This window comes from Microcaecilia unicolor, chromosome 13, assembly GCF_901765095.1.
Source record: "Microcaecilia unicolor chromosome 13, aMicUni1.1, whole genome shotgun sequence".
In the NCBI taxonomy this organism is placed as follows: Eukaryota; Metazoa; Chordata; class Amphibia; order Gymnophiona; family Siphonopidae; genus Microcaecilia; species Microcaecilia unicolor.
The window spans coordinates 41,706,086-41,994,443 of NC_044043.1; the positions used below are offsets into that span (position 1 = coordinate 41,706,086).

The 288,358-nt window shown below is 44.2% G+C and overlaps 1 protein-coding gene across 4 annotated transcripts; it reads left to right on the plus strand.

Annotated features, from left to right (window-relative positions):
- The first annotated feature begins 2,770 nt into the window (after positions 1–2,770).
- AKAP1 (A-kinase anchoring protein 1) lies at positions 2,771–166,153 on the plus strand. Of its 4 annotated transcripts, XM_030222234.1 has the most exons (12): positions 2,772–3,288; positions 28,287–29,027; positions 29,094–30,571; positions 66,110–66,243; positions 72,094–72,220; positions 72,357–72,481; positions 102,485–102,662; positions 104,959–105,109; positions 123,869–123,936; positions 149,899–149,972; positions 161,048–161,113; positions 163,877–166,153. In XM_030222234.1, exons 2-12 carry the CDS (start codon positions 28,312–28,314, stop codon positions 163,937–163,939), a joined length of 3,180 nt encoding a protein of 1,059 aa, XP_030078094.1. In that variant the 5' UTR covers positions 2,772–3,288; positions 28,287–28,311; the 3' UTR covers positions 163,940–166,153. The 4 variants fall into 4 exon arrangements, with proteins under 4 accessions (XP_030078092.1, XP_030078094.1, XP_030078091.1 ...); XM_030222232.1 differs by having other exon boundaries at positions 2,771–3,151; positions 28,287–30,571; XM_030222231.1 differs by having other exon boundaries at positions 28,287–30,571.
- Positions 166,154–288,358: the final 122,205 nt, after the last annotated feature.

A 288,358-nucleotide genomic window follows, 5' to 3' on the forward strand; every position in this document is an offset into this window, starting at 1 on the left:
AGTGTACTAGTTAGAGTGGGATATGGGCCTGCATCACCTTCTCTACAATGCACTGCACTGACCACTAGGTTACTCCAGTGGCCTTGCTTGCTGCTCTAATAGGACTGGCTATAACATCTGAGGCTGTCATAGAGGCTGGTATGTACTGTTTCTTTCATATCTTTGGGGGATGGGGGGGGGGGGTCATGCCTTAATTCCTCCAGTGGTTATCTGGTCATTTAGAATTGTTGTGATTTAGTCATGATTGAAACAGGCCTAGACCAACTTTTAGCCTCAGATGTTTTTCCTTTGTTCCATTATGGCAGAAAAACATCCAAGTTTGAGAATGAGGGGTAAAATCATAAACGGGTGGATACAGAGACAGAGAAAAGTGAGAAAAACCCAGTAAAAATAATCTAAGAACATAAATGTTGCCATACTGGGACTGACAGATGTAGAAAAGGAAAGGAAGAAGACAAAAGGAGAGAGAAGTAATGGAAGACCAACCTGGGAAAGAATTGAGAAGACTGACAAAGAGAGTGGAAAAGACTGTAATCAGCCCAATTAGAAAAATAAAATGCCCAGACAACAAAGAGAGAAAAGAAAGAATGTAATTTTATTTAATACTTTGTGCAAGTTGTAAAAAGGATAATTCCACTATTGGGGAATATGGAGTTTGTGATACAGAACTGGAGCTTTATTGAGATTTTCACTAATCCTGTAGAGAACCTAGACTCCACTCCCAGACAGAAGAATTTGTTGAGGGGGCTATCAATTACAACATCGCTTTTACTAGGTGGCTGGAGAGGAAAGGTTTCTTTGTATATATAAGTACATAAGTAATGCCATACTGGGAAAAGACCAAGGGTCCATCGAGCCCAGCATCTTGTCCACGACAGCGGCCAATCCAGGCCAAGGGCACCTGGCAAGCTTCCCAAACATACAAACATTCTATACATGTTATTCCTGGAATTTTGGATTTTTCCAAGTCCATTTAGTAGCGGTTTATGGACTTGTCCTTTAGGAAACCGTCCAACCCCTTTTTAAACTCTGCTAAGCTAACCGCCTTCACCACATTTTCCGGCAATGAATTCCAGAGTTTAATTACACGTTGGGTGAAGAAAAATTTTCTCCAATTTGTTTTAAATTTACTACACTGTAGTTTAATCGCATGCCCCTAGTCCTAGTATTTTTGGAAAGCGTGAACAGACGCTTCACATCCACCTGTTCCACACTCCACTCATTATTTTATATACCTCTATCATGTCTCCCCTCAGCCGTCTCTTCTCCAAGCTGAATAGCCCTAGCCTCCTTAGTCTTTCTTCATAGGGAAGTCGTCCCATCCCCGCTATCATTTTAGTCGCCCTTCGCTGCACCTTTTCCAATTCTACTATATCTTTTTTGAGATGCGGCGACCAGAATTGAACACTACTCAAGGTGCGGTCGCACCATGGAGCGATACAACGGCATTATAACATCCTCACACCTGTTTTCCATACCTTTCCTAATAATACCCAACATTCTATTCGCTTTCCTAGCCGCAGCAGCACACTGAGCAGAAGGTTTCAGTATGTTATCGACGACGACACCCAGATCCCTTTCTTGGTCTGTAACTCCTAACGTGGAACCTTGCATGATGTAGCTATAATTTGGGTTCTTTTTTCCCCACATGCATCACCTTGCACTTGCTCACATTAAACGTCATCTGTCATTTAGCCGCCCAGTCTCCCAGTCTCGTAAGGTCCTCTTGTAATTTTTCACAATCCTGTCGTGATTTAATGACTTTGAATAACTTTGTGTCATCAGCAAATTTAATTACCTCGCTAGTTACTCCCATCTCTAAATCATTTATAAATATATTAAAAAGCAGCGGTCCTAGCACAGACCCCTGAGGAACCCCACTAACTACCCTTCTCCATTGTGAATACTGCCCATTTAACCCCACTCTCTGTTTCCTATCCTTCAACCAGTTTTTAATCCACAATAGGACATTTCCTCCTATCCCATGACCCTCCAATTTCCGCTGTAGCCTTTCATGAGGTACCTTGTCAAACGCCTTTTGAAAATCCAGATACACAATATCAACGGGCTCCCTTTTGTCCACATGTTTGTTTACTCCTTCAAAGAATTGAAGTAAATTGGTCAGGCAAGATTTCCCCACACAAAAGCCGTGCTGACTCGGTCTCAGTAATCCATGGCCTCGGATAGAAGGGTGTGGTGTCCTATATTGCTAATTTTAAAAGTAGGGGGAAGGAGGTGGGGTATAATGTGTGGCCATGTCCCTCCCTTTCCGAATATGTCAGTGTACAGATGCCATAGGTACCTCTGTCGGGATCTATTGTTCTGTTTTGACTGCAACTATCTTTACTGCGCCTAGTCTTGAATAACGGGGTGGACCAGACTGTCAAGCATCTGTAGATCCAAGAGAGGCGTTCAAGAATCGTTTTTTTATAGCAAGCAAGATTCACCGGCTCTGACCGAGGCTTGGACTTGAACATGGTTCCAGTTATCATATCCATCTATCACCTTTACAGTTCCCATTCAAGGCTAATCCGGCGAACAAATCTTTCCTAACTTTATAGAACACGGTCCTGCTAAGAGCAGACGAACAAATCTGAGTATGTCACGTGGAACTGCGAGACACCGTCTCGCGGATGCAAAGCAAGTAGACGAAATGCAGTGCTCCTAAGGCGCGCGCACGTCCTGATCCCGTACAAGGCCCCCCCCTCCCTGTCATATTCCACGAGGAAACAGCAGCGTGGCGCAGGCGCACAGAATTAAAGGAGGAAAAAAAAAAAAGCATCCTCCTTCCTCCAAGAAGCTTCGTAATTCGGCGCCCAGCAGCTGTCAGTCGGAGCCGAGTCTCGCGAGGCCCCGCACGCAGAACGGTTGGAGGAGGTGGCCGCAAAAACATAGACTTTCTTCAGCTGCTTTAATGTAGCGCGTCGGCTACCTAACCCCCTCCCCCCCGTGCGACGCGTGTGTGAGTGTCTGTGCGCGAGCGCACCTTGAAGTAGCAGCGGCAGCCAGCAGCAGTAGCCACCGCCGCACGTGGGCAATAGACTTGGGCTCGAGACGGTCAGCAAGCAATAGAAGCGTGGTGTGTCCTGTATGTATGTGCACGCGCCCCCAGGTGGGGCAGAGAAGAGAGGAAGGTGAAAGGGCGACGCAGGTATCTAACTTTAGACTTAACGGAACCTGACCGGACCCAAAGGCGACAGTCCAGGAGAGCGAAGCTGTTGTACCTGTGGGGAAGGGGTGTTGTTCCTCTGCCCCTTCAGCCGCAGTTACCGTAGCAGGCGGCCCACGGTGAGTGTCTGAGTAGGGCGTGGATAAGGAGAGTTGTCCTGTATCTCTTTCCCCCACTCCGTTCGATCCGTTGCTCCTGGGCCGGCTTGCGGCCTAGCTCAGCTACCTGAGGAACTCGATGGGATTCGAGGAGCGAGGCGCGTAACGGTTTCAGCTCGTGACCTCCAGCAGTGCTTTCCTTCTACGTTCCCAAATCGCCGCTGTCGGGAGGGGGAGGAGGGATTGTCATCCAAATGACTTTCTCTTCCAGTGGGGGCCTCCCCTCCTCCCTCCGGCGTGTTGTACAGCGGTAAGGGGGCCGCTGACATTGTCGCGGAGCTTTTTTCCCCCCGCTGCGGTGGTTTAACTTGTCTGGCAGTCCTGAAATCTTCCTTCTGAGCTCCCAGCGAGAAGGCAGAAGGAAGCCTGCAGTACCTGAGGATGGGAGAAGAGGTCGTGTTAGCAAATGGGGCCGTACAAGGTTAAGAGTGACTTTTAAGTTATTCCACCAAGGTCGCCCAGCCTTATCGTAATTTTCGATTTCGAAGGTCATCTGTAGCCGTTTGTTTTGTGCGCAGGTAAATCTGTTACACACACATTTATGAATTTTCTGTAAGGAGTAGGCGGAAGTGTGCTGGTGAGGACTGTTTATGCTTATTTTAAATAGCTGTAGGTCACAAGTATGAGGCGTGGTGCTGAATGGTAACTTTAGAAATGTCACTTGCCACCATGTGCTGCTTACAAGGGCTGTTCTCACTGGGAGCAGCATTTACTCGCTTCCATGGTTCTTTCGTCCACGATTAGTGATAGTAACGAACTTTTTTTTTGATAGTAACTTTGTCGTGCATATTTGTTCATCGTGCTTTAGAATTATGTTTATAAGCTGTAAACACTACTACTACTACTACTATTTACTCACAGTATATGTTTTTAAACGGCCTGCCTAGCTCCTTTCGTCACAACTCACAACGAAAAATTTCTAGCCTTGCCTTTTTTTTGTTCCTTAAATGGGTTGAGGGACTTTAAAGTGTCATGCAGGCACCATGTGTACAGCACCAGTGTCTTTGTTGTTGAGGAAGTAATGTCCTAGCCAGCTGTAAGGCTGTGTACCTGGCGCTGCAAGTGACAAAAGTATATATTTAAATAAAGCAATTCACATGTGTGTAGTGTATTGATTTATGTTACAACTTACTGTATTTGTGTTCAGAAAGATAAGCTTTTGGTGGTTCTAATCTAGCTAGAAGAGGGTTTGCTTCTAATTCCAAAGCAAAGAGGAGTGTGGTAAAAAAACATATAGTTCTAAAATGTTAACTTATGGACTGTTGAGTGTATTAATAAACTAAAAACACCAGTATACACTTTGTTTTACTACAGCTGTTCTGCATAGAAAACAATGTTGTCTTGCGAATCTCTTGTTCTGTCCAACCTGGTTAAATTTAGTATTAGGTGGTCACTTATTTCTGCCACATACTGGGTGGGGATCATGAGTCTAGTAGCCTACTTGAAATGGTAATTGCCTTGTTTACCTTTACAGTAGTGGAAGTACAGTAGATAGAATGAGATCCCTTTTAAACTATAATTTATTTATTGCATTTGTATCCCACATTTTCCCACCTCTTTGCGGGTTCAAAGTGGCTTACAATGGGGCTTATTTTCAAAGCACTTAGCCTCCCAAAGTTCCATAGAAACGTATGGAACTTTGGGAGGCTAAGTGCTTTGAAAATATGCCTCAATGTATCGTTCTTGGTGGTATTGGATTAGAACATAGTTACTTATTGTTACATGGAGAATTAGAGTAACATAGTAGAAGTTTAAAACAAGCAGGTATAAAATAATTACATATTGTGTTACATAGAGATTTTGAGTAACATAGTAGAAGTTTAGAACAAACAGATATTATAAAAATAGGTCTATGTAAAAGTAGAGGAGACGCACGCATTTATATTTGTTGTCTTTGTGGTATGCCTTGTTAAAAAGATGGGTCTTCAATGATATTCGGAAGTTTGTTAGTTCGTAGATCTTTCTCAGGTTGTGCGGCAGTGCGTTCCATAGCTTGGCACTCAGGTAGGTAAAGTTTGCTGCATGCGTAAATTTGTATTTTAGACCTTTGCAGCTTGGGAGATGGAAGATTAAGGAATGTACGGGCTGATCTTTTGGCATTCCTAGTCAGTAAGTCTATCAGGTCTGACATATAGGCTGGGGCATCTCCATGGATGATTTTATGAACTAGAGTGCAAATAATGGGCTTCCTGAGCCCTAAAATCTAGCTCCATCCCTGGCCGCCTTCAAATCAGGGCTAAAGGCCTACCTGTTTGATGCTGCTTTTGACTCCTAACTTGTCACTTGCTCGTAACTTTTATCTTGTCTTCCTCTCTTCAATAGTCCCTTTCCCTATGTGTCCTTCTGTCTGTCCTACCCTTATCCTTATTGGTCCTGTCTGTCTGTCCTGATTTAGATTGTAAGCTCTTTTGAGCAGGGACTGTCTTTTCTTCATGTTCAATTGTAAAGCGCTGCGTACGACTTGTAGCACTATAGAAATGATTTATAGTAGTAGTAGTAAAGTTGGCAGCACGTGGAACTGTTGAATCTTACAACAGAGTCTTGTACATCTCTAGTTTTATGAGACATGAGGGAAGGCCTTTGTAAAACACTATTTACCCCATTTCATATTCTGATCTTGCTTACATAAACCCAGATTACAATTACAACATCTTATTTTCAAATATGATTTTAACTTTTATAAGAAAATATATGGCAGCTTTTAGCTAAGTCATAGCCATTGTATTTATTTATTGGGACTTATTAACCACCTTTATGAAGAGATTCACCCAAGGCATTGTACAGCAGGTGCAGTCTCTGTCAGGATTTACTTTGCAGTGTTAGAAATTTGATATATATTTTTGTTTTGATTTTTGTTGCTTATTTGTGTGTTGCATTTGATCATATTTCACATCATGAGCACTTTCATGAAAACCCAAGTAAAAGTTTAACTGACCCATTTACTATGCTGCATTAGGTATGAACATGAGCCGAATGCAGCAAAAATGGCCTGACATGCTAAAGTGTTCATGTTAGTTTTGACATCTGCGCTCGCAAAGTATTTTTTACATTTTTTTTTTCAGAGGGGGCATGTCAGGCAGAGAATGGGTATGGATGCGCTAATCAGCAAGCTGACATCAGTGCCATGCTTATTGGTTCCCTCATCCATAAAACAGGAGCCCTTAGTTCTCCTTAAATAAGAGGTGGTAATTGTTTTTCGATGGCCACGTGCCAATGCTAACATTAGTATAAAGCCATAAATGAAATATGGAAAAAAAAGCCCTTTTTGATGGCCTTGCTAGAATTGGGTTATCGTTTGGGAAAGGCCCGCGGAAGAACGTGCTGAGCTAATTTCTTAGCACAGCTTAGTAAAGGGCCACTAAGCAAGTACAGTGAGTTGCCTTAGGTCAACCTCAGTAGCAGGTCAGATGTTTGATTTGAATCTAAAACTCGTGGCATGATGTCTTTACTAAATTTACTGGCTATAAGCTTGTCTAGTTTTATATCTGTCCTACTTGACTATAAAGCTTGTAAGAGATCAAGGAATTTTGCTTGTACAATATATCAAAGCTAATGCTGTTCAACCCTCTCCTGGAGGTGCGCTTAGCTAGTCCAGTTTTCAGGATTATCACAAATATTCATGAAACAAATTTGTATACAGTGGGCTTGCAGTATATGCAGACTTATTTCCATATATATTCTCATTTGTGGTAAACGTGAAAGTCTGAATGGCTAGTATGTCTCCAGGAGATGGGTGAACAGCTAAGCATTACACACAAGCATATTTTACTAATGGTATGTCTGGTTGGAGTGTGTATTTATGTGATTGGAAAGATGGGTTAAGATGCGGGGCTGAATGAATAGTGACTGGGGAAGTTGAGCGAATGGTAGAGCTGAGCGTGTAGGTCAGTAATTCCCAAACGTTATACTATGTTGAAACCCCTAAAATATTTTTTCATATACTCAATGAACATATGTATGTTCATACAAACAGATTCTACAATCTAATTTCTTGAGGAACTCCTGAAGAGAGATCAAGGAACCCTAGGGTTCTGTGGAACCCAATTTGGGAACCACTGGAGTAGGTAATCAGTTACAGGAAGCTGACCAAGTAGATGGAAGTTATTAGTAGCGGGGTGGTGGGGGGCTGAAGTGTGAGTGGATGGGGTGGTTATGACTGGGGCAGAGGAATTGTGTGGATAGTGGGTATATGAGCAGATAACAGGCTGGTGATAATTTGAATGAGCCATTTGCTTCTCTTCCCTTCCTCTGTTCACCCATGTTCATCTCCTTCCTGTCACCTTTTTTTTTCTCACCTTTCCTTGATTCTCTGTTGATGAACATTTACCTCTACGCACGTCCGCTCTCTTTGCACAGGTTCTGCAGCTCTTCACTGGTGGGGGAATGGGAACCTGTGCCAGCATTCATCTCTTCTGCGGGTCCTGCGGCTCTTCACCAGTAGAGGAGTGGGAACCTCCGCTGACTCTTAAGTGTGCCTCATTTATTCTACCTAACTATGCTTCCTTGTCATCTATACCAGGCCAGTCCAGACTAATGGGCTGTGTCCATCTACCAGAGGAAGGAGACATAGAAAATAGTTCCAAGTAAACCGCTTCTTAAGGGTATCGTGCAGCCTGGAATGTTCAGTATTTTCTCTGTCTCCTAGCGGATGGTGGACGGCTCGTGCAGCTGCTCTGGATTGCTGGCTGGTAGCTCTTGTCCCAGATTTCTTCTGGTGACAGTGAAGCCAGGGGTGTGCTGGTAGCCATGTTGGGGCTAGTTTTAGATGATACTCAGTGGTCCTGAGTTTCTCATCTGCCAGCTAAGGTGATATCTAGTGACCCTGTTTCCCTCCCCTACCTCCCCTGGCTGACTTTCTAGCAGGGTGATGGTTGATGCAGAATGGAGTAACTTGTCTCCCCTGTGGGGTGGTTCTCTTCTGTGGTGGTAGGTATATCTGAATTTCTGCCTCTGAGGTAAGCCTTTATTTATTCCTGTCACTAGTGAAGAAGATTGTTTATTAAAAAAAAAAAAAAAAAAGGAAGAAGAAGAAACTTTGTTTTTCCCCTCCTTTTCTGCCTCTGAGGTAAACCTTTATTAATTTCTGTCACTAGTGAAGATTGTTTAAAAAAAGGGGAGGTCACGTTATCACTATGATCGTGAGCAGCATCAGCTGAGGCTAGCTCCTGAGACTTCCCTCTTGATCAGCTAATATGCTGTATACTTGACTGCTAATTCTCCCCCCCCCCCCCCCCCCCAGAAATTGTGGGAAGTGAAGCAGAATGTGTGGACATTAAGAAGGAAGGCTGAGACTATGGCTTCGAAAACACCGCGTAAAGAGCAGGACAAGCAGAAAGGGATAGAAACTAAAGTGGCGGACACACGCTGCCGCGAGTCCTCAGAGATCCGACATGTGGATGGCGGAATTGGTGGTGGAGATAAAAGCGGCAGTTGAGGAGACGCTGGACTCTAGATTGCAGCAGTTATTGGGACAGAACAGAAGAGGCACATGAGCGACTTGATGATGTCTGCTTGGAGCTAGATGCCGGTCTGCATTAGAAACGCAGATGCAGACTATGGCGGAAGAACAGAATTGCCAGAGAAAGCAAGTGCTCAATCTAGAAAGCAAATTAGATTTGGAAAATCGCTCACGGCGCAACAATTTGTGTTTGGTTGGATTACCTGAATCTGCTGGTGGTATGGATTTGGTGAATTTCTTGGAGTCATGATTGCCTGCTGCGCTGCATTTGGAAGACCACATGACTCATTTTCGAATTGAGAGGGCCCCAGGGTGAGAGAGAAGCCCAGAGTGGTGATTTTCAGAATCTTGAATTACTCGCATACATAGCTGATTCTTCGCACGATTCGAGGAGGGACGATGCTTAAGCATCAAAATACTAAGGTACTGTGTTTCCAAGATTATTCCTTGCAAGTGCAGCAGCAAAGGAAGACTTTCGCACCAGTGTACACTTTGCTGATTGAACATCATATGCGCTTTGCATTATTATACCCAGCAAAACTTAGGATCACTCACGAGAGCCAAACACACTTATTTACTAAAGCTGGAGATGCTCTTGCTTTCCTGGAGTCTCTGCCAAAATCGACCTCCTCATCGGAGTCAGTACCCTGAATCGTTAGACTTATGGGGCCAGTCCAGTGATGGTTGCTGGAATTACAATATGTGGACTAGAAAGATGAAGCCTGCTTCTATGGAATGACTGTTTAAATATGTTGCAGCAGATTTGCATTAATGTTGAAGGTCTTACTGACTATTGTTTGCAATACGGGGATGTGGTGTTTTTTTTTTGTTTAAGTCAGAGAACTATATACTTTGGGTAATACAAACCTCTATTTCTTATTAATGACTAGGCATAATGGTCTTATGGGTTATATTGAGATAAAAATGTATTAATATAGAAGTTATGTAATAATGACCATGGTAACCTGATATGAATGTCTTGGTAGGATATATATATATATGTGTTGGCTTTACTAAACTAAGACCTCTGACCTCAAGCTGATAGTGAAAGCATAATGTTTGGGCAGCTAACTTGAGGACAGGAGGAAAAGGGTGCGTGCATTACACAGGAATCTATGGATGAAAGATGACTATGGAGGAAGGATGTCTGGTTAGATGCAATGAGTGACATTAGTAATATATTTTGGTTACATGGTCCTTTTTTTTTTTTTTTTTTCTTATAAGGGGAGATATCATATGATGATGATGTATGGATAAGGGAGATGTATAGTAGGGGGGAATAAATAGCTGGGATGGAGGGGGAGGCGATCCATATGGGACTGCTTCTAGGAAGGGTAGGGCAGGGCCGGCCCTAGGGTTTCTAGCGCCCTCCTGCAGTCTATTACTTGGTGCCCCTACCCATCCAGAGATGGGATCACTATGGCTCCGCCCCCACAATAGTATAGAAGAAAAATAACTTAGCACACAGACCAGGAATTAGGAGAACAGACAGTCTTGCCAACTCTGAAAAACAATGAGTTATCAAAATTTCAGAATCTAACAAACAGATCCCTATTCAGACACTTGGCCTTGCAGTCACACATGTAGAACAGAGAGAGCCCCCTCTTCAAATTCTTCAAAAATTAACCTGAAATCCTAAGAACTTAGACTCTGCATGCAGCACAATAGCCTTCCCATCGAGCACAGCTTAGGATCTAGCTAGGACAGACTTAATCAGCATAAACTAACATATTCTACAGTCTGAGTTGGACAGACTAACAGGAGTTACTGAAGTGGGAATGAGAGATAGGTGATGGTTAGGAATTGAAAGCAGGCATCTAGCCCTCCTGTCCTGTGAGTTGCTGTGGTGGGGGTGGAAAAGGGTGGGTCAGGTGCAGCACTAAACAGCAGTCTCTGACAAAACAAGGGTCCAGGCTCTGCTGTGCTGTCTCTGTCTGAGCCCTCTCTGGGCAGAGGACAGAGGTTAGCTGAGCTCCCACAAGTTATTTCAGAGCCAAATTCAGTTGGAGCAGTGACTTCCTCTGACAAACACAAGGAGGATATTTCTCTGCTTGGGAGGGGACGGGACAGAGAGCTGACAGCTTTGGAGCCAGACTGAGATGAGCAGTAGAGATTAGATACTCAGCAGAGCTTGATTGCTTGCAGAGTGACGCCCTTGAAGGCATGCACCCCTCTGCAGTGCTTACCCTGCTTACCGGGTTTGACCGGCCCTGGGGTAGTGTGGGTAGAAGAGGATTTTGGATGTGGTATGTTCTGGTGGGGTAATGAGGGAAGGGGGGGGCGTGGGTATGTTGAGGGAGGGAAACATAGGGAATCAAGCATAGGAGGGAATGAATGGAATAGGAAACTTCCTTTGTTATGGAGGATAGGTGTAGGCTGGTGGCGTTATAGCAGTGGGGATGGATGTTTGGACAGGGTATGTTGGAGGCTGGGACAACATATCTGGATTGTATGGGGAATTGATCTGCCTTATAGATCCTACATAGGGGCTGTCACATGAGAGATTGGAAAGTGTACTCTTGTAATGTGGGGGGCATATCTCCCATAAAAAGGGAAAAAATTTGCATAGCGTACATCGTAGAGGGGCTGCCATTGCTATGATTCAGGAGACTCAGTTTTCTGCAGTGGAACATCATAAATTACAAACCTGGTGGGTTGGGGACTTTATTGAAGCTCCAGCTAGAGGGAAGAAAGCTGGCATAATATTTCACAAAAGTCTACTTATTGAGAAGGTATCGTTGGAGACAGATCCAGAGGGTTGCTATATTATAGCCCATCTGGTGATTGATGGGTTTTCTTGTGTTTTGTGTAATATTTATGCTCCCAATAACTATGATAAAAAAAGGTTTTTGGAATATTATTCACAAACTCCAAAAAGCTGGCTGGACTGCCGATTATTATGGGAGGAGACTTTAATGTAGACCTCCCTAGGGGGTCTTAGCTATTATGGTACAAAAGGGATTCCACTGTTGTGTGAGACGTTAGAACTCTTGGATGTTTGGAGGGTGTTACACCCGAATGAAAGGGATTACATGCATTTATCACAAGCACATCAAACTCAATCTCATATAGATTATCTTTTGATAAGTGAGAGGCTATTTTCTAGAGTGCTTGGGTACCATTGACCCCACTGCGATATCGGATCATGCCCCAATCTGGGTTGAATTGAGGGGGGAGCACACTGGGATGCCGTTTCAACGCTGGGCCTTTCCTCTGGGCTTGCATCAGGATAGGCAGTTCATGGATTATATTAGGCGTAAGTGGAACGACTTTCGAGAGTTTAATGACCAACATAATGATGACATTGTTTTGTATTGGGAAACAGCTAAGGCAGTCCTAAGAGGAGATATCATTGCTTATAGTGTCTTTAAGAGAAAACGGAGAGATGCGGTTATAATTCAGCTGGAAAAACAAGTGCGTTCTTGTCAGCAATATGGACGAAAAGCATCTGCTGAAACTCGAGATCTTTATTTAGCCGCACAAAGTTCCCTTAATGAGTTGATACACCAAAGAGCCAAAACATCGGCCATGCATTATCAATATCAGATTCATAAGTATGGGAGTAAGACAGGGAAGATGTTGGCATGTCTGGTACGCCATAATCAGGAACCTAGAAAGGAGTTGACCCTTAGGGCTGAGTCTGGAAGGCTGACTCACTCTGATACAGACATAGTTCGGACTTTTAAGACATATCAACAGTTATATATGGTGGACTCCAACCAGGAATTGGACCCTTAAGCGGAAGAATCAATTTATATTGCATGATTATTTTTCCTAGGTGGCTGTATATGCTACGACATCTGCCTCTCTGCCTTCAACAGAAAGATCTTCGGAGGCTTCGATGAATGTTAACCTATTATTGTTGGGGCGGTAAAAAAATCTAATGCCCTTTCAAAAGACTGTTTGCTCACTGGAGGGATGGGGATTAGGATTGCCCAATTTACGAATATTTAACGGCATGTTTGTTGAGACATTTAGCAGATTGGGTGCTAGGTACGGAACATTATACAAATTGGTCACTTGAAAAAGAATTATTTTTACCAGAACACCCGCATTATTTGGTGCAGGTTCCGCAATTGAGATTGTCATCAGGGTTGAAGAAACATGTTCTTTTGTAGCCAATGCGTTATGTTTGGAACTTCTTATTAACAGCATTGCATCAAAATCCTCACTGTATGGATTTCCTTCCACTGGTGGGGAATTCGGATTTTGAACCAGGGCGGGAGAAAGGAATATTTCATAAGTGGGCACTACAAGGAATATTTTATGTAGCAGATGTATTGAAGGAGGATGGCACTTTGCAGGCGTTTGAAATTATAAGGGGGCATTTGCTACCACATCCATTAAATTTATTTCTGTACTCACAGGTGACACACTGTCAACTCTATTCTATCACGTTGCTCCCGAGGGGTTTACAGACTATTAGAGGAATTTTTCGGCCAATGAATCAGGCTGGCATCTCGGTAGCCAATCTTCATAAGGCTTTAATGGAAATTATTCCTCATAAAGACTTTACAGTGTTGACACAGAAGTGGTATTTAGATTCTAAATGTGAATTTCTACACCTCATTCAACAGATCCCGAAGTATGTACATAGTGCTGACTATGGGGAATGTCTATTTAGGATAATTATGAGAGCCTATATATCTCCCAGACAGGCACACTATGCAGGGTGCAGAGATACTAAGGAGTGTACTAAATGTGGGGATCCCGCCGCTACTCTGCCTCGTGCTCTCTGGTTTTGTCCAGCTATTCATAGATTTTGTTCGCAGTTTAATTCAATATTGGGAGCGTTTATTGCACAAACCAATTGTAGCCACACCAAAGACAATTATATTAGGTTGAGTGGGACAAGATGCTACACTCGTACAGAAAGAGCTCTATTTGTTTATAAAGCAGCTGTAGTAGGGAAGAAATGCATCTTGCAGTGTTGGACTCAAGATGCAGCTCCCAGCTTTTGGGCTTGGAAGAATGCATTTCATAACCTATTATGGAAGCAAGAGATGCAGGGCAGACCCCGAAACGAAAAAATTCTCATCCATTTGGGAGCCATATATTATGGCGCTGTCTCCGAGGATACGTAGTCATGTATTATGAAGATAACTATTCTCCTGTGTCAGATTGGAAGGCAGTACTTAGTTGGTGTTAGCCACATTGTATGGTTATACCCTGTTGTTATGGGGGTCGCTAATGTTGGAAGCCTGATTAGAAAATACGTGGGACTTCCTACGTATGAGATGGGCTGCTGTTTTTTGTGTAGTATGGTTGGGTTAAGGAGGAGGGGAGTGAAGGGGGGTGGATGAGGAGTTGGAGGGGTTGAGGGGGGGGGGGGAGGATATCAATTGCACTGGTTATAGTCTTTTGAATGGAACTGAGGGTTTCTTAAACTTTGGACCTGGAGTAGCCAGGCCTATTCTTGTTAAAAATTCTGATATCCTCTTGTTTTCATAAATGTGTTAGCAACGCTATGGGGTTTTCTATGTTCCATGTTCTTGTAACATTTTCTTGTCATCAATAAAAAAATATTTACCATTAAAAAAAAAAAAAAAAAAGAAACTTTGTTTTTCCTTCTTTCTCTTGCCTGTTAACCTGATTTATTTTCTCGCCTTTGGCAATGTATTCTAGGGGGCCACTTGCGAAGTTTCTTTGAATTTCGCTGGCCGGCGTCTGATTCTGATCTTGGCCCCTTCCGAGCTGGTACTACGTTGACTGCTGCTCCATATCAGCAGTCAACGTAGGAGGGCGGTCATTGTGGCTCAGAGACCACTTGGGGGCAGGGAATGTCTCTTGGGGCACGTGGCTTTCTCTTCTTGTAATTTTAGTCCCTGTGGGCCAGGGGAGTGCAGCGCCAGGTCTGCATTTCCACGTGCTCCTTTCCTGTTGGCCTCCTGGCAGCACCTTCTTCTCTGGCTGTTTCCCGGGGCTCCATCTATGCATTTTGCTTGTTGTGCACAGCTCCATCGCCACATGTTGAGCGCAGTTTCACCGTTCCATGTTGGGCAGAGTTCCACGGTTCCAGGTTGGCTTTAGCTCCATCGCTGTATGTTGAGGACAGCTCTATCATGGCATGTTGAGTGTGAAGTTCCTTTGCTGATTATTCTGCAACCTTTCATCTCTGCATGTTGAACGCAGCTCCATTGTCACATGTTGAGTGTAGTTCTTTCTCTGCAGGTGTCAGTGTGTGGCGCAGTCCTGTGTCTGCGTGTAGAACACGGCTCTGTGTCTGCCTGTGGAACGCAGCTCCTTGTCTGTGTATGGCATGCAGCTCTCTCTTTGTGTGTAGAACGCAGCTCCCTGTCTGCTTGCAGAGCGCAGCTCCTCCGCCTGTTGAGTGTAGTTCCATTTCTGTGTATTTAGCACAACTCTTCTCTGCAAATTGGGCGAAGTTCCAGGGTGGTATGTGGAGCACAGCTCTGTGACTTCAGGTGCTTCAGAGCTTCGTGTCTCCGTAGGAAGCATAGCTCCTTGTCGGCGTCTGGAGCGCTGCTCCTTGAGTTTTATACACAGTTCCATCGCTACTGCAGCTTCAGTTCTGCAGGTACCTCTAACATCCATCTCTTTCAGTGGGGCACTCCTCATCCTCTGTTACTTTCAGCTTCTTCTCTGCTTGTTCAGTGCATTTCTATCTTTGCCAGAGGTGTGCAACTCTTTCTCTGCCCGTGGTGCTTGGCTCAGTTTGTGTGCTTTGATTGCAAATCCGTTCTCGTTGAGCACGGATCCTACTCTGTCTGTTTTCTTGCCGTAGCCTCTTGGTGGCTGGCGAGAATCTTCTCCATTGCTAGAGTTTGAATTTGTCTCTGCTCCTTTTGTGGCTACTTGGCACCTTGGGGGTCTTTTCCCCACAGTGTTCTCTTGGCTCTGTTCTTTCATCCCTAAGTCCAGAGCGAGCTGGTTGAGGAGTACTCTCTTTCTACAGTTGTACCCTGGTAAGCTTCTGGCCTTTTCTTCATGGTTTTCCTGGAGAGACTAGTGCTCCATTTAGTTGGTTCTCTCAACTCTGGAATCTCTTCTTGTTCTGTGGAGTTTGATTCTCTCACTAGGCACGGGTCTGGGTGGTTCCTGGGCCTTGCTTCCTTTCTTCTATGAAGTGTGGCGCACTGTTTGGGGTTGCATACTCCTAGTACTTATTAGGGTCGCTTTATCCGACCATCTTGGACTCAAAGCAGACCGACAGGTTTGGAAGTTAGTCTTTGTCCTGCAAGGGTTCGGAGAAGTGGATCCTGGTCTAAGAGAGACAGTTCTTCTCCTTGTTGCTCGGATACGACTGTTGCCTTCTTGCTGCTTATTTTGCTACTCTCGGGACAGGGGTACATAATTTTTCTTTTGCTCAGGACGTTTGTTTTACGTCCTACAGCTTCAGTTCCTTTTCTAGTGTAACTCTGTTCCATTTTGGTAGCCTGGTGATTTAGATATTTGAATCCTTTTCTGCTGAGCAGTTTTTTGCTGTGTTTATAGCTTTGTTGATTTTTCAACCTTCTGCATTCTTCTTTTCTCCCCCCTCCCCCATCTTTGGGAAACTGCTTTGCTACATCCCATTAGTCTGGACTGGTCTGGTATAGATGACAAGGAAAAATTTATGTTCATACCTGATAATTTTCTTTCTTTTAATCATACCAGACTAGTCCAGATGCCCTCCCTGGCTAAAGTCTGTCAGTGTTGTTTCCTTTAGGTATCCCTGGCTGTTCCACGACTCCTCAATACGGTGAGATGTCCTACAGCACTGCCTACTTCATTTTCTCTATTCAGTCTCCTGCCACTTGTTGTGCCAGCTCTGTATGACTCCTGTTACTTGGAATCACGGAGTTCTTTCCACGGATTCAGGGGTAGATCTCTGTCCTTGGGCAAGCTCAGTATGGACCATTCCCTCCCGCTTGCTTTACTGTGAGGGGAGGTTGCAGTTGCCTTTGGCCAAGCCAGAACAGTGAGGTTCTGCATATTGGCTACAAGAGCTTGCCTGTTTGATATTAACAGTGTTTTCTTGTAGACTTCAGAACACCATTGCTTGTCTATTCAAAATACTGAACATTCCAGGCTGCACGATACCCTTAAGGGGTGGTTTACTTGGAACTATTTTCTGTCTCCTTCCGCTGGTAGATGGACACAACCCATTAGTCTGGACTGGTCTGGTTATGATTAAAGGAAAGAAAATTATTAGGTAAGAACATAATTTTTCCATAACTACAGACAGACTGTGGGGCTGATTTTTCACTATCAGCAGTATCCACTCATGGAAAACTTAAATGGATACATTTGTAACACTCATCACACAGTAGCGAGTTTGCCTATGCAGTGTTTCCTTTATTCAGCAACAGTTTTTAGTTCTTCCATTGGAAGGGCTTACTCTGAGTGACATCAATAAGAAGATGTTCAGGTGAAAGCAGACGGCTGTCTTTTGTATAATTGAAGTTGAGAGGAGCATATTGAACCCAGATTCTAGAGCTGCTCTGCTTAAGTATATTATCTGGGACACAGTCTGAAGATGTGAGTCTTTTTAAACCTTGATAGTCATTTATTCTAAAAATGTTTTAATTTTATATTTTCCATTGAGCATCAGTTTCACTTAATTTTAAACAACATGTAGTGATATGAGCTAATAGGTTAATTAACACATGTTTTCAGGTAAATGCCCTGAGAACTAACTTTTGTTTGTTAGAATTTTATTATGAACAAAATCTAATAAAAAAAACACTTAAAGTCTTACAGTAGCCAAATGTATTTTGGCTAGCAAAAAAAACTCATCTGTGCATAGACCCTAATATAAATAAAGCTTGCCAAGAAGATGAGTAGGAAACTGGTCAGTATTAATCTTTTTAAGTAGATGTTCTGCCTGTCTTGCTTGCTTTACAGCTCGTTGGCATATCTCAGATTAGTTGAGCAAAACATAGTGTTATTTTTAAAAAAGGAGGTTTGCTTTCAGTTTGTGAGCTCGGCTTCTGCCTTTTAAAAGTATACATAATTTTATAATATGTCAAATTAACTTAAATTTCCTTTTTTGAAATAATTTAAGCATTCCATGTGGTACCCATATAAAAAGACTGGCCTGTGCGTGAAGGGATTTCGATGTAATCAGTAGTCTTACCATCATGGCTGCTACGATAGGTGCTAATTAAACAAGTTCTGTTGTAAATAAGCTTAAATTATTTTCATTGATATTTTCTGCACTGTAGCATCTAGTAGGGAAAGTGTTCTCACTCAAAAAATGTCTGTCCCCAGTTCTGCATGCCATATATTGCTTGCTTTTATTTTGTTGTGCATTTTTCTTGGAAATTTTAATATACTCATTCCTTGTCATCAAGCAGATGAAGCCATTACATATGGGTTGTGTCCATCAACCAGCAGGGGGAGATAGCACTCAACTTTTCACAGTGCCTCATGGCCAGCCAGCTCCACTGCCTCTTCAATATTCTGTATCTCCCCAAGCAGGGTGGCTGCAGCTTCTTCAAGCTTCATCAGAAATCTGCCTGGGGGTGGCTCCTGGCTTGCCAGTTGTTAGCCGGGGTGTTAGAGGCTATAGCAGCTTCACTTTGAAGGCACATAGGTTAGCCCTTTCCCTGCCTTACCCATGCCTCCATGGATGTGGACATATTAGCTTGCTTTTCCCTGTCCTTTCCCACTCAGTGGATGCAGGCACATTGGTTCGCCTTTCCCTGCCTTTCCCACTCATCTGAGCATCCGGAGTTCTTATTACCTCTGCTTTCCTCACAGCGTTAAAAAAAAAAAAAAAATGGAACAGAGGTTTTCCTTTGATTCTTCTATGGGACCGGAACTGTGATACTCGGTCCAGTGAGGTAAGAGTGTTTTCTAACTCCTCTGGGGTGGGCCCGCGATCGGGGGGGTTTTGGCGAGAAACCGCCATTTTGAATTTTCCCGCCGTTTTCGGCGATGACTGCAGAGAATGTAAAGCGCAAATCAGCAGCGGGGCTCTGTAAATCGTGCTGTACAGGTGTAAGAGCCGGCCCGAGCATGGTGAGCGATGATTCTTCCCGCTCAGAGCTGGCAGCGGACGCCATTTTGAATTCTCCTGTAAGGATTGGCTGTCCGAGTGATGTCGGACAGCAGTGGCCTACATAAATCGACAAGGCGGCACTCAGTGCAGAGCACTGGCCGCGCAAGCCGAACAGATTTGCCACTGGGCTGAGCTGCATGTTCAGTTTCTGTCGGCAGCTCACATTGCAGGTCGGAGCAACGTGCAAGCCGATTATCTAAGCAGGCATCAGATCGATCCAGCAGAATGGGAACTAGCAGACGAAGTATTCCTGCAGATATGTGCCAAATGGGGCAAGCCCGTGATGGATCTTATGGCGACAAGTTCAAATGCCAAAGTCCCGTGCTTCTTCAGCAGACGGAGAGATCCTCGCTCGGCAGGGTTGGATGCCTTGACTCAGCCCTTGCCTCCGGACCTACTATATGTGTTCCCTCCATGGCCCTTGATAGGGCGCGTGCTCCTGCGGATTCGGCTGCACCCAGGAGAAGTGGTCCTCATCGCCCCGGATTGGCCCAGGAGGCCTTGGTATGCGGACCTCCGACAGATGCTAGTGGAGGCTCCCCTTCCTTTACCTCTGGTACCGAACCTGTTGTCACAGGGCCCGGTAGCCATGGAGGACGCCTGCCGCTTTGGTCTTATGGCATGGCGATTGAGAGAGCGCAATTGAGGGACAAAGGCTATTCAAACACAGTCATTTCCACTCTCCTGCAGGCCCGCAAGCATTCCACTTCCGTGGCTTATGCCAGGATTTGGTGCCAGTTTGAGTCTTGGTGTGCTTCTAAAGCGATCACACCCATGCGGGCTCCTGTCTCGCCGATTCTGGATTTTTTGCAGGATGGTGTACAAATAGGCTTGGCCTATAATTTCCTGCGGGTGCAAGTGGCAGCGTTGGCCTCCCTTCGTGGTAAGGTTGAAGGTGTGTCTTTAGCTGCTCCTCCAGATGTGGCACGGTTTCTTAGTGGGGTGCTTCGGCTCCGGCCTTCCGTGCGAGCACCCTGTCCAGCTTGGGACCTGGGGCTAGTTTTGAAGGCCCTGCAGGATTCTCCTTTTGAGCTGCTTCAGCGAGCATCGGAGAAAGATTTGACACTAAAGGCCATTTTTCTTGTGACCATTACTTCGGCGAGACGGGTGTCAGAGCTCCAGGCGCTATCCTGTAGAGACCCATTTCTGCAATTCTCAGAGTCCGGGGTCATGGTTCGGACTGTGCCTTCCTTCATGCCTAAGGTGGTTTCAGTGTTTCACCTAAGCCAGCCTATTTTCTTGCCCTCCTTTGATAAGGAGGAGTTTCCAGAATCTTTTGGGCAGTTGCACCTGTTGGATGTGCGCAGGACTCTGCTGCAGTATCTGCGAGTTACTATCTCTTTCAGGATCTATGATCATCTGTTTGTTTTGCTATCAGGTCCTTGCAGAGGGTCTCCAGCGTCTGAAGCCACTATTGCCCGCTGGCTCAAAGAAACTATCTTTTTAGCTTATCTGCTTGCCAGCCGGTCTCCGCCTGTAGCCTTTAAGGCGCATTCTACCAGAGCGATTTCTTCCTCTTGGGCTGAAACTGGAGCACGCTCTCGTCAAGAGATATGCAGTGCAGCAACATGGGCTTCTAAGCTCTCTTTTGCCCGACATTACAGGCTGGATGTGGCTGCTAGGAGGGATGCGCATTTTGGAGCACAAGTGCTAGCGCGTGGTGTGACCTGTTCCCACCCTATATAGGGATTGCTTTGTTACATCCCATACGTAATGGCTTCATCTGCTTGATGACAAGGAAGGGAAAATTAGGTTCTTACCTTGGTAATTTTCTTTCCTTTAGTCATAGCAGATGAAGCCATGAGCCCTCCCTGTATGATTGTATGCTGTGAATCTGTTTCAGGTTCCTTTCTTGTTTCCTGAAGTTCCTTCCTTGGGAGAAAGTTGGAAAACAGTCTTCAGGATTCATGTTCACTTATAGGAGGATGAGTCCATTCCCTCCAGTTTGTTTTGGAGGATGAGTTTATTCCCTCCAGGAGGTTGCGTGTATCCCCTCCAGTTATACAATAAAGAGGACGAGTTTATTCCCTCCAGGAGGATGTGTACATTCCCTCCTTTTGAGTTCATGCCCTTGTTAAGGGGCCATCGTTCGCTGTGAGGAAAGTTCATGTTATTCCCATTGCGGTTTGCCATACTGCTTTGGAAGCTTCAAATACTGAAGAGGCAGTGGAGCTGGCTGGCCATGAGGCACTGTGAAAAGTTGAGTATCTCCCCCTGCTGGTTGATGGACACAACCCATACATAATGGCTTCATCTGCTTTGACTAAAGGAAAGAAAATTACCAAGGTAAGAACCTAATTTTCCCATATCTATCTATCTATCTATCTATCTATCTATGTATCTATGTATGTATATATATCTATCTATATATATAGATAGATATCTGTATATCTATCAACATATAAAAGGCAAGTGACCGTACTCACTTGCAAATGCGCAGTAGAGACTTCCCTCTCTGTCCCGCCCCCGCGTCAAGACGTGATGACGAGGGGAGGGGGGCGGGACAGAGAGGGAAACTGCGCGGAAGTGGAGGGAGGGAACTGCTGACGTCGCTGCCGCTACCGCCCCCACCCCCCCCCCCCGGAGTCGCCACCACCCCCCCTTCACCCGGCCCGGGCCCTCTCTTCGTTATTCAACTTACAGCAGCGCCGAAAACAGCAGCAAGCAGCTCAGCTTCAGCTCCCGTCGGCCTTCCTTCCCTGCTTGTGCCCCGCCCTCGCCGACGTGACGTCACACGAGGGCGAGGCACAGGCAGTGAAGGAAGGCCAACGGGAGCTGCTGCTTGCTGCTGTAAGTTGAATAACGAAGAGAGGGCCCGGGCCGGGTGAAGGGGGGGGCGGGGGCGACTCCGGGGTGGGGGGGCGGTAGCGGCTACCTTGGGGGGGGGACATGGGAGGTCTCAGAAGGAGGGGGGGCCTTGGAGCTGGGAGGGCTGGACTGAAGGGGGCCTTCCAGCTGGCTGGGAAGAAGGCACGGGGGGGGGGGGGCCTTGGAACTGGGAGGGCGGGTGGGCAGGGGGCCCCTTACAGTTGTGAGGGAGAGCAGGGGGCCTTGGAACTGGGAGGGAGGGAAGGGGGCCTTGGGAGCTGGGGGGGAGGGCCTGGGGCCTTGGAACTGGGAGGGAGGGCGGGCAGGGGGCCTTGCAGCTGGGAAGGGGGGGAGGACTGGAGCCTTGGAGCTGGGATGGAGGGACAGAGGGGTCCTTGGAGCTGGCAGGGAAGGAGGATGGCAGGGGGCCTTGCAGCTGCAACGGGAGGGGGGCCTTGGGAAAAAAACATTCCAATACGCGCCCGTTTTAACGGGCTTAACGGCTAGTATATATATATAAAGTATACATATATGCTTGATATCTATCTATATATATATAAAGTATACGTATATGCTTGATATCTATCTATATATCTATATATCTATATATGTATACTTGACATAGATATATTCTTGAGATTTATACTTGAGATATATATATGACTTATACAGTCTGTGCCAGAGGCGGGGCTGGTGGATGGGGGTGGGGATAGTGCTGGGCATACTTATACGGTCTGTGCCACAGCTGGTGGTGGGAGGTGGGAATAGTGCTGGGCAGACTTATACGGTCTGGGCCCTGAAAAAGACAGGTACAAATCAAGGTAAGGTATACACAAAAAGTAGCACATATATGAGTTTATCTTGTTGGGCAGACTGGATGGACCGTGCAGGTCTTTTTCTGCCATCATCTACTATGTTGTTACCGTATGTTACTCTCCAGCTTATTTCCGAAAGAGAAAGACGCCCATATTTCGACCCAAATCAGGAGATGGGCGTCTTTCTCCCGTGGACGAACAAATCGGTATAATCGAAAGCCGATTTTTGGTCGTCTTCAACTGCACTCCATCGCAGGAACGAACAAAGTTGATGGGGGCGTGTCGGAGGCGGGACTGGTACGTGGTTATCGGCCGAGGAGAGATGGGCGTCTTTAGCTGATAATCGAAACAAGAAGGGCGTTTTTAACGAGAATTTGGTCTGCTTTATTTGGACCCTTTTTTTCAGGTCCAAGTCCCAAAAAAGTGCCCCAACTGACCAGATGACCACCGGAGGGAATCGGGGATCACCTCCCCTGACTCCCCCAATGATCACTAACCCCCCCCCCCAACCAAAAAACCCCACTTTACAAACTTTTTTCCCAGCCTGTATGCCAGCCTCAAATGCCATACCCACCTCCATGACAGCAGAATGTGTTCTATTCTCTGACAGCCTTTCCCTGGTTCTGATGCGGGTCTCGGGTGAGTGTGACACCTTTTCTGTTAAGGGCACTGCAGAGTCACATCAGCAATGCATTGTGGTGGGTGTAGGGTATTGGAATCTGTGATTCCACTAGCTTGTGTTACATGCTCACGATGTTGGTAGTTGGTAGGCTCTACTCCCATGGTGCTTTTCCCTCTGCTTACTGGATCAGAGTGTGCCCTGTTTTGTTTCCGGTAGTCCATGAGGTAGTGGCCGTTTTTGTAAGACACTTTTAGATCCCTTTCATGTGTTAGCCACTTTACAGAACTTAGTTCTTACCTTGTATATTGCTGAAAGAGGGCATTGTACACCATTCTGCCAGCTCTGACCTACTGCTAATCTCAGTACCAGGGAGACTCTTTGCCAGTGGGGCACAGTCTCTGATCTGCAGTTAACTGTGAGTAAACGTGCTTATTCCAATAAAGGACGTTTTCGGAGACATTAGTCTTCAGGTGTCAACTGGTGTGCCAAGATTATACAGCAGCAACCAGTCCTAGAGGCCTGCATGTATGCAGGTCCCTGGAGCACTTTTAGTGGGTACCGCAGTGCACTTCAGGCAGGCGGACCCAGGCCCATCCCCCCCTACCTGTAACATTTGTGCTGGTAAATGGGAGGCCTCCTAAACCCACTGTACCCACATGTAGGTGCCCCCTTCACCCCTATGAACTATGGTAGTGTACATTTGTGGGTAGTGGGTTTTGGTGGAGGGGGGTTGGAGGCTCAGCACCCGTGGTAAGGGACCTATGCATGTGGGAGCGTTGTTTGAAATCCACCGCACTGACCTGTAGGGTGTCCAGTTGGTGTCCTGGCATGTAAGGGGGGCGAGTGTACTACAAATCCTGGCCCCTCCCACAACCAAATGGCTTGGATTGGGACGTTTTTGAGCTGGGCGTTTTTAGTTTCCATTATCGCTAAAAAAAAGAACAAACGCCCAGCTTGGAAACGACTAAATCCATGGCATTTTGGTCCGTACAAACCGTATTTTCGAAGCGGAAGATGGACGCCCATTTTTCCCCAAAATACTGTCTGTCCCACCCCTTCATGTACCCGTTCTATGTTACTTAAGCATAGTATGGACTAAGGCAGAAAGTGTGTTAAGGCAGATGTTTCCCATATAATGAGAATTTGTTTTTTGCTGTCATGTTTCCCAATACTAAGACATATGCTGCTAAATATTTTTGTCATATAGGGGTTCTGTAGGCCAAGGTATTTAATTTAATGGTGGAAGCAGAGGCTATACCACACTTTGAACACAGCATGGGTGGTAGTGCTCCTGAAATCGGGCAAATACCTGGCCCTTCCTAAATCGTATCATCTAATTTCACATCTAAACGTGGAGGTTAAGATGTTGGCCAAGATTTTAGTGAATTGTTTGGCCAGACTATTGCTGGCCAAACAAAAAAACAATCATTCAGACAGTGGAGAAGAGAACCGACTGAAGGTAACAAGATAAAACATAAGGAATGCCAAGCCAAATGCAAAGCAGAGATAAGGAGGGCAAAAAAGGACTTTGAGAAAAAGCGTTAAAAGCGAAAATACATAGTAAAAATTTTTTTAGATACATTAAAAGCAGGAAGCCGGCTAAAGAATCGGTTGGGCCACTGGACGAAAATGGTGTTAAAGGGGCGATCAGAGAAGACCGAGCCGTAGAGGAGAAATTAAATGAATTGTTTGCTTTGGTCTTCACCGATTTGGGAGGGACACCGGTGCCGGAAAGCATATTTGAGGCAGGTGAGTCGGAGAAACTAAACGAATTCTCTGTAAACTTGGAGAATGTAATGGGTCAGTTCTGCAAACTGAAGAGTAGTAAATCAGCAGGACCTGATGGTATTCATCCCAGAATATTAATAGAACTGAAAAATGAACTTGTAGAGCTACTGTTAGTAATATGCAATCTATCCCTAAAATCGAGTGTGGTACCGGAAGACTGGAGGGTAGCCAATGTTACGCTGATTTTTTTAAAAAGGTTCCAGAGGAGATCCGGGAAATTATAGACCGGTGAGTCTGACGTCGGTACCGGGCAAAATGGTAAAGGCTATTATCAAGAATAAAATTACAGAGCACATACAAAAACATGGGCTGATCAGACAGCACGAATTTAGTGAAGGGAAGTCTTGCCTCACCAATCTACTGCATTTTTTTGAGGGGGTGAACAAATATCAGATGGGCAGATAATTTTTTTAAATACTTGGGGTATATCTGGCTATGGATGTATTACTTGAATATCTTCAAACAGCTGGCAGCCACTAAAAGGGTGTTTGGAGGGGTGGAGGGATCTGCCTCTTCTATGTTTTGGAAAATTAGTTCGATAAAAATAGTAATATTACCTTGGTGGCTCTACATTCTCCAAACGATTCTGCTTCATCTATTGAGAAAGACTTGAGAAAAATAAATCAGTAGTTCTCTTGATTTTGCTGGACTGCAAAAAAAAAAAAAAAACTAAACTAAAATTTCATTAGTTAGTTGGGAACTGGAGTTAGGGTGACTTAGGGTTGCCTAATTTGCATCTTTATAATCGGGCCTGTTTATTGTGCCATATTTGGGTTTTCTTAGTATCATTTTACCCCTTAGAAGCTGGAACAAGCTTACTTTGCACCCTATAGTCTGCTTTTACTATTACATCACCCGGGTTCACAGATTCCACAGAAGTTGAAGGAGTCTTCTGTGCCCCATTTCTATTTCCAGGGCACATAAGGCTTTCATGAAATTAGAGACGCCAAAAGATTTCGAAGTAGTTCAGGTACGCTGGGTGAGGGATTTAGAGGTGGACCTTGCTGGCCGGGATATTCTCATCAGTATTAGAGGTATACCCTCGCTTACCACTTGTGATTGGTTGAGGGAGTGTTATTAGAATATTACTTAGCAAATGGCACTCAAACCCAGCTGTTTCGGGCGGGTAGTTTGTTGCCCCTTTGTCCAAAATGCCCTAGGGAATATAACATTTTCTCACATGCGCTGTGGCACTGAGGTTCAGTGGTTTTGATTTCAATTGATTCATTGCTTCACTCACACTCTAGGCTTCATAGGGTAGAACGATTATTGTTTGATAAACCAGGCACCTTTAGAGGTCAGTAGAAGGGCACCATATTTTTACTTGGGAAGATAACGCTAGTAGTGTGAAAATGAGTAATGCAATACTGAATGTCCCAGGAAGCTCCGACTTTCTGGCACTGGAGGAATTTGTTCCATCTTCTGGCACATTGGGAGGCCCAAGATGCGCAGGGGTCCCCTAAGTGGACGAAACAAGTTTCTCCAGATTTGGGAGCCTTATGTGCACACCATGCATCCCTAGGATCACAGTCTTTTGCTAAATACTCTCTGATGGTTGCCTGTCGGCTGGGGTGGGAGGTCATTAGGGGAGGTTATAACAGAGGGGGGTTGGGGGCTGGAGACGGGGAGATGGGAAAGAGGGGGTATATTGTTGCTATTAATACAAATGAGGGTTAGCTTCTTGTATGTTGCTTCAGTTAAGCTTTATTCTTAAAAATGTTTAAACATAAATATTTTTGTTAGGCTTGCCAGTTGAGCAGCTTTTTTTTTTTTTTTTTAATTAATATAGTTTTAATTTTTTTGTTTGTGAATGGATAATTTTATATATATTTCCTTTGCAAGCTGCTTGTACTAAGCTGGGTATACATTTTAAAAATAAGTAATGGGACTGGAGCACACATATACTCAAAAGGGCTCAAAGAGCTCTCCTGGGCAAAATAAAGTGGAGAGCCTGGGTCAGGGCAGTGCCAATGATGTCAGCACTCCTGTCCACAGAGAATCCCATTTATAGATGAGCAGTTTTGCTTTTTGCCTGCAGCTGCATTGATCTTCAGTGGAAGCTAAAAGGAATCGCCACCCTAGTATCAAAGGAGAAACATTAACTATGAAAGCATAGGATTTTCCGGATAAGGCTTCTTTGGGTTAAGTATTCTTGATTTAAATAAATATCTTTTTGTATTGCTGAAGAGAGGGAGAGTAAACAAAACTTAGATGTTTTATTCAAAATAAATGTATAATCCACTAGTTCTACAATCCTCAGCGGAGAACAAAAAAACATACATAATAGTAGCTTAGGGAAGTGACTGTTTTCTTCTCTTCTGCTGCACAGTTAGAGTAGTAAATATGGTGAGCCTCACTGTTTCCTTTGATGGTTTGACAGAAGGTAACCAGATTTGCCATGGACAGTTTGGGACTATGAGGATCACAAATTTTTGTCTGATCTTGTATACATTCTTTGAGTGATTGAACTAGAGGATATGCATATGTGACTGTGTCCTAACTTATAATTAGGCCTCAAGCCAACTTGTTTTGTTTTAGAGAAACAACAAAGAAAAAAGGGGATCAATTATGCCATACAAAAAAATAGTTTATCTAAAAGGAATAATGGTGTATCTTATGTGGAAATACAGGCATCTCAAATTTTTCAAAAATGAGGAAAAGACCTCATAACGATCAGGATCAACAATATTTAGACTCTCGACATACAGCCACTTTTTAATGTGATTGGTTAACAATCAGTGGTCTAGAAAAACCTCCCCAGAAGATCTTTAGTAGATTAAACAATATACAAAACTTTAATTATCCTTAATAATATCTACCAAATGATCAATGTCAAAAAAAGCAAAGCAATAGTCACACTTAATGCAAGTAAAATAATACTTAGCTTCAGGTGCGCAGCAAAGTGATTTGGCAATTTCCTCAGCTGCCTTTTTGTTATACAGTTCCACTGGATTAAAAAATTAACGCAGTCTTGTATACAGGTACTTATTTTGTACCTGAGGCAGTGGAAGGTTAATCAAAATGCAGCCCTGGTTAAATGAGCTCCTAGTAACAAAACAGAAATAAGTTTTTAAAAAAATCACTTTTTTAAAAGACTTGTGCTATCCAGTGTTATATTGGGAAGCAGGCTACTAATACTGCATTTTAATTTTAAAATATTCAAGTTTAAGACTTAGGGTTAAGAAATAAAGCCTAGTTCAAATAAGCATTCAAAGATTTGACAGAAATTGGCCAGTATTGAAGTACTGCTTTATGCTGTGATCATTTTACAGATTTTAGAAACCAAAATTAAAATATTTGATTTATTTCTTTACTACCCAGATTTTGTCTTTCTGGTATGAACATCTGATATTTTCCCCATAAAATACACATAAATGTAGAATAGTGAGAGCTCACTTTTGCGTTTTACTTGCCTCCTTTGCTTATAAGATTGTAAAGCTCAATTTTGTTTTTTCTTTTCAGATCTAATTGCTGAAGAACTTTTACAATGGCTTTCCGGTTCCGTACATTCTTTCCCTACACTTTACCTGGAGTGCTTGCGCTTATTGGTTGGTGGTGGTTCTTTTCTCGTAAAAAACAGCAGATAATCAGTAATGATGGACAAGCACCAGCTAATGTATGCAATCGGCAAATAGAAACAACCAAAACTGAGCCTCTAGCTGCAGAAGATTTAAATTGTATGAAGGTTCAGCCTGTATACAGAGATCAAGAAAAATGCCAGGAGAATGATGATTTGTGCACAAAGTCAACTGTGGAAGTAATACTGCCATCTGAAATCCAGCAACCGTTAAGTTCTTTGGTCACAAACTTTTCTAGCCCAACAGAGAGCATTGAAACCCACATACATGAACCCAATGATAAATATCAAGAAACTGTTCATGAAACCTCTACCACTAGCCAAGAGATTAATTATCCACTAGTAACTAATATTATAAAACTTCATTCTTTCAGTATACCAAAACTTGACTCTCATTCCCAAGAAATCCAAGTGACTGATGTGCTAATCCCAATTATTGAACCTGAAGAAAAATATAATTGCTCTTCTTGTAAGGTGAAGACAAAATGTGAAGAAAAACAGGTTGCAAATAAAGTCTTGGATAATAAAGCCATGACTATCAAATGTACAGAAGAAACGTCTTTGGAATTTGGTCATATGCCTGCTGTGTCCCTTAAGCCAGAGAAAGAAGCTCTTACCCCAATGACATTTCCTTGTGGTCATATGCCTGCTGTGTCCCTTAAGCCAGAGAAAGAAGCTCTTACCCCAATGACATTTCCTTGTGGTCAACTGGTTCGGCCTATTCAGTTCATTGAACTTCCTTCCATGCAGACTGGTACCCATACAACTACTCCTAAGATGGTGGTAGAACAACCTGCTGTAGTAAATGAAATGTTTATGGACAAAAGTTCACAGACTGTAGAGGAAAAGATAATAGGCAGTCCTGAATTCAATGAAGTTGTAGAAAAAGATGTCCAGACAAGTGCTGATGAAACTATGACTCTGCACACTGAATTCTGTAAAAATATCTCTATAGAGAAAGGTACTTTAACAACTTCTGTTGGAGAAAAAACATTTGAACCTCATAAAATCAAGGCAATTGCTTTAATAGAGGAGGGTACACAAGCAGCTACTATGAATAGAACTATTCAGCATAATAAAGAAGTAGCCATAGAAAAAGATGCCCATGTGGCTGCTGTTGAGAAAAAAGCATTCTCTTTCAAAGAGTCAAATGACATTTTAGTTTTGGGAAAAGATGCACAAACATCATCTCTTGAAAAAGAAATAGTTCAATGCAATGAGGCTGAAGAAAGTGAGTCAGCACTAACTGGGAAGCTACTTAATAGTTACATGGAATGTGATGTAAGAGAAAATGATAGTGAGAAAAAGAATTCCCAATCTCAGATCCATCAAGGCAAAGCAAGTGAATATTGTGAGACAATGAGATGTGTGGTAGGTAATTTGGGAAGAGAAAAGAATGAAGATGAGGGTTTGGTAAAAGAGGAAGCTGAAAAAATTGAACAAGTAGCTATAAATATTATATCTAAGGTCATTTTAGCAGCTACTAAGGAAATATTGTCTTGTGCTACTACCGATATATCTGACAATGTCAAAGTCTTGGAACATGAGCGTGATTGCTTATTGGAGCAAGAAAATGGCACTTTATTAGCTAGTCAGAAATTTGTATGGGAACAGAATTTGGTGAAATACAACAGGGAAAGTGAGACAGACATTAAACCAAATATTGTAATAAAACCAACTTTTTCAGAAGAAGAAAGACATGCAGAAGTCAAGGGCTTTGTAAGTTTTTTTAAAAATGTGAACTTGTCAAGCCCAGTTCATAGGGACCCTGCTGAACTTAAACCAAAAAATTTGGTACAGAGTGAACACCATGAAAAAATCCTCAGCTCTGTTCCTTCTCTTGGTGAGTCATTTGAAGAAACAAACATTGTAACAGAGGATTCTGGTTGTAGTGTTTGCACATCTGAAGATGGGATAGGTTCAGAAGACCCTTTACGAAGCACAGGCTTTTCTTGTATTGCTGCCAACCAACACTTTGATTTTTTGAACACATCCAGAATTGGTGATACTTCTATGGACCAGGATACAGTATCAACAGAAGAACCACTTGCACCTGGATCACAAGAAAATAAAAATATATCGTATAGCAATGGAATACAGAAAGAAAGTTCTCCAGACCTGAGAAATGATGGCCACTGGTCAACAGAGACAGAAGCAGATCATTCAGGAGGTATGGAATATATTTGGCACAGCTTCCCTGAAAATTAACTTTTTACCTAAAAAAAAAAAAAAATTCAGACTGTGTGATTCTGCCAATTCTCACTGCATATTGTATTCTCCAAGGGCAAGCAGGTACAAGCCCTTACAGATGTCATCAACAGAGCCCGCACAAGAAAGTTTTTTTTCCAGCTTAGTATGTACTTGAAACTTTTGAGTCACTTCAACTATGTGCACTGCTTTACATTTGCCACTGTCGTACAGAACCACCCCAGTCTTTATCTTTACACAGAGCTGGTGTGATGTCAACAGGAGCTCACCTCAATATGATGCTTGTTTGATCAAAGTTACAGTTGGGTTTTCAGTTATTTTCTAGTTTCCTTTGTGTTTTGCATCACCTGGCATAGGCCTAAGTGAGGACCTCAGGCTCTTGATCCGGGATACTTCTTTGCAAAATAGTTATTTGATTTTGCAGCTGCTATTTTCCAGATAAGATGTCCCAGAAAAAGCTCCTAGCAGCTTTAAGTGCATTCTGTGCAGTAGCACAATATCCATTATGGACAACTGGTGCCTGCAATGCCTGGGGCCTCACAATGATTTCTTGTTGTAAATTATGCCCACAGATGTCCAAGAAAGGTCTTTGTGGTCAAGAAGTGCAGCACAAACACATTTTTGATGCTGAGAAGAAGCATCAGTCTCCATGGGTTACAGGGCTGCATTACATGCTGGGAAAGCATTGGCATCGAGAGTGCACCATTCTTGCTCGATGTCGAGCATTGATAAAAGCCATAGAAACTTGGTTCCCGTCCATGCCCTGCCTGATGAGAGGAAGGATCATAATGCCAAACAGCAAGTGAATGTTGGAGCACATGGACATCACACCATTGGAGCATGGTGTTGAGCCTAGAGGCACCAAGGTTACTTGTGTTCTCAAAGAACCCCCAATGTGAGGACCACACATCTCTTCAGTCCCAAGACTTAGTTCTGATAATCCTCAGGGGACACAGGGAGAACATGGTCACTCCTATTGCCTTCCCTTTGCCTTTGTCAATAGCAACCTTTGAGCATCTAAGGGGATTCAATGAGCAGATGGAACATAGTTTTGCTCAGTACGATACTGTGGCTTCAACAATATTGATGTCAATGCAGATGAACGTCCAGCTGGTCTTCAAGATTCATGTACTACCTGTAGCAGAGGCATCAGCACTGAAACCTGGAAGGATCTCAGGTTTGATTTCTGCCACACAGCTGTGTCTCCAGTGGGTTGAGGAGGAAGCTTCACTGCATCATTGGAGATACTTTATATTTCTATGCCTGTGCCCAAGGCTTGACTTCAGTGTCGGTGGATTGAACAGGCAGAGTCTGACTTCTCCTCTTGGAGTATTTTGATCTTGTGAGGGGAGTGGTTGAAGTCATTCCACTTAGGGAGTGGAAACCTAGGGCAGAAACATTGGGCATCTTCCAATTTCTCAACCCCTACGAAGGATGCTGTGATAGTGCTTATTCACAGAATCCTGAAGGATTTAAAGATGAAAATGTAGGAAACTCTCTCTAATACGTAAGGTTGACCTATTGAGGTGAAAAGGCTCTCGGATTCAAGCAGCAGCTCTTTCACAGTGGTGCTCTAATCTGCTCTCAAAAGGGTTAAAACTTCCAAGACTCGTTCCTTGATGCTCTCATGAGAGAAGCTTGGACATGGGAGTCTTTTGGAAAAAGGTTTTTCAGGATGCTTTGCTCACTTTAATGCATAGGTTTTGGTTCTTAATGTGCATATACTTGAAACACTGGGAGTTTGAAGACACTTTCCCATGGGAAGAAGACCTAACTCCTCCATTCACTAGTGGGGGGAGGGGAGGAAGGAGTGTGGAAAATACATGGCTGGAGTGACCTATGATATTTTCAATATAACAGCGAGAGCTTCTGCTATAGATATTGACACCCTGAGACTCACCTGGATACAGGCTTCAAATCCTCAGGCTTATTGTGTAAGAAAAGCTCACTGACATGCTGTGTCATTTAGAAAGGCTCTTTAGTGCTAATGTGCAGGAAGCTCCTACCCTAATGAGGCAACACAGTAACTCTTAAAAACATTCTTTTTAGGAGATACCAAAAGAGATCCTATTACTCTTGAAGACATAGGTATCCTACTTTCCTCCCACTTTCAATACAGGGCTCTTGCCCTTGACCCAGACAGAAGGGCCAAGAAGACTCAACCATTGCTACAGCCAAAACCAAGATGAGGTTATGACTGCATCCATGAGAGTATAGGTAGCGTCCCAGTATCCATGTCAGACATTCTACTGATAGGAGGGAGGCTATGGCATTTGCCAAACCACTGGCCCCTTCTAATTTCTAATCGGAGGGTTCTGAGGATTGTTGGTCAAGGATAATATCTGTATTGATTCAAAACATCAACAGATTACCTACTAAGAGTATTATGGTCAAACTGTTGGCATCAGGAAATACTTAAAGAAGCTCATTTCTCCTCAGCGCAAATATGGTTGACCCGTTCCACCAGGGTAAGGAAGGAAGGGATTTTACTCAAAGTATTTCCAGCTAATGAATAAAATCATCTAGATCTAAGGGCCCTACCATGATTTTAGTAAGAAAAATATTTTCCCTAGTACTCTAATACTAAGGCTTCCCAAACTGGGTTGTAACCCCCAAATGGGGTTGCAGAAGCTGCATTTGGAGTGGAGTTTGTTTTTTCCCAGCCCACATAGAGCACATCAGCCTATGCCTCCTAATGATCCAGTGCTATAATGAGATCTGCAGGGGATGACATTGGCTGTGATGCTGTAATAGGCCTGGAGAGGTAGCATGGGTGAAAAGATGAGCCTTTGGGAGTTGCCTTTTTTCTGTGGCCATAATAATGGAGTTCTGACCACAGAAAGTACTGCTGATACCCTTTTTCCAAAAGGGAGAATGGTTATGCTTAGGAGACTGAAAGGACACTATGCATCTCGGTTTCATCGTAAGCAAAACACCATTGCTAGTATTGCATACTGCCTTATGGCCTCGCATCAGCATCTTGAGTATTTACAAAATGACTTGAAGTTGTAGCAGCATGCCCTCAAAGATTGGATGAGCACTTGTTTCCCTATTTGGATGATTGGTTGGTAAAGAGCACATCTTGAAGAGGCAGAAAGATTAGTGCACGCAACCATCCAAGTGCTGGATTACTAGGTTTTATTATAAACTACCCCCAGCCGAGCCTGTTGCTCAATTGGAATTTATTGGAGCTCTGCTAGACACAGCTTGAGCAAAAGCTTTTCTGTCACAACAAAGGATCACCAGTCTAGGTATATAATGGTAGAAATCTAAATGTTAGCAGACATCATTATAGAACAGGTTGAGAATGTTGGGTGATATGGCCTCAACAGTATATGTAATGCCTTTGGCATGTCTCAAGACAAGCTCAATGGACCGTACACATGGATGAGAATGTGACTCAAATTATATTTTGAGAGAGACACTCTTGATAGGTATTTTCACCCCCTCCCCTCTTTAGACTTTCATCTGAATCTAGAAGACAGCATCTGAAGCTAGTCTGCCAAGTCCTTGTCCAGGAACAGAACCAAGGAGCCTTCTTGGTTCCTGGATAAGGACTTGGCAGACTAGCTTCAGATGCTGCCTTCTAGATTGGTGGGAGGGTCTTCTATACACACGTTTGCCCAATACCCCTCATAGCGAGATCTCTCCTAAAACTTGGACAGAACAGAGGAACCTTGATTCTCATTACCCTACATGGGCTGAGGCAAGTGTGGCTTCCTTTGGGAAACTCCTATTACTGATCATACAATCTCAAGGGACACTGTTTCACACCAACATTGAGTCAATAGCCCTCATAGCTTGGATGTTGCAAAGGTAATGATAACTTCTTCGAACTTGCCTGAAATTCTGTCAGGTTTTGCAGGCTTCTAGAGGAGATTCCACTGAAAGTCTTGCAGAAGAGCCCTAGACCTCCTTGTCCCTGTTCTACTCAAAAACTACTTTAAATACCTTTTACATTTGTCATGTGTATAAACCAGTTCTTTTGGGTTACACATAGTGCTTATCACCAACATTTAGGAGGATAACCCATCTCTATTTAGTGTTTAGTTGTTCGGTTCATGTGGATCTTGCTTCTGTAGAAGCCCATGGGAGTTCAGCGTATTAACCAGCTGATGAAAGTTCCCTTTAAGCTGCTGGATACATGTGGACTGAAGTGCATGATCTGGAAGGTCTTATTCTTGGCAGCGGTAATTTCAATGTGCAGAGAGAATAAGCTGCCATCTCTAGTAACTGATCCACCTTATATTAAATTCTTTAACTGTGTGATTTGGCGCACACATCCTCTGTTTCTTTTAAAGAGAAATTTCCATGTTAATCACTCTGTTGTCTTGGCAATATTTTTTTTTCTCAGACCTGTTGCCCACAACGATGAAAGTGCACAGCACATATTGATTTGCAAATCCTTTGGTCCTCTATTTGGAGCTACTAAAAGTCTTTAGTAAGTGCACCCAATGCTTTTTCCTTTTGACTCAAATAGGGGTAGGGGCTGCCATCAAAACAGACTAATTGACTAGCAGACTATATTCCCTTTGCTTATGCCCTGGCAGGTTTGACTCCTGAGGTTTGTCATGGCTCATAATGTTAGTGCTATGGCAGTGTCGATAGTCCACTTGAGATAAGCCTTCATGGAGGTAATTTGCACAGCTGTGATATGGCGGTCTGCTCATACATTGAGGCCACTACTGAAAGGAAAAGGATCACCAACATGACAGTCAGTCTTTCAGGATCTCTTTGGAGACTAGAATCTGGCTCCCATCTTCCCAGGCCCATTTTCTTTTTAATATACACAAGACTGGTTGCTACAAAAAAAAAAAAATGTTTGTGCCACCTTGTTAGTTTCCTTTTAATTTTGAAGGCAGCTGCAGCTAGGGAGTCCCATATGTAAGGACTTGTTATCTTGCTTGTCCTTGTAGAAAACCAAATTACTCATCTGTAGCAGATGTTCTCTGTGGACAGCAGGATACAGGCCCTCGCATACATACCCACCAACCCTGGAATTGTATTCTACTGAAGCTGGATAGTAGACTGACATGGTTCTGCACAACAACATTATCAAACATGAAGTGGTGCACATGCATGGTGGAGCAACTTTAAAAGCTTCTAGTACATACTAAGCTGGAGAAGCCTTCCATATGTGGGCTCCATCGATGACATCACCCATGTTGAAAACTTTTGATATTCATGGAGAACACCTGCTACAAGGTAAGTAACTTGGTTTTCTATAAGGACAAGCAGGTTATCTCATCAATTAGGTGCTGTGGAAAGAATGGCATGGCATATAAGCAAAGGAGAATGATTTTAGATGTGAGTAGCAAGACCACAGGAATTCTAGAAGATTAAGTCAGTCAAACCTTTTTATTGCTAAACAAAATGACGAAAGGTATAAATGTATGTATGAAATATTTAGTCACTTTCTCCTTAAATATAATCTATGTTGAACTTCTGTATGCTTGTGGATTTGTTAGGAAATTTAAGCCAAACTTGACTGACTAAAAATTTCTGTGACCTCCTCATCTTTCATATTGTTGTTAATTTAACCAAACTGGCTTAGTTCCTGAAACAGTTACAAGAAGATATCTGAAAGCTACTGGCTGTTCTATGTAGCAGCAAGTTTTCACCTTACCTTGATAGTCTCATTGAAATAGTTGATCTCTAATTAGTAACCATGGCATTTGATATTGTATTTTACTCCTTTACTTTTGTACTCAAAAGAACAAAGCTTTCATGTTAAGTTTCTGCCCTGTAGGGTACAGCACCATATGCTAGCTTGGCAGGTCAGTAACCTGTCCTCCCTTACGACTTTCTTCCTTTTAGGATCTCTTCTGCAATTCCTACCATACTTCTGGTCTGGTGGTTTGAAGCAGGATCTCTTCTGCAATTCCTACCATACTTCTGGTCTGGTGGTTTGAAGCAGGATCTTTGTGTTGTGGGGTTGCATTTTGTTAGTGGTTCCTTTATTGTAGCTGAGACTCGTAGTTATACAATGAGTTGTCTGACAAGAGGACTCTGTATCAAGTATCAATTTTATGTGATACTAGTAAAAAAGGCCTGTTTCTGACACAAATGAAACAGGCGCTAGCAAGGTTTTCCTCGGAGTGTGTATGTTTGAGAGAGAGAAAGAGAGAGAGTGTGTGTGAGAGATGGAGTGTGTGTGTCATAGAATGAGAGAGAGACAGAGACAGCGTGTGTGTCTGTGTGTGTGAGAGACAGGGAGTGTGTCGGAGAGAGTGTATGTGAGAGACAGTGAGTGAGTGTGAGCCCCCACCTCCCTCTCCCCTGCCCCGCCTTCAGCCATCCATGTCCAGCGACCCTCCTCTCCCCCTGCCCCCCCCCCCCAGCGCATCAAACACCCCTCGCCACCCGCAGCTGCCAGTGGTTACGCTGTCTGGCCGCTGCTGCTGCTTCCCCTGTTCAGCAGCAGCGGCCGCTACAAAAAGAAAAGAAGCGATAAATGTTTCTAAACCCAGCCCAAATCATTCGCAAATGCCCGAGTCTTACAATGCAGTCTCTGCAGCCACTCCTCCTCTCGCCTGTCACGTCACTGCGCTCCTCCGGGGTTTTACTCCAGGGGCAGTGACGAGGAGGAGTGGCTGCTGCAGAGAGTGCATTGTAAGACTCGGGCATTTCTGAATGATTTGGGCTGGGTTTAAAAACATTTATCGCTGCTTTTCTTTTTGTAACAGCCGCTGCTGCTCAACGCAGCGGCCGGACAGCGTTACTACTGGCATCTGCGGGTGGCAATGGGGTTTGATGCGCCCGGGGGGGGGGGGATTGGGTGATGCGCCGAGGGGGGGGGGGTTCTGTGGTACCACACTTGTAGTTTTTTGATGCGTCGCTCTCTGCCACTTGCTCCGAAGTGGCAGGGAGCGGCACACTGACAGCTGATTCCCAGGCAGGGGGAGGGGCGTGTTTCCCTACTTTTCCCCCTGCCTGAGATTCAGCTGTTAGTGATGTCATTCTGGCTACGGAGCCTAGCTTAGCAACTCCAGGAACCACGGACACAGGCAGTCCCACATTAGAACACTGGTGGTGAGAATTATTATATAGGATAATGCTAAAACCTACATTACATTATCTTACGTAGCCTGCTAACACCTTAAGTTCTATGTGGGTTCCAATCAGATCAGAGATCAGAACAAACTTCTGGGAAGCAGTAAAGAGAAGAGAATCATATTAGATACATTTTCTAAATGGGTTTTTAAAAGCTTCCTAAATGACAGATAGAACTTTAATAGAAAAAATGATCCTGCAACATCTTTCCATAAACGTATTCCCTGAACTGATAGTAACCTATCAAGAAGACCTAATCTTTCTTTTCCTTGACATTTGGAAATGTAAAAAAATGATCCATAGTATGCTTCTGAGCTCTATTTAGGGGTGCAAAACAAAAGTGAGCAAGCATATAATTAGGGATCTGCCCTTGCAACACTTTAAAGGGAAAACAAGCTAAATGAAAGTCTGGCTGCAATCAGCAGCCAATGAAGTTTAAAGTAAAAAGGAAGCACACTATTAAACTTGGATAAACCAAAAATCAATCTAACAGCTGTATTCTGTACCGTTTACAACTTTCTTAAGAAACCCTTGCAGATCAATCCATAGACTGATTGTGTCCATCTACCAGCAGGTGGAGATAGAGAGCAGTCTTTTGCCTCTCTATACTACTACTTACTACTACTTAACATTTCTAGAGCGCTACTAGGGTTACGCAGCGCTGTACAATTTAACAAAGAGAGACAGTCCCTGCTCAAAGAGCTTACAATCTAATAGACAAGTGAACGGTCGGTCCGATAGGGGCAGTCAAATTGGGGCAGTCTGGATTCACTGAACGGTAAGGGTTAGGTGCCGAATGCAGCATTGAAGAGGTGGGCTTTAAGCAAAGACTTGAAGATGGGCAGGGAGGGGGCTTGGCGTAAGGGTTCAGGAAGGTTGTTCCAAGCATAGGGTGAGGCGAGGCAGAATGAGCGGAGCCTGGAGTTGGCGGTGGTGGAGAAGGGTACTGAGAGGAGGGATTTATCCTGTGAACGGAGGTTACGGGCGGGAACGTAAGGGGAGATGAGGGTAGAGAGGTAGTGAGGGGCAGCAGACTGAGTGCATTTGTAGGTAAGAAGGAGAAGCTTGAATTGAATGCGGTATCTGATCGGAAGCCAGTGAAGTGACCTGAGGAGAGGGGTGATATGAGTATATCGGTTCTGGCGGAATATGAGACGTGCAGCAGAGTTCTGAACAGACTGAAGGGGGGATAGATGGCTAAGTGGGAGGCCGGTGAGGAGTAAGTTGCAGTAGTCCAGGCGAGAGGTAATGAGAGCGTGGACGAGAGTTCGGGTGGTGTGTTCAGAGAGGAAAGGGCGAATTTTGCTGATGTTAAAGAGGAAGAAGCGACAGGTCTTGGCTATCTGCTGGATATGCGCAGAGAAGGAAAGAGAGGAGTCAAAGATGACTCCGAGGTTGCGGGCAGATGAGACGGGGAGGATGAGGGTGTTATCAACTGAGATAGAAAGTGGAGGAAGAGGAGAAGTGGGTTTTGGTGGAAAGACGATAAGCTCGGTCTTGGACATGTTCAGTTTCAGGTGGCGGTTGGACATCCAGGCAGCAATGTCGGATAAGCAGGCCGATACCTTTGCCTGGGTCTCCGCGGTGATGTCTGGTGTGGAGAGATACAGTTGGGTGTCATCAGCATAGAGATGATACTGGAAACCATGAGATGAGATCAGGGAGCCCAGGGAAGAGGTGTAGATTGAGAAGAGAAGGGGTCCAAGGACCGATCCCTGGGGAACACCAACAGATAAGGGGATGGGGGTGGAGGAAGATCCATGAGAGTGAACTTTGAAGGTGCGGTGGGAGAGATAGGAGGAGAACCAGGAGAGGACAGAGCCCTGGAACCCAAATGAGGACAGTGTGGCAAGAAGTAAGTCATGATTGACAGTGTCAAAAGCGGCGGATAGATCCAGGAGGATGAGGATGGAGTAGTGGCCTCTGGATTTGGCAAGGAACAGGTCATTACAGACTTTAGAAAGTGCTGTTTCTGTCGAGTGAAGAGGGCGAAAACCGGATTGAAGCGGATCAAGGATGGCATGAGAGGAGAGAAAATCAAGGCAGCGGCTGTGGACTGCGCGCTCAAGTGTCTTGGAGAGGAAGGGTAGGAGGGAGATGGGGCGGTAGTTGGAGGGACAGGTAGGGTCTAGTGATGGTTTTTTGAGGAGTGGCGTGACTACAGCATGCTTGAAGGTGTCGGGGACAGTTGCAGTGGAGAGAGAGAGGTTGAGGATATGACAGATGGAGGGGGTGATAGTAGGAGAGATGGTGTTAAGTAAGTTGGTGGGGATGGGATCAGAGGAACAAGTGGTGCATTTTGAGGAGGAAAGAAGGCGGGCGGTTTCCTCCTCGGAGATATCAGGAAAGGAGGAGAAGGAGGTCTGGGTTGGTTGGTTGAGGGAGAGGGTTGGAGGGTGAAGAGGAGGAGGTGGCTTGGTAGTGAACTCAAGGTTGATCTTTTGCACCTTGTCGCGGAAGTAGTCAGCCAGTGATTGAGGAGAGAGTGACGGGGGGGTGGGAGCGGAGGGCACTTTGAGGAGGGAGTTAAGGGTGGCGAAGAGACGACGAGGGTTAGAGCTGAGAGAATTAGTCAATTGGGTGTAATAGTCCTGTTTGGCAAGGAATAGTGAGGACTGGAAGGAGGATAGCATGAATTTGTAGTGAAGGAAATCTGAATGGGTGCGAGATTTCCTCCAGAGGCGTTCAGCAGATCGGGCGCAGGAGCGAAGGTAACGGATGCAAGGGGTCAGCCAGGGCTGGGGATTAGTACGCCTTGTGGGACGGGAGGTGGATGGTGCAAGGGTGTCCAGAGCAGAGGAGAGAGTGGCATTGTAAGCGGAGACAGCCTCGTCAACAGACTCGGAGGACATGATGGAGGGGAGGAGATTAGAAATACTAGATGATAAGGTGGGAGGGTCAATAATCTGGAGATTCCTGGAAGTAGTGGTTAATGTTGGGCGGGGCTGAGGGGGAGGGTGAAGAAGTGTGAAGGTGATCAGGTGATGATCAGAGACAGGAAGAGCTGAGGTGTGGAAATTGGAGGGTGAGCCGGAAGAGGAGAGGACGAGGTCAAGGCAATGGCCATCACGGTGAGTAGGGGTGGTGGAACAAAGCTGGAGGTTGAAGGAGGATGTTAGAGTGAGGAACTGAGAAGCGTGAGAGTTGGACAGGTCATCAACGTGTATGTTGAAGTCTCCGAGAATGAGGGATGGAGATGAGGGTTCAAGAAAAACAGAAAGCCAGGCATCGAAGTCGGTGAGGAAGGAAGGGAGGGATTTATCAGGGGGGCGGTAAATGACTGCCACTCTGAGTGGCAACGGGTAGAATAGACGGATGGAGTGGACTTCAAAGGATGAGAAGCAGTGAGACTGTGGTAGGAGGAGGGGTTGGAAGCTACAGGAGGGCGAGAGTAGTAACCCGACGCCTCCTCCACGGCCAACTAGGCGGGGAGTATGGGAGAAGAGATAGCCTCCATGGCATAGAGCCGCAACTGAGGCAGAGTCGTCAGGGGAGAGCCAGGTTTCAGTTAGGGCAAGCAGGTGAAGGGAATGAGAGATGAAGAGATCGTGGGTGAAGGGAAGTTTGTTGCAGACCGAGTGGGCATTCCACAGTGCACATGAGAAGGGGAGGGAAGAGGGGGGGAGGAGGGGAATAGATATGAGATTGGAGACATCCCGGAAACGTTTGCATGGATAGGACGAAGACAGGTGTGGGGGACCTGGATTGGGATTGATGTCTCCTGCGGATAGCAGGAGGAGGAGCAAGAGAGTGCGGAGGAGGGTGGGGGAGGTAGGGCGACGAAGGCGACGAAGACGGGATGCGCTTAGGAGGAATGGGGATGGGTTAATGGCAGGAAGGAAGTGTTGAAGGTTGAGAGCTAGGAAGGAGGAGGGGGACAGGAGAGATGGTGAGGTGGTGAGGGACGGGGGTGAGTAGGGTATTGCAGTAGTGAGCAAGATGGGAGAGGACATGGGTGGGCAGTGAGTTCCAGTGGTAGACAGCGGTAGGGGGAGGGGAAAAAGATTAGGAAGGGACATATGTGGTCATGTGCTACCAGGAAATCCTCAGTATTCTCTCTATCTCAGCAGGTGTGTGGTCACACTCAGCAGCTCTTGCTTGGTCTCCACGGCTATTTACTTAGGCTTTGTTGAGTACCTGGGGTGGAGGATTACGCAGTGCGCCTTCCCCTGGATCCGGCGGTGCGAAGGGCTCTGAGTTGGTGGCTGATGTCAGACAAGCTGTCAGCCGGAATGCCTCTCACGACTCCGGAATGGACTGTCGTCACGACAGACGCCTGCTTGACGGGCTGGGGAGCCCACTGCCTGGGAAGGACAGCGCAGGGGATATGGTCGCCTGCAGAGGCAAGGTGGCCCATCAACCTCTTGGAACTCCGGGCAATTCGGTTGGCGCTGCAGGCGTTCCTTCAGGTACTGGTCCTGAGGCCAGTTCGGATCCTGTCAGACAATTCCACGGCCGTGGCCTATGTCAATCGCCAGGGAGGTACCAGGAGCGCTCCCCTAGCCAGGGAAGCCATGAAGTTATGCCTTTGGGCAGAGGCGAATCTGGAGCAGCTGTCGGTGGCTCACATTGCGGGAGTCCTGAATGTCGAGGTGGACTTTCTCAGTCACCATACCTTGGATCCCGGAGAGTGGCAGCTGACTGCTCGGGCATTCTTGTGGATCGCGAAGCGCTGGGGCATGCCGACCTTGGATCTGAAGGCAACCTCAGCCAATTGTCAAGTGCCGCGGTTCTTCAGCAGAGGCCGGGGCCCTCGATCTCTGGGGGTCGATGCTCTTCTCCAGCAGTGGCCGGTGAAGGATCTTCTCTACGTGTTCCCGCCATGGCCTATGATGGGCAGAATCCTCGGCCGGGTGGCGAGGCATCCAGGTCGGGTGGTCCTGGTGGGTCCAGACTGGCCCAGACGTCCTTGGTATGCGGACCTGATCCGGCTTTCCGTACACAGTCCTTTGCGGCTTCCAGTGGAGCGGGGCCTCTTACATCAGGATCCCGTGGTGATAAGAGGATCCCTCCCCCTTTGGTCTTACGGCCTGGCTCTTGAGCGGACACAGCTGAAGAAGAAGGGTTTCTCAGACAATGTCATCACCACTATGCTGAGAGCACGGAAGCGCTCTATCTCTACTGCTTACGCTAGGGTCTGGTGTACCTTTGAATCGTGGTGTGAGGCCGACTCCCTGTCACCCTTCACGGCTCCAGTTGCTTCGGTGTTGGTGTTCCTGCAAGAGGATCTGGAGAAAGGCCTTTCAATTCGTTCTCTTAAAGTCCAGGTAGCGGCTCTAGCTTGCTTAGGGGTCGCCTGAAGGGTGCTTCACTGGTTTCTCAGCCAGATGTGGTGCGTTTTCTGAAAGGTGTTAATCACCTGCGCCCACCTCTGCACTCGATTGTGCCTACGTGGAATCTCAATCTGGCGCTGGGGGCCTTACAGAAACCGCCCTTTGAGCCCTTATCGCTGCTGTCTCTTAAGGATCTGACGTTGAAAGCGGTGTTTTTGGTGGCCATCGCTTCAGCCAGGAGGGTTTCCGAGCTGCAGGCGCTCTCGTGTAGGGAGCCGTTCCTGTGGTTCACGGAGGCAGGGGTGTCTCTTCGTACGGTGCCTTCCTTCCTGCCCAAGATTGTACAAAACCCCAACCTTGGCTGAATTCTAATATCCGCTACCTACGTTCCTGTACCCGCTCCGCCGAACGCCTCTGGCGGAAATCTCGGGCCCTTGCTGATTTCTTACACTTTAAGTTCGTGCTGACCTCCTTCCAGTCTGCTCTTTCACGTGCCAAACAGGATTATTATATCCAACTGACCAACTCTCTTGGCTCTAATCCTCGACTTCTCTTCACCACATTGAACTCTCTCCTCAAGGTGCCCCCTCCCCCAACTCCCCCTTCATTATCTCCTCAGACCCTTGCTGAATTCTTTCACAACAAGGTTGAAAAGATAAACCTTGCTTTCTCTACCTCACCACCTCTCCCTCCACTAGTCCGTTCCCCTCTCTCTCCTTCCCCTCATTCCCTTTCCTCCTTTCCTGAAGTTACTATTGAGGAAACTACACTTCTCCTTTCTTCCTCAAAATGTACCACCTGTTCCTCTGATCCCATTCCCACCCACCTTCTTAATGCCATCTCTCCTGCTCTTATTCCTTTTATCTGTCACATTCTCAACCTCAATTACTTGAGCGTGCTGTTCACTGCCGCTGCCTTGATTTTCTCTCCTCACATGCTATTCTTGACCCACTACAATCTGGTTTTCGCCCTCTCCACTCAACCGAAACTGCGCTTACTAAAGTCTCCAATGACCTATTACTGGCTAAATCTAGAGGTCAATATTCCATCCTCATTCTTCTTGATCTTTCCGCTGCTTTTGACACTGTCGATCACAGCATACTTCTCGATACCCTGTCCTCACTTGGATTTCAGAGCTCTGTCCTTTCCTGGTTCTCTTCCTACCTCTCCCTCCGCACCTTTAGTGTTCACTCTGGTGGATCCTCTTCTACTTCTATCCCTCTGCCTGTCGGCATACCTCAGGGTTCTGTTCTTGGTCCCCTCCTCTTTTCTATCTACACTTCTTCCCTTGGTTCATTAATCTCATCCCATGGCTTTTCCTACCATCTCTATGCTGATGACTCCCAAATCTACCTTTCTACCCCTGATATCTCACCTTGCATCCAAACCAAAGTTTCAGCGTGCTTGTCTGACATTGCTGTCTGGATGTCTCAACGCCACCTGAAATTAAATATGACCAAAACCGAGCTTCTCATTTTCCCCCCCGTTTTCTATTTCTGTTGATGGCTCTCTCATTCTCCCTGTCTCCCCAGCTCGAAACCTTGGGGTCATCTTTGACTCTTCTCTCTCCTTCTCTGCTCACATCCAGCAGATTGCCAAGACCTGACGTTTCTTTCTTTACAACATCCGTAAAATCCGCCCCTTTCTTTCCGAGCACTCTACCAAAACCCTCATCCACACCCTTGTCACCTCTCGTTTAGACTACTGCAATCTGCTTTTTGCTGGCCTCCCACTTAGTCACCTCTCCCCTCTCCAGTCGGTTCAAAACTCTGCTGCCCGTCTCATCTTCCGCCAGGGTCGCTTTACTCATACTACCCCTCTCCTCAAGACCCTTCACTGGCTCCCTATCCGTTTTCGCATCCTGTTCAAACTTCTTCTACTAACGTATAAATGTACTCACTCTGCTGCTCCCCAGTATCTCTCCACACTCGTCCTTCCCTACACCCCTTCCCGTGCACTCCGCTCCATGGATAAATCCTTCTTATCTGTTCCCTTCTCCACTACTGCCAACTCCAGACTTCGCGCCTTCTGTCTTGCTGCACCCTACGCCTGGAATAAACTTCCTGAGCCCCTACGTCTTGCCCCATCCTTGGCCACCTTTAAATCTAGACTGAAAGCCCACCTCTTTAACATTGCTTTTGACTCGTAACCACTCGCCTCCACCTACCCTCCTCTCTTCCTTCCCGTTCACATTAATTGATTTGATTTGCTTACTTTATTTATTTTTTGTCTATTAGATTGTAAGCTGTTTGAGCAGGGACTGTCTTTCTTCTATGTTTGTGCAGCGCTGCGTATGCCTTGTAGCGCTATAGAAATGCTAAATAGTAGTAGTAGTAATTGTTTCTCGCTTCCATGTGAATCAGCAGCTTTGTCTGCCCTCCTTCCGTCAAGTGCTTGGAGGTGACCAACGATTTCCGGAAGTCGGATCATCTGTTCGTGCTGTTCGCGGGCCCTCATAGGGGTCTCCAGGCATCTAAGCCTACCGTAGCACGTTGGGTCAAGGAAGCGATTACAGCAGCTTATGTGGCCTCAGGGAAGGTGCCACCTATTCAGCCAAAGGCTCATTCTACTAGAACGCAGGCGGCCTCTATGGCAGAGTCCAGATCCATTTCCTTGGAGGAGATTTGTAGATCGGTGACTTGGGCGTCGGCTCATACCTTCTCAAGGCATTACCGCTTGGACGTGGCAGTGCGTGCAGATGCACAGTTTGGGGCATCAGTGTTGCCCTCTGGGATTTCCGTGTTCCGCCCTGTGTCGGTACTGCTTGGGTACATCCCATCAGTCTATGGATTGATCTGCATGATGATATGGAAGGTAAAATTGTTTCATACCTGATAATTTTCTTTCCATTAATCATTGCAGATCAATCCATAGTCCCTCCCAGATATCTGTATTGTTTTTTCTCGTTTTTGTTTATATTTCAGGTTCAAGTTTAGATTCCAGTTCTTGTTCAAGAGGACTTCGTGTGCAAGTTCTTCCAGTTGGATTTCCCTTGAGTTGGGACGACTTTGTGTTACAGTGAGCTGCTGCTGCTTCTTCCCCCCGTTTTGACGGTGGTTGGATTCATCCTTAAATTGTCGGTGCTCTCTCCCGCTTCGGGCGGTAGTAGGGTAGCTTTGTACCCCGCCCACTTTGGCAGTGTTAGGGTAAGCCAGCTCCTCCCGCGGTTGTGGTAGCAGGCTATCCCGGGTCCCCCCCCCCCTGCTTTGGCGGTGGTTGGGTGTCGGAATGTCCCTTGGTGGGTGTAATTCTCTATCTTTGGTGATTCCTGCGGATGGAGCTTTGGTATCGACTATACTGTGGATTTCCTGGTAGCACATGACCACATATAGAGAGGCAAAAGATTGCTCTCTATCTCCACCTGCTGGTAGATGGACACAACCCATCAGTCTATGGATTGATCTGCAATGATAAATGGAAAGAAAATTATCAGGTATGAAACATAATTTTACCTTCGAACAACCCAAGTAAATAAATAGTCAAGAGATAGCAGTAAAGAATGTACCAATCATTCATATTGGCTGAGTTCAAAAAAATTTCCTAATTGTATGAATCTTCATCAGAAAAACACTTTTTAACTACAGAATTTACCTGTGGTTCTAGTGAAATTGAACTGTCAATTTGAACCTCCAAAATCTTAATAATTGAAGAAATCTGGAAATCAACATTATTGATAGTAAGCGACTGAAGAATTTTGTTCTCATCTAGAATGAAAGCATAAAAATTTCATTTCTCTGTAGTTTTTAACTTGTGAAGATGCATCTATCCTTCAGTTCCATTCAGATCTGAACTCTTGCATTGTTTGTCAAAAATGGATTGAAAAGGGATTAATACAGAGATGTCATCTACATAGATGAAATGAAGAAAATCATTTCTATCTAATGATGTACTTAGACCGCAGAAAGACATTAAACAGTATCGGGGACAGTGGAGAACCCTGTGGAACTCCACAAGGGTTACTCCAGCTGAATGATAGGTCCGACTGTAACTTAACTCTATAAGATCTACTACTCAGAAAATCCCTGAACCATTTCAGAACTTTGCCTGTAATTCCCAGCTCCTTCAAATTCTGTAGTAACAAGGCATGATCCACTAAGTCAAAAGCTGATGACTGATCAAATTAAAGGAGTAGAGCACACTTTCCTTCACTCAACAGTGACCTTACATGATCTAACAATGATACTGTTTCCATGCTAAAAACACATGAAACCCTGATTAAGCTATAGGAAGAATATCATACAGATCTAAGTATTGCTTCAGCTATGTTGCAACTAAGCCCTCCATAAGCTTCACAAAAAAGGGGCTAGATGCTAGTAGTCTATAATTAGCAACCACCTGTTTAGATTGCTTTTGATCTTTAGGAATGGGTGTTGTTATGGCTGCCATATTGTTAGGAAAAACTCCTTCAGATAACTGATGCTTGATACATGAGAAAGCATTTAGTCAAAAAACATTGGGGCTGATTCCATAATATAAGAAGTACAAATGTCCTGTATACAAAGAAAAATATTTTTGAAATAACTTAGAAAATCAGATCATGAGATAACGTCAAATTCCTTCCATAATATATCTGCAGAAATCCCCTGCCCTATGATAGTCCTTGAATAATTCTTTGTAAGTATCTATATGAGCAGAAAAGCCAATTCTCAACTTTTGAAACTTCTCCTGAAAATACAAAGCTAACTGATCTACTGCAGGATATTCTTTCTTGTTGGAAATTGTAGAACCTTCAGATCTAAATAATGAATTAAAAATAGAAACAGTTGTTTAGTGTTGCTACAATTTTTTTGAATCAAACCAGAATAATACTGTTTTCTGGCCCAAGTCGTTGCCTGTTTGTAATTATGAATTGCAGCTCTTCAATTCTTTCTAGCTATTACAGATTTATCCTTATTCTATTTATGCGCAAGTCTCCTGCATTCCATTTTAATTTTAATAATTCTGGAGAAAACCATTTATCACACTTCGCTGATATTTAATTTTAGATCGAAAAGGTGCTGTCTTGTTCAGAACCTCTCAACCAACTTTAGGCCACTCATTTTCCATGTCTAGATATTTACCTTCTGGCAATTATGATGATAAAGTGTAATATATGAAAAGGAAAAAATGTATGGCATTTTTTAAAATTTATATATATATTTATTTACCTTTTTGGGGCAGGGGGCCTAGCGGCTGTAGTCTCACTGGCTGTCATTTCCCTAAGGCCCTGGGCGCTTCTGTGCTCAGGGTTGAGGGTCTTCATGGCTCTGGGGCGTTGCGGTTGGATCGGGGCCATTCTGATGCCGTTCAGGTGGTCCAGGGGTTGTCGGGCCCGTTGTGGGCCTCTTCAAGGCCTCATTGTTGGTGGGGGGGGGGGCACAGGAGGACTCTGGAATGGGAGCACTGTCAAAACTCGTCCTGCCGTGAAGGCGCGCTGGACGCAAATGATGGTGGTCCGGCTGGGATCCAGCAGGAAAACGGCCTGCTTATGGCCTAGCCTAGCCTATCTTGGGGGGGGGGGGGGGGGGGGGGGGGGACTGAGCGAGTGCAAAGTTCGCACATGCTCAGTCCATCCCTGGAGCTCCAGTTAGGCCTCGCTGAAGCCTGGGGCTCGATTTTACAGCAGCACAGCCTGAGCTCCAGGGAGTTTTGTGCTTTTTGGGGTTTTTTCCTGTTTTGCACCCGATTTCACCCTGGGACTTTCAGAACCAGAACCAATGGTGGTTGCCAGGTCAGGGGACCTCATAGGTTCAGGTAAAGAGGTCTGTGGATTCAAAATTTTATTTGGTTTTATTTTTAATTGCGATTTTTGGGATTAATATTTATAAAAATTAAGGGGTTAATGAGATTTTTTTTAATGGGCTGTAAATAATCTCCCCCCCCCCCCCCAAAAAAAAAAATGTTAACATTGAAAAAATATTTTAGATGGTAGTTTTTACTGGGGGGGTTTAAAAGGGGTCTCCGCTGGAGTTTAAAAACAAGTCTTTGACAGAACAAGTGTTTAAAGGGTTAATTAAATTTTTGATGAGTGTTTCAATTTATTTTTGGATTTTGAAAGGGGCTTTATTGATGAAAAATGTGGGACATGCACTAAAAATGGTTGTTCAAAAAGTGAAACCACAGTGCTGTGGGCATTGTAATGTCAGATTGGTGAATTTGAAAAAAGTTTGAGATAAGCATTTGTTTTAATATCAAATAGTAGTTTTCTATTTTCTATGGAAAAGTTAGTCAAGATGGAGAATCAGTTGGCTTGGGACAGGATTTTAAACATAGGAAAAAATGTGGGTTCTATTAGGACATTCCTATTGGTTAAGGGATGTCAGGTGTAAACGTTGTCACGGTTGCCTTGGCAACAGCTGGCTTGGTCAGTTGCTGAGTGAGGGCAAAAGCAGCTGAGGAGAGTGAACGTGTCTGAGAGTGTTTGAAGGAAGGAGAGAGAAAAAGGTTACTTTTGAATTATTAAAAAAGGGAAGTTGTAGTTTGGGACAGAGGAATTTGAGACTCTGTGATGGTTGTGAAAAAGTTCTTCAGGATGGAATGAATGTTACTGATGAGGGGTTGAGCCAAATTGTACACTGTGTATTGTAGGTGCGGGGAAGTTGAGATAAAATATTTTTTAAAAATTTTGGGAAGGGAGATTAATTGGTTGAGCAGTGAATGTGTGAGTCTGTATGTGTGGTGAGACTTGCTTTGCCTTTCCATTTGCTCTTTTAGTTTAGGGAGATAAAAATGAAGTGCAGGCCTGGAAGCAAAGCATAGTTTAATTTTATTTTAATTAGTTTGGTCACGGTGTTTGATAACCCCTTAATGCCACATATAAAAACTCTATGACCTGTGATAGGGAGAAAGGGTTTTTTTTTCCCCAAATTGTTTGTTAAAGTGAGGTGTAGGAAGAAGAAGGAAAACATAAAATATCTTGAAGGTTTTTTTTTTCCCTTTGGGCCTCCACGCAAGAAAGAAATCATCAGTTTCCAGAGAAGAGTCAAGCGTCGTCTTAATGAGTACTTTTGTAAAGTAAAGCTGAACATTTAAAAAGAAAAAAAAACTAAATGAGATACTATTTGAAGTTCGTTTTCTTTTAGAAGTTCCTGTAAATCCATGAATAGACACAAAGTATTAAATTCTTGACCAATTTTAGGGAAATGAAAGAAAGACACAAAATTTCAACAGTGTATTGTTAAAAGAGAAACATACTTATTTGACAATTGTTCCTTCTTTAGAAATTTAGAGTTATTCTACTAAGAGAAAAAACAAACAAAACAAAAATAAAGTGTTTGGTCAGAACTCCACTCCTTGAATATGTAAGTTGGTTTAATGCAAAAATGAAAAAAATATATTATTTCAAAGTTATACAGTTAACTACTTATCTAAATTTGAGAACACAAAAACAATTTGTAGACTGTGAAGTTTGGTTCTTCCAGAATTGTGACAAATCCTTAATTTTAGTTTTATTTCTTCTTTTACCCTTTGAGAGTGGGAGACGAGGTTAGTTTATTGTACTTTTCTCCCTGTTCCAGGTGGTGTGACTCTGAATGCTTGATATGACTACTGACAACGGGTGTTTTGGTTCACACACAAAATACTTGATGTTCAGGGCGAGGGGGTTACAAAAGTATCCTGAAAAAAGTTTGGGTTCAATTCTCCCCCTTGTTAAAAGAGAATATGAATATTATTCACTTTTTGAAAGTGATGCCAGTTCAATTTGAAGGACCATCAATAATGGTCAAACCATAAAGACTCTTCCCATTATACTTCAGTCAAACCAATACTTGGTGTCAAGGACCCATTATCACTAAACGTAACCAAATCCAATTGGTGACCTTTATTGTCAATTAGAAGATGACTAGGTGTTAACATAATTTAGAGAAGATAGAAAGAAGCAAAGTTCGTTTCTTCTAGCATTCTGCAAGTCATCCAGATGTACAATATCAAATTATATAAAGACATCAAAGCAGTTGATGCAATAATAGTAAGGGAGGAATACAGACAGCACAAGAGGAGACAGGACAATGTCACAGCAGGGAACCTTGGTTCCAATAATGGCTTAAAGACTGCATCAGCAGTACTACATAAATAGCATAGCCTACTTACCGGGACTAGCACACATGAAAATTGGATACTGTTTGCAATGACAGGCCACTTCCTTTCTAGAGAATTTAAAGTCATGGGGGGGGAGGGGGGACACTAAGGCATAATATGTTTCAAGGCCTTTTAAAACCTCAGGAGGGATGGTTCAGCTCAGATGTCTGAGGGTAGATCATTCCAAAGTGATGGTCCAATTATACTAAGGACAACAAAAAAAAAGGTAGAGAAGATAACAGAAATAGCAGCTCTGGGAGTGTATGTAAGGAGATCCCACACAGGTAAATATCCAGGAAGAAACACCTTTATTGGCAGCAGTATAGACCCGACAACTCTTAAAACTCTTTGAGCTGTGTTCGTCAATATTTATATATGCTATTGTTCCAGGATTATATGCTTGTACCAATATTTAACGTGTGTCAGTGTTTCTACAACCCCTGAGGCAGGCGGGTTTCTCTCGCCGAAACACGACCCCGTTTCGGGTTATACTGGTGCCAATAAAGATGTTTCTTCCTGGGTATTTACCTGTGTGGGATCTCCTTACATATACTCCCAGAGTTGCTACTTCTGTTGTCTTCTCTACTTTTTTTGTTGTCCTTGGATTTTTGTAGAGGTGTTCTCCTGTTGTTCTATGCTCCAGTTATACTAAAACATGTTCTCCTAGTTACATTCAAGCCTATGTGATGAGATGTTGGCACAATCAAAATGTTTTGGGTAGATGAGCGAAGAGACCTGGCTGGAGATTAGGAAAATAAGACATTCAGAGAGAAGAGGGCTGACTGGAGTAGTATATCTAGTGGACAATGACAAGCAGTGTAAAGGAAATTGGTAAGAAGCAGGAAACCAGTGTTCACATGATAAAGGGGGGAGGGGATAACAAAATTTTCTTGCACCATAAAGACACTTCACTACAGTAGTCTGTGGAGAGCACATTGGGGGGAAAAATAATCCAAATCATAGTTACCTGATGTTATGTTCCACTTTAGGAGTTCAAAACACAAAAAAAGGACTTAAGAGACTTCAAAAACTTGAGGAGCCAATACCCAAGGAAAGGATCTAGATATCATTGTGGACAATACACTAAAATCTACTGGTCAGTGTGCAGCGGCAGCCAAAAAAAGCAAACAATGCTAGGAATTATTAGAAAAGGGATCGGAAATAAGATAATACTATAATGTCTCTGTATTGATCCATGGTGCAACCTCACTTTGAGTATTGTGTGCAGTTCTGGGTGCCGTATCTCGAAAAACATATAGCAAAATTTCAAAAAGCTTCAAATGAGGTTGATCTTGAAAAACATATAGCAAATTTTCAAAAAGCTTCAAAGAAGGGTGATCAAAACAATTAAGGAGATGGAACTGCTCTCATTTGAGAAAAGGCTTAAGAGATTGGGGTTCTTTAGCTTGGAAAAAGGACCACTGAAGGGGAGGGGATATGATATCTAAAAAAAAACCTGAGGGTGTAGATCAGGTAAATGTAAATTAAATTTTTTTTTTACAACTATAATGTACAATATGATATGTATAATCAAGAAAAGGAAACAGAGTAAAAACACGCATGAATGAATACACCCAACTACAGGAATCCTAAAGTCCACATTATGGAGAGAACTAAGAGAACAACAAAAGAAGAAAAAACATCCATTGCCTTTTGACCCTATTAACCTTATTACTCCACACTTGGAACAGGAAAAGGGAATTAAGTCTAAGACAAACTTTTCAAAATGCAAAAAATAAAATAATGTATATTGTTTTCCCTGCAGGTAAATAATACACCCTCGGGGAAAACGCAGAAAAAGTCATTCCAATTGCCAGTACCCTGAACTTCAAAGCTAGGAACTGTTTCCTGTGTTCCTGGATAACCCTTGTCACATCAGGAAAAGCTGTATTGGCTGTTCGCAAAAGATTTCTTATACTTTATCAACAATTTTTTGTTTTCCGGTGCAAATATCACTAGCAAAGTTGAACAAGAGAAAATATCTTGACTATCCTCTAGAAAGGCAGTCAGTTCTCTACTTCAGAAGCAGGCCTTATATCTGCCGCCTCTCCAGAAGAAACCGTTCCTGCCTTAGGTAAACACAGTAGTATAATACAATTGAATCTGCTGTTTCTAAGCAGAATTTCAGGTGAAAGCAAGGGTAAAATAGGAAAGTTTAGAAACTTCAAATTATTAATTTGAAAATGATTTTTCAATAATTCTAATTTATGGTGCACTGTTAGGCTATCCTTCACTGCTGAAGTACTAACAGCCTGTAAAGTTTTCACCTGAGCTTGCATCCCATCACAGTATTCGGTTTAGTGACATTTTGCAAATCAGAAAAATTAGAAACCACCACACAGATAAAAGTACATAATTGTGCAGCCTTCCCTTTAAGCAAACTCTCAGTTCTAGAAACCTGTCAAATATCCTGTAACAATATTTTTCTTCCAGGCATTCCTTTTAAAGCCATGATGAAACTGACTAGGTGTATTTAGAGGTTCCACTATCACACTGAGTTGCCATTTGGGAATTTTGCAACTTTTTAGATTTGTCCTGTAACCTGATAGTGTCAGCAATCGGAGCCTCTTATTGGTATCGTTTCCAGTTGATATTTTGTCAAAATCCCAGAAGAAAGAGTAGCTGAAGCCATACCAAACCGAATTCAAGATGGCGGACATTGTGAATGCAGGACTGATGTCGGTGAGTTCCACATAGGTGACAGAGTTCATTGCGGATGTGAAAGATTCTATTGACTTTCTTACCTGGATAAGCACTTGCAAATATCACTGATATATTGGATATTGTAGATGGGTGCCTGGAATCTCTGAAGGGAGAATTTTTGACTCTTATGTCAGCGTGTTTCTGACTTGGAAGACCAAGTACACCAATTAACTACTTAGCATACGGAGCTGCAGGCAAAGCTCCAGAACTTTGAGGAGAAAATTGATGATACTGAAAACAGGCCCTGGCGGGGAAACCTACGGCTGGTGGGCCTGCTGGAATCTATTGTGGAAATGGAACTAAGAGGATTCCTTGAATCATGGCTAGTTACTGTATCTCCCTTCATCTCCAATCTATGGCCAGAATGCTCCGTATTGAGCAGGTCCATCAGTTAGGGCAACACAAAGCTATAGATGGCCGCCCTTGAGTGGCAATTTTTAAGCTTTTAAACTGTGCTTATAAAGCTTAGATTCTCAGAGCTATACGTTTCCGTGGTTCATTTACGAGAATAAATCAGTACTGTGTTTTCAAGATTTCTCATCTTATGTCTCTTTAATGCAGAAAGCTTACGCGCCCATTTGTGCTTATCTATATAAGAAGCATATTCAGTTTGCTTTACTGTATCCTACTCTGTTAAAGATTATATTTTTTTGTAATTCCTGATTTGTGCCCCCGATTTGTATTGGTGTCTTTAGGTTTATTGTCTTCTTTATGTTTGTTGTATCTCGCCTTGAATCTCAAATTGAGGAAGTTGGCGGGTGATAAGCCCTCTATAACATAATTATAACTGTGGGTCCCATCTTGGATTCAGATACAATATATACAAGAACTGCAGTTGTTGCTTCATTATTTTTCTTTGGATAGCTACTGTCACTAGACTATTGGATCTAAAATCACCTGAACTGATTTGGTCCTTCTGACAATTACCCACTTGATATTACCATTTCTTACCGTGTCACGAATCTTCATTAAGCACTATCACAGTTGGATATAAGTTCCGGGACTTGAGTTCAACTCGCACTGCAGCCATTTTAATTTTATTGCCAACTTTTATTTCTATTGAGTGCTTTTATTTGTGAATTCTTGTCTCCCCCCCCCCTTATTATACCTGCTTTGTTGCTCCCCCCCTTTCCCTTTTTGTCCCCTTTTCCACCTTGTTAATTTTAAATTTTTTATTCTCTTTTGTGGCAGCTTGTGCTTATGTGCTAAGGGTTCAGAATTTCTTATCACAACATCTGTACATATTATGGGAGCCCTTTAATATGTCTACTATTCTGTTTCTGACCAGTCCATTTGAAGTTTAAATGGCTTCTTTACTAGTATGCTATTCCTGATGGTGAAGTGCTTATACCTACTACTACTGACAATAATGCTACTCTTCACCTTTTCTGGAATATTACATACCGTGTGAATATGGCACATTCTGAATATTGTGCTGTCTTCTGTTTAACTGGCAGATAGAAAACAGAGTGTAGGGTTAAATGGTAAGTATTCTCAATGGAGAATAGTGGGATTCATTAGATATAAGCGAATAATAATTTCCACGTGATGAAAATGAATGTATATTGAATTGCAATAAAGTCAAACCACTTATAGCGAAGGAAAAAATGGCCTCACAGAGCTCCTGGATTTAATACAATCTACTGGAGCTAAAATGGATCTTACAACATCCTCTGTTCATCATTGGCCTAAAACACCTTTGAATTCCTACTGTAGTTTTAATTGCTGAAGCAGCAGCATGAAACGCTGGCCATCGTCAGCTTGGGCCGAGGAGAAAGAGGAACTTAGCTCTAGCAGCAGAAGCTACAAGTGTCGGTAGCAAGTGCACCTGAAAGATAAGTGGTCTTTCAATTTCAAGAATTTTCTCTACCTATATATAACCACTGTTACTGTAGATAGAGATATAGCATGTAACATTTGAAAATTGTACAGCTATTAGAACTACAGTAGGAATTCAAAGGTTTTTTTAGGCCAATGATGAACACAGGATCTTGTATTGCTGTTCTTAAATGATGAAGGGAATGAGACAACTCCCCTACAAGGAAAAGCTAAAGCGGCTAGGGCTTTTCAGCTTGGAGAAGAAATGGCTGAGAGGAGATATGATGGAGGTCTATAAAATACTAAGTGGAGTGAAACGGGTAGACATGAATTGCTTGTTTTTCTCTTTCCAAAAATACTAGGGGGCACGCAATGACGCTACTACGTAGTAAATTTTAAAACAAACCAGAGAAAATATTTCTTCTCTCAACATGTAATTAAACTCTGGAATTTATTGCCAGAGAATGTGGTAAAAGCAGTTAGGTTAGCAGGATTTTAAAAAGTTTTGGATGATTTCTTAAAAGAAAAGTCCATACGCCATTATTAAAATGGATTTAGGAAAATTCACTTCTTATTTCTAGGATAAGCAGCGCATAAAATTTGGTTTATTTTGGGATCTTGTCAGGTACTTGTGACCTGGATTGGCTACTGTTGGAAACAGGATATTGAGCTTCATGGTCATTTGGTGTGTCCTAGTATGCTTATATTTTTGTTAGTGTTCTTAGAATCCTTAAAAGAAGGAACTTGAGGACAGAGGGAAAACCAGGATCAAGTAGAGACAGAGGACTGAAGTTAAACTGCAGTCACATAGGTTGGAAAATTGTTTTTAAATATTTTAGTAAAGATTTTTTGTGAGCTAGGCTGGATCAAGTCAATAGCTATATTCTGCCCTTCTCCTCCAGCCCTGTAGTCACCAGAATTAATGTTATTTTATTGGAAGGACATGGGAAAGCTGGAGGAGATTGTGCCTGTTTTGATGTCATAGTCTGAAAAATCTTTAAAATTGCTTCTTTTTGGCAGCTATGAAATTCAGAGCCTATGATTGTCTCAAATAAGTAATACAATCTCCCTTTTTTCACAAAAATAGTCATTCCCTTATTAAATCAAATGGGAAACGGTGTTGGACTAAGTGGGCTCATGCTGTGTCATTCCAAAGAAATAGCAGGCCACCGGAGAAAGAGGCTGCTGGAGAAATCGGTGGAGATTGGAAGGGAATAAGGGGCTCGCTGTTCTCTAACTATGTTGCTTGATTTGGTTTGCCTCATCGTTCAACTACTAATCCCTGGCTTTCCATTCTCGCTACTACTAATCATTTCTATAGCACTACTAAGTATATGCAACACTGTACAATTTATATGCTGGTACTTTCTCTGTCCCTAGCGTGCTGATAATCTAAGTATTGTACCTGGGGCAGCAGAGGGTTAAGTGACTTGCTCAAAGTCACAAGGAGCTGCAGTGGGAATCAGACCCAGTTCACCAGGTTCCAAGCCTGCTGCACTAACTATTAAGCTACACTTGCACTTCCAACATAGCTTTGCTACAGGCTAGCTTTTGGGGGTGTGTGGGTATGCAGAGCACCATGAATGAGGGGGTACTGATATAGTGGTGTCACCTCCATATCTTTCCACATCATGTAGGCCAGGAAAAGAGGGGTGGGGGGGGGGATAATGGTGCTGAGATTGGAGCAGAAAGAAGGTGATGTTTGGTAAAAGGAGAGAGTAAGAGGGATGTTTTGCTGGAGTCACCACTAATAAAGGAGAGGGCATTGTGCCAAAGCTGGTACCACCAAATGAAGTGCCAATTTACATTTTTGCAGAAAGCACTAATCGGTGCTAACTCAATTCTGTAAGAAACCACTTACTCTGTAACCGTTAGAGCTTTAGCAGGAGGGCTGGCACATAGTGGGTTAATATGAATGCATGCCTTTGAGTTCACTTATTCCCTGCTCAGCATGTGATCTTTGGGACTTTCAGTTTGAGGGAAGAAAGCAGAACATGCAAATGTGGACCCAGGGGCTGTGGAGCAACTGATTTCCAAGGTTTGTGCATGCAGGTGGTGGAGCAGCTCATAGGGTCTTTCTGGATGGGTAACTGCTATTAGATTTCATTCTGTGAATTCTAGATATGAATGGTATCTGGGCTGTGGGAAGGGGGAGTAGGAATATAATCCTTGCAGGAAGGGTGGGGATGCGATGAATCTGCTTAGGAGGTCTGCGAGATGGGTGAGCCTAGCCTGCAGGGGAAGGGGCAAGGCAGGTTGAGTCAGGAGGAAGTAGAGAACAGATAAGTATAGAATGGGGAAATGGTTAATTAAGCATTCTACCCCAAAACAAAAGTCAAACGGCACTGGGAAAGAAGTGAGGGGAAAACAGAATAAGATGAGGAGGAAGAAGACATTAAGGCTGGGATGAACTGAGAAGGAAGTGGCGATGGCCTGAGAGAAAAAGCATACGATGTGCACAGGTTAGATAGGAAAGAGGGACTATTGAGGACTGGCTGGGAGGAGGAGAATATGCATTGTACCGATAGGCTAGAGGGTGAACTGAAAGACATAGCATGAGCGTGGTATAGATGGGTTTGGGAGTAAGAATGTAAACTGGTGATGGGTTGAGGAGGAAGGGAGACTGGTGGAACTTAGTGATACCCCTACCCACGCCTTCACTGTGTGTGGACCACCTGCTCTTCTCCTTATTTGAAGACAGCCTGACCAGTTGTATTCACAACCCACCATGCTTTAATTTCCTTTATATGGAGTTGGTAATTTGTACCAAGTTGAGCACCCCCAGTCATTTTGAAAAGTTGGCTGCTATGGTTCAGGGAGTTAAGGTGTGATCTTGCCTAAGCTTGCGCAGAGTGTCATAGTGGAGGGGATTATATGTTGGCCTTACTGAGGTCATCAAATTCTAAATATAGGGATATATTTGTTAGAATATTATCCCTGTTTATAATATCTATAATGTTAAAGGAGAAACAATTTTGGTTTAATTTTATAACTTGCCATTAAATAATACAAAGGTGCTCAACGTCTTCAACCTGTTTCAGCCATGAACCGAAGGTAAAGATTTCAATCATCACACTGGTTCAATAACTGTTTAAACAATATTTCTCAGTTCAGTTCAATATTTCTGAATTTACACGTGGCTTAATTTCTGGATCCAGATGCTTGCTATGAATTTCACAAAATCCAGGCTGAATTAAGGATATTTCTCTAATCTCAACATAGCATTTTGTTTCATATTTAGCGTCTTCAAGAGACCAGACAGACTTTTATTCTCATCATCTGTTGTTGAAAAGGAGAGAAACTTAAACAAGTTTAACATTCTGAGCACCTTCACATTATTTAATAGCAAGTTATAAAATTAAACCAAAATGTTTTTCTCCTTTAACATTTTAGGCCTTACTGAGGTGACGTGAAAACTTTTAATGTAGTTTTAGTTGGAGATAAAATTAGAAAGGGTTTTAGAACATTATACAGGATCTGATGTGGTTGAGCTGGTTGTCTTCTACAGTAGAGTTGTGTCAGATCAGCTGTAAGTTGAGACACTGCCTCTTGATGGGGGAGGGGACAGAGAGGGACATGTTGACTGTGACTGAGGCAGAAAGAGGTGGCAATATCCATGGGGTCAGAGGAGCCAGAGATAGACAAGATGGCCAAGTAAATTGGGATAGAGGGAGGGATGGGCTCGTGTGTATGTGTGAAATTGCATTTCTTACTTTCAAAGCTTTTAAAATAGGCTTTCCATATTACCTTGCTGCTCTCACTATTCCCTACACTCCAGTTTGAGTTTTCGTTCTCTGGACTATCAGTGATTACTGTATGGTCCTTCCTGGTCCAAAACAAGCAAGATTGGAAACTGCAAGACAGTCTGCCTTCTATTTTCTGGCTTCGCTCATGTGGAATAATTTGCTTTTGACTCTTCATAATATCCTCTCATTAAAAGAATTTAAATCTGTTTTTAAAAAACGTGACTTTTTGGTCAGGCGTTTGGTACTGACCAGGGAGGTGGGTGAGGGCTTCTCCTTTGGGTAGTGGCTTCCCTTTGGAATGGCTATATGTTTTATTTCTTCTATCTGTGATTTGGATTTTTGGCTTTTTTTTTGGTTACATTTGTACCCCGCGCTTTCCCAGGCTCAATGCGGCAACCAATGGAGAGTTAAGTGACTTGCCCAGAGTCACAAGGAGCTGCCTGTGCCGGGAATTGAACTCAGTTCCCCAGGACCAAAGTCCACCACCCTAACCACTAGGCCACTCCTCCTATTCTCTTGTGAGTATGCTTTGTCCTTTCATAAGATTGTAGTTCTTTTCTATTAAGTTATAATAATTGTACACTGCCTGGTTCTGTATGTCACTTTGGGCAGTATAGAAAGTTCAAATAAACCATAAACAGAAGGACATACTGATTGTAGGTGTATGTGGGGAAGGAGTTGGCAGTGTCATTTGGGAAACAGGTGATGTGAACATGCTGTGTTCATTATGGAGGGACAGAATAAGGGATGGGCTGGCCATATGTGTGGGGGGGGGGGGCAAAGAGACATGTTGGATGAAGGGGTGGGGGGGGGGCAGAGAAAGGTGTCGGTGTACATAGGGAGTGGGACCGGAGGGACAGGCTGGCTGTGTGAATTGGGGATGGACAATAGAGAGGGACGAGCTGGCTATGTGGGGGGGGGGGGGGCGGGGAATGGCGTGAGAAGAGGCAGAGATAGGCTGGTGGTGTTTAATGTGGGACAGAGAGAGGACAAGATGGCTTTGTTGGGGGGACAGACAAATGTTGATTGTAAGTGTGTTTGGGACAGAGGGGTGGCATTGTGTATTTCGGAAACAGGTGTTGGGGGAAGGGTAGCGAGGGACAGTCTGGCTATAAATGTGTGTGAGGGGGTGGAGACAGGGGAACATGTTGCCTGTAGAGGTGGGAGTGTGGGGTGAGGGCAGAAAGTGTGTGGTAGTGTGCATTGAGTGAGAGAGGACAAATAGATGGAGAGGCTGGTCATGTGCATTTGGGGGGGGTTAGAGGGGCTTACTGTGCATGTGTGAGGGGGACAGAAAGGGACATTCTAGCTGTAAGTGTTTGAGTGCACGGGACAGAAATAGTGCATGAGGGGGATGGGTTTGGTGTGTGAATTGGGAGGGGGACAGGCTGGTTGAATGTGTGTGACTAGGGAGCAGAAAGAGGTGGCAATGTACATTGGGCAAGAGAAGGCAGGTAGATGGACAGGCTGACACTTTGCACTGGGGGGATTGGAGAGAGGGATAGGCTGTGTAAAGCGCTGCGTACGTCCAGTAGCGCTATAGAAATAAGTAGTAGTATAGGCTGGACCTGTGCATTGGGGAGACAGAGCAGGATGGTTGGTTTTACTGCTTTATTAAATTCTGCCATTGACACTGTTCTAAATTTTTACTGGCTACGTTTTAGGTTTTTAAATACTGTATATTTAGTTTAAAGTACTTCTTCTGGCACTTCAGTCGTGGATGCAAATATGAGAACTTTGTGAAGTTTGGTTTGCCTCAAGGATCAGGTGAATTTGAATGTGTTCACCAGTGTAAACAAGGTTCCTTGTCACCTAGGGCTGTACTGTCCTGAACAAATGGGTGTTATACCTTCCTACCAGCAGAGGTAGAAAATGCTGATCTTTTTCAGTGAACTCACCCAATATAACATACTGGTGGTGCTCAGTGGAAAACTCCAGCATTTTCTGTCTTTGGTACAGTGCTTCCCAAGTCAGTCTGGAGTACCCCCTTGCCAGTCAGACTTTCAGGATATTCACAATGAATATGCATGAATTTTAATTTGCACACACTGCCTCCATTATATGCCAATCTTTCATGCATATTTATTGTGGATATCTGAAATTCTGACTGGTCTGGAGAGATGCTAAGGAAGGAGAAATAAGATCTTAACTGCTAACTTTCTCTCCTTTAGTTCCTCCAGACCAGTCCAGAAACCATACTGAAAACATTGCTAGAATTCCTTATGGTGAGTTATTTTGAAAATAGATTAGTTCATCCGTTTTATTTTTTGTGTTCCAACAATTTGGCTTTGAGCTTATTATTTATTGTGATTGTGTTTTTTTCCTGGGAGACAAACCCACACATTTGGACTTTTCTTTTAACCTGTTCTCAATCTACAGTAGGACATTCTCTTGTATATAGGACATTGGAACTGTGTTTTAAACCTGTGACTTAATCTGGTGACATTGAATCTGGTGTCTGTTTTCATTAGAATTGTGTGTTGAATCTACACTGCCAGAGAATTAATTCAATCAATTTTGGTTACATAGCATCTGGTGACTCATAGCGCTGGAGGAGGGGCAATTTTGTTTTGAGCTGGGTAGTAGAACCTAAGTGAGCTGGGAGCTGCGCTGGGCATTTTCAGACTTAGTTTGATTGATAACTGAGGTTACCTGTGTCCTAGTCCCACCCACCCCTAGGTAAACTCCCTTTATATAGGGCAATCAAGGGACAAGTATCTTCATTACACTTAATTAGTCCTAATTCTTGTTATTCCCTCTCATAGTTCACCTTTTCACACTTGTGAATCACATCATTATGACCTTCATTCAGTGCAATATATGTTCCGCTTTAATCCTAAGGCAAACTATCTGGAACCTTAGAGCTTGCCCTATCTGTCTCCAAATATATCAGCCTTGAAAGAAGAGATCAACAAACTCAAGAAGGAATTAACTACAATTAAAGAAGCGTCCAGGATTACTCATTTCCCAGCTAATTTACCACCATCACTGCCTCAGAGAATGAAACATCAGAGTAATAGATGGGTCACAGTAGGCTCTGGTAGACTAAGATTTGACACACAGAAACACTCGCCCTTCCATGCTTTGCCCCTGTCAAATTCTTTTGCAGCGTTGCATCATTATGATAGCGAAAAAAGTACTGTGGTAGAACCAGAGGCAATGAAAATAGCACAACCCCAGAAACATCCCCCAACTAATGACAGAATTGTGAAAAGCAGAAAATTATTACTGCTTGGACACTCCATTATCGGAGGCATTAACTTAGGAGCACAGTTCAGGGGTTCCAATGTAGTGAAATGTCTTCCAGGATCTTCAGCTACAAGATGTACAGACCAAATACTGAAAGTGATCCGAGAAGAGAGTGGGGCTTCTAACGCTGATGTTGTAATTCACCTGGGGACAAATAACCTGGCCAACAATAGCAAGTTTACAGCACAGAGAGCGTTCCAGAAGTGTAAATTTTAAGGGGCTTCGATGTTAGCTTCAGAACTTAGTACAAGAACAGTACTGGGCAGACTTTTTTTTTTTTTATAACTTTTGAAAATAATACATTCATATCACTATAAATGCAAGGTTTAAGATTAATTGAACAATATTGTCATTTCAAAGGAAAATTAAATCATATATATAATGACCACCATATTTGGGAAAACAAGATATCAGAAAAATAGAAAGGAAATAAATTCAATCAATCAAGGTGGAGAGCGTTATCCACACACAAGCAGGCATTAACAGTATCTTTTCCTATGTTGTCATTCAGGGTGGAACCTTCCCCTCTTCCTTGGCTTTTATAAATACAGCCATTTTTTGAGGGTCTAAGAAAACATAACTAACATTTTCAAGTGTAACCAAGCATCTGCAGGGATACTTCAGCATATACAATCCGCCTAAGGCAATAATCCTTGGCTTTAAAATAAAAAAGTCACGACGTCTTTTCTGGGTATCCCTGTTGAGGTCTGGATAAATCTGGATTTTATCCCCCATATATTTGGCTTGCATATGCTTAAAATACAAACAAAAAATATTGTTTCTATCTACTTCAAAAGCAAAGGAAACTATAAGAGTCAATCTTTGTGTCACTGTCTCTAAAGAGTTCTCCAAAAAAGCTGATATATTTAAATCAGGTGGGGCTTCTGGTAAAGCAGATTTAACTCCAAAAATATACTGCGCCTTGGCAACCGATGGTAAAGCATCCTTAGGAATATTTAAGACTTCTTCCAAATATCTTTTAAACATGTCAACTGGCGGAATTAACGGTATTTTAGGAAAATTAAGAAGTCTAAGGTTATTCCTTCTTGCTTGGTTGTCAAGGTATTCAACTTTTTTAACCAGTATCTCCTTATCCTTAAGCATTGTAGTTGTTAAATTATGGAGAAGTTTAATTTCACCATTCATTGTCCCAATTTGTTCTTCGTTTTTCTGTGCTTGAGAAGCAGTAAGATTCTGAAACGTTTTTAGGGACTTTATATCCTCTTTTATAACATCAATTACCTGGAGTAGGTTGTTGTTCATGCCCTGAATGGCGTCCCATAGGCTCTCAAGAGTGATCACTGCAGGTTTTACTGGTCCACGAATACCCCCGGAGGCACTTCCCGATTCGCTGGTTTAGAGAAGGTTTACTACCCCTTCTTTCCAGGTAGTAGTCGTAACTGGGGTCGCCATTGTAGAGGGCCCTCCTCTCACAGTCTGTCGGCCTGCCTCTTCGGACGGCTCTACAGGCTGGAATCCCACTGCAAGCAAACTGTTTCCGGGTCGTGGAGGAGCAGAGAGTAATGGCGGGCTTAACGATGCCCCCTCGATACTGCAGTCTGGCGATCCAACGTCAGAGCTGGCCTTCGTGTGTGTCTGCGGCTCAATTCTCTGTACTCCGCAACTCTCAAGTGTCAGCTGCCGGGGAGTAGAGCTTACAGGAGCTGAGGAGGTTAGCAAGGTTAGAAAGGCAAGGACAAATCAAACTCGGTTATACATATAAAGTATCACATACCATGTAAAATGAGTTTATCTTTTTGGGCAGACTGGATGGGACCGTACAGGTCTTTATCTGCCATCATTTACTGTGTTACTATACCATGGCTTTTAAACTTCCTCCAGAGCCTTTTAAGAGGTGCTTTGTCAAATACTTTGTAAAAGTCCAGATACACAACATCAAATGACTCACCTTTGCATGTTTGTTCATGCTAACACAGACACCTGTATACATGCATCTGGTATGATAGCATATATTTGTACCCAGCTTGTTACCATACTGTTTGCTTACTTTTAAACACATGCATTAGGAAACCCTGCACTGAGCTTTAGTGCAGAGCCCTAATGTGTGACTTTCTGCAACAGACCCCAGAAGGGTTCTTATACCACAGGATGGCACATCCATGCATCTTCCTGGGGAGTTGGCTCCTAAGCTCTGTACTAGACTGGGGTAATGCTTAGGATGCTCAGATACCACCTAGAAGAAAGTTGGCCCACGTCTGCACCATCAGATGGTGTTACTTTTGTATGAGGAGAGACTTGCTGAACTAAATATGTATACTCTGGAGGAAAGGAGAAACAGGGGTGATATGATACAGACATTCAAGTATTTGAAAGGTATTAATCCGCAAACGAACCTTTTCCGGAGATGGGAAGGTGGTAGAACTAGAGGACATGAAATGAGATTGAAGGGGGGCAGACTCAAGAAAAATGTCAGGAAGTATTTTTTCACGGAGAGAGTAGTGGATGCTTGGAATGCCCTCCCACGGGAGGTGGTGGAAATGAAAACGGTAACGGAATTCAAACATGCGTGGGATAAGCATAAAGGAATCCTGTGCCGAAGGAATGGATCCTCAGGAGCTTAGTCAAGATCGGGAGGCGGGGCTGGTGGTTGGGAGGCGGGGATAGTGCTGGGCAGACTTATACGGTCTGTGCCAGAGCCGGTGGTGGGCAGCGGGACTGGTGGTTGGGAGGCAGGGATAGTGCTGGACAGACTTGTTCGGTCTGTGCCAGAGCTGGTGGTTGGGAGGCGGGGATAGTGCTGGGCAGACTTATACGGTCTGTGCCCTGAAGAGCACAGGTACAAATCAAAGTAGGGTATACACAAAAAGCAGCAAATATGAGTTATCTTGTTGGGCAGACTGGATGGACTGTGCAGGTCTTTTTCTGCCGTCATCTACTATGTTACTATGCCTTTAGACTTCTATGTACGGGTAAGGAACATTTTTTTTCCACCTTGCAAATGGGAAAATGCCTTACAGAACAGTGTCACCATATTTTGTAACTGACTCTTTGCGAAGTAGTCCACTTTTCTGTGTGTCCTGTATTCATCATCGTGAGCAGAATTGCTACAGTATTTACTTTTTCTGCTAATTTTTACAGTAGGTACTTAAAAAAAAAAAAGGAAAATTATATTAGAACACAGTCACTTATTAAATCTGGTAGTGAGAAATCCAATGTATGGAAGCTTAATATCTTTTAATCTTTAGTGCACCGTTTTGTGGCTTTCACCTTTTAAAGGAAATGATTTAGCATTTTTCAAAGATTTATGTCTGAATTTTTAGTCTCCTTTATATCTTATATCCTTCAGCCTAGATGCCATTCTCAGTGAGACCAGGAATCCTCAGATACAAAGGGCTAGGGATATCTCCTCCAAGACTGTCCTTAATTGATGCTTAGTGGTTGATGGATGCTTCTGTGGTGTCACCTTCCTTTCCTCTCTCCTGAGGATTGTGTTACTTAAGCCTATGCCATCCTTGACAGATAACCTTCAACCTGTCTGCTTCATGTATGACTTAATTGCAATCTAATTATGTGCATAAAATACCCATCTGTGGAGAGAAGGTCCTGAAGTATTTGTTTTTGGTTACTTGAATGTTGTAGGTTCAGATGTAAATAGCATGGATTCCGTGGACAGCGGTTGTGCTCCTGGCAAAACAAAAAATATCCAAAATGACAAACAAGGAACAGAATGCAAAAAATCAGAACTGGTTATCTGGGAGATAGAAGTGCCAAAGGTAAAGTATGTAGTTTTTGTTTATATGAGAGGGACAAGCAGGATACTTTAATACTAACACATGGGTGACATCATCTGATGGAGCCCTACATGGGAACTATTCTCCAGCACTGAGCTACAGTTTTGAGTCAACTCAACTGCACATCTCTTGCCAGCTGCTGTCCTGGACCACGCTAATGTATATTTTCTGTGGAGCTGTTCTGATGTTTTTTGTGTTTTCTTTTTTTTTTTCTTGTTGTCTCCCCAGTATGACTGTTAAAAGTTTGAAGAAAATTCTGTAAGTTTCTTTCACTTTTGTGCAATACTTTGTTGTAGCTTCTCTAGTTAGGTTTGTTTGGTCTTTTTTTTAATTTTATTTTTGGTGTCTACTTTGTGTAGGTTTATTTAAAGCTTGAGGGCCTGTTTAGATTCTCTTTCATCATCAAGGAGTCTGATTTTGCTACAGCTACTTTTATAGCTATGTCCCAGAAGAAAGATCCCAGTGGCTTTGACATGCGTGAGCTACTGCTTGCCCTGGGATTGGTAGCATAGAATGTTGCTACTATTTGGGTTTCTGCCATGTACTTGTGGCCTGGACTGGCTCAGGAATCATCTGTCTCCATGGGTCCTGGAGCTGCCTCAACATTGATCGTGTCTCAGCCATTTAATCACCCTCATCAAACAGTGATAGGGATCATTGTGATAGTCATTACTAATTCCTGTTCAAAGAAGAGGCAGGATTCATCCTCATCTTCATAGATGCCAAGAGATCGCAATACTGGTCATCAAGTGGAGGCTACTACTGCTACTATTTCTACGTTCTATAGTGCTATTAGATGTGGCACTGTACACAAACACTTTAGAACTTATTATCTATCCAAAACAGACAGGACTCATGAAATTAGGGAGTTTCATTTTTTAAAGGATTGATTAAAACAGTTCCCAGGTTTTAAGGGTTTAAGAGTTAAAGCAGCCTCAAAAAGGTAGACTTTTGGCCTGGATTTGAATAAGGCAAGAGATTGGTGTGACATAGTGATTCAGGATGTATATTCTAGGTATACAAAGTAGCATGATGAAAGGAATGGTGTTAGTCATGGAGGAGAAGAGTACAAATAAGAGCGATTTGCTTGAAGAGTAGAATTCCTAGGGAGATAATGTAGAGAGAGAGGACAAGAGAGATACTGAGGAGCTATAGAATGAATACACTTGTAAGTCAGTAAGAGAAGACTGAACTGTGTATTGAAATGTATAGGGAACTAATGAGTGACTTGAAAAAAGGGATTGAGTGTAGCAACACTGTGAAAGGTAAGTCGTACAGCAGAATTTTGAACAGATTGAAAGGGGAAAGATGATTTAGTGAGGAGTAGATTGCAGGAGGTGATGAGACTGCAGATTAGGTTTTTGGTAGTTCAGAAAGGGATGAATTTTGGTGGTGATATAGAGAAAGGAATGACAGGTTTAGCAGTCTTTGAATTTGTGCAGAGAAAGAGAGAGGAATTAAAGATGACTCCCAAGGTTATGAGCTGAGAAGACAAAGGATTACTTCTTATCCACAGACAAAGAGAATGGGGGAAGAGGATAGGTATATTTAAGGGAGAAGATAAGATGCTCAGACTTGGCCGTGTGGGAAATCTGGTCAGCAGTGTCAGACAAGCAGGCTGACTTGGACATGGATTACTGGTGAAATTTCTGGTGTAGAAAGGTAGATCTGGGAGTTATCAGTGCAAAGAGTACGAAAACCATGAGAGGATATCGGTGCCAAGGGAACAAGTATTGAAAGAGAAGAGATGATGACCCAAGGCAGATCCCTAAGTACACTGCCTGATAGTGGGATAGTAGTGGAGAAGGATGCCCCAGAGCCTATGCCAAGAGCATTGAGATGCTGAGGTTACTGATATTCTCCAAGCATTCTCGATGTGAGGAACACACATCCTCCATGGAACCAAGGTCCCACTTCCAATACACCCCAAATAACTGCCTGCTATGATGCTCAACACCTTTGCTGACAGTGGCCTTCGAGGAGCAGCTCAAGAAGATGTCCGAGAAGAGGATGGAGCTCTTCTTTGCTTGATGCAATTTCTGCTTTGACACTGTCTATCTTAAGACCCATGCATTGCCTGCAGGCATACTTTGATACTGAGTCTGTCAGCTGGACCAGAATTGATCTCTAGTTCATTGGGGAAGTGAGCTTCACTGGCACGTTGAGGATCCTCGATGTCTCTATGCTCTTGGCCAAGCCTTGACACTGTGGTCGATAGATTAAGAAGCAAAGGCTCAAACCTCCATTGGAGTATCTTTGAGACCTATTAAGAGTATTCCCAGGAGTCTGAGGAGGATCCAAAGGGTCTCCTCTGAAGAGGGGTCCCCAAGATTTCCTTCAGATTCCTTCCCACTTTGAGAGAGAGAAGTCCCCACCAAAGGAATTTTCATTTATTGAGTTTGTCAGGGATTGGCACCCACAGTCTCACCTGGCTGTGGGCCTCATATCTTAGATTTATTGTGCAGGAAAAGCTTGCTGATGCACTGTGCCATGAGAATTTCTTCAGAGATCAGATACAAAGGGCTACTACTCTTAAGCAGCATAGCAACACCCTTAAGGTCCTCTCCAGGCCCATTTCTGACTAGGCCGCCTCTAGGAGGTATCAGAGTAGTTGGCAGTGAAGGTTCTCCTACTCTAAGATGTAGGTATCCTCTGCCCTCCTCCTCATCTCGTACTAGGCAGGGATCTTGCTGTCATACCTGATAACTAAGGGCTCAAACTCCAGCTCTGCAGCCAAAACCAGGGTTTGGTTTTGACTGCCTCTAAGAGATCATAGGATCAGTTCTTGTATCCGTTCCAGACTTGACCCAGACACACCTCTCTTCCCTCACTATATTTTTGGCTCTCTATGTTGTCTGCTTCTGTGAAGCGGCGCGCACAGCTATAAAAGCCTTGTCTGTCTCAGGTTTTTTTTCTCCTGGTATTTCTACCATCTCGCTTCAGGATGCCGGTTGAGCCTTAATATTGGTGAGTGTTCTCTTGCTTACATGGTGCTTCCGCTCATCTGCACGCTCCACTATCTCCCTGCAACCTCTATTTTCCTATCCCTATGTTCTGGGGAAACTGGTCTTTCTCCCTGGAACATAGGTTACGCTCACTTCTGCTTATCACTCCAACTGCCCACATTCATCGTATACCCTCTTGTGACGTTTGTTGAATTGCAGGTAGTACGTTCTAAATAGTTTCTTATTCGTGATTTATTCAAGGATTATACTTGTTCTCTTATGCCTTGCAGAAACCTGGATCAAAGTAGGAGAAGCATCTCTTTATTCCTTTCTTCCTTCTCACTTCGATTTTCTATCTGCCGCTCCTCCAAACTGGGAGGTGGTCTAGCTATCATTCATACTTTGGATCTGAAAGTTTCCCAAGTCCTTCCCCGTTCTTGTACCCTGAAATTTTGATCGCTATGATTGATACCCCTGAGTCCCTCTATATTCTCCTGTTGTACTGTCCTCCCTCTTTCAGCTGAGAGGTGGGACTCCTGTTTGAAGCTTCTGAGGCATCAGTATGCTATTCTCACCCCCTAGAACTCAGCAATTTCAATGTGCATGTAGATGATCCCGGTAGCAATAGGGCTAGATACCTTCTTGACCTCCTGTCCGGTCTTTCGATGTATCAGTGGGTCACCTTCCCAATCCACAATGCAGGCCACACTTTAGATCTTATCTTTACATCACAGAATTCCACTGCTCATCCCTCTTTCCTTTGCTGTGCCCCTGCTGCCCCTGTTTCCTGGTGTGACCGTTCCCACCTCCTTTTCAAGCTTGTTCAGTTGCCATCTGTTGATTTACCCCCTCCTGTCACAGGTTCGTGGACAAGAGCCCTCCATCAGATTGGCGTCTGTTCTCTTCCCCCCTCTTTGTTCTCCATTCCTTTAGATTTCTTCACTCTATCGTTAAATGACCAGACTGAAACCTGGCACACTATTTTGAACAAGGGCTCAATGCCATCGCCCCTAAAACCTACTGTGCTTCTAAATTTGTCAAGACTAACTTTTGGTAGACTCCCTCTTTGCTTATTAAAGTGCTAGGTTCACTGTGCTGAACGACTTTGGAAGAAATAAAATTCCCCTATCCCTACTAAAGTGCAAATATCTCCACCATACTTATAATACTCAGCTGAAAAAGGAAAAAAAAATACATACTAGTAGGCTTCTAAAATCATCTAACCCTACTAACGAACTTTATTTGCCATCAACACACGTAATCCAAACGCCCCTGGCAAGGTCAGCCAAGCCCCCTCAGCTGAGTCTCTCTTTGTTTTCCTTATTAATAAAATTGATGCATTACTTCACCCTTTGCCTCCAATGGTGCATTTATGACCCCTATCCCCACCCCTATCCGAATGCAGGCAGAGGCTACTTGCTTGAATCACTGCAGCTGTGTTGCTGGTCAGCAAAAGCACTTTCAAGACTTGGGAGGTGCACGGGGAGAGGGAGAGATGCTGGAATGTAGGACCCATGGGGGGGGGGATGGGGGTGGAGAGGCAGCGGGGAGGGGGACTCAAGGAATGCTAAACTCAGGAGGAGGGAGAGATGCTGGATCCATCGTGGAAAGGTGGCACGGGGGGTGGGGAGATGCCGAATCTGTCAGGTGGGGGTGGGAGGGAAGCTGAAATGCTGGATCTGCCCAGGTAGGGGGAGGGAGATAGTAGACTGGATGGAGACAAGATCAGTTTTGGGGGGGGGGGGGGTTGAGAGAGGTGAAGATGCCAGCAGACCCATGAGTAGGGGGCAGAGGAGAGATGCTAGCCACAGGGTGGGTTGTGTGGGAGGAAGGGAAGGGGAGAGGGACAAGGACACAGAAAAGAGATGTTGAGCATGGAGGTAGTATAGGGGCAGGAACATAAAAGGGCAGTACTAGGAAAGGGAGGAATAGGGACATGGGGAAAATGCTGGAAACGGGAGGACAGGGTCTCTGAGAAGGCAAATGCTGAACATTGGAGAAGATAGGGACACAGAGGGCAGATGCTGTGGGGGAGTGAATACGGACAGAGGCATATAAAGAAGATGCTAGAAGGATGGGTAAGAGACACAGAGGGGAGATGGATGGTGGACATGGAGAGAGAAGAAATGTTAATTGAACAGGAGACCCTGCAAAGACAGGAAATGAGAAATGCAGAAAAGAGATAATGGAACAGTTGGTTGTATAAGGATGGGGGAAGGCTACAACATTAAGTATGGCAAGAGACTTGGGGTGAGGCATGGGGGCGGTACATTGGCAGGGCAATGAAGGGTCATTGAAACGGGATAGAAGTTGGGTTTTTCTCTGTTGGCAACCTTTTCTACCCAGCCTTTGTTTCTTTCTGCTTACTTCCTTAAATTTTTACTATCCTGCTTTCCTCAGAAGAAAACTTACTTACCTGGATGAGTTGTTGCTGAGGACTACAAGATATCAAATCCTCACAAACCCTTCTCACCTCCCCAAGGAGTTGTCTACTTAAGCTTGTAATGGACTAGTGTCCCATATGTCAGCAGCAGGTGGGAGATGGCGTACATGCATGGTTGAGCTGACTCAAGCGTTGTAGCTCAGTGCTGGAGAAAAGGTCCTGTGTGAGGATTTGCATTTCTCCCTAAAACATTTATTAATGGCACATCAGTTTGTATAAATGTGAGTACTTAAACAAATAAAGGCATTTCACTTATTTTCAACTCTGACTCATTTGCTCCCATACTAAGCTACTATAAATTTCGTAGGGGTTAACCATAAAAACTTGTGGGCGCCTGAGAAACATGAGTGGGTTTTTCTTTTTATTAGGCAATCATTTTTCTTGCATTTTAATTTTTAAAATGTTTAACCTTCACATTGTCTTCTCTTCACCTTTCTCATGAAGCATTTAGTTGGGCGGTTGATTGGTAAGCAGGGACGATACGTGAGCTTTCTGAAGCAGACATCTGGTGCCAAAATCTATATTTCAACACTACCTTATACACAGGAATTTCAGATCTGCCACATAGAAGGTTTGTAGTAACCATTTGGTTGTCTTATTGTCTCCTGGTTAAGTTCTTTAATTTCTAAAATAAATCAAGTTTATGATGTGTGGTGGTCTCTACACTGTTAAATTATTTTAAGTTCTTTTTTTTTCCATTTCTACAGGTTCTCAGCAGCAGGTTGATAGAGCACTGAATATGATTGGCAAGAAGTTCAAAGAATTAAACCTGACGAATATTTATGCCCCTCCTCCTCCTCTGACACTGCCTTCTCTTCCTATGACATCCTGGGTAAAGACTAATTTTTGTTTTTTAGGTAGTGATTCAGTCCTTTTGCTTTGATGATGATGGGTTGTGTTATGGGGTAATATGGCAGGATGATAAAACATCCCTCCCCTCTCATGTATATGTGTGTGTGTATATATATATAATATAGATATATATAGATTCAAGTGCAGAGTTTCAGCTAGGATTTGTGAAACACCTTTTCTTGACCGACATATACCTATATATACAAATCCTAGCTGAAACCCTGTACTTGAATCTGAATGAAAAAGAGGCTGAGAAACTAATTTGTTGCTGGTTTAGAGATGGGCAGTGGTCAGCCATGCTGAAAGGCTAAGATGAGTCCAAAACCATTTACATTATGATCAAGGTGTACAGTACTTCTCTGTCTCATTTTGGCCAAGGCTCTACAGTTACAATAATACAAAATCATCAGGGCCGGTCTTAGCAAGTGCGGGGCCCTGTGCAGACCAATTTGGTGGGGCCCCATCCTAGCTCCACCCCCCACCCTAGCTCCACCCCATTGAAAAGATTATTCCATTTTTAGAAAATTTTAAGTGTGACTGATGAAGTGACAGGGGAATCCCTAGTAAATTATTTATATTGGGTAACTAGGTTGTTTGTGAGACCACCTGCTGTGTAATAGCCAATTTCTTTGCAACCTTCTATTTGCTCTCTAATGCTCTACCTCTACTAAGTGCTTCAAAAAGTAATTTACAGTAACATATAAAAGCAAACTGTATGCCATCAAACAGAAGACTGGGAAGCATCAAAACACAGATAAAATTGCATATAACCCTTTCTAGACTCCAAGAAATGGAGCACTTGTCACATTAAGCTAAAAAAAAACCATCATGCACAAGCTTTGATCTTCTGTAATAGATTCCTTACAACTGATTAACCTGAAAATTAAAATGGCTTACTTGGAAAAGCACGGCAGCATAGTTCTGTTACAGAAAGGTTAATCGTTTGTTCTACCTGAGTGATGAAGTTGCCGTCACAAGCATAAATCATAAGTTTCTTTATTTTTTTAAGTCGCACTAGCACCAGGCGATGGCTCACCTCCGACCATGCTGCAGCTCCTTTTCCCTTCCCGCTCAATGACTCCCGCCTGCCCTCGCGGAAACAGGAAATACCTCATCAGAAGGAGGCGGGACATTGAGCGGGAAGGCGGAAGGGAAAAGCTGGGGTGAGCCGTCATGCCTGCAACTGTCTGTCGGGGCCGGGACATCGCTGCAACAGTCGTTGTCCTGGGACTGGGAGGCGGGAGCTGACGGCAGGCTCAGCCGGGGAGGGGGGGGGGGCACCGGTGGCGGGAGGCGGGAGCGGAGTGATCATGATAATGCGGTCCGGAGCGAGCGCGGGATCATGTGATGCGGTCCAAGCAAGCAGGGCTCAGAGAGGCAGAGTTGAGGCGCACCGCGCGGGGCCCCCTTAAGCGCGGGGCCCTATGCGGCCGCCTTGGTCCCTCTGCCTAAGACCGGCCCTGAAAATCATTTCCATACCAGATGTACTACAGAGGTAGCCTAGTGGCTCAGTGGCAGTGCTTTGCATTGTTATGCAGAGGGACCTGATTTTGGTTCCTAGTTTTTAGTCTTCCACTTGGTTGCTTGAGTTGGAGAATAGTGTTGATCATTCCTGGATGAGAGGGTTATTTCATGCAGGAATAATGGCTACTGACTAGAGTTTAGGACCCTTGATTGGCAGTTCTGGTTGCTGGATCTTAAAAAAAAAAAACCAATACAGAGGATTAAATAACTTCTGAGCTAAACAGTAAATACTGTATGAGCAAATGCTAAAGAGGTTAAGGCTCTTCCACTTGGAGAACTTAGTTGAGATATATAAAATCATTCATTTATTTGACACTACTAGTAGAAAATCATTGCGACTTAACAGCAAAAAGTACATATAAAATTGAATAATTAAAATAATAAAACCTAATAGCTCCGTATCTTTTAGTATGCTGAAAATTTACATCAATAATTAAACTTAAAACACAACATGAACCATCCTTATAATTCCCCACCTCCAAAAGTTTCAAATTTGTCAATTTTACCTCCTAGGTCAAGCTTTTCTATAGGGTAAGGGGGTGCAGCCACCAGTGCTCTTACTACTCCTAGGGGAATTCTGTGAATCTGCACAATGTAAAATTTGTGCAGAATTTTCCACTTCACAGATTGCAAAGAATTTTTTCATTTCTGGGTGGTCTGCAGTTCAGCACAGGTCAGTTTGTCTTCCCTTGCTGCCTCCCTCTCTCCCTGCTGCAATTGAGGAAGAGGTACTCCACTGCAGATCATGCCACTTTCTCCTCCTGTGCTACTTCAGTCCTTGGCTGTTCCTTTAAGCCACTAGGCTGGTCAAAGACCTCTGTGGCTCAAAGGAACAGTCAGGCCCAGGGTGGCAGAGGAGGAGGAAGCAGCCTGATGTGCAGCTGTGCCATCAAGAATGGACAATAAGAAATATGAATGGGGTAGTCTTACCATGGAAGGTAGCTGGAGAAAGGTGAATGAGGTAGGTGTGTGTGCTTGGGGTCATCTCTGGTTTGGGGGGAGAGGGCTCTGGTAAAAAGTAGATGGTGGTGTGAGTGTCATGGGTTGGCTTGATGCAGCATGTGCCTTGTAGACTGGGGCAGAGAAAAGTAAGGTAGGGTTTTGCCTGGGAGAGGGAGAACAGACCTTGGGAGCAAACAGGAATCTGGCTGGGAGATAGGAAGAGAGCACAGGAAGGACAGCAAGTGTTGAGGGATGGGAGAGTGCTGCTAGAGGATAGAGAACGAACAGAAAGAGGATGGAGGAGGAGAAAAATTGTAGGCATTCACCTTGAAGGAGCAAAGAAAGCTGGGAGGGGAGGGGGGTGCAAACTTACCAGAGGATACAGGCTAAGAGAAAAACTGAGAAGGCAGAACCTGAATGGAACAGGTTGAAGAGGAGAGAGATGGCTAAGTGGGAGACCTGTGAGAAGCAAGTTGCAATAGTCTAAGCGAGAGGTGATAAGAGTGTGGATGAGGGTTCTGGTAGTGTGCTCAGAAAGAAAAGGGCGAATTTTGCTGATATTATAGAGAAAGAAACGACAGGTTTTAGCAGTGTGCTAAATATGTGCAGAGAGGGAGGAGTCGAAAATGACCCCAAGGTTACGAGCTGATGAGTCAGGAAGGATGAGAGTGTTTTCCACAGAAATAGAGAATGTGGCGGAGGAGAGGCTGGTTTAGGGGGAAAGATGATAAGCTCAGTCTTGGTCATGTTTAGTTTCAGATGGCGCTGAGACATCCAGGCAGCAATGTCAATATTCTGGGTGATGGCTTCCAGTTGAAGTTCTCCCCTCCGGAAGCTCCTCTCTTCTTACAGTCTCCTTGTCGGGGGGCCTCTGGCAGCTCAGAGCAGAAGCTCAGTTGAGGTGCTGCTGGCCCTTCGGGCCATTGTTCCCATCCCTCCCGCCGAGCGCAGTCTGGTCGGTTCTTCTCTTATTTTGGGGTTCCCAGGAAGATGGGAGCAGTGCAACCCAATCGTGATCTCTAGGGGTCCACCGGTGTCCGTTTTTGGATGGTGACCCTGAGGTCTGTGCTCCCATCCGTTCAGAGAGAGAGTTGTCTCTGCTCTTGAGACCAGGGAGGAGTAATTCTCCGAGGACAAGCAGGCTGCTTGTTCTCACTGATGGGTTGACGTCCTCGGCAGCCCCCTCCATCGGAAAGTTTACTAGCAAAGGCCTTTGCTAGTCCTCGCGCGCCCATGCGCACCGCGCATGCGCGGCCGTCTTCCCGCCCGAAACCGGCTCGAGCCGGCCAGTCTTCTTTCGTCCGCGCTCGGTACGGTCGTGTTACGCTGTTCGTGCCCCAGAGAGTCGACCTCGCGCGTCCTTTTCGACGTATTTTTTCCTTGTTTTTCTTTAAAAAGTTCGGGAAGCGCTCCGGAAGTGTTCCGGAAGACCCTTTCGGGTTTTCTGCCCTTCCCGTAGTTTTCACAGCTTTTGCCCCGTAAGTTTTCTTTCGTTGTCGGTGTAGGCCTAGTTTGGCCTCGGTCGAGATTTTTCTCCCTTTAAATTTTGGTGCTTCAATTTTCGCCATTTCGGCCTTTGATTTCGCCGGCGTGATTTTTCCGCCCATGACATCGAAGCCTTCCAGCGGCTTCAAGAAGTGCACCCAGTGCGCCCGGGTAATCTCGCTCACTGATAGGCACTCTGCGTGCGTGTCTTCAGTGTCTAGGGGCCCAGCACCGCCCTCAGAACTGCAGTCTGTGTTCCCTGTTACAAAGGCGGACTCAGGTAGCGAGATTAGCCCAGTGGAACGTTTTGTTCTCGGGCTCTTCGTCGACATCGGCACCGGAGGCATCGAGTGCATCGACGTCGTCAGCGTCCGGACCATCTTCCTTGGCTGCCGCTCCATCGACTGCATCGAGGCATCGGACCTCTGCATCGGCGCCGAGGCATCGGGCGACTGCATCGACGTCGGTGGTACCGAGACTTCGTCTGCTGATGTCGTCGGACGGAGGTGCATCGTCAGGAGTGCAGGTGAGGGCTGTCCATTCCCCTGCTGGTGGTGGTGAGCCTTCGGGTGGGTCTCCTCCTACCCTGAGGGCTCCTGCAGTACAGCCCCCCCGGGATCGACCCTCTTCGGTCTCGGCCCCGAGGAAGCGACGGATGGATTCTACGTCCTCCTCGTCGGTGCCGGGGAGCTCCGGTGACATGCTTCGGAAGAAGTCGAAGAAGCATCGACACCGGTCTCCTCCCCGTGTCGGCACCGAGAGCTCTGGGTCGCCGAGGGATTCGGCACCCAGCAGGCATCGGCACCGAGAGGACCGCTCACCCTCTGTTCAGGAGGTGTCGATGCGCTCCACTCTGGACAGCCCGGAACAGCCTCCTCGCCCGGAACAGGTTCTGACGTCGACGCCTGCATCGACCTCTCAGCCTTTTTCTGCAGCCACTCTGAACGAGAGCCTCCGGGCCGTTCTCCCAGAGATTCTGGGAGAGCTGTTGCGCCCTACCCCTCCGGTACCGGCGGTGCTTGCGCCTCCGGTACCGTCGAGCGTGGCGCCGGCTGGTCCATCGCCCAGGTTGAGGTCCCCGACGTCGGTACCGCGTGCGGTGCCGACCGCGGCCACCTCCCAGGAAGGCTCCCCGACTACGTCGGCGGAGGGAGCTTCGCCGATGCGGGCGAGGGAGTCTACCTCTCGACGCCCCCATCGTGGACGTGGCTCCACGGAGTCGAGCCGGGCGAGGTTGCAGACACAGGTCCGTGAACTTGTGTCTGACACCGAGGGTGAGGCCTCGTGGGAGGACGAAGAAGACCCCAGATATTTCTCTGATGAGGAGTCTGAGGGTCTTCCTTCTGATCCCACTCCCTCTCCTGAAAGGCAGCTTTCTCCTCCTGAGAGTCTGTCTTTCGCTTCCTTTGTCCGGGAGATGTCTACGGCCATCCCCTTCCCGGTGGTTGTGGAGGACGAGCCCAGGGCTGAAATGTTTGAGCTCCTGGACTATCCTTCTCCACCTAAGGAAGCGTCCACTGTTCCCTTGCACCATGTCCTGAAAAAGACATTGCTTGCGAACTGGACCAAGCCATTAAGTAATCCCCACATTCCCAAGAAGATCGAGTCCCAGTACCGGATCCATGGGGACCCAGAGCTGATGCGCACTCAGTTGCCTCATGACTCTGGAGTTGTGGATTTGGCCCTAAAGAAGGCTAAGAGTTCTAAGGAGCATGCTTCGGCGCCCCCGGGCAAAGACCCTAGAACCTTAGACTCCTTTGGGAGGAAGGCCTACCATTCTTCTATGCTCGTGGCCAAGATCCAGTCTTACCAGCTCTACACGAGCATACACATGCGGAACAATGTGCGGCAGTTGGCGGGCTTGGTTGATGCTCTTACCCCTGAGCAAGCCAAGCCTTTTCAGGAGGTGGTCAGGCAGCTGAAGGCGTGCAGAAAATTCCTGGCCAGAGGAATTTGACACTTTTGATGTTGCGTCCAGGGCCGCTGCTCAAGGTGTGGTGATGCGCAGGCTCTCATGGCTGCGTGCCGCCGACCTGGAGAATAGGATCCAGCAGCGGATTGCGGACTCGCCTTGCCGTGCGGACAACATTTTTGGAGAAAAAGTCGAGCAGGTGGTAGAGTCTTTCCACCAGCGGGACACCGCATTCGACAAGTTCTCCCGCCGGCAGCCTTCAGCCTCTACCTCTACAGGTAGAAGATTTTTCGGGGGAAGGAAGACTGGTCCCTATGCTTCTGGTAAGCGTAGGTACAATCCTCCTTCTCGACAGCCTGCGGCCCAGGCTAAGCCCCAGCGCGCTCGCTCTCGTCAGCAGCGTGCGCCTCAGCAAGGCCCTGCGGCTCCCCAGCAAAAGCAAGGGGCGAGCTTTTGACTGGCTCCAGCAGAGCATAGCCGACATCCAAGTGTCAGTGCCGGGCGACCTGCCAGTCGGGGGGAGGTTGAAAGCTTTTCACCAAAGGTGGCCTCTCATAACCTCCGATCAGTGGGTTCTGCAAATAGTCCGGCAAGGATACACCCTCAATTTCACCTCAAAACCTCCAAATTGTCCACCGGGAGCTCAGTCTTACAGCTTCCAGCACAAGCAGGTACTTGCAGAGGAACTCTCCGCCCTTCTCAGCGCCAATGCGGTCGAGCCCGTGCCATCCGGGCAGGAAGGGCTGGGATTCTATTCCAGGTACTTCCTTGTGGAAAAGAAGACAGGGGGGATGCGTCCCATCCTAGACCTAAGGGCCCTGAACAAATATCTCGTAAAAGAAAAGTTAAGGATGCTTTCCCTGGGCACCCTCCTCCCCATGATTCAGCAAAACGATTGGCTATGCTCTCTGGACTTGAAGGATGCCTACACTCACATCCCGATACTGCCAGCTCACAGGCAGTATCTGCGATTTCAGCTGGGCACACGTCACTTCCAGTACTGTGTGCTACCCTTTGGGCTCGCCTCTGCGCCCAGGGTGTTCACAAAGTGCTTGGCTGTAGTAGCAGCGGCACTTCGCAGGCTGGGGGTGCACGTGTTCCCATATCTCGACGATTGGCTGGTGAAGAACACATCCGAGGCAGGAGCCCTGCAGTCCATGCAGATGACTATTCGCCTCCTGGAGCTACTGGGGTTTGTGATAAATTATCCAAAGTCCCATCTTCTCCCAGTGCAGAAACTCGAATTCATAGGAGCTCTGCTGGATTCTCGGACGGCTCGCACCTATCTCCCAGAGACGAGAGCCTCCAACTTGTTGTCCCTCGTCTCGCGGGTGCGAGCGTCCCAGCAGATCACGGCTCGGCAGATGTTGAGATTGCTGGGCCACATGGCCTCCACAGTTCATGTGACTCCCATGGCCCGCCTTCACATGAGATCTGCTCAATGGACCCTAGCCTCCCAGTGGTATCAGGCCGCCGGGGGTCTAGAGGACGTGATCCACCTGTCCACGAGTTTTCTCAAATCCCTATATTGGTGGACGATTTGCTCCAATTTGACTCTGGGACGTCCCTTCCAAATTCCTCAGCCACAAAAGGTGCTGACCACGGATGCGTCCCTCCTGGGATGGGGAGCTCATGTCGATGGGCTTCACACCCAAGGAAGCTGGTCCCTCCAGGAACGCGATCTGCAGATCAATCTTCTGGAGTTACGAGCGATCTGGAACGCTCTGAAGGCTTTCAGAGATCGGCTGTCCCACCAAATTATCCAAATTCAGACAGACAACCAGGTTGCCATGTACTATGTCAACAAGCAGGGGGGCACCGGATCTCGCCCCCTGTGTCAGGAAGCCGTCAGCATGTGGCTCTGGGCTCGCCGTCACGGCATGGGACTCCAAGCCACATATCTGGCAGGCGTAAACAACAGTCTGGCCGACAGGTTGAGCAGGATTATGCAACCTCACGAGTGGTCGCTCAATTCCCGTGTGGTACGTCAGATCTTCCAGGTGTGGGGTACCCCCTTGGTAGATCTCTTCGCATCTCGAGTGAACCACAAAGTCCCTCAGTTCTGTTCCAGGCTTCAGGCCCACGGCAGACTGGCATCGGATGCCTTCCTCCTGGACTGGGGGGAGGGTCTGCTGTATGCTTATCCTCCCATCCCTCTGGTGGGGAAGACTTTGTTGAAACTCAAGCAAGACCGAGGCACCATGATTCTGATTGCTCCTTTTTGGCCGCGTCAGATCTGGTTCCCTCTTCTTCTGGAGTTGTCCTCCGAAGAACCGTGGAGATTGGAGTGTTTTCCGACCCTCATCACACAGGACGAAGGGGCACTTCTGCATCCCAGCCTCCAGTCGCTGGCTCTTACGGCCTGGATGTTGAGGGCGTAGACTTTGCCTCTTTGGGTCTGTCAGAGGGTGTCTCCCGCATCTTGCTTGCTTCCAGGAAAGATTCCACTAAGAGGAGTTACTTCTTCCATTGGAGGAGGTTTGCCGTCTGGTGTGACAGCAAGGCCCTAGACCCTCGCTCTTGTCCTACACAGACCCTGCTTGAATACCTTCTGCACTTGTCTGAGTCTGGTCTCAAGACCAACTCTGTAAGGGTTCACCTTAGTGCAATCAGTGCATACCATTACCGTGTGGAAGGTAAGCCGATCTCAGGACAGCCTTTAGTTGTTCGCTTCATGAGAGGTTTGCTTTTGTCAAAGCCCCCTGTCAAGCCTCCTACAGTGTCATGGGATCTCAATGTCGTTCTCACCCAGCTGATGAAACCTCCTTTTGAGCCACTGAATTCCTGCCATCTGAAGTACTTGACCTGGAAGGTCATTTTCTTGGTGGCAGTTACTTCAGCTCGTAGAGTCAGTGAGCTTCAGGCCCTGGTAGCCCAGGCCCCGTACACCAAATTTCATCATAACAGAGTAGTCCTCCGCACTCACCCTAAGTTCCTGCCGAAGGTTGTGTCGGAGTTCCATCTGAACCAGTCAATTGTCTTGCCAACATTTTTTCCCCGTCCTCATTCCTGCCCTGCTGAACGTCAGCTGCACACATTGGCCTGCAAGAGAGCATTGGCCTTCTACCTGGAGCGGACACAGCCCACCAGACAGTCCGCCCAATTGTTTGTTTCTTTTGACCCCGATAGGAGGGGAGTGGCTGTAGGGAAACGCACCATATCCAATTGGCTAGCAGATTGCATTTCCTTCACTTACGCCCAGGCGGGGCTGGCTCTTGAGGGTCATGTCACGGCTCATAATGTTAGAGCCATGGCTGCGTCGGTAGCCCACTTGAAGTCAGCCTCTATTGAAGAAATTTGCAAAGCTGCGACGTGGTCATCTGTCCACACATTCACATCTCATTACTGCCTGCAGCAGGATACCCGACGCGACAGTCGGTTCGGGCAGTCAGTTCTTCAGAACCTGTTTGGGCTTTAGGATCCAACTCCACCCCCCGAGGGCCCTGTTTGTTCTGTTCCAGGCTACACTCTGTTAGTTGGTAAATTTTTTAGGTCAATCTCAGTTATGTCCTCGCCGTTGCGAGGCCCAATTGACCATGGTTGTTGTTTTGAGTGAGCCTGGGGGCTAGGGATACCCCATCAGTGAGAACAAGCAGCCTGCTTGTCCTCGGAGAAAGCGAATGCTACATACCTGTAGAAGGTATTCTCCGAGGACAGCAGGCTGATTGTTCTCACAAACCCGCCCGCCTCCCCTTTGGAGTTGAGTCTTCCCTTGAAGTGTATTGTCTTGCTACATACTGGACTGGCCGGCTCGAGCCGGTTTTGGGCGGGAAGACGGCCGCGCATGCGCGGTGCGCATGGGCGCGCGAGGACTAGCAAAGGCCTTTGCTAGTAAACTTTCCGATGGAGGGGGCTGCCGAGGACGTCAACCCATCAGTGAGAACAATCAGCCTGCTGTCCTCGGAGAATACCTTCTACAGGTATGTAGCATTCGCTTTACCTTCCCCTCTGCGGGCTGCTTCTGCAGTTCTTTTCCAATTCTGGTCCTTATCATTTGGTCTCCTCACGGGTCCGGGGGACCTTTTCCTAGGTCGTGCATGTAGCGGTCTTTCTGCGGGGACGTAGGTTTCTTTTCCTCCTGCGCTTGGACAGCTGGCTAATCAGAACCTCCTCTTCCCAAGCCTGTATAGAGGCTCCTTGTACAATGGTTTGCCTTCTGTTTTGTTTTTATCTTTTCTGGTTTGGATGTTCAGTTTCGGGGGGGGGGGGGGAGGGCTGGCGCCAGCACACCAACTTGGAGCATCTAGGTGTTCTTTTTGATTCCCTGTGAGCTTCAGTGTTTCTCACAGAGGGACGGCGCTTTAACTTAGCGCAGTGGATTCTTCTCTTCTGCTTCGTTCCCAGCTTACAGCCTGGGATTTTTGTGCAGCTCCTTGGTTCTGTGACAGCGGCCCTGGAAGTGGTACCCTACCCTCTGATGCGGCCAATTTATAGGGCCCTGTTCAGCTCCTGGTCTCCGATTACAGAGGGTTACAGCCTCTGGCTTCTTTGCCTCTGGCGGTTGGACAGACCTGAGGTGGTTACGGCTTCACCAGTCGTTGACCCTAAGGAGGCCCTCCCCGCTCCTGCCTTGGGAAGTGGGGTCTACGCTTGCCAGTTTCTTTGGCTGGAGGGCCCTTTGCGGGGGTCCCATGGTACAGCTTGTGGTTTCCAGTAGCGCATTGTTCCTCTATCCTTTGGAGCTGTGAGTGGTGCGCTAAGCTCTAGAGGCTTTTGCCCTGCTGTTGGGAATGCGTTGGTTTGGGCCTTTTCGGACATTGCTATGACACTGGCCTCTTCTAGCTAGGGGGGGACTCCTAGCAGTCTGCTGGCTCCGGAGCCCAGCTGGTTAATGGCCGGGACAGAGAGACACCTGTTGTGCCTTTCGGCTGTTTTGAGGGGTCCCTCATGGGGACCGACCTTAGCAGGCACGCTCGGACTTCCAGCGATTGGGAGCTGTCGATTGAGCCGTTACAGCTGCTGATGTGTCGATGGGGCTTAGTTCTCTTGGCCTATTCCTATATCACGGTTCCTTGGTTCTTCAACCGTCGCAGAGAAGAGGACTCTGGGTCTGGACACCCTGCTGCATTTGTGTCTGAGCGAGGGACTCCTGTAGGACTTCCCCCATGTTGGTCAGGCCGGGAGTGGGGGAGAGTGGCAGACCTTAGGGATACAGTGCTCCTGTTCTCCAGCCTGGACACGGCTCCAGTGCTATGCAGATCTCGTAAAGCTCCTAGTTGGGGAGCTACTGCAATTCCTTCAGGTTCGAGGTTCTTCTGTTAGGGGCTGGTGGTCATGGAGGATTCTTCTCCCTTTGGTCTTACGACCTGGCCCTTGAGAGTGCTCGGCTAAGGAAGAAGGATTATTGGATTCAGTCCTGGCTTTTCTGCTGAAGGCTAGGAAGCGCACTTCTTCCTTGGCGCCTGCCAGTACTTTGCTTCCTCCCTGGGCCATTTCCTGGCATTTTTGCGGGAGGGAGTATCGAGGGCTAGCGCTGGGTTCCTTGTGCGTTCCAGTGGCAGCCCTGGCTTGCTTTCAGGGTCATTGGCAGACCTCTTCTTTAACGGCGCTTCTGGTAGTGATTCATTTTCAGAGAGGTGTGGGTCGGTTACGCTGCCCTTTGCGTGTCTCTTCCGAATGGGATTTTATGCTGGTCCTTCGGGTCCTGCAGCACTCTCCATTTGTGCCCCGTCGCTAGATGTTACCTCTCTCGGTTTTGCAAATATCCCAGGGGGTACAGTCACCACAGATTGAGGGTTCTTCCCTCGCTTTGTGTCTCGGCCCGCTTCCGATATAACAGGGTCGCTCACTCTAGAGCAGTGATGAGCAACCTTTTGAGCTTGGTGTGTCAAAATTCGCCAAAAAACCGAGCATAACTCGGGTGGTGTGTCACTTCGAGAAAAAAAACCATAATTTCGCGATATTTATAGTTTAAATAACAAAAATGTATAATTGTAATATATAACTGTATTTAATAAATCAAAAACTAATTATTTAACTTACCTGCTTAGTGACTTCTTTGTTCATCTGTCAGTTGGTTTCTTTTGTTGGTCTTGATATTATTTAACTTGTGTGGGGTGCCGTGAACTAAGATAAGTGAGGGGGAGGGGGAATTCTTTAACCTGCCTATTAGTGACTTTTTTGTTGCCGAATTTCATTGGCTAAATCTTCAATTGAAGGTTGGTATTTTGTAGACTTCAAGCCCAAGCAAGTGCTACTAACTTCATCTGTCAATCTGTTTCTTTTGTTGGTTTTGATATTATTTAACGCTGAGAATAAGGTTTCACAAAAGTACGTAGAGGGAAAAATTGTGAGTAAAGCCATTGCTATATTTTTCAGGGTGCTAAAAGTGTCTGGTAATCGGTTCCAGGCACACCAATTTTCCTGTTCATAGTGGCACTCCTCTTGATTCTCCAAGCGGCACCTTTCCAGATTCTCAAACTTTGACCTCAAGTCAACAAACACCTGAGCCCAGATGCTGTCTTGAAATTCTACAAGTTGCATCTCCAAATCATCAATTTGCATCCATTGGAAACCATTTAATTCCAAACTACTGTAGACTACTACATCAGGATACTTAATTATTTTCATGGTGTGTTCTAGGCTTCTAAATTGATTAAATCTATCACTGAACTGGTCAAGTAACGAGTCTAAAACATGCTGGTACTTTATATGCAAGGGTTCCATTTCATTTTGTATAGCTGCACTGGCCTTCTCAAAATACTTTGTTACTCGACGAAAATACTTATAAGTTTTAGTTTCTACATCTCGCTTGAAAATTTTAAGTTTACTTTCAAAAGCTTTTATGTATCCAAACATAATGTCAATACTTTTGCCAAAACCTTGTAACTTTAAGTTCAGTTCATTAATATGAACAGAGAGATCTGTAAAAAAACATCAGGGTGTTGACCCCCACTTATCATCATTGAGCTGTGGAAAGTTTCCCAGATCCTTATCCTCAAGAAATACCTTAATTTCTTCAAAACACTCCACAAAGCGCTCTAGAACTTTGCCTCTTGCCTCGGCTCAGCCATCTTACATTATTGTACATCAGCAGTCCACTGTAGGTGGAATCAACCTCCAGTAAAAGTGCAGAAAATTCTCGCTTGTGAAGGGGGCGAGCAGCTATTAAATTAACTATTTTTGTAACAACTGACATTAAGTCATTTAAGTCTGTGAATCCTGCCTTGGCACATAAAGCCTCCTGATGGATAATACAATGAAAAGGCACAATCGGATGTCCAATAGCTTCCATAAACAATTTGACAAATCTGACTTTTTCCCCCACCATGTTTGGTGCCCCATCTGTCGTCACTGACACAACTTTAGAGAGAGCAATGCTTAGGTCATGGAATGTTTGTATAACAACCTTACATATTTCGCTTCCTGATGTACTTGTTGGCACAGATACTAACTTTATCAACTCTTCTCTCATTGTGAGACCATCAGAATATCGACCAATAATGGCCAACTGAGCATGTGATGTGACATCAGTAGTTTCATCAAGAGAGATTGAAAAATATTTACAATTACTTATGTCTCTCTTTAATTGATGTTGTACGTTTGTGTTCAGTCTCATTATTTGGTCTTTTATGATACTTCTACTGAGTGGTAACTCAGATTTTCTCTTAATAATTGCATCTTTATTCTGCATATCGTGAAATAGAACTGGTGCACATCTTAGGAGAGTTTCTTTAATAAATTCTCCCTCACTGAGTGCTTTTCCATGCTGAGCTATGGAGTGAGCAATGCTCAAACTTGCAGTTGTTAAATTTGTAGAACCTTTTACAATTTTAAGGATGGAATTAGATTAGCTCTTATAAAAGTGCAGCTGCCTGGAAATGTATTCCTTCCTTTCATCCTCATTTTTTTTCAAGAGCTGGGAATGATTAGTTTCAAAATGTGTATTTATATTCCACGTTCTGCTTACTACCGTTTCAGTACATAGAACGCAATATGATCTGCCATTTTTTTTCTATAATGCCATACATCTCGGTCCATGTCTCTTGAAAGGGTCGGCTACTGCTACTACCACTTCCTTTACTTAACCTTGGTTTTTTATTTTTTTGGGTTCTTCATCAGGGGGGCAGTGACAGAAGATAGAATTATAGATAGCCTGTTAGCCCTGCAGGCAATTAGGGGTTAACTAGCCTAACTGACCACCTTATGTAAATTAAGATGACTGCTGCTATTTCTAATGGCGGGAAACGGCACCCATAGCACATGCCCTCGCCTCTCCCAGCCTCCCCCTCACCTATCTCGGTAATGATGGTCAATTAGAAATCTACAACACCCCAGAACAGTAGATTGGATGATGGTTGCTGGTAATGGCGATCACAGGGCCCCCAGAGATACGTCCCCCACGGCATTCCACTGCTCTCTGCTCCGCCAGCCGTGCAGGAGCCAGGGCAGAGGGAGCAGAAGTGAGGGAACAAGCGGAGGACTCGGAGGGAGCCAATAGGAGCGCACACGGCACCCCCCCCCCCCAGCAGGTAAACATGCACTGGGGGGGAGGGAGGTCACGCTATACCCGGGTGTCAGCAAGCCTGGGAACGTCACTGCTTCTCTGTATGCAGCCGCGTGTCATCGAAAATGGCTACGCGTGTCAGTGCTGACATGCCTGTCATAGGTTCGCCATCAAGGCTCTAGGGGGTTCCAACTGCCCTCCTAGCTCCCTCTCATCATTTCTTCGAGCTTCACTCGAGCCTGGGCCCAAACCACTTCCTGATGGTGGCCCCGTCGATCCTGAAGAGAGAGAGCTAGTCCTCTGCGGTTGCAGGGGCAGAGCTCTTGCATCGGGGCTCAGCATGATGTAAAACCCAGGAGACGCCGATAGTTCCTCCAGCAAGCCAGCGTTCCCTATGGGACCGCTCCTGATCTCCAATCCCTGTCCCGGAGTCCTCACAAAACGGTCCATCAGGCTGGTAGGTAATGCGGCTGGCAGTGGGGAAGCTCGGGCTGCTGCCCTGCCTCATCTTTTCGGCATTAGGTATAGCAGAAAAGAGGGCTGCAGTGTTCCTAGATGTGTGCGGCCATCTTGGAATCAGCTGTTAGCATTCTAATATAAGAAGGAGTTGAACAAGTTCCTGGAGGAAAAGTCAGTACTGTAAATCATTAAGGTAAATCTGGGGAAAGCACTGCTTATCCCTTAGGGGTAGACAGCATGTAATCTAGTTTTCAGATCCTGCCAGGAACTTGTGACCTGGATTAGCCACTGATGTGAACAGGGTACTTGACTTGTTGAATCTTAAGTCTGAGCAATATGGCAGTTCTTATGACCCTTGGGTGCATGGCCAAGGACTGTAATGACTGGACTAAAGTTAGGGGAGGTAATATAAAATAAGGGGAAAATATCACTAGGTAGTGGTGAATGAAATCATGATACCCAAATCTCTGCCCTGGTTGTAGTTGAGCTGGAATCTTAAAGGTGTAGAAAGAAACTGTCATGAAACAAAGTAACATATTTCAGTTTAACCTTTAAACAAGAAAAAAAAAACCTGTCTCCCATAGCAAAAAAATACAAAGTGGAAGACCAGTATAAACTTCACATTACCAAAGGTATCTTTAAAAAGATGCTTTTCATACTAAAGGGACATTCAGTGCTACTGACAGATTACATATGTTAGACATGTATATTCTCCATGGACAAGCGGGATATGCAGCTACACACATGGGTGATGTCATCCTTGGCCACACACTTTGGATATCTGCTCTCCTAAAGAGCAGGATAGCCTCAGCAGGGCTTTCTAAACCTCCATGGCGGCGGTTGTGCTCATAAATGTGTCCATGTTCAAGTGTGAAGCGCTGCATACGTCCGATAGCGCTATAGAAATGATTAGTAGTAGTAGTAAATGTGCTTCTCTCACTTTATTTGCATTTATACCCCGCTCTTTCCCGCTCGGTAGCAGGCTCAGTGCGGTTTACATAGTATAGAATTATAGTATCACAGAAAAATCACAGCTGTAGCAATAGTAGAGGTATGATGTGGTTGTTAAGCTTAGGCATTTCAGTGCTGTCCTGGTACACTGCAGTCACAAAACCATAGGAAATGGCTACTAAAACTGCCAAAATAAGATCTTCCCCAACAAACTATGAATAGGCGCTTGTGAAATTTGGCAAAAAAAAAAAGGGGGGGGGGGGGGGTTGTACAAGACTTCTTCCTTCCTCCTCAAGGACAGTGTTCAAGTACTAGCAGGAATGAACTCCACTATGGGAAAGACTACAGATCCTCTGGGAACTCAAGCTGTACCATGATTATTGTCCTCCAGCTGCAATTTAAAATTCACCACGGGGTCTCTGTGTGCTGAAAATGACTGTGATAGCCTAAACCTCAGCTTAGTATCTACTCCATCCACTTCCCACAGCCCTTCTGTTAATACAAAAAAATCAGCAGGTCCTAGCTTTTGATAGGGAATTTCATAATTAGAAGTGCAGTATATCAATGGAGCTAAACTTCCATCAGGATGGAACACATATGCAGGGCCGGTCTTACGCAGGGAGGGCAGAGGAGAATCGCTGGACATGAATGGAAGGGCAGGGGAGAGAGGAGAAATCGCTGGACATGAATGGTTAGGGGAGGGCAGAGGAGACTTGTTGGACTTGGAGGAGAGGGTAGGGGAGAGAGGAGAATCACTAGACATGGAGGGGAGGATAGGTACAAAGGAGAATTGCTGGACTGGGGAGGGCAGAGGAGAATCGCTGGACATGGATGGGAGGAGAGGGCAGGGGAGAGAGAAGAGTTGCTGGATATGAATGGATGGAAGAGAGGGCAGGAGAAATGCTGGACATGGATGGAGAAGAGGGAAGACAGGAAGGAGATGCACATGGATGGAGGGGAGAGAGGAGAAATGGCGGACATGGATGGAGTGGAGGGCAGGGAAGAGGAGAAATGTTGGAGGGAAGGAAAGATAGGAGATGCACAAGGATGGAGGGGAAGGGAGAGAGGAGAAATGCTGGGCATGGATGGAGGGGAGGGAAGACAGATGAAGTATAGATGCACATGGATGGAGGGAATGGGGGAGAAATGCAGGACATGAGGGGAGGGAAGACGGAGATGAACATGGATTTAGGGGAGAGAGTTGAAATTTTGGACACGAAGGAGAGGGAAGACCCAGGAAGGAGATGCACATGGATGGAGAGGAGAGAGTTGAAATACTGGGCATGGATGGAGGAGAGGGAAGAGAGGAAGTGAGATGAAAATGGGTGGAGGGGAGAGAGGAGAAATGCTTGACATGGAGGGGGGGGAGAAGACAGAGGAGGAGATGCATATGGATTTAAGGGAGAGGAGAAATTCTGGACACGGATGGAGGGGAGAGAGTTGAAATGCTGGGCATAGATAGAGGGAAGGGAAGAGAGGAAGTGGAGAAACATGGATAGAGGGGAGGAGAGAGAGGATAAATGCTAGACATGGATGGAAGGGGGAGAGGAAAAATGCTGGACATGGATGGAGGAGAGGGAAGAGAGAGGAGGGAGATGCCTTGAAGACAGAGGAGGAAATAGCAATCCTTCCTCCTGCCAGCACTGCATCTAAAATGGTAGTGCCCTACCCAATTCATTGCAGGATGTACTGGGCAGGGCAAGGTGCTGCCGTTTTGGAGATGGTGCTGGAAGGAGGAAGAAGTGCTTTAAAGGTACGGGGGTTAGGGGGATGCTAAACTTGTAGCTCCGTCGGGAGGGGGGGGGTTGTTAGGGGCTTCTATCTGGGGTTGGGGGAGCTGGAGGTGTCCAGGGTGGGATGGTGGGGTTGCAAGCATGCGCATGCATGCTGGACAGGGCTCCCCAATGCTCTGCAAACCTAACACCAGCTTTGAGCTGGTGTAGGGTTTGCAGTGGCAGCAGCGCCCTTCTTTGACATGCTGCCTGCTGAGCATTGGGGAGAAATAGGCAATGCCCTGTTTAGCATGCATTTGCATGCCACTTGCGATCAGAGCTGACAAGCTCGTTTCACACACTCGCCGGCTCTGATCATGGGGCTGGAGCAAACGTGTGCGCTAGGACGGTGCTATTAAACTCTAGTGCCCGCCTTTGCTTCTGATCACCAGGGCATCTGTGAGGCTAGAACAGGGGTGGGCAACCTCGGTCATCAAGGGCCACAACTCAGTCATGTTTCAGAATTTTCCCAATAAGTGTGCATGAGATCCATTTGCATACAATGAAGAGTAGTGCATTCAAACAGATCTCGTTCATATACATTGAGGAAATCCTGAAAATCTGACTGGGTTGCAGCTCTTAAGGACTGAGGTTGCACACTCTAGTCTAAAAGAAGCAGTGTTTCAGGGAAGTGATGTTCTTTTGGCCTTGAAGCAGCTACTGTGCTGATTCTCAAAAGATACAGATTGATGCTAGAACACTTTGCAGGGTGTGTTTCTGGGAAGCATTCCTTTGCTGCATCTTTGGAGAGCAACCCTGGTGGAATAATGAAGAAATTGGTGGCTGAGGCAATCTTTCCTGCAGGGATGCTTCTGAGGCACTGTAATATTTACCTGATGCTAGGGTCCACCTTGGGGGTCAGCACTCAATAAAATATCTAGGTGTCGTCATAGACAAATCTGAAATCTTCTGCCTAGTGTGCGGTGGCTGCCAAAATATCAAACAGGATGCTAGGAATTAGTAGGAAAGGGATGGTAAGACCAAGAATACTATAATGCTTCTATTGCTTCATGGTGCGACCTCAGCTTGAGTATTGGGTTGAGCTCTGGTTGCTGTATCTCAAAAAAGATATAGTGGAATTAGAAAATGTTCAAAGAACAGCAACCAAAATGATAGCCGGGATAGGACTCTGTCATATGAGGAAAGGCTAAAGCGGTTAGGGCTCTTCAGCTTGGAAAAGAGGTGACTGAGGGGAGATATGATTGAGGTCTACAAAATCCTGAGTGGTGTAGAATGCGTAGAAGTGAATCAATTTTTTTTTACTCTTTCAAAAAGTATAAAGACTAGAGGACACTCAATGAAGTTACATGGAAATACTTTTAAAACAAATAAGAGGAAATATTTTTTTTCACTCAACAAATAGTTATGCTAACTGCTGTTACCACATCCTCTAGCAACAAGTTCCAAAGCCTATCTGGGTTTAAAAAAGTTTTGGACAAGATCCTGGAGGAAAAGTTCATAGTCTGCTATTGACAGACATGAGAAGCCACTGCTTGCCCTGGGATTGGAAGTATGGAATGTTGCTACTATTAGGGCTAGATGGTCCATTAGTCTGACCCAGTATAGCTATTCTTATTTTCTCCTATGGGGGTTTCACCCTCAACAGGTCGTCTTCACTTTGACCGTAGAAAGGGGTCCCAGGGTCCAAAGACCACTGAAACTTCTAGAGGCCCACAGTGGAGTCTTGGGAGGGTCATTCCTCAATGAAGCAAATAGGTCTGCTTTCTACATTTCCTGAGTAATCCTGAATTACCCCCATCAGTGGGTTCTTGATGTTGGGAATGATACAAATTGGAGTCTTCCCACCATCTTGCAGAGGCCTTTTTTTTGTTTCCATGCCAGGTTCTAGAAAAAAAGATGGTGGTGTTAACTATATTACAAAGGTTATTGGCTCTTGGGACAGTGACCTGTGTTTCATTACAAGAAAGAGGGGAAGACTGATACTCAGTTTTTGTGATGCCAAAGAAGGTACTTTTCACCCAATTCTGAATTTGGAGGACGTAGACAGATCTCTGTGGATCTATTATTTCAGAATAGACACTTGTTAGTGTGAGAAGAGACATATCAAACTGCAGTTGATCTCAAGGAAGTGTATTTGCATATATTATATGGGAATTATACCAAAAGTATTTGAGGGGGGGGGGTGGTTGTCCTGGATTGGCACTACCAATTTCAAGCTCTTCCTTTCACTCTAAAGCTCTGCAGACATTTTTTTTTGAAATTTGTGATGATAGTGGCAGCATCTATGTACAGGAAGGGTCTCTTGGTTCATCTCTTGAGGATTTGCTGATCATACCAAAGCCAAAACAAGAAATTCACCAAGAGGCATATTTTCAAAGCACTTTGGGAGGCTAAGTTCCATAGGTTTCTATGGAACTTTGGGAGGCTAAGTGCTTTGAAAATGAGCCTCCAAGTGACCACCCAAGTGGTACAGTTTCTGGAGGCACTAGGATGAGTGGTTCACCTTGCCAAAAGCAGGTTGCAACCTACCCGTTCTATAGATCAGTGGTTCCCAAACCCGATCCTGGAGGCACCCCAGCCAGTCAGGTTTTTGGGATATCTGCAATGAATATTCATGAGAGATTTGCATGCAGTAGAAGCAGTGCATGCAGATATTTCTAATAAATATTTATTGTGGATATACCAAAACCTGACTGGCTGGGGTGCCTTCAGGGCCAGGTTTGGGCACTACTGCTATAGAGTATTTAGGGGCTCCATTCATTACTTACCTAGGGAGAGTGTGTTTACCTGAACAGAGAATTTAAAAGTTACAGGTTGTTTGGTTCCTTATGAGGCAGGAAGCACCTTGGACATAGGATTATATGCTACAGCAGGGTTCCATGACTTCGACTGTGGACTTGTTTCCATGAGCTCATATACAGCCTGTGCAGATCTCTCTCTGAGTTGGTAGTCCCCTCAGAATCAGTCTCACAAGCTTGCCTGTACTGGTTGACAGCAGTCAGACTCCATGCAATGGTGGTTAATACCCACAATTTGCCAAGAGGAATGCCTCTAGAATCGCCAAGTTGGGTGGTTATCGCAACTGATGCAATTCCTCTCAGTTGGGAAGCTCATTGTCTGTCTGCAACAGGTTGTTCATGGTCACTGGATAAAGGTTGTGACAACTTGGTGTATTGGAAACGAGCTATCGGGAGAGAGCTGCTTTTCAGCCCTTATTCCAGGGGAAGGTTGTTTGTATATTCTCCAAGGATGCTACAGCCACAGCTGTAGCCTGTCAATAAACAAGGAGGCACAAGAAGTCAGTTTGGCCTCGAAAATGAGCCAAACAGCATCTTCTGGCATTGTCTTCAGCTCACATAGCAGGGACCAAAAATATGCAGGCAGATTTTTTTTTTTTTTTTAATGAGCAGGCACACGTTGGACCCAGGGGATTAGGCATTGACAAACTTACTCTTGCCATGATTGTTCACTGGTGGAGACTCTGGTAGTAGGCTTGATGTCAACCAGTTACAATGCCAGTGTGTGTCAGTTCATCAATCAGAGGAAAGAATCTGGATTGGCAGATTGGCCTCAAGTAGCCTTGCTGTGTGGATTTTTCAACTAAATTTGATACAACCTTTGGGGTTAAATATGGAAATCAAGTGCTGAAAAATAAATGCTGAAAATAAAAAATAAATAGAATGGGATGACATTAGTTTAACCATGAAAACTGTGTTGTGATTTGAAAAGGGATCATGTGATTATAGAAATTAGATAAATAGGAGATGCAGTCAGTGGAAGCTACCGGGTCGAAGGGACAGGTTTGGTTAAATAAAGGTAGGATGTTAGAAAATTTACTCTATAGAGGGATGAGTGTATATATGAGAATTTTATTTTATAGGGGACAGTCCTTGAAACAGCTTGAGGGCAAAACATGAGTCATGTTGGAAGACGTCCCTGACCGACTTGATTTAAAAATTCAGATTAGTACAGTGCACTCCATTTAAGCGCATGCTCTGTTTAACTGCATGCCGTACTTCAGTCCTGTTTTTGGCGCCATCAATTTCTATGGGGGCAAACTTCGGTTTAGCACACCACTGATAAGTGCAATATTTGCTTACATGCATGGTTTAATACTGCTCCTCTGCAGGAAAGACTCAACATAAGCACACGAATGGAATATGGAAGCCGATTGGCGCGTGACAAAGGGGCAGTAAATTTGAAATCCCGTTGGTTTAACTGCCACAGGGCAGAATAAGCGAAAGAATGTTGTTAGATTGTACACTGGATTCGTCGTCGCGCAACTGTAAGACTTTAACACTGGCTGAACGAATAGAAGTTCTTAAAAAATTAGAAAAGTAGTCAAGCATCTATTGCTAAAGAATATGGTGTCCAAACCCAGTCAAATTTCACGTATCTTGAAACAGAAAGATCAGCTTCTGGTAAGACTGGCAAAACAATACAAATCCACATAGGAAATGAAAACGGGCAGGAAAAGCGGAGGATGTAGAAGATGCTCTTCTTTGGTGGGTTTCTCAAGTCAAGAGCAGATAGTTTCCTGTCAGTGGTCCACTGCTTATGGAGAAAGCTAATCAGCTAGCTGAAAGTCTTGGACTACGGAATTCAAAGCCACTGTTGGATGGTTGGAAAGGTGGAAGGAGAGAAACAGCATGGTGAAAAACAAGACGCTTATGACTTTGGTGCTGAAAATTGGGTTGTTTTCAGTTTCTTCCTACCATCTTGAACGAGTATGCACCTCGTGACATTTTCATGCTGACGAAAACTGTCTGTACTGGCGAGCGATTCCTGATGGAACACTTGCATTCAAACAAGCCGAAACTATAGGAAGTAAAATGTCGAAGGACCGATTGACGATCCTCCTTTGCTGCAATATGGATGGGAGTGAGAAGTTGGAACCGCTCTGGAAAGAGCAAACAGCCCCATTGCTTCAAGAATGTTAACTTCCTGTGTCATACGAGGCTAACGCAAATTCATGGATGACTGGGGAAATTTGGAAACAGTGGCTAAAGAAGTTAGACACTAGAATGCGGGCACAAAAGCATCAGATTTTGTTGCTTTGTGATAATTGTACTGCACACAGTGATGATGTCAGGCTGTATAACATCAAGGTGGTCTTCCTGCCACCAAACACTACCTCTCTGATCCAACCTATGGATCAGGGCATAATAGCCAATTTCAAACAACATTATCGAGCTCTTGTGCTACGTCGTCTGATGAGCGTTATGGATGACCAGACTGGCAAGGATAAACGTGCTGTTGAACTGGCTCGTAATCTATCACTGTTGGATTCCCTACATATGCAGAAAGAAGCCTGGAATCATGTTACACAGGCAACCATTGTGAACTGCTATAAGCGGGCAAGCTTTGTTAGGGATGTGGAGAGGGACGAAACAGATGCAGCTGTTGCAAACGTGTCAGGTGAACAGGCTATTGAGATCCCAGGCGGTGTTACTGAAGAGGAGTTTCATCACTACGTAGCTGTTGATTGCGATCTGCAAACAGCTGACGACAGCACTGATGTCGAGATATGTGCCTACATGCAGGCAACCGCTGATGAAACAGATGATGAGATGGGCAGCGAGGCACATGCTGACGAAATTCAACAACCTCCTGTCACTTTTGCAAGAGCGCTGGAGTCTCAACACCGTGTGGGCCTGCCTGGAGGCCACTGGATGTCAGTGCTATGACAGTTTTACCGTCCTGGCAAACGTATATGGAGCTCAGATACAAGAGTGTACAGAGGACTATGACTGATTACTTCAAGTAAGCCTAACGTCAGTTAACGGAGACTGTATAACGTCAGTTAACGGAGACTGTATACTGTACGTATAATAAACAGTACCTGTATATATGTTTTTATCAGATGTCAAGCTTTGTTTCACAACGGTTAAGTGCACGCTCCGGTTAACTGCATGTATTTCTTTGGTCCCATACCTTTGCATTTAAACAGATTGCACTGCATTATATTTATTTATTTGTTACATTTGTATCCCACATTTTCCCACCTATTTGTAGGCTCAATGTGGCTTACATAATACCGGACAGGCGTTAGCAGACTCCAGTGTTAACAAATACAAGGTGATGTGGTGTTAAGATAAAGTTCATGTGGCACAGCCACATTAGGGAATCGAACAGTGGAAGGGTTGTGTTATGTCCTTTACGTACTTTGGTTATGTTATGTTGCCGAGATCAGGTATCAAAAGTTTTGGGACCGATGATGACGGTGTATGAATTATACAGTTTGGGCTATTGAGTGGTACTGCTGAGGTCCTTATAAGTTTAATATATATATATATATATATATTCATTAAGAATTATTGTTCTAGGTGATTGAAAAATCTGGTGGAGTTTTAATTGCACCTGCATCTTTAATTGTGTTGAGAGAGGCAGAAGCACTTGATGTTTAGAATACTAGCATGTAATGCATGTGTAAAGATGAGCACCTAGGTTATAGAATTGCTCTTTATACATTTAGATAAGCGGTTTATTTTAGGCAGCCTGAAATGCATTCCTAAAGTAAACAGCTTGGCTATTTATATAGTGACAGAACATCATTGCTTTGTAACTACTGGCAGTCAGCATTCTATCCCCCTTGTTTACTAAGCAGTGCAGCAATGCCGACACTGCCCATTCAGAGTGAATGGGCTGTATCGGCATTAGCACACAGGCAGCTTAGTAAACAGGGAAGGTATATGTACATTCAGCATGGCGAGCATTTAAAAAAACAAAAATGCTGACTGCTGGGTCTCAATATTGATCTGAATTTGTGTTTGTGCAGAAAACACTTCCTTTCATGGGTTCTCCACTTTTTACTGTAGAACTCCAGAGTCTAGTTGCTTGACTTTGGGAGTTTGCGAAGTAACTCTAAAAATTCTGTTCTAGATTTATTATATGTAGTGGAAATCTGGAGAATTATCCTGTTTGGGGGGAATTGACATTTTACTGTCATTTTAAATGGGTTGGAGAATAACTACATTCAGGTAGAGTGTTTAAATATTAAGAAACCTTTGACTGTTATGTAATATAAAGTGTAAAATTAGGTATGCATTCAAAAATGGATGTCCAAGAATTGATTTTCAGGAGTGAAATGAAGTACCAATGTTAGCTACTTATGGATGATATTCCCATCACCCACATATTGTCTGTGTTCCTTCAAGACCCTGTTGGACCTATCTCCCCAGTTTAACTTAGTGAACTAACTGTACATAAGAATAGCCATCCTGGGTCAAACCAATGGTCCATCTAGCCCAGTATCCTGTTTTCCAAACAGTGGCCAAGCCATGTCACAAGTACCTGGTAGAAACCCAAATCGTGGCAACACTTCATACTACAAATTCCAGTGCAAACAGTTGCTTCCCATGTCTGCTTCAATAGCAGACTATGGACTTTTCCTCCAGGAATTTGTCCAAACCTTTTTTTAAACCCAGATACACAAACTGCTGTTACCACATCCTCCAGCAAAGAGTTCCAGATCTTAACTATTCGTTGAGTGAAAAAAATATTTCCTCCTATTTGTTTTAGAAGTAATTTCCATGTAAATTCCTTGAGTATCCCCTAGTCTTTGTACTTGGAACAAGTAAAAAATCGGTTTACTTGTACTTGTTCTACACCACTCAGGATTTTGTAGATCTCAATCATATCCCCTCATCCGTCTCTTTTCTACGCTAAAGAGCCCTAATCTCTTTAGCCTTTCCTCATACAAGAGAGTTCCATCTCCTTTATCATTTTGGTCACTCTTTCAACCTTTTCTAATTCCGCTATATCTTTTTTGAGATACAGCAACCAGAACTGAACGCAATACTCAAGGTGCAGATGCACCATGGAGCGATACAAAGGCATTATAGTGTCTTCGGTCTTATTCACCATCCCTTTCTAATAATTCCTAGCATCCTATTTGCTTTTTTGGCCGCAGTCGCACACTGAGCAGAAGATTTCAGCGTATTATCTACAATGACACCCAGATCTTTTATTGAGCGCTGACCCTCCCCCCTCCCCCCCCCCCCCCCCCCCCCAGGTGGACTCTAGCATCAGGTAACTATGATTCAGATTATTCTTTCCAATGTGCATCACTTTGCATTTGTCCACATTAAATTTCATCTCCCATTTGGACACCCAGTGTTCCAATTTCCTAAGGTCTTCCTGCAATATTTCACAGTCCACACACATGTTTTAACAACCTTGAATAGTTTTGTATCATCTGCAAATTTGATCACCTCACTCGTCGTCCCGATTTTCATATCATTTATAAATATGTTAAATAGTAGCGGTTCCAGTACAGATCCCTGCGGCCACTTCCACTGTTAACCCTCCTTCATTGAGAGAAATGACCATTTAACCCTACCCTGTTTTCTATCCAATAACCAGTTCCTAATCCACACCAGAACTTTGCCTCCTATCCCATGACTCTCAGGAGTCTCTCATGAGGAACTTTTATCAAAAGCTTCCTGAAAATCTAGATACACTACATCAACCGTCTCACCTTTATCCACATGTTTGTTCACACCTTCAAAGAAATGAAGCAAGTTGATGAGGCAAGACTTCCCTTGGCTAATCCTATGCTGACTTTGTCCCATTAAACCGTGTTGCCTACGTGCTCTGTAAATTTTTTTCTGTGTGATAGTTTCCACTATTTTGCCCGGCACCAACGTCAGGCTTACTGATCTATAGTTTCCCGGATCACCCCTAGAACCCTTTTTAAAAATCAGTGTCACATTGGTCACCTTCCAAGCTTCAGGCACTACGGACGATTTTGATGACAGTTTACATATTACTAACAGCAGATCAGCAATTTCATGCTTCAGTTCTTTGAGTATCCTTGGATGTATGCCATCTGGTCCAGGTGATTTACTACTCTTTAATTTGTCAGTTTGGCTCAGTACATCTTCCAGGTTCACTGAGATTTTTCAGTTCCTCTTCATCATCACCCTTAAAAACCTATTCCGGTACAGGCAGATTTCATACATCATCTTCCCTAAGACAGAAGCAAAGAATTCATTCAGTTTCTCCGCTATGGCCTTGTCCTCCCTGAGCGCCCCTTTTGCTCCTTCTTGATCTAACAGTCCCATGGATTCCCTCGCAGGCTTTTTTTGCTTCTAATGTACCTGAAAAAGTAGTTACTGTGAGCCTCTGCGGCAACTTTCTCTTCATATTCTCTTTATAGCCTTCTTTATTAATGCTTGCATCTGACTTGCCATTTGGGTCCTTTTTCCATTCTTTGGAAGGGGACTATCTTTTGGCTATAATAGCCTCTTTTACTTTACTTTTAACCATGCTGGCTGACATTTTCTCTTCTTTCCAACTTTTGTAAATACATGGAATGCATCTGGACTGGGCTTCCAAGATGGTATTTTTTGAATACGTCCGTGCCTGATTTAGTGTCCTAACCATGCTTCTGATCCTTTTAGTTTCTTTTTAACCATTTTCCTCATTTTATTATAGTTGCTCTTTTGAAATTAAATGCAGCTACAGTAGATTTCTTTGCGAGTTCATCCCAGATACTAGCTCAAACTTGATCATCTTATGATCACTGTTTCCCAGGGGATCCAACACCACCACCTCTCACACTGTGCCCTGCATGCCACAAGGACCAGATCCAAAATGGCTCCCCCTCTTGTCTGTTCCTGGACCAGTTGCTCCAAGAAGCAGTTGTTGTTACATCTAGAAATTTTATCTCCCTGGGACTCATTGTGTAATATTTATCCAGTCAATATTGGGGTAATTGACATCACCCATTATTATAGCGTTGCCCAATTGCCAGTTTTCCTAATCTCTGTAAACACTTCTTCAATCCATCTGTTCGTTCTGTCCCAGCGGATGGTAGTACAGCCATACAAGAATACTCCTTCCCTCCACACATGGAATTTCTATCCATAGTGATTCCACACTGCTATCTGTGTCATGTGAAATATTTATTTTATTTGACTCAATTCCCTTTTTAACATATAGCTCAACCCCCCCCCCCCCCCAATGTGATCCTATCATTGTGATATAATTTGTACCCTGTTAACACAGCGTCCCATTGATTGTCCTCTTTCCACCATGTCTCTGATGCCTATTATATTTACCTCATCATTTAATGCTATATATTCTAACGCTCCCATTTTATTTTTTAGGCTTCTAGCATTTGTATACAGTCATTTCAAATTGTGTATTTCCTTTGATCTACAAGCTGCTTAAAAGTTGAATGGGATAATATTCATCCTTTATCCTGCTCTCTCATTAAGCACACCTGGCTTATTTTCAGTATTGTTAAACCTCTCTACAAGGATTCCCTAATGTCTGTTCAATAGTATCTTTCAAGGGTACTCCACACCAAACCATGCGCTCCTGGGCGACTGTCGCTTCCCCGCCCACCATTCTAGTTTAAAAGCTGCTCTGTCTCCTTTTTAAAAGTTAGCGCCAGCAGCCTGGTTCTATCCCGGTTAAGGTGGAGCCCATATAGAGGCTTCTCATTGCATTGTACAAAAAATGGTTAAAAGTTATGATCAGTCAAAATTTTATTGTGTTTACTGTAATCCAATTTGCAAGAATATCTGATTATACTGATATTACATTCTATTTTTTAATAGTTTTAACAGTTTTTTTTTTTTTAAACTTGTAACTGTATTTTTTGAGGAAGGAAAAGACCTCAGCTTCTCGGCTTGTACTTATTAATACAACAAAAAAAGGCGTGCGAACATCTTCATAGGTCTAAAAAACCCTCGTTGATTTTCTGTAAACCAGTATGATTGCTTTTTCTTTTGTGTGCAATTCAAATCTATATTCTCTAATTAAGGCTTTGGGACTTAAAAGGCACTTATCCTGTTCAAACTACTTCTACTAACCTATAAATGTACTCACTCTGCTGCTCCCCAGTATCTCTCCACACTCCTTCCCTACACCCTTTCCTGTGCACTCCGCTCCATGGATAAATCCTTATCTGTTCCCTTCTCCACTACTGCCAACTCCAGACTTCGCGCCTTCTGTCTCGCTGCACCCTACGCCTAGAATAAACTTCTGAGCCCCTATGTCTTGCCCATCCTTGGCCACCTTTAAATCTAGACTGAAAGCCCACCTCTTTAACATTGCTTTTGACTCGTAACCACTCGCCTCCACCTACCCTCCTCTCCTCCTTCCTGTACACATTAATTGATTTGATTTGCTTACTTTTTTTTTTTGTCTATTAGATTGTAAGCTCTTTGAGCAGGGACTGTCTTCTATGTTTGTGCAGCGCTGCGTACGCCTTGTAGCGCTATAGAAATGCTAAATAGTAGTAGTAGTAGTAGCACTTTCTGATTGAAAATAAATTTTCTTTCTCTGTTTCACAATCTGCTTCTTCGGGAGACAAACAGCATTACTTGCCGAGTGTCCTAAATAAAGAAAGAATGGTAAGCGGAGAGCTCCATGAACTTCAGTTCATTTATTCTTTGATATTTTGTCCTTATATTGATTAATATGCAACACCGCATTTACCTGAAAGTGTCTGCGAATCTAGCCCCTAGATGTCAAATTCTTTTAAGATGGCGACTCCCGATTTTTAAAGGGACGCTGACATTGTTCAGCCAATCGCTGATGATTTAAAACTTTACCTTATTTTAAAGGGTCACGCGACAACAATTGTATCAGTTGAGAGAGAGAACAGAAATGGATTTACAGACTGCAAACCCTGATTCCTAAGGGATTAAATAGCAAAATCAAATGGAAAGCGTTTTTGTAAGATGCTTCATCAGCAAAGTGAGGTGGTAGTATATGAAGAAGACAGCTCCTCTTTCAGCTGATACAGTTGTTGTCACTTGCCCCTTTAAAATAAGGTAAAGTTTTAAACCGTCAGCAATTAGCTGAACAATTTCAGCGTCCCCTTAAAATCAGGAGTCACCATCTTAAAAGAATTTGACATCTGGGGCTAGATTCGCAGACACTTTATCAGGTAAATGCGGTGTTGATTATTAATCAATATAGGGACAAAATATTAAAGAATAAATTAACTAAAGTTCATGTAGCTCTCCACGATTGTACTTACCGTTCTTTTTTTATTTAGGACACTTGGCAAGTAATACTGACGGTTTGTCTCCCGAAGAAGCAGATTGTAAAACGGAGGTGCTCTATTGAGCAAACCAACAGAGAGAGAAATTTTATTTTCAAACAGATAAGTGCCTTTTAAGTCCCAAAGCCTTAATTAGAGAATATAGATTTGAATTGCAAACAAAAGAAAAAGCAATCATATTGAATGGTTTACAAGAAATCAGTGAGGAGGGTTTTTTAGATCTGTGAAGATGTTCGCACGGCTTTTTTTGTTGTTTTAATAAGGATAACATGCTGAGCAGCTGAGGTTTTTTCCTTCCTCAAAAAAATAAGTTACAAATTAAATAAAACTTTTAAAAAATTTTAAAAACTGTTAAAACTATTAAAAAATAGAATGTAATATCAGTGTAATCAGATATTCTTGCAAATTGGATTGGAGTTGGATGTTCTTAATAGCAAGATATCAGCCATAAGAGTTTTCAGTTCTATTTTCTGTAGAAAGAAACTTATTCCATTTTCCTTGTTTTGCAGCTTATGCTTCCAGATGGTATCACAGTAGAGGTTATCGTGGTTAATGTAGTAAATGCAGGACATATGTTTGTACAACAGCATACACATCCTACGTTTCATGCTTTGCGCAGTCTGGACCAACAGATGTATTTGTGTTATTCTCAACCTGGAATTCCAACCTTGCCAACGCCAGTAGAAGGCAAGTACCGTTGCCGCTGTAATGTAGGTTGTGGCCTCTCATTGCATAAGGGTTGGAGGGTATACATAAAAAACATTCTTCATCTAAAAATTCTCTAACACCTAGAAAATAAATAGTACTACGCTGAAGGCTGTGACCAGATTATATATCTTGTACATTGCGCTTCCTCTTTATGCTTCTGGATTCAGTCCAGCAGCAATATGAATCAAATTGAAACCAACTTTTTTGGCTCCAAGCAGCCTCAGCAAGTTAGTGTTCATGCTGGTGAATTGCACTGTAACACATCACTGAATTAACTTTCTAAGTGTTCTCTAGTAAATAAAGAAGCCTGATGTCTCTTCTGTGTGTCTATTAGGCTTAATTTCGAAAGAGAAGGACACCCATCTTCCTACACAAATCGGAAGATGGGCGTCCTTCTCACAGGGTCGTCCAAACCAGTATAATCGAAAGCCGATTTTGGACATCCCCCAACTGCTTTCCATCGCAGGGACGTCCAAAGTTCATGGGTGTATGTTGGAGGTGTAGCGAAGGCGGGACTTGGGCGTGCCTAACACATGGACGTCCTCGACCCATAATGGAAAAAAAAAGTGCGTCCCTGACGAGCACTTGGACGACTTTACCTAGTCCTGTTTTTCTTACGAGCAAGGCACAAAAAGGTGCCCGAACTGACCAGATGACCACCGGAGAGAATCGGGGATGACCTCCCCTTACTCCTCCAGTGGTCACTAACCCCCTCCCAACCTCAAAAAAAAATCTTTAAAAATATTTTGTGGCAGCCTCTATGCCAGCCTCAAAAGTCATACTCTGGTCCATCACAGCAGTATGCAGGTCCCTGGAGCAGTTTTAGTGGGTGCGGTACACTTCAGGCAGGTGGACCCAGGTCCATCCCCCCCCCCCCCCCCCAAACCTGTTACACTTGTAGTGGTAAATGTGAGCCCTCCAAAACCCACCACAAACCCACTGTACCCACATCTAGGTGTCCCCCTTCACCCGTAAGGGCTATGGTAGTGGGTTTTGGGGGGCTCAGCACACAAGGTAAGGGAGCTATGTACCTGGGAGCAATTTCTGAAGTCCACTGCAGTGCCCCCTAGGGTGCCAGGTTGCTGTCCTGACATGTGAGGGGGACCAGTGCACTATGAATGCTGGCTCCTCCCATGACCAAAGGGCTTGCATTTGGTTGTTTCTGAGATGGGCATCTTTAGTTTCCATTATTGCCGAAAATCAGAAACGACCAAGTCTAAGGACGACCTAAATTTCAAGATTTGGGTGTCCCAGATCATATTATCGAAATGAAAGATGGACGTCCATCTTGTTTCGATAATACGGGTTTCCCTGCCCCTCCATCGGGACGTTTTGCGAGGACGTCCTCAATTTTAGAGAAAAATTACATAGAGGGGCATAATCAAAAGGGATTATGCCCCTCTCTGTAATTTTTCTCTAAAATTGGCATAATCTTAGAACTGGATGGACAGCTACAAAGAGATTTCTCTGCAGGCCTATGATTAAATTTCATATCATGGAGTATATTTTTAAGCTACTTTCCCAATAAATAGCTTTTTATTTTGGTGGGGGGGGGGGGGGAGAGTGAAGGGCAAAGTTACATCTATTACTACTGTTCTTCCCATTGGTTTTAATGAAAGAAGAGGATACCCTGTATCTGTGTTTCATAGAAGTTTAGTTCAACATTTTGATATACTGCCTTTCAATAAAAACATGGTAGTTTACTGCTGTGAGCTGAAGTAGTGTTCTTGTAGACAAATTTCAAGAACTCTGTGTACGATTTTCAATTGAGGGAAGGGGGAGTGAATAGGGAAGATATTTCATATTTCTACATTTAACCTTTTCCTTATATATTCTTATCTTCCATTCCTGGTAATAGCTTTTGTGTATGTTATGCAATTTTTCTTATTTTTTTGATGTCTCTTCTGGAAATCACATATTAAAAGATTCAGAACATAATGTTCAAAAACTGCCTTTTAAATCACTTTTATTACTCGTATACACAGCACTGAGCTAGATAAAGCATCCAACTTCTAGAATGCTTACTCCAGAGAATTTGTAAAGAAGACGAAAGAGTCTTGTTTAAAGTTATACTTTGAGTAGCAGTGATGATTTTGTTTGGGTTTCTAGAGTTCACAGTTTTATGTTCATTAGGTTGCACTGCTTATAAGAGCAAATAAGGAAAATGGAAGGGGTGTATTAGAATTAACATCTCTAATTTTGCAATAGTGTGCTAGTGACTGTAATATGTACACTTCTCTCCAATGTTTATTTGTGCATGATTCTGCCTTTGTAGTTGGTGTTATTTGTGCTGCTCCTGGTGTGGATGGTGCTTGGTGGAGGGCTCAGGTTGTTGCCTACCACAAAGATGGCAATGAAGTTGAAATCCGATATGTGGACTATGGTGGATATGAAAGGGTCAAAATAGAAATTCTCAGGCAAATCAGGTTTGTACATTTTTTTTCTCTTTCTATGCGACAAGTGGTGATAAAATGCTGTATGTTGTAATGGAAGCATCAGATATGGGGTCATATTTTTAGCAAGAAACTGTTCACTGGGTAATAGATCCTAAAGGAAGAGGAGATGATTTGAGGGTGGGGATGCAGTCCCGTGGTTCATCTTGAGGGGGGGAGGGCGAGATAAAACTACAGGACTTATTATAGTGACTGATTTTTAGACCAGAATAGATGTGCTTCTGGATGCTGCATGCTCTGCCAGCAGTAATGTGAATGTATGAAAGTCCAGCTGTGGTAGAGGAAGTAAATGTTACCACTTTCTGAAGGGAGGAAGTGACATCATCAGCAAAGATGGTCGCATGAGAGCTGAGCTCCCGCTCCCAAGCAATTAGAATAGAGACCAAACCATTATATTTTTCGCTAAAAGACGACCAACTGGCGTGCACTACTTGCTGAGTAGCTGATGGATACTAACCTTATGAGCCAGCGCCCGCCCGACACAGATCTAACGCGCTTCGCCTTCAAATGGAGAGCAGAAGACCGCGAGAGCAAAATGGTGGAGCCAGGACAAGCATCGATGCACTTGAGAACAGCGGAGGCAGGACCAGCTGATCCCACGCTTACACAACATGGGGCAGCAGAGACATCAGTGGGAATCGCTCCGGAGCTGAAAAGCTGGCTTGAAGAAATCAGCGCGAACTTACAATCTTTAAGATCAGAGGTGGCGAAGCTGGGATCCGACCTGCGAGGCGAGATCCGCGAGCTGGGGGCCCGGCTGGAGGAGATGGAAAATCAGCTGGAGAGCCACAGCGAAGCCTTGGGGTCGGTAGACCTGCAGCTAGTGGAGATACGGGCAGAACAGCTGCAGTGGGACAAAATGAAAGACCTAGAAAATCGAGGCCGCCGGAATAGTCTTAGATTTCGGGGCCTCCCAGAGACCCCCACATATGCGAACTGTGAAGAAGTGATACAAAAAGTAGTGGAGGAGCTGTTGAGTAAAGAGAGTAATCCCATTACAGCAGAAAACGTCTCACTCAAGAGAGCGCACAGTGCGCTGGGATCCACGCGAAACAACGCACCCAAAGATGATATAGCTTGTTTTTCTAGCTATAAGTTGAAGGAGAGAGTACTAAAAGCTTCCCGCCAGGTTCCCTCATTCACATGGGATTACCTACAAGATTGAAGTCTATCAAGATCCGGCAGCGGCAACGCTGAGACGCAGAAATGAACTAAAGCCATTTACTAGAATACTGCAGGAACTGAACATTCAATACAGGTGGAGACACCCATTTGCCCTGGCATTTTATAAGGAGGGCAAGTTGTTTCAAGTGAAATCTGTGGAGGAGGCGCAAGCGGTGTGCCCAGAAGCGGCAATGGACAAAGAACTGGTAGATGCCCTTAGGGCACAACGGAGCACAACGCCGATGGCCCCGCCAAAATGGACAGAGCGAATAAAGGAACCAAACATCTCCAGCACCAAAAATCTACAACACGAGTTCCTTGAGACTCCAGCGAGAACTACCTGATTGGTCAGGCGGGACTATGGGTGACTCAGTGGATAAGCGTATCTGCCAGTTATGAGACTTGTTGAATAGGAATGGTTTGGTTATACTTGTTTTAAGTTTCATATTGGGATAAGTGGTGCATGACTTATCTCTCTCTTTCTCTCAGGAATGGTACCTGGTGGAGAATCATTAGGCATCATTTTGGTGAGAAGATTGGGTGGGTGGGAGGGGGGAAGGGGAGTTGGGGGGGAGAGGGGGAAGTTAAAAGCGATATAGGAGGGAAAAGAACCACGAATAGGGAACTGGAAAGTCTGCTGATGAGTATTGGATCTAGGTTAGGGTATACATGCCAGGATGATTGGTACCAACCTTAATGGGTGATTTAAAGTGGCTGACCCTAAGTGTTAAAGGGCTAAATACCCCTAGAAAAAGGTGCCTAATGTTCCAGCTATCCGGAAAGGAACAATTATCCAATACCAAAAAATATGGGATATATATGATAAATTGCGAAAGATACTCTAATGGTTCACTCTCCTATTGAGGGAATTAAGAAACAGCGAGAAGGGAGGGGAGGGAGAGAAGTATAGTCACTATATTTGTTACTAGAGATAAGATAAATAATGTACAATAAGCATTGACAGCAGTAATGATGTTTTGGTATGAGACTTTATTTGTAAAATTTCAAAATAAACAAATTAAAAAAAAAATGTTACCACTTTCTGAACTGTCTGAGATTGCCTGGCCTAATTTTGTTTTAATGATAAATATGCCCAAGCAAAGAGAGAGGGTTGCAAACTTGAGGATTTTTTCCTTTTTTTTTTTCTCTGAGGACAAGCAGGGTGCAGTATTCTGTGATGGGCAATGTCATCGACAAGTGTCCCGGTGCAGACACTTCCCAGTGTTCTAGTTTCTAGAAGCTTTTGGAAGTGGCCTTCTGTGCATATGTGTCTCTTCCCATCTGTCATCATCATGCGGGACCAGGTCATTCTGTTCTTTTCCATGAAGCAGTAAAGGTGCATCTTTTCTGGTCTTCCCTCAGTTCACAACTGTCAGCAATTCTTGCCTTGCTTATTTCTTTCATTTGTGTATCATGTGGGGCCAGAGCCTTTTATTCCCCTCATATCTTCTTAGTAAGGTTTTTGGCACTTTTTCAAGTTTTCTTCATTTTTCTATGGCTCACCAGGCCTAGAGCTCTCCCGGTTGCAGTTTTTTCATCTTTTTCATGCCATTTGACTTCACCTCAGCTGCTTTTTCAGACATGCCCCTTAAAGCTCTGGGCAACAGGACTATGTCCCTCACTGACATACGTAATTGGTCCTGCAATTCCTGGGACCGGATCATTATCCCTTTCTTTGTAAATTGTGTTCTCTGATGTCAAACAAAGAGATTAGAGGTTGTGAGCAGCAATATGAATCAAATTGAAACCAACTTTTTTGGTTTTTTCAAGCATGAAAAAAATATTTGGTGTAGAAAAGTCTGACCCATTGGTTTCCTTGGCTTCAGGAGCTGCACAGGACACTAGGGACACAATGACATCAAAGAGGTCTCCATCTCCCTTGCATTGGTAGCACTCGTTGGTATTGGGCATCCTCTGATCCCACCTTGAAGACGAGGAGAAATTTGTCTTTGTTTTAATCGATGCCAAGAGACCCCGATGACACATGTTGGGTGGAAGCTAAGAGCAATTGGCACCAGTACCCCTCGAAGCATGGTGTCAAGAGCATTGAGGATTGAAGTTATTGTTACTCTCTCCGCACCCCTAATTTGAGCACACCATCTTTCAAGGAACCAGACTGGGTGCAACAGCCTCCAGGAAGCTGAGACCAGGTGACTGATTCAGCTCTGATGACTCCTTGGGAAGTGACTACATTGGCTGAACTCTAGTCTTTATCAGTGGTAGCCCTCAAGTGGATCCAGTAAAGATGAAAGATGAAATAGGGTGTCTCCTGACCTGGCACAATTCTACCACATCAAGGGTATCAATGACAGCACCTCGAGAGCTCCAGCCTATTCTTCAGGCTCATGCAGTGTTTGTCAGGCAGGCATGGACACTGGTACCCAGAGGAGAATCTGATCTGATGCCAGCCAAGCCATGATGATTTCCAGTGCTTCAGAGGAGGAAGTTTCCTTAGGTCATGGGAGATCTCTGGTTTCTTGACACTTGCTCAAGCGCTCCTGAGTCTGACTTGGACTGCTCCTGGGTATCTAAGGGGGCACCAGAGTTGGTCTTGGAGGAGTCATCCCTTGGTGTTCTATCAGATCCCCCCTCCCACAGAAAAGGAGAAGTCTCCCCCCCCTCCCACAGAAAAGAAGTGTCTCCCCCTGAGGAGCTTTCCTTTTTTTTTTACTTTATTCGGAAGATGGCTAACTCTGTCCCATTTCAGTTAGACTGAGGGTACGTCCAGGGCAGAGTTTTTAGACATTCTCCAGATAGATGCCCCTCCAAAGGAAGCTGTGACAGTGCGCATACACGAGTCTTTAAGAATATTCAGATGACAGCTCGAGGACGTTCAGCGATTCAATGGTTTCATAATAATCCTTCTAAATTGTGGGTACAAATCGAATAAGATCAGGTGGGGCCGGTGCTTCTGAAATATCTGTTATGGCTTTGACATAGATTTTTACAAACAGGTGTTTCTCCTATCATTTTGCATACTTTTCAGGTCTTGGATTCATGAAGTTCAGTAGTGGACTTTCAGTTTTCTCGTTATGCTCCCATGTTCCATAACCCTGAATTCCCACTGGGAATGGTTTCTTGGACCTATAGATTATGGGAGCAACGTGGATTAACCAGATGGGGTCAACTCGATAATGATCATGCCTAGATAGCTTTCCAGACTCTGTCTTGGGATTTTGATTTACCCCAATCCCATCATTATGCTTATGATCAATTTGTTCATCTATTGTCCTCTACACATTTTAAGTCTAGGTTGACAAGGGACTATACCTTTTTGGAGGACACCTGTGAGGATTTTAGATCTACAACATTTTTTATGAGTATGCTGTATGGTTATTTAAGGGATCTTCGGGTTCCTGAAAAGATATAGAGTTCAGTGAGAACATGAACTGGATGTTACATATACACCAGAGGATTGGGATGATATTGAAAAGTCTCTGGCAAAGATAGCTATGGTCTCTAACATTAGTGAGAATAATGTCAAGATTGTTTACCCTTGGTATCTTACCCAGATTGTCTCCATTGGTGGTTCCCTCAGACTTCTGGGTTATGTTGGAGAGGATGTGGAGTTCAGGGCACTTTGGGTCACATTTGGTAGTCCTGCCTGAAAGCAGTTGCTTTTTCAAAATCCATCTGCTTCCAAATTTTGTGGATAACTGGTTTGAGAGTTCCCTGGGACCCTGGGATTTTCTTGTTGAATAGAGCAATCCTGGGATTTCGGAAACATCAGATTTTGTTGGTATGCCACTTGTTACATGTGGCTAAATTCACTCTAACTGCTGCTCGGAAGACACCAGGAGTCCCACCTTTGATTAGGTGGAAAGCTCGACTTTATACTGTGTATAAGTTGGAAAAACTAACTGCTATTAGGTGGAAATCTTTCAGAACTTGGGGAAAGATTTGATCTGTTTGTAATTTGAGGTTTGTGGGTGAGTGAGACCTGGTTTGGCTTTTTATATGTGATACCTTCTTAGAGCCCTGGGGTTTGAGGCTTTTTTCTCTTTTGTGTTTTTTTTTTCCTTTAATTTTGGTTTATGCAAAAATTACACAAATTAGAGGTTTTCTTAGCAGTGAAATTACATTGTGTTTTCATTTAAGCAAATTGTACAGGCTTGTAATTTTCTTTGTCTAGTGTAATAAAGACTTCGTTAAAATAAAAAAAAGAATGTTCAGGTGAAGCCCATTCTACATCTTATCAAAAAGGTCAACTGTCTATGTATAAAGTCCAAAAGGCTCCTGGATTTGAGAAGCTCCAGCTTCCTCACCGTTTCCAAAGTGGTCAGATCTACTCTCAAAAGAGCCAAGAGTTTGTCTTTCGGGAATACATTCTTTCAGAACACAATGCTCACATCCTGCATAGCTTCTTACCAGCTCTTTAATGAGCATGTACTTGTGGAACGTTGTGTGCCTTATAGTGGAGAGACTACCTCCAGACAAAGCAGAGGAACTCAGCTAGTAGCCAAAGAGCAGGAGTGTGGAAAGTACATGGTTCTGGGCAACCTTTGATGCTTTCAAAATGTGGGACATTGTGTGCCTTATAGTGGAGACTTTCCTTTAGGGAAAGTAGAGGAACTCAGCTAGTAGCCAAAGAGCAGGAGTGTGGAAAGTACATGGTTCTGGGCAACCTTTTGATACTTTCAAAATGGCATCCAGGGCCTCTGCTATGTGTATTGGGTTGCAAAGACTTGCCTGTCTGTGTGCCTCAGACCTGGAACCTGCAGTTCAGGAGAAGCTAATGGACGTGCTGTGCTGGGGGAAAATTTCTTTGCTGACAAGGAGAAGGATACAGACTTTATCAAGAAACACTTTGATACCATCAAGTTACTGTCCCAGCCCACTCCTGACTTGGTGGCCTCATGCAGGATATATTCAGACAGAGGGTAACAGAGAACCTGCTACTTGGAAAGGCGTAGGTTTCCTCCACCCTCTAATTCCCCAAAACAATCAGGTATTATTCCCACCAGAGACAGCACCAGCTTTACAATCAAAAGCAGGAATAAACTTTTGACTGGCTACAGGAGAGCATAACTGCAGTCCCAGGAACCGTTCTGAAAGGCCTGTCAGTAGAAGGGAAGCTGAACTTTTACCAAGAAAGATGGCCCTTTATAACCTGTAACCAATCTGAATATGTTACACACTACAATTGGGGAAACCCCTTCAAATTGTCCTCCAAGAACTTCAGAGTTCAGCTCACAACACCAGAAATTACTTCTAAAGGAACTCTTCCTCTTACAGGCCAATGCAGTTGAACTTGTTCCACCTGGAGAAAGGACAGGGATTTTACTTCCAAGTAGTTCCTTTTGACAAAGAAAACGGGGGAATTTTGTCTTATCCTAGACCTAAGGGCCCTGGACAAATATCTGAAAAACCAAAAGTTCAGGATGGTTTCTCTAGGCACCCTTCCATGATTCGGGAACAAGATTGGCTGTGCTTTCTGGATTTAAAGGATGCCTATACCCACATTCACATACATCCCAATCACAGAAAATATTGGAGATTTTGTATAGAGACACACTACTACAAGTACCATGTATTGCCATTTTGCCTTGCGTCATCACCTAAGGTTTTCACAAAGTATCTAGCAGTGGTTGCAGTGTTGCTACACATGTTTGCCTACCTAGAAGAATGGCTGGTCAGGAAAACATCAAAGGAAGAGGCACAGGAATTCATGCACAGAACCATTTGGGTACTGAAGCTACTGGGTCTCATCATAAACAACCCCGTTCCACCTCATCCCATCTCAGCAATTGAAATTCATAGGGGCCCTGCTAGACATGACTCAAGCCAAAGCCTTTCTCCATGATTCACACAGCTGCTCAGCAGATGTTAAGGATGCGAGGCCCATGGCCTCTACAGTTCGTGTCACACCCCTGACATGCCTCAATTTGAGGATAGTTCAATGGACCCTGTCTTCCAAGTGGTGTTGGACCATAGGGAATCTTCAGGATGTCATTACTGTCTTGCTGTCTCTCTGGGACTTTCTTGGTGACTAGCTCATTGACTCTCATTCCAAATACCCAAGTACCACAAGACTTTAAAGATAGATTCACCCACCATAGGGTGGGGAATTCATGTAGCTAGTCTTCACATCCAGTGTTGGTGGTCTGCCTTCACCAAATCAAGCTCTTCGAGTTAAGAGCGATCTGGAACTTTGTAAGGGCTTTCAGAGATTTGCCAGCAAATCAAATTTTCCCTAATTCAGATGGACAACTAAGTGGTGATGTGCTGTGTCAATAAGCAGGGAGGGACAGGCTTGTACCTCGTGTCAGAAAACAGTCGGGATTTGGCTATGGGCTATATCTCATAGAATGGAACTCGGAGCTACTTACCTGGCAGGAAAGAATAATTGCTGATGGATATGAGCAGGGTCGTGAAATCATACAAATAGTCCCTAAACTTGGACATTGCACAGAAGATTTTCCAAGAGTAGGGCACACCCTCAGTGGATCTTTGTTGCGCACCTCAACAAGATCTTTCAGTTCTATTCAAGGACAGAATTACACTGCAGCCTAGCCTCAGATGCCTTTCTCCTCAGTTGGGGCAGGAGTCTTCTGTATGCATATCCTCCAAGGCCTCTCATAGCAAAGATTGTCCTGAAATTCAAACATGATTGGACAAGTGTGATCCTCATTGCATCTTATTGGGAGTGGAGGAGTGGCCTAGTGACATCCAGAGGTGGCCAGTTCAAATCCCACTGCTGCTCCTTGTAACTCACCTTGAGCTACTACTGAAAAATGTATGAGCAAAATCCAAATAAATTATTGGCCAAGACCATCTGGTTTTCCCTACTTCTGGAGCTTGCCTCAGAAGATCCGTGGATATGGGAGTGTGTTCCAAACCTAATCACTCAGAATGAGAGGTCCCTCTTGCATCCCGGTCTCCAGTCCCTGGCTTTCATGGCTTGGAAGTTGAGAGGTTAGAAGTAGACTCCTTGAACCTCCTAGTGGGTGTGTCAAGCTTTTACCTCTAGGAGAGATTTCACTAAGAGGTTCTATGGTTTCAAGTGAAGAAGGTTTACCATCTGTGAGGGCCCTAGACTCACAGGTAAAGCAGAGAATTTACCAGGCTTTTTAATATTGAAAACGACAAATGACTACAAACAGGAGTTGCAAAGATGTAGATGTAGTGATATAAACTTTATATCATTACATCTAAAACTTGGCACTTTAGCTCTAGACCCCTTTTCTTGTTGAACACAAAAACTGCTTGAATACCATCTGCACTTATCTGAGTTTGGACTCAAAACCAACTCTGTAAGAATTCATCTTAGTGCAGTTGGAGCTTATCACCATGTAGAGAGTAAGCCCATATCTGTTCAGCCTTTGTTCGCTTTATGAGAGGTTTGCTCCTTATGAAACCTCCCATCAATCTTCCTACAGGGTCATTGGATCTTAATGTCATCCTAACCGAACAGATGAAAGCATTTTGAGCCACTTGATTCCTGTCATCTGAAGTATCTTGACCTGGAAGGTCCTGTTTTAGTTGGCAGTTACTTATCTTGCAGGATCAGTGAGTGCCAGGCCCCTAGTAGCTGATCCACCTTATTCAAAAGAGTGGTGACTGTGTACACACCCCAAGTTCCATCTTAATCAGGTAATTGTTCTACTAACATTTTTCAAGCCCATCATGATGAAAGTGTTCTTCAAAGCCTTCTATATTGGAAGAGGATTAACACCCCTTAAAGTCCACTCAGCTTTTTGTTTCTCTTGACCCCAACCAGATAGAGTCTGCAGACTGCATCTCCCTCACTTATGTCGAGACAGTTCTGACTCTAGAGTAGGATTGTCTAAGTTAACCTTGTCTGCTTACAGCCCTCGAGTGATATGCCCAAATGAATATGCATGAGAGAAATTGTATATGGGAGAATGCATCTTGTAAGACGTTCTAATTTTGTAACATTTCCTAGCCCTAAAGGTATCCACTATTGGAAATTATTTCAGACAATTTTTATGTATCAAGCAACAGCTTTTTGGTCATATCTTCCAAATGGGATTAAAGCTTTGTTCAGTTTTGTTAGCTTTAAAAAGATGCTTAAAACTTATCTTTTTAAGAAGTATGTTTTGAATACAGTGAATTAGTTATAATTCAGTGTATGTTTTTAGAAGTTTGGTCTAGTTCCTTGTATTGTTTTCTGCTTTGAACTACATTTGGTAATAGCAGACTATAAGCTCTGTCACTGTATGTATATTTATTAGGGATATTCTGAAAACCTCATCTGCTTGCAGCCCTAGAGGACTGAACTTGGAGAAGCCTGCTGTAGAGGGTCATGTCACAGCTCACAATTTTAGAGCCATCGTTGCGTCGGTTGCCCACTTGAGGTCTGCCTCCATAGAGGAGATTTTTAGGGCTGCAATAAGGTCTTCTGCCCACACATTCAAATCTCACTACTGTCCAGCAAAACATTCCTGATACAACATCCAGTTTGGTAAGACTGTCTTTCAGAATTTATTTGGGGTATAGAATCCAACTCCACCCCCTCCCCCAGGCCCATTTGTTACAACATGGCCCTCCGGGGGGGGGGGGGGTCAAGTAATGGCAGCAGTGTGAGCGGATGCCTACAGGCTCGGCTCGATAAACCCCCTTCTTATGGCACCCCTGCAGTAAATTTTTCAACCTAACATTCTCACCAACGCTGGAACGGGGGGGGGGGGGGGGGGGGGAGGAATTTATCTGAAAACAAATTGATGGCGGAAGAAGCCGGGAAAGGCTGTTATGCTGATTAAAGCGGCTCGCTCAGGCAGGGAACAGGCTGCAGGGAGCGTGCGCAAGATGGCGGCCCAGCAGCGGAATCCTCTGACACCACAGGCCACTGACGATACTATCCAACTCTCAACCCGAAACATGTCACAACTCTTAGATGACAAACTTGCCAAGCTGCATGTTGCTATGGATGAGCTGAAAGACTCGGTGACTGGCCAGGCGGCTCGCATACAACAAGCGGAAGAGCGTATCTCCGCCCAAGAGGATCGTGTGCAAGTGATGGAAGAAAAAATAGGAATGCTGGAGACACAGAATGCACAACCACTAGAACGGGTGGAGGGCCAAGAGAACCGGACAAGGCGAAACAACCTGCGAATAGTTGGCCTCCCTAAAGCTATAAAAGAAACAGACCTGCTAGAAATCACGGAAAAATGGCTGCCAGAGGCGGTAGGGCTCCCTTCGGAGGTGGGCCCGATCCACGTGGAGAGAGTGCACCGGGTAGGGACTCGGAGAGAGGAAGCAGACAGACTGCGCCCAGTCATAGTATGCTACCTGAACTATGCTACTAAAGCCAGGATACTGGAACTGTACAAACAATCACGCAATTTGGATTACAAAGGTTCTAAAATACTTCTGTTTCAAGACTTTTCGCCACGTGTCTCGGAGCAGCGAAGGGTGTTGGCGCCATTCTGCTCTCAACTCTTCAGCAGAGGTATCAAGTTTGCTTTCCAGTACCTGGCGAGGGTGAGACTGCTGCATAACAACCGAAACCTAACCTTCACAGCGGCTGCAGAGCTTCGGGCGTTCATAGAGAAGCTGCCTCCACGGGAATGAGTGAGAGTCCAGACCTGTGGCAGAGTAAAGTGCTATGAGTTAAAGCCGTGACAGAGATATCTCCCTAAAGACAGATCGCTTATAGGAGTCCCTGGCCAACTGTTGGAAATTTGTTGTTGTTCATTGGAACTATAGTAGGGACTTATGTTTGTTGGTGAGACCCCCCCTTTATGGCAGGGGGGATTGTACTGTAACTGCTTAGTATCCACTGCACGGGAGGAGGGTGGGGCGGGGAGGGAGCGGGAAAGCTATAGCAGTGAACAGGTTGGGGAGGCTCGGGTTAGAGGAGAGACGGGGGTGGCGGGGGAGATGAGGGGATGGGGTGGGGAAACATTTTTGTGGGTGATTGGGTGTGTGTGGGCATTTGGAGGGTGTGTGAGGGGTTCCATGTGAGGGGTGAGGTTGTGGTGGATGGTTGGAGAGGGGGGGGAGCTTGACAAGTTTTTGGTGTGGTTCAGGGATTTAGAGGGTGAAGGGAGGGACTCCTTGCTCTAGAAAATGCTGAAGCTTAGTTCTGTCCCAAGGGAGTACTTGCCCTAAACGGACGGGGGCGGCGCAGCTGGGATGCCGTCCCTAATCTCCGAAATGGCTGGCTTGCACCATCGCAATAGACCGCTATTAGAGTGGTGGAATGGGTGACCTACGAATTGCCACACTAAACGTGGACAGAATACACTCTCCTGTAAAACGCACAAAGATCCTGAACTATGTCAAATGTTCTCAGGTGGAGGTCTTGCTCTTGCAGGAGACACATTTAACTGAACATGAACATGCTAAATTGGAAAGAGATTGAGTTGGAGAGCTGGCATCTGCATCTTACAATGGTAGGCAGCGGGGGGGGGGGGGGGGGGGGGGGGCAATTCTGATCCATAAGAAATTGGACCACCTATGTCATAAGATTATTGCAGACCCCGATGGACGATATGTGGTTTGGATGGGGGAACTGCAAGGGGAAAAAATAGCTATTTGCTATGTTTATGCCCCCAGTGTTTACTCACACAGTTTCTTCTTCAAACTGATAGCTTTGCTGGCAACTCTTCATGGGTATCATAGTAACATAGTAGATGACGGCAGAAAAAGACCTGCATGGTCCATCTAGTCTGCCCAAGATAAACTCATATCTTGAATTTGTACCTGTCTTTTAGGGCACAGACCGTATAAGTCTGCCCAGCAGTATTTCCCGCCTCCCAACCACCAGTCCCGTCTCCCATCACCGGCTCTGGTACAGACCGTATAAGTCTGCCCTCCCCTATCCTAGCCTCCCAACCACCAACCCCTCTTCCCCCCACCTGCTCCGCCACCCAATTTCAGCTAAGCTTCTGAGGATCCATTCCTGCTGCACAGGATTCCTTTATGCATATCCCATGCATGTTTGAATTCCGTTACCGTTTTCATCTCCACCACCTCCCGCGGGAGGGCATTCCAAGCATCCACCACCCTCTCCGTGAAAAAATACTTCCTGACATCTTTTTTGAGTCTGCCCCCCTTCAATCTCATTTCATGTCCTCTCGTTCTACCGCCTTCCCATCTCCGATAGTGGGAGGAGACTTCAATATTATGGCTGACCCACTAATTGACTGCAGTCCCCCAAAGAAAAGGCCCAAAGACCAAGAGGCACAGGGGGTAAACTTTTTAATGCAAGAACTGAATCTCCTTGATATCTGGAGGGTACTTCACCCGGACGAACGCAACTTCACCTTCTCTCAGGTTCACAAAGTGCAGGCTCGGTTGGATTGCATTTTAATCTCCCAACCCTTTCTATCACTAGTCAGGGAAGCAGACATAGAGGATGGGGTGGTTTCTGATTACAGCATGGTATGGGTGGTGGTGGGTCTTTCCCCTAGGAGACAACCAAGAGGATGGAGGATGAATCCCTCCCTCTAGCTAGATGATGAAAATTAAGAGTCTTTTTAGGAGAAGAGTGGAAGCACTATTTAGAGGAGAATGATCCAGATGAGGTGGACACCGTGTTATATTGGGAGGCAGGGAAATATTGGGAGGCAGGGAAAGCGGTTCTTAGAGGTAAGATAATTGAATATAGCTCCAGGAAGCGCAAAGCACAAGTGCTGGAATTATTGGCTCTGGTACGACAACTGCACTCCACCAGGGCATTATTGGTGAGGGGCGGCCCAGAGCAAGTGCGGCAGCAGTATATGGATACCAGACACAAGATCAATCTACTACTAAATCAGAGAGCCATTAAGGACATTCAATTATACAAATATCAGCTACATAAGTGGGAAAACAAAGCAGGACAATTTCTAGCCATGCTAATTCGCACCAGAGCCCCTAGACAAGTGATTACTAAAATTAGGAATACAGCTGGCACATTAACAACCAAAGAGAAGGACATACAAGAGGCCTTTGTTGGTTTTTATAGCTCCAAAGGGTGTTGAGGTTCTTTGGAGGGTTGAAGCTCCCCAGCCTGTGTCAGGACCAAATGCCGCATTTGAATGCCCCGGTTGCCAGGAGGGAGATACAGCAAGTCTTGAAACACTTGAAATTGGCAAAAGCCCCGGGACCGGACGGGCTAGGCCCAGAATATTATAAAAGTTTAGGAAACATAGCTGGCCTGTTTCAAATGCTGTCAGGCGCTGTGCAGTAGAGGACAGGACATTGGTAGCGCATGCCACTATTATGGTTCTTCCCAAACCGGGCAAGGACACAGAACTGCTGGGGTCATACAAGCCTATATCCCTGCTGAATCAGGACCTTAATCTGTTTGACAGCATCATGGCCTCGAGGCTAGGCAAAGTGTTGCCTGGGCTAGTGCATGCGGATCAAACTGGGTTTGTGCCAGGGAGGTATGCATCTGCGAATACTCTGAGAGCATTAAGCGCAATTCAAGCAAAAGGAAATAAACCCGGGGATGCTGTCATTGCTAGTTTAGATGCTGAAAGGGCATTTGACAAAATCCTATGGGATTACCTGTTCTGGGTACTCCCCCAGTTTGGAATTATGGGAGAATTTCTTACTGGTATACGGGCGCTTTATACTTGCCCCACAGCACAAATCTTGGTGAACGGACAGCTCACTCCCTCTTTCACGTTGCAAAGGGGTCGAGACAGGGATGCCCGTTGTCGCCAATGTTGTTTGTCCTCTCGCTGGAGCCTTTAGCATGTAAAATCCGTCAATCCAGTCTCCTACAGGGCATACGGGTGGGACAGCAGGCATATAAAATTAACCTCTTTTCCGACGACATGCTGATATTTTTGGACGACGCCTCTCACAACATAGCCTCCCTGGTGACCCTCATCCAACAATTTGGCTCCTTCTCTGGTCTGAGGATTAATTTTGAGAAGTCAGAGGCGATGGCATTGTCTTCTGCATGCCCGTGTAGGTCCCTGTTAGACTTTCCATTGGCATGGAATAAGGGTCCCTTGAAATATTTGGGAGTATACTTACACTTGGATCCGGTGACCATGTACAAGAAAAATGTGCGGGAGAGAATTGAGGGAATCCGCGCCTTGTGCCATAGATGGAGGGACCTACCTATCTCGTTGCTAGGACGAATAGCCCTGGTTAAGATGGTTCTTCTACCTAAGATCTTATACCCCCTACAAATGCTCCCCTTTTGGATAACCAGGAAAGATGAGGGGATATACAAGGGAGTGGCGTCCTTTATATGGTCAACACGGAGAGCACGTATAGGGGTGGCTAAGCTAGAGCAACCTAGGGCAAAAGGGGGTGTCAACTTACCGGATTTACGTTTATACAATGTGGCGGCCCTGCTTTGCTGGCTGCACAAGATACACACGGAGGCACACCCATACACCGTTTTCAATGCCCTTCGCGCTAAGGGAACGGGTTCCACATTGTCACCACTATTGAGACAGATACGAAAGGCATGGGAGTGGTGCCGCTCACGAGTAGGGGGAGCCTCACCATTTTGAGAAGCCGTGTGTAACCCAGACTTTCCTGCAGGGCAGAGGATTTCGGTCTGGGATACATAGAGGAAAGGGGGTTGCAGATACGTGGGTCAGTTTCTGGAACTTGGAGGGAGTGGCATACCCTCATTCCAGCAATGCCAAGTAGAGTGGCACCTCCCTGATAAGTTGCTGTTCTCTTATTACTAATTTAGACACTAAATTACATTCACTTTGACATTTAGAGACTGTGTCCCCGCCTTTACCCAACTGGACCAGATTTTCATGCAGATGCCGGCCGGCCTCTAATAAGCTTTCAGGGTGCTATAGGTTGGGAAAGAAACAGCGAGCTTCCCCGACTCTGGATAAGCTAGCATTGCAATGGAGCGTGAGTATGGGGGAACCCTTTGCTAGGCAAGACTTCGCCCACTGTTTTGAGTTGGCTTTTAGGATTACACCAAATGTGCGACTGCGTGAAACCCAATTTAAGATCCTACATGATGTATATATTTCGAAAAGCAGGGGGAAGCTGATTGGTCTTTGGGAGAATGAAACGTGTGATAAATGTGAAGTGGGCAAGGGCACCACTGTGCATCATTTTTGGAATGTACCAAACTTCAATCTTTTTGGACGGGTGTCCTCTCGAACATTGGACGTATGGTTCCCTGTTACTGGGCTTGGACTCTAGCTTACACACCCAGGGTTTGGATGAGCATCTTCAGCGTTTTGTACTACTGGCATTATTGCTGGTGAGAAAAACTGTATATCACTATTGGGTGGGGAAGGACCCTCCAGTGTTGGCTGAGTGGAAAACCAGTGTGAAACAAATGGCAACTTGGGAATTGATGAGCATGCCCTTTACTGGGGGGGAACCCAGCTGGCAGAGGACGGTATAGGGATATCTGGAAGTCAGCACAGGTCTTCCTGGATGGACAGGAGAGTCATAATCTATCTGGGAAGGGCACGGAGTAATAGAAGGGAGTTAGGGGAGGAGAGGGGGAGGGGGACCCTAGGGGGGAGAGAAAAATTGAGAATGGTCCATGACGAGATACTGCTGCACTGGTAGTAAATGTGTTCTGTTATAAGCCTTGTGACCCATGGTTTGTATGTCAATTGACCCGTTAATTACTTTTAAAGTTGATTTGTTCTAACTGTGATGTGCACCATCTCTCTATATAAAACGCACCTCCAACGTTCTAATGAAGCCTCTGTTAGCCAACATTCTAAAGTGAAGGGGGTGAGATCGCATTGTGTCTGCCCCGCCCACGCGTCAAACGTGATGACGTCGAGGGCGGAGCAATGACACTCAACCAATCGCAACGCTCGGCAGCGAAGCATCAGGGAAGGAGGCGGCGCTCTCGACGTCTAGCCTTCCCTTCGCTGTGTTCCGCCTTCTTCTGACGTCAAGGATGACGTCAAAAGAAGGCGGAACACAGCGAAGGGAAACCTAGACGTCGGGAGCGCCGCCTCCTTCCCTGACGCTTCGCTGCCGGAACCGGCACGGAGGTAAATTTAAAAACAAGAAAAAAAAAAAAAAAACAACCATGTTGGGGGGAGAGAAGAGGGTGGCCACTAAAGAACAACAATGGGAGCGGGAGGGCAGGGGAGAAACGACAGCATGGATGCGAAGGGGGGGGGGGAGAAGAGGGCGGCCCAGGCTGAGACATGGGAGAGAGAGGAGCATGGATGCAAGGGGGGTCATGAAAGGGAGACAGGGGACTTGCTGCAAAAGGATGAATGGAGGCGGCAGGGGACAGAGGAGCATGGATGGGCATGGATTGGGATGGCAGGGCTCAGGAAGAGAGGGCAATTGCTGGAAAGTGATGAATGGAGGGGGCAGGGGACAGAGGAGCATGGATGGGCATGGATTGGGAGGGCAGGACTCAGGGAGAGAGGGAAATTGCTGGATAGGGATGAATAGAGGGGACAGATGGGCATGGATGGAAATGGATTGCAGGGCAGGCCTCAGGGAGAGAGGGCAATTGCTGGATAGGGAAAAATGGAGGGGCCAGGTGACAGATGGGCATGGATTCGAAGGGCAGGACTCAGGGAGACGGGAATTGCTGGATAAGAATGAATGGAGGGGACAGATGGCCATGGATGGATATGGATTGCAGGGCAGGCCTCAGGCAGAGAGGGGAAATGCTGGATAGGGAAAAATGGAGGGGCCAGGTGACAGATGAGCATGGATGGGCATGGATTGGAAGGGCAGGACTCAGGGAGAGGGGAATTGCTGGATAGGGATGAATGGAGGGCACAGATGGCCATGGATGCATATGGATTGCAGGGCAGGCCTCAGGCAGAGAGGGGAATTGCTGGATAGGGATGAATGGAGGGGCCAGGTGACAGAGGAGCATGGATTGGAAGGGCAGGACTCAGGGAGAGGGGAATTGCTGGATAGGGATGAATGGAGGAGACAGATGGCCATGGATGGATATGGATTGCAGGACAGGCCTCAGGCAGAGAGGGGAAATGCTGGATACGGAAAAATGGAGGGGCCAGGTGACAGATGAGCATGGATGGGCATGGATTGGAAGGGCAGGACTCAGGGAGAAGGGAATTGCTGGATAGGGATGAATGGACGGGACAGATGGGCATGGATGGATATGGATTGCAGGGCAGGCCTCAGGCAGAGAGGGGAAATGCTGGATAGGGAAAAATGGAGGGGCCAGGTGACAGATGAGCATGGATGGGCATGGATTGGAAGGGCAGGACTCAGGGAGAGGGGAATTGCTGGATAGGGATGAATGGAGGGCACAGATGGGCATGGATGGATATGGATTGCAGAGCAGGCCTCAGGCAGAGAGGGGAAATGCTGGATAGGGAAAAATGGAGGGGCCAGGTGACAGATGAGCATGGATGGGCATGGATTGGAAGGGCAGGACTCAGGGAGAGGGGAATTGCTGGATAGGGATGAATGGAGGGGACAGATGGGCATGGATGGATATGGATTGCAGGGCAGGCCTCAGGCAGAGAGGGAAAATGCTGGATAGGGATGAATGGAGGGGGCAGGGGACAGAGGAGCATGGATGGGCACACACACACACTATCACACTGTCTCTCACATACACACTTGCACACACTCTCATTCTCACACACACACTCTCTCACAAACACACTCTCTCTCTCACACACTCACACTTTCACTCTGACTCTCAAACAGTCACTCTCACATACACTCTCCCAAACATACACACTCCGAGGAAAACCTTGCTAGCGCCCGTTTCATTTGTGTCAGAAACGGGCCTTTTTTACTAGTTCTTTAATAAAGAAATTTTCAAAAAAAAATGGCCCTCCAAAAAAATAAAAATTTGTAAATAAATTTCTTAAAAATTAATTATATTTCCTGTATTGTTCATTAGGCCTTACTTGTGCAGGCCATTTCTTCCCCCTTTTTTCTTTTGGATGGCATGGTACCTAGGGACTTGAAGAACATAGTTACTCGCCTGTAACAGGTGTTCTCTGAGGACAATAGGATGCTTGTTCTGACTGTCTTGCCCATTAGCGCACCACCAGCCGCTATCGCGGCTAAGTAAACGGGGGGGGGGGGGGGGGGGAGGTAACATTACATTTAGTGTAACAGAAGATTTTTGGGTAACATGATAATGATAAAACATGATATTAGTATAACAAGCAGATATTGTGCAAACTATATCAAACGTTTCATCACATATAAGGTCAAATAAGATTAGCACCTTATTTCTCATTGACTTAGTATTAAACAGTAGTAATCTGAGTTTCTGAAACAAGATAATGTAGACACACTTCCCATTCATCATCCCTTCAAAAAATAACCATAACAGAGAATAATCATTCAAATCTTTTGGATCATTGCAACATGTACCTATTTTGGATTTCTGCTTGTTGACTTCTAAGAAGGCTGCTGACATCAGCAAGGAGGGACGGGTACAATCAATACAATTTGTTTGAAATCAACAAGCAGCCTTGAAAGGGCAGTTCCGCACAGGCAGTTCATGGAGACTAAAACCAAGTGTGTCTGCATAATCCTGTTTGTGGAGAACCCCTGTTACAGTTAAGCAACCTCACTTTGTCTTCAAGGTGTTACCTAGATTCATTTTAGAGAAGGTGCCCTTTATATGCTTTTTAAACAAGAAGGAAACTGTGTATAAGCAGTGATAAAGCAAACTTTGTCTTTTTTTCCCCTCAGGTCAGATTTTGTAACACTACCTTTCCAAGGAGCTGAGGTTTTGTTGGATAATGTAATACCTCTATCAGGTAATAAATTGCTTGTCTTAACTAATAATACCTTTAGCATATTTATAAAAAGAAAAAACATTTTATCTCCTGGGAGCTTACTAGATTTTACAAGTCTTTTATTACCGTTTCACTTTGGGTTTGATTTAGTCAAAGCTGATGAGCAGTATGGATTAGTATCCACAAATAGTCCATTTTGTTTCAAAAGAGAGATTCGGGGAGTAATTTGACATTATCCTAGGGAGATTTTCAAATGTGATGGGAGGAGCCTTTGTAGCATGATATTCGATTTATAATGCCAGGACTACTTCCCTATAAAGGGCAAAGATTTTAGACTGCATTTAGGTCAAAGTCCATGGGTACTTTTCATCCAAAGGTATTTTCACACTTTCACTTTTCTAGCCACATGGAGGTAGGATAGTTTAATATTGTTTTAAAAATTGCCCCCCCCCCCCCCCCCCCCCCACCAAAAAAAAAATTGCAACTTAAAATACTAACAGACACCTCCAAGACCAATCCAGTGTCAGATGCTATTAATGCTCATGTAGTTTTAGATAATGTGTCCAGTTTTTAACCACTATGAATTATAATCAGTGTTGTATTTTGTGATTGAAGGTCAAGGTAATTTGGTGATCATTTGAACCACATACATTAATATTTAGGGGCCCTTTTACCAGAGGCGTATCTGAACTTCGGCGGTGAGGGGGTCAGAGCTAGAATGAGGGGGCACATTATAGCCCCCCCCCCCCGCTGCCGTCACCTACCTTTGCTGGCGGGGGACCCCAACCCCCGCCAGCCGAGGTCCGCTTCCTCCTGCTGCTGCCTTAAAAAATATTCCTTCAGCTGGCGGGGGACCCCAACCCCTGCCAGCTGAGCTGAGGTCTTTTAAGTTCTTCTTCGTCCTCCGTGCTGTTCAAAGCTGCTGAATCCAGTTTTGGAGTCTGACGTCGCAGCACGTTGTACGTGCAGGACGTCAGACTCACAGAAACAGAGTCTGTGAGTCTGACGTCCTGCACGTACAACGTGCAGCGACGTCAGACTCCGAAACTGGATTCAGCAGATTTGAACAGCATGGAGGACGAAGAAGAACTTAAAAGACCTCAGCTCGGCTGGCGGGGGTTGGGGTCCCCCGCCAGCTGAAAGAATATTTTTTAAGGCAGCGGCAGGAGGAAGCGGACCTCGGCTGGTGGGGGTTGGGGTCCCCCACCAGCAAAGGTAGCCCACGGCGACGGCGGGAGGGGGTCCAGGGCGAAATCTGCGGGGGGCCTGTACGCCCCTGCCTTTTACTAAAGTGCATTTAGTTTTGCACTTACCGCACCTTACCAGGAAAAATATGAATGCATAGTAATAGCAAAGGCAGTACAACAACTTGGGGTGTGCTCAGCATGTCCTCTGCAATTCCCATACTGAAATGTTTAGATATCTCTTCTTTCAATTAACATGGATGCACTTAGGGGTCCTTTTACAAAGGCGCTGTAGCGTCTTTAGCACGTGCATTAAGTATGAGTGCGCTAAACGCTATAGACACCCATATATTCCTATGGGCATCTATAGCGTTTAGTGCGCGCTAATCATTAGCTCACGCTAAAAATGCTAGCACGCATTTATAAAAGACCCCCTTAGTGCCTTTTATTGAGAAAATGCTATGTGAACCTGTGCTTGAGGGGAGTAATGCAGTAACAACATTGGGAAATGGACCAGGCTCTCCAGGGACAAATCACAAAGACTTCAAATTCTTAATGGCACAAATTTTATTGATAGAAAATTTGACATATCACTGTGTTTTGGTCCTGCCTCAGGAGTCTTTCTATATTCTTAGGAAAAGAGACCATCCGATGGCGAATATGACAATCTGCATAGAAAACAAGTGGTCTTAAAAAAAAAAAAGACCATATGACGAGCATCAATAAAGGATAATCACTCTCTCAAAATGAGTAACAGATTGCTGCTCATTCTACAGTCTTTTTTTTAAGACCACTTGTTTTTTATGCCAATTGGAACACTCGCCGTCGGACTGTCTTTTTTTTTCTCAGATAATATTGAAAGATTCCTGAGGCAGGCTTTTTGGCCAAAACACGGTGCTGTCAAGTGTCTTCTATCAATAAAATTTGTGCTATGAAGAATTTGAAGTCTTTGTGGTTTGTCCCTGGAGAGCCTGGTCCACTTTCCATTGTTCTTGCTGCTTTGCATCCTTCGTGGGATTTCAGTGTGCCTCCACTTTGGTGGATTTTCTCTATTCCTCTACTTCGGTGGAATTTGAGTAATACCAGTAAACACCAGTGACCCCTACTAGTCAGAGGTAGGAAAAAGACGTGTAACTAATAACACTCTGGAAAGAAAAAAAAATCTTCTATTCAGCTGATCTGAGTTCCAACTCCCTCTTAGTACTCACTGATAAGCTTGCAAGAACCCCAGTAATTAAAAAAGGAATACCGATGAACATCTCCCCCTCAGTGCTCAATACTTTTTTACTATTGGGATGAACTGTTTTCTAAGCCTGACCTAGTACTGTTGCGCCTATCTCCTACAGCCTTTAATCTGTTGTTCCCCCCGGGTCTTAGCCCCGGACCTTTTGCTTGATGAGCCTCAATAGGTCTCACAATGTGGGGTCAGTTATTTGACGATGACACTTTAAAGTCTTTTGACACTCTTGTAGAAGATTTCCCAAATTTGCCCCATGAGAGGTTTTCTTATAATCGCTACGCTTATTATCATCTCCGACAATTAAGGCTCAGGTGCTTGGAGAAAAATCTTTTTTGGAAGATTTCTGTGAAGACATGAGGGGTACAAAAGGCTTCATCTCTTGTCTGTACAAATTTCTGAGATCTCAGGCTAGTCCTGCTTGTGGACATCGCGTTCGGTGGCAGGAGGAGCTGGGGATTGCTATCAGTGAGGATGACTGGGGCTCTCTTAGAGTGGACCTCCTTAAGTCTCTATTTCTGTTCCCCTAAAAGAGAACTGTTAAGGTTCTATAAAGATGGTATTTGACTCCGGTCTGTCTTAATCATATTTATTCTCGGGTGTCATCTCTCTGTTGGAGAGGATGTGGGGAAAGAGGGACGATGGGTAATCTCTGGTGATCTTGCAGTAAAGCTAAGGCCTATTGGAAGGCTATACAGCATAGGCTACAAAGTTGATTAGCCCGGCCGATCCAATGGTCACCAATTTTCATTTTGTTTTGTAAGAAACCACCTGGTTTGTCCAAATTACAATCTTTGATAGTTAGCCATACAATGTCTGCTGTGTGAGGGACCCTAGCAGCACATTGGAAACAATGTAAAGTTCCCCCCTTGACTAAATGGTTAAACAAGCTTTGGTATATTTGCGAAATGGAAAAACTTTGGACAATCAGATGTAAAACTGCAGCCTAATGGGAGGCTGTTTGGGACCTTTTTTTTTTTTTTTTTGAAGCATTATTGGGTGCAAAGAGAGATTGGTTATTTAATACTGGGGGGGGGGGTGTTAGTTGAGGGTAGGTGTTGAGGGGTTTCTTAAGGGGGGTTCTTAACAAAAACTCTTTAAACTCTAGAAGTTATAGTTACTCTGTCTACTCATAGGGTATATTGTTGCTAAACAATGTTGTTGTTGTTGTTTTCTCCTGTCTGGATGTATTTTGTCCTGTTGCACCAATCTTTAAAAAAGTTTCCAGGGGAGATCCGGGAAATTATAGACCGGTGAGTCTTACGTTGGTGCTGGGCAGAATGGTAGAGACTATTATAGAGAACATAATTACACTGCATATTCAAAAGCATGGATTAATGAGACAAAGCCAACATGGATTTAGTGAAGGGAAATCTTGCCTCACCAATCTATTACATTTTTTTGAAGGAGTGAACAAACATGTGGATAAAGGTGAGCTGGTTGATATTGTGTATCTGGATTTTTGGAAGGCGTTTGACAAAGTACCTCATGAAAGACTCCAGAGGAAATTGGAGAGTCGTGGGATAGAAGGTAGAGTCCTATTGTGGATTAAAAACTGGTTAAAATAGAAGAGATCACGTGATGCAGTGAGAGGAGACAGACGTGTTTTGCCTCCTGCTCGAGGGTCCTAACTCTCATCTTTTGACAACGCCATTAAAAATCCACATTTAACCTGCAGTTTGGCTCGGTAGTGCAGTGGTGGGTCTTATGGACAAATACCTTACGCCAAAGAATAGGATGGCCGCAAAATCAGCGAAAAAGGGGTCGGAACGCTCCAGAACGGCTGAAGACAAAATGGCGGACCAAGGGCAGGCCCCGCAACTTACCTGCACGGAAGCAGCGATCACGGAACTTACCAAAGCGGTAGTGCTTGCCCTGGAACCGCGACTACAACAGTTGTCGGAGCAGTTGGCGGGGATTTCCCAAATAACGGCGGAATTAACCCGGAGAACCGGCGAATTGGAGTGCCGAGTGTCAGATATAGAGGATGGCGCTCAGGGGAATGGTGTAGAACTGACGCGCTTAAGAGAGCTGGTGGTGGACCAACAAAACAAGTTAGAGGATCTTGAAAACAGGTCCCGCCGGGACAATCTTCGACTACTGGGCATTCCCGAAGCAGTGCCCGAAAGATCTTTGCGCCGGGTCTTGGAACGCTGGATGAGCCCGATGGTAGTGCGGGAAGAAGAACCAGACCCGGTGAAGCTTGAGCGTGCACATCGGTTAGGAGCGGTCCGAACCGGAGAAGGGCGCCCGAGAATAGTGATTGTCAAGTTCCTCAACTCAGCCCAGAAAGATGGATTTCTTCAACATTACCGGCAACACAAGGAAGAGGTTACCTATGAGGGAGTACAAGTGCGGGTGTATCAAGATTATTCTGCAGCGCTGGCGGCAAAGCGCCACCAGTACTCTGAAGTTTGCTCTCGTTTGATCGAAAGGAAATACAAATTTCAAGTCCGCTATCCCGCAGTTCTGAAAGTGTGGCATAATGGCCAGTGGCGTACCCACGACACACCAGGGAGCGCGATGGCCTGGCTCAATGGAGTCCCTGAGCAGCACGTGGCAGAAGATCAAGTGGGGTGAGGCCGAGACAGCGGGGAGAGATCGTGGATGAACAACTACCTTGAAGAGTTGGTGGTAAAAGGGGTTAGATATCTGACCAGATAAGACTTAAACCACACCTGTTTCAGTGTTTTTGTTTATATTGTTGCACTATGGTCTCCAAGACTGGACTGTTTGGGGAGTGGGGGCGGGTGGGGACTTGAGGTAGCGGGAAGTAAGCAAGGCCGAGAGCCGGTTTGGGCCTTTTGAGTCCCTGCCTCCTCACCCCCTCCCTCCCTCAGTTGATACTAAACTCCTGGAGGAGAAGAATAGGCTTTCTCTTTATTAAACATTCACCCCTTTGATGCACAAGGTTATTTGAAAGTTTATGTAAAAGAAATATGCGAATTAAAGCATGTACCTGCTAATGTTTGATAGTGCAAATATGGTTTTAGGAATGGGGTGGGTGGTTTATGGAGGGGGGTTAAGTAACAGGGAGGAAGAACTTTAGTCTGGAAGATAGGGGGAGGAGTGGTGGGATAATGGTCGAGATCCGTTAAAGTGTGAGTAGGTAATAGAATAAGGGAGTGTAAGGTGGAAAATGTATGTGGCATAGAATCATAAGAGAGGATGGGATTCCTCTAGGTGTCATTACGTGATCACAAACAGGCTTCTCTATGGAAGCATGGAGAAGAATGGAACTGGGAGTGGAAGGGGAAAGGGAGGGGGGGGGCATTGAGGGGGGGAGGGGGGTTAGTTCTAGGGAGTCCCATGGTGTCCAATGGGGAATGGTATACTGATGAGTGTGTCGCTGGGGTGGGAGCGGTCTCCTGGGAGATCTCTGGGGTTGCGGACTTCTGGGCGAGGGCTGGGCGCCCGGGAGTCTCCAACGCTATAAGTGAATGGACCTTGATAAGAGCAATGAGTAGGGACCCTGGATAGGTCACCGTTGCCACGATTAATTTCTTGGAACGTGTGCGGTATCACCTCCCCCATTAAACGTACAAAAATATTAACTGCTCTCCAGCGTCACAATGTTTCTATGGCTTGTCTACAAGAGACCAAACTCTCTGATGCAGAGCACCTAAAGTTAAAACAGCGTTGGGTGGGGGACTGCTTTTTTGCATCAGCCAAGGGTAAAAAGGGGGGGGTGGCTGTACTGATCCATAAAAGCTTACAATGCCAGGCTCAAGTGGTGGAAAGAGATAGGAATGGGCGCTATATATTGTTGCGACTGAATGTTATGGGGCAGGATTTTTATCTCCTAAATGTTTATGGACCTAACGTGTACGACCATTCGTTCTTCCAGCGCCTGGTGCGCCTAGGAATACAATACGCGGAGGTGCCTTGGGTGGTAGTAGGTGATTTTAACCAGGTGCTGGATGAACAACAGGATCGCTCAGGCCCAAATGTGGGGACGGTGACGAGAGCAGGAAAGGGTTTGCCTTATTTATGTCAAGCCCTGAACTTGGTGGACCCGTGGCGGTTGTGCAATCCCAGCGTGCGTGATTATACGCATTTGTCACGGGCACATGGCACGTGGTCCAGACTGGATTATATTTTGGTATCTGCCCCTATTTTCTCGCAGGTAGTAAAGTCGGAGATTGGCCCAATGGAGATTTCGGACCACACACTCATTTGGGTAGACATGGACTTTGGAGAGGCGCGGTTAAGACGACGGTTGTGGCGATTCCCCGCCTATCTGGTGGAAGATGAGGATTTTAAGGACTATCTCCAGAAAAAATGGTCACTGTTTGCAGACGCGAATGCCTGTCATACGTCTGACGCGAGATTATACTGGGAAACGGCTAAGGCAGTGTTGCGCGGAGACATTATAGCATATATGTGTGCGAGGTCCAGGCGTCTCTCGCAGGGACTGGTTCGGTTAGAGAAGGTATTCCAAGAGGCCAAACGGATTCATATGGCAACTCCCTCGGCACAGACTAGAGAACAGATGCTATCGGCCAGGGTGGCTTTAAATGCCCTAATCCATGAACGTACCAAAAAACATCTGTTCTACCGTTCTTTTAGATTCCATCGGTTTGGGAACAAATCAGGTAGATTGCTAGCGAGGCTTGTCAGAACCTGGGGGGGTAATCGCTTTGTGTCATCATTAATAGGCCCTAATGGACGGAGGGAAACTCAGACCTCAAAGATAGCACAGTTGTTCCATGATTACTACGCGGCTTTGTATGCGTCGCCATGCCCTCAGGAGGGGCCTCCCATGAGTGAGTATCTTGAGAATTCGGGACTCCCCCGTCTCTCGACTTCGGTAGTTGCTCAATTGAATGCGCCTCTAAAAGGGAACGAGATTCAGCGAGTGGTCAAGACACTAAAGAGAGGTACGGCGCCGGGGCCAGATGGATTCTCGGTCGAGTTCTTTCAGTGTATGTTCACGCAAGTTGCGGTCCCGCTACTCGATTTTTTTGAAGCTTCGTTGCAACAGGGCTCATTCCCTGGGTTTTCAAACGACGCCCTGATCTCGCTGATTCCTAAACCAGGCAAACCGGCGGACCTCCCTGGTTCTTACAGGCCGATTTCCCTGATAAACGTCGACCTAAAGATCCTGGCCAGAGTCTTAGCGGACAGGTTAGCGTTACATATGCCCTCGCTGATTGGAGAAGGGCAGGTGGGATTTGTCAGGGGGCGTCACTCCTCGGTGAATGTGAGGAAGGTATGTCTGGCCATTGCGCGGAGCCATGTGGTTAATGAGCCGTTGCTTTTGATCAGCTTAGATGCCGAAAAGGCATTCGACAAAGTGCGTTGGAATTATATGTTTGCGGTGCTGGATCATATTGGGATTACGGGATGGTTTCGGAAGGCAGTAGAAGTGCTTTATGAAAAACCAAGAGGGTCCCTGGTGGTAAATGGAACATGTACAGCCCCTTTTGAAGTGTCCTGTGGTACAAGGCAGGGATGTCCCCTGTCTCCTTTACTGTTTCTTTTATACTTGGAGCCTTTATTGAGGTATATCCAGAGCAATGTAGACGTTGTAGGGGTGAATCTTTCAGCAATCCCACTGAAAACACTAGCGTTTGCAGATGATATTTTGGTGACCCTGACACAGCCCAGGCAGTCGATCCCGGCCCTTCTCGGGGAAATTGAAGAGTTTAGTTACTTCTCAGGCTTTGCTCTTAACCTACAAAAATCAGCAGCATTTCCGATACAGGACCATATACGGACCGGGTGGGAGGGAGAGTTTCCGCTATCTTGGACGTCGGGCCCATTAAAGTACTTGGGAGTGTGGATACCAAAAGACCTGACCCAACTCTATGAGCTGAACGTCGAACCTCTGCGTACCATTATGAAGACCTCTCTCGGGGTTTGGCAATCGCTACCGCTGTCGAGCCTGGGTAGAGTGGCACTGTATAATATGGTGTTAGTGCCTAAGTGGACTTATATCCTGCAAACGGTGCCTATATTACTCACAAGGAAGGATGAAAGATTAGTGACTAGATTGGCGACACGTTATATCTGGCAGGGGAAGCGGTCACGGATGGCGGCAGCGCAGTTATACCGACCTAGAGGCCAGGGGGGCTGGGGCTTACTAAATGTCAAGTTACTGTCTGTTGCCGGGAACATGAGGCATATATCTGACTGGCTTAGAGGCAAGAATCATTTCACCCTTTCGGAGGAAGAGCAGCGTCTCTTGCAACCGATACATCTTAGCGCGTGGTTACACGCCCAACCATGTGAACATAAGGTACCTGAGCCTTATGCAGTTTTGTTAATGCCATTGCGGCGGGCTTGGAGGTGGGTGTGTCGCCTTCTTGGGTTCTCGCCAAGGTACTCACCGTTGTTACCGTTACAGGGTAATCCTGATTTTCCACCGGGCACGAGCTCAGCTCAATTTGAGGCCTGGAGAACCAGAGGGGCACATTATTTGCATCAGTTTTATTCAGAAGATGGCGAAAGGAAGACTTTGGGGGCCTGGCGGTTGGAATTTGGCGAGGGGGCGGGAGACTTCTTGGCTTGGCATCAGCTCTGCCATTATGTACGGTCAATCCCCCCTGACTCCCTGAAACTAGAAGTGTGGACGAAGCTCTTGGAGGTGTTTGCCCTAGATGCACAATTGGCAGTCCCCCTAAAATATTACCATGCGCGACTGAGAGAACAGTCGGGTGAAGTAGATTATGAAAAATTAGCAACCCATTGGAATAATGAGTTAACAGAAAACGTGACGCTGAGAGAAACTCTCTACAAATTTGTAATGCGCATGTATTTTTCTCCACATAGGGCAATGAGGGCGGCAATGCGAACAGATGACGTCTGTGCGAAGTGTGCTCACTCCCCGGCGGGCCTTGGGCACATGTTCTGGCAGTGCCCGTGTGTCCTGGATTTTTGGAGGCGAGTGGCCAGACATGTGTCGGTCATTTGGGGAGTGAACTGGAAGCCCCATGCCGCGCAGTTATTTGATCTCTTTAAACTGCAGACACCTGGAGCAGTGGGGCTTAAACCCTTTTTGAAGAGAGCTATCCTTATGGGCAAGAAAGTTATACTTCATCAATGGATAGGAGCAGAACCCCCAACTTTCTCACAGTGGAAGTCCAGGATGATCTCTTTGTGTGCACTAGAGCGCAGGGGGGTGGGGGACCTAGCCTTGCCTAGAGGTGATGCTTTCTGCAGACGGTGGGCACCTTTTTGGGATTCCCTGACCCCAGTGGCACGCAGCAGGATTTTGAATTGCTGATTGGTACATCATGGTGACTCCCAAGGGGGGGGGGGGGGGGGGGGAGGGGAAAAGGGGATGGGGGGAGTGTACAGGGAGGGATTAAAGGGGAGAGGGTTAGACTGACATTTAGAAATCGGAGGGATCAGTGGGCTATAAATAGTTGTTTTGCGGGAGCAGAATATTCTGCCATTGAGAGCTGTTTATAGGGACATGACTATGATGTATGGTTATATAATGTTTATAACTGCTCTGTCATTGATGGCTCTGGCGGAGCCCAAATTAACACAATGAAAAAATTGAAGATGACAAAGCTGATCCCTGTTAGCGGAAGCAGCACCGCGCAAGGGGCCATAAGAGCCAAGGCCCTTTGCGGCGAGACAAGAGGAGGGGTGTATCCCTCTGGTTACCTCAACATGGTGCAAGACCATCCAATTTGACTGTGGGCGAGTGTTGGATGGGGGGGGGGGGGGGGGGGTGGGAAGTGGAGGGGATATAACAAGGAAAATTTTAAAACTATTAGATGATATTGTTAGTGCAGTTGACATGTTGTGTGACTTGTTTGACTTTCTCTGAGCAACTGTACAGGTGATGTTATCAACAATAAAAATGATTTCAAAATAAAAAAAAAAAAAAAAAAAAAAAAAAAACTGGTTAAAATATAGAAAACAGAGAGTAGGGTTAAATATTCAGTATTCTCAATGGAGAAGGGTAATTAGTGGGGTTTCCCAGGGGTCTGTCCTGGGAGCGCTGCTTTTTAACATATTTATAAATGACGTAGAGATGGGGGTAACTAGTGAGGTAATTAAATTTGCTGATGACACAAAGTTATTCAAAGTCGTTAAATCGTGGGAGGATTGTGAATAATTACAAGAGGACCTTACGAGACTGGGAGGCTGGTTGTCTAAATGGCAGATGATGTTTAATGTGAGCAAGTGCAAAGTGATGCATGTGGGAAAGAGGAACCCAAATTATAGCTACGTCATGCAAGGTTCCACGTTAGCAGTCACGGACCAAGAAAGGGATCTAGGTGTCGTCGTTGATACGTTGAAACCTTCTGCTCAGTGTGCTGCTGCAGCTAAGAAAGCAAATAGGATGTTAGGTATTATTAGGAAAGGAATGGAAAACAAAAATTAGGATGTTATAATGCCTTTGTATTGCTCCATGGTGCGACCGCACCTTGAATATTCAATTCTGATCGCCGCATCTCAAAAAAGATATAGTGGAATTAGAAAAGGTGCAGAGAAGGGCGACGAAAATGATAAAGGGGAAAGAGGAAAGGCTAAAACGGCTAGGGCTCTTCAGCTTGGAGAAAAGACGGCTGAGGGGAGATATGATAGTCTTTAAAATAATGAGTGGAGTGGAACGGGTAGACATGAAGCACCTGTTAACGCTTTCCAAAAATACTAGGACTAGGGGGCATGCAATGAAACTACAAAGTAGTGGTAAAGGCGGTGAGCTTAGCAGAGTTTTAAAAAGGTTTGGATGGCTTCCTAAAGGAAAAGTCCATAAACCATTATTAAATTGGACTTGGGGAAAATATTTCTGGGATAAGCAACATTAACATGTTTTGTACTTTGGGGGGAACTTGCCAGTTATTTGTGACCTGGATTGGCCACTGTTGGAAACAGGATGCTGGGCTTGATGGACCTTGGGGTCTGTCCCAGTATGGCAATACTTATGTACTTATGTAATATTTCAATAGAGACTTCTTGAAAATTTAAAAAAAAAAGGGTTTTATTTAGAAAGGCAAAACATGTAACAGAAGAAAAGATTAAAATAAAATTAAAATTCCTAATCCAAATATTTAGAATTATTAAAATGACATTTCAGTTGGATTTACACACACAAGAGATCATGATCAGTGCTGGGGCACTGAGTTGAGTGAGATCAGGATAGTAGTCCATCCTCTCACAAATTCATCCTGTATTTTTATACTGTCTTACCAGTAGTGATCTTTAAATCGCGATAGCATCTTGATGTGTGATTGCTCTGAATTTTATTTCTAGAGATATAACCACAGGAATGTATTTGATATCACTTGGAAACTTCTGCATACCTCTGACTTGACAGACGCCTCTCTGGGTTACAGTGTCCAGATCACAGCTACTAGTTATACTTAGATGCAGTGCAAACATGTCTGGGCACATTGTTCTTTAAGATGCAGAGTAAAGCAGAGGTCTTTCAGAACAGAATCTAGTACTGGTATCACAAAACCAACATTGCATATGGATCCCACCTAAAAGTCTGTGAAGCACTGAACACATGACGAGTGGGGGAGCATTTTACCTCCCACATGCTAACTACACAAGTGACCGCGCACAGTAGGTATCCTGTACTAACTGCAGTATTATCCATGCCATGCCTAGTTCCTGCCCTCTAGCACAAAATACACTTAATGTGTGAATTAATGTGCTAACTTTTAAACCATTGTGGGAACATTTAGCTCACTTGTATGGTAGCAATTAATGTAAGCTAAGTCACACATTAAAACGTTATTAAAAAGGGCCCCTTATTATTTACAAGAACTTACTTCAGAGACATGCCACATCAACAGTTTGGTTTGTTTTGGGGGTTTTTTTTTAGTTACTAGGACAAATACACTTACCGCCTTAGCATCTATACCAGACCAGTCCAGAACCTGTGGGCTTTGTCCATTAACCAGCAGATGGAAACAGAACAAGAACTGTGACACTGTGCAGCCTTAGCTCTTCAGTATTTCTCTGTCTCTAGCAGATAATGGCCTACTGTGCAGCTTCTCTGGATTGCATAGATACACACATACATGTATGTCTGTATGTATAGGGTTGCATTTTGATCGTTAATTTTTAATCGCACTATTAGACAGATATCAGAAGCAAGCGGAGATATACAGTCTAACATGCTTGAGATTTAAGGCCGATGAGTGAGGTTTGTCTCATGGGGCCCAGCAATTTCTTAAACCATTTCTAGCATATGTACCTTCCATAAACTGACCCATTCTAATCAATAAAATTATTTTGTTTATTCATACTTGTATCCCACAATTATCCAAAAACAAGTGTTGGTTCAATGTGGCTTACATTTAACAGTTGTTAGAGATTACATTGATTCAATTACATTTACAAGGTTATATGATATGTTTTACAATGGTTGGCAAGATAGATAACTATTAGTGAGTTTGGAATAGTCATTGGGTCTCTTGAAGATATGTTATAGTTAGAGGTTGTGGTGTGTATTGTTCCAGAATGATTAGTGCAAATCTTACTCATAGAATTTCTGAAGAGGTAGGTCTTTAGGTCTTTTCTCAACTGGAGATACATTTTCTACATTGGTATTTTGGTTTCTGTTTTATTCTTTTTTTCCTTTAACTCTTGCCAGGTCGTTTCTTCTCTCTCCATGTCCATCATTCATCTCCCCTCTGTGTCACTGCTCCTATCTCCCTTCTCTGTGTCCTTATTCTTGCCCTGTTCATCATCTCCCCTTTGTGTTCCTATCCTTCTCCTCCTCCCCCCCCCCCAATTCCCAGCATTACCCTTCTTTGTCCCTATCCCTTCCCATGTCCAGCTTCTCCCCTCATTCTTCCCTTCCCCCACACCACCCACCCCCACCTCTGGAACCAGCACATCTCCATTTCTATCCCCACACCACCACGACTACCACTGAGAGCCGGCATTTCTCACTTCCCTCCTGCCCCTAGCCTCCACTCCCATGCTCCACCATCTCTCCCTCTGTCATCCCCCCTCTCCTGCTGCCCCTTCCCCCTGTGGGTCCAGCAAGTGTCCCGTTCTCTTCCCTCCCTGTTATCATGACCCCCTCCCCCTGCAGATCCAGCATATTTCCCTGTTTCTCTTTCCTCATAATCCTGGCATCTCTTCTCCCACCCGGGGTCCAGCAAAGCAATGCCTAGTTTCCCTGATCATTTCCTTACTCCCGCCACTCCTTCAGTCCCTCCCCCTCCTTCCAAACTGTACCCCTTTATGCAGCCCAGCTGGAATTCATGTGGCCATGGAAGCAAGATTTCACCTGTACCAGGTGATCTGTGTAGCCCATGTGGCTGCAGACCGAGACTTGGACCCCTGCTGGTGCATGCTCCACACATAAGGCAGGCAAATTCCTAGAGCCATATAGCCATCCTGGCAGATGATTCTAGCATTGGCCTTTCTGTTTCTGGGGTGGACTTATCTCTGCCCCTGTCAGCAGAGCATTAGCAAACATCCTTTCCATCCTCAACCCCCCCCCCCCCCACCCCCCCCCCACGGGCAGGTCCAGCATTTCTGCCTCCAACCCTTGATGTATTTTCCTCCACCACCCAACCTCCGTGGCCTCAGCATCTCTCTGTCCAGCCCCCCCCCCCCCCCCCCCCGGCAAACCACAAACCCTGCCTTTCTGGCAGTTGAAAACACTTCTGCCCAGTGCAAGCCTCCTTCCCTCTGCCTTTTCCCACCTTCCATTAACTCGAAGTTTCGTCAAAGGAGGCAGGCCACAATAGAGGGAAGGAGGTCTGCGCCGTCCGGACAGACGGGTTTGCAGATAGAGATATGCAGGGATAGAAGTGCAGGGTGGGTGTGATCGGTCACAATTTTTTAAATCATAACTTACTAATAACACATTAACTGCAATTAACCTGTAGCCCTAATATATTTGTGTGTATGCATGTGTATTTCCTTAGCCTCAGTTGCAGATGAATCCAGGAACTGGTGGATTGTATCCGCCTATCAGCAGGTGGAGATAGAGAACACTGAAGAGATATCAGTGACCCTGGACATCCAGCTCCTTATCTCTATCTCCAGCAGGTGGATTCCTTCCAGCTCCTGGATTCTTCTTGAGGAGGCTCCTGGGCTTGTCCACTAGTAGAGCTTGGGGGCATGTGGCTGAGGGTGCCCACCTTAAGGACATACTTGTTTGGCTGGTCCCTGTCCTACCCCATCTCCTCTGCTCTCTTTAGCTCCCAGTACTGCAAAAGAAAAACAACCTCTCCTCACAACACTGCAGCTCACAGCCGGCAAAAGGGGGGCCCATCTAGACTTCTGACTTCTTTGGTGAGCAGCTGCCGGGCTGTAAGGAGCGGGAGCAACTTGAATCTCCTTCAGAGAGCTGCCGCTGCTGTTTGGTACAGTTTTTGAGCCCTGGTGAGTACTTTTCTGTTTGGCGGTCGCGTTTGTATACCTCTTGGGGGGGTGGACCGCACTATGGCGGCGGAAGCTGTTAAACATTGCCGCTGCGGGTCTTGCCGTTCCGCAACCGATGCTTGCTTAGCTAGGTGAGCCGAGGCCATCGTTGACACGGAGGGGCCCTTGGCGTCGGTAGGCTATTTTTCCCACACATCTGTCTGTGCTGCGCGTGTCGGTTTAGCTGTGTCAGAGGCAGTTGTGGAGCCAGCGCCATTTTCTTCTTCTGATCCTTCCTGCCTCTCCAGTTAGGCTACCTCTATCCCCTGCAGCGCAGGAGCAGTTTCTGAGTGGTTTTCTAATGTTTCTGCTGCTGCCTCTTCGGGGTCAGAATTTTCCCTAGAATTTATTTTACTTCTACATCAGTCTTATTTAATAAAGAAAGGGGTCCCCTGTTACCCCCCCCCCCCCCCCCCTCACCCCTTCAAGCAACTTTGCTGGAGGACAGAGAAGCATCTCCTAGTCTGGGGGATTTTGGTTCTCTCTTGCATCTTGAAGATCCTGCGGCTAAGCATAGGAGGTTAGCTTCTTTATCTGAGGAAGGGTCCTTGGGACCCCATTCTCCCCAGCCTTCCATTTTGGCGGGATCTGGGAACTCTGGCCATCCTTCTAGGCTGGAGGATCTGGAGGAGACTGAAATTCTCTCTGCTCAACAGGATGACCTGACAGCTGTACAAATTTTTCATTGTGATGAATTACCTGCGTTGATCTCACAAGCCTTGGAGGTTGTAAATATTTTGGACCCAGAGGTTCAGGTGTCAACTTCAGTCCATATTAAAATGGCGAGCACGCGGAAACCTTCTAAGGCTTTCCCTATGCATGAATCCATTCAAGAACTGATTTCTGCTCAGTGTTCTGACCCTGAGAGTGGGTTTAAAGTGGATAGGGCTATGGCCCGCCTTTATTCGGTGTCTGCTCCTATTTTAGATACCTTTTCATTGTCTAGAGTAGACGCTTTAGTTACTGCAGTCACCAAGAAAACCACTCTTCCGGTGGAAAATGGGGTCGCGCTAAAAGACATGCAGGATTGACGTCTTGAAGCTTTTCTTAAGCGTTCTTTTGAGGTGGTAGCCTTGGCCTTACAGGCCTCCATTTATAGTTCTTATGCAGCCAGGGCATGCCTTTTTTTGTTTCAGCAGGGTATAGAACAGGACCAAGATCCTTCTCCCTCGCTTGCTGGTACTCCTATGGAGTCAGCTCTTGCCTATTTGGCAGATTCCCTTTATGATTTGGTCAGGGCATCTGCTAAGCAGATTAGCGGTTTCGGCTCGCTGTTATGCCATTGGTCGGCAGACATGGCCTCTAAGCAGCGCCTTGCCAGACTTCCCTTTAGGGGAAAGCTTCTTTTCGGCAGAGATGTTGAAAAAATTGTGAAAGATTTGGGAGATTTGAAGTCCCAGTGACTCCCGGAAGATAAGCCCAAGCCTAATGCAAGGTCAGTTTCTTCCAAATCTCGTTTCTGTAACTCTGGCCGCTGTAGCTTTGGATGTAGTGTGTACGTTCAGCGTTCTAGATTCCAGCAGAGGTCGTCCTTTCGGAATGACAAGCACTCGTCGGCAGCGGCTGCCAGACCTCAAGCTCAAGGTCCATCTTCACAATGATGGGATGCAGGTCCTCTCCTCGTTTCTTTCCATTGGAGGTCGGCTGACCTTATTTTACAAAGAGTGGACCAAGATTACTTCAGACCAGTGGGTCTTGGATCTTATCAGAGATGGCTACAGATTAGAGTTTGCCTTGCCTGTCACAGACTTCTTTTTGGAATCTCGATGTGCCACAAAAGCCAGAAGAGCGGCAATAGAGGCCACTTTGCAGGTGTTGCTGGACCTTGGTGCACTGGTCCCTGTACCGCAGACCGAGGTGCGCACCAGTCGAAGGGGGTTCCTTCAGGCCTATTCTCAATCTCAGACATGTGAATGAGTGTCTCCGGGTTCGCCATCAGAAGTTTCTACGGTTTGTTGTGCTAGGCCGTCATTTTCACTTTTGCGCACTGCCCTTTGGGCTGGCTAAGGCCTCTTGCACCTTTTCCAAAGTCGTGGTAGTTGCCACGGCTTTTCTACTAAACAGGGGATCAAGGTTCACCCTTATCTCGACGATTGATTGATCTGAGCAGACTCAGAACAAGAGAGTCGGTTAGCCACCTCTTGGGTTTTGCAGTTTCTGCTGTCCCTGAGTTGGGTGATCAATCTGTCCAAGAGCCTTTTGGTTCATTCCCAGTTGTTGGAGTATCTGGGGGTGGTTTTTGACACAGCTTAAGGGCATGTCGTCTTGCCAGAAACCAGGAGACTCAAGCTTTGTTTTCAGATTTGCTGTCTTTTAAGAACTGCCTGCCCTCGAGCTTGGGATTATGTCCAAGTTCTCGGGTCAATGACAGCCACCCTGGAGGTGGTTCCGTGGGAGAGAGCTTATATGCGTCCTCTCCAGCACACCCTGTTGCTTCGATGGTCTCCAGTGACTCACGATTATCAACGTCGTCTACCTTGGCTTCCTATAGCGAGGGACAGCATGGCCTGGTGGCTGTGTCCCTAATCTTCGGAACGGAATGTCTCTAGCGCCACAGTGGGTCCTGGTAGTCACGGATGCCAGCCTCTCGGGGTGGGGAGCTCATTGTCTCAACCAAGCGGCGCAGGGGCGTTGGTCAGAGACAGAAGCAAAGTGGCCCATCAACAGGCTGGAGTTGAGAGCTGTGACACTGGCCCTCCAATCCTTTCAGGATCTCCTGGAGGGTCAGGCAGTTCAAATTCTCTCGGACAACACTTCAGCAATAGCGTACATCAACCAGCAAGGGGGCACTCAGAGCGTGGCACTAGCCACGGAGGCCATCAGCGTGCTCCGATGGGCAGAGTCTCATCTTCTCTGTCAGCAGCTCACATTGCGAGCCAGGACAATATTCAAGCGGCTTTTCTCAGCTGTCATCTTCTGAATGCGGCGGAATGGGAACTGGCGAAGGAAGCATTTCTTCTGTTCTGCCAAAGGTGGGGATCACCCGTGATGGATCTGATGGCAACCAAAAAGAATTCCAAAGTTCCCAAGTTCTTCAGCAGAAGAAAAGAGGTCAACTTTGCAGAGCTGGATGCTGTGCTACAGTCCTGGCCAGAATGCGACCTCCTTTACAACTTCCTGCCATGGCCACTAATCTGGCGTTTTCTGCGTCTGATCAGACTTCATCGCAGTCCGGTGGGTTTGGTAGCCCCAAATTGGCCACATCGTTCGTGGTATGCAGACTTAGTTCAACTTCTGCTGGTGCCTCCGCTACGACTGCCAGTTCTTCCTGGACTTCTCCATCAGGGCCCAGTACAGATGGAAGATGCCTCCCGCTTTGGTCTTACAGCTTGGCTCTTGAGAGGGCAAGACTAAGGAAGAAGGGCTATACTGATTCAGTCATTGCCACTTTGCTTCGAGCCCAGAAGTGTTCCACTACTTCAGCTTATGCCAGAGTGTGGCGCACATTTGAGTCGTGGTGTGCGGAGCGTTCTTGGTCTCTCCTTAAGGCGTCTGTTTCCCAGATTTTGGCATTTCTGCAAGAAGGTTGCAGAAGGGTTTGGCTTATAATTCCCTCTGGGTTCAAGTCATGGTCCTTGCTTGTTTCCGGGGTCGGGTGTCAGGATCTTCTCTTGCGGCTCACTCTGATGTGACTTGGTTTTTGAAAGGCGCTCATCACCGTAGACCCCCCCCCCCCTGGTACGTCGTCCGTGCTCAGCGTGTTACAGGGTCCGCTGTTTGAACCCTTGCGATTGGCCATTGATAAAGATGTCACTCTGAAGACGGTATTTTTGGTAGCCATTGCCTCTGTGCGTAGGGTTTCTGAACTGTAGGTGCTGTCGTATCGGGAGCCTTTTCTTCAGTTTTCAGACTCTGGGGTTACGCTGCGGACTGTTACTTCTTTTTTGCCTGAAGTCATATCGGCTTTCCATTTGAATCAGCCACCTTTTTTCTTCCGGAAGTCGGATTTTCCACAGACTTTTTCTCTTCTAACCCTCTTGGATGTTCATCGTTCTCTTCTGCTATCTTCAGATGACAAATGACTTCCGGTGTTCGAACCATCTTTTTGTCCTTTTGTCAGGTCCTAGACGAGGTTTTGCTGCCTCCAAAGCGACTATTGCTTGGTAGCTTAAAGAAGCCATTGTTTCGGCTTACCTTGTGCAGGGTCAGATTCCTCCTGACGGCTTGCGTGCCCATTCGACTCGCACACAGGCTACCTCTTGGGCCGAAACGGGTGTCCTTTCTTTGGGCAACATTTGTCAAGCAACCACTTGGACTTCTCAACATTATACATATAAGTACATAAGCACTGCCATATTGGGGAAAAGATCAAGGGTCCATGAAGCCCAGCATCCTGTCTCCGACAGCGGCCAATCCAGGCTTCAAGAACCCGGCAAACCCCACCCCACCCCCCTCCAAAAAAAAAATTAATAATGTTCAATGGACTTTTCCCTCAGGAATCTGTCCAAACCCCCTTTAAATTCCGTAAGGCCAGCTGCTGTCACTGTATTCTCCGGCAACGAGTTCCAGAGTCTAACTACACGCTGCTTCTCCTATTTGTTTTAAATCTACCATATTCTAGCTTCATCTTGTCCCCTGGTTTTGTTGTTGTTTGAAAGTGTAAACAAACGCTTCACATCTGTCCGCTCTACTCCACTCATTATCTTGTAGACCTCTTATCATATCACCCCTCAGCCGCCTTTTCTCCAAGCTGAAGAGCCCTAACCTTCTCAGCCTTTCCTCATAGGGAAGTCGTTCCATTCCCTTTATCATTTTCGTCACCCTTCTCTGCACCTTTTCTAATTCCTTTATATCTTTTTTTGAGATGCGGCGATCAGAATTGGACACAATACTCCAGGTGCGGTCGCACCATGGAGCGATACAACGGCATTATAACATCCTCATGTTTGTTTTCCATCCCTTTCCTAATAATACTCAACATTCTGTGCGCTTTCATAGCCGTGGCAGCACACTGGGCAGACATTTTTAACGTCTTATCGACGATGACTCCCAGATTCCTTTCTAGGTCCGTAACTCCTAACGCAGAACCTTGCATGACATAGCTGTAATTCGGGTTCCTCTTAACCACATGCATCACTTTGCACTTGTCAACACTGAACTTCATCTGCCACTTGGACGCCCAATCATCTCACGAGGTCCTCCTGTAATCTTTCACACTCCTGCGACTTGACCCTGAATAATTTTGTCATCTGCGAATTTAATTACTTCACTAGTTACTCCCATCTCTAGGTCATTTATAAATATGTTAAAAAGCAGCGGTCCCAACACAGACCCCTGCGGGACCCCACTAACTACCCTTCTCCACTGAGAATATTGACCATTCAACCCTACTCTTTGCTTCCTATCTTTCAACCAGCTCTTTAATCCATAGTAATACCATACCTCCGATCCCATGACTCTCCAGTTTCCTCAGGAGTCTTTCATGAGGCACTTTGTGAAACGCCTTTTGAAAATCCAGATACACAATATCCACCGGCTCCCCATTGTCCACATGTTTGTTCACCCCCTCAAAAAATGCAGTAGATTGGTGAGGCAAGACTTCCCTTCACTAAATCCTTGCTGACTTTGTCTCATCAGCCCATGTTTTTGTACGTGCTCTGTAATTTTATTCTTGATAATTTCTTTATTAAACACTACAGATTTGATGTTTCGGCGCAGGGGGATGCACTTTTTGGAGCGACAGTGCTCTCTCGAGGGGCGGCAGCTTCCCACCCTATTTAGGGAATTGCTTTGATACAGCCCACCAGTTCCTGAATTCATCTGCTCCTGAGGCTAAGGAAGATAAAATTGTCTTACCTGAAAATTTTCTTTCCTTTAGTCGTAGCAGATGAATCCAGGATCCCTGCCCTTTATTGTTCTAGCCATGCATTTCCTTCTTCGAATAGGGGAACTGATTTCTGAGAATAAAATAAAAAGAAGAAAAAGTGTTACAATTTCAAGTTGTGTTCGGCTGTTGCCGCATAGTTGTGAGGTGTGTTCTTGTTTCAATACTTTACCCTTATCTTCTGCTTTGGGGATGAGACCTATACTGAAGTGATAAGGAGCTGGATGTCCAGGGTCACTGCTTTCTTTTCAGTGTTCTCTGTCTGCATCTGCTGGTAGGTGGCTACAACCCACCAGTTCCTGGATTCATCTGCTGCAACTAAAGGAAAGAAAATGATCAGGTAAGACATAATTTTACCATAATATAAACATTTTGGAGGAGGCGGTTAACTTACTGGTTCTTCCTTTTATACTAAGTTGCAACAGTACTGAAATAAATTTAAATCAACAGGAGAAGAACCTCACTGCTGCTACCCCGATGGCTGTCAGGGATATACAGTATTCAGTAGTTTCAGATGAGAGCTTTATTCATCGCTCCGAAGGAGGATCTCTTTATTACCTGCCTGAGACAGCTTAGATTCCAGTACTGTTTTTAAACACAGCTGAGTTCTGTTTGCTTCAGACTTAGGAAGCAGCCCACAGATGTGTTGTGGTAAACTTTCAGGCACACTGTACAATGGAGGCCCCAGTGGATCACACTGAACATTGCTCTCACTGTAGGGTCTGCCACTCTTATGATCACTGTGCCTCTCTTCTCTTCTGACTCTGCTCAGCAGAGAATGACAGGAGTACTCTGGCAACCGCAGCCTAATTAAGGCATTGGGAAGCTAGGCATGTGGCTAGGGCCCCATACTTTGGGGGCCTTGGAAGGTGGGCTCAGGATTCAGGAGGTGAGGTTTGCCAACTGTCTGGATGTTTTTCAGGATTCTGCAAATTTTTAAATTACTTGGTTTGAAGCCAGAATGATGGATAAATTGCCTGGATATTTTTCAGAGTTCAGTTCTGGGCAGCACTAGTCACAGGAAGGAGTAGCAGAACTACCCTAAGTCCTTATGCCCTGCAAGTACTACGTGTTTGGGGGGGGGGGTGAATAGAGTCGGTGGAGCCAGTGAGTGTCCTGGAGGGGAGGGGGATTGGTAAGAAGGGGTAGGAATGTAAGAAGAATGGGGGAAGTGTGAAAGGTTATTACAAGCTTAAAAATAGCTAGCAGAAAATGCAAAAACATTGTGATGGAGGGCAAAGGTGGGGGAGAACATGAGTTGAAAGAGCAGCACAGCACCAGAAATATGTGTGTGCACCTATGTATGTTTCTGTCTCTGCTAAGAACACACTTTTACATTTGGGCTGGAGTGGAGAAGTCCACTGGTACAAATGTACACATACTAAGTGAAGGAAAGTTTTCAGCCTGGGGAATTTACCACGCTAGCTATTGTTACTTAGCAAATTCATTTGACAACTGTCCTTATACTGCCTCCACAGCCAATATCCTATCTAAAGTGACAAAGTGAATATCTTCCTTTGCTGCTTCCATTTATGAAGCTTTTCTTGCATGTAAATACATTTTTTAAACATTGCCTGTAAATATTGCTTGGGCAGTCCATCCTGGACATCCGTGGTTTGTACCAGGGCTAGTGGAGGGTGAGATGACTTGCTCAACTTCCCATGTTCTCGGCTTGTTGCTCCAGAGCCAAGTCAACCAGTTCCAGCCCTGTTGAATTTACATCCCATTTTAGTGTGCTCTTTGTAGTCCCTGATTCTATCCACTGAAATTAGTGCTGCAGGTCCCATAGTGCACTGGGATAGGGTTATCAGAAATCCAGGACTCGGTAATCTAGAAGCTCTCCAGCTCTAACCATTAAGCCATTCCATTTGAAGATGTGTCTACTTAGTCTCCATGCTCACTCACAAATTTATTGCTGCCACACCCACAGCAAGAGACTGCACTTCCCCTTATACTTTTGGGGGGAGGAGAGCAAGGAAAATGAATGTGACGGGGGGGGGGGGGGGGCGGTGGTGAGTGCGCTCACACATGTATGTTTGCCTAGGGCCCAATATGTTAATCTGGCCATGCTGGCAACTAGCTTCCAAGTAGTTTTAAGACAGATTTTCTTGGTACCATTACAGTCCTGTGGTTCATGAGGAAATAATGTAGGTGGGGGAGGGGGGACAGTGATATTAAAGAGTAATGTAGAGGCAGCCTCGGGCTTTTATGCTGCCTGCAAATGAAGCAATTCAGCAACCTGTTAGTTTACATTTACAGAGGAGATTGGCTGCTCTGGGGAATTTTTTGTTCCCTCAGGAGACCTTTCAGAATCCTTAGAGATAGATTCCCTTATCCTTGGAATTTGTTTTCCTTTTATACAAAACCTTTTTGTTAGTTTTCTCAGGGATCTCTGAGTACAGAGCCTCTGCCTTCCACTTCCAAATCTTTGCTAACAGTTCAGCTACTAAAAATAGGCTTTTAGACTTACTAGAGCACACTGAGTGCAGTCCAGTTTACAACCAAGATGGTTCTTTGAGGTCTAAGGCTACATCCATAGTGGAACAGTTAGAGGATGGAGAAATCCCAGTGGCTGATGACCCTACAATAATTCATTTTTTTCCACAGTAAAGAGCTTCCGTTAGTTATTGCTAAATCCTTAGAGATTTTAGGAATATCTTCTACTCCACTTCAGAAGCCTCCTATCTTAGATGGAATGAGAAAATCCTCAAAAGCATTTCCTTTGTATTAGGTTATGCAGGCTCTGTATATAATTAGGTCTGCCTCTCCCGTTTGGGCAGCGGAAGCCAGGGGCTCTCTCTAGTAAATAATTTGTGAGTTCCTACCAATTACTCTGACCTCATACTCCCCCAGACTGCTCTTACACAGTCCAGGAATTAACGAACTCCATAATCAGAAGGACTCGCTGGGATAAAAGAAGATAGTTTATTTCAATCTTACCAATAGCCATACAGGCAAATCAGGTATTCGTATGGTTTGAACAGCAGTCTACGACACGTCTGTCACCCTCCTTATCTTGTAGCCTTCCTTCTGTTCTAATACCCTTCTGACTCCCATTTTTATACTATTTTCACCCTATTCATTTCAGTGGACCCTAGCTTTGTCACCAGGGTTCTTGGACCTTATCAGTTGATCAAAATGACTTCACATACTATCAAGCTCTAAGTATAAACAAGATATGCCCAGAGTGCATCTTATTAGATGACTTTGCATGTTCCCCAAACTTTCCCTAGCCCACTCCTTTGGATGTTCTCACCCGGGGTGCAGCTGACCCAATACTATCTCTACACAACCATAGCAACTCTTGCTCATGACGTCTTGCAGGTGCCAGTCTCAGAGTAAATGCCCCCCTCCCTTGCCAGCTCAGCACTTGCTACAGTGAAATGTAACTGTGTCAAAGGTGATCACTGATTTCTTACAAGCTAGCTCTCTTTTGTATCAGAGATGATTTTGATTTTAAGAAGCCTTGCTCTTATTATGAGCTATTGGCCTGTATTTTACTGAGAGCAAGGGCTAGCAAGGCTAACATATTTCTTCAGCTCTTAGCTGAGTGGACACTCTGGAAGTGGGATTAAGAGTGTGTAGAGTTATGGCAAAGTTCTATCCTTTGATATCTAGAGAGAGAGACCAAAGCAACTTAAAATGGATGCCTTAGTAACAGCAGTTCCAGAGACAATTCCTGTGGAGGGAGGAACTGTCCAGGATTATAAACTTGAATTTTTCCTTAAGTAGTCGTTTGTGGTCTCCGCTTTAGCTCTTCAGGCAGCAGTTTGAAGCACATGTGTCTTTAGGATATCTCTTTCAGTCCACCAAGCACATAGTATAGCTTAGTCAAAAGTACTAAAGGATTCAGTGGATCCTGATAATTTGGAATCAATTTTGGCTTATGTGACTGATACCCATGATGATCTAACTAAAGGGCATAGCAACAGCTGTGAGTGCTAGAAAATAATTTAATGACTGAAATTGGTCTGCAGATTCTGCTTCCAAAACTCACCTCAGTAGGCTTCCATTCAAAGTGAAGCAGCTTTTTGGAGAAGATCTAGAAAAACTGGTCAAGGACTTGGAGGAATCCAAGCCTCGGAGATTACCCGAAGACATCCCAAGCCACTGCCACCTCATTTTTAGCTAACCAAGCTATATCAGGTTGCTCTAGATAGTTTCAAAGTCTTCAAATTCAGTCATGCCAAACTTTCTTTCAGAATGAAAGAAAAGGAGGAAACCAGGAACCTCGAGGTATAGCTGCCCCCCCAAACCTCACAATGCCCTGTGGGCCAATTCCCTCACATGTTCAACTTCAGAATGGTGACTGCCTGTTTTTAGGAGAGTAAGCTCTAATCACCTCCAACCGGTGGATGTTGGATGTGAGTTCTTGTCCTCTTCAAGATACCTATTTGATTTCCCTGTCACACTTCAATGAAAGTAGCGACTGTTTGAGGCACAATCTTTTTTGAACAGTAATTCTGGTTCCCAAACCTGAATATTTGAAATATTTTTTGCACACTTCTTCCATTCCTCCATCTATACTGAATACAGTGTGTGTGTGTGTATTTTTTTTTCATTAATTTACTGCCTTCTAGAAGAAATTTACTCAAGTTCAGTGTATAGCAAGAACAATCTGAACATAAGCAATAGACAATTTCAGCAGAAAAAAATATTACAACAGTACATATTATGGCATAGTTGCTACTCACAATAGCAACACAATAAAACATCCTAATAGTATAGGGTGCAAGCATACTGTAAGTGAAACATATAGACAGATGAGATAGAGTAACAAGAGTTGGAGAATAAGGGGATGAACTTAAAATTGCATGTGAAGTCAGAAGGATGCATAGTGTATACTATTACTACTAATCATCATTTCTTTAGCGCTACTAGATTTACGCAGTACTGTACACCGGACATGAAGAGACAGTCCGTGCTTGACCGAGCTTACAATCTAATTAGGGCAGACAAACAGGGGATAAGGGAATTCCTAAGGTGGAAATGATAAAACATGATGGATACTGAACAAGTGAGTAAGGGTTAGGAGTTAAAAGCAGCATCAAAAAGGTGTGCTTTAAGCCTAGATTTGAAGAGGGCTAGAGATTTTGAGGCAGCTGATGCTGTACTCAGCCTGCAGTTCTAGAAGAGTATCCAGATTAACAGATTAGATCAGAATGTCCTTTTTGTTTGGAAAATAAGTAATATGTAAGCCGCACTGAACCTGCTATGAGTGGGAAAGCGCGGGGTACAAATGTAACAAAAAAAAATACACAAATGTCTTAGTAGTTCTCTGCTTATATGGTAGTCATGTTGTTTTTTTTTTTTTTCATATTTTCTTCTCTTTGCAGCAAACGTATGTCTAGTTTTAATTTTTTTTTCTTTGTTCTCAAAAGATGAGGATCAATTTTCTTCGGAAGCTGATGTAACTGTTAATGAGATGACAAGAGGCACAGCCTTGCTTGCACAGGTAAATAGTATGATACAACCTAGGGTTTCTTTTTGTTTTGTTAGTGTTTGCTACAGTAGCCTTAGTTTAGCAATACAAACATACTGTTTTTATTTGTAAATTACTTGTCCTATCTTTAATACTAATGCACAAAGCAATTAGTAGTCTACTTAATACAATCAAAACTAAAAAAAATAAAAATAGTATTGCACATTTGTTAACACAGTAAACTTACTTTAAAGTCTTATTCAGTGATTTACTACAGTGCTTCTCAGCCCTCTCTGGGAGGTGCACCAAACTAGTGAGATTTTCAGGATTACCACAAATATGCTTATGAAAGAATGATTGAGCCAGATTCTATATATGGCGCCTAAAAAAAAATCCACACAGTAAAGATTTCTACCTAAGCATATTCTATAAGTGGTGCCTAGATTTAGGCGTGGTGTATAGAATACAGTTAGGTTTTGCCCATTTCCACACCCATAGCCATGCCCCTTTTGAACTGCGCAGTTCATTACAGAATACGCATAGTAAGTTGTGCTTGTAAATTCTAATTAGTGCTCTTTATTGCTTGTTAAGTGCTGTTATCAATGCTGTTTAGCTTGTTAAGCCAGTTAAGTTACGTGCATTGTTATAGAATACCCCTAGATTTTGGCATGGATCTCTAGGCGCGCTATATAGAATCTGAGGGCATGTTTCTCCAATATATGCAAATGTATCTCATGTATATTTGTGGTAATTGGTTAGGTGTACCTTCCAGAGAGGGCTGAGAAGCACTGATCTGCTGAAATATCCAAGTCAGTTGACCTTGCAATATTGGTCTGGGAAAGCTTGAAGATCTCTGACACTAAATAGGATCAAGCCTGGCTGATATTTAAATGGATAACCACCAGGATGCTGCACACTGTCCTTATATGACAGAGCACACAATTCTATATTTTCTATCTCCAGCAGGTGGAAGATGTTGCTTTGTCTATTTTGTTTTTTTAATTTATAAGAAGTCTTTATTAAGTGTATAAGCAAGGGATACATAACAGAATGCAAAATGCCACCAAAACATCACTACATCTTGCCCGTGTAAAACAATGCATGAAACGAGTAGTCCCTCCAGCCCATGACGTATGTAAATTCAACTTCAAAACTTTTTGAGTTTTTAAGATAATGAATGTACAACTTCCCCTCCCCCCCCCGCCCCGCCACAGTAGCTCAATGAGACCTGCCAAGTGTTTTCCTAAAGAAGGGATACCAAAGTCCAACGAAACAAAATTTATACAAAACAGTGCAATGCAAATGGCTCCCGAATAGATTCCCAAACATGCCTGTGTCTACGCTCTGCCAAGAAATGCTTTGTCTAGTTCTTAACTGGTTTTCCAGTTGAGCAAAGGAGAAGTTTAAAAGTTGAGATAGAAATGGGGAAAGCTTCTGCTGTCCCTGGGATTAGTAGCATGGAATCTTGCTACTGTTTGGGATTCTGACAGATACTTGTGACCTGGATTGGCCACTGATGGAAAAGGGAAAGCTGTTACAGCCTAAGGTAGATGCCTTGTTGAGTGCTGTTACTAAAAAGACTACTATTCCAGTCGGGGGAGATACACCACTTAAAGACAGTCGGGATCACAGAGTGGAAAAATTTCTCTTGATGTGGCTGCATTGTCTTCAGGCTTCTGTCTATAGTGCTTATGTGGCTAGGGTCTGCTTTAGCTGGGTTCAGGAGGCTAATTCTTGAGATCAGGAGCTTGATTCCCAGGATCCGGAGTAAGCTGCACAACTGGAAGGGGGCTTAGCTTGTGTAGCAGATGCCCTATATGATTTAGTGCAGACTTCTGTGTGTCAGATGGTTCTGGCAGTTTCTGCAAGACATCAGTTATGGCTGCAGACATAGAGGGGCATTTTCAAAAGGACGTCTTAAGTGCCAGAAAAAAAACGTCCATCTTGTAGCCATTTTTGAACAGGAAAAACGTTGGGGTTTCCTATTTGAAAATATGTGAGAAGTGTGTTCTTATGCTGGAGGTGTCCATCCTGAACAGCCATTTTACAAACTGAAATTTTTAAATTATAAATGGGGGGAAAACAAGGCTCAAGGACATCTGTCTGGCACATGGTTATGAAAATGATCACAAAGACGTCCTTTCAGAACACAGTAGCAGACTAGTGGTTAGTGCAGTGGACCGTAACCCAAGGGACACAGCTCAAATCCCACTGTAAATGTAATCCCTCAAGGAACAGAAAAAAATACCTATTGTACCTGAATGCACACCACTTTAATAGCCTTCAGGCTTGCAAGTGTCCTATACCCTAGATACAGTAAGTATTTTTCTGTTCCTGGAGGGAGCTACATAAAAAAATTATTACAGTGGGATTTGAACCTGTGTCCCTTGGTTTACAGTCCATTGCACTTAACACTAGGCTACTCCTCTGACCTGCTTGCTGCTTTGTTTAGCATGGCCGTAATGCCTGCATAAAGTCTGTTTTTTCTTTCAGGGGAGACAGAGGGGGAGAGCAACTACTGGGGGATTAAGGAGGGGTCATGCCTTAATCTCTCCAATGGTCAGCTGCTCAATCAAAGCACCTCTTTGTAACTTGGAGTGACTGAAGCAGGTCTAGATAAAAATGTCCTCCTTGGACGTTTCTTCCCATTCGAAAATCGCTGTTGGACATCCTACTTTTGGGCCATCTCTAGTCCCACCCACAACTTACCCCTTTCTATCTAGATAAACTTCAGTGTGAAACATCCAGAATTGGGAATTGGACTTTTTTTTTTTAAGGTATTTTGAGGTGTTCATCATCTTTGAAAATGAGCACCACAGCTTCTAAGTCTTATAATAAGCTTCCAATTAGGGGCAAGTTGTTGTTTGAGGATCTTCAGAAATTGATCTAGGTAAGGCTGGGCCTCAAAGGCTTCTGGAAAAACTTGGATCTTCCTTCTGTCCTAACTGCTCTTATTTTCGGGATGCTAAACATTCTCAGAGGACAAGCAGGCTCCATCTTCTTAAATGTAGGTCGTTGTCCACGACGGCCCGGGAGACCGGAATTTTCTCTTAGAAAAAACTAGAAGCTTTAAGAGTGCTCGCATGCGCGGGCCGCTTCCCGTCCTCAACACGAGCGTGACTGAATTAGTTCTTTTTCATCCGCTTCGCGAGAGAATGGTGTTTTTCAGCTGCTCCTCGTTTCGGCCCAGGAGAACTTGTTTTGCATTTATCGCGCCTTTTTCTCTTCTCTTCTCTTTCTCTTCTTTTTTAGTTAGGTTCTTTAGCTAAAATTAAAAAAAAAAAAAAAAATGTTTTCCCTTATTTTTTATTTTTTTTTTAAGTTTTCTTAATTTGTTGTTTCCTTTCTTTTTCGTTGCGGCCGCCCTTAGGCTGCTCAGCAGCATCTTTTTTTCCTTCTTTTTGTGGCTTTTCAATTGGCATGATTGAGCCGTTTGATTTTGCGGGCACTATTTTCCTGCCCATGTCATCGAGGACTCCCAGCGGCTTCAAGCGCTGTGCTCGCTGCAATCGGACCATCTCATCTACCGACCCTGGTGCATGGTGTCTCCAGTGCCTCATGGCCGATCATCTTCCAGCTGCTTGCAAGTTGTGTAAGTTGATGAAGAAGAGGGCCCAGGTGGCTCGAGAGGCTCAGCGCGAGAGACTTTTTCGGATCGGTCCGGTTCTTCGATGTCGACATTGGCATCGGTACCGAGGTCGGCAGTATCGACGTCGAGGGAAGCAGCATCGAGAGTCCAGGTAATGGCTGCTGAGATCCCACTTCGAGCTGGGAGCAGCGAGGGATTGAGTGGGTTTCCACCCGTCTTGAGGCCTACTACTATGCAGGCCCCCCGGGACTGACCTGAGTCGGACCCGGCCCCGAGGAGGTGTGAGGATTCCACGTCGTCTTCATCGGTACCGAGGAGTGTCGATGACGGGCGAAGGCTAAGAAGCACAGTCATCGATCTCCTTCTCACGGTACCGAGAGCTCCAGGGAGCCGAGGGAGTTGGCACCCCAGAAGATTCAGCGCTGGGAGGATGGCTCACCTTCCATTCAGGAGGTGCCGATGCGTCGGTCGTCTGACAGCCTGGTACCGGCTTTCGAACCCCTTCAGATTCTGGCACCGACTCCTGCACCGGCCCCACAGCCTTTTCCGATGGCAGCTCTCAATGAGCGTCTCCGAGCCATTCTTCCAGGGCTTCTGGAAGGACTGCTCCGTCAGCCTGCTTCGGTACCAGAGGTGCTTGCGCCTCCCGTACCTACTGCTGAGACGGCGTCTGGCCCATCTCCTGTGAGGTCCCTGCCATCGGTACCAGAGCCGGTTACCACCCGGGTTGACTCTCCCTTGACGTTGGTGGAGGAAGCTTCGCCGGAGTCCAGGCAGGAGTCGACTTCTCAACATCCCCCACGAGGACATCGATCCTCGAAGTCGAAACAGGCTCAGGTTCAGGCTGCTCTTCGAGAGCTTTTGTCAGATACCGAAGAGGAGCACTCATGGGGAGAGGAGGAAGACCCCAGGTATTTTTCGGAAGAAGACTCCCAGGGGCTTCCTTCTGATCCTACTCCACCTATTGAAATTAGACAATCTCCACCTGAGATTCTTTCTTTTTCATCTTTTGTGCGGGAAATGTCTAAGGACATTCCATTTCCTATGGAGGCTGTGGATGAGCCCAGGGCTGAGATGTTTGAGGTTCTGGATTATCCTTCTCCGCCTGCAGAGGTTGCAACGGCCTCCCTGCACAATACACTCAGGGACGTGATGTTGTGGAATTGGTCTTGCCCTCTCTCTAATTCAGTTGTCAACAAGAAGTCCGAATCCCAGTACAGAGTCCATGGTGAGCCTGTGATGAAGGCCCAACTTCCTCACGATTCTATGGTGGTGGACTCTGCTCTCAGAAGAGCCAAGAGTACTAGAGACTATGCCTCGGCGCTCCCAGGCATAGAGTCTAGGACCTTGGATTCTTTTGGGAGGCGTACATATCAGGCTGGAATGCTCACCACCAAGATCCAAACATACCAGCTGTACACCAGCATTCACTTACGGAACTCGGTTAAGCAACTGTCCAGTTTAGTTGAAGCTCTTCCTCCGGAGCTTGCTGAGCCTTTTCACCAGGTGGTCAGGCAGCAGAAGGCGTGTCGCAAATTCTTGGCCAGGGGGCTTACGACACTTATGATGCCGCCTCCCGAGTAGCTGCTCAGGGTATCGTGATGCGCAGACTCTAATGGCTGCGTGTCTCGGACCTGGATCAGAAGACCCAGCAGTGGATGGCGGATGTTCCTTGCCGGGGGGATAAACTTTTTGGAGAGAAGGTTGAGGATATGGTCGATACCCTCAAGAAGTATCATGATGCTATGGATTCTCTCTCCCGCAGGACACCTTCTGCTACTACCACCTCCTCTAGGAGGTTTTTTGGAGGGAGGAGGAGTGCTCCCTATTCCTATAATAGGCATAGGTACACTTCTGCCTCTCGACAGCCTGTTCAAGCTCGCTCCCAGCAGGCTCGCTCTCGTCAGCGGCGTGCACTGAAGGCCCCTCCGGCTCCCCAGCAAAAACAAGGGACGGGTTTTTTACTGGCTACGGAGCAGCATAGCCGAGGTAAGAGTATCTCTGCCGGACGATCTACCTGTTGGGGGAGGTTGATAATTTTCAACAAAGGTGGCCTCTTATAACCTCCGACAGGTGGGTTCTTCAAATAGTCCGGTTAGGATACGCTCTCAATCTGGAATCAAAACCTCCAAATTGCCCACTGGGAGCTCAATCCTTCAGCTCCCAGCACAAGCAGGTACTTGCAGAGGAACTCTCCGCCCTTCTAAAGGCCAATGCGGTCGAACCCGTTCCACCAGGGGAAGAAGGGCTGGGATTCTATTCCAGGTACTTCCTTGTGCAAAAGAAAACGGGGGGGATGCGTCCCATCCTAAACCTAAGGGCCCTGAACAAATTTCTAGTCCGAGAAAAGTTCAGGATGCTTTCCCTGGGCACCCTTCTTCCCATGAGTCAGGACAACGATTGGCTATGCTCTCTGGACTTAAAGGATGCCTATACTCGCATCTCGGTGCTTCCAGCTAACAGGAAGTACCTTCGATTTCATCTGGGAACTCAGCATTTTCAGTACTGCGTGCTGCCCTTTGGTCTAGCATCTGCACCCCGGGTCTTTACAAAGTGCTTGGCAGTTGTCGCAGCATCGCTACGCAGACTGGGAGTGCATGTGTGTCCTTATCTCGACGATTGGGTGGTAAAGAACACCTCGGAGGCAGGAGTTCTACGATCCATGCAGATGACTATTCATCTGCTCGAACTGCTGGGGTTTGTAATAAATTATCCCAAGTCCCACCTAGTTCCAGTACAGAAATTGGAATTCATAGGAGCTCTGTTGAACACACGGACGTCTTGAGCTTATCTCCCCCAGGCAAGGGCGGACAATCTTCTAGCCTTAGTGTCTTCGGCTCGAACGTCTCAACAGATCACAGCTCGGCAAATGTTGAGGCTTCTTGGCCACATGGCCTCCACAGTTCATGTGACTCCCATGGCACGTCTACATATGAGATAAGCTCAACGGACCCTAGCTTCCCAGTGGTGTCAGGCTACAGGGGATCTAGAGGATGTCATTCATCTTTCCACCGATTTTTGCAATTCCCTACAATGGTGGACCATTCGCTCCAATCTGACCTTCCGACGTCCATTCCAAATTCCTCAGCCACAAAAAGTGCTGACGACGGATGCATCCCTCCTGGGTTGGGGAACTCATGTAGATGGGCTTCACACTCAAGGAGCTTGGTCCTTCCACAAAAAGGTCTTCAGATCAATCTCCTGGAATTGCGAATGATCTGTAACGCTCTAAAGGCTTTCAGAGACCGTCTGTCCAATCAAATTATCCTAATTCAGACAGACAATCAGGTTGCGATGTATTACACCAAACAAGCAGGGGTGCACCGGATCTCGCCCTCTGTGTCAGGAAGCCGTCAAGATGTGGCTTTGGGCGCACCAGCACGGCATGCTTCTCCAAGCTACATATCTGGCAGGCGTAAACAGTCTGGCCGACAGGTTGAGCAGGATAATGCAACCTCACGAGTGGTCACTGAACATGGACATTGTCCGAAAGATCTTCCGAGTGTGGGCACCCCCTTGGTGGATCTTTTTGCCTCTCACATCAATCACAAGGTACCTCAATTCTGTTCCAGGCTTCATGCCTTTCTCCTTCATTGGGGGACAGGCCTTCTGTATGCATATCCTCCCATACCTTTAGTAGGGAAGACTTTGCTGAAACTCAGGCAAGACAGCGGAACCATAATTCTGATAGCACCTTTCTGGCCCCGTCAGATATGGTTCCCTCTTCTTCTGGACTTGTCCTCCGAAGAACCGTGGAGATTGTTTTCCGACCCTCGTCACTCAGAACGAGGGGTCGCTTCTACATCCCAGCCTCCGGACTCTGGCTCTCACGGCCTGGATGTTGAGAGTGTAGATTTCGCCTCCTTGTGTCTTTCTGAGGGTGTCTCCCGAGTCTTGCTTCCAGGAAAGATTCCACAAAAAGGAGTTGTTCTTTTAAATGGAGGAGGTTTGCCGTCTGGTGTGACAGCAAGGCCCTAGATCCTTTTTCTTGTCCTACACGGACCCTGCTTGAATACCTTCTACACAATCAGAGTCTGGTCTTAAGACTAACTCAGTAAGAGTTCACCTTAGTGCAATCAGTGCTTATCATCAACGCGTGGAAGATCAGCCTCTCTCTGGACAGCCTTTAGTAGTTCGCTTCATGAGAGGTTTGCTTTTGTCAAAGCCCCCTGTCAAACCTCCACCAATGTCATGGGATCTCAATGTCGTTCTCACCCAGCTGATGAAGCCTCCTTTTGAGCCACTGAATTCCTGCCATCTGAAGTATTTGACCTGGAAGGTCATTTTCTTGGTGGCTGTTACTTCAACTCGTAGAGTCAGTGAGCTCCAAGCCCTGGTAGTCCACGCTCCTTATATTAAATTCCATCATAACAGAGTAGTTCTTCTCACTCATCCTAAGTTCTTGCCGAAGGTGGTGTCGGAGTTCCATCTGAACCAGTCAATTGTCTTGCCAACATTTTTTCCCCGTCCACACACCCGCCCTGGTGAGGACAAGTTGCACACCTTGGACTGTAAGAGAGCATTGGCCTTTTACGTGGAGCGGACAAAGCCCTATTGACAGTCCGCCCAGCTGTTTTTCTTTTTATCCCAACAGGATGGGAGTTGCCATCGGAAAATGCATCATCTCAAATTGGCTAGCGGATTGCATTTCCTTCACTTATGCCCAAGCTGGGCTGACTTTAGAGGGCCATGTCACGGCTCACAATGTTAGAGCCATGGCCGCGTCAGTGGCTCACTTAAAGTCAGCCTCCATTGAAGAAATTTGCAAGGCTGCAACGTGGTCATCTGTCCACACATTCACATCTCACTACTGCCTTCAGCAGGATACCTGACGCGACAGTCATTTTGGGCAGTCGGTGCTGCAGAATCTGTTTGGGTTTTAGAATCCAACTCCACCCTCCTAGGCCCATTTCTGTTCTTTTCCAGGCTGCACTCAGTTGTGTTTATTTTCAGGTCAATCGCAGTTATGTCCTCGCCGTTGCGAGGCCCAATTGACCAATGTTCATTGTTTTGAGTGAGCCTGGGGGCTAGGGATACCCCACACGTAAGAAGATGGAGCCTGCTTGTCCTCGGAGAAAATGAAGATACATACCTGTAGCAGGTATTCTCCGAGGACAGTAGGCTTCATATTCTTACAACCCTCCCTTCTCCCCGTTGGAGTTGTCTGTTTTTCTCGTGTTTGCTTTCTATATAACTAGTTCAGTCACGCTCACGTCGCAGCTCGCGCATGCGCAGTGAGCTCGGGCCCGTGCGGGCGAGCACTCTTAAAGCTTCTAATTTTTTCTAAGGGAAATTTCCGGTCTCCTGGGCCATTGCGGATGGCGACCCACACGTAAGAATATGGAGCCTGCTGTCCTTGGAGAATACCTGCTACAGGTATGTATCTTCATTTTACAAGCCTGGCCAGTATGACAGCCATGAGACAAGAGGAAACCGGGGCAGAAGGGTGCAATCTGTCACTGCCTTTTGCTTCTCCCAATGAAACAGGTTCCAGGTCTATTTGCTGGGGCTGTCAATAGAGAGGATACCTGTCCAGATTTCTCAAGGAGTGAACCCAGATGACACTTGATTGCTGGGTTCTAGAAGTAATCAGAGAGGATACAAACTAGAGTTTTTCCCATCGTCTTGCAGATTATTACTTGGAGTCTCCTTGCTGAGCTCCTGCCAGAAGAATTGTAGTAAGAATCCATTATTAAATCTCCTGAAGTTGGGAGCTGTGATGCCAGTTCCCAGCATCAAGAGGGGACTGGGAAGATATTTAATTTGTGGTTCCAAAAGAAGAAAGTCCTTTTTGGCTGATCCTTACAATTCATTCCAGAGTTGAAAATATTTCTTCAAAAGTTTGAAGAGAATTAAACCTTAAAAAAAAAAAAGGAGAAAAATCCCCATTCTAATTTACTGCACAAACTGAGGGTGAGCTTCTGCGATTTACACACTATTGTGTGTGTGTGTGTGTGTGTATATATATATCCTGAATACCTATCCCATCTTATAGAGTTCATTTCACAATTTTATTTTATTATTGTAAACCACCTTGACTTGTGCCTCAAATAAGGCAGTATAGAAAATTTTAATGAACAATCTGAAAAAATTGAATTGTGTGCTGATGGTGACTCACTTCAGGATAGAAACTCTGTGGTCAGTAATTGCTTCAGATCATTCTGATGAGTTTCTCATTGTGCTGGATCTCAGAGGTATACTTCCATATTCCAATCTGGCCGCCTCAGAAGTTTGAGATTTGCAGTGCTAAACTGTCATTATCAGTTTCAAGTTATGCTGTTTGGACTATCCACAGCTCCCAGTAACACTTTGAAGGTTATGATAGTGGTTGAAAAAGGAACTGGGGTGCACCTGTGTATGGAGGATTGATTGATCAGAGCCAGTATTTTTCAAGAAAGCTTACAAGTGACATCCAATGTGATACCCAGGTTTGGAGTAATTATCCTTTTCAACACCAAAAAAGGAAGGGTCTGAAGCACAAGATGCAGAAGTTACCATCACAGATCAAGTCTTGTTTGAAACAATTGCCTTGAGCCCAGGATTGCATGCAAGTGTTGGGTTCTATGGCAGTGATATTGGAAGTAGTTCCTTGGAGAGGGATCACATGAAGCCTCTTCAGTACTGCTCCCTCAGTCGTTACTCCCATTTCTCAGACCTTCAAATTTCATTGTCCTTGGGCCAGGTATGTGAGATCCAGCATGACATGACCTCAACTGCACAATTTGTTGAAAAGAAGATCTTGTCAGCTCTAGATTTAGTGGTAGTCACCACAGATACCAGCCTGTTAGGCTGGGGAGGCCCAGAAAATCAGGTAGTCAAGGCAAATGGATGTTCTTGCGTCTGTGGAGGCTTTCTGGCAATCAGTTGATTAGAGCTGAGAGTGATTCGCAAAGCACTTCTAGCCTCTGTGCAGAGGTTAACTAACAAAATATCAGGGCAGCACTCAGGTCATATCACTGGGACTAGCAGTCTAGTTCAGACACCATGTGAAATTTGCACAGTTTAATTAAAGGCGTGGGTAAAATTTTAAGGCACATTTAAATTTTGGATAGAATAGCTCCAGTTCAGGGTTATTTAACAATTAAACAATACGTACATGAAAATCCAATCTTGTATAGAACATACATTGTATATTATGATGTTTCTCAATAAAAACAGTTTGAAAGAGAGGATAGGGAATAAAAACATTTAGTATAGAGAGACAACCAAAGTTCTGAGATTATAAACAATTTGAAGTTCTGTTTAGACATGGAAACCTGTACAAAATAAAAGTACGCCTGATTTTTGTTTATTTTTAAAATTGGTGACTAGTTGAGTACTATGTAAACATAATTTGTTTCCTTTTCTTTTATTTTCAGTGCATGTGACTCATGTTTTAGTTACATATTTAACCCCTGTTTACTAAGAAACACTAACGCTGACAAAGCACATTCAGCTGCTAGCCCGGCTTTGAAAACAGGGGTGCTAGTTTGACAGTATGATATTGGTGTATTTTGATGATTTGTTTCTGAACTTCTAGGTTACAAACTATGATGGTGTAACTGGTCTGCCTCTTATACAGTTATGGAGTATGTTGGGAGATGAGGTATGTATAATTATCATAACTGCAAGATGCAAGGGCAGTGAGATACCATTCTTTTTAGGGTTGTAAAGGTAGTATGGCTGTGGCTATGGCTATAACTCTTCTAAAGTGGCAAAGGTAGGTCACCACACTTCAGTGAGAGTTTGCTGACCCTATGGAGGGTGGTGAATTAAGCCTACCCAGTATATAAAGGGGAGAGAGCCACAGAGTATGCCTCTTGCTGTATTTGTTTTGGTATCTCCAATGCATACTTTTCATCTTGTAACTGGCAAACTACATAATGGTAGCCTGAATGTGGGCCATTACTGGAAGAAGTGGGAGCTGAGACGGAGAGTATGAGATGACTGTTCTATTGGAAGAGTATGTAATGTTTATGTGGGTCCCGTCCAATATTCAGCCAGGGCCCACATAACTCTTATGCGGGCCCAGCTGGAATATCGACTGAGACCTGCATAAGCTCTGCAGGCCAGCCCTAGTGAAATTTAGTCCTAGATCTTCAGTGCTAGTGTCAGTGCCTACATATGGCCCAGCACTGAATATCCATGGCTAATTCAGCTGGCAGCTGCTGCTGGCAGAATATTGGGAAGTATGTGTTGGATTTAAACTCATTTTGAATGGTTATTGATTTTTGGTGACACATAGTTGCAATTGCCTGTATATTGACCTCACTGAGAGGCTAATACACAGGCTTTAGGTAGTGTATTGTAGTTTTTAGATCCCTATTAAAGCAAGCATTCAAATTGATTATATCACTGTCTTCCATATATTAAAAAGCAGAGGGCCACACTGTTTAAAGGAGTGGCATCCCAGTGATTTAGTCAATTCAAGGCGTCCTATTGGTTCCAAACCATTATTACGAGGCTAAACTCAGAGGGTTCCTACAATATGGACAAGGCTAATGGAGAGAATTAGGTTTGAGTTCACTTACTGCAGTTTTTACAAAACGGTGAAACTTTGGCTTTTATTGCTGTGTTATGTGTTTGAGAGAGCTTTTCATGGTGTTTTGTACGTTAATAGATTGATACGGCTCTGGGTAGCCTTGGTTTGGCCGGGGTGGCAGTTTTTAAATCTTGTATATTATTTTAGGTCCAGTTAAACATGATCTTCATGCAGTTTTACATATTTCTAGTTTTTCACAATACCTCTACTTTTCAACATCAAGGAATTAATTTCTTTTGGCTAAACAGCATGGATGAAGAGATCTGACATTTCAAAAGTAGTGGGTATGAACAATAATTTATTAGTGGGTATGAACAATAATTTAAAAGAAAAACCCTAAAATGAATGAAAACTGACCAGAAAGATTTTTTAAACTGTAAAATATATATATATATATATAATCGAGCTGAAATTCAGAGGAAAAAAATATTTGACAATCACTGAAGTGAGAGAAGACAAAAACTGATAAGTTCTGCTGTATTAAAATATGGGGTCCTTTTACTAAGCCATGGTAAAAAGTGGCCTGCTGTAGTGTTGGTGCGTGTATTCGGCACACACGCGCTTGGCCATTTTTACCGTGGCTGGGAAAAAAGGCATTTTTTAATGGGGCAGTAAATGGCCGCGCACTAAAATGAAAGATAAAACACGGCTGTTTACCGCCTGAGCCTTTCCTGCCACCCATTGACCTAGTGGCTCACATGCTACCTTTGCGATAATCAGGCAATGTTCTCCAATGTGGCCGCACTGCTGATTACCGCTGGGAACGCCTCCTGCTGTAGAAAATAGAAAATTATTTTCTACAACGGGAAACAGTGCACACCAACTTTGAAATGACCGTTGGGTGCCCATGCTACCCCTGTGGTAGTGCTGATTTGGTGCGCTATCCGCGTGTTAGCTATATTAGGTAATGCTGCTGATAGGGCAAAACATTTCTTGGCTCAAGAGGGAGAAGACATGGACCTTGTTTGTACAGAACAGTGTGATCTGAAATAGATGAAGGGTACAGACAGTCATTTTCACTTTAGGATTTGCTGTACTGGAAGCTTTTTGATGGGTGTTAATGCTTAAGGGAGGTGTTCTGTTATTGATATAAATGGTTTGGGGGAGGGGGTTGATGGATATAATTTCAATCAAATCTGGTAATTCAAACCAAACACATGAATATACTAATAAAACAAAGGATGTTGGTTTTCAGCTGAGTGTTCTGTATTCACTAGTTTAACAAGTGTTGTTTATACATCATTTTGTCTTATGCTGCTTGCTTTAAGCAGCATCACAGTATATATTATGTTTGTTTACACTTTCAATAAAAAAAAACCTTTTACAGATAAAGAAAACTTGATTCTCAGTGAACGTAATTGACAATGATTAGTTAATCAAATTCTATTTCTTAAGCAATAGTAGCCAGTAATTCTGTACTGTAATGGTGCAATAGTAAAGACCACCTAATGTCCCACTGCTTAAGTCAAGTGTAAAAGTGGGAGCTTCAGTTATATGATCACATTTCTGTTAACATTTTTATGATCAAGCATATGTGATTAGTGGAAACATATCTCTTAGCAATGATTGTTCTTCAGCACTAGAACATAGGTACAGCTGAGCTTTACGTCACAACTGACATTGCAGGATATTCAGAAGGTACCTGCCTTGACACATGCCTCTGTCAATTGGACAGGAAAATTCGAGGTGTGTAGCATTTATATTGTACTAATTAAGAACTTTTGTAGTTGGTACCTTTGAAGACTCACAGGGAAAAAGCCTTGTTTTTAGATGTTAAAATTGGTTTAGCTACAATGTTGATTTCATGTGCAAATATTTCTTTTCCAGGTGGTGTCAATAAACCGAGCTCTGGTGGAACGAGGGTTTGCTCAGTGGATAGACAGCTACTAGTCACTTTCTGTTCCAGGCAGCCATTTTCTAAAACTGAATCTCTATTGCACTCTGGTAAAAATTAGGCTTGGCACGAGTGGAAAGTGGATTTTTTTTTTAAGTGTATCTGAAAAACATTTGTGTCCACTGAAAGGCACTGTCCTATATCTGCCACATCTGCATCCATTTTAGTACATACCTCATCCCTATCAAACGCTGGGAATATGTTTTTAAAAAGCCATAAGATATAGCTTTAAAAATATAATTGTTTGATCCCCAGGGTCTAAAGGAATGGAAAAGTGGATTTCTGACAAATGAACATATTGCATCAAAACACCTAAAATTCTTTACTTGTATTTAAAATGCTCAGTGGTTATTCTTTTTGCTTGAATTGACCTGAGGTAGCAAACCAATATAGGAAGAGCTGATTAGAATATAAATACATGCAACTGGTTTCTGTAAAAGCTTGCATTTGTAATATTGATGTGTACAAACAGCACTTTGCTTGTTCTTTTATGCACATAGAAAGTTGAGTACATTGCTATTATGGCACTGTGACAGAGTTGTCCATTTTTTACTTCTTCCGCCTATGAAGAGTAAATTTCAAGTCTGAAGGCGCTGAATTCCGAAGGAATAACCACTTTACTGTAACATATATCTATTGGCAGAAGCCTTAGATGCAAAGCCTATTTGTAATTTGATTATTTTATATTCATGCAAGACTGTGTGTAAATATAACAAATAATCACTGTAATATTTTGTGTAAGGAAACAATGGAGGAATTCCAAAGGGAAAGTCAATATTGTTCACACCAAGTGTCCATCTTTATGTAGAAGTGGTTTGAAGTTAGCTGATTGCTAAACTGCAGACTACATCACAGGTTTGGTGCTTTGCTGTATAGAGTTGCAAGAATTTCCTCCCCATTTAAATTTGTGGTATGGTATGAATTGTGATCCAAAAATTCTTTGCTACTTTTCTGTACAGATTGTAAAAAAGAAAAAAATAACAAAATAATTAATATTTCAGTGGTGTTTTTGATTAAATTAAAAAAAAATTGGTTTTGCTCTTTTTACATTTTGGTATCAGATTTTTAAAGCGTTCAGGTAATTTAATATATAGTGGATTACCATTGTATACATGTCCCTGGGACTTTGAAAAAGTGTTTTGTTAATGCAGTTCTTCTTAGCTTCCTGTTTGGGGCAAAGCAGACTGTGAAATTGGTTTGGGTTTATAAGCAATAAACTAGTACAGGTAACATTTGAAGCTAGATGAGGATAATGGCAGATGATTTGGGTGCTTAAAGTTAGTGTTCTGTGCTACAGTGATTTTTTTTGCACATAATTATGTGCATACAAAAATTGGGATACTAATCTGAAATGTGCCTGTAGTGTAATTGGCTGTAGATCTAGAGAATGAATTGTACTGGCCATGTTAAGAAACTTGATGGTAATAAAATACAATTGTGGAAGCATTTACATAGTTGTTATGCTATACATGAACAATTAAACCTTAAATGTAAGGGATGCTTTTGCATAGACCAGAGTGAGGTCAATTTGGAGGCACTGATTTCACAGTGAGTGTATGTTCAGTTTCCAGGAGTCACCACGTTTTTTTTAGCGAATGGGATTCATAGCCGTAAAAGGAGGCATATGTTCCTAGTTCTTATAACCTACATACAAGAGAAAATAATGACTGGGAAGATGTGCAACATAGTAAATGTAGTGAAGTCATTGTGCTCTCTTGCAGTCTTATATTAAATCTGTGTTCCTTATGAGGTTTTTTAGCATCTCCAATTAAACTGTCATTAAACACCACTGAAGCCTTAGCTGGCCAGCTCAGGGTTAACTTGCATGAATATAACATCTCCGTTGTGAGCAGAGGATAGTCTCCTCTTGGCTTTTTTGACTGAAATTGAGAACCATCACAATACATGGGGCAGGGTGGGTAGAGAGGGGAGATGTTTGACAGCCTGCCACCTAACCCCATTTGAGATGTGAATATATTACCATCACAGCTAAAGCAGGAGGATTAAATTTGTGTGTGAAAAAAATAAAGCATTGTCATGTATTTTCATCAGAACGTCTCCATTAAAAGTCCCTTAATTTTGGTTTCTAGTTAAAATAATCATGGATGGATTGATCATTGGTGGCAGTTTATAACATTTTGACCAGCAGATTCCATATAAAGAAAAGCAATAGAAATCAAACATAATAAAACATGGAAAAGAAAATAAGATGATACCTTTTTTATTGGACATAACTTAATACATTTCTTGATTAGCTTTCGAAGGTTGCCCTTCTTCGTCAGATCGGAAATAAGCAAATGTGCTAGCTGACAGTGTATATAAGTGAAAGCAACTACCACCTAACACCCTTCTGGTCACGATGGATGTAGAATCACTATACAGCAACATTCCACATGCGGATGGCATAGCTGCATGTGGAAGACTCCTAAAAAAAAATCCACACTGGACCATCAATACTCACCAGAAACTATTACAAAATTAATCAAATTCATTTTAAATCACAACTACTTCCGCTTTAACAATGATATCTATCTGCAAATAATGGGCACTGCGATGGGCACCAGGACAGCACCCCAATATGCCAACCTTTTTATGGCTGAGCTGGAAGAGACATTTCTGAATACACACCAGACCAAACCTCTAAAATACTACCGGTACATCGATGACATTTTTATGATTTGGACGGAGGGTGAAGAAACTCTGAAACAATTTTATTCTGCCTTCAATACATACCATCCTACAATCAGATTCAAAATTGACTACTCCCCAGAAAAAATCAATTTTTTGGACACCACGGTCTCAATCAGTGATGGCTGTATACAAACATCTATATACAAGAAACCCACAGACAGATGCAGCTACCTCCACAACTCCAGCTTCCATCCTTCACATACAAAAAGATCCATCATTTACAGCCAAGCCACAAGATACCACCGTATCTGCTCTGACCCAGGGGACAGAGACAGACACCTTAAAAGCCTGAGTGCACCCTTCAAACAGGCTACAACCCCAAAATAATCTCCAAGAATATTGCCTCCTCCCTCAAAACACCCAGGGAGAATCTGCTACAGTACAAGGAGAAAAAATCCACAGACAGAATGCCCCTTGTAGTGACATACAATCCAGAGCTGGAAAAACTGAGGAAAATCATAAGAGATCTACAACCTATACTCCAGGAGGATGAATTACTGAAAGAGAGATTCCCATCCCCACCAGTACTGGCCTTCCGACAACCACCCAACTTAAAACACAAGCTAATCAGAAGTAAACTTCCATCACAGACTGAAAAGGAACAGAAGGGCACACTTCCCTGTAATTTATCCAGTTACAAACTATGCCAAAATATTTCACAGGACCCCACAGTTACCCACAAAGGAAAGATATTCAACATAAAGGGATCTTTCACTTGCTCATCTTCCAATGTGGTATATATTATTCAGTGTAAAAAAATGTAACGAAGGATGCTATATTGGAGAAACAGGCCAGATGCTTAAGACAAGATTCAATTTACATAGACATCACATGAACAATACTGGTGCCAGTAGGGTTCCCACGCCTGTTGGTCAACATTTTACAGGACCAGGACACTGTACCAGTGACTTCACAGTGAGAATCCTGAAAGGTAACTTTAAAACCATACAAGAACGTAAGACCTTTGAAGTCAGAATGATTGAATATTTTAACACCCAACAGAATGGACTTAACAAGGATCTGGGGTTCCTAGCCCATTATAAACCATAAAGCTGTATTTCTCTGTTGATCACCCCACCCCTCAATTATCCACACCCATTCTGTTAGAATATCAATGATATGCTTTGATATCCCCATGCATACCTCCGACCCACCCCCATCCTCCCACCCTGTCAGACTGTTATAGTAATGCTTGAATGTTTTCACTTATATACACTGTCAGCTAGCACATTTGCTTATTTCCGATCTGATGAAGAAGGGCAACCTTTGAAAGCTAATCAAGAAATGTATTAAGTTATGTCCAATAAAAAAGGTATCATCTTATTTTCTTTTCCATGTTTTATTTTGTTTGATTTCTATTGATAACCTTAAGAGTGGACTAACACGGCTACCACACTCCTCTACATATAAAGAAAAAAAATATTTTGTGACACATTTAAATCCCACATAACAGTCCCACATAACAGTTTCTGCATGCCACGCTATATTTTTATAGGAGGTCCTGCACCTGCTGTACTGATTTTTGAAATCATCTGAATAGATAGTTAATTCTTAAATTATATTCATCACAAGTATCCCTTATAGATTGAATTCATCAATCTGTCCTCTATATAACATCTGTCACACAAGATCCTTTACTACACCTAAAGATATACACCCAAATTCTATATGTGACACCCAAATTTATGTGCGCGCCTGAGATCCACATGCAAATTATTTAAGGATCCTTTTACAAAGTTGTGGCAAAAGGGTGCCTGCGCTGGCTTTGGCACATGTTTTTGACACGCACCAAGGCCCCCTTTTACCATAGCGAGTAAAAGACAGGGTTTGTTAAAAAAAAAAAAAAAAAATTTTTAAGGAATTGATGTACAGCAAGTAAAGCACTTGCCACACACCCATATCAGGTGGGAGCACTGATGCCCACCCATTGAGGTGGCGGTAAGGACTCCCATGCTACCCCAGCGGTAACCAAGCAGAGCGCGGCACTGCCTGATTTCCGCCGGGTACACACTGGTGCTGTAGTACCAGAAATGGTGCATGCTGGGGGTGGGAACTACTGCTGGGCTGCCGCGGTAGCCCGGCGGTACTTCTCTTTTAGCAAGCAGTAAACCTGCATTGGGCTTACCGCAGTTTTGTGAAAGGGCCCCTTAATTAGCTCAATGGCATCAATAATTGGGTTCTAACAACCAGTTATTGATAATTGATACTCTGTATTTGCCTTTGATCTGGCTGCAAGTGATTATATAAGGCAGTGCACCTAACTCCCATAGTGCTTATCTCAAAAGGAGATTATGGTCATGTGCGTCAGGACTCCCATAGTGCATATCTGAAAAGAGGATTATGGGTGTGTCAGGGTCGTTCTGAAAACTTGGTAAGTGTGCCTAACTTGGCACCAGCATTTTCAGCAGGTGAAAATCTGGTGCCCAAAGTTAGGTGCAAGATCTGCGCCTAAGCACTACTCTATAAAGGGCCCATGCCCATTACAGTAGTGCCCATTTTTTTTTTTTTTTTTTAATTGCCACTTATAGTATCCAGCCCTTAGTGTTTAGAGCTTAATTATAATACTTATGGTCTGAAATTCTTATAATTTAAAGAAATAATGTATCTCTTCTTGATGTGAGAAACATGAAGTGTGCCAAACAGAGCAAACAAATTATATAGACCTTTTGTACAAGGCAATTTTATATATATATATATATATATATATATATATATAATTCCTTAAAAGTGGATAATTCAGAATTAACTTCTGCTGCTTTGAGTTGCAAAAGTAGACAAGGTGAAAAGATTCATGGTAAGGTGGTATTTTTAACTCTAGTTTTTGCTCACTTGGCAGTTCTTAGCAAAATAAAATACAATATAAGGCCTTTAGACTTGGAATAATACTGTATGGCAGGGCTTTTTTTGTGCTAGTACAAGTGTACCGGCACTTTTTTTGTTTTTCACCAGACAGGATAGGCACCCTTGCCCAATAAGCAACAGCGAGGGGGGGGGGGGGAGGAGGAGTAGCAGGTGTGTGACCGTAGAGCTCAGGCGCACACTGTGGGCTCTTCCTTCTGATGATCCTCCTGTTCTGGTCAGGGGACCAGTAGGTCCCACAGTGCATGCCCGAGCACTGCGGCCCCGACCTGCTTCTCTTTGCTTTGGCTCTGCTGCTGCTCGTCGGGGGAAGCTGCAGCAACTGTGGGGTAAAGACAGGAGATGCTGAATGGAAGGGGGGGAGAAATGAGCAGTAGCAGGCAGACGCTGGGACACTGGATGGAAAAGTGGGTAGAAGGATGCTGGATGGAAAAAGAAAGAGGGGAGACGCTGGCTGGAAGTTTGGAGGAGAGAGAGGGCAAATACTGGATGGAAATGGATTGGATAGGGGGAAAATGCTGGATGGAAGTAGGTAGGGCAAACTGTAGGCAGACAGTCAAAAGTGAAGATTGGATAGTAAGAGAGAATTAAACTTGGACAGAGGCAGAAAATATATTTGATTAAAGCTGCAAGGAAAAAGAGATGAGAAAAATGACAAATTGGCAGGAAATCTTGGCAACAGAGTTAAGACGAGGCAAGTAGAAACCAGAGACTGGGACCAGGAAATTACATCAGAAGGCAGGAGCTGGCAGAGGGAAGGCCCCAGGGCAGGTCTATGGAGTTCCTCGTGGCTGCAAGTGCAAGGTAGACATGGTGGGGTAGGGGGAGGAAAACAAAATGCTAATGCCAGATCTGCGGTGCTGGTTCTGCAGGAGGGAGGGGACTGGAGCTGAAGGGGACAGAGGCGGTGGATCCACAGGAGGAGAGTACTGGAGCTAAAGGAAGGGACAGGTGCTGAAGCCCCATGTGGGGGACTGGAGCCAAAGGGAAGAGAGAGAGGTACTGGAGCCCCATGGGGGGGGGGGGGTGCTGAAGCCGAAGAGAAGGGAGAGATATGCTAGAGCCAAAGGGAAGAGGGAGAGATGCTGGAGTCCCATGGAGGGTAACTAGAATCGAGGAATGGAGAGAGGTGGGGGTTGGAGCTGAAGGGAAGGGAGAGGGTGCTGGAGCCCCATGGGGGAGGGCTGGAGCCAAAGGGAAGGGAGAGAGGTGCTGGAGTCCCATGAGGGGGACTAGAGGGAGGGAAAGGAAAGAGACACATTGGTGTGAGGGAAGAAGAGAGGGGAGAAATTGGACACAGGGAGGTATACAGAAACTGAGGGGAGATGATGGGCATGGAGAGAAGCATAGGAACAGGAACACAAAGGGGAGATGCTGCATGAGGATGGTATATGGACACAAAAGGGAAGATGCTAGACATGGGGAAGAATAGGAACACAAGGGAGATGCTGGATTTGGGGGGGGCATAGGGACACAGGGATACATAGAGTGGCGATGATAAATGCGGGGAGATGGACACGGGAGATGCTGGATGGTGAAATATAAGGGACACAGAGAAGGGAGATGCTGAACATGGGGGAAGATAGGTACACAGAAGATGGGTGTTGAGCATGGAGAAAGAAGAAATGTCAAATGAGCAGGAGACCCTGGCGAGTGAGTTAAGAGAATACAGAAAAAAAAAATCAGGGCCTGGGGACCAACATGATTTGAAGTGGAGTAAAAGTAGAATCAAAAAATTGTCTTCTATTTTGTGATTAGAATATGTCATATTTGAAATGTGTCCTGCAAGAGCTGGCGGTAGACATGGCTGGGGCCCAGGGCTGAAATTTGGGAAGGGACCCCAAAGCCCACTACTAAGCTGTGTTGTCTTTAGCTTCCAGCAGGCGTAGGGCTATCTAGCTAGGGGGCAGCTGCCCTAGTTGCACTCCCCTAACACCATCCCTGGCATGTGTGATCTTTTATATTTTGCATATCTTTCTTTAGTGTGACTTCTCGTAGTTTTGGTTTAATTATCATTTTTTGGTCAGCTATTATGTATTTGGCATTTGTGTTCTGTGTGTGTGACCGAAGTATTCTTTTAGCATGAATTTTCTATGTAACATTCTGTAGTAATTTGGCTTGTTCAGTTTTCCCAATAGTGGAGGGGATATTTGTGAGGGGAGACAAGGATTTTGTTGATCCTTGTTCTGTATTTGTGATTTATAAAACATGTTATACTTTAATAAAATGACTTGACTATAAAATCATAACTGTTCAAGGCTTGTGAGGATGGGATCAGACAGCTCGCGGGAACAGGGACAAACTGTCCCCATATCATTCTCTAACCCTGGTACCTTTTTTTCCCTACAAAAAAAAGCTCTGCTTTAAGGTATTACATTATAAATTAGGTTGCTAATCTACAACTTATTAGGACAGATCTTTCCCTTGCAGAATCATCTTTTGATCATAGCATTCAGTACAGCTCTGATTTACTTAGACATTATTTGTAGATAACAGGTGTACTCATCAACTTATTATTTTTAAATTGAACCCTGTCTCGGGCAGTAGGCATCTGTACAGTGCTAAAAGCCCAGTGTTGTTGCTGCTATGTGGTTTTGTAATTTTAAAAAAACTGATTTAAAAGTACAAGAAAAATAACAGCCAAGAAATAGCAATATAATTTAAAAAAAACAGCCAAGTCAGAAATGTCCTGTAGTGTCTGTTCAATATATTGTTGTCTCAGGTACGTTTTAAAATGTAAGTTTTTCTAAACAATTATTACATACTATCCTTTTTAAAAGATACTGGCTTTTCTTCCTCAAGCTGACCCCTGGAATCTGCTGGATCCTACCTGTGTTGACAGCACATATTTAGGGGTAAGACTCAGAGGGGTCGAGTCATTCACAACATCTTTTCTGAGCTTTACTTAGTAGAATCCAACAGGTCTGTAGTTATATTTATGCTCTAGTATTTTGCCATCACCAAACTGGATGATGAGGTAACACACCCAAAGGTTCTAAGTGGTTCTGATTCAAACTGGTATTACCCACCAGCGAAGCCTTAGTTAACCAATCCAGTTGCCCAGTTCGTGATTTTACATGCATAATGTATAGTGATGTCATCTTAAGTTTGATTCTGAACTGTTTGGGGATTTGTTTGCTACATTTCGTTTTCTTCACAAAATTATTTTTTGGGGGCAGGTAAAGTATTTGTTACAGAAAATATCTATAAAGGTGTACTGGGCCATAGACTGTTCTTAATACTGCAATAAATGTTTTCATTTTATACTAAAGTTGTGATTGCAGCGTCTTAATTTATAGATATTTTTCAGACAGCACCAACTAACATACATTCTCTAAATTGCTTATGGTGCAGGCTTTGACTTTCTTTCCAAGTCTATAGTTGTAAAATTGTGAGATTTTTGTGAAGAAAAGAAAATGATGCATGGAAGCTTCCCTGAGATTTTCCTCTGACAAGTATGCAATCATTTTCCCTTTATTTTTTTGAACTTTATATTTTCATTTTTCCAAACACCAAGTTACATCCAAGCCATGCCCAATTATACACACAAAATGTTAGCCTGGCATCATTTTCCTTTTTATTCCTTCCCCCAGCTGCCATCTTTATACAGAAAAGTCCAAAATCTGGATTTGAGAAATCCAGACCACCTGAGAATCCGGATTACAAGAGCTGCACACTTTCTCCTTCCCTCTTGCATGGTCTGGTGTCTGTCTCACCACTCCTGGGTCCTGCCTGTGGTGCACTCATTCCATCGTGTAGCCCCCCAGTGTAGTTTTCATAAGTAAGAAATTCTGTGCTGCAACGCCAGCAGCAGCAGCCTTACTCACAGGGTGCCTCTGGCCTGCACAGGGCCTTTCCCTCTGACCCGTGCTGCCCTTCTGAAAACAAAAAGTTGCATCAGAAGGAGGGGGGGGGGGTGGAGATGTCAGAGGGGAAAGGCTGGGTGCAGCTGGAGGCAGCCTGTAAGTAAGTCTGTTGTTGTTGCTGCAACATGAAAGACTTACTTATGTCTGAAAAAGTACACTGGGGGTGGGGAATGAGAGCCATGGGCTGGGAGGGGAGGGAGAGATGCCAGACTGCAGGGGTAGGGTGTAGCCACAAGGGGAGGGCCTTAGGGACCTGGATCCCTACTTTGGACTCAGACCCCTGGGCAGTCTCCTTTGAGCTCTGGCATTTTCTTAATCTGTAGAGACGGATGGGGGTGATGCTGGATGGGGAAGAGATGTGCAGAGCGAGAGAGACACTGGATGACATATCCTGTATTTGTTAATGAATAAATCCACAAAATTTCCCTATTCAGCTCTTCTTTATTGTTCCTTAAATTTGAATTTTAAAAGTACTGCCTGAGAATCCAGAAAACTAATTCCTGAGTAGTCCAGATTTTTGAACTTGTACTGTAGTCTGTATATAGTTGGTGCTTAATAAAGACTGTGGGGCCAATACAAACCCGGATATTAAATGTTTGGGCTGTTTCCGGTGACCGGCATTGAATATCTGGTTTATTTCTGGCCGGTTGGAAGATAAGCCAGCTATGTTGATATTCAAACTTAGCCGGTTATCATCTAACTGGTAAAGATATCCCACCTATTCACGCTGCCAAATGTAGCTGCTAAAGTGGGGCTGAAAATTGGCAGATTGCTGGTTATGAGTTTATCTTGTTGGGCAGACTGGATGGACCGTACAGATCTTTATCTGTCATCATCTACTATGTAACTATGTAGTCCCCTCCTTGTTCCCTCCCTGTCAGGTCACATAGCACAATCCTTATACTCTTCTTGTAACTTCTACTCAATCACATTCCCCTTTCATCCTTTGAAGCTTTCTCTGTTTTCCAAACAGCTCCCAGACCTGTCAGAATCTTTCTATGTTATGCTGGTGAATAGCTGAAAATTATTCATTGTTAAATACCAGGGACAATGAATCTTCTTGTTTAGTATTTCATATGATTTCTTTTTTTGGACATCATAGTTTATAAGCACAATGACTGATTTGCCACTAGCATTTTTTGTAAACCTACAGATAAAAACAAAACTATTATATTTTGACAGTTTTGATGATAGGCAGCTAAAGAAAAACTTTTGTTGGCCAGGTTTTGGGGTTTTTTTTGCATTTACATTTCTAATGTTCAACTATTCAGGACTATAAAGAGGGCCATAGGTATGAAATTTAGGTTTGAAGTGAAAAAAAATATCCAACATAATTCATAGAAGATGCATGTAAGAGAGCACTTAAATCTGATAGCAGATTTGTTTAATAACATGTCTGTAACATTTTGTGCACAGGTTTTCAGCCTCGCCTCTGTGTGTGATATAGCCTATGTTCACAATAAAGAAAGACAGCAAATTTGTTTGCACAGTTGCTAGGCATGTTCCTCCCTTGCTGTGCACAGCTTAGAAGGAGCACTGCTTTGAGCCCCTTATTGGACAGGCAAGTCTGGTTCCCTTTCCTTCAGGAATCGTCCATAAGGAGACTGGCCAGACTGGACAATTATCAAATGGCAATTAAAAAGGCATAGGTGCTGTTGCATCCCAGCATCTCTCCTTATCCCTCGCAGCCGAGATATTGAGAGGGTAATCACAGGTATCCCAAATCTGACTGATGGCATATCAGCCTTCCAAGTGAGACTCCACTAGGTGCTAATATTTTAAATAGAAGAAGTCTTCTATGTGGAATGGGCAGCAAGGTCTTGGATCCTTTTTCTTGTCTCACTTAAAAGCTGTTTGACCACCTATGTAACTGGTTTAAAGGCAAACTCTATTGCAGTTCAATTTAATGCAATTCATACTTGGCACAATGTAGAAGGGAAACAGACTTTAGTAGTTTACCATGAGGGTCTTGCTTCTATTAAGCCTTCTCATCAAGCCATCTGTTGTGTTTTGGGATCTCAACATTATTCTAATCCAGGAGATGAAAGTTTTCTTTTGAGCCACTCAGTTCATGTAGGCTAAAATACCTGATTTGAAGTATTTTGTTTTTGGTGGTGGTCACTTGTGGCATGCAGAGTTAATGAGCTTCAGGCCTCAGAGGCTGATCCACCCTATATCAAGTTTGTTTTATTTATCTTTTTTGTTTTTTTAACAATTTGTTCTGCACTTTCATCCAAAGTCCCTTCCTAAGGTGGTATCTGATTTCTGCCTTAATTATCTTGCCATCATTCTCCTGTAACCCATTTGGCCACAATACAGAACATAACTTATATGCCTTGCATTGCAGGTAAGCCTTAGCCTTCTATTTAGAGCAGATTAAAGCCTTTAGAAAGTCCACCCATTTTTGCATCTTTTGAGCCTAATAAACTTGGGACTTCCATTGCCAAGTGAACACTGTCTAGTTGGCTAGCAGAATGTATCTTCTTTGTTTGTGACCAAACTGGCCTGACTAGAAGGTCATATCAAGACTCATCCAGGCTGTGGCTGTCTGTTGACCTCTATGAAGGAGATTTGTAAGGCTGCAACACAGACTACAGTTCATACACAGTCTTATTGCAGTTGGGAAAGGGTTCCTGTTATGACATTTTGGTGGGTCTACCCTCCAGAATCTGTTTGAGATTTACTTGGAATCTAATTCACAGGACCCCCCACCCACCCAGTTCCAAAAATTTTATATATATATATATATAATTTATTTATTTTTTTCATTTTCAGGATGCCTGTTTCTAAGGCAAGCCCTTAGTTTTTCTTCATTTTGGGTGAAAGGCAACCTGTAGCTAGAGCATCCCCAATATGGGGACTGCATGTTCTCTGAAAAAAAACAAGTTACTTATCTGAAGCAAGTATACTCCATGGAACAGCAGGATACAAGTCCTCATGTACCCATTAATACTCCTGTAGAAATTGTGTTCTCTAAGCTTAATATGAACTGAGGAGGTCACATGTGCCAACATGAAGCGCAATTGTAGAACCTTTTTTTCTGCACTGACTGTGTTGGATGATACCACACAGAAGTGAGGACTTAACATCCTAATGGAGTGTATCTGCTATTTATTTATTTTATTTGTTACATTTGTATCCCACATTTTCCCACCTATTTGCAGGCTCAATGTGGCTAACATAGTGCCAGAGATGCGATTGCAGACTCCGGTGTAGACAAATACAGAGTGATGTAGGGATAAGATAAAGTTCATGTGGTATTGCCACTTGAGATAAGGTAAAGTTCATGTGGGTAAGTAATTCAGTTTTATCTGTCATATGCTTTATTTCTATGTGTAGCTGCTACCTTGTGTCTAGGTAGGAGTAGGCCTAGTTAGGTATTATTAAGTTTGATAGTACTCATGAGGTAACGGGCTATGGCCTAAATACAGAATGGATATATAGAAGAGGGGTTTGTGGGTTATATCTAATCACCAAAACCTTTCCAAATATCTCTGTAACTTGGTCATACATTTCATGCAAGTTGTGTGAATAGAAAGACCAACAAGCAAGTTGTAGGTGCGATCTTATTGGACTAAAGGGTCAAACAAGTTGTAAGTGATACATTATTTTTACATTTCCACTTGAACTAACCCTCCCCTAATGATCTAGTATCTATCCCCAGCCCCTGTAATCTAGCATTTTCCCTTCCTCAACTTCAAGTGCAGCCTCTCTCTCTCTCCTTCCACCCCCCCCCATACAGTCCAGTATGTCATCATTTGCCTGCCCACCCACCCCTTGCACAATCTGGCATCATTCTCTCCCTTCTCCACACCCTGTGTGCTGCAGTCATCTAAACTTCCAGCCACATCAGCAATCGAAGCAGCCTTATGGCCCTGGAAGTCTTGCCATGTCTTCCTATTTATTTATTTATTATTACATTTATATCCCACATTTTCCCACTGATTGCAGGCTCAAAGTGGCTTACATAAATCTGTGCAATAAAAAGCAATTATATAAATTGAGAATAAGGTAGGAAGTAACTATTAAACAGCAATAGTCAAGAGATAATAACAGGTAATTAGTGCCCTTGGATCTTATTAATGGTAAATGTTAATTCAAATTAAGTTGAACCTGGAGAATAAGTCACATGGGTGGGATGCAGCAGCCTGAAGGCTTCTGGGGGTTTGGAGGACTGCAGTGCAGAGGTGGCAAGGAGAGACAGTTGCTATACTTGCAGGGGGGGGGGAAGAAATGCTAGATGGTTGGGGGGAAGGGAAGATATGCCAGCTTGTAGGGGGGAGAAGGAAAAGATGGGAAGGGGGTGAGTTGATGTAAAAGAGCAAGAGACGGGAAGGGGATTGGGAAAGATACAGGACCCATACAAGGATAAAGAGGGGGAGGAGAGATGCTGTACCATGGGGTGGGGGCAGGGAAGAGATGCTGGTCCCTGGGGTTGGATGCTGGAGAAAGAGGAGAGAAGCTGAATACAGGGAGGCATGAGGACACAGAGGCAAGATGCTGGAGAAGACAGAAGGGAATGGTGGTGGACATGGAGCGAGAAGAAATATCAAATGGACAGGAGACTGGAAAGGGCAGAAGATGGATGTGACTAGGGGTGGGGAGAGAAGGGAAAGGAGCAGAAGATGACTGTGACAGTGACTGAGTGTTGGGAAGAAGTGCAGGAAATTGTGAGAGATGGAGTGGAAATTTTGAGGGGATATGAATGGGGTTATGTTGATGGCTGAGGGAATGGGTGAGGGTGTAGAATTGGGGGGGGGGGGGTGCTAAAAGGTTGAGTCATAGTCTGACCTGGAAGAATGGAGAGAGGATTAGAGACTTTGAAAAGGGATGGGGGTACTGGGGAGGGAGATGAGAGGAAGGGGATGAAGAGGTTGAGTGAGGGCAGAAATGTGGTAAAAAGATAGTGAAAGAGGCAGTTGGAGATTGAGTAGATGGTAAGAGAAGAATGGCCTGAGGGCAAAAGGAGAGACAGATGGAGCTTGGACTGACGAGAAGCAATGGGAGAGTAGGTGTGGACTGAAAGGGTGAGTAGATGGTAGAAATTGAATACTAGGGAGTGGGGGGGAGGATGGGAGACTGGGAAAGGAAAGAAACAGGACAATGGGACGGGATTAGAAGTGAAAAAGGGAAAAAATGTTCATGGATAGAGGGAAGGGAGGAGATGGTGCTCATTGAGGGAAGGGAGGAGATTATAAAAATTATAGGGCTGCACAATTAACACACGCATGACTGTCATTGGAAGGAGCGTGACTGAGATCAGATTATGCGAGGGCATCTCCTGCCATCACTTGAAGCTGCCAACTCCACTCAGAACCGCTAGTGCTACCAACTCCACTCAGAGCTGCTAGTGAACTCCCCCCCCCCCCCCCCCCTCACAACTTTGAAGAGAGAAAATGGCAACAGACTGATAAAGTTTTGCTGAATGGTGACTTTTGTTTCAAGGATGTGACAAACTGCAAATACTGTGGCAAGGATTTCAAATACCATCAAACCCTCACTACGGTAACCTACCACCTTATTAAAAGTAAATGTTCTTTTATTCACTCATCAGAAGCTTTGGTTCCTGGAGCTTCAGGTTCATCTACTAAAATTGACAATTTCTTAAGAAAATGAACTGTTCTAAGTAAAGCGAAAGCTGATGCAGTGACCAACACTTTGATATAGTGGATCTCTATGGACCTCCGACCGGTTAATGTGGCAACAGCTTCAGGGCTGCAGAGACTTCTCCAGGTGGCCACTTATGGCTCTACCTATGTGTTGCCATCACAAACTGCCATTAAGTGAAAGTTATCTGAACTTTATGATCATAAAAAGCAGGAGAAAATTATGCACTTATCAAAAGCTACATGTGTATCTATAACTGCAGGTTACGGGACTTCTGTTGGGATTGAGAGCTGTCTTGGAGCAACTGTTCATTTCATCAATGAAAGCTGGTATCTTCAGTCGATGGCTCTTGGAATTTTTAATTTTAAAGAAAGACATAACTGAACATGTGGCTGACCATGTCTAATAATGTACTTGAATGGCATTTCGGGATACAAATTCTACTTTTGGGACTGACAATGCTAGAAATATGATTAAAACAGCTTCATTTCTGCCATATGAGCACATTCTTTATATGGTGCATGTATTGCAGCTCTGTGTAAATGCTGCTATACAAGATGCTGGAACTGATGTGGCTCTTGGCAAATGTCAAAAGATAGTATGTCACTTCAAACACAGTTCTGCCAACACTTCTGAGTTTCATAAACATCGAATAAAAGAATTGCCTGAAGAACAGCTGATCCAAGTTTTGCCAACAAAATGGGACAGTACCTTTGACATGCTGGAATGGCTGCTGAACACAAGGAGCCAGTAATGTCAACTTTGGCAGAGTATAAAAACTCATCTCCCCTCAACAAAGGCAGAATAGGAGAAAATTGAAAAACTTTGTAAAGTTCTCGAACCATGCAAATGCCAGAGGGGATGCTGGAGCATCAGAAAGGTAAGGTCCCGGCGGAAAAAAAAAAGGAGAGAGACTTGTCTAAGTGCTCATTTAACTCCTGTTAAAAATTAACGCGAGTTAGATATGTGTTATGTACAGCCCTATTAAAAATATTAAATATTTTTCTTTTCTACCTTTACTCTCTTGGTGGAGAGAAATATGTATTCTTTTCAGTTCTGCCTACAATTTGTCATTTGATGCATGAATTTACCATGTCTGATGATGATTCTGCATACATAATTCACTTTAAGGAGAAATTTTGTGCAGAACTTAGCAGCTGCAAACAAAGTTTCAATGCTAGGTTTTTGTCCATAGCATTTGCTTTGGATGTGCAGTTCAAGAAGTCTACAGAATGTGAAGATACTTGGCTTTCCATCAAACAGTTGCTTGCCTCAGAAACTTCAAGCCCTAGACCTTTACTTCCATCTCCCAAGAAACAACCGCAGAAGAAAACGAAATTCAATCTTCCACCTAGCTCTGACGATAATGAGGAACAATCTTTAGGTGAGTTGGAACTTGCAGAGCTCATGTCAACTGAAGAAGTTCATGTTTTAGACTGGCGGAGAAGACGCTGCACCAAGTACCCAGCTCTCTCAAAATTAGAAAGACGACATCTTTTGTACTCCACCAACCACAGTTCCATGTGAATGTTTGTTTTCAAAAGCAGGATTTATTATTGACCAACGTATATCGTCCCTGCTCCCTGAGAGTGCTAATCAACTGCTTTGTCTAAATAACTGGCTTAATGGATAATTCATTTGTGTAGTCTATATTGGTAATTCTATAGCTTGGTGCCTCAATTTAGGTGCCCCTCTTTGGCAACCCCCCTCTCTCTGAGTGTTCTTTCTCTCTGCTCCTCATGACCCTCGGTCTTGACCACTGCAGTGCAAGCACGCCACATGTCACCCAGCCCCAAGCCTCTCTCTGTAACAGGAAGTTTTGTGGAGGAGTTATTCTAGTTGTTAGGGTACTTTTTTACTTTATTTGAATTTCTAGACCGCGTGTATCAAAATTAGTTCTAAGCAGTTTACAAATATTCAATATTAGATCATGAAAAAGCTGAGACAATCCCTCAGGAATTACAGCAGGTAACCGGGGTGGAACCAGGCTGCTGGTGCTAACTTAAGGAGGTGGAGCAGCTTTTAAACTAGAATGGGGGGGGGGGGGGGAGCCGACAGTCACCCAGGAACGCATGGTTCAGTGTGGAGTATCCTTGAAGGATACTATTGAAACAGGACATTTAGAGAATCCCAGTAGAGAGGAAACCTAAGCCAGGTGTGCTTAATGAGAGAGCAGGATAATGGATGCACATTATCAACTTCTAAGCAGCTTGTAGACCCAAGGAAAAAACACAATTCGAAGTGCCTGTATATAAATGCTAGAAGCCTAAAAAATAAGAGTATATAGCACTAAATGAGGTAGATATAATAGGCATCTCATAGACTTGGTAGAAAGAGGACATCAATGGGACACTGTGTTAACAGAGTACAAATTGTATCACAATGATTGAAAGGATGAAATTGGAGGGGGGGTTGCGCTATATGTTAAACGGAATTGAGTCAAATAAAATAAAATATTCTACTACTACTACTTAACATTTCTAGAGCGCTACTAGGGTTACGCATGAAACAGACAGCAGCATGGGAATCATTATGGATAGAAATTCCATGTGTGAAGGGAAGGAGTATTCTCGTAGGGCTGTACTACCATCCGCCGGGACAGAACAGACAGATGAAGAAATGTTTACAGAAATTAGGAAACTAGCAAACTGGGCAACACTGTAATAATGGGTGATTTCAATTACCTCAATATTGACTGGATAAATGTTACATCAGGGAGTGCCAGGGAGATGAAATTTCTAGATGTAATAAACGACTGCTTCTTGGAGCAAGTGCTCCAGGAACGGATAGGGGGAGCCATTTTTGTTCTGGTCCTTGATGGCATGCAGGGCATGTGCAAGTGGTAACAGTGTTGGATCTCCTGGGAAACAGTGATCATAACATAATCAAGTTTGAGCTACTATCTGGGATGCACCGACAAAGGAAATCTACTGTAGCTGCATTTAATTTTCGAAAGGGTGAGTATAGTAAAATGAGGAAAATGGTTAAAAAGAAGCTAAGAGGATAAGCTTAGATAATGAGCGGAGTAGAGCGGACAGATGTGAAGCGTTTGTTTACACTTTCAAACAACAACAAAACCAGGGAACACAAGATGAAGCTAGAATATGGTAGATTTAAAATAAATAAGTGTTTTTCTTTACTCAGCGTGTAGTTGGACTCTGGAACTTGTTGCCAGAGAATGTAGTGACAGCAGCTGGCCTTACGGAATTTAAAGGGGGTTTGGACAGATTCCTGAGGGGAAAGTCCATTGAACATTATTAAATTTTTTTTTTTTTTTTTGGGGGGGGGGGGGGGGGGGATTGCCGGGTTCTTGAAGCCTGGATTGGCCGCTGTGGGAGACAGGATGATGGGCTTGATGGACCCTTGGTCTTTTCCCAGTATGGCGGTGCTTATGTACTTATGTAGGATTGGTTGCAAAGGTTAGGATGCTAAATCAGGCATGAACGTTACTCAAAAATACCATCTTGGAAGCCCAGACCAAATGCATTCCACCTATTTGCAAAGGTGGAAAGAAGAGTAAACAGCCAGCATGGTTAAAAGATGAAGTGAAAGAGGCTATTCATAGCCAAAAGATTGTCCTTCAAAGAATGGGAAAAAGGACACAAATAAAATAAGCAAGGTAATTACTGGCAAAGTCAGATGCAAAGCATTAATAAAGAAGGCTAAAAGAGAATATGAACAGAAACTTGCCATACAGACTAAAACTCACAGTAACAACTTTTTCATTTTGCTTCACTTCTTTGACGGCATGAGTAAACATGTGGATAAAGGTGAGCCGGTTGATGTAGTGTAAGTCATGGGATAAGGAGGCAATGTTCTGGTGTGGATTAGGAATTGGTTATTAGACAAAAAACAGAGGGTAGGGTTAAATGGTCATTTCTCTCAATGGAGGAGGGTGAACAGTGGAGTGCCGCAGGGATCAGTACTGGGACTGGTGCTATCTATATTTCTCAGAGGACAAGCAGACTGTTTGTTCTCACATGTGGGATGGCGGCCCAGGAACGGAGATTTTTCCAGTAAAAATCCACAAAGCTTTGTGACAGCCTCCAGAGCACGGGATGGACGCACTGCGCATGCGCGGCCATCTTCCCGCCCGTTTCCGTTCCTGCCTCGGTTTTTCTTTTTCCATGGTGGAGAGTGGCTACGTGTTGGTCTCTCTCCCTTAGGCCCAAGGAAAGACTTAGGCATCCTTCGTGTGGTTCTTTAGCGCTTTCTTTTCGTTTTATGTTGCCTTTTTGTCTTTTCTTTTTTCCAGTTACGTTTCCTTTTGCTTCCGTTGCGGCCTTCTTGGGCTGCACGTCCATGGTACTCCTTTTTGTGCCCTTGGTCGGCACCATCGAGCCTTTTGATTTCGCCGCCATGATTTTTCCGCTGATGTCATCGAAGCCTCTCAGCGGCTTCAAGAAGTGTGCTCGGTGCCAGTGGTTGATCTCCGGCACTGACCCGCACTCCTGGTGCATCCAGTGCCTTGGGCCCAACCATTGCCCAGACGCTTGCAAGTTGTGTCTGAGTTTGAAAAAATGGACACAGGCGTCGAGAAGAGCTCCTCGGGACCGTCTTTTCGGAGCTCCGACTGATTCCTCGGCGTCGACATCGGCACCGGGGATGGCATCAACATCGGGAGCGCAGGTAATGGCTGTCCGTATGTCACCACTGGCTGGGAGTAGCGAGCCGTTGAGTGCATCTCCACCTGTCTCGAAGGCTTCTGCTGTGCAGGCCCCCGAACCCGAGGAGGCGTGTGGATTCCACATCTTCCTCGTTGGTACCAAGGAGTACTAGTGATGTGCTTCGAGCGAAGGTGAAGAAGCATCGGCACCAGTCTCCTTCGAGGCACGGTACCGGGAGCTCTGGGGTGTCGAAGGATTCAGCACCTGGAAAGCGTCGATGCGGGGAGGAGCGCTCACCCTCCATACAGGAGGTGTTGGTGCGTCGATCTTCGGACAGCCCGGTACTGCCTCCCATGCCTCCACAGATTCTGACATCGACTTCTGTACCGGCCCCACAGCCTTCCTCGACAGCGACTCTGGAGGAGAGCATCCGAGCCATTCTTCCAGGCCTTCTGGAAGGGATGCTGTGTCAGTCTGCCTCAGTACCAGGGGTGCTTGCACCCTCGGTACCGTCTATGGAAGCGGCAGCTAGCTCCGTGCCTGTGGTGAGGTCCCCGTTGCCGGTACCGCGTGTGGCATTGGTCTCTTCTGCCACCCAGGTCAACTCCCCGTCGACATTGTTGGAGGGAGCTTTATTGCCGCTGTCATGGGAGTCGACTTCTTGGCATCGCCATGGAGGATGGCATTCCTCGGCGTTGAGACAGGCCCGTTTCGGACTGCAGTTCGAGAACTCTTGTCCAATACCGAGGAGGATGCCTCCTGGGATGAAGGGGAAGATCCCAGGTATTTCTCTTCCAAGGAGTCTTGTGGTCTTCCTTCTGATCCGACTCCTTCACCTGAGAGGATGCTTTCTCCGCCGGAGAGTCTCTCCTTGTCATTTGTCCGGGAAATGTCTGTAGGCATTCCCTTCCCGGTGGTAACCGAGGATGAGCCCAGGTCTGAGATGCTCGAGGTCCTTGACTATCCTTCACCACCTAAGGAGTCATCCACTGTCCCTCTGCATAATGTCCTTAAGGAGACATTGCTGAGGAACTGGATGAAACCATTAACTAATCCCACCATTCCCAAGAAAGCGGAGTCCCAGTATCGAATCTACGGAGAACCTGAGTTGATGAAGTCGCAATTACCTCACAACTCTATGGTTGTGGATTCTGCTCTCAAGAGAGCCAGGAGTACTAGAGATTTCGCCTCAGCGCCCCCGGGGCGAGAAGCTAGGACTCTAGACTCTTTTGGGAGGAAGGTCTATCAGTCCTCTATGCTCGTGTCCAAAATTCAGTCTTACCAGCTCTACACGAGCATCCACATGCGGAACAATGTAAAGCAACTGGCGGACTTGGTGGACAGGCTCCCTCCAGAGCACGCCAGGCCTTTTCAGGAGGTGGTCAGGCAGCTGAAGGCGTGTCATAAATTCCTGTCCAGGGGTGCTTATGACACTTTTGATGTTGCATCCAGATCCGCTGCTCATGGTATAATGATGCGCAGACTCATGGCTGCGTGCCTCTGACCTGGTCAATCGGACCCAGCAGCGGCTTGCGGATGTTCCTTGCCGGGGGGGATAATATTTTTGGCGAGAAGGTCGAGCAGGTGGTAGAGCAGCTCCACAAGCAGGAAACCGCCCTCGTCAAACTCTCCCACTGGGCGCCTTCAGCATCTACCTCCACAGGTAGACGTTTTTTCAGGGGAAGGAGGAATGCTCCCTATGCTTACAATAAGCGTAGGTACAATCCACCTTCCCGACAGCCTTCCCAAGCTCAGCCCCAGCTGACTCGTTCACGTCAACAGCGTGCGCCCAGACAGCCCCTGCAGCTCCCCAACAAAAGCAAGGGACGGGCTTTTGACTGGCTCCAGCTGAGCATAGCCGCCATAAAAGTACCTGTGCCGGGCGATCTGCCGGTCGGGGGGAGGTTAAAAGTTTTTCACCAAAGGTGGCCTCTCATAACCTCCGACTGGTGGGTTCTTCAAATAGTCCGGTTAGGGTACTCCCTCAATTTGATCTCCAGACCTCCAAATTGTCCACCGGGAGCTCAGTGCTTCAGCTTCCAGCACAGGCAGGTACTTGCAGAGGAACTCTCCGCCCTTCTCAGCACCAATGCGGTCGAGCCCGTTCCACAAGGGCAAGAAGGGCTGGGATTCTATTCCAGGTACTTCCTTGTGCAAAAGAAAACGGAGAGGATGCGTCCCATCCTAGACATAAGGGCCCTGAACAAATATTTGGTCCGAAAAAAGTTCAGGATGGTTTCCCTGGGCACCCTTCTTCCCATGATTCAGAAAAACGATTGGCTATGCTCTCTGGACTTGGATGTTTACACTCACATTCAGATACTTCCAGCTCACAGGAAGTATCTTCGATTCCGTCTGGGAACACAGCACTTCAATATTGTGTGCTACCCTTTGGTCTCGCGTCTGCGCCCAGGGTTTTTACAAAATGCCTGGCAGTAGTTGCAGCGTCGCTACGCAGACTGGGAGTGCATGTGTTCCCTTATCTCGACGATTGGCTGGTGACGAACACCTCAGAGGCAGGAGCTCTACAGTCCATTCAGATGACTATTCGACTCTTGGAGCTGCTAAGGTTTGTCATCAATTACCCAAAGTCCCACCTTCTTCCAGTTCAACAACTAGAATTCATAGGAGCTCTGCTGGACTCTGACAGCTTGGGCCTATCTTCCCGAAATGAGGGCACACAACCTTCTGTCTCTCATTTCCATGGCCAGAGCATCTCAGCAGATCACAGTTCGGCAGATGTTGAGACTGCTCGGCCATATGGCCTCCACAGTTCATGTGACACCCATGGCACGCTTTCACATGAGATCTGCTCAGTGGACCCTAGCTTCCCAGTGGTATCAAGCTGCAGGGAATCTGGAGGATGTGATCCAGCTGTCCACCAATTTTCACAATTCCCTTCAGTGGTGGACAATTCGATCCAATTTGACCTTGGGACGTCCCTTCCAAATTCCTCAGCCTCAAAAAGTGCTGACCACGGATGCATCTCTCCTGGGGTGGGGGAGCGCATGTAGATGGGCTCCACACTCAGGGAGCTTGGTCCCTCCAAGAATCAGGTCTTCAGATTAATCTCCTGGAGTTGCGAGCGATCTGGAATGCTCTAAAGGCTTTCAGAGATCGGCTGTCCAATCAAATTATTCAAATTCAGACAGACAACCAGGTTGCCATGTACTACATCAACAAGCAGGGGGGCACCGGATCTCGCCACCTGTGTCGGGAAGCAGTCCAGATGTTGGACCATTGCAAATTTATTTCTATCACCTGAAAGCTCGGCAGGACTGTATGCATAAGATGGCTCGGTGGGAGTTGATGTCTGAGAGAGTGTACACTTGTTCCTGCACCGGCATTGTCAGGGAGATTGTGATCTGTTGGGCTAGCCGCTTCTTGTGTACAAGTTTTCTTATCCATCTTAGGGATCAGGGATGTGCTGGTGTTCTCCTGGGGAGTGTTGGGAGAGGGCTTTCTACGGAAATGTACCTCGGGTGCAGAGCCTACCATGTTTTGTATTGTATTTGGGCTCTGAAGAGTCTGCCTGAATTGACGGTGCCTTATTTTTCTTTTTTGTATCGGGCTGTTTGTATGTTTCATTGGTTGTGGTGTTCATTGTTCCTGTTGGTGTCTCAATAAAAATTATGGAGGGAAAAAAAAACCCCAATTAGATTCTAATTCCCCTGGGGACAGAGAAATACCTAGTGTACCTGAATGTAGCTCACCTACAGCTGCTACTGAGAAAGATGCCAGCTAAATCCAGAAAAAATATATTCAAGCCACTTTATGTTATAAAGATTTATTTACCACCTTTTTGAAATAATTCACTCAAGGCGGTGTACAGTAAGAATAAATCAAAACATAAGCAACTGTTGGCACTTAATCGGTGCATGTCTCTGCACATGCCTGTTTAAGTGTAATCAACAGAAATAAAATAAAACATAGAAAAGAAAATAAGTGGAAAATGAGTGGCGGAGTGGCCTAGTGGTTAGGGTGGTGGACTTTGGTCCTGGGGAACTGGAACTCAGTTCCTCAGTTCCCCAGGACCAAAGTCCACCACCCTAACCACTTGGCCACTTCAGGCACAGGCATCTCCTTGTGACTCTGGGCAAGACACTTAACCCTCCATTGCCCCATGTAAGCCGCATTGAGCCTGCCATGAGTGGGAAAGTGTGGGGTACAAATGTAACAAAAAAGATGATACCTTTTTATATTGGACTAACAATATATTTTTGATTAGCTTTTGAAGGTAACCCTTCTTCAGATCAGAAATAACCAAATGTTGATTAATAACAGTATATATAAGTGAAACATCAAAGCATTCTAATGACTGTCTCACAGGAAGAGGGTGGGGTAGGTTAGGTGAGAAACGGGGGTGGATGGGGCTTTTTTGGTTTTTTTTTAAGGAAACTGGATTCAAAGTTATTGGTTAAATGTTTAGGATTGATAAAAATGTAAACAACTATGTGTACTTGCTACATTTATTTCAACTCTTTTACACTTGGAGCATTTGATTAATTGTGAGATAAAAATTTTAATTGATGTACAGCCCTACTTGTTAAGGATTGGGATATGTCTTTTGTGAAATGTATTTTACAGAGCACATGAGAAAATGCATTTCTGTTTCTCTTTTACCAATATTATAGATGACTTTCTTGGGTTGAGGGGTGTCTTTATTTCTGTTTTTCTCTCCATGTTTTTTGTGGTTTCCTATTTTGTATCAGGCAAGGGTCTGTCCATGTTCTATATGTGTGACTGAGGTAAAGGATTCTGCTAGCATGTAGTGTGTGTATTGGAATCTCTAACAGTATAGTTTGTTCTAGTTTCCCAGAACTAGGTATTTGGTGCTCTAGGGCAGTGTTTCCAAAGTTCAGTCCTACAATAACCTTTGCCAGTCCGGTTTTCAGGATATCCACAATGAATATGCATGAACTTGATTTGCATATACAGCATCCCTTATATGCAAATCTTTCAGGCATATTCATTGTGCATATCCTGAAAATGTGACTAGCAAAAGGGGTACTCCAGGACTGGACTTGGGAAACACTGCTCTAGGGCCCAGTATAATATTTACAGCTCTGTCTTTTTTTCATAGGTGGCTTAGGGCTGTTATGGCTTGGCAAGTTTGCTATACAGGTTTTTAAAAATCTTTTTGCAGGGTTTTGTGGTTGTTTTGCAAGGTGTCTGGCCCTACTTGAAAGTAAACACTGGGGCAAGGGTCACCCAAAATTAAAGATGCTCAAGACTAGTGGTCTTAAACGAGCCCATTTGATTTAAACAGTGTCTGGCAGTGGAAGGCACATGTGCTGTTCCTGAGATGATCACAATTTGAATATTTTTTTGTATGGCCTGTTTTAAGAGAGATAGCTTCTTTGTTGGGGAATAATGAGTTTGTTGTTCAGAACTGGAGGTTGCAGGGTTTGTACTGAGATTCTGTCCAATCCTGTAGAAAATCTAGACAACTCCCACATAAAGTATTTGTTGAATGATAAATAATGGCAACTGGAAGGGGAGGGTTTATTTATGTATAGAAGGCCGTGGTGTCTTAAATTGCTAATTTAAAAGTGAAGGGGTCAGTGATGTGATATGTGAACATGTTACTTTGGCTTGCTCCCTTCTTAACTAGCTTTCCCCCCTTGTCACCCCAAATGTTTCTATCTAGAAAAGCTACTGCTAACACTGCAAACAATTCTATGCTCAATGCTGGTTTTGAATAACCAATTGTTATAATAAAATAGCACCAGTAGGTGGTGCTGCAGTATTTCTTACAGTACAGAGCCACTCAGCTTAGTGGACCTGTAATACGATCCTCAGTTCAAATTGAATGACCTGACAGGACACATTTTAGTAACTGCTGAAGACAGTTGCATTGGGTATTCACTTGGTAATAAAATACACTAGTTAAAAGTACAGGACATGCATAGTTCAGCTTCCTCCAATTTTGTATGGAGAAACCTATGTCATGCAAGTAGCTCGGTACAGTTACTAGGGTGTTTATAAACACCGTATAAATCACCTTTTTAGGTAACACCTGAATCTATTTCAACATTTACTTTAAAAAGCTATCATCACTACATAACTAGTTTTAAAAAAATAAGAAATTAAACTGGACTAGATGTAGCTTGAAATTTGGTAGCAGAATAAATTTACCTTTCATGTGGACAAATTCCATTCTCAGCAGAATATTGATGCTTTAAAGGTGCAGTATATTGTATACACTAGTGATTAGACACATCCGGTCTGGTTTCTCTGTAAAGCTGTTTCGTGATGTTACTTCTCTGTTTCTAAAACTTTATTGGCTTTTGATTCAGTTTGGAGTTCAATTCAACATATTAGCTGTGGCTTTTGAAGCCTTATGCATGGTGTTACAGATTATCTATCTTCCCTGACAATATCATATGTGCCTTCCACTATACTACATTCACTTAATGATCATAGATTGGTACTTCCACATCTTATAAGAGCTCACTGGGAATATACCTTCTTTTCCTTAGCACCATATCTATGGAATTATCTACATCTATCTCTGTTCAGAGGTACCTTTTATAGAATATTTAATCTTAATCTAAAAATGCATCTGTTTACTCTTGCAGTCAACATTTTCTACAGCTGCTTGGGAAGCCAGCAGCACTGGACAGTTGATGCTTAGGATACTATATTCCTTACAGTGTGAGATGTATGTTTTTATCCATGTAAGGTGGTGTTCTGTTCTATATTATGATAGAGTTCTATTTGTCTTTTATATGAATTGTAAATAGTCTTGACTTGATTTTCTAAAATTTGGTGATTCGTCAAATTTTAATAAACGTATGTCAAAACCAAGGAATGTAAAGTGAAACTTGAAAATGAATTGTGTGCTTTAATTGCCTGTCAGCTCAGTTATTCACTTCACATAATACCTAAGCAATCAAATAGCTTAAACTGTAGCAGTTTTTTCTGTTTCTTTGGGGCTGCTGTCTTCATCAGCTCTGTTTTTTTAAATTATAATTTCAAAATTACAATCACATCAAATAGAAGTGAGAAGCAAGTCTACAACAAGAAAAGGGGGTAGGCTACAAACCTAAAATAATAAAAGGTAAATAATAGCAGACACAGATTCCAAAGTTATCCTACAGCCAACATTAACAGCGATTAAGCCTGTGGAGTTACATCCAACACTTTCATGCCTTCTCTATATGCAATAAATTCTAGAAGCTGTTTAGGGTAAAAAAAAAAAAACAACCAAATATGATTACCCTCGTATAAAAGAGAACAATTACAAGGAAATTTCAACAGGTAACTCATACCAAGTGCAAGGGCTCGAGGCTTACTAGCCAAGAACTCTTGTCTCCTTTTCTACATAGCACATGATAAATCAACAAATTAAAGATCCCAAAAACTGCTCTTGCATATACTTGAAGAATAAATGCAATGCTAGATTATGATCCATTTCCAGTGCAAACATCGCTACCAAAGTTGTTACTTCTGAGGAACTTGACTAAGATACCAGTCCTGATTTTACACTCATCAGCTGGTAAGAGTACAAACTGAAGCGTCCTTTACAAAGCTGTGTTTAAAGTTGCCATTAATGCGGGACTTTATTGACTGGATGGATCATACAGGTCTTTCTCTGCCGTCATCTACTATGTTACTATGTTCAATAGGTGCAAACTTAATATGGGAGCGTTCTCAGCATTTGCCATTATAGATGCTACATTAAACTGCAGAAGCACTCAACGTCCCTTATTTTTAGGAGATGGTAAGTGATCCCCGTGCTAACTACAAAAGTGCAAATTAGTGTGTGTCAATAATTGCAAAATGCCATCCATGCCCTTGACATGCCTCCTAATATAAAGGAAAAAATTATGTTCTTACCTGATAATTTTCTTTCCTTTAATCATACCAGTCCAGACTAATGGGTTGTGTACATCTACCAGCGGAAGGAGACAGAGAAAATAGTTCCAAGTAAACCACTCCTTAAGGGTATCGTGCAGCCTGAATGTTCAGTATTTCGAATAGCCAAGCAATGGTGCTCTGAAGTCTACAAGAAAACACAGTTAATACCAAACAGGCAAACTCTTGGAGCCAATATGCAGAACCTCACTGTTCCTGCTTGGCCAAAGGCAACTGCAACCTCCTCTCACAGTAAAGTTAAGTGGGAGGGAATGGTCCATACTGAGCTTGTTCAAGCACATAGAGATCTACCCCTGAATCCGGGGAAAGAACTCCGTGATGCCAAGTAACAGGAGTCATACAGAGCTGGCACAACAAGTGGCAGGAGATTGAATAGAGAAGATGAAGTAGGCAGTGCTGTAGGACATCCCAGTGTACTGAAGCATCGTGGAACAGCCAGGGATACCTAAAGGAAACAATACTCTGACAGACTTTAGCCAGGGAGGTCATCTGGACTGGTCTGGTATGATTAAAGGAAAGAAAATTATCAGGTAAGAACATAATTTTTTCCTTCCTTGTCATCTATACCAGACCAGTCCAGACTAAATGGGATGTGGCAAAACAGTTTCCCAAAGGGGGGGAGAAAAGAAGAATGCAAAAGGTTGAAAACTCAACAAAGCTATACACACAGCAAAAAACTGATCAGCAGAAAAGGATTCGAATATCCGAACCACCAGGCTACCAAAATGGAACAGACACTAGAAAAGGAACTGAAGCCATAGGACATAAAACAAACATCCTGAGCAAAAGAAAAATTACGTACCCCTGTCCCGAGAGTAGTAAAAGAAGCAACAGAAGATACTCCTGCTAAAGGACCCCCCTTGGAAGGAAGACAAGTCTTATCCGAGAAGAACTGTCTCTCTTAAACCAGGATCCACTTCTCCGAACCCTGGCAGGACAAAGACTAACTCCCAAACCTGCCGGTCTGCCTTGAGTCCAAGCTCGTCGGATGAAGCGACCCTAACAAGTACTAGGAGTACACAACCCCAAACAGTGTGCCACACTTTATAGAAGAAAGGAAGCAAGGCCCAGGAACCACCCAGACCCGCGCCTAGTGAGAGAATCAAACTCCACAGAAGAGACTCCAGAGTCGAGAGAACCAACTAACTTGAGTACTAGTCTCTACAAGGAGAACCATGAAGAAAAGGGCAGCAGCATACCAGGGTAGAACTGTAGAAAGAGTACTTCTCAACCAGCTCGCTCTGGACTTAGGGATGAAAGAGTCAAAAGAACAAAATGAGACAAAAAGAGAGTCGAGAGCCACACTGTGGAGAAAAGACCCCCAAGGTGCCAAGTAGCCACAAAAGGAGCAGAGACTCATTCAAACTCCAGCAATGGAGAAGCTGCTCGCCAGCCACCAAGAGGCTACGGCAAGAAAAGGTGCCACAGGAATGGTAGCTAACAGGAAACAATATAGCCTTGTCTAGCAGTCTAAACTGCGGTATGCCACAGCTGCTGAGAAGTTACTGTATCCAACCTGCAGAAAAAAAGCTGGGGTTGACCGACAAGTTGAAACAGTGCCCAACAGGCAAAGGTGAAAATATGCTCCACAGAGACTGAACTGTGCTCAAGGGACAGAAAAGAAGCTGTGCTCATTAGGCAGAGAAGGATCCATGCTCAACGAGAACAAACGGATTTGCACTCAAAGCACAGGAGTGTGGTAGCCGTGTTAGTCCACTCTTAAGGTTATCAATAGAAATCAAACAAAATAAAACATGGAAAAGAAAATATGATACCTTTTTTCTCCGAGGACAAGCAGGCTGCTTGTTCTCACTGATGGGTGACGTCCACGGCAGCCCCTCCAATCGGAAACTTCACTAGCAAAGTCCTTTGCTAGTCCTCGCGCGCCCGCGCGCACCGCGCATGCGCGGCCGTCTTCCCGCCCGAAACCGGCTCGAGCCGGCCAGTCTTCTTTTGTCCGCACTCGGTACGGTCGTTTTTTCGCCGTGTCGAGCCCCGGAGAGTCGACCTCGCGCGTCCAAAGTTTTTTTGAGCGTGTTTTTTCTTCGGAAAAGCTTTCTTCTAGTGCGGGAAGTGCTCCGGAAACCCTCCCCGGGTTTCGTGTCAATCCTCCCCGTACTTCCAGCTTTTTGCCCCGATAAGTTTTCTTTCGTCGTCGGGGTAGGCCTCTTTCGGCCTCGGTCGAGATTTTTCTCCCTCTAAATTTTGGTGCTTCAATTTTCGCCATTTCGGCTTTTGATTTCGCCGGCGTGATTTTTCCGCCCATGACATCGAAGCCTTCCAGCGGCTTCAAGAAGTGCACCCAGTGCGCCCGGGTTATCTCGCTCACTGATCGACACTCGTCGTGTCTTCAGTGTCTGGGGGCTGAGCACCGCCCTCAGAACTGCAGTCTGTGTTCCCTGCTTCAAAGGCGGACTCAGGTAGCGAGACTAGCCCAGTGGAACGTGTTGTTCTCGGGCTCTTCGTCGGCATCGGCACCGGGATCTTCGAGTGCATCGACGTCGTCAGCGTCCAGACCATCTTCCTCGGCCGCCCTTGCATCGAGTGCATCGAGGCATCGGGCCTCTGCATCGGCGCCGAGACATCGAAAAGCTGCATCGACGTCGGTGGTACCGGGACCTCGTCTCCTGATGTCGTCGGACGGTGGTGCATCGAGTGGAGTGCAGGTGAGGGCTGTCCATTCCCCTGCTGGTGGCGGTGAGCCCTCGGGTGGGTCTCCTCCTACCCTGAGGGCTCCTGCGGTACAGCCCCCCCGAGATCGACCCTCTTCGGTCTCGGCCCCGAGGAAGCGACGGATGGATTCTACGTCCTCCTCGTCGGTGCCGGGGAGCTCCGGTGACATGCTTCGGAAGAAATCGAAGAAGCATCGACACCGGTCTCCTCCCCGTGTCGGCACCGAGAGCTCTGGGTCGCCGAGGGCTTCGGCACCCAGCAGGCATCGGCACCGAGAGGACCGCTCACCCTCTGTTCAAGAGGTGTCGATGCGCTCCACTCTGGACAGCCCGGAACAGCCTCCTCGCCCGGAACAGGTTCTGACGTCGACGCCTGCATCGACCTCTCAGCCTTTTTCTGCAGCCACTCTGAACGAGAGCCTCCGGGCCGTTCTCCCAGAGATTCTGGGAGAGCTGTTGCGCCCTACCCCTCCGGTACCGGCGGTGCTTGCGCCTCCGGTACCGTCGAGCGTGGCGCCGGCTGGCCCATCGCCCAGGTTGAGGTCCCCGACGTCGGTACCGCGTGCGGTGCCGACCGCGGCCACCTCCCAGGAGGACTCCCCGACTACGTCGGCGGAGGGAGCTTCGCCGATGCGGGCGAGGGAGTCTTCCTCTCGACGCCCCCGTCGTGGACGTGGTTCCACTGAGTCGAGCAGGGCGAGGTTGCAGACACAGGTTCGGGAACTTGTGTCTGACACCGAGGGTGAGGCCTCGTGGGAGGAAGAGGAAGACCCCAGATATTTCTCTGACGAGGAGTCTGAGGGTCTTCCGTCTGATCCCACTCCCTCTCCTGAAAGGCAGCTGTCTCCTCCTGAGAGCCTGTCTTTCGCTTCCTTTGTCCGGGAGATGTCTACGGCCATCCCCTTCCCGGTGGTTGTGGAGGACGAGCCCAGGGCTGAAATGTTTGAGCTCCTGGACTATCCTTCTCCACCTAAGGAAGCGTCCACTGTTCCCTTGCACCATGTCCTAAAAAAGACATTGCTTGCGAACTGGACAAAACCCTAAACTAATCCCCACATTCCCAAGAAGATCGTCCCAGTACCGGATCCATGGGGACCCAGAGCTGATGCGCACTCAGTTGCCTCATGACTCTGGAGTTGTGGATTTGGCCCTAAAGAAGGCTAAGAGTTCTAGGGAACATGCTTCGGCGCCCCCGGGCAAGGACGCTAGAACCTTAGACTCCTTTGGGAGGAAGGCCTACCATTCCTCTATGCTCGTGTCCAAGATCCAGTCTTACCAGCTCTACACGAGCATACACATGCGGAACAATGTGCGGCAGTTGGCGGGCTTGGTTGATGCTCTTCCCCCCGAGCAAGCCAAGCCTTTTCAGGAGGTGGTCAGGCAGCTGAAGGCGTGCAGAAAATTCCTGGCCAGAGGAGTTTATGACACTTTTGATGTTGCGTCCAGGGCCGCTGCTCAAGGTGTGGTGATGCGCAGGCTCTCATGGCTGCGTGCCGCCGACCTGGAGAATAGACTCCAGCAGCGGATTGCGGACTCGCCTTGCCGTGCGGACAATATTTTTGGCGAAATAGTTGAACAGGTGGTAGAGTCTCTCCACCAGCGGGACACCGCATTCGACAAATTCGCCCGCCGGCAGCCTTCAGCCTCTACCTCTACAGGTAGACGATTTTTCGGGGGAAGGAAGACTGTTCCCTACTCTTCTGGCAAGCGTAGGTACAATCCTCCTTCCCGACAGCCTGCGGCCCAGGCTAAGCCCCAGCGCGCTCGCTCTCGTCAGCAGCGTGCGACTCAGCAAGGCCCCGCGGCTCCCCAGCAAAAGCAAGGGGCGAGCTTTTGACTGGCTCCAGCAGAGCATAGCCGACATCCAAGTGTCCGTGCCGGGCGACCTGCCAGTCGGAGGGAGGTTGAAAGCTTTTCACCAACGGTGGCCTCTCATAACCTCCGATCAGTGGGTTCTGCAAATAGTCCGGCAGGGATACACCCTCAATTTGACATCAAAACCTCCAAATTGTCCACCGGGAGCTCAGTCTTACAGCTTCCAACACAAGAAGGTACTTGCAGAGGAACTGCAATGCGGTCGAGCCCGTGCCATCCGGGCAAGAAGGGCTGGGATTCTATTCCAGGTACTTCCTTGTGGAAAAGAAAACAGGGGGGATGCGTCCCATCCTAGACCTAAGGGCCCTGAACAAATATCTCGAAAAAGAAAAGTTCAGGATGCTTTCCCTGGGCACCCTTCTCCCCATGATTCAGCAAAACGATTGGCTATGCTCTCTGGACTTGAAGGATGCCTACACACACATCCCGATATTGCCAGCTCACAGGCAGTATCTGCGATTTCAGGTGGGCACACGCCACTTCCAGTACTGTGTGCTACCCTTTGGGCTTGCCTCTGCGCCCAGGGTGTTCACAAAGTGCCTAGCTGTGGTAGCAGCGGCACTCCGCAGGCTGGGGGTGCACGTGTTCCCATATCTCGACGATTGGCTGGTAAAGAACACATCAGAGGCAGGAGCCCTGCAGTCCTTGCGGATGACTATTCGCCTACTGGAACTACTGGGGTTTGTGATAAATTATCCAAAGTCCCACCTTCTCCCATCGCAGAGACTCGAATTCATAGGAGCTCTGCTGGATTCGCGGACGACTCGCGCCTATCTCCCAGAGACGAGGGCCAACAACTTGTTGTCCCTCGTCTCGCGGGTGCGAGCGTCCCAGCAGATCACAGCTCGGCAGATGTTGAGATTGCTGGGCCACATGGCCTCCACAGTTCATGTGACTCCCATGGCCCGCCTTCACATGAGATCTGCTCAATGGACCCTGGCCTCTCAGTGGTATCAGGCCGCAGGAGGTCTAGAGGACGTGATCCACCTGTCCACGAGTTTTCTCGACTCCCTGTATTGGTGGACGATTTGCTCCAATTTGACTCTGGGACGTCCCTTCCAAATTCCTCAGCCACAAAAAGTGCTGACCACGGATGCGTCCCTCCTGGGATGGGGAGCTCATGTCGATGGGCTCCACACCCAAGGAAGCTGGTCCCTCCAGGAACGCGATCTGCAGATCAATCTTCTGGAGTTACGAGCGATCTGGAACGCTCTGAAGGCTTTCAGAGATCGGCTGTCCCACCAAATTATCCAAATTCAGACAGACAACCAGGTTGCCATGTACTATGTCAACAAGCAGGGGGCACCGGATCTCGCCCCCTGTGTCAGGAAGCCGTCAGCATGTGGCTCTGGGCTCGCCGTCAAGGCATGGTGCTCCAAGCCACATATCTGGCAGGCGTAAACAACAGTCTGGCCGACAGGTTGAGCAGGATTATGCAACCTCACGAGTGGTCGCTCAACTCCCGAGTGGTGCGCCAGGTCTTCCAAGCGTGGGGCACCCCCTTGGTAGATCTCTTCGCATCTCGAGTGAACCACAAAGTCCCTCAGTTCTGTTCCAGGCTTCAGGCCCACGGCAGACTGGCATCGGATGCCTTCCTCCTGGATTGGGGGGAGGGCCTGCTGTATGCTTATCCTCCCATCCCTCTGGTGGGGAAGACTTTGTTGAAACTCAAGCAAGACCGAGGCACCATGATTCTGATTGCTCCCTTTTGGCCGCGTCAGATCTGGTTCCCTCTTCTTCTGGAGTTGTCCTCCGAAGAACCGTGGAGATTGGAGTGTTTTCCGACCCTCATTACACAGGACGAAGGGGCGCTTCTGCATCCCAACCTCCAGTCGCTGGCTCTTACGGCCTGGATGTTGAGGGCGTAGACTTTGCCTCTTTGGGTCTGTCAGAGGGTGTCTCCCGCATCTTGCTTGCTTCCAGGAAAGATTCCACTAAGAGGAGTTACTTCTTCCATTGGAGGAGGTTTGCCGTCTGGTGTGACAGCAAGGCCTTAGATCCTCGCTCTTGTCCTACACAGACCCTGCTTGATTACCTTCTGCACTTGTCTGAGTCTGGTCTCAAGACCAACTCCGTAAGGGTTCACCTTAGTGCGATTAGTGCATACCATTACCGTGTGGAAGGTAAGCCGATCTCAGGACAGCCTTTAGTTGTTCGCTTCATGAGAGGTTTGCTTTTGTCAAAGCCCCCTGTCAAGCCTCCTACAGTGTCATGGGATCTCAATGTCGTTCTCACCCAGCTGATGAAACCTCCTTTTGAGCCACTGAATTCCTGCCATCCGAAGTACTTGACCTGGAAGGTCATTTTCTTGGTGGCAGTTACTTCGGCTCGTAGAGTCAGTGAGCTTCAGGCCCTGGTAGCCCAGGCCCCTTACACCAAATTTCATCACAACAGAGTAGTCCTCCGCACTCACCCTAAGTTTCTGCCAAAGGTCGTGTCGGAGTTCCATCTGAACCAGTCAATTGTCTTGCCAACATTCTTTCCCCGTCCTCATTCCTGCCCTGCTGAGCGTCAGCTGCACACATTGGACTGCAAGAGAGCATTGGCCTTCTATCTGGAGCGGACACAGCCCCACAGACAGTCCGCCCAATTGTTTGTTTCTTTTGATCCCAATAGGAGGGGAGTGGCTGTAGGAAAACGCACCATATCCAATTGGCTAGCAGATTGCATTTCCTTCACTTACGCCCAGGCGGGGCTGGCTCTTGAGGGTCATGTCACGGCTCATAATGTTAGAGCCATGGCTGCGTCGGTAGCCCACTTGAAGTCAGCCTCTATTGAAGAAATTTGCAAAGCTGCGACCTGGTCATCTGTCCACACATTCACATCTCATTACTGCCTGCAGCAGGATACCCGACGCGACAGTCGGTTCGGGCAGTCAGTTCTTCAGAACCTGTTTGGGCTTTAGGATCCAACTCCACCCCCGAGGGCCCTGTTTGTTCTGTTCCAGGCTACACTCTCAGTTAGTTGGTAAATTTTTTTAGGTCAATCTCAGTTATGTCCTCGCCGTTGCGAGGCCCAATTGACCATGGTTGTTGTTTTGAGTGAGCCTGGGGGCTAGGGATACCCCATCAGTGAGAACAAGCAGCCTGCTTGTCCTCGGAGAAAGCGAATGCTACATACCTGTAGAAGGTATTCTCCGAGGACAGCAGGCTGATTGTTCTCACAAACCCGCCCGCCTCCCCTTTGGAGTTGTGTCTTCCCTTGAAGTGTATTGTCTTGCTACATACTGGACTGGCCGGCTCGAGCCGGTTTCGGGCGGGAAGACGGCCGCGCATGCGCGGTGCGCGCGGGCGCGCGAGGACTAGCAAAGGACTTTGCTAGTGAAGTTTCCGATTGGAGGGGCTGCCGTGGACGTCACCCATCAGTGAGAACAATCAGCCTGCTGTCCTCGGAGAATACCTTCTACAGGTATGTAGCATTCGCTTTATTGGACATAACTTAATACATTTCTTGATTACACAAGTGCAACCTCACATGAAGAAACTCATACCAAACCAGACTTCTATGGGCACATTCTACATGCTACCCAAGATCCACAAACTGGGAAACCCTGGCAGACCAATCATATCAGGTATTGGCACACTCACGGAAGAAATATCTGGATTCATAGAGGGAATTCTGAAACCTCTCGTACACAAAACTAACAGCTTCATACAAGACACCACAGACTTTCTGAATAAATTGAAAAATATCAAGCAACTACCACCTAACACCCTTCTGGTCACGATGGATGTAGAATCACTATACAGCAACATTCCACATGCGGATGGCATAGCTGCATGTGGAAGACTCCTAAAAAAAATCCACACTGGACCATCAATACTCACCAGAAACTATTACAAAATTAATCAAATTCATTTTAACTCACAACTACTTCCGCTTTAACAATGATATCTATCTACAAATAATGGGCTCTGCGATGGGCACCAGGACAGCACCCCAATATGCCAACCTTTTTATGGCTGAGCTGGAAGAGACATTTCTGAATACACACCAGACCAAACCTCTAAAATACTACCGGTACATCGATGACATTTTTATGATTTGGACGGAGGGTGAAGAAACTCTGAAACAATTTTATTCTGCCTTCAATACATACCATCCTACAATCAGATTCAAAATTGACTACTCCCCAGAAAAAGTCAATTTTTTGGACACCACGGTCTCAATCAGTGATGGCTGTATACAAACATCTATATACAAGAAACCCACAGACAGATGCAGCTACCTCCACAACTCCAGCTTCCATCCTTCACATACAAAGAGATCCATCATTTACAGCCAAGCCACAAGATACCACCGTATCTGCTCTGACCCAGGGGACAGAGACAGACACCTTAAAAGCCTGACTGCATCCTTCAAACAGAAAGGCTACAACCCCAAAATAATCTCCAAGAATATTGCCTCCTCTCTCAAAACACCCAGGGAGAATCTGCTACAGTACAAGGAGAAAAAATCCACAGACAGAATCCCCCTTGTAGTGACATACAATCCAGAGCTGGAAAAACTGAGGAAAATCATAAGAGATCTACAACCTATACTCCAGGAGGATGAATTACTGAAAGAGATATTCCCATCCCCACCAGTTCTGGCCTTCCGACAGCCACCCAACTTAAAACACAAGCTAATCAGAAGTAAACTTCCATCACAGACTGAAAAGGAACAGAAGGGCACACTTCCCTGTAATATATCCAGTTGCAAACTATGCCAAAATATTTCACAGGACCCCACAGTCATCCACAAAAGAAAAATATTCAACATAAAGGAATCTTTCACTTGCTCATCTTCCAATGTGGTATATATCATTCAGTGTAAAAAATGTAAGGAAGGATGCTATATTGGAGAAACAGGCCAGATGCTTAAGACAAGATTCAATTTACATAGACATCACATGAACAATACTGGTGCCAGTAGGGCTCCCAGCACTGTTGGTCAGCATTTTACAGGACCAGGACACTGTACCAGTGACTTCACAGTGAGAATCCTGAAAGGTAACTTTAAAACCATACAAGAACGTAAGACCTTTGAAGTCAGAATGATTGAATATTTTAACACCCAACAGAAAGGACTTAACAAGGATCTGGGGTTCCTAGCCCATTATAAACCATAAAGCTGTATGTCTCTGATCACCCCACTCCTCACCTATCCACACCCATTCTGTTAGAATATCAATGATATGCTTTGATGTCACCAGGCATACCTCCTACCCACCCCCATCCTCCCACCCTGTCAGACTGTCATAGTAATGCTTGAATGTTTTCACTTATATACAGTGTCAGCTAGCACATTTGCTTATTTCCGATCTGACGAAGAAGGGCAACCTTCGAAAGCTAATCAAGAAATGTGTTAAGTTATGTCCAATAAAAAAGGTATCATCTTTTCTTTTCCATGTTTTATTTTGTTTGATTTCTATTGATAACACTCAAAGCACACAAACTGAGCCACACACCATGGGCAGAGAAAGAGTTGCACACCTCTGGCAAAGATAGAAATGCACTGAACAAGCAGAGAAGAAGCTGAGAGTAACAATAGGATGAGCAGTGCCCCACTAAAAGAGCTGGATGTTAGGGGTACCTGCAGAACTGAAGCTGCGGTAGCGATGGAACTGTGTATAAAACGCAGAGAAGGAGCTGCTTTCCACACGCAAGGAGTTGCGCTCCTGACACCGGCAAGGAACTGCGCTCCATACACCAGCAAGGAGCCGCGTGCCACACGCCGACAAGGAGCTATGCTTCCTACGGAGACATGAAGCTGTGTAGCACCTGCAATCACAGAGCCGTGCTCCACTTCACCCAGTTTGCAGAGAAGAGTTGTGCTAAACATACAGAGATGGAGCTACACTCAACAGTTGGTGGAGCTACGCTCTGCTTGCAGACAGGGAGCTGTGTTCCATACGCAAAGAGAGAGCTGCATGCCACACACAGACAAGGAGCTGCGTTCCACAGGCAGACACAGAGCTGTATACTACACGAAGGCACATGACTGTGGCTCACCCTGAGACCTGCAGAGAAAGAACTATACTCAACATATGACAGTGGAGCTGCGTTCAACATCCAGAGATGAAAGGTTGCAGAATAAGCAGTGAAGGAACTTCATTCAACATGCCATGACAAAGCTGTCCTCAACATACAGTGATGGAGCTAAAGCCAACCTGTGGAACTGTGCCCAGCATGCAGCGATGGAGCCGTGCCCAACATGGAACGGTGGAACTGCATGGAATAATGGAGCAGCGCTCAACATGCAGCAGTGGAGCAGCGCTCAACAAGCAAAATGCATAGATGGAGTCACGGAGAACAGCCAGAGAAGAAGGTGCTGCCAGGAGGCCAACAGGAAACTTCCAACTTGTGGAAATGCAGACCTGGCGCTGTACTCACCTGGCCCAGAGGGACTAAAACTACAAGAAGAGAAAGCCCTGTGCCCTAAGAGACACTCTTGGCCCTCAAGTGGTATGACCGCCCTCCTAGGCAACCAATACGGAGCAGCAGTCAACATAGAGAGAGAACTCCCACCAAGAGGGAGGGTAAGCATCACGGAGCTGGAATCCTCAGACCAGTCCTTAAAAGACACATTCCCGTAAAGAGACACTGAACTTGAGTCCAAGCAAAAGACTGGCAAAAATGGCGCTCCCGAGGATACTCAGAAGAGGGATTTGAGCTAGCAGTTGCACACCAAGGGCACCTCGGACCCCCACCAGAAGGAAAGTACGCTGCAGACAAACCAGAGCAGACAGGAGGGATCCACGGGGACGAGAATTGCACATAGCACGGATCTGTTTCCGTGCCCATTTTTGAGCGCCATGTGCAGTTTACCACACATTAACTGCAAAAATACCACAATGCATTCTGTGCTACCAGTTGGTGTACAGTAAAATCCTTAACACAGTTTAGTAAAAGGGTCTTTTAGTATTTCTGTGTATGGTTCATTTCCTTAGGTACCTACTGTATGCAAATGTGATTCTTGAGCTAAATCAAAATTAGAGCTCAGTAGCATGCACATGCACAGTATATATAAACAGCAGTAGAGCATGCTCCCTGGCTGTGTCCTGAATGTAGAGTTACCATACAAGCAGAGACAAAAGGGAGGACACAAAAAAAATAAATGCCGCCCTGCTACACCGCACCATCCACACAGTCACCTTGACCACCCAAGAAAGCCAGACTTTATAAGCAGTAAAATACGGTAAAAGTAACAAATGCATTTTCTTCCGTACAATGCTAAATAAAAAATTAGAAAAGATGTGTATTTTCTAAAAGTAAACATCCTTGAGCAGCCTGTCCCCCCCTTTCCTGTCCCTCCCATCCATGAAGAGCATATCTCCCTCTCCTCTCCATCCCCTTCTAGCCATGTGCTGTATTTCCCCTCCTCCCGTGTGTGCCCCCCTCCTGCCCTGCATTCACACTCCGTCCACCATTTTTACAGCTCCCACCCACCCACACGACTTCATCTATCCATCCATCCACTTCCCCTCTCCTCCCCCTCTGAGTTAGGGTGCCCTCCTTGAATGTATATTAATGCACCCTGGTGGTCTAGTGGTGGCCTCTTCGGGGCAGGAAAGAAAACCCCCTACCTGAATGCACATATGTATCTTTGTTAACGAGGGACAGATACCTGGTGAATGAGAGAGAAACAGGGTTTGAGGGGAGGAAAGGCATGGGGAGAATGTACACACTTTCTCTTGCACATTGGTTTTCATCCCATTCTTCAGGGCAAAATATTCTGGAAGCAGTGGTGACTATTACATCTTTGCATTTATTCTGTGTACTCATAAGTAAGAGTGGGTTGTTTAGTAAACTGCACAGATGTCTCTGCTTTGCATGAGAAGAGGACATTAAAAGCACCATTACTACTACTATCTCTCTATATAAAAGGCAACACCAACGTTCTATGAAGCCTCCAGCTGGAAGTGTGAAGGGGGCGAGATATCCGGTTTCCCTATGAGTGTCTGCCCCGCCCTCTCTGTAACACAGTCAGTGAAGGAAAACAGCAGAGCACGAAATCAAATCGCTGGCTCTGTAACAGTGAAGGACTCAGAGGGGGGAGGGGAGAGAGGCCAGAGGGCAGGGACACACACACTCCCACATGCACACAGAAGAAAACATTGCTAGCCCCCGTTTCATTTGCATCACAAACGGGGCTTTTTTACTAGTCTTATATAGTAGCTTTTTATCAACTGATGGAAGGGTTACACCTCTGCACTGCTTGTCAATAGATCAGTTCAACTTCTATCATTTCACAGAAAACAAGCTGGCACTGAGCCGTACTGATGGATGCTTCTGACATATAGGCAATGGAGCACCCCAGAAGAGATGGGTATACACACAGGCCTTTCTATGATAATACTAAATGTTCTCTTAATAGAACTCAGCTAGCCTTAAACTCACAGCTATGTCATTTTTAATTTAACTGCTTGGCACTAGAGGGACATAAACGTAAATTATAATCAAGGACGATGTAATGCATAGGAAAAGTTTACATGGTTTTATTTCATTACTCTATAATATAGGCATCTCCTCTGAAACATTAAATCTAAGTTTAAACAAAATTGGCCCATATCCTATATAATAAAATTCACCCTCAACGTTCTGAGGACACTGACGTCACTGTCAGTTCCTGCGGGCACTTCCTTCCGGTTCGAAGGGTTCGTGGTGGTGAAGCCACCAAAAACACTGTGTCTGGGCCCTGCCCTCGTGTCAAACGTGATGACGTCGAGGGTGGAGCAATGGCATCAAAGAGCGAGGGCGGAGCAATGACACTCCAGGAAACGCCATTGACGAGGGCGCAGCGCTCACACTCCCTTTCCGATTGGCTATAACTGCCTCCTGCCGCTCCCTGGCCCGCCCTCCCTCTCTCCCCTCCAACTTCCAGCCCCACCCTTGGACCACTCTCCAAAGTCGCCGGCGCCGCTGGACATCACCTCATCCTCAGCCCTCCCTCACTCACCCTCCTCCACGTTAGGCGTGGTTTATAGAATACATGTAACGCCCTGCATATGATTAAAATCTAGGTGCAGCAAATTATGCCAGTGAAAACCTAGAGTAAATGCCCACGCCTGAATTTAAGCATGGAACGTGTTAGTCTGTAACACTGTATGTAAATTATAGGAACACCCATGCCCTGCCAATGCTCCTTGCATGGCCACACCCCCTTTTGAGATCTGCGTGTATATCCCAATTAGTGATCATAATTGCTTCTTTACATGTAATTTGTGCTGATTGGCTTGTTAACCAATTGAATTGTGTGCACAAATCAGAATATGTCCAGAGTAGCGCTTTAGAAATGTTAAGTAGTAGTAGTAATTTGCACCTGCAACTCTATTTACACCATATAGAGTGTGCAGGATAGTGGGAAAGACTCAGCCAGTCTATGGCTGTCAAATTATGACCAAGCTGGGATTGGATTCTTCACAATTAGTATTACTTAAGATTTACATCCATTTAACCTTCAGTCAAGGAAGTTTAATGAAAGGAGATGGCATAAGCCTGTCTGGTACATTATCTGAAGGCAGGGGGTGGAGCTTGCTGCCACATTTGGTCACAGCAAAACTATAGCAATCATTTTGCATTATTTCTGTTAGGAGGGAATCAGGAGGGGATGTAAGGGGGGGGGGGTTCTGTGAAGGGGGAAGGGTTATATTCAAAGTGTATTTGTCAGTGCTTAAGAGCTTCCTTTGTTTTTTTCAATGCTGTATTGTGGTCTTCAGTGCTGAGCTATATGCCTTTATTTTTGAGGTGGGGCTGGTGGTTGGGAGGTGGGGATAGTGCTGAGCAGACTTATACGGTCTGTGCCCTGAAAAAGACAGGTACAAATCAAGGTAAGGTATACACATATGAGTTTATCTTGTTGGGCAGACTGGATGGACCGTGCAGGTCTTTTTCTGCTGTCATCTGTTACTATGTTACTATGTTTTGTTTAATATGTTTGTGTTTTATTTTTTAATTTGGCAGCTTTTTTTTATTTGAAAGCTTCCCATATGTAGATATACATCATACTAAAACAGTATTCAAAATTTATCATAAGTGGTAGAAATAGCAGTAATAAACTCTGTATTTTGTTTTGTTTTTTAATGAAATTTTCAACGTACATCCAAGTACATACTTGTATAGAAAAAGTGATAGAAAATGCAAGGAAAAAACAATCACACCTGTGTCAAGTGCCTCAGAACTAAGAACTACCACTCAAGTCCTCAATTTTGAATCCAAGATTACATCTCTAGCAGGGAAAAAGCAAGCAATATTTAAAATAAATTATACCTGAAGTGCTAAAGGTTACATCAACTTTTTTTAAAGAGCCTATTGAGTAGCCGCCTGGCTACCCACTATAAGCTTTGCCACAAAGATGGCCGAAAGATGAGAAGGTTTTTTAAAAATGTTAATAGATTGGTACCTGACCACACATTTACAGGGCTATCTGAGGGAAGAAGGTGATGCTGAAGGAGTTTTACAGGTACCAGCATCACAAATTACTACTTTTCAATAGGTGAAGCCATCTGACGTTGTCTAGGATAACCTCTGGACATTAATTGTGGATTTGGGTAAGAGTTTGTGCCCCCAAATCTCACTTTTTGGAAAAGAGAGTATCTGAGGCTGAATTAAAAGCGGAAAAGAATGCGGTGGATTTTAAAACTTTAGTCAAGTTTTGAAGTTGGAAAATGATTTTGATGAGACTCAGAAGGCCCAAGTGGCTCTGATTAAAAATCTTGGCAATCTAAGGAACAAATCGGAGTCCTTTGAAAATTATATTAGGTCCACTAATCTACATTTCCTAAATTTTCCTTGGCTGGATACTCGGCGCCTGAGCATTTCTATAGGTCTCAATCTGCAACAGGTTTTGGGGGTCCTGAAAAATCTTTACCCCCCTTTTTCTCAAATATATTATTTGCCCTCTGCTACTTTGGAGAGATGTGATAATGTTGCTCAGAATGAGGATCCTCTTGAGGTGTCTGCTGTGCTGGAGTTATCAGATGCAGAGTTGACAACGGCTTCTACCTGGTGGCTACTGTTGCATTATTTCCTGATAAGAACTGGTTATTAAAAATGTTCTTTTAAAAATAAGGATAAGACCTTTTTCGGCCTTAAGGTATGAATCTTTCCAGATGTTTCCAGGGACACTCAAAAGAGGCAAAGGCTCTCTGTATTTTGTGCTCATTTTTCTACACTTGTGCTATAGAATATAGGTAATGCATGGCCAAATCTCAGTGAGGATATCCTGTTTCCTGATGGGTTCATCTTAACTGTTGTTGGAATATTCACATAGCAAGCACCCAACAGATTTATTTTCAGCTAATAGTGTGCAATATTACCAGTCTCCCTCCCCCTCAGAACATCCCCGCACCCCCTGGCCTTGCCTCCTATCCTGGTGGTCCAATGGGGGCAGGAGCAAAGTCCACTCGCTCCTGCCCCTTGTGCCTGCCTTAAGAAAATGGCTGCCACGACCCCTTGTAGGAGCCTTGTGGTACTACACAAGTACAGTAATACTCCTCACTCTCACTTATGGCACACACAATGTTCAGGTTTCCCTGCCAATTACAAGCTTACTATAGTAAAAGGTTAGGCACTGAAAAACAGCAAAAGGCAAAAAGTGGCCTGAAGACCAGAGAGCCTTTAAGAAAAAATTTGCCTTTAATGGACATTCAGTACAGTATAATACAAGTATTTCTATACTATAACTATCAAAAAAATTCTTTGTTCAATGCAGATTTACAAAAGAGTATTAACCAGCTGTATCTGTAAATTACAATAAGAACATAAGACTAGCCATACTGGGTTAGACCAATGGTCCATCTAGCCCAGTATCCTGCTTCCAACTCTGGCCAATCCATGGCAGAAACACAAAAAAGGAACGGGGATGAGAATTGATCTACTGCCTTTCTTTGGTTATAATCTAAGTGGTTTCATATTATATACAGGTATTTATTTTGCATTTGGAGTATTGGTGGGTTAAGTTACTTGCCCATAGTCAAATAGAGCTGCAGTGGGAATTGACACAGACCTAACTCCTATGTCACACAAGTACTCTTTTTTTTTTTTTTTTTTTTTTTTTCCATTGTTTTTTTTTATTTATAAATTTACATTCTTTACACGCATTTAATCTTGAACAGGAAATAGAAACATTCTATAAGAAATCAAATCAAATACTTTTACATCTTGTATTAAACCACAAATTAATGGGGGGGGGGAGAGTCCCTTATAAACTCAGGAGATGAGATTTAAGATGAAAATAAAACAAATATCGAAAAGGCCTAACACGTTACCAGCTTAATCACATTATACCTTTACCCTTAATCTCGGATCATGATCGTGTAAGTCTTTGCAAATCTCAAATTCTTTTTTGATCAATAAAATGTCCTAAATGCTCTGGGAGTAAGAAAACATATTTTGTTCCCAAATATTTAATATTGCATTTACAGGGGTAATTTAAATTAAATGATGCTCCTAAAGCAATAGTATCAGCTCTTAAAGCTAAAAAGGCTTTCCTTCTCTCTTGGGTTTGCTTGGTAACATCAGGGAACACTCGTATTTTACCCCCATAAAATAATGTTTGTAATTTTTTTAAAGCCAGTCTTCTCACAGCTTCTAAGTCTTGGTCACACAAGTACTCTGAATGACAAGCAATTGCAGTGGGATTTGAACCACTGTCCTCTGGCTTTCTACAGACTGCTCTAAGATTAGGCTACTCCTCCACATCAACAGCTCTCTGGTTAAAACAGTTGCCCTATCATTCATGGGTGGTGGATTCAAATCCCTAGGAAATCAGGTGTATTTGTGAAACATGTACATGCAACATGGTCTCCAAAAAGGTGGAAACCAAATGCATCGGTGGCTTTTTTTTTTTTTAAGCAGAGGATGTGGCCTAGTGGTTAAAACAATTATGAGTCTTATTTCTTAGGGTAATTCAGAAAATAAATATTTTTTTTACCTTTTGACAAAGTCATATAATTTGCTTCAGATCTGATGCGGTGGCGTAGCCAGACAGCCAATTTTGGGTGGGCCAGAGCCCGAAGTGGGTGGGCACAAAATTTTCTCTGCCCCGCCCCCTTCCTCCCCCTATTCTCCACCTCTCCCCCAGCACCTCCCAACTCAAAATAGAAACAGAAACACTTTAGCTCATGAGGAAAGTGACATCCACTATGCACATTTCTCAAGCTATCATATTTCATTTAAGATTCAAAATAAAATGCCTTTTCTACCTTTGTTGTCTGGTCATTTTCTTTTTCCATCATGTTGATCCAGTTTCTCTTTTTAACTTTCCAATCTTTCTGTTATTTCTCCTTCAAGCAGCTGCTGTCCATTTGTCTTTTTCTCCTCTTTTGTTCCATTCCCTCACTTCACTTGCCTCTGACATATTGACCTTTCCATTTTAGCTCTTTCCTCTCTTTTTTTTTTTTTTTTTCTTTTCTGCTCTGTCCACCCAAATTTTATCCTGTCTAACCCCTTTTCCTTTGTTTTACTTTTCAGTTACCTCTCAGATTCCTTTTTACACACTAGTTCTCCTATTCACTATCTCTCTACTTCCCCAGCCACCCATTCCCTTCCATCTTCAATCTATTCCCCATTACCATATTTCTTTCCCCTGTAATCACCATCCTCCTCACATTTATTTCCTTGCCACCCCCTTGGCCTCTCCCACATGGTTCCACCTTTCCCAGTGTCTCTCTCCCTCCACCCTTCTAGCCCAGCATCTGCTCCCTCTCTTTCCCCACCCTTCACCCCCTCCCAGCATCTTCCTGTCACTTCTCTCTTTCGTCTTGCCCCCCTCTCCTGTGATGCAGTGTGGCCAGAATTTCCCCCACCCATCCTGTTTCTTTCCACCCCCCCCCCCTTCTCTCCCCCTTCGCAGCATCTCTCATCTCTTGGCAAAGAACAACAATGTGGATGCAGCAGCTCACAGGTTTGCTTGCTGTGTTTTGAATGAACGGCGATGCGATGGCTGCGCGGGGGAGTGGAAACAGAAATTTACCAAATGGCTTCCGTGGGCTGGCTCACTTGCACTCCACTCCTGAGGTTGCAGCGGCGAACTGGCGGGCAGGCGCTATGCTCAAGTAGTAAAAGCAGCAAGCCGGCAGGTTTGAGTCCGTCCTTCGCTTCCCTGCCTTCTCTGCGTCCCGCCTTCCTGTGATGTCATTTCCTTTCAGGCGGGCGGGACGCAGAGAAGGCAGGGAAGCGAAGGACGGACTCAAACCTGCCGGCTTGCTGCTTTTACTACTTGAGCATAGTGTCTGCCCGCCAGTTCACCGCTGCGGGCGAGGATTTGAAGATACCGACGGACGGGGATGGACTCGGACTCTGGGTGGGCCTGAGGCTAAATTGGGTGGGCCTGGGCTCATCCAGGCCCACCCGTAGCTATGCCCCTGATGATGAAAGGTAAAACATTTCAAAACTTTACAGCTTGATAGGTAAATGAAGATGAAAACAATCACTTCTACTTTATGCATTTGACAGAAAGGGTAGGTCAGGAGCTGCTGATTCCTAAAACTTGTGATCATATATGTACAGCGCTACATTGTGTAGTAGCGCTATAGAAATTATTACTAGTACTAGTAGGGATGGTTTATAAGCTGATCCATATATGATAGTGTAATTCCAAAGAGAATTCTATGAACAAAAAACATTTGAATTTAATACATGATCAGCAACCAATGTAAATCTATAAAAAGAGGAGATAGATCTATCCCCTCTTTTTGTAGACTTACATTGGTTGCTGATAAGTTTTTTTTTTAGTTGTTGATTTGTAACAATTCAAGTTATTTTAAGATGGTTTTCAAACAAACAAGAAAATTACAATCTGTGTGACAGTATTATTGCTTGAGTTACTAATCTAAAGTGATGTTGATAGAAAAATTTTCTAATATGTCTCAATAAGCAGAGTTTAAAAAAAACTTTTTTACTAACATGAATTGATCAAAAGATAAAATAGGATCCAAGAATAAACCTAGGACCTACCTTCAAGAATGGCTCCAGTTCAATGGACTTAGTATTTAATGTAATTTTCTCCCTCACAAGATCTTATTTTAAATTACTAAAGTGAAGAATTTTAGTTTTATCAACATTTATTAGCAGATGATTAGTGGCCTATTACAGTATTTAATAAGTATATAGTACAGTATAAAAATAATGAAAAGAGTAGTTGTCCATAGGATTAAGGTAAATTGGTTGCAACATTGATAACACTTCATTAAAGAAACATTAGACGGTCTTTGTGGTGAAACTTCATGAATCTGAGGGAATAGTACAGTATAGGGGGTAAAGTGCTTCAGTGTATGAAGGAAGAGCAGGACTTGGGGGTGATTGTGTCTGATTACCTTAAAGCTTCCAAACAGGTAGAAAAAGCGATGGTCAAAGCCAGAAGGATGCTTGAGTGCATAAAAAGAGGGATGACCAGCAGGAAAAAGGAGGTGATAGTGCCATTGCATAAGTCCCTGGTGAGGCTCCACTTAGAGAACTGTGTGCAGTTCTGGAGACCACACCTCTGAAAAGATATAAACAAGATGGAGTTGGTCCAGAGGGCGGCTACAAAATTAGTAAGCAGTCTTAAACACAAAAAATATAGGGACAGGCTTATGAGCCTCAACATGTATATGCTGGAAGAGAGGAGATGTGATACAGACGTTTAAATATCTCAAGGGCATTAATGTACAGGAAGTGAGCCTTTTTTTTTTTTTCAATTGAAGGAAAACTCTGGAACAAGGGGGCAAACAAAGAAGTTAAGAGGGAATAGGCTTAGGAGTAATCTAAGAAAGTATTACTTCACAGAAAGGGTGGTGGAAGCGTGGAATGGCCTCCCAGTGGAGGTTGTGGAGTCGAGGACTGTCAGAATTTAAAAAGGCATGGGCTAAGCATGTGGGATCGCTTAGGAAAAGGAAGAGTTAGGGGTTACAGAGGATGGGCAGACTTGGAACGAAGATGGCAGATGAATCGCAAAAATACTAGGACTGGGGGGGGGGGGCGTGCAATGAAGTAAATGTATAACAAACTAGAGAGAAGATTTTTTTCATTCAACATATAATTAAACTCTGGAATTCATTGCCAGAGAATGTAGTAAAAGCAGTTACCTTAGCAGGGTTTAAAAAAAAGGTTTGGATTATATCTTTAAAAGAATAGGCCAAAAGCCAAGATGGTCTTGGGAAAATCCACTGCTTATTTCTAGGATAAACTACTAAAAAAAATGTATGGATGGGAGAAAGTCACTGTGAACACGTGAATTGCAATGAGGTGGAGTCTCATATCACTTAGCACAAATCCTCATATCACTCCCATGGTGAATCTAAGCTCGGGCATTTGTTTTTAATCATTGACTATAAACCACCTCTGCCCTATTGTTGCAATTAACTATAATAATAACTTGTGTCTGATCGCAGCTTCTTTGCAAAGAAGCTGTGATCAGACACATAATAGCTAAACGGTGTGAGATTCCCCCAGAAGAAGCATGGTGAAACAGGCACCTGTCGGGGCTTCTATACACACCAGTTTGAACCGTTGAGCATACAGGCTCTTCAAAGCTAAGTGTCTTTGGAATATTTATATATAGATCTTTTTATATGATGTTTGTGAGAGAACAAGTTATTATTATAGTTAATTGCAACAATAGGGTGGAGGTGGTTTATAGTCAATGATTAAAAACAAATGCACGAGCTTAGATTCACCATGGGAGTGATATGAGGATTTGTGCTAAGTGATATGAGACTCCACCTCATTGCAATTCACAAGTGTTCACAGTGACTTTCTCCCATCCATACATTTTTTAGTAGTTTATACTTTGTAATTGGAGAAAGTTAAGCCATATACATTTTTGTTATTCTAGGATAAGCAGCATAAAATCTGTTTTACTGTTCTGGGAGCTTGCCAGGTACTTGTGACCTGGATTTGCCACTGTACGAAACAGGATACTGGGCTTGAGGGATCTTTGGTCTGTCCTAGTATGTCAGTTCTTATATTCTTGTATCCTGCTTAGCTGGACTCCATCTAGGACAGGAAAGACCTATTTGGACCCCCTCTAGGGGAGGAAGGATCTCCTTGCTGGCCCTCTTATGAGGCGGAAAGACATAACGCCTCCCTTGTTCTTAGGTTTTACACTACCCTCCAAAAACTCTTAGTTCAGTGGCTCCCAAACCTGGTCCTGGAGGCAATACATGCAAATATCTCTCATGCATTTTCATTGTGGATATCCTGAAAACCTGACTAGCTGGTGTGCCTCTAGGATCAGGTTTGGGAATCACTGACATAGTTGAATTCTGTTGGATCAGAATCTGAATACTACTTATATTGTTATACTTTGGCATCTGTTTTTGTGGAGCAGGAGCCAGAATGTTCTGTCTGAAAATGGAATCTAAGCTTGCCCTTAGGTTAAAAAAAAAAATAGATAAATTTACCATTCATAAACCATCAGGGATGGGCAACTTCATCATCAAGGGCTGCAAACCCAGTTGGTTTTCCCCAATAAAAATAGATGAGGTCCATTTCCATTCACTGCCTCCATTGTATGCAAGTTGTATGCAATGTTGGTTTTTAAGTAATCTTTGAAGAGTGATAGGAATATTATATGAAGAATAAAGTTGTTTTTCAACGTCTATTTTTATCCTCTTAAGGGAAATAGATGAGATTTCAACAACCAATACTATGATATTATGCATATTTATTGAGGAAATTCTGAAAACCCAACTGGGTTGCAGCCCTTGATTGAGGTTGCCCACTCCTGACCTAGGTGATTTATGAAAGTCTATCTAATTTTCAATCTAATGTAATAGGCTGCCAAAATGTTTTATTATTTTATTTGGAGACAGAACATTCTGGTCCCTGCTCCAGAAAACAAATACCAAAGTGTAATGATAGGAGAAATTCTGTAAAAACATATAATTGGACATCATTCTTCTCCATCTTTGCCTGTAGAAGCACGTGCTGATGGTTCTTTTAGTTTCTGTGACTGTCAGGCCCTATCGTTTTCCCTGACTGCAGCTATTTTCTGCTGCCCACGCTAGAAGCTGTCACCCTAGGCACCTGCCTAGTCTTGGCTGTCCCTGTTCTTGGAGGAGGTGACCAGGGCTGGTGTTAGACATTCAAGGGCCCAGGGCAGAAACTGGGCAGGGGGCCCAAAAGCTAGCCTTCAGCCTATGCCTCCTTCAATGAGCCAGGCTTGGGAGCCCATTGTAGTATGGGGTTCCAGGGCAATTGCCCTATTTGCCACCCCCTAATGCCAGCCCTGGAGGTGAAAGGAGAGAGAGTGTGTAAATTAGCACTAAGGAACAGATGAATAAAGAAAGTTGATACATATTCTCCTCCCCTCCCCCCTTGCTAAGCAACCACAACTCCAAGCGTTTCCAGATATGATCCCATCTCTGGTGCCACCCCAGAGCCTGAAGCATGCCAGTGGGAAGCCAGCTTGGACTGTTACCCCAGCTGTTTAAAGAGCAGGCTTACAGCCACCCGAGCATAGGACTATTGCAATGGTGAAGATCTGTTAAAACTTCAGTTCAGCCTCCTCCCCCTACTGCATGCTCAGGCAGTATAACTATGTAGCTATAAACAATTTTTAAGATTAAAAGCAAAGTATCCTGGCTATAGGAATGCATCAAGGTTACAAATTATAAAGCAGTAGTGAATGAATGAATGAACCACCACCTGTGCCCTATAAATAAGGAGCAGGGACTCAGTGTTGATGGCATGGGTTATCTTTACACTGATCATACTGTGTTAGATAGGGGCAACTTTTGCTGCTTGCAGTGTCCTATATTGTCACTTGTACTCAGGATTTCAAAACAGCAGCTTCTTTCTGTAAAGGGGTATATTTACTGCAGTATAATTAGAGAATGTGAAAGTCTTTCAGGCACTGGCATTGAGAATGGCCCTTTCCTGGCTGGAGCTGTGCACCCTATCTGAATGACAGACAACCATTTACTCAGTCAGCAGAAAAGAGCCTGAGGAGGTTAATGGGACATGGAATCTGTTTTCTTATGCTCTTTTTATGTGACAGACACACATCCTTCTCTCTCGGAAAAAATACAGCAGTCAAGTGGAAATGGCACAGACACTGTTTTCCTTTGTAAACAAAGCTCCAAAATAATAAATTAAGGGTTGGAAAGGCTCTCAGAGAGTAGAACAGCTGCCTGCTTCAGAAAGAAAAATTGTTCATAGGTGGACAGAGAGGTGATGTAGTAGAGAAACCGGTGAGCCTCCATCCCTAGAGTTCAGCTCTATAGTGAATAGATTCCTGCACCAGTCAAAAATCATTCATGTCGCACCTAGACTTAACTGATTAAAGACTGAGAAAAGATTGTCTTTTTTTATAATGCCCTTGTCTGAGTTAGATGACAATATGCCTAACCCACTACAGCGTACTCCTTGCAGCTTTGAAAATGTACAGTCACGTAGAAATAGATTCCAAAGTGCTAGCCCCAGACTGTATATGTGGTTCACAGATTTGGGCATGATCTTGCAACTTAATTGACTAACAAGCTATTAAGCACTAATTGGCCATTAAATAGTTAATGTTAATTGGCACCAATTCGGATTTGCACGTGCATCTGGCCACGCATTATTCTGAAATGCTTGAGCCCAAATTCCGTTTCATGTAAGTCAAAAAGGGGTGTGGCCATAGGAGGGGCAAGGGCATGTCAGGGGTATTCTGAAGAGTTTTGCGCATTGTTACAAAATACTGGGGGGGGGGGCTTTTACAAAGTATGGATAGGCAAATGTGTGGGTAGCTTGTACCCAATCAGCACTTCCGCTGGGGTAGCACATGCACCCAGCGATAATTCTGATTTTGGCATGCAATGAAATCATTTTCTCTATTCTACCGTGGGGGGGGAGGGGGGCATTCCCGGTGGCAACCGGCAGCGCACCCACATTGGTGCATGGTTATTGGTTGGGTAGCGCTTGAGCCATTACTGCTAGGTCAAGGAGTGGTGGTAAGGGCTCAGACCATAAATAGGAGTGCGCTAGTTTTAATATTAGCACAGGCCCATTAAGAAATAGCCTTTTTCCCAACTGCTGTAAAAAATGGCCCAGCACATGCCTAAATGATGTGCCCATGCTACTGCAGGCCACTTTTTACTGCAGCTTTGTAAAAGGAGCCCGTGGTGTCTGCGTCCAACTTGGGCACCAACATTAACACCAGATGTCATCAGGAGTAAGTCTGGCACTTAGCACTGATCTATTCCAGCTGCCATTTTTGAATGCCATTTATAGAATCTGGCCCTAGGGGACCCAATTTCTGCAGTGTTCCTTTGGGCCTGTCTTGGCTTCTGGAATTACATCCCGCTGCATTAGACTATCTGGAGTCTTGGTGTCTTCCAGTGCTGCCTGTGCCAGAATCCACCTGAAGCATTAACCTATAGTTTTTCTCCACAAACGGGATTACTTGCAATTCTGTGGGTGTTGTTTTCAAATAATCCATTTGCACAGATAATCTGTCCTCATCTCATGTGTAATTGATTTGTTTGTATAGACCACTGCGCTCCCAACCCATGATATTACCCAGAGCAGTGTACAGTAAACATACCCAGGGCTGGTCTTAGGCAGGGGTGACAGGGCGGTTGCACAGGGCCCCGCAGCTCTGTCACATCCATCCTCCTGCCTCGGAACACCTCCCTGCTCCATACCAGTTCAATAGAGAGTATCAGGCGACAGCAACAGCGATTTTCATATCCCGTCAGCTGCCAAGCCCAGTGACTCTTCCCTGCTGCATCCCAGTCTTGTGGAAGCAGTAAGTGATATCAAAAGGGAGTGGGATGCAGCAACAAGGAGGCTCTGGGCTCAGCCACTGACAGGATATGAAAATCGCTGCTGCCTGATACTCTCTACTGAAACATGCTGGATGCACATCAAGGTATGGGGTGATGTGGGGTTCCAAGAGCTCTAAATCTCCTTTTAAACTGATAAATTATGGCTTATGGGGGTGGGGTGGGGGGCTAGATGGGGGTGGGGGGCCCCACAATTGCTAAGACTAGCCCTGAACATACCATTAAAGAATACAATAACTACAGGAGAGACTTTTGTAGACCGTCTCTACCCTTAGCTCTAGATGGTTTACAAAAATGCAATCAATTCACTCCAGTTATGGCACACATGTTTAACAACACAACCAACCAAATTACCACATAACTAACAATCATACACATACTACAAACAAAAGCACACAAACAAATATGAAAGAAAGTTTTCTATTTAAAAGTAGGAAAGGTAATGTATAACAGGCCATCCAACTTTAATGTCAAGCATGATTATGAATTACACTTTCCCATTTAAAGTACCCCACCAAAAATCTCCAAGCATAGTAACATCTGCTATTTTATGTGCATGAAAATTTATCAAAAATGTATGCATCTGCTTTTGAAAATCCAAACGCATGTAAAAACAAACCCTGCCCCAATTCTGCACTGGGAATACCTCTGCTTGCCATAACTGAAAGTATGCACTAATTGGCATCATGGAGTAATTCTAGAAAGGATTGCTAACATTTGCCCTAAACAAAAACAACTCCACCAAAACAGAGTGGTCTGTTTCTATATTTGTATTTTAAACGTATGTCAAAACATGGAAGAAAAAGCCTCAGACGTTAAATCATAAAGGGACTCACCCCTCGGATTACTTACTATTGCTCAGACCGTTGACCTCATAGGCAAAAAAAAAAAAAAACCCTCCAGTGTATAATTAGATATAAATCATATTACAATAAATACATAACATTGTGAACTTATATCAAAATGTATACAGGGAGTGCTTAGCTTTATATTTAAATCATCTTTATTTAGAAAAAGGCAAAGGATATGACTGCAAAAGACAACCCTTCTCTTAACCAAAATCGCAAACAAACCCAAACCTCAGAATCTTAAATCACTCCCCAAACTCCCCCCCAACCCTTCTCTCTCACCCCAGTTCTAGACACAACAGTGTGTGTGACACTGAGGATCAAGAGTACTTAGCTTTATATAGATGCTCCCAAAGCAGTCCCCCCCCCCCCCCCCAAATTGACTGTGGCAAGCATCAAGCTACAAGGACTGGAAAAATGGAAATTAAGCAAAAACTCAGTTACATGGTTATTCAAAACAAACAAACCTCCCAAACAGAATCTGGTATATAGATCTTACAGAAAATGCTGGACTGGCATCCCTGCAAGTCTTCAGTACTATAACAATAATGTTCATAAACACATAGATTACCCCTATTAAGTGCATATTTACATAAAATCCAGACAGTCATGTAATGTGCTGTTTCTATGTGGAAGCCACAGTTTTATTTGCAAAAATAGTTTTGAAAATTATCCTCATGGTGTCCAATGATGTACAAAGGTATGAACACAAGAACATAAGTGTTGCCATACTGGGACAGATCAAAAGCTCAGTATCCTATTTCCTACAGTGGCCAATCCAGGTCACAAGAACCTGGCAAGATCCCAAGAATAAATCAGTTTTTATATTGCTTATCCTAGAAATAAGCAGTGGATTTTACCAAGACCAACTTAATAATGGCTTATAGACTTTACTTTTAGGAAATTAGCCAAACCTTTTTTTTTAAACCCTGCTAAGCTAACTGCTTTTACTACATTAACAACAAATTCCAGAGTTTAATTACATGTTGAATGAAGAAATATTTTCTCCAATTTGTTTTACATTTACTACTTAGTAGCTTCATTGCCTATGCCCTAGTCCTCCTATTTTTGGAAAGAGTAAATGAGCGATTCACGTTTACCCATTCCACTCCACTCAGTATTTTATAAACCTCTATCATATCTTCCCTCAGCTGTCTCTTCTCCAAGCTGAACAGCCCTACCTTTTTTAGCATTTCTTCATAGGTAAAGTCATCCCATCCCCTGTATCATTTGTGTTGCCCTTCTCTGTAACTTTTCTATGTCCACTATATCTTTTTTGAGATGTGGTGAGCAGAATTGCACACAGTATTGAGGTTTGATAGTGTTGGGCTTACCACCGCTCCGTAAAAGGGTCTCACTATTTCTTCACATGTGGACATACAGGTGTGCATTAGCAGCAGAATCAATATTTTGCACACAGATCCTACTGACCCCTGGAGGAGTTGCATGCACATATAGGGAGAAATTCTACAAATGGCACTGAAAAGTCAGTATGAAGTGAAAATGTGCTCAGTTCAAACAAATCCTTACCATTACATCCCCAGAGGAACATGTGGTCCTGGCGTTGGGATCCCTTCGAGGTGTTGACCGAAATGTGGTGCAGTTTTGAGTTTGTTCCCTTTTGAAAAAGCACAGCAAAACTCGGCCAGAGTCAAGGGGGATGTGCTATGGTGTGTGAGTGAATGCGCTGGTAATTTTGGAGTTCAGTGGGGGGGGGGGGGGGATTTTTCACTGAGTCTTGGGCTATGTAACATCCAGAGGGGATAGTAGAATCAGCAAAAGTAGTAGCATGGTAACAACTTAATAGACGACCATTGTGAGACAATAGATATTCCTCATTACAACGCAGAACGTGTAAAGTTTGTCCCTCTGGGAATCTCAACACAACATTTAGGTGTTGTGTTTTGTTTGAAGTATTAATACCATCAAGTGTTAACATCCTGCGCAGGTAATCAGTAACCCAGCATGAGCTACAGTTTAGGTTTATTATACTGTAGAACAGTGGTGTAGCCACAGGTGGGCCTGGGTGGGCCGGGGCCCACCCACTTAGGGCTCAGGCCCACCCAACAATAGCACATGTTTAGCAGTAGCTGATGGGGATTCCAAGCTGTACCAGCTAAAGACTTCCCCCTGATGGTAATGAAAATGGTGTGCTCCACGATACTGGCACCTGTGAATGGTCTGTTTTCAGCGTATGCCTGCTGCAGACTGCCAAGGTGGAGAGAAACATTTTCCCACCAGGTTAGATATTTTTTTTTGGGGGGGAGGAGGAGAACACTTGGTGCCCACCCACTTCTTGCCTAGGCCCACCCAAAATCTGCTGTCTGGCTACGCCCCTGCTGTAGAAGACAGTAGACTATGTTTATATAATTGTTTTGTATGATGGGAGCATCAAGTTTGTTTTGTATACAGGTTCAATATAACATCTAGGCATGGTATTTTATACATAGTGCAGCAACAGAAGGAGTAGGATGATCTGGCCTTTACAATAACCCAAGGAGAGGTATAAAATTTAAGTCTTTATTAAGGAGCATCATGTGACTCGACACAGCAGCTGTGTCTTCAGGAGTCTAAAAAACACACAAAAATTATATACAACATAGTAGATGATGGCAGAAAAAGACCTGTACGGTCCATCCAGTCTGCCCAACAAGATAAACTCACTACAAAACTTTGATTCACAAGAAACATATGTCTCATAAGTTATGGCACATGGTATAAGTGTATGTCTACATGCACTGCATTATTCTAGAAGTTTTGGTTCCACAGTTATTTTTAGAGAATATATGTATGTGTATTTCAATTTTAAGTTGTGCATTTTACTTATGTATATATGTTTCTTGTGAATTAAAGTTTTGTACAGTTTATATATAATTGTTGTGTGTTTGTTAGATTCCTGAAGCAGGTGCATAGGTGCCGAAACACAGCTGCTGTGTCGAGTCACTTGATGCTCCTTAATAAAGACTTAAATTTTATACGTCTCCCTGGGTCATTGTGAAGGCCAGATCATCCTACTCCTTCTGTTGCTGCACTACTTTACGTAGGAATTGAGGGTTCCTCCCCTCCTGTGGCTGCTCCTTGGATTTTATACATGGTTTAATGATTACAGTTAACTGCTTCTATTTATTGGAGATCAGCGCATGCAATACTCTTATTCCATAGCGTTGCAGGAGGCAGATGAGTACGTACATACTTTCTTGTGAGAATTAAGAACGCCTAAATATGCGATGATGCTTCCTCTTATTCTACCAAATGTTCCTCTGGGGATGTAATGGTAAGGATTTGTTTGAACTGAGCGCATTTTTCACTTCACTTCATTTATTTTATAACAAGGGATAAGTACTGAGCTTTTATTATGACTGAAAAATCAGTGCCAGAAAAAATTGGCGCTAAGCACTGTACTATAAAGGGTGCTCTGGGGTGACTGACCTTTACAGAATAACACTTAGAGCTGATTCTTGCACCTCGTTTTCGCTGCCAGCATTTAAACCTGCTAAAACCTGGGGTAAATGCCCATGCCTAATTTTGGGGAGTTGGGTGCTATTCTATAACTTCGCACCTAACTTCTAGGAATGGCCCCTGATCCACCCATACTCTTCCCGTGTCCACACCCCTTTTGATTGGTGCGCTACAAAAGTTAGGCGCGGATCTTATAGAATAGTGGCTAGGGCAGGTGTTGGCACAAATCCAAATTGGTTCCAATCAAGTCCAATTATTGATTTGCTTACTTTATTTTTTGTGTATTAGATTGTAAGCTCTTTGAGCAGGGACTGTCTTTCTTCTATGTTTGTGCAGCGCTGCATACGCCTTGTAGCACTATAGAAATACTAAATAGTAGTAATAGTAGTAGATTGCTTATGCATCATTATTTAATTGATTTGTGCACGCATTTGCCCAGTGCATGCAAATTTGTGTGCCTAATATTTTGGTGGCCTATACAGAATCTGGGGGATATTGTGCATCTGTAGGTGTCTGGAACACTACTCCGTTCATTATTAATAGTAAGTATGGCAGCATCTAGATTTCAACAGTTGAACATGATGCCCATAATTTCACCCTACACCTTCCCCCTCCCCCACATACTTAACCCCACATTGGAGAATACAACCACCTCAGCTCCTCATCCTCCTGCCATTTTTCCTCCCAAGTTGCCAACACATCCCTTTCAATGATAGGAAAAGGAAAGAAGTTCTGGGTAGTTCAAGCTGACACAACAAACGAAGATGGCACTCGCTAAAGGTATAATTGAGACTACGGTGATTTATAGGACAAATGAGAACTCAGATCATCCTATATAATAAAACGCACCTCCAACATTCTGAAGCTGACTGCATGGCTGAAGCATTCCTGCTCTCTATATCCATCTCCTGAATTGACATCACGTACTTCCGGGTTCGTCACAAGCAGAAGTGACCAACCACACGAGGTTTCTCGGCTTCAGAATGTTGGAGGTGCATTCCATTAAATATGATTGGTCAGTTCCTTGAAGCACAGCCAGAGCTCAGCGCCTGCACAGTAACGCTTAGACACCAGAGAGAGAGGGGGGGCCTGACACCAGAGAGGGGGGGAGGTATCTCTGTCACACACACACACTCTCTCTCTCTCTCACAGTCAATGTCTTTCTCTCACTCTCACACACTGTCTCTCACACACTCTATGTCTTGCACTGTATCACATTCACTCTGTGTCACACAGTCACACACTCTCTTGGTCTCATACACTCAGTCTCACAGAGAGTCTGTGTCTCACACACACTCTCTCTCACACACACACTGTATCTGTGTGAAACACACTCTGTCTCTCACACTGTGTCTCACATACGCACTTGCGCACACTCTCATTCTCACACACACACTCTCTCTCTCACAGACACACTCGCACCCAGACTCACTCTCTCTCTCACACACACACACTCGCACATTCACTCTCTCTCTCACACACATTCACTCTCACATACACTCTCTCAAACATATACACTCCGAGGAAAACCTTGCTAGCGCCCGTTTCATTTGTGTCAGAAATGGGCCTATTTTACTAGTTAACAATAAAACTATCAATAGTTCTCAAAGAAACAAAAAATGTTATGTGGACCATCAGATGGAGAGACGTATAGCATAAGCTTTCATAGTGTCCATAGCAACCAGGTCATCGGTCCTTTTTTTTTTATTGAATTAGTTAAAAAAAAAAAAAAAAACGGACCAATGAAGAATTGAGATGTGGTTACTATGGACTATGAAAGTTTATGCTATATGTCTCACTATCTGATGATCTACATTAAAACAAATTTTCTTTATTTGAGAACTATTGATAGCTTTATTGTGAACTCACTAAAGCTAGTCACCTCTAAGGAGGTAATTCTATAAAGCAGGTGCCAGTTGCACACAGAAATGTTTAAATACTATTATATATGTTCCCACATATGCACCCGTTTGCCAATACGTTGCCTAGGTGCTATTCTGCAACTGGGTTCGTATCTGTGATAGCACAGTTTGCAGGTGTGTATACGTCTGGGCCAGGCACATAATCATCTGTACAACTTACATAGGGACCCTTTTACAAAGTTGCAGCAAAATGTGATCTTAGCATGCCTATATTCAGGTCTTTCCTGTGTGCTAAAGTCACTTTTTGCAGCTGCCGGAAAATGGTCGAATTTCCATTTTCTGAATTAATAGCTATGCGCTGTTACCATTAGCGCAAGAGCCCTTACCACCACCTATTTTGGAGGCGGTAAGGGCTCACGCACTAATCCTGCGCTAATCAGTTATTTATTTATTTATTTGCTGCATTTGTACCCCACATTTTCCCACCTATTTGCAGGCTCAATGTGGCTTACACTATGTTGCAAAAGGTATAATCATAAACAGAGTAAGAGGTATGGTCTAATTTAACATATTACTGTGTAAGAAATTAGGTAGGGCAGTAGAATTATTTACTTAACACAAAATAAAACAGGTAAGATATAATGACCAATAGTGATAATGTGATTAACATAATCAAATTAGAAGGGATCAGTATTAGTTGGTTTAGATATAGAATGGAATCAAGTCATTAAGGAGGATTTTTATTGTAAGTCTCTTCAAACAGGTTAGGGTACAGCAGTGTGGCTGCACTAACTGATTAACACACACACACACACACACACTCTCTCCATGCCCAGACACCCCCCCTCAGCCAAAAAATAAAATTGATGTAGTACGTGGGTAGTGCGCGCACATGTGCACATTACTGTGGGACACCTTGGCACACCCCACTGTATGCATGTGGATAAAGGTGAGCCAGTTGATGTAGTGTATCTAGATCTGGGATTTCTAGCCCATTATAAACCATAAAGTTGTATTGCTATGTTTATCACCCTCCTCTCACCTATCCACCCCCATCCTATTAGATTATCTCTGAAATGCTTTGATGTTCCCATGCATACCTCCTACCCATCTCCACCCTGTTAGACTGTCAATGAAATGCTTGGAAGATTTTCTTATATATACTGTCATCTACCACATTTGCTTATTTCCAATCTGACGAAGAAGGGCAACCTTCGAAAGCTAATCAAGAAATGTATTAAGTTATGTCCAATAAAAAAGGTATCATCTTATTTTCTGTTCCATGTTTTATTTTGTTTGATTTCTATTGATTACCTCTAGATTTTCAGAAAGCTTTTGAAAAAGTTCCTCATGAGAGACTCCTGAGGGAAAAAAAAAAGAGTCATGGGATAAGAGGCAAGGTTCTGGTGTGGATTAGGAATTGGTTATTGGACTGAAAACAGAGGGTAGGGTTAAATGATCAATTCTCTAAATGGAGGAGGGTGAACAGTGGAGTGCCGCAGGGATCTGTAGTGGGACCAGTGCTATTTATCATATTTATAAATGATATGGATATCGGAATGGCGAGTGAGGTGATCAAATTTGCAGATGATACAAAACTATTCAAGGTTCTTAAAACACATGCGGACTGTGGAATATTGCAGAAAGACCTTAGGACAGTGGTTCCCAAACCTGGTCCTGGAGGCAACCCAGCTATTCATATTTTCAGGATACCCACAATGAATATTCATGAGAGAGATTTGCATTCAGTGGAGGCAGTGCATGTAAATCTCTCTCATTAATATTCATTATGATATCCTAAAAACCTGACTGGCTGGTGTGCCTCTAGGACCAGGTTTGGGAATCACTGCCTTAGGAAATTGGAAGACTGGGTATCCAAATAGCAGATGAAATTTAATGTGGACAAATGCAAAGTGATGCACGTTGGAAAGAATAATCCGAATCATAGTTTCCTGATGCTAGGGTCTACCTTGGGGGTCAGCACTCAAGAAAAAGATCCGGGTGTCGTTGTAGATAATACGCTGAAATCTTCTGCTCAGTATGTGGTGATGGACAAAAAAAGCAAACAGGATGCTAGGAATTATTAGGAAAGGGATGGTGAGTAAGATCAAAAAGTACCATAATGCCTTTGTATCGCACCATGGTGCATCCGCACCTTGAGTATTGCGTTCAGTTCTGGTCACTGTATCTCAAAAAAGATATAGCGAAATTAGAAAAGGTTCAAAGAAGAGCGACCAAAATGATAAAGGGATTGGAACTCCTCTTGTATGAGGAAAGACTAAAGAGGTTAGGGCTGTTCAGCTTGGAAAAGAGACGGATGAGGGGAGATATGATTGAGGTCTACAAAACCCTGAGTGGTGTAGAACGAGTAGAAGTAAATCGATTTTTTTTTACTTGTCCCAAGACTAGGGGGACACTTAAGGAAGTTACATGGAAATACTTTTACTTCCAACAATTTTTTATTGATGATATACTAAGAAAACAAGCATTCTGACAAGCCGCAAAATAGCCACATCAGATATTTCAGGCACAATCATGTGTATACAGTCCTCATCAATATTTTCCATATATATATGTACCATTTATCCCTACCCCCCATCTAATCCACCCCTAACGTTATATCCCTTACTCATAACGGGTCGCCTTGACTGCTACTGTCCTCCAGGAATATTAATTAAACAGCCCCCAAAGGTTCCGATCATTCTTGGTCGATCAATTTTCATATAAGCAAGACAAACATTTCCAACATTGCATGTTATAACAATAAGCACAGCCATACTAGCCCAGCAATTGTCGAATGATAAGTACATCCTTCCAATGCCTTCGTGATAACATGAGTTATAGCCAACAGGGGAAAATGTATATGAGGCTCTGTCAACAGTTAATTCTACATCTTCATCTGCCCTCTTCTCTCCCTTGGCTTCGCATAAGAGATCGTGAGACCACATTTAGTTATCTCTACATTTTAATATTCCTTTTAGTATTCCAGTTCCTTCTCTCCCCCCCCCCCCCCTACACTCCTTGAATTTTACTTCCCCCCCTCCCCCCCTCCATTCATACCACAGTCATCCCAAGTCATTCAATACCTGGCTTCTTACTTGAGGAGCTATTACATTTAAATATGCTTTCCATATTTTAATAAACTGCTGCCTTCTTTTTGGCGTATACCGTGCTCCTTTTGCCTCCCAGAGCATAAGCGCGTGCAGTTTATTCCTCCAGTACCAGTATGAGGGCGGCATGTCCATCAGCCAGTGATTCAATATGCATTTTTTCCCCAGAATGCAGGATTTACTTAGGAATAACTTCTCTTCCCTCGTCCCTGCCGTCCACACTAATGATGAACTAAACATTATTCGCTCAAAGAGAGTTGTACCCTGTATCCCAAGATCCCTGAGACAAACCGAGCGAGAGCCGTCCAGAACCTCCAAATGGGTCGACACTGCCACATCCCATGTGTCAATGAGGGCATGCCCACTCCACACTTTTGGCATCTATCTGCCCCCTCCACCCCTGCATGCCATGCTTGCTTGCCCGAGAAGTATGCCCTATATATAGATCGAAAATGGCACTCCTGCAATTCCGCACTCTGTACTACCCCTGTTAACCCTTTGAGCGCAGCCATCACTTTCCTTTCTGTTATTGTTCCCCCCGCTTCTTGCTCCCATCTCCTCACTACTTCACCCATATCCCTTTTTGGTTTGAATTCTCCCAGTGCTTTATGAAACCAAGATATGGAAGTTTGCCCCACTGCATCCCCTCTTAGGAAATCCCGAATTTTCCCCCCAAACTCCAGTGTGAGTGCAGATCGTGGCAGCCCCTTATGGTAATGTGTCAACTGTAAATAAGCCAGTCTGGTCAGCGGACCTCCCGCACATCTCCTTTCGAATTCTTCATAGGACAGCAGTGATCCATCTGCCTGGAGGAAATTCTCCAACAGTGTCACCCCTTGTCTCTCCAGGTCCCTAAAAACTCGATTTTCACTTCCTGCTGGAAACTCTACATTGCCTGGTATTGATAATAGCACACTAGTCTCCGGATTTTGTCCCCAATGGCCCAGTAACACTCTCCAGATTTGTCTCAATGGCCTCAACAGCACACTGTTTTTCACCTGAGGTGGCAACCCCTTCCCCTCCGAGTGCAATAAACAGTTCAGGGACCATGGCCTAAAATACGCTTGTTCCCATTTCATATCGGTATATGTGGATGTGCCCAAGATCCAGTCTTTCACATGTCTTATCAAACAAGCCTGGTTATAGTCCTTCATATCTGGCATGCCTAACCCGCCTTCAACCTGCTTCCCATATACATGACGCCACCTCATTTTTGGTTTTTTCCCCGCCCAGCAAAACCTCGCTACATGTCTCTGCAAAACCCTCAGATCCTTAACCAGCAGTTTGATTGGTAAAATCTGTAATACATACAGCCATTTTGGGAATATAATCATACGATATAAGTGTACTCTGCCCATTAATGATAGTGGTAAAGCCATCCATTTTTCCAGTTGTGTCTTAGTTTCTCTAAGCAAGTCTGGAACATTGGTTTTATACAGTTGCAGTGGGTCCATAGGCATATTAACCCCCAAGTATTTAAATGCCGTTTTTGCTTGGCGTAATTTTGTCTGACTCCATATCTCTTGTCCTATCCCCTCATGTGCTAGGGCCTCCGACTTCTCTAGATTCAATTTGAACCCCGAGAAGTCTCCGTACTCCTGAAGACTCTCCATCAACCGTCCCAGTGACCCCCGGGGTTCAGTAATCAACACCAGCAAATCATCCGCAAAGGCTGCGGTTTTGAATTCCTGGTCCCGAATTCTTACTCCCTTAATGTCCACATTACTTCTTACTTCCCGCAGCAATGGGTCCAGAGTCAACACGAACAGAAGTGGCGAAAGTGGGCAACCTTGTCTTGTTCCCCTACCTATGTTAAACCAATCTGAACACATCCCATTCACATTGACTCTCGCCCTGGGATCTCTATATAACGTCTCAATGGCTTGTACAAAGAACCCCTTTATGCCATAGGCCCTTAGCGTCGCAAACATAAAGCCCCAGTCCACTCTGTCGAAGGCCTTTTCGGCATCGAAGCTAATTAACATGGCCCTCGTGCCCTCACTCTTCACTCTCTCCAATGCCCCAATTATCCGTCTCAGATTTTTAACTACTTTCCGGCCTTTCACAAAACCCACTTGTGATTTCTCTAGCAAATCCGGCAAAAACCGAGCCAGTCTGTTCGCCAATATCTTAGCTATGAATTTTGTTTCTGCGTTTAGCAGAGATATTGGTCTATAGGACTCTGGCAGAAGCGCTTGCTTGCCTGGTTTCAAAATGACTGTTATATTAGCCTGATTCAAATGGCTGGGCATTTGCCTACGTGCAATCACCAAATTGAACACCTCCGAAATTAATTGACCAATCTCCGGTTGGAGTATTTTGTAAAATTCATTACTGAACCCATCAGGGCCTGGCGCCTTACCGAGTGGGCTTTGCTTTAGTACCCATTCTACTTCATCTTCTGTTATTGCAGCATTCAAAATCTTTAAATCAGCAGCATGTACTTTTGGCACATCAACACTCTCAAGATATGCTGCACTAGGCTTCACTATCTCGGTTTGCGGTTTATATAATTCTTCATAGAAGTGTTTGAAGATCTCTGCTATTTCGCTATCTTTATGTTTCAATACTTTTTGCCTATTTACCAATGAGATTACTTTCCTGGAGCCCACTTGCTTATTTATTAATTTCGCTAAAAATTTCCCTCCCTTATTAGCAAATTTATATAGCTGATATTTATAGAACATTGCTGATTTCTGGGCCTGTTGTTGTAGCAGTTCATTAAGGGTTTGCTGCGCTTCTAATAACTGGGCCCGCACTTCTAAAGTACGGCTGCGCCCATATTGTCTCCTCAAAGCTACCACCTTTTGTTCCCACCTTAGCACCTCTCTCCGCCTTGCCTTCCTCTGGAAACTGTTGTAAGCTATTATTTCCCCTCGGAGGACCGCTTTGGCGGCTTCCCAGAAAAGTATTGGATCTTCCCTATGTGTTTCATTCTCCTTCTGATATTGTGCCCATCTATGTAGCATTTGCGACTGAAATTTACTATCCCTATACAGGTAAGTCGGAAAACGCCACGAGAAGGCTCTCTGCGACTCTCTTTCCAACCTCAAATCTATTGAGACCCACGCATGGTCAGAAACCACTATTGGCCCAATCCTGGTCCCCATAACTTGTGTTAACAGCTCCCTTGCTATTAATATGTAATCAATGCGTGATAGCGTGGAGTGGGCCCTGGACAAGTGAGTATAATCTCGTTCTAATGGATTTAGGGTCCTCCATACATCTACTATCTCCAGGGCCTCCTCCAGCATTCCCATGCCCCTCCGGCTCCTGGACAGCTCTCGTCCCATTGGGTTAGACCTATCTAATCTGGGCTCTCTTACCTCATTGAAGTCCCCCCCCAGTATGAGAGGACCATCTCCCATATCCTGCACCTTACGCAGTAGTTGTTTATAAAATAACTTCTCAAAGCTGTTTGGCGCGTATATGTTACCTAACAGCAAAGGCTGCCTCTCTATTTCTATAGCCGCCAGGACATACCGCCCTCTCTCGTCCTTAATTATTTTCTTGATTTTCACATGTACCCCCTTGCGTATCAGGATTATCACCCCCCCTTTCCCATCTACTGCTGGGGACTCCATGATTTCACCCACCCACCAGCGCTTCAACTTTTCGTGCTCTTCTCTTGTTAAGTGTGTTTCTTGTAAGAAGGCTATTGTTGTTTTTGTTGGATTATTTGTAGTAAATAATTAGCAGATTTTAGTACACACAGCTTCAGCTTTAGAAATGTTAATTTCTTTCTTCATCTCTCTCTCATTCACCCCTGAATAATTCACTGCTGAGTCACTTTAAAGTTGAAGTAACAAAACATCTGTTTACTCACAGTTTGTAGTTAGATTATAATCAGACAGGCTTATATATACATATTACTATACATTTGTATTATCAGCTCCTTCCATGTGCTTAGATGGTAATGGATGCTCACACCACCATAGATCCTCTCAGGTTAGGAGAGATCATGAGCTCCATGTGCTCCATGTGCTGCATCTGCTGTGTCTACTGTGTCTAACCCCCACAGGAAGTTGCATAGCTATGTGACCTCTCTAAGTAATTCACATCAGAGGTCACAGAGTAATCACAGAGAAATAATAGGTGACAGGCAATGCATGTAAAATACAACACATTCCAACAAACCCCTTCTCATGCATAACTGTCATGCAATTATTTATTCATACAAAGTCCAAGCTTTATACGCAGATTCACAAAATGTTCTCTGGGTAACGGTTTGGTCATGATGTCAGCTGTCATCTCACTGGTGTGACAATAGTGTAGACTGATGACCCCTTCTTTCGCCAACTCTCGCACGTTGTGGTATTTCGTTGCGATGTGCTTGGTGCGTGACTGAACCTTGTCATTCTGTGACAGTCGGATGCAGCTCTGATTATCTTCCATTATCTGGATTGGTCTCTTTTCAGCTATTCCAAAATCCAGCAAAAGTTTTTCAATCCACATCAGTTCTCTGCACGCTTCCGATACAGCCACATATTCAGCTTCTGTAGAAGACAAACTCACAATACTTTGTTTATGACTGGCCCATGAAATGTGTACATTTCCATACATAAACACATATCCACTTGTGGATTTATAATCAGAATGATCCCCTGCCCAATCTGAATCACAGTAACATATTAGTTTTGGATTACTATTGGCTGAAATCTTTAATTTACAATCAATGGTACCCTTTAAATACCTTACCATCCTTTTAACTGCAGTCCAATCTGATTTGGTAGGTGAGCTGACCCTTCTGCTCAAAATTCCTACTGCATTTGCTATATCAGCCCTGTATGTGGTAGCTAGATATAAAAGCTTACCTATGGCTGATCTATATTGGATGTTATCTGGTAAAGGTTCTCTTACTGTTTCATCCTTCAGAAAATCAGTGATCATGGGAGTGCTTACAACTTGGGCATCTTGCATACCTAAACTTTCAATAAGCTCATTTATTTTCTGCTTCTGGCTTAGAAGATAAGAACCATCATTTTGTTTCTCAATTTCTATACCAAGATAGTATGACACATTTCCAAGTTCTTTTATCTCAACATTCTGATTTAAACACTTTACAATGTCCTTGTACTCTTGCTCACTTTTGCTTGCAATGAGCAGATCATCAACAAAAGCTAAAATGTATGCATATTGTCCATTTCTGCACCTAGTGTACAAGCATTTATCTGCTTCACCTTGCTTAAATCCTAAATTTGTCAATATTTCATGCAATTTTTCATTCCAACATTTTGCACTTTGCTTTAATCCATAAAGACCTTTGTTTAATTTACACACTAGCTGTCTTTGTTTTGTATTTATGAAACCTGTTGGCTGTTCCATGTACAAGTCTTCAGTTATATCTCCGTGAAGAAACGCTGTTTTCACATCAATGTGGTTGACTTGCATGCCTTTTGAGACTGCAATGCTCAGAAGTGTTCTTATTGTCGTGTGTTTCACTACAGGTGCAAACACTTCATCAAAATCTTCTCCATATTTTTGAAGATATCCCTTTGCGACTAATCTGGCTTTATACCTTTCCACTTTTCCTTGTGCATTCCTTTTTAACTTGAATACCCATTTGCATCCTATAGCTTTCTTGCCAGGAGGTAATTCTGTAAGAATCCAAGTATTATTTTTATCCAATGCATCAATTTCTTCTTGTGCAGCTTTATGCCATTCAGCAGCTTCTTCTGCTGGCATTTTCTCAATCTCATCCCATGTTAAGGGCTCTTGAGCTTCTGCTGACTTTGTTAGGTAAGACAGTCTTGGGGGTGGAACACCTTTGTTTTCCCTGGATGAGCGTCTGACAACAGGTTGGTCTGACCTTTCCGCATCCTCTAAATCTGAGAGTTCTTCTCCAATTGATTCCCCTTCTCCAACTGTACTGTCTTCTTCAATGATCCTTTCTGTGTCTGCTTCCTCTGCCTGTTCCTCGTTAGATACAGATGAGTTGCTTTCAGACATCTGCCTTGGTATGGCATTTATATACACTGGCATGTCTATTATGGTTCTAGTTTCATATTCTGGATGATAAGGCTCATCTGGGATAATCCAGCCTTTATCAACCCTCTTGTTTTCATCAAAATATGTAACATGTCTTATGCCAACAATGCCAGTTTTCAGATTCAAAATTCTATATCCTTTGTGTCCTGGAGCATAGCCAACTAAAATGCCCCTTTCTGTTGTGGAATCCAGCTTATGCCTTCTTTGCTTTGGTATATGAGCATATGCTGTACTTCCAAATGTTCTTATGTGTGACAGGTTTGGCTTCCTACCATGCCATGTCTCATGTGGTGTGCGCTCAGCGCCTTTAGTTGGCATTCTGTTTTGTAGGTACACTGCTGTGAGAATGGCTTCCCCCCATAGTCTTTTAGGGAGATTGCTATCTGACAGCATACACCTGGTCATTTCCACAAGTGACCTAAATTTTCTCTCTGCAACAGAATTTTGTTCTGGTGTATAAGCTACTGTTGTGATATGCTGAATGCCTTCTTGTTCTAGAAATGTGCGCATGCTTTGTGAAGTGAACTCACCACCATTGTCGGTCTGAAGAACCTTGGTTTTCTTTCAAATTTATTGCTCACCATGGCTACGTATTTCTTCAGCATGTCTGTGACTTGACTTTTTTCTTTCAGCAAATAGGCCACACAATATCTAGAGAAATCATCCAAGAATATTAGCACAAATCTGTTATTTCCCAATGATGGGATATTAAACGGTCCACATAAGTCACTGTGTATTAAGTCCAGCACTTTATTACTCCTATTTCCTGTGTATGCAGGAAATGAGGGTCTTACACCTTTTTGAGTAACACAGTCTATGCATTTCTCCATATTACCAGCATCTGCACTTATCTGAATGCCGGTGGCTAGTTGCTTACTGTAAAGATCCTGGATCACCTTAGAATCACGATGTCCCAGGCGGCGATGCCAGATTTCCAGACTACATTTACCATCATTCTTCCTTACTTGCGCCAGATGTGAGGCTTCACCTGAAATGTTCAGCTTATAAACATCATTATGCATAAAAGCTTCAGCATACACTTCATCATTTTTAGAGATTGTGCACTTACTGTTTTCAAAATGAATCGCAAATCCCTTCTTATCTAATGTAGATACACTAAGCATATTGCAAACTGCTTGGGGAATATACAAGACATCACTTACAGGAATTTCTTTAACTTCATTAGACACTTTGCATTTTAAGAATCCAATACCTTTTGCTTGGATCTTAGCAGTCCCTGCGTTTGCAGTTTTAAGAATACCTTCCTCTGGACACATTTCCTGAAAGAAATCCTTACAATTGGTTAAATGGCATGTGCTCCCTGAATCCAAAATCCAAGTACTTTCATTTGAATTATTATTTACCATAGTCAAAGATTTTTCTGCCATTAGAAAGCCCTTGTGTTTATCTTTGTCCTTCATACATTTCCTGGTTTGAAAATTCTTTAGTTCCATTGGCTTAGGTGAGCTAGAGGGAGTGTTTTGTGTTTCCTTACACCATTTAGATACATGTCCCTCCTTTCCACATGAGTAGCAAATCAGCTTGCCCTTGGGTGGAGTTTTCCCATAGCTCCGCCTTCCTCTGTTCTTTGCCAAGAAATTTGTTTCATTTCTCTCTGACTTGCTTTGAGAACACATCTCCTCAGAATCATTTATTATGCATTCCTGCCTTAGTTTTGATGTTGTCTGTTCAAAAGATTGCCCTTCAATGGCCTCATTTACAGACCTAAAAACATCAAACTTCTTTGATAGTGAGGTAAAAAGAAATGCTCTTTTCAATGCATCACACATGGGAATTCCAGAAAGTTCTAACTTTTGAAATGAAGACATAAGATGCATAATGTGATCATTACATTTACTTTTATCCCTTAATTTGGTTTCATTCAACTCTGCTAACCAAATTGGTTGCTGCTTTGCATATGTAGTTGCATACATAGTTCTCAGTTTATATAAAATGTCCTTTGGTGTATCTTTTCCCTCCACTAATATGGCTTGTTTCTCTGAGAGAGCTTCCAAAAACATGCACTTCACATAATAGTTTGCATTGTCCCATTCAGCCATATTTTCAGCTGTTCTGTCTTGGTCTAAGCATATATTTAATCCTTTTGCTCGAAGGAGACATATGAATCTTAATTCCCACTGCTGATAATTAAACTCAGTTAATTTAGGCACCTTGAGAGAATAGAACAATGGTGAATTTCTTCCCTCAGCCATTTTCTTAGCCTTCTGTCTGCTGTGTGGGGGGAGAGAGAGACAGACTGAATCTTTCCTTTAAAACTTAAGAGAAAAATGTGGCCTTTTTTTCTGCCTGGTAATATTTCTCTTCTTTTTCAATTCCTGGACCCTGGGCCCATAACCCTTTTGTTGGATTATTTGTAGTAAATAATTAGCAGATTTTAGTACACACAGCTTCAGCTTTAGAAATGTTAATTTCTTTCTTCATCTCTCTCTCATTCACCCCTGAATAATTCACTGCTGAGTCACTTTAAAGTTGAAGTAACAAAACATCTGTTTACTCACAGTTTGTAGTTAGATTATAATCAGACAGGCTTATATATACATATTACTATACATTTGTATTATCAGCTCCTTCCATGTGCTTAGATGGTAATGGATGCTCACACCACCATAGATCCTCTCAGGTTAGGAGAGATCATGAGCTCCATGTGCTCCATGTGCTGCATCTGCTGTGTCTACTGTGTCTAACCCCCACAGGAAGTTGCATAGCTATGTGACCTCTCTAAGTAATTCACATCAGAGGTCACAGAGTAATCACAGAGAAATAATAGGTGACAGGCAATGCATGTAAAATACAACACATTCCAACAGTTTTCTGGTCATTTAAGACTTTTAAAATTTTTTGTCTCTTTATTGGGGAATGTATACCCCCAACATTCCATGTTACAACCTTTATTTCTGACACCTCTCAATAATATTTTGACTCTCCACCTGTCGTTTCCAACCATTGACCACCCGAGAGATGTCCCAGCCTCCACCTCCCGAGCATTCCTTCTCATACTCCCCATATTCGCCGCTCCTCATCCAATCCCAACACTCATTCATCTCATTCATCCACATTCGTCCCACCCTTCTATCCCTTCCTTGCCCACTCCCCTTATATCTACCCTTCCCTCCCTCCCTCTCCCCCCCCCCACCCCCTCTCCCTCTTTAACCCCTCTTACATACTTATCCCTGGACATGCCCATAGGCAGTACGACTTCCGTGTCTCCAGGACTAGGACACTTTCTTACTGTGCTAAGGGCTACTGCCCTTTGGACGTCCTCATCACATTCTCAAATTTTTAACATTAACTGATAACTCATTGAGAGTCCACTTCAAACTAGCACCAACATGTGCAATCTCCATCTTTTAACCTCCTCCATCCTTCTGTTAGTGTGATTTCATCGCCAAATCCGTCTGGATCTGCTGGATCTGGTTCTCTCAGCCATTGTTCTCTCCTTGTTCTTTGCTCCCAGCTTTTGTCAATTTACCAAGATATTCTTCCGCTTCCCGCACTTTGTCAAAGAACACCACTTGGTCATTGTTTATCACCTTCAAGCGTGCTGGATACAGGAGGCTAAATTTGTATTTGAGCCCAAATAGCTTAGAGCAGACGGGTCCGAACTCTTTCCTTGCTGCAGAGACCTTTAGTGAGTAATCCTGGAAGCATAAGACTTTCTTGCCTTGATACTGCAGTTGTTTCCCAGCTCTTATGCTTTGCAATATCTCTGTTTTATGTGAGTAGTTCAGGATCTTCAGTATTGCTACTCGTGGTCTATCTGAATTTTCTCTTCGTGGCCCCAGTCTGTGTGCTCTTTCAATTTTCAAATTACCAATGAGGTCTTGTTTTTCCACCGCTTCAGGCAGCCATTTTTCCAGAAACGTGCCTAGATTCCGTTCAGGCACACTTTCCGGCAGACCAACCAGTCTCAGGTTATTCCTTCTCGAGCGGTTTTCTAGATCTTCCAACCGCGATTCCACTGCTGCCAGTCTGCCGGTTATTTTTGGACGCTCCTCCACCATCTTCCGAATCTCCTCTTCCGCTTGCCCTATTCGCTGCTGCGCCTCATGGAGCCCCGCGACCAGTGTAGTCTGCCGCTCCTCCATCCCGTCCAGCTTGTCCAGGATTAATTGTAGTTTCTGCCCTACTGTTTGCTCCACCGCTGTCCTCACTTCTTCTGTGATTTCAGCGGCCCACAGTGAGCTGGGCGAGGGTGAGTCCGGACTTCCTTTCTCCGCCATTTTGCCGTCTCCTGGTCGCGTCCGCTCCTTGGGCTCTTTTCGTCCCGCTTTCGCCGCCATCACCGCCGACCCACTGTTTTCGGCCAGATTTCTGTACTGGGCGTTTTTGTTTTCGCCGCTGTACGTCTTGCTGAGATTGAGGATGTTATTTGCGAGTGCTGATTAATTAGTGTCCCGGAGCAGCTTCACCTTCCGTCTCGCTACTCCATTCCCCAACCGGAAGTCCTTGACAAATACATGGAAATACTTTTAAAACAAATAGGAGGAAATGTTTTTTCACTCAATGAATAGTTATGCTCTGGAACTCTTTGCCGGAGGATGTGGTAACAGTGGTTAGCATATCTGAGTTTAAAAATGGTTTGGACAAATTCCTGGAGGAAAAGTCCATAGTCTGCTATTGAGACAGACATGGGAAGCAACTGCTTGCCCTGGGATTTGTAGTATGGAGTGTTGCCACGATTTAGGTTTCTGCCAGGTACTTGTAACCTGGCTTGGCCACTGTTTGGAAAGCAGGATACTGGGCTAGATAGACCATTAGTCTGACCCAGTATGTTCTTATGTTCATTTTAAGCTGCGGTAAGCACACATACTGCAGCTTGGTAAAAGGGCTCTATAATGCTCTAAGTCACGTGTGTATCATTGGAACTTAGGTGTCAGCATTTACACTGGCTCTATGGCTGGCATTGAGTGCTCACGCCTAAGGGCACACCTCGAATCAACAAGAAATTGTGTCTTTTATTTTTCAGCTCCCGCTACGTGGAATAACCTACCACTTACTATTCGTAGCATTACTTCTATTAAAGAATTTAAAAAGACTATAAAGACATGGCTTTTTGAACTCGGAAGATTTCTGTATAAAGTGTGCCATTCTCTCCTTGTCGGTAAATTATCCCGTGAAACATTCTTGAATTGCTGTAATTGTCTGGCTGTCGATTGGCTCTATTTTTTTCTTGTGTGAATGTCTTTCCTATCCTATGATTATTGCAGTTCTTTTTCTTTGTTGTGTTAACATTTTAATTATTGATTTGTACACCGCCCTGTTCTGCATGTCAGTATGGGCGGTATAGAAAGTTTGAATAAACTGTAATGGCACCCTGTTATTAAGCTAGTATTCTATAAAAGAAAGCATTAGAAAACCAAGCGTTATCTTTTTGGGTTGTGTGCACTTTTCTTTGTATCATGGTGTAATAGCTAATGTCCTCATTACCACTGGTTTTAAATGAGCAGTGGCTGACTGCTATTCAGTCCTTTGCACATAGTTTTCTTGTGAAGTGTAAGGCAGCCATAAGGACAGTGGCGTACCAAAGGTGGGGTGGTGGGTGTAGTCCACCCCGGGTGCAGGCAGCAAGGGAGTGCACTGAGCAGTTGCGCGGTTGTTGGCTTTGCTGGTCCCCAGTCTTGGAACAGGAAGTTGGCATCAGAGAGGGCAGGGGACTGGCAGAGCTGACAGCCATTCGACTGCTCAGTGCACTTCCTTGCTTGGAAAAGGGAGGGAGGGAGTAATGCAAGGAGGAGGGAGGGAGGGTGGAGGGTGATGCACCTGGAGGAGGGTGGCAACCAAGCTAGGTATACCACTGCATAAGGACACAGAAAAATATGCACAGAGCCCATACTGAAAGTTTCCATTACATCAGCTTCAGATGGCTAGGCTGAGTTTGAGAGGAAGGGCATGACATGAAGGGGAAATGCTGGCCAGCTCTGAATGAAGGGTCACAGCACTGTAGCCCATCAGTGACTGATTCTTATCAGGGATTCTCAACCCAGTCCTCAGGACACACCCAGCCAGTTAGGTTTTCAGGTTACTCACAATGAATATGCATGAGAAAGGTTTGCATAAAATGGAGGCAGTGCATGCAAATTTCTCATACATATTTATTGTGGATATCTTGAAAACCAGACTGGCTTGGTGTGTCCTATTGACTGGGCTTAGAACCTCCGATTCAGACTGAGCTGGAAGCCAATAAGGAGCAGGCAGAAATGGCTGGGAAATGTAAGAACTAAATTGGAGTAACGCAATATATTTCTCTTTGTGATGCTGGACCTTTTCTGTATCCTCTTTTATAAATTATTCTCCAGGAGGGAATTTTATTTAATATATTCCTTTGTTTACTTGTATTTAATTGTTACAACCTCTTTTTCTGTGTCTCTTTTATTGGAATTGATACAATGAGTGTGTGTCTGGCTGTCGGTGTTATGGTGGGAAATGAGCCGCATCAATGCGATCCATTTCATCTTTGACATGTTGCAGCTATTTTAGGCCCAGCAGAATCCACTCGTCCTATCCCTCTATTCTGGCTTAATGTCAGAAGCTGAGGTTTCTTACATGCAGTATCCTGAGCACCAGCCCTTCCATCTCCAACTCTGAGCTGCACCAGCATGAATGGGTTTTGTTTTAATTGTATCACATGGCTTACTATAGAATTTACCTGACGCTACAATTGTAAAAAATACATTTAATGTATGTGCTAACACAGTGACTCAGTGATTCAATACCCAGCACAGGACTGTCTCTTTCTAGGTTGGCCAGGACTAGGGATGCTGTGAAGGCAACATTCACTGCTCCTGGAGGGGTGGAAGGGAGGGTGGAGTGCCACAGAAAGGCAGTATATCAAATCCATGACCCTTTACCCTTTTGGCCAAAACCAAAACCAGGCAGAAAAAGGATTTGGGGCTGGTTTGGCACCATAACCGAAACTGAAATTCAGTCGGCTTCTGTTGCATATTACAGTTTTTTCATAATATGTTTCGGCAGATCCCAGCCAGGGATGGCTTGTTTTTTTTAACCAGGGGTTCTTGCACTGAAGGCAATGTTGTTGTTTTTTTAAGCCACATTGAGCCTGCAAATAAGTGGGAAAATGTGGGATACAAGTGCAACAAATAAAAAAATAAAATTTTCTGCAGATGTTTTGTAATGTATATTGGGACTAATTACCTTTTTGTGATCCTAAACAGCTAATGAATTATCAGTCATGATTGATTAAATCCTATGAGTATCATTAACCAGATGTCGTAGAAACTCTGGAGCTTCTTTTTTTTTTTTTAATTTCCTTAGATTATATTTTCCTCTATTTCCCAAAATATGGTGGATACATGTTTATTTATATTTCCATGTATGCATTAATATTTCCTGCAAGCTTTATCTTATTTTTTTTCATTCAAAGTTTACTTTAATTTATTTCTCATTAGTCGCTAATATTCCCATGTAGAGTTCAATGCCACTTACATCAAGAATGAGATACATTTATCCAGAAAACCTATAGTGTTTAATATAGAGCATGGTCATTGGAAGTTGTCTGGTGAATCAGTTCCCACTGATTTTGATCATTATTCAGTTCATGTCACAAATTTCTTGAATAAGAAGGCTTTCAAAAGTTTACAGAACCCTTCATAATGATTTATGATTCTTATCTGAATTGGTATTTTGTCCCAATTGCTGATAGATAGGGTAACGTCTATGCATGTATAGACTTGAACCTAATGTTTTTGTGGGAAAGGCATGACAGATCTATGAGACTACCTGCCAGTCTCCTATTCCGAAATTTAGGTTGCAATAACCATTGACTTAGATGTTCAGGTGCATTGCCGTGTAGTGTTAGGTCATTGTGGAGAGTTCAGAAATTGCTTTTGCTTAAACAGGACACCAATGCAATGCTATATACAGTGGAGTGACTCTTTCAAACTTGGATTTGGAGAACATTAGTTTAACTACCACATTTGCACTGACTGTAGCCTGTCACGGTCTCAGGCTCTCGGACACTGGAACAAGTGAGCCCTTAGGCTGCTGTCAAGGAATGGCAGTAGCAGACAAAATCCCCCAACCAGGACTGGACAAACAAGCAAGGATGGAGCTAGAATCTGGACCAGACTTTGCTGGAATAGCAGGACCGGAGTAACCAGACTTCACCTGCCCTGACCATCGTTACCCAGAGGTCGAGCCCCTAGGTGCGGGCTGCCTGCAGGACTTACAGGACGGAGCTGGTAGACAAGAAATACTGGACCGGACTGACTGGAACAACAGGATTCTCGAGGTGGACACTGAATACTAAATAAGCTTGACTAAGACAGGATTCAGGATACAGGACTCAGGATTCTCACACAGGGTATAGGATACTGAAACAAGCTTGATTGAACAGGGACTGAAGGTCAGAGGGAAAAAGAACAAACAGGGCAGGATACAAAGCTAGGCCACACTGACAAACGCTAAAGCAATGGCTGAAGGCTGAAAGGCAGCCACAGAGGATACACAGACAAGCAAAAGAGCAATGGCTGAAGGCTGATAAGCAGCCACAAAGAAGGTTAAAAGCAGTAGTGCTTAAGAGCTTAACTGCACACAGACTAAACAAGAACAAAGCAAGGCAGAAGTGCTCCTATTAGCACCAAAAGGGTAAAGCAAGGAAGCATACAAGCTTAACTGCATACAGACCAAACAAGAACAAGGCAAGGCATACAGGCAAGAAACAAAGCAAGGCAGAAGTGCTCCTAACAGCACACCAACTAACTTCGACCTTTGACGTTGCAAAGGCCCAGCTGAAAGGGCCAGGTGCATAATAAAGGCAATTACAAGTGCGGTCACAGGTAAGGGTGCTGCTTAGTTCCAAACAACCCAAGCTAGTTTGGCAAGCAGGAAGATCCGAACCGGACTGGAATGACTTCTGAAACATGCTTGGGAAACAGCAAGAAAACAGTCTATAGCAGCCACAGGGTCCGGCCACCAGGGGGCAAAGTGAGCACAGACATGGAAAATAGTCACAATCGTGACATAGCCTCTTTTTCACTACTGTATTGCATCCTACATATAATACATTACAGTAGTTAATTTGTGATAGGATGAGGGATTGTACCAGTATCTTTGGATATTAATTTAAAATTGTTGCTTCAGTCACTGAGTCTTTATTATATGTAGTGCATAGGGCACTATGGACCTTATATAAGGTTTCTAGGTTGTCAGCTAATGGATCTAGTTTGTGTTGGTCGGGGTGTTGGGTACCTTTCATCATTTGTTGTTTGCATGCCCAAATTTAAAGCAATTCTGGAGTTTGGTTTGTAAAAGGGTTCTGGATGTTTTCAGTATTCAAGATGAGCTTACGTATAAAATTGTTATTCTAAGGTCAGCGGCTTTCTCTCATTTGTTACCAAAAGATGAGGCCAGGCTGTTTGATGTGCTCATGGGTCTAGCAATTTAGCACATTTTGTCTGAACGGAAAGAGTTCTACATTGTCTCTGAATGCTTGGTGGTCTGGGGATGCCTTGTATGAAAGTACGAAGAAGTTGCTGCTATTAAAAAGCATTGTGTACAGCAGTTTGGATGTTTTATGTTGATCTATTGATGTGTAATCTCTTTCCTTTTTTTTTTTACTATGGAATCTCATTTTCTTGCAGTTATGTCCTGTATTGTGGGTATGGGAGAGGGGTGTTTTTTGTATTGGTTAAATGATAATAAAGAGTTTGAATTACAATAATAATAATCATAATGAAACCTCACTACCACTTTTTGTGATTTGGGGCATGACACTTAACCCTCCATTGTCTCACATACAAACTTAGGGACTGTTCTACTAAACTGTGTTAGGATCTTATCCCCAAGTTCTATAACAGTTACTAAAAATTGCCTGTACAAATTTGGGCACATGCAATGTAATTGAAAAATGAGCTAATTAGTGCTGATAATTGGCTTTTTAACATGCAATTATTGGCACTAATTAGATTTAATTGGAATATATGCATGAAAATTTAGGTGCAGAATCTGTGCCTAAATTTTATGTGTGAGTTTAAAAAGGGGGCGCGGAAATAGGAGGGTCATGGGCAGAACTGGAGGGGTTCCTAAAATCAACACACGTAGTTGTAGAATAAGGGGGAAACGCGTCTAATTTCGGCACGAAGATTTGCACCACGTTTCAGTTGGTGCAAATGGCCACACCTAAAGTTAGGCGCAATTCCTAGGCATAAGCACTATTCTATAAACCATGCCTAACTTTAAGCACAGTTGATAAAATAGAACTTTTTTGGCATCAGAGTTTTTGGTGCCATATATAGAATTCACCCCTTAATGTGCATTTAGCACAAAAAAATGGGCTACCGCAAAATGGGTTTTGTGGTATTTTCCCCTTTTCCACATGCTAACTATGCACCAATTACATTTTGAAAAATATCTTGAGAGGGGGTGTTTCATGGGCGGAGAATGGGCAGGGAAGTATTAACCAGCTGGGGCATTCAGATTACTGCATGGTTAATGCAGAGTTAACGCAGGGACAGGAGGCGGTAAGTGCTCTCGTGTTAACTTTTTCCAGGTACCATTTGCTAATGGGCCACACTAAGAAGTTTTCCCTATGAAGGAAGATGCTGTCCTAGGAGTAGGGAAGGGACATGGGGCAACCAATCCAGGCTGGACACCAAAAGCTGAGTAGATAAATTATTTTGTTGCCAGTGACCAGATATAAAAGATTCAACATGATTCTGTGTTTCGGCAAATGGTATGCTTGCCTCAGGAGTCAATGTATCTGAGTCAATTGTGGAAATATTTTCAGTTGTGAAAAGCTACCTTTGCTAAATCATCCAGTAACAGTTCAAAAAAGCACAGCACCAATAATATCACTTAAAATGCTTGTTAATACTAATTTAGTGCCAATTAATTAATTATGTTGCCTAACTAGCAGGCCCTATTCTATAACTGCATGCCCAGTTGCATGCCTAACTTTGGACACCATTCATAGAATTTGGGGGTAAATGTATTACTTTAGCAACACATGTAAATTTGTTATGCCAATAAAGTTATCTGAACTGGAAAGTGAATCACATACCCAGCTGCACTGTTCCCGCTAAGCTGAGTGGGGAGTCTTCCAATTGCATTGCTGCCAGTAGGGGGTGGTGCTTCAATAGTGAGTTTTCAGTCACTAGGAACAGGCAGGTTCCCTGGAGTCTGCAGAACTTGCCTGTTCCTCACTATTGAAAATGTGATCGTGAAACAGCACCCCACACTGGCAGGACTGTAGGTGGAGGACTCCCACTCAGCTTAGAGGAAACAGTGTCCAAGCTGTATTCATTCCTCAGTCTTCTATCTTAGAGCTGTTGCTGTATTGTTAACAAGTGTAAATACACTGTAGACCCCATATAACATAGATGTTAGGGTCCAAGATATTTGACTGCATTATGAGTAAATGCGTGTTACATGAGGTCTAAAGTATAATACGTAACAGCAAAAAAAAAACATTAAAAAAAAAGGATTCCAAGCCTTGATTACATTATAAGTGATCCCACATTATATTGGATCTACAGTATACATTCAACTTTTCACATTCCCTTTGCAAGGTAAGGCAGTCTTCTGCTTTACCCCATCTCAGTTCTAGTAAGGTTATTTTTAAGAGCCTGCTGAGATGTTTAAACAACTTTTATTATGTAATAATCAGATACAGCATAACATCAAAGTATCATCATCTCACAAAGAAAACAAATCCCCAGAATAATCATCATAATGAACAATCCAGAAATCCCCCTCGATATGGCCTATTTATAAATGGCTTTTTCAGTATCATTTAAAAAAAAGGATCTTTACAAAAAGTCTTATCACAGGTTCAAGAATAATAAATTGAACATCCTGCGCTACCCTGAATATGCCCTTGCTCATCGGCGCTGTGATGGTGAGTAATATATATATATATATATTTATTTATTTATTGCATTTGTATCCCACATTTTCCCACCATATGGCAGGTTCAATGTGGCTTACATATTGCTAAAAAGGCGGTTACAAAATTTAGATTTGTAGAAGTCTAGTACATAATACAGAAGTACAACAAACACTTATGTTGATATATTAGCATATTGTGAGAGAGGTTGATATTATTGTTTTCCATTTCTGAACTTTTCATGATGTATGGTGGTGTGGGATTAGGCAGATCCAGGGGGGGGGGGAAGACTTCTTGAAAAGATGTGTTTTCAGGTTTTTTTCTGAATTGTAGGTAGTTTTCTGTGAGTTTCAGGTCTTTGGGTCGTGAGTTCCAAAGTTGTGTGCCTATAAAGGAGAGGCTGGTGGCATGTGAAGATTTGTATTTTATACCTTTGCAATTGGGGTAGTGAAGGGTTAGGTAGGTTCATGCTGTTCTCAACGCGTTTCTTAATGGTAGATCGATAAGTTCTGACATGTAATCTGGTGCGAGTCCGTAGATGATTCTGTGGACTATTGTGCATATTTTGAATGTTATGCGAGCGTTAATAGGAAGCCAATGTAAGCTTCTTAGGAGGGGTTTCGCCCTTCCATATATCCCTCCAAAAATGGCACCCACCAGCAGGAACAGGTGCTGGGTAGCTTGTCCCTGAATATTTAATTCATTCTATTCTATTCTAACTTCAGGAGATGTGTTTTTGTTATTTTTAAAACTCATACAAAGGAGGGGAAATAAAAATTAAAAGGAGGGTCTGGGAGAAAGGCTGAAAGGTTCCAGAAGAAAAACCCTGGGGTGGTGGAACAAAAACAGTGACAGCACTCAAGAAAGCCTGTAACAAACACAGAAGATTCCTAGTTGTGCACAAGTGACAAGAAATCCAGAAAACAACTAGTATTAGTGGCTACATAAGTACATAAGTGTTGCCATACTGGGACAGACTGAAGGTCCACCAAGCCCAGTATCCTGTTTCCAACAGTGGCCAATCCAGGTCACAAATACCTGGCAAGATCCCAAAAAAGTACAAAACATTTTATGCTGTTTATCCCCGTCCATTTTAATAATGGTCTATGGACTTTTCTATTAGGAAACCATCCAAACCTTTTTTAAACCCCACTAAGCTAACTGCTTTTACTACATTGACTGGCAACGATTTCCAGAGTTTAATTATACATTGACTGAAGAAAAAAAAAAAATCCAATTCGTTTTAAATAAACTACTTTGTAGCTTCATTGCGTGCTCCCTAGTCCTAGTATTTTTGGAAAGAGTAAACAAGCGATTCACATCTACCCGTTCCATTCCACTCATTATTTTATAGACCGCTATCGTATCTCCCCTCAGCTGTTGCTCCAAGCTGAAGAGCCCTAGCCGCTTCTGCCTTTCCTCATAGGGAAGTCATCCCATCTCCTTTATCAGTTTCGTCGCCCTTCTCTGTACCTTTTCTAATTCCACTTTTTTAAGATGTGTTGACCAGAATTGAACACAATATTTGAGGTGCGGTCGCACCATGGAGCAATACAAAGGCATCATAACGTCCTCATTTTTGTTTTCCATTCCTTTCCTAATAATACCTAACATTCTATTTCTTAGCCACCACCGCACACTGAGCAGAGGGTTTCAATGTATTATCAACGATGACGCCTGGATCCCTTTCCTGGTCGGTGACTCCTGATGTGGAACCTTGCGTTACATAGCTATAATTCGTGTTCCTGTTTCCCACATGCATCACTTAGCACTTGCTCACATTAAACATCATCTGCCATTTGGATGCCCAGTTTCCCAGTCTCGTAAGGTCCTCTTGCAATTTTTCGCAATCCTCTTGCGATTTAACAACTTTGAATAACTTTGTGTCATCAGCAAATTCAATTACCTCACTTGTTACTCCCATCTCTAGATCATTTATAAATATGTTAAAAAGCAGCGGTCCCAGCACAGACCCCTGGGGAACTGCACTATCTGCCCTTCTCCATTGAGAATATTGACCATTTAACCCTATTCTCTGTTTTCTATCTTTTAACCAGTTTTTAATCCACAATAGAACACTAATCCAGGTATACAATATCGACCAGCTCACCTTTATCCATATGTTTGTTCACCCCTTCAAAGATTGATGAGGCAAGATTTCCCTTCACTAAATCCATGTTGGCTTTGTCTCATTAATTCATGCTTATGAATATGCTCTGTAATTTTGTTCTGTATAATAGTCTCTACCATTTTGCCTGGCACTGACATCAGGCTGAACAGTCTATAATTTCTTGGATCTCCTCTGGAATCTTTTTTAAAAATCAGCATTGCATTGGCCACCCTCCAATCTCCCAGTACCATGCTTGATTTTAAAGATAAATGACATATTGCTAACAATAGTTCCGCAAGTTTATTTTTCAATTCTATCAGTACTCTGGGATGAATACCATCCAGTCCAGTAGATTTGCTACTCCTCAGTTTGTCAAATTGCGCCATTATATCTTCCAGGTTTATAGAGATTTCATTCAGTTTCTCTGACTCGTCAGCTTTGAATACCATTTCTGGCTCCAATATCTCTCCCAAATCTTCCTCAGTGAAGACCCTGAAGCAAAGAATTAATTTAATCTCTCCACTCTGGCGGTGTCTTCCCTGATTGATTGCCCCTTTTATCCCTCGGTCATCTAGCAGTTCAACCTTAAAAAATGTTTACTATGTGTTTTTGTCTCTACAGGTCATCCAAATATAGGGGCCAGGATACTGCGTACTAGGGGGCAGATGCATGAAAGTCCCCGGAAACATCTGTCTTTTCTGAGATCCTTGGTAAAAGTTACCGAGTTGTAAATAAGTACATAAGTACATAAGTACATAAGTAGTGCCATACTGGGAAAGACCAAAGGTCCATCTAGCCCAGCATCCTGTCACCGACAGTGGCCAATCCAGGTCAAGGGCACCTGGCACGCTCCCCAAACGTAAAAACATTCCAGACAAGTTACACCTAAAAATGCGGAATTTTTCCAAGTCCATTTAATAGCGGTCTATGGACTTGTCCTTTAGGAATCTATCTAACCCCTTTTTAAACTCCGTCAAGCTAACCGCCCGTACCACGTTCTCCGGCAACGAATTCCAGAGTCTAATTACACGTTGGGTGAAGAAAAATTTTCTCTGATTCGTTTTAAATTTACCACACTGTAGCTTCAACTCATGCCCTCTAGTCCTAGTATTTTTGGATAGCGTGAACAGTCGCTTCACATCCACCCGATCCATTCCAGCAAGAGATTCCCAATGGAAATTGCATTCTAAGGAGCTGCTCGCAAAAACAGTGTAACTGTAAGTCTACAGTTACATTTCTAACTTTATGCATGAAACTTATGCTAGCTCAATAGCTGGTGTACATGCTTGCGCCTTACTGCTGTCAGGCGTGTAACTGCTAGCATTCTGTAACACAGATACATAAGTATTGGACACACCCCTGACCCCCCCCCCCCCCCATGCCTCTCCCTGGTCCATGTTATGGATGTTGTGTGCTCACTTTGTAGAATTCCAACTAAGGGGAGTTACATGCTTAATTGCTAATTAGTGCCAATTAACAGCTAATTGTTAAAGGGAAAGGGAAATGGGACTTGATAGATATACCGCCTTTCTGAGGTTTTTGCAACTACATTCAAAGCGGTAAATTAAGTTACATTCACAACTGGCATTATTTTACAACCTAAATGAGCAACTTTATGCACCAAGGGGGGAGTTTCTATATATGGTACCTAAAAAGTCCATGCAGAAAACATTTCCACATAAGTTGTAACCAGGTACCTCTAAGTGTAGCCAAGGATAGAACAATATCCTCCAGCTACAGGCTCCCGGTACAGTCAAGAAATAAATATCCACCAGCAACTTCAATCTTAAGGACTTTATTCCATGCAGGTTTCTAGTAGACCTGATACACAGTTCCAACAGCAGCATTCACCTTCAATCTTAAGCACATGTAAGCCACCTGAAAGTATGTGGCAAATAGTCCCCTTTAAGCAGCAGACTATCAGCACATACCAGGATTCAATACAGGCTCATAGTCAGCTCCAGTCTGGGTTCTTTATCCAGTGCACAGTAAACAGTAGTTCAATTCCAAATAGAAGCAGTTCATTCAATTCATCATCACAGTTAAATCACAAAGCAGCAGTTTCTACCTTCTACTCTCTTTACCTTCAGGAGAGTTCAATACTTTAGAGGACTCCTCATACCCAAGGGATTTCACCCTGCATCAGCTTCACTGGTAAATTCAATACTTTAGGGACCTCCCTTACCCAAGGATTTTTAGCCTGCAAATACTTTTGGGACTTCCTCACACCCAAGAGATTTCAGCCTGCTTCAGTACTTTAGGGACCTCTCTTACCCAAGGGTTTTCAGCCTGCAACTGCCTCTCTCCTCCTGTGGAACTCCTTCACACCTGCCTAATCAATCCCTGGCTTCTGCTCTCACAACCAATCATTCTCCTTCCATTAGCTTCCCCCACACCCATACCAGCTGAGTTAAGCATTAGACTAATTATGAGCTCCTGCACACAGGGTTTCCTAACTCTCTTTCCCCCTAGTGGCAGCCAATCTACACATCATGCCAGCTTACACCCATGTCTTCCCCTATTGCAGCTAGGCGTCCAGTCTGGGTTCCTCATCTCACCCCCTGGCTCCTTGCCTGCAATGCCTTCTGGGACTTGTATTTCAGACTGAAACTGCCTTAACCCAACTATCCTGGGTGTGACTTTATCACAAAGTATATTCTATAAGCGATGCCTAGATTAGGCGTGGAATATAGAATACGCTTAGTTGATATCCCAGCACCTAAAACTACATGCATCCATTTACGCCAATGAAAACACGGTGTAAATTTCAGAATGCCCACGAAACGCCCATTTCCCCACCCATAACCATGCCCCTTTTTGCCTGTGCACATTAGAAGTCAGGCACACTGTGTTACAGAATACGCTTAGTGACTTGTGTGCATAAATTGAAATTATTGCCAATTAGTGCTCATCATTGCTTGTTAAGAGCTGTTATCAATGCTGATTGGCTTGTTATGCCAATTAAGTTACACGCTTTTTTATAGAATTCGCTTGGATTTTGGTGCAGATCTCTTGGCGTGCTATATAGAATCCGAGGGTAAGCCTAAAATTGTGGCAATTTATAAAATTAGAGGGGTTAGAAGACATCTGTTCTTTAAAGCAGGGGTTCTCAACCAGGGGCGTAGCCAGACCTTGGCAGGAGGGGGGTCTAGACCCTGAGGTGAGGGGGCACATTTTAGCCCCCCCCCCCCGGTGCCACCGAACCCTCCCCTGCCACTTTCAAAACCCCCCTGCTGCTGCCAGATACCTTTCCTGACGGGGGTCCCCAACCCCCACCAGCCGAAGTCCTCTTCAGCGCCGGTCTCCTCTCCGGCACATTCGCTGATCTGTTTCTGTGCGTCCTGACTCCTGACGTCCTGCACGTTCCTATGTCAGGAGTCAAGGCTCACAGAAACAGATCAGCGAACGCGTTGGAGACCGGCGCAGAAGAGGACTTCGGCTGGCGGAGGTTGAGCAAAGGTACCTGGCGCGGCGGGAGAGGGGTCAAAAGTGGTGGGGGAGGGTCGGCGGGGGTTGAAAGTAGAGGGGCCAGGGCTAAATCTATGGGGGCATATGCCCCCGTGGCCCCACATAGCTACACCCCTGTTCTCAACCTAATTCTCAGGACACACCCAGCCAGCCAAGCTTTCAGGATATCCACAATGAATATGACTGGACACCACCTGCTGTTCTCTACATTCAAATACAGCAGGGTCTCTTGTACCCAAAACCCACCATGCTTGGATTGAGATCCTTAATGCCAGAAGGTTTAAATAATAGAGTAGAGTGGAAAGCGTTTCTTTAAGACTCATAAGATCACAGCGAGAACACTGCCCTTTAAATCTTTGCCCTACTGATTAGGAAGTAGTAAGTACGGGAAGTAATATAAATACTTCCGGTTCAGCAGTAACAATCATGCAGTTGTAAGCTGGTGGTCTGTTAAGGTATTCCTTCGTTCTGCGAAAATGTGAGTTTTTCCATTTACTTTATTTATCGGATGACAACTGATTTAACGATTATTTGTTTTATGGTTGTAGGTGCAAAGAAGGGCCATTTCGTCCGGCTCCTTAAGAAGCTACGAGCGAAGCGGGAGCTCGCCGTTGGGCTTGGACTAGTTAAATTCGCCCTAGCACAAACCACAGCTAAGTACTATCTAAGCAATAGTTGCATAACAAATGAATGTGTTAATGAGCTAGAGGTTTTTATGACTGATGAGGATTCTCGCCAACGTGTACTGAATGTCAGACACGCAGAGCAGAGCGGTCAGCTAGTTTAATATTGAATGTAAACAGCTGTGACCGGGAGTCTGAAGTCTTTTCCTCTATTATTGATTGCAGTTGCCATACTGGAGTAAATACTTGTTCCCATTAATATTTTGTAGTAGTGCATCGTAAGAACAAGTACCAAAGAGATTGTTGAAGTAACGAACTTTAATTTGTTCCAAAACTTGCCGGGTGGCAGTAGCAATTCACAGGTGCTGCCCTGCCACTGGCCCAACATCTTCTCTCTCTACTGCGTGGCCTGGACCAGCGTAAACAGGAAGTTACCGCAGAGAGGGCGGGCCACTGCAGTAGAGAGAGAATATCGGGCTGGTGGTAGGGAATGGGATCACAGCCTGGTTGCCTATTTGATCCAGCTGCTGGAGAGAGGAGCTGAGAGGTTGTAGCCTCCACACAATGAGGTGAATTATTTAAATCGCACCAAAAAACACGCTTAAGTGCTATTCTATAAGCCGTGCCTACAGTTAGGTGCAGTTTATAGAATAGCACTTAAGAGCAGGGGTCATGCATAAATTTAAGCTTGTCCATTTGCACCAATTAAAATGTGGTGCAAATGCTGCACCTAAATTTACACAATAATTGTGCATGTAACTGGAATCCACACCCGTGCTCTGCTCCGAAATGCCCATGCCCCCTTTTCTGGGATGCATGTAAAATTTATGCCTGGATCATGTACCTAAATTTATGCATGTATATGTTAATGGATTTCAATTAGTGCCAATAATTGCTTGTTAAAAAGCCAATTGTGGTAATTGGCTCATTTTTCAATTAAAATGCATGCACAATTTGGGTACACACCTAAATTTCAACATGCAATTTTTAGGCACTTTTTATAGAATTAACGAGAAAATCTTCTCGGATCCAAAAGTTTACTTAAAATAACATTTTTCTTGTTATTTTTATTTATTTACATTTTTCTCATTTTTATTTATTTATTTATTTTTACAATGAAGCTAACCGGATTGGGGTTTTGGTGTGTGTTGTTGCTTTGATCCATTCATTCCTTTCAACCAGTGCAGAAGTTTTCCAGTGAGTGGGAGACAGTGTTATTCTCCTCTCCAGGCCACTGTCACCCAGGATCTGGTTTCAGCCCCTTAAGGGAGTGATTTTCAAATAGCCGGCTCAGTTGCAAAGAATGTGCACGCTTTGCTTGCTCATTACTCTAATTTTCAAAGAGTAACAACACTCATATTGCAGGCAGCTTAGAGGGCAAAATATAACAAAGGCCCGGGAAGATGTACTTACATTTAATCTCGTTTAATATGGAAAGGAATGTCCATGGAATGTCACAACCACGGGCTACTTTCCTCATCAAGTCTAAACAAGCCTCTTCGCAGTCCGGCTATAAATACATGTGCGCGCTACGGAAGTCCACGCAGAGGAGAGAAATCTTCAACCAAGTCATTCTACTTACCTAAACTGGCTTTAAAAAATCTCCACGTCCCTGTGACCTCTTGGGGTCAGTAAGTTGTCACCCTTTTGGAAATACCCTACCCCTTTCCAAACCTGTTGGCTTCCCAGAAATGTAACATTTTTTTGCCCCAGCTGAAAAGAGACCAAATTTTGCATGATCCTCTTCCTGTGAATGAGAGTAAAGAGCACACTCCAGGGGTTGATTTATTCAAACCCAGCTTGTGTTGCAAGTTAGAAATGTATCTATCTGTATTTTACCTAAGGAAGGCAGAAACCTGGCTCTGATTGCTTAATTATGTTTAGCTCTAAATTGCAGCATTATATTGCCAGCTGAGTTTCTCCTGCATGATGCTCCAGAATAATGTGAAAGAAATTAATCTCGCTAAAAGTCAGAGATATGTTAACTCCAGATTGTTATTTTATCAGGCGATGACTTCTGGTGTCACTTCCGCTGATGGTAATTTAGCTTTTCAAGGTGTAATTTATCCTCCATCATAGCTGAAATTTCAGAAGCCGTTCACATCACGATCTGCTTAATTTGATTGAATTTTTCCAGTATTCCCGAATGTTAAAGGGGAAAGCATTTTCTAAAATGTAATCTTTATTAGCATATCAACAGTTTAACATCATGAAACAGAACTACCATCTGATGACTAAAAAAATGCCCATAACATCAAAAATACCCATGCCCCCTTCATCACACTAATATCCAAAACCACATCAACACCATTAGCATTAAACCTTGCATTGCGTCTGTCCCCCTCTCACCACCTTTATCAGATTATATAGCAAAACTCCTAAAGATGGACACTGTTGTTTCTTCAGTAGCCCTAAGATCTCCCCTTCCCCACTCAGGTGTGTTGATGTTCCTTATATGGAGATAAATACCTTGCCACAGAAGGGGTTAGACGGTTTCCTAAAGGACAAGTCCATAAACCACTACTAAATGTGAAAAATCCACAATTCCAGGAATAACATGTATAGAATGTTTGTACGTTTGGGAAGCTTGCCAGGTGCCGCTGTCGTGGACAGGATGCTGGGCTCGATGGACCCGTGGTCTTTTCCCAGTGTGGCATTACTTATGTAAAATGTCCTAAATCTTAAACAAATTAAAAATGTATTTGTTTCCCTGTAATTAAGAGGTTTGATTGATTGATCAGGATGTGTTTGACATTTGTTCCATATGATCTGTAGAATATAATTACAGTAGAACGCTGGTGATCTGGACTGTACTGTGCAGAGGGTGGTCTGGATAATCATATATCCAGATAATTAGGCATATCAAAATTTTCTAAGGAAAACACAATTGGACCATGGCACATTGAACATTTGTTTTATTTTCATCAATAAGTTGGCAGAAAAAATATAACATACAATACAGATCTGTAATTGCAGTAAGAGCAAGGCTGTTTCCTCTGCTGTGCCCCCGTAAGCTGAAAGAGCAAGGCAGGGCCGCCAAGAGACTGACCTGGGCCCGGGGCAGGGCTGCCGCTGCCAGGTCCAACCCTCCCCCCCTCCAAGGATCGTTGCCACCGCTGCCTCCACCTCCTCACCCACTCCAAGGATTGTCACTATTGCCGTCCCCCCGCCCGCCCACCCCAAGGGTTGTCGCTATCTCTGCCCCGCCTACTCACTGCAGCCTGCCACAACTGTAATACAGTGGCTGGCAGGGATCCCAAGGCCCTGCCAGCAGAAGAGATATTCCTCCAGCGCTGCTCTTCTTCTCTCTGCCACGTGGCCTTCTCCTGCAGCTGCTTTTTGTCTCAGGTCATACATGCTCGGTTTCAAAACCGAACATGAGAGGCCTGAGGGGAAAATCAGCCGCTGAAGACAATGTGGCAGACTATGAAGAAGAGCAGCGTTGGAGGAATATCTCTTCTGCTGGCAGCCTGCCTGCTGTGTCTGCTCCTCCAGGTCCTCCCTAGCCTCCAAGGGGGGGCCCGGTGCCAGAGTTTTCTCTCTCCTGCTCCTTTTGGGATGTGATCACCTGGGTCCCATCAGGAGCAAGAGAGAGAGACCTCGGCACCGATCCCCCCCTTGGAGGCCGGGGAATTTTGTCCCCCCCCGCCCCCCCCCCCCCCCCCCCCCCCCCCCCAGTGGCCCTGGAGCAAGGCTGTTTCCTCTGCTGCAGCCAGGCTGAAAGGGCTTTTTTTCAGGGCTGCCAAGGGGGCAAAATTCTCTGGACCAGGCCACCAGGGTCTCTCTTTCCTGATCCTGAAGAAAACGCTGGACTGGGTTCCCCTTGTAGGCTGGGGAGGAGTGGACACAGCAGGGCTTCAGGCCAGGGCCTCTGGTTTGGCTGGCGGGGTCCCCACCCCCCCAGGCCTCACCAGCAGAAGAAGTCTTCCTCCAGCGCTGCTCTTTACTCTGCCGCATTGCCTGCCAAGCGGCTGCTTTTCCCCTCAGGCCACTAGGTGTGTGGGTTGAGAACCCCTGTCCTAGAGAAATTCCAGGAGTATGGAAAAAGAACCCTGGAAATGCTCCCTCATCCTCTTTCACATTCTAAATACAATATAATAAAGCTGGCTAGATACGTCTTATTTAGAGTATGTACTAGAGAATCCTCATGACGTGATTTCCTGATACAGCTTAAGGGGCTGTGTTAGGCACTAATGTATGCCTAAGGCAGGAAATCTGGCCTAATGTAGGACGTGCTAAAGCATTCTGCATTAGTTTTGCCATCTGCATGCACTAACCTCCTAATTCTATAAAAGAAGCCTAAATTTGTGCATGCAATTTAATTGAATAACGAGCTAATTAGTGCCAATAATTGGTGTTTTAACAAGCAGTTATTGGCATAAATTAGATTTCATTGGCATTTATACGTGTCAATTTAGGCGTGGGATCTGCACCTAAAATTTAAACGTGAGCTGAAAGAGGGGGCATAGAAATAAGAGGCTCATGGGCGTAAAGGGGACATTGCTAACATTAACACCCTCTTTAAGCGCCTAATGTAAGCATGTACATTTGCACCATGTTTCAGTTGGTGCAAATGGCCACGCCTAAAGTTAGGTGTGATTCCTGGGCATAAGTGCTATTCTATAAACTGAGCTTAACTTTAAGCGCGGCTTATACAGTAGTGCTTTTTTGGCACTGATTTCTTTGGTGCCATATATACTCCCCCCTCACTTTGAATGGGCTGTGTCAGCATTGCCACGTGGCTTTGTAAATGGGGGGGGGGGATAGAATCTAGCCCTAGGTGTGCGATATTTATTTATTTATTGGAGGGGGCTTGTCAGGGTGGAGAATGAGTATAGATGTGCTAATCGGCTAGTGTGCTGACGGTACCACACCCATAACACGGGAGTCCTTAGAACCGCCACATAAGAGATGGTAAGTACGCCCACAATAATTGTTTTAAATAACCGCATGATACTGCTAACATTAGCACACAGCCAGAAAAAATGTAATACATAAGTACGTAAGTACCGCCATACTGGGAAAAGACCAAGGGTCCATCGAGCCCAGCATCCTGTCTCCGACAGTGGTCAATCCAGGCTTCAAAAGCCCGGCAACCCCCCCCCACCCCAAAAAAATAATAATGTTCAATGGACTTTCCCCTCAGGAATCTGTCCAAACCCCCTTTAAATTCCGTAAGGCCAGCTGCTGTCACTACATTCTCCAGCAACAAGTTCCAGAGTCTAACTACACACTGAGTAAAGAAAAACTTTCTCCTATTTGTTTTAAATCTACTATATTCTAGCTTCGTGTCCCCTGGTTTTGTTGTTGTGTGAAAGTGTAAACAAACGCTTCACATCTGTCCGCTCTAATCCGCTTATTATCTTGTAGACTTCTATCATATCACCCCTCAGCCGCCTTTTCTCCAAGCTGAAGAGCCCTAACCTTCTCAGCCTTTCCTCATAGGGAAATCATTCCATTCCCTTTATCATTTTCATCGCCCTTCTCTGCACCTTTTCTAATTCCTTTATATCTTTTTTGAGATGCGGCGACCAGAATTGGACACAATACTCGAGGTGCGGTCGCACCATGGAGAGATACAAAAAGACTGAATTTATGGCCACACTAGAAATGGGCTTAGTGCACGGGACAGTCCCAATTAAGGACGTAGTAAGTCAATTTCTTAGATCAGCTTAGTAAGAGCATAAGAACATAAGTGCTGCCATACTGGGACAGACCGAAGGTCCACCAAGCCCAGTATCCTGTTTCCAACAGTGGCCAATCCAGGTCACAAGTATCTGGCAAGATCCTAAAACAATACAATACTTTTTCTGCTGCTTATCCTAGAAATAAGCAGTGGATTTTCCCAAGTCCATCTTAATAATGGCTTATTGGATTTTTCTTTTAGGAAGTTATCCAAACCTTTTTAAAATCCTGCTATGCTAACTACTTTTACCACATTCTCTGGCAATGAATTCCAGAGTTTAATTACATGTTGAGTGAAGAAATATTTTCTCCAATTTGTTTTAAATTTACTACTTTGTAGCTTCATTGCATGCCCCTTAGTCCTAGTATTTTTGGAAAGAGTAAACAAGCAATTCACGTCTACCCATTCCACTCCACTCATTATTTTATAAATAGTAAAAAGGCCCCTATATTCTGCAATTTAATTTTTATCTTATTGTGCAAGATGTTTATGGAATTGTTTTATTGCTAACCAGCTTGAGTGTAACGGTGAGGAAGTGGTCTAAAAGTATAATTAAATAAATAATAAGAAACAGTTAAAGTCAGTTGATTAATGGAACATCCTTACTGGATGTAGACTTCTATTTCACTGCATTTAGGAGGAAAGAGGTGTGTTCCCAGGGGAAGATAACTGAAGAACATCACCCAATTAACATGGAAAAACACTCTCAATGTCTTATCTGGGGATCAGTCCAGGAAGGATGTGCACTATTATGAGCTAAAGAAAGAAAATGACAAAATGTAACTGAATAGCCAGACCTTGAAAAAGTCAGGGGTTATATGATCTGAATACAGAGCATTTGTGATCCCCTTCCCCTCCTTCATCCCATGATACAGTATACAGGGCAGGAAATTGAATACTTGCAAACAATAGGGAATCTCTAGATCACAACCACCCAAACCTATGTGGGTGACCCTACAGTCAGACTGGTTTCCCCCCCCCAGGATATCCACAATGAATATGCATGAGATAAATTTGCATATAATAAGTCTCATAGGTTGCTAATTTAGCAAATGCATATGTCTTCTGGATATACTGAAACCTGGCTGTAGGAGGTCTCAAGGAGAGGTTTGGGAAGTTGTAGCCTGTAATAGCAGCTTATTGGGGCCAGAATTGGGGGGGGGGGGGGGGGTAGGAGAGGGGGAGGAAGAGGGAGGCATATTCACTGACCTGATGCAGACATTTTTAGAAGAAATAGACAAAGTGTATGACAAACTGAGATTAAACCTTCTCCCCCGCTTTTAGATAAAATATCTCAGACCTAAACTATAAAACAAATTTTAATAAACAATAAACACCTAAGTGGGTTTTCAGAGAGCTTCTCCAAGAGATTCTAGTCATTAGGACAACTGCAATGAGTGTTCAAGAGATGCATATGTATGATGACAGAAGAATGCTAAAGTGGGAAGGGGACCAATTACTCCAGAGACTGGGACTACTGGGTGAAAATGGAAAACTTTATTACAGACTCGACATAGATCTTTTCACTATTTTGCTCCATGGATGGAGCTACGTTCCTGCGTGACGGCGGTTTCAAGTCCCAAGGTCTTTCTAAAGACCACCCGTTATTCAGTGATATCATATCTGCACGCATACTACAGAGACTCCTGAGGCAGGCCTGTGGCCGAAACACAGACCTGTGTCGAGTCCATAATAAAGTTTGCCATTTTCACCCAGTAGTCCCAGTCTCTGGAGTCATTGGTCCACTTCCCACTTTTCTTTTCTGTTTATTGGTTGGTTACGTGGGATTTTGTTAATCATCCACCCGGGTGAATTCCTATCCCAGAAGAATGCTAATTGCGTAACCTAATAACCTCAAAATGGAAGACTAGGGATGAGAACCTTCAAGCTGCCATGCGAAAAAATCATGTAGCCATACAGCAGGGACAGTCATAGATGACTTTTTGTGAAATGTAAAAACATCTAAGTTAGAATAATGTGATGACAAATAAAATCAAGAGCCTTTAAACACACAGAAATTATATTGTATAAAAGTTTGTTTCGGGGGGGGGGGGGGGCGTGTCAAGATGGCGGATTACTAGATGGACGCTCTGTCACGTCGCTGAGATCTTCCCTGGTGGATAAAATTTTTCTTACTGAGAAGTACTCTCTCTTTTTCTCTTATGTTTTAAACATGCCTCACACCAAGAGGAAGGGGGTACTTAAGGGTTTACCGACAATAAACCCCAAAAATGCCCTTACCCAGTCGACAATGGACAGATTCGCCTCTAGCACTCCTCGTCAAACCGGCTCGAGTTTGATTCCCGTGGGGGGAGAAAATGGTGGAGTTTCTCCCTCACAGGAAATAACAACTTTGTCCTCGCCGGATGTTAACCCGCCGCCATGCCCTGCAGGACTCAGAAGCGGGCTAGAATCCCTTGAGACGTCCGAAAGTGGCGTAACGGGGTCTCCTATCGTCGGAGCTCGGTCTGAAACCCTCGGAGATACCAGCAAAGTTGAGCTTGAAGCTCCCATGGCAGCAACATTAGACTCTATTCGGGATGCTTTGCAATCATTGACTACTTCAGTTGCTCAAATGGTGAGTAAACTGGACTTTTTGACAAATGCATTTGAAACTTTCAAAAAAGAATCAGTTGAAAACAATAATGTTGTACAACAAGATCTTTCCACTCTAAAGCAGAAGACAGAAGTTCTTATTAAAGACAAATTAATGATTCATCGTAAGATTGAGCAGTTTGAAAATTATAATAGACGTTTAAACCTGCGTTTGTTGAATTTTCCAAGATCCATAGAAATGGATGCTATGACATTATTTATGAAGTACCTGCTTGAAATTCTTCAATACTCTCCAGAGTCTCTTCCTCCAGTTAATAAAATTTATTATTTGCCTGTTACAAAAAATTCTGGGAGACTGAAGGAAACACAGGCAATACAGAATTTAACTGCTCTTCTAGAACGATCTGAAATTGAAATACTTGAAAGAAGAACATTACTTGTATCGTTCGTTTTTGAACAGGATTTAAATTCAATAATGAAACTTTACTTTAATAACTTAACAAAAGTCTTCCTGGGTGATAGAATATGGATATACCCCGATGTGGTAAAAACCACACAGGATAGAAGAAAAGCTTTTCTTTCATTTAGAGAAGATACTCGAAATATGGGGGCACGATTCACCTTGTCTTACCCGTGTAAATGCATGATAACCTATTTGGATAAAAAATATGTGTTTTTTGAACCTGAACAGCTGAAAGTTTTTTTAGAAATGAAGAAAATTACCAGATAGATTCTGATGTTAAGAGAACTTGATTTAACGAATGTATAATGAGGAGTAAATCATGCCTTTCGTTTGTTTATTATAAGTTACCTTAGATTGAAATCCACCAGATTTTTCCTAACGCCCCCACAACTTTCATATTGGTGGTCTAAGAAAGAGTATTGAATTTTCCTTTTTTCTCTTAATTTAAAGGAGATGATATTGTATATTCTTGGAATTTATATGATCTGTTTTTCTTTAGCAAGACTTTATCTTGTATTAAATTCAAATTATAAATAAATAAATTTAAAAAAAAAAAAAAGTTTGTTTCCTATTTCTGCTTCAAAATGTATTGTGCTAACATTTTCAGCTTGGCACAGTTACAAAATCAAACCTTTGCAAGCGAGTAAATGCCACTGCTTTGAATTAAACATGACTGGAAGTGGATTAGCTCATCCATTGCATGAAGCCATACATGCTGATTATTCAGCACAGGCAGTGCACCAGCCTTTCCGGAGAGGACTCCTTGCATACAGCACACAATTCATAAGAGCCAACTTTTTGAAATTATTGAGGGTGCTAAACCCAGTGGAAATGACCCCTCCCTAGATACAGTCATGGAATCTACTCAATATTGGGGGTGCTCAGCCACTCACAGCACTGGCATCTGTGTACATGTTGATGCATTCATGGTAGGTATATAGTTACAGATTTCTCTCTGCATGGGTTGAGAGGTGCCAAGTTACCCTATTCCATGAAGACGATTTTCGGCCAGTTTCAGATTTCTGATAACCTCATCCTGATGCATTTCAGACCTGTAGCGCTAATTTCTACGGGCAGACTCATAGACTACAAATCCCACACTGCTTTGGACTGTAAGTTCAAAACCAGGAGTGGTCAAAAAAATCACCCTTCTGGAACTGGGTCATTTGACATCTCTAATAATCTAAAAGGGAAGCACTGCTATTTCTTTGTTTTGATGAAAATAGGTACTTGCACAATGCTTTTTTGTTTTGTGTTGTTTTCGTGTGCATGTGTTTGTATGTGTGTGTGTTGTAGAAAAAGAAGAGGAGTAGAATAGGACAATGGAAATCCACAAGGAGCCCAAGGGAAGTCTCATAGTTCAAAACAAAACAAGTTTATCAATAAAGCACCACAATTCAACAGACCTGACATGGAGCCATGTTTTGGCAAAGATCACCTGCCTCAGGGGTCATAAAATCTTATAGAGTGCTGTCAAATAGTTCAGTCCTTTACTATCAGAATAGCTTTATAAGCAATGTTACTAATATTTTAAACCAGTGTGAACTTGGGCTATTTCTCCCACAGTGTGAAAATAGAAAATTACTTGTCAACAACGGACCTCAAAGCTTTCAAGTAAGCTGGATTACAAGATTTTAGTGTAAATTATTGGGCACTTTTTCTCACAGTAGTTGATTGTATTAATTTAAATGGGTTTTTTAAACAATGATTTTTCTCCATAAAGGGCATTTTTTACATTGGTTTGGTTTTTTTGCCCGGTAAGATTATATGGGCCAAATATAGTAAAGGTGCTCTCTGCACGCAAGCAATTATTCAAGTCGGAATAGCCTTACTTGGAAGCTTTGAGGTGCGTTGTTGATAAGAAATTTTCTATTTTCACACTGTGGGCAAAATAGCCCAAGTCCAAACTGGTTTTGAATATTAGTAGTTTTGTCTGAGTTACCAGTTGGTCCCCTATTGTATTATTTGAGAATTTATATGTAATGTCAAATCTTATCCACCACAAGGCTGAAAAAAAAAAAAAGCTTTCCAAAGATGCAGAAAATTTAAAGCACGGGAAACTTGCCATGTTGGGTCTGTTCAATTGCGGTGCTTTATCAATAAACCATTCTGGTTTGAACTGTGAGACTTCCCTTGAGCTTCTTATGGATTTCAGTTGTCCTACCCTACTCCTCTGCTTTCTGGTTTTGACTGTTGTTGTGTGTATTGTACAGCATTAAAAAAAATGTGAACCAAATTAAGCCTTTGGTGTGATTGTTAATCACATTAGTCTGTGAGATGTAGCCCTTTTTACCCCTATTGCTTGTAGCATTACATAGTAGGACCTGTTATTGGCATTCTGTCCCCCAAGCTTGTAAGGGCAGGTGTTTATCTGCAAGGTTCCCATGGACCATGTCAACAGGTGCTCCCAAGGAAGTGGCTGGAAAGGAAACCAAATAAGGAGGCAGAACAAATTGTAGGGGTGGGCAAAAATCCACTGATCTATTCTAAGAACAGGTTCACAATCTTTAGTTTCTTGCCTCAGGAAGGCCACTGAAACTGGATGGCTTGGAGTCCAGGCTTCTGGTGACCAGATGGATTCAGGCCATCAGGGTAAGACAGTTCTGGGATCTAATTGTTGGGGGGGGGTGTAATTCTTGGAAGAAAGGGGAAGGCAGGTTGAAGCTCTATTTTATTTTTAATAAGGAAATTAGGATTTCAAAAATATTGCAAATGGAATACAACAACAAAAAAAGTTAAACTAAGCAATCTATATATGAGGACCTACCTCAGAAATACTGTGACATTTTTACCCAGCCCCTGCTTTTTCTAAAATCCTGTTCCTAGGTTCAGAATTAAATAACCAATATGGGGCCTGCCCAGTGGCTCCAGTGGCATCTAATATAAACAGCTAAGGACAAGGCATTTGATTCAGTCCCCACATTGGACCTTCTAGTCTCTGATCTGGCTGGTGTTAGGCATGCTAGAGGTATGGGAGTCTTGTTGTTGCCTAAAGGTGACACCTAGTGGTTAAATTAAGAACCACAATCACAGTGTTCCAGACGGCTAAGATAGGCAGGGAAAATTGAAGAGCAGGTGTAGCAAAACACCAAAATGTGACTTCCTTCCAGTAACAGGAGGAACATTCTGCATTTCTGCTCCTGAGTAAGACCACTCAAATCTAATGAGAGGACGGGTTATTCTTAGGAAGCCCAGGAGTAAGAGTGCCTGCAAAAACTGTAGGGACATATAAAATCCCATATCAGGAGGTGCCTAGAACTCTTTTCCACACCAAAACAGAGCCAGTAAATGCATATTAGGAAGTGGAGAGGGCCTACCTGCCTAGGGGCCCACCAAGGGTCTTGGTTTTCTACATCAGAGACCAAGGAGGAGGGGGGAGAAAGAGAAGGGCCAAAAGTAAAGCCAGATTCCCAGGGAGAGGACAGGGAAGAGGTATAAGCTAAGACCTAAAACGTGACTCTAGGCTATGGGCAAAGTGTGTCATAAGGAAAGAGCGGGTGGGTGTCACAGGAGAGGATACCAAGGAAACTATTCAAGAGCTCCAGAAATGCTAAGGTATCCCAGATCCAAGCTGAAGATTTTGGAACAGTCCTGGATTTCTGACCTGCTGCTTTATGAGACTTTCAGCACTGATTTCAATGGGTAGCATCAGGCACTACAAATCCCACACTGCTGTGGGATTTAAGTTCCAAAGAAAAAAAGGAACGGAAGGAGCCAAACTAAGAGGCAGCACAATGCAAAATTGCTCAATTTATTAATAAACACAAAGCAAATATAGTCTCTTAGGAGCAATTTTCAAAATGGGTATACTTGACACACTGTGTACAGAAAAGCACTTCAAAATGAAGAACAGCCAACACTGCAGTGTTTCGGCTGGCAATTGCCTTCATCATGGGTCCCACAATGAAGTACTATCAAACAATACTGCAGATTTATCACTAAAAGGCTGAAAACAACGAAGAAAGTCTCCTCCTGCCTGGAACTGGGTAAGTTGGCATCTCTGGAGTTCCACATCCTAAAAGGGTGGAAAGGATGAGATCCAGCAGGTGCATGAAAGTCCACTACTGACCTGGTGTGAGAGGAGATAAGACCCAAATCCTGGATGCATATCCTGTTTGCCTTTGTCTAGAGAGGTCAGGTATGTGTGGACATTTGAGAAGACAACAAAATCCCTGAAACAAAAGAGGAACATGTCAGTGTGTACTGTGAGAGCACAGAGGCATGAGACAGAGTGGTAGAGGTGGTTAGGTATCCTAGGCCCTTAGCAAATTATATTACTGTTTTTTTGGGGGGGGGTTTTGCCACATCCACCAAATGTACAGTAATTGACTGTTCCTTCCTCAGCCCCTTCTAAACAGAGAACTGGCTACAAGAGAAAAAAGTATCTGGAATGGAAAATTTGTAGCACCAGTCATGGCTCCAGCTAAGTTGGAAATACAAAGGGGCACATGGAAACTTCTAGTAACAAACAAATAGTAGCTGAGTTATCAACACAGATCAACACTAAAGTGTAACAGCGTTCTTCTGACTTCATCTTCGGAAAGCTGTGCATTTCTGTTGCACTGAATTAACTGGTTTTGATGCACAGTTGGTTCATGGCTCACAGGTCCCGAAGTGACCTGCACTGCGACCTCCAGCCCAGTGCACATAAAGCAGCTTTGGCAATGAATTGACCTGTAGGGGGCTGTTTAGTTTAATTTGATGATTCAATGGCTTGATATACCACCTTTTGAATAAAATGCATTTCAGGGCAGTTTACGATAAACTTACAAACTAGAAAAGAAAGGAAAAGGGTAGAGGGCATCAGTGACTCCTGCCCCCAACTCTGCCAACCCTGAAATGTGCATCACAGCACTCCATTTGCCTGGGTGAATACGAGTATTTAAAGATCCCTTTTAAAGCAGGACAGGTTGTCTCACTTTGCCATGATAGGTTCACCTCAAAAACAATCTGTTTTTCAAGATACCCACAATGAATGTGCATGACATACATTTGCATACACTAGGTATGAATAAGTTTAATGTAAGCAAATGTATCCCATGCATATTCATTGATGATATCCTCACACTCAGACTGGTTTCAAAGTGGACCCATACGTCTAGGCCGAGAACCAATCACTGAGGTTGGAGATATATATATAAGAAAAATAGACACAGGGAAAATATCTGTGAATGGCAAGTATTGTCTGGAGAAAAGACTTGAAAGAGAGAGAAAAGCCAACAGACTTTTTTCCTGTATGATAAAATGGTGACCACAACATCAGAGCAGAGATAGGATAGGATTGTACAGAGCTGCTGTGTGTCCACAAGTTACACTCTGCACAGCACCAGAACATCTGTAACTATTAACCCAACCAAATGTTCAGATGTTACAAGCAGAGCACCCCATCTCCTTCCATAGTGGAGCTCGAGAGCATCTTAAATATTCATGAATTAATCATAAAGCCGAGTGAAATTAGCAGCGGATAAGAGACCTGTCCTTAGTGCTGTGTGACGGCACTCAGGGACGACGGGAAGATGCAGGCTCGTCAATCTCGAGAACCCATTAAACCAAATGTAGAATAAAACTGCTAATCGTTATTCCTGTCTTTTGCATCAAACATGATTTCTGCTTCTTTTGCATTAAAAAATTGAATACAGGAGGATAGCAGTGCGTTGAGATTTCTTACCCCATTGCCATCAGAGGCTGGAGTTTTGTTCTCATCCATCTGTGTAGCCACACGACATCTGGTCCAAGTGACAACATTTCTTGTACGGGGAGGTGGTGGAAGTATTCTAGTCTATGTCAAGGGCATAGTCACATTCTGAAAATAGGGATGGAACGAATAGTCTTTTGTGATACTTTCCCATCGCCACCTGGTAAATCTGTGGTAAATGGTTTTATTTATTTAAAACATTTGTAATCCGCTCAGTTTACTATTCTATGCTTACCACAGTTAAAACTTAAAACATACAAACAAAAATAAACATGAAGATCTCATACAGGCTGACATAGAACAACTGTACATTACATTACTTAAAACAGGTGGATTATATAACCTTAGCTTTTTGAGGACTAAGACAATGCAGGACTGCCAGTGATGGACACCTTCTACAACCTTCAGATCTAGCAGCCTGCTTTTCTAAGTCAGGTCCCCCCCTATGGATACATCATCCCATCCTACATTATTCTTTTTACCTGCCATCACGTTAGATTACGTCTAACCACCTCTTTGGCAGTCTGTCCTCTTCAGGACCTCTCACCAGTGCATTTCAGTATTGTGGAACAGAGAAGGTTTTATGAGGATCCCTGCAGTTGAGTGATGTCCAACAAGAATTTTAGTTAGGGTATATGTAGGACTGGTACAAGAGTATTAGGTGCCCTGGGCAAACCTTTAGCCCTGCAGCCACTGAATTGTCTTAATTTTCAGGTTTCTAGTCCCCTCCCCCCAACAAGAAAATTTAACTCAACAATCATGGTTACCTCAATACTGGCCCTCCAGAATGACCAAATAAAAACATATCATTAAAACTGGATTATTTCACATGCTTGACATACCGCATGTGCTCTAACATAAGCTTCAACACGTGAAAAACCGGAGTAGCCCCCACACTCTGGAATGCATTGTCTGAAAGGCTCCATTTAACACAAGACTATCTCTACTTCAGGAAGCAGGTGAAAGCTTGGCTCTTCAACCAGGCCTTTAATGGAAGAAGTAAGTAACTCAGTCTCATTCACACATACAAGGAGTGACTTGGGCTGCATATACTGCAGCAGGACATGTTTACCACTCCTACCCTAGCTGAGATAATATTTAACCACTAGTAAAAAAAGCCCCGTTTCTGATGCAAATGAAACGGGGGCTAGCAAGGTTTTCTTCTGTGTGCATGTGGGAGTGTGTGTGTCCCTGCCCTCTGCCCTCTCTCCCTTCCCCTCTGCTCTCTGTCCCTTTCCCCCCTCGGAGTTGAGTCCTTCAGTGTTAAGTTTCCTGCTCTGCTGTGTTTGTGTTACAGAGATAGTGAGGGCTTCTGCCCTCTCTCCCCTCCCCTCTCTGAGTCCTTCATTGTTACAGAGAGAGCGATTTGATTTCGTGCTTTGCTGTGTTTTCCTTCACTGTTTGTGTTACAGAGAGAGCGAGGGCTGGGCAGACACTCATGGGGAAACCGGATATCTCTCCCCCTTCACACTTCCGGCTGGAGGCTTCATTTAGAACGTTGGTGGTGCCTTTTATATATAGAGATCTCTCTGACCTCATGTGCAACTTTCTTCAAATCAGTCACCTTACTTTCTAACTCTTTTTACTTTCTTACCCATCTATATGTTACATCTTTGCTTTACCCTTCACTATCAATTATAATGTTCTATTATGTATTGTGTTGACATTGTAAGTAGTCTACCATGCCATACTCTGTATTGCTTTTGAATATTTTTACTGCTGTAATTGCCTATTGCTTATGTTTGATCTATTCTTACTGTGCACCGCCTTGAGTGAATTCCTTCAAAAAGGTGGTAAATAAATCCTAATAAATAAATAACCCCCCCCCCCCCAAAAAAAAACAAAAAAAAAAAACTTAGAAGAAAGAAAAGAAAAGGGATTGGGGGAAGAAAGGCACACCATAGAGTGAAGAGGGAACAAAGAGGGCCTTTGAGTCTTGGCTCTGTTGGCAACTGGCTGACTGGTGGGCCAGGTGGATGACCACGGCCTTGTTTTACAGCCCCAAAGATCTTATTGTGACTTTACAGTCCTATCACTAATTTTATTTCCTTTCTCTAATGATTTGGTAGTTGTGCTTTGTTTCTGTGTGTATTATGTTTTGATTTTTATTGTGAAATGCCTAGATGGTCCATTAATTAGGTGGTATGTCAAATAAAATTGAAATCCAAAACTTAATTTTTAGGACTGGTAGTGTTGCTGGGTGCCTAAAACAAAACTTGTGATCATGTTCTAATCCCATCTTCAAAAATCCAGAGGGGAACAGGAAAGCAACCTCTACGAAAGTCCAAATAAACCAGAGGAGTAGAGGATGAACCACTGACTTCCACACAGGGAGTGTTGTTAAAAGTGTTCTTTATTAAGGCACCAGAAGAGACCCAACATGGGACTGTGTTTCAGTGGAAATGTCTGCCTGCTTCAGGGGCCAAATACAACAGTACTTTTGACGACACTCCCCTTGTGGAAGTCGGTGGTTCATCCTCTACTCCTCTGGTTTCTTCTAATCACATCTTCTCCACTCACTGTGTGACTTTCAGTAACCTTTTACCCTCTTTGTACTCAGGGCTTCTAAATCTGGAGGATGAGGGCCTACCCTGACCCTCTCCAAGGTGGAACTCCCCTGATGCAGCACGTACACTACAGGGTAGAGGGCGTGCTATAAACAGGTATTGATCTTACAAATTGACAGACCTGTAAATTCACTGTTGGAAAGAGGGGGCACAGGTCAGAAAACTCCAATACTTTAGCTCTAGTATTCATCGACAAGATTAATTCAAAATGTTGACCTAAAGATGAGAGGTAATGATAAAAAGCTGTCCGCTTAAGAACAGAATGCAAGATGCTTTTGACAAACTTAATATAAGCCAAAAAGCAAAATTAAGATAATGTAGATATCTGTCTTTCACATATGACAGCATAATTTAACATACCCATTGTTGGAGATGGGACACACTGAAATAGTGTTAGAATTCTTACTGGAGTTGACATTTGCGATCAGTTGTGTTTTGGTGAAGCAATAAAGTTGGTTTGTTCATGATGATTTGAAGATGATATGTGTAATCATATGTAAGTAAAAAGGACCTACAGCCCTCAACACCTTTCATAAGCAGAACCCAGTTTTAATTCCAAACTTCCATTACGTTGCAAATTCAGGAATGCTGCTCTTTATTTAACAAAACTTGCATGACCCTGAGATATTGTGAAGAAAAAAAAACATATTAGGCACCCAGGATGATAGAAACTGTACTTTTTTTGTCATTATGCAGTATAACTGAGCAATCCAGTTTACTATCGGTGATCACATGTGTGGGTTTGCTAACTTCAAAGCACCCGATTTTAACCTTATGTATAATGCTGCACAGCAAGATCAAAGAATTTAACCAGGTGCACCAGGGGGAAGATGCTGAATTAAATACTTGCTCTCTGCAATTAAAAGTAAATTTTTAACTGCATGATATCCTCATAGGAGCCAACTTTTCAGAATTATTGGGGGTGCTAAGCCCAGTGGAAATAACCCTACCTTGGACACGTACAAGGAATTTTCTCAATATTGGGGAGGCTCAAGCACCCACAACACCCACAGAGTCGGCTTCTATGCCTCTGAGCAGGACCCCCCATTGGTCCAAATAACAAAACTGCTTTAGCAATGAGTTCCTCCTGGGCTCTGCTCTCAGGAGGATTACTATATTCCTTTCTGCTGGCTTAGACTGACACCCTCAGCCCAAGTGCGCAGTAACCCTCAGATTCTATATATAGTACCCAAAGTTGGGCATGATTCCGAGATGTACCCAATAGTAATTGGCATGCATTAAAATTTGCATGCACAGCTGGATATGAGGAAGAAGGGCAACCTTCGAAAGCTAATCAAGAAATGTATTAAGTTATGTCCAATAAAAAAGGTATCATCTTATTTTCTTTTCCATGTTTTATTTTGTTTGATAACCATGTAGAATCTCAACTAGGGAAAGGGAAATGGGACTTGATATACTGCCTTTCTGAGGTTTTTGCAACTACATTCAAAGTGGTTTACATATATTCAGGTACTTATTTTGTACCTGGGGCAATGGAGGGTTAAGTGACTTGCCCAGAGTCACTAGGAGCTGCAGTAGGAATTGAACTCAGTTCACCAGGATCAAAGTCCACTGCACTAACCACTAGGCTACTCCTCCACTCCAGGCATAAGTCCAGCACCCAAAAGTTAGACACAGGATCCATACCAAACGTGTGTACCCTCTACAGAACAGTACTTTAGGTGCTGATTTTTTTTTGGCACCTAAGTTTCAGCACTGTTTTTTGAATTCCCTCCTAAATCCCTTCTGGCTGCACTCTGTCTCATAAATTAACCTCTGTAGCCTCCATGTTGCTTTTGGACTATTTTGCCAAGTCAAATATCCTGGATCTGGTGTATGGCTTATTAGATTGTGTTACAGGTGTCAAATTAGCACAGTCCATCCCCTTTTTGTGTCCTTTACCACATACCCAATATATGCTCACACGCTTATGTATTTATCAACATATGATATTCTACCTTTCATTAAAATAACATTCAAGTTACAAATAATACTATTTTTCTGTTGTGGGTGTGACAGTGATGTTTTAGTGGGCCTTTAGTACAGTTTACACCAGTGCTTCCCAAATGTTTTCCGCCTTTAACCCCATTTTACAGAGTAAAACATCCTTGTAACCCCAGCCCTACCTCTCTTTCATGCCTCACACAATGTTGACGTCTAATGTCAATGGACAATGGGACTCAGTCCCCACCTCCCTGAGCATGCACAGGCTGTGTGGACCAATGATGCCAATCTCCCAATTATTATTATTTATTTATTTATTTATTTGCTGTTGTATTTGGTACCCCAAACAGGGATTTTTCAATGCAACCCATAGATTGGAAACTAGTGGTGCAAAGTTAAATAAAGTCTAACCCCCAGCTAGATGATATTACTACAGATACATAGATATAAGTCTATACGTGGGTTCTGTGCCATCACTTAAAAGACGTTAAATTAAACTTTCAGAAGCACCTCGTGTTTTTAGCTTTGGAATTTAGTTTTGGAATTGGAGCACAATCTGATGTGAACAATGTCACCGGCAAAGCAGCTCAGGAAAGATGTTGTTGCCCTGATCAGTGATATCATAAAGGCAAGATGGATAAAGTCATTGTCACTGGAGTTCTTTCAGCTGCATTGTTAGCAGGGCTGAATTTACTTCACATTCCCTTTGGGCCACATTGATTGTGATGTCACAAATTAAATCTCATACACACACAGTGCATGAGCTAATCACATCTCATTCCAAGTGAAGGTTTTTGTGACACTGTTCTGGACATAGCTGCTCCCAGAAGTTCAGGGGAACTGCTGAAATGATTTATGGGACAGCTTTTAAAAAGTGACAACTGTATACACTTCAAAATTGTTACAGATTACACAGAGGGTACAGTTTTTAAGCATGCTTCTTCGACTCACTACCAACAGCAAGAGGTTGGGAGCTGTACCTGAAAAGGATGGCTTCTCCGAATGTTATATTTTTAATTGTGACTTAGCTGCGAATAAATACCTAAAACAAATTCATCTCACCAGTTAGGACCCCTGAGTTCTGCCATATACATTTGAAGCACCCTGACTGAATCTGAGCACCTGTCTGGTAACACAAACTCAAAAGACAGAAAAACAGACCACAGATGGGCAAAGAAACAAAGTGAAAAAATACAAAATAATTAAAAAGATGCAGAAGCAGAACCATTGCCCACAAACTGGGTCAACTGTATCATAGAAGGTTTGTTGGATCAGAGCCTGAGTCCTGGGAAATCCAGGATATCCTACACTTCCGTGGACTGCTTTAATCCCATCTCTGATCCTTATTCAGGAATTTCACTCAGCGGTAAACACCTGGATTATGGGTGGGGTTTGTGTATCATTAATCCATGACTATGTCATATCCCTGCAACAAACACGTCTGGATGGCTCTGTCCGTGTATACAGTTCTGTACAAAGAACAGTCAAAGTTTTTCTGCTTTAACCAGTTTACAGTGCAAACAAACATTACAGGAAAAAAGGATCTGGCTTATCCATACTGTGAGCACTGCACCTAGGTCTGAAAATTAGCCAGTCTTTTGTTAGACGATTGAGTTCAAATGTTTTCCTGGACTGAGCAGCACCTATAGAAAGCAGTTTTCTTATGGAACATAAATTCTCTGTTTCAGAGTGGAACTAAGGGTTTTTCTCCTGGTTCCAGGGCTAAGAAAATATCTGTATTAAATCTCTCAGGGAAGTCCTAAAGAAATAGGTCATTTCCAGTCTTCAATAACATAAAAACATTTGAGAAGGAAGTATGACCTAAAAATTAGAGCAATGAGCTGAGAATCAGAGAAACCCAGGTTGAAATCCCATATCTCCCTACTGGCATCTTGCTTGTCGCTTAGGGGTCAGACAGTATGAGCCAGAGGTGCTCGGTCTTCTGCCTCCAAGTGCCCTATGCAACCTGCTCCAGAGACACTGACAGGTGGAGAGTTTCAGCCAGCTCAGGGAGGAGAGAAACCTCCCCCAGAAGAGCAAAAACGTAAATGAACTTCATTTTCGAGACACACACACACACACACACACACACACACACACACACACACACACACACACACACACAACACAACACAACACACACAACACACACACACACACACACAACACAACACAACACACACAACACACACACACACACACACACACACACCTCACGAATAGGTCTATGATAGAGCTACAGTATAAAATGACCATGCAACAAATACATAGTGTGAGGCAGAGCTAGGGGGGTCACCAGGGGAGCGACCGTGCTCCCAATTTCCCAATGGCACCAGAGCCTATTTTTCACATGATCTGTCGCATTTAGAATATGCGCCGGACCCATTGGCAGTCCACTGTCCGCTCCCCCCCTTGCCCTCAACCTTTGGTATGCTTCTGGTTGTGTGATAAATATTCTTTGCAAAATTCAGATAATTTACTTTAAAATGTCATGTGAACGAATGAAAGTGAAACAGGTGGTAAAAACTGTGCCTCTAACCTGGGTTAACATGTAGTCATACCCTGTTAGAGGCACTATTTTTACCAGTTTTGTAAAGCTTGGATTTTTTACACCAGCTGGTATTCATCCGCCCCTGAGGCAGCCATACTGGCGAAACATGAGAGCCAAATGTGGTGAATAAAGATTGCATCTTTCATATGGTCTGCTCCTCTTCTGTTTTCCTTATTGTAGACTCAGCCATTTATTTTGTTATACAGAAAAGGGGTCCCATTATTTTGAACCACAGTGTATATACATACATATAGTACACACACACACACACACACACATGCATAGTAAGGGTCATTGTATACAATTTTTTCTGCATGTGAAGCCTGTTTTACACACAGAAAAGGGGTTTTGTATAAAAAGTATGCTTATGGAAAGTGTGTGCCTACATGTATGTGATCTTATTAATTGGCCAAAGTTTTTTAATATTGAAGGGCAGTGGTAACAAAATGTAAAGGCAAGCCCAAGAGTATGCTGGCTGTTGTGAAACGAGTCACCACTGAGGTCTTTGACTTTTACATAGCGAATCTGCTAAAAAAATTCAAGTTTGGTGTAAGGCATTGGGGTGCTGAGTTTTCTTTGTTGTGATACATTTATGTGATCTGCATTTGGGCAGTCCTGGTTGTGAAGACTTGCTAGAGCGGAGGCAGAGTTCTGATGTATGTATGTTCTATGAAATACATGTGTAAATGCATAGAGTAGATGCACACATTTAAGCTTCTTTGAAGCAGATTTAAATTAGTACCTGGGCATTTGGCTGCTTTTTGGGATTGTTTCTGAGAGCCTTTTTTTTTTTTTTTTAATAAAAGCATACAAGCGCCTACTTTGCCTGCAGCTCCTTGTGACTCTGGGCAAGTCACTTAACCCTCCATTGCCCCTGGTACAAAATAAGTACCTGAATATATGTAAACCGCTTTGAATGTAGTTGCAAAAACCTCAGAAAGGCGGTATATCAAGTCCCATTTCCCTTTATAAAAGAGGCGGACAATAGGCATCTTTTTAGGACTTCTTACCTAGGCATTCTGAAGATCCCATATATTCAATCCCTAGAGCAGGGCTTTCTAATCTCGACCCTCGCCAGGTCAGGTTTTCTGGATTTCCCCAATGAATATGCATGAGATCTATTTGCATAGAATAGAGGCAGTGTAGGCAAACAGATCTCATGCATATTCACTGAGGAACTCCTGAAAACCTGATTGGATTGTGGTCCTTGAGGACCGAGGTTGGACAACCCTGGCCTAAAGGATGGTATTGAATGAGTGAACGGATAGGGTAGGGCGAAGGGAAGGACATTTGCTGTGGAGTCTATTGAATATTATGGTACGGAGCACTTTTCTGTCTTAGGTTTACCTGGATAGGTATCTGGATAGCGACCTGAACATGCTGTTTTCCGGATAACTCACCGCTGCACTCTCACAGTGCCCCAGCACTATCCAGGTAATGCTGAGGCCATCTGAAGGGATATTCAGTGACAATATCGAGTGATGTCATAAAATATCCATAGATAACAGTGGCTAAGGGAAAATCGTGATAACAGCAGCACATCCAGATATGTGGGTGAAACCTTTGATTATGTTTGATTGATTTTTATTGTAATTAATTGCAACTTTTCGCTTGTTTTATTGCCGTTCATTGTATGTTTCTTTACTGTAAACCTCTCTGAGCTGCAATATGTAATACCAGTTGTTATGTTATTTCCCATTGCACATCAAAAGATATCAGAGATACATGTTTTCACAAAGCTGTCAGAGAAAATAGAAGATTTCTCACAAAAGAAAGAGCAAGAAAAACTTCATGTAATATAGGAGAAACAAATTATAACAGCAAAATATATATGCTGTCACTAAGCCAGAGACATTACTATCATCCCTGTAATTATATCTTACTGTTAGTATCACTGGTTTACAGAGTGTGTCTGCTAATGCCAGTCCACTTGAAAGCATAGGAGGAAATGTTACTATAAAAACAAAATAATATAAGGTGATACCTTTTTATTGGACTAACTTAGGGACCCTTTTACTAAGCTGCGTAGGCGCCTATGCGTGCCCAATGCCCACTAATTTGGAACTACCGCCCAGCTACCACGAGGCCCAGGTGGTAATTTCATTTTATATGCACGACCAGTTGGCGCACCGGAACTTTTTCGGCATGCAGCGCTAACCGGGCAATAATCGGCATTATATGCGCACAGATGATTACCACCTGGTTAACGCGTGAGACCTTTCCACTAAGTCAGTGGGTGGCGGTAAAGTCTCAAGCCCAAAATGGACGCGTGCCAATTTTAATTTTGTCGCACGTCTATTTTCGGCCAAAAATACAAAAAAAGTCCTTTTTTGCAGGTGCACCGAAAAATGAACCTGTGCGTGTAAAATACACGCTTCTGCACCAGCGCAAACCACTTTTCGGCACATCTTAGTAAAAAAGACCCCTTAGTCCATTTTTTTCTATACTGACAAACAGCTTGTTCTGAAAATCTAGAGCAAGTTGGCAGGTCCCACTTGGCAAAGGTTTGCTAGTGTTCTGCATGTGTGACAGAAGGAAGGTATTTTAGTTTTAGTGAAGGGATCATTAGCAATCTGACATGTTTTGTTTCCCCAGTGAGTGGTATATTGATTTTTAGGGTCTTGTGTAACAGGATTTTGAGTCCTTGGGAATTAGTGCTGTTTTGTTATGGCAAGTTTACTATGTAGGCTTCAAATGTCTTCTTTTGTTGGATTTTGTATTACCTTCAAAGTGCCTGGCAGTGTTACTGTTACTGAGGTGACTCCAGAATTTGTATATTACACATACTCCCCCAGATTCTATATAAGGCACACAGATTTGGGTGAGATTCTGAGATGCGCATGCAACTTGATTGGCTAATGAGCTGTTAACCATCAATAATTGGATGCTAACAACCAATTACTGATGTTAATTAGCACCAATTAGGATTTGAATGCACATCTGGCTGCGCGTTATTCTATAATGCTGGGCGCTTAAATACCATAGCATGCATCCCAAGAAGGCTATGACCATTGTGCGGCAGCCAGTGGCACAGGAAATATTGGTTTAGCTGAAGGGAGAATGCATTGAGCTAAATAACAAAATATATTAGAAGCCTAATGTACCACAGTCAGTGAAAAAATTGAAGCTGAAAAAGGTTGGATATTTCAGCAAGATGATAATCTGAAACATAACTCAAAATCAACAATTATGTACTTACAGGAAAGAATAGTGAAGGTTTTGTAATGGCCATCACATTCCTCAGGCTTGAGTATTATTGAAAATCTGTGGGGTGAATCCTATACCAGTGCAAGGGTATTAGGCACCTGGAGCAAACCTTAAGTCTTGCACTTTCTTCCCCCTCTGCCCCCCCCCCCCATCCTCAGTAGCTCTGGCAAAAACAATTATACCTTCAAAGGTTCACACTGGAGGGATTCTATAAATGGCACTCAAAAATGGACGCCAGAAAAGCTAGGCACTAACCCCTGGATTCTATATTTCACGCCTAGCATTCCGCGCCAAAATCCAAGCATATTCTTTAACAACACTCGTAACTTAATTGGCTTAACAACCCTATCTGCGTTGTTAACAGCACTTAACAAGCAATAATGAGCACTAATTGGCAATAATTAGAATTTACATGCACAACTCCCCATGCATATTCTGTAGCGCACAGCACCTAAATTTTAATGCATGCAAGCAAAAAGGGGCACGGTTATGGGTGGGGAAATGGGCGTCTCACGGGCGTTCCAAAATTTACGTGCATTGTTATAGAATACGGCCCTCTGCGCCTAAATCTACATGCTGGGATTTACGCCACATTTGTATTGGTGTAAATGGACGTGCATAGTAATCTAGGCGCTAGGATATTGACTAAGCGTATTCTATATTCCGCACCTAAATCTAGGTGCCGCTTATAGAATACACTTGGGTGGAAATGTTTTCCACGTTGATTTTTTAGCACCATATACAGAGTCTAGCCCTAAGTGCTATTCTCTAAAGGGTGCATGTTCTTTATAGAATAGCGTTTGATGCCAGACTTACACCTGCTGAAACCTGATAAAAATCCTGGTGCCCAAGTTGGGTGTGGAAACCCAATATTCTAGAACACACTGTGCAACTTTTTGAAATGACACAAAAAAAGGAGTAGGAAAGGTAGGCTCTTCCAAAACACCGGAGAAGACGTATGTAGACACTCAAATCTTTATTCAATTGGAAGCACTGACAAACTCGACTCTGACTCGACACAGCTGTGTTTCGGCGCCAAAGTGCACCTTCATCAGGAGTCTATAAAATGAAGTATACTTTTATTTAAAAATATATAACAAAATAAAACAATTTGGTGCCGAAACACAGCTGTGTCGAGTCAGAGTCGAGTTTGTCAGTGCTTCCAATTGAATAAAGATTTGAGTGTCTACATACGTCGTCTCCGGTGTTTTGGAAGAGCCTACCTTGCCTACTCTTTTTTTGTGTATTATTTTGCGTAGGATTTTAGTATACCTCCACCCTTGTGGTGGTTCTTCTCCCCAACTTTTTGAAATGCCCATGACCTGCTCATGCCCCCTCCATGAGCTAGGCATGAAATATAGAATCCATGGGTTAGTGCCTAGCTTTTCCGGCGTCCATTTTTGAGCGCCATTTATAGAATCCCTCCAGTGTGAACCTTTGAAGGTATAATTGTTGTTGCCAGAGCTACTGAGGATGGGGGGGGGGGGGGGGCAGAGGGGGAAGAAAGTGCAAGGCTTAAGGTTTGCTCCAGGTGCCTAATACCCTTGCACTGGTACAGGATTCACCCCACAGATTTTCAATAATACTCAAGCCTGAGGAATGTGATGGCCATTACAAAACCTTCACTATTCTTTCCTGTAAGTACATAATTGTTGATTTTGAGTTATGTTTCAGATTATCATCTTGCTGAAATATCCAACCTTTTTCAGCTTCAATTTTTTCACTGACTGTGGTACATTAGGCTTCTAATATATTTTGTTATTTAGCTTAATGCATTCTCGTTTCAGCTAAACCAATATTTCCTGTGCCACTGGCTGCCACACAATTCAAAACATAATAGATCTTCCAACATGCCTAACAATTGATAAGATGTTCTTTTCTTCGAATGCTTCAGCCTTTTTTCACCAAATGTACAGTCTCTTATGTGATTGTGGCCAACCATTCAATTTTTGTTTCATCAGTCCAAAGCACTTTGTACTAAAAAGTTACAGGCTTGTTTTGGTTTCCTTTTGCATACTTCAGACCCTAGTCTCCGAGGGCCACAACTTAATTGGATTTCATAATTTCCACAATGAATATGCATGAGATCGATTTGCATACAATGGAAGCAGTACATGCAAATCAATCTCTTGCATATTCATTGTGGAGATCTTGAAAACGTGACAGAGTTGTGGCCCTCAAGGACAGTGGCTGTCCATTCCTGCTTTAGACAATGACTTTTGATGAGTAGACAAGGGTTTCTTCAGGCTGCTCTCCTATGCAAATCACTGTTATATAAGCAATGCTGTACTGTGGGCAACTCTCTCACCATCAGCAAAACTCTTCTGCCTGCCATTTGCGATAGATGTGGGTTCTGTTTTGCAGACCTGGCCAGTGTGGAGGCCATTCTTTCAGATATTTTTTCTTGGTCTTGCACATTTTGCCTTATCTTCAACAGTTTTGTGTAAATTCTATTTCTTACAGTTTACATTTTTATTTGTTTTACATTTTTTCCCTTTATTTTCTTTTTTTCATGTTTTTAAGGTTTATTATATCCTTGATCATTTACAAATCATTTTATATTCATTCCATCCTGTGAGATTTGTTCATTGTAGTTGCAATCGTTACATTTTTTATATAAATCATCTTAGGTTCATTGCTCTTTTCATTATACATATTTGTTATTTCACTATTTGCTTTTTATTGAAGCTTTTGAAGTTACAGTATTTTTTATTATTTTCTATTCTTTAATAGATGCTATACTTTGGATTCTTTGGTCAATTTATGTGTTTTTATTATCAGTAGCTGGTATGTATTGTTTAATCTCTGTACTATTTTGTATTTTTTATTACTTTTTATTCTTTATTAGATGCCGTACTTTGGATTCTCTAGCCAATTTATGTATTTTTATCATCAGTGATTGGTATGTTTAGTTTCATTTCTATATCATTTTGTGCGGTTGAATAGTATGTTACATGATGAGTCCCTATATCCTTTCTTACAAGTTTTTATAATGATTTGTGCACTTATTGATTAATATACATACACACAAAAATACATTTATATATGACAATATATGTATTTATATTCTTACATATTTATTGATTCATTTATGTTTTATTTGATGATTTAATATATATGTTGAGTTATATTTAAATATTTTTTATATATATTTATGTCTAAGTTATTTGTACAGAGATTTTTCATTTGACTACTGAGGAAGGTGCGGTAGCGCTGAAATGCAGGACTGCATAGAGTCTTTGGAACTGAATTGTTGTACAAATTTGTACTTTTGGAATTTTTTTTTCAATAAACCTACTGTTTGGATTGACATTTGGTCTACCCCCTACCTCTTTTTTTGTACACTGTGTGTTTTATGGTCAGGGGGACACTTCTGTTTCTTTTTGTGCTAATTCTGTTTCTTAACAATGTTTCTAACAATTGAAATTGCTGGCTGGAAGCATTTCAGAGATTTATTTTCTAGCCACAGTAGCCTAAGAGGTAGAGCGGCAGGCTGAGAATCAGGAACGGCAGTGTTCAGATCCCACTAACACTCCTTGTGCTGTTGAGTCTCAAGTCCGTAGTACAGCGTAGTCAGCAGTTTTTCTTAAAGTGTCAGTTGCAGCATTTGTGTATAATTCATGCCACTAACCACACAGTACGTGGCACTGAATATTTATGGACAGTGGTGACTGCTGCTGGCTGTAAGGATAGTAGTTGGGGGCGTAGTTACCACTGAGCAAGCATGGCAAAATGCCCAGGGCCACCCAATGATAGGGGCCGCCAGTGGTTGCACCTTCCCTTCCCCCTGGGTCAGGCATTGTTCCAGCTCCTCCTATTGCCAGAAACAGCAGAGAAAATGCTGAAACCTGACTCTCTGGCCAGCAGGGCCTTTCCTGTGCACGTCCCACCCACAGGAAGTCACATCAGAGAGGTGGGATGTGCACAGAAAAGGTCCCACCAGCTAGAGAAGCAGGTTTCAGTGCTCTCTATGCTGTGTGTGGAGGACCTGCGGTGGAGGGAGCTTGAGCGATGCTGGACCCACATGGCTGCAGAAGGGAGGGGAGGCAGACAGGAAGGGAAGTTTGCCAGATGCGGGCAGGACAGGGATGGAGAGATGACAAACTGGCTGGTGGGGGTGGTGCAGAGGCAGAGAAATGCTGGACTTGAGGGGCAAAGTATTTATTTATTTATTGTACTTGTACCCCACATTTTCCCACCTTTTTGCAGGCTCAATGTGGCTTACAGAGTATGGATATGAGAATGTCGTTACATGATTTAAGAAAACAGTCGATCATAAGCTGAGGTGAAAGAGGAATTTAGATGGAAAGGTGTTAGGTAAGGTCGTGTGAGAGGTGTTTTTGGTGTACTTGGGTTGTTTAAGGAATTATTTGTTTCATTGAGGGTGACTTTTGTAGGCTCTGTTGAAGAGATGTGTTTTCAAAGCTTTGCGAAAGCTGGTTAGATTGGTCATGGTTTTCAGGGCCATGGGTAGTGCGTTCCAAGACTGTGTGCTTTTGTATGCAAAGGTAGTAGCATAAGCCTGTTTGTATTTCATTCCTTTACAGCTGGGGAAGTTCAGGTTGAGGAATTTGCGGGCCGATCTTTTGGCATTCCTGGGCGGTAAGTCCACTAGGTTTAACATATAGAGTGGGGTATCTGCGTGAATGATTTTGTGTACAGTCGTGCAGATCTTGAACTCAATTCGTTCCTTGAGCGGGAGCCGGTGCAGTTTCCCTCTGAGGGGTTTCGCACTTTCGTAGTTAGGTGTTCCAAAAATGAGTCTGGCTGCGGTATTCTGGGCTGTTTGGAGTTTTTTGATGGTCTGTTCTTTGCAGCCTACGTACAGAGCGTTACAGTAGTCCAAGTGGCTTATTACCAAGGGTGCGGAAGATGTTTCTTGGGAAAAAAGGTTTTATTCTTTTGAGTTTCCACATCGATTGGAACATTTTTTTCGTCGTATTCTTCACGTGGGTGTCGAGAGTGAGGTTTCGATCAATGGTGACTCCAAGGATTTTCAGATTTTCTGAGATAGGAAGTGTGCAGTAGGGTGTGGTTATTGTGGGGTAGTTGTTTATATTGTGTTGGGAGGTGAGAACTAGACACTGAGTTTTTTCTGCGTTGAGTTTTAACTTGAATGAGTCCGCCCAAGAGTGCATGGTCTGGAAGCTCTGGTTGATCTCGTTGGTTATTTTGTTTAAGTCACTTTTGAACGGGATATGGATCGTAACGTTATCGGCATATATGTAGGGGTTAAGGTTTTGATTGGCTAGGAGTTTGGCTAATGGTATCATCATTAGGTTGAAGATAGTTGGTGAGAGGGGGGATCCTTGAGGAACTCCGCATTCTGGTCTCCAAGGTGGCGATCTGTCTGTATTCGTTATTACTTGGTAGGATCTGGTGGTGAGGAATCCTTCAAACCATTTGAGAACTGGTCCTCCGATTCTGAAGTACTCTAGCAGGTGTAATAGTATTCCATGATCCACCATGTCGCAGGCACTAGACATGCGGAATTGTAGTATGAGTATGTTCTTGCCGGTTGCGATCGTTTTTTTGAATGTGTTCATTGCCGACACTAGTATAGTTTCAGTACTATGATTTGATCGAAATCCTGATTGAGATTCATGTAGAGGGAAGTAGAGGGAAAAGAGAGAGACCTGGAGCAAAGGGAAGGGGGAAAAATGGGAGAGATGGTGGACTGAGGCCAAGAGAGCAGAGGGGAGAGAGGAGGCATATGCTGGACCAACAAAGGGAGAGGGAGAGAGATGTCAGACCATGGAGGGTTGGGAGTGCAGGATGAGGGGAAGAGAGAAGCTGGACATGGGAAGGGATAAGGACACAGAAGAGATGCAGGCCCTGGAGGGAAAATAGAGACAGAGACATGGACACAGAGGGGCAATACTAGCCAGAATGGGAAGGATGGACAGAACAAAGAGAATAAATCTGAACATGGGGGGGAGGATAGGGACAGGGACACAGAGGGGAGATACTGGACAGAACAGATTAGGACACACAGAAAAGATAAATGCTGGACATAGAGAGAAGAAATGTCAAAGGACAGAAGATCCTGAAGAAAAGCAGAAGAGAGAAACTAGGACCAAAACAATATTCAGACAACAAATGTAAAAGAAGAAATTATGTCTTAACTGATAATTTTCTTTTCTTTAGTTCTGAACCAGTGAGTGTTATCCCTTCCTACCAGCAAGTGGAGATATAGAAAACTGAATTTTGCTAGTGACATCACCAGCATAAGCATATGCATATGTGTTCCCTACAACAATCCAGTACGCATCTGCCCAAGCAGCAGAAGGTCCCTTTGTAATGCACCCATGCCCCATCAACCACTGCAGAGCACACCCAGAACTCCAGGCTGAGGTATTCCAAGGGCAGGATATCAGAACAGTGTATTTGACTAAAGAAAAGAAAATGATCAGGTAAGACATCATTTCTCCTTTGTTAACGTGAACTCCACTGTTCCGAACCAATGGGAGATCTATTGGACAGGGGAAGACAAGTCCCTTCCCATGAATGACAGCTGTGCCAAAGTCCGAGCAGGCTCTGTACTGCTTACCAAACAAATTAAGTGATAACCATGTTGCCGCCCTGCAAATCTCCTCAGAGGTGCTGCCTGGCCTCCACCCAGGATTAGCACGGCCTGCTTAACCAACCGGGTCCAGCTCTAGAGCCATCGGGATCCCCCCCGCTGAGAGGCACGGGGTGGACAGGAATGAAAAAGCTCGTCACATGACAAGGGAATTTTTCTTTTTCTCCGTCTGAATGAATTCAGAGGGAAGAGAGGATTCTAACTGCCAGTTTGTCCTGGCAGGAACAGTGTGTGAGAGCAATGAATCCATTTTAGCTGAACACCACATGTAAAATGCTCATTGAGAGAAAGGCAGACAGACTGAATGAGCCATATTTACACACTATAAAAAAATAATCCATCACCCCTGCTCAGCTGCTGGCTCTGTAGGCCGCGCAGCATGTGCCATCAACATGCCCTATCTCATGGCAGACCTTGGCCTGGGCTCCGTCCCCAGCTCTCTGGGTGCCTCTAGAGAGGGAAACTCCCTATTTAGTACTTTACAATAGCATTAGCCCATGAGAAAGGGCATGAAGGTAGCCAGGCCAAACAAATAATAATTTTTTCTTGGTATATGTGCTGCGGAAGTGAGCACTTTTGGAAAGCCTGGGAGCTGCAGGGAGAGCCTGTGGGAAATACACCTAAACAGGGTGAACAGGCAAGAAGGGTGAGGGGATGGGGACCCATACCCCTCAGGCAAGGCCCTGCAGAATCGAGCCAAAACCTCACCCGGCGGCACTAATAAGTGCGACTGAGGGCTGTGGAGCCAAGCTCCGAGCTCAACCAGGTATAGTCCTGAGACTGTGTCCTGTGAGCAACCATCATGGTTGACCATGTTGTGCAGCTGCGGCCAGCAGAGTAGGGAGCTAGGCCAGGGACAGGAACACTCATCTGTAGACCAGACATGTTCTTCAGGGAAATGTGCTGTCTGCCTGGTGCCAAGATTCGAGATGTAGTAGAAAGATTGCCTAGACTCATCAAGCCTACTGACCACTATCCTATGCTGCTCATCCATGTTGGCACAAATGATACTGCTAGGCATCCTATTGAACAGATCAAGCATGACTTAATGGCTCTGGGTCAGAGGGTAAAGCACCTAGGTGCGCAGACGGTGTTCTAATTGATCCTTCTGGTTGAAGGTAAAGGCTGAACGAGGGACGCTCGCATCCTGGAGCTAAATGTGCGGCTGCGTAGACGGTGCCGACGCAAGTGCTTTGGTTTCCTGGACCATGGGATGATTTTCCAAGAGCTACTAAACAGCGATGGTGTCCATCTCTCAAGGAAGGGACATAGTGTCTTCAGTACCAGTCTAACTACTGTGCTAAAGAGGGTTTAAACTAAATTTGCTGGAGATGGGCGAGAAAAGCCCCAAAGTCATTAATAACCCTCAGGAAGGTATGGCACCACATACCCTTATAGAAAGGAGAAAAAAGAGTAACGTCTGGAGATCCTTATATACCAATCCCCCTAGCACGAGAAACAAATGTCTAGATCTCGAGGCTGCAATGATTGAAGCCGACTTGGATTTAGTGGCGGTCACGGAGACATGGTTCACGGAGAACCATGACTGGGATATAATTATACCTGGCTATAATCTACTCAGGAAGGACAGGGTAGGAAAAAAGGGTGGAGGAGTGACATTATATGTTAAGAATAATATTAATGTGACAGAACTGCAGGACATATGGGGATAAGAAGAAGTGCTGTGGGTTAAACAGAGGAAAAGGAAATATTTACATTGTGTAATATACAGGTCACCTTCACAGACAGAAGAATTGGACAGAGGCTTAATTGAAGACATCCACAAGATAGCTAGGAAAGGGGAAGTACTACTGATAGGTGATTGTAATATGCCGGATGTCGATTGGGGGATCGTCTAGAAGCAAAGGGATCTTGGATTCTCTACAGGAAGAATTGTTTCAGCAGTGGGTGATGCAACCGACGTGGGATGGAGCTATTCAACAAACAGGGCCGCCGAGAGGGGGGGGGGGGGGGGGGGGGACAAAATTCCCGAGGCCCGGGCCTCCAAGGGGGGCCTGGCACTGCAGTCCCACTCGCCACCGGGCCCCTTCCACCCGAACTCCCGCCAGCAGAAGTGCTGTTTTCTGACTCCGGCGTGCGAGGCCCACACAGACGCGCCCCTCTCGGCTGATCTTCGCTGTACTCTGCAGGGCTTCTGTGCGGGACGTCATACGCACAGAAGCCCTGCAGAGTACAGTGAAGATCAGCTGAGAGGAGCGCATCTGTGGGCCGCGCACGCCGGAGTCAGAAGACAGCACTTCTGCTGGCGGGGGTTCGGGTGGAAGGGGCCCGGTGGCGGGTGGGACTGCGGTGCCAGGCCCCCCCGTTCCCGTGCAGCTCTCTAGAAGGGAGACAGCAGAGTGAAAGGGAAATGGAGGGAGATAAAAGAGCGGGAGAATGGAAGAAAAAGCCTATGCAACCACTCACCCCATACTTCCCAAGAGGGCAGATGCTTGGACATGCAGTTGTCAACTTCCAAGTTACAGTAAACTTTTGCCATATTTACTGCAGCCATAAAAATGCCTTTTTCTATTTTCTTCATTAATGGGTGTGCGTTAATGTTGCCATTAGCGTGCGGCCATTTAAAAAAATGACTGCTGCAGTAGTGTGCATCTGACAGCCAGCATGGGGGAAGCAAGCTGGGCTCCCGTGGTCCAGCATCTCCCTCTCCCTTAACGAGCTTCTCTCCTCAGAAAGGCAGCGTCAGCGATCCTACACGCCACCTGCAGCTGACCTGGAAGCCTTCTCCCTGCCACATCCCGCCTCCCCTCCAATGCAACTTCCAAGTTCCACTGCGCAGAATACAGCCAAAGGAAGGCTTCAGGATCAGCAGCAGGCAGCGTCTATGAATCGCTGTCGCTGCCCTGCTGAGGGGAGAAGCTCATAAAGGTAGGTGGGAGGATCAGACTGGGGATGCTAGGGAAGAGAGGAAGAAAGGGAGAACTGGCCACAGGGAGGGAGGGAGGGAAAGATGCTGCAAGGGGGGGGGGTGGACAAGAGCGAGAGATGCTGCATGGGGGGGAGGATGAGAGATGGAAAGATGCTGCATGGAGAGGGGAGAAAGATGTGGGATGCAGGGTACAAGAAAGTGGACAATGCGAGAAATGCACAAGAGAGGGAGGGGAAAAGAGGGAAATGTTGGATCCAGGGGTAGAAGGAATTGAAGGAGAAATATTGAACAAAGGGAGGGAGGGAAAGAGGAAGAAATGTTGGACCATGTAAGAAGGGGGGGGGGGCAGGAGGGAGGAGAAAAGGGACAGCAATATGCAGGGGTGGAGTGGAAGATATCAGGCTATAAGGTAGGGAGGGGAGGGAGAGGGAGCAGATGCTGATCTAGAAGGGTGGCGGGAGATAGATGCTGGGAATGATGGAACAATGTGAGAGAGGCAGGGGAATGAATGAGAGGAGGATGGTGATTATAGGGAGGTAGAAATATGTTAATGGGGAGTACGTTAAAGATGAATGGGAAAGGAAGGCTGGGGAAGAAGTGAGATGGGGAATGGGAGAGCTAATGCGTGAGAGTAGGAGATAGAATTTGATGGGTAGCTCACAAGCATAAAGGAGAAGGGTGAGAGAGGGTGAAATTTGAGTGATCAGAGAAGCAGTAAAGAAAAAAAAAAGAGCTAAAAAGGAAAGACCAATACATCAGAGGCAGGTGTAATTAGGGAATGGAACAAGACAGAAGAGAGGAGAAAAGACAAATGGACAGCAACCACTTGAAGAAAAATTAGCAGAGGACAGACAGGAAAGCAGAAAAGAGAAACTGAAACCAACATGATGGAAAAATAAAATGTCCAAACAATAAAAGTAGACAAAAGCATTTTATTTGTAGTTTATTAACTGAAATATGTTAGCTTTAGGACATGTACATAGCAGACGTCTTTGTACTATATTCACTAGAAAAAGAAATGTATTTTCTTTTTTATTCCTTAAGTGTTACAATGCATGCTGTTTACCTTCTTGGGGTTCCCAATTCAATTTTTGTCTATGTATTTTTATTTCTAATTTGTGATCCCTTGTTCTGTATTTGGTGAGGGTACGTCATTGGGATAGTATTGGCATGTGGGGAGATCAGACGGGAGGCACGGAGGATCCAGGGTCCTCCTCCTTTATTTTCTGACCTGGGACCTACCATGTCTAAATGTCTACTGGTCCTGACCCTTGCTGTAGCTGGTGGGGATCCCCAAACATTGCCGGATGAGGATCTCCTCCAGAGTACTTAAGTACATAAGTATTGCCACACTGGGACAGACTAAAGGTCCATCAAACCCAGCATCCTATTTCTAACAGTGGCCAATCCAGGTCACAAATAGCTGGCAAGATCTCAGAAAAGCTCAATACATTTTATTATGCTTATCCCAGAAATAAACAGTGCATTTTCCCATGTCTATTTAATAACGGTCTATGGACTTTCCCTTTAGGAAGCCGTTGACCCTTTTTAAACCCTGCTAAGCTAACTGCCTTTACCACATTCTCTGGCAACGAATTCCAGAGTTTAATTACACATTGAGTGAAGAAATATTTTCTCTGATTTCTATTAAATTTACTACTTTGTAGCTTCATCGCATGCCCCCTAGTCCTATTATTTTTGGAAAGAGTAAACAAACAATTCACGTCTACCCGTTCCACTCCACTCATTATTTTATAGACCTTTATCAAATCTCCCCTCAGCCGTCTCTTCTCCAAGCTGAAGTCCTAGATGCTTCAGTCTTTCCTCATAGGGTTGTCCCATCCCCGTTATCATTTTCGTTGCCCTTCTCTGTACCTTTTCTAATTCCACTATATCTTTTTTGAGATGCGGCAATCATAATTGAACACAATATTCGAGGTGCAGTCACACCATGGACTGATACAAAGGCATTATAACGTCCTCACTTTTGTTTTCCGTTTCTTTCCCAAAAATACCTAACATTCTATTTGCTTTCTTAGCAGCCGCAGCACACCGAGCAGAAGGTTTCAACGTATCATCAATGACGCCGAGATCCCTTTCTTGGTCGGTGACTCCTAACGTGGAACCCTGCATTATGTAGCTATAGTTCGGGTTTCTCTTTTCCACATGCATCACTTTGCACTTGAAGATGGCCAGAATTCTTTTCTACCAAGCTCTGCAGTTGGCAGCAGGCATGCTTGAGCCACTTTCAACTAAGCATACATGAAGTGCTGGCATCAGTGGCTCATGGATGTTTCTGCTGTCTCCCAAGCTTGGTAAAAGGAAATTCTGGCCACCTTTGGAGGAAGTCCTCATTAATTGAAGTATTTATATTTGGATTTGGGATGTGCCAGGGGAAGGGGGGGGGGGGGAGGCTGATATGTGGAGCCCACCCACTTGCTGTCTGGCTACACCCCTGGAATTCTAAACTATCCTGTTACCCTTCTCTTGAAAGGTTTTGGATCCTTAACACTCATATAAAATCAAAGGCTCAAACTTTTTTTCCCCCAGCTGTTCTGAGGCTGTGATCTGAGCAATACCTACACTCCTAAGCACCAAAAGTTAAGAATTACAAGAACAAGGCACATCCAAGAGGAAGATTTTGCTTCAGAGAAGACATTTACTTTAAAAAGTACAAAACAAAAACCCTGCATTAAGTATAATCATGGGAACTTTCTGCAGCTAGGAAGTTTAGATTTTAAGAGGAGAAGCGATGCTTTTTAGCCCAGGGATCCGATCGGGGTTTTGTTTTATTACATGTATCCACAGGAGCCAGCTCTATGTGTACCAGTCGTTGCTGAGCACCATCAAATATTGAGGGCAAAGTACGATAGTGCGGGATCCTCTTATAAAAACGAAAATCTGACTTTTCAGTCTCCGTCGTTGACACGTACACTTTCCACGTCTCGTAGCGCTATAGAAATGATAAGTAGTACTATGGTAGTCGTAGTGTTATACCAACCCAATATTGAGTAATTTGTACTGCTAGGCACCAACATATCAAAATGATTGAGGGTACCAATGACATCTATGAATTTGTAGTTCAGAACTGCAGGGGAAATGGTTGGCTTACAAAAGTTAAAATCCGTATGTGCAACTGGATAAAACCAGGATTAGATCTGTCCATTTGGCTAACCTGGAGTGAGGTAGCAACATTACTGTACCCTAGAGATAGCTGCACATATAGACCTATTGTAAAGGATGCAGGATGGGGATTCTGTTCATATTTCTGACTCTGAGAGGCAAATTTCCAGGGTTTGCGGGTAGGGGGGGGGGGGGCACAGAATCGCTTCCGTTGCTGCACATCTATAGTTGAGAGAAAAATGCTCTAAAATTAAAGCAGAAAAAAAATGAATACACCACAGCGCGCTCTAAGGAGGCTGATTCATGGGGGAGGGGCCAGGAATAGAGGAGCAGGGGCTCCTTCCAAGGCTTTCAAGGCTTATCCAGGCCACATGGCACAATTTGAATCGTGATAAGTAGCAGGCACTGATTTTTCTCTCCTCTCAGTCAAGCAAGTCCCGGGACAAATACCAAAGGAATAAGCAAGGAGGCGGCGGATCACTATCTTCCCAATTCTGTGTCAGATGGAGGGAAAGGTTTCGAACCTACAAGTTGCAGCTCTTCGGCCCACCCCAGAGTCGAATCACCATCTCTCGGCAGTAGGGCAGCAGCAGGGCAGGCAGAGCTCCGCCTACAGCCCGACGGTGGGGGGGGGGGGGGAGATACTCAACCACTTACCCCTCCCCCAGGGGGATCAGAGCTGCCCCATTACCAGATCCATCACCACCACCCTTGGCGACAGATGCAAGTCTCACCCTCCCCGACGCCAGCGAAGTTCTAGTCCTAACCCCCCTCCCTCCCAGAAGAAATCAAGAGATCCATAAACTCCCACCGTCGCCCAGATAGGACACCCCGCCCACGAACCTAGCAAACCAAGATGAAGGAGGCGGAGCAGGAGGCGGGACGGACACGCCCTCGAATGACGCCAGGGGGATGGGCCCGACTGTGTAGCGTCAGACTCAATTCCACCCCTTCTCTTCCCCCTCCCACAGGGAGAGAGAGCGAGTTAGCGCGCGCCGGCCGGCCAGGGCCCGGGAGGGGGAGGGGCAGC

Excerpts from the sequence above, each read along its gene's own strand:
- AKAP1 (XM_030222232.1), top strand. The coding sequence starts at position 28,312 with ATGGCTTTCCGGTTCCGTACATTCTTTCCCTACACTTTACCTGGAGTG. Across the intron at positions 30,572-66,109 it reads AGAAGCAGATCATTCAGGAG|GTTCAGATGTAAATAGCATG; the intron begins GTATGGAATATA and ends TGAATGTTGTAG. Across the intron at positions 123,937-149,898 it reads TAATGTAATACCTCTATCAG|ATGAGGATCAATTTTCTTCG; the intron begins GTAATAAATTGC and ends TGTTCTCAAAAG.